The sequence below is a fragment of the Onychomys torridus genome, chromosome 5 (genome assembly GCF_903995425.1).
Source record: "Onychomys torridus chromosome 5, mOncTor1.1, whole genome shotgun sequence".
Classification (NCBI taxonomy): domain Eukaryota; kingdom Metazoa; phylum Chordata; class Mammalia; order Rodentia; family Cricetidae; genus Onychomys; species Onychomys torridus.
This window is the reverse complement of record NC_050447.1, coordinates 41,642,086-41,930,443: the sequence shown is the minus strand read 5'-3', so window position 1 is coordinate 41,930,443 and position 288,358 is coordinate 41,642,086. Positions and strand designations below refer to the sequence as shown.

At 42.2% G+C, this 288,358-nt stretch overlaps 1 protein-coding gene across 2 annotated transcripts; it reads left to right on the top strand.

Moving 5' to 3' along the window:
• Positions 1–108,373: 108,373 nt before the first annotated feature.
• Positions 108,374–251,446, top strand: Adamts18 (ADAM metallopeptidase with thrombospondin type 1 motif 18). Of its 2 annotated transcripts, none has more exons than XM_036189116.1 (23): positions 108,374–108,779; positions 108,887–108,974; positions 112,133–112,446; positions 172,368–172,650; positions 174,703–174,896; positions 175,117–175,200; positions 176,821–176,980; positions 178,747–178,852; positions 183,143–183,280; positions 185,885–186,038; positions 196,857–196,952; positions 199,870–200,018; positions 205,864–206,036; positions 211,502–211,632; positions 212,754–212,877; positions 213,477–213,721; positions 236,801–236,942; positions 238,022–238,148; positions 241,236–241,440; positions 244,187–244,369; positions 245,558–245,761; positions 246,934–247,081; positions 249,610–251,446. In XM_036189116.1, the coding sequence occupies exons 1-23, from the start codon at positions 108,690–108,692 to the stop codon at positions 249,723–249,725; spliced, it is 3,654 nt and encodes a 1,217-aa protein (XP_036045009.1). In that variant the 5' UTR covers positions 108,374–108,689; the 3' UTR covers positions 249,726–251,446. The 2 variants fall into 2 exon arrangements, with proteins under 2 accessions (XP_036045009.1, XP_036045010.1); XM_036189117.1 differs by having other exon boundaries at positions 108,376–108,779; positions 172,368–172,654.
• Positions 251,447–288,358: the final 36,912 nt, after the last annotated feature.

The following is a 288,358-nucleotide window of genomic DNA, read 5'->3' as shown; positions in this document are numbered from 1 at the left end:
AAGCGAACGGGTCAATCTATGATTGGATCCCACCAGAATGCAAGCACGGGGAGCCACGGGATAGGCTGAGGACATAAGGCCAAATTACCATATACGCACATTCGCAAACCTCGAGGCTCACAGCCCAGCAAGCATAGCCAAATATGGAGTTGTTTACAGCAAAGCTGTCAGGAAGTCGGTGCCATCTTAGAATGGTGACTCCCTACATCTCCCCCCTCTTTATTAATTAAGCAACAGGAGAGAGTAGAGGTCCGATCTCTGATAAGACCTTCAAGTACCCTTTTCTCAGAGATGGGATATTGGTAGTGACCCATATGCAATCGGACTTGCTCTCCTTGAAGGAAGGAAAACATCCTACTCTCCAAGTGCAGTGCACGAGCCTGGCATCCTGTGCCCAATACAAATACTTCACCCAATCAGGTCCCCACCTCATGATGTGTTGACCGATCGAAGGTGAGTAAACAAGATAATGGTCCACATACCTTCCCGAGTGCAATGGACTAACTAGTCCTAGGGGTGCAAAGGCTATGTGAACTTATCATTTGTTCTTTAAGGCAGAAAGCCAGATCTGAGGGGAGGAGCCACACTCCAGAGCCGCTAATGCCTGAGTAATAATGACCTTGTCCTTTTTAGTTCGTGCTCGCAAATGGCAGACCAACCACAGACAAAGCACACACCCTCCAAGACAGCATGCCAAAAATATACCCACCCCCACCCACTCCTTAAACAGGGAAAGGGCAGAAGAAATCCAGGAAGTTAATCCCTCTGCCAGTCCGGTGTCCACCTGGGTCGAGTTCACCGTGACGATAGCCACCCTCAGTTGTTCCATCAGGCTGTCGAATTCTCCCATCCAATTGCCTAAAAGATAACTGGACAACTGTTTAGACAGATTTACAGCACGGGTAAAGTTTTCATACTGGATACTAGTCACACACAACCCAGCATAATTCTATTGACAGCTGAGCTGGGCAATCTGCCAAAGGGTATCAATTTGCTCTTATTGGCCGCAGCCTCTTCATTAGCAAACTCAATCAGGAAGGCCTTCCAATCTAAGTATTGGCCTGGGCTCAAGCACACACGTGCAAGCCCGCTCCAATCATTGGGTGTCATGCAGTACCTGTTTAAGGCCTCCACCTGGGCTACAGTGAAAGAAGCTGTGATCCCGTAGGTCCGCACAGACTCAGCCAAGGATTTTATTACCTTAAAATCTAAAGGCTCATGATACCGCTGTCCCTGTGGATCCTGGAATACTGGACAGGCTAGGTGTAACTCAGTTCTGACTGTCTGACCATTCTCTACCGCTTCACTGTAACGCTGATCCTCAAGACAGTCTCTTACCAATTCCCAGACTGGTCTTACCCCACTCTTAAGTGTCCCTTGTTCAAAAGCAAAATCTAGATCCTTTCCCAGTTTCTCCCAGGAGGATATCGTGAGGCTTCCAGAAATGGCAAACTATGGGACAACGATGTCACATTCCTGCAAAAATCTCTCTAAGGTACTCTTTAGTTTTAATTTTTTTGAATACAGTAGCTCGTTAAGAGCCAGAAAAATTGGGTGCGATGAAGAAGCGCCCATGTCTAAACTTTTCAACCTTTTAAACAATGTTTCACTTTCACTCTTGGTAACCTTTTAAACAATGTTTCACTTTCACTCTCTCTTTGCCTACAGAGAAGAGCAAAAACCTCCTAGCTTTCACTTTCACTTTTGGCTCGTCCTGCTCTCTCTTTGTCTGCAGAGAAGAGCAAAAACCTCCCCGCTTTTGTCGCAGGTTCCCAATTTACCTGGGATTTCCTTTAACCCTGCTTTTGTCGCAGGTTCCCAATTTACCTGGGATTTCCTTTAACCCCGCTTTTGTCGCAGGTTCCCAATTTACCTGGGATTTCCTTTAACCCCGCTTTTGTCGCAGGTTCCCAATTTACCTGGGATTTCCTTTAACCCTGCTTTTGTCGCAGGTTCCCAATTTACCTGGGATTTCCTTTAACCCTGCTTTTGTCGCAGGTTCCCAATTAACCTGGGATTTCGCCGCTCCGTGTGTTGAGTTCTGAATCCCCTTCGACCCCTCACCCGGTGTCCGAGTTTCCCGGTGTCCGAGTTTCCCGGTGTCTGAGTTTCCCGGTGTCCGAGTTTCCCAGTGTCTGAGTTTCCCGGGTTTCCGAGTTTCCCAGTGTCTGAGTTTCCCAGTGTCCGAGTTTCCCGGTGTCCGAGTTTCCCGGGTTTCGGCACCAGCTGCGGCGAGCTCCTCGACCAGCGAGGAAGAACGACCACCATTCGAGTATTCTTCTCAGATAACACTTTATTGGAGCGCCTCTTGATTGAGGGAGAGCAGGAGGTGAGGGGCCCCAAGAACCAAAAGGCAGCTGCTTATATAGGGAACCAAGCGAATGGGTCAATCTATGATTGGATCCCACCAGAATGCAAGCACGGGGAGCCACGGGATAGGCTGAGGACATAAGGCCAAATTACCATATATGCACATTCGCAAACCTCGAGGCTCACAGCCCAGCAAGCATAGCCAAATATGGAGTTGTTTACAGCAAAGCTGTCAGGAAGTCGGTGCCATCTTAGAATGGTGACTCCCTACATGGAAGGAGGGGACTGGACTTGCCTGTACTGAATCTACCAGGTTGAGCTGAGTCCCTAGGGGAGTCTTTGCCCTGGAGGAGTTGGGAATGGGGGGAGGGGCTGAGGGAAGGTGGGAGTGGGGGTGGCAGGGGGGAGGACAGGGGAACCCATGGCTGATATGTAAAATTAAAACACAAATATCCATATGAAAAAAATAAAAGAAAAAGTTAAAAAAAAAAAAGAACAGGACTTAAAAAAAATAAAAAATACATCCAGATCCACCTACAGCAGCCAAAGAGAGAAAGAAAACTCAAAGCCCACCTGCCAGTGACACACCTCTTCCAACATGGCCACAGCTACTCCAATAAGGCCACACTTCCTAATCCTTCCCAAATAGTTCATCAACTGGGGACTAAGCATGAAAATATATGAGGCTGTGGGGGCCTTGTTATTCAAACTACCACATAGGGGGAGGCTTTAACTTCTCAAATCTCACTCTCAGTTACATACTTCCTCTAGTAAGGTCATGCTTTCTAAATCTCCCCAAGCAGTTCTACCAGCTGGCAACTAATATTCAGATACTGGAGCCTGTGGAGGACAATTCTCTCTTAATCTACCATATGCCTCGATGAAAAAATGTTTATGAATTGCTTTTCTTCTTTGGCACATACATGTGTGTGGCATTTTGCCCATGTGAGTAAGTATGTGTGTTTGGAGGCCAGAAGTATCTTCCTTTATATCACTCTTATTATTATTATATGAAGGCGAGATCTCTTAATTAAGCCTACAGCTCACCAATTCAGTTAGTCTAGCTAAAGATTTTGCCTTCAAGATACACTGTCTCTGCCTCCTGAGTGCTAGGATCACTGATGAGTAATAACCCACTTAGCATTTGCATGGATGCTGTGGATCCAAAGTTCCTTCCTCATGCTTCCATGGCAAGTCCTTTATCCATTGAGCCTCCCTAGGCCCCATGCTCACGCTTTTCCAAACATTGATTTGCTATAATCTCTACCTCATCTCTGGAAATTGCTGGGACAGACACTTTTGAGTCCATCTTGGAGGAGAAGATGATATTTGAAGAGTTAACATTTTCATGAAACTCGTATCTACAGCCCATGTTTCAGCTCAGATATTCTTGCTATAGAGCTTTTGTGATAGACTATATCATCCTCACTAGGTAGCAGGGTATGTACTTTTGAAATGTGCACATCTAGAGACTCAGAAGTGGAATGAATGATACAAAGCTTGGGTAATTGCTTAAAATGTGAAGAATTCATTTGGGGGAGACTTCCTGGTAGACACCAAAGCCCACCATGTAGGTGGTCATTTGGTTCACAGCCCTCTTTCCAGATGAAATAGAGTAAAAAGGTATGTGTGAGGAAACAACAGTCTTTTCCTTGCGCCACCTCCCATTCCAGTTCTGATAGCTGCACAGGGAGATCCAAATGAGTTCCAAAGACAGAAGCAGTGATGTTGAAGACATAGTCAAAGTAAGACACATTCTAGCACATGTTAAACATCTGGAGCCACGCTAGCATAGCCAGCCAAGCCCCAGATTAGCAGATTCTGTTTGTGCTCTTTGCTTCCATATATCCCATGTGCTCATCCTTGCAATGGGAAAGCAGAGCCCTGGCTCACACTTCATCACTCAGAGCTTAATAGGGGAGAAGAGATTTAGCATGGCTCTTTAAAAACACAAGGGGCTTGGTGGTTGATGGGAAGAAAAAGTTCCAGATGTAAGTTCACTGCAGGAGTGGTTGAGTTCACAGGAAATCTAGCCACAGGGTTCTATAGGTTCACAACCCACGTAAAGGGGCATAAAGGAGTTTGCCTCTGAAATCAAAAAAGGAGATTTTATTTGAGGTATAGAGTTTGAGCCTATTAACTCCAGGGCTAGCATCCTAGCCTTGTATCTTACAGACCAGTGAGTTCCAGTACATAACCTGCCATGGGACCTCAGATGAGAGAAGTCCTGCTTTTCAGGCATGGACCACATGGAATGCCATGCTGGTGCACTAGAACCTGTGATCATGGCCTTGGTGGGTTTCCCAGCATATCCTAGCAACCAAAGCTTGTTTGTGGATAGGAAATAGAAAAACAAGTGTGGGGGGGGTTCACAAAAATGTGTTTCACCAAACATTCCACACTGTTTGTGTAAAACAACAGACATGTACCTCAGGATATGTGATGTGATAAGTCACATCTCTATGGAATCCTTGTTTAAGATACATGCGAGACATTCTTCTGACTTCATCTTTTTAAGAATTAAGACTTTTATTTGCTTCAACATTGTTTGATATTTTTACTATTTTCTAAAGGTACATTTTTGTGTCCTGGAATTCGACTTGGACCCATTTTCTCTGTGTTGACTGTTTTGAAAAACTATATATATATATAAACAAACATTTATGTGTGCATATACATATATTGGAAATAGACATTTTTTTAAAGTTGGGTTTTAGTTTCCAAATAAAAGACCCCCAAAATCTATATTTTGATTTTCTTCTTCTTCATTTTTCAAATCTTTGTGTATCTTAATAAAATGTTCCCCATGGCTAAGCAAAAATGTGCCAAGATCTCTCACAAAAGTTTGCTCATCAAAGTTCATATCCCTTTCACATAAATGTTCCAATCTGCCAGATTTGAAACGTGCTTAGAGCAGCCCTGTATGTGTGTGTGTGGACATTCATCTTCTGCCTGGAATAGGACGTCTGAGTGCTTGTCTGTACGTCTCATCTACCTCAGAGCTCATGCTTGCACTTCTGGATGGTTTCAATCAGCATGATGGACATGAAGGCATTGGCTGCTGAAAGTGGGTTCTCCTCCAGTGGACCACTGCTTATTTTGGACTTGCTTCTCCCATGCAGTCTCATATTTTATCGAGTGCATAATTTCCTATCAGCTTCAGACACCAGCGTCACCAGCTCAGTAAGAGGAGGGAGGCCACGGCTTGACAGTGGTAAATTGGACTGAGCTTTCAAAAACACCGATCAACACACACCATGTGTTGCCATGCAGAGGGAGACTTATTTCATGGTTTCGACTTTATGGCCTTAGATTTCAGCATGACATGACGGATGTGGAGGGGAAGTGCGTTTGCATGATAAGATGGGGATAATTTGTACTGGGAAATTATTTGGAATTGTGATAAATAATCTCTGGCACACAATAACAGAGAAAGTTCAACCTTTGGACTGGATTATATATGTTTGTGTCTCATAAACAAGGTAGAAAATACATTTTTTAAAAAGCTGTGTTTTCAAAGTCCTTTCACGTCCAAGCCACCCTCGTTAATAACCATAAAGAAACACATTTCCAAGCTCAGCCTCACATTAATCTCCCCACACGTGACCTGATTGTGCACTTTGGAGAGAAAGGATGGAAGGCAGTTGCTTTTATGGGTACTCTGTGCTTTCTCTCATTTTCTTGGTGGCAAATGTGAAAATTCAGAGTGTAGGGGGCAGCAAGGTGGCTCAGTGGGTAAAGGCACTTGTCACCAAGCCTGCCAACTTGAGTTTGATCCCTGAGTCTCACTTGATGAAAAGAGATAAACAACTCTTGCAACTTACCTTTGACTTTCATGTGTATAGTATCACACACACACACACACACACCACACCACACCACACCACACACATACACACACACCACACACCACATACCACACACATACACCTACGCATACATACACCTACACACACATACACCTACCTACACATACACCTAGACCTACACACACATACACATACACACACACACACCAGTTAATACTTTTTTTTAAAAGAAAAATGTAGAGTTTGAGAGAATAATGGAAATCCAATAAAAATTAAAATGTCTCAAAAATATCAGACTTTCTGTGGTTTTCATAAAAACATTGATGGAAAGGATGTGGTATTTTGGTCTTCCTTCTTTTCTCCCTGCACTTAGAGAAGGTGAGGTTTCTGTTCTGACTTATGAACCATGCCATCATATCTGGAAGTTACTGGAGGAGACTCGACAGGACTTTGTTTCTGGAAGTCTATGCTTATAAATGTTATAGGGTTGGCTTTTCCAATGGGGGAGGTTATCCAAGGGTTGGTGCATGGGGGAATAGCTGTTTTCAAGGAAGAATGTGAGGCTTCCTCCAGAGGGAACCAGGGACGTGAACAGGGAAAGAGAAAGAAGGATGGAAGCAGAAGAAAGATAAGATAAACAGACTAGGTGGGATCTCCTACAGGAGACAATCTGGGAATGGTGTGTGATGACCAAGCCAGATTCATGGCAGTTAATCAAGAACGTGGGGCCTTGAGAGATATGAGCAAAGGTTCTTTGTGGTCAAACGTGCTCAGCAGAGTCTACTGACAGAATGTTTCTGTCCGCCATCTGCCTTGTTCTTACCAACAGTAGCATGGATGCCCTAGCAGACTGAAGGAGCAATGGTGATCACAGACACCACTATGATGGATGACAGTAGGTAACAAGCTCCCTGCCCCCACCTGAGCACTACATACCCACTGCCTCCCTTCTGCCATAGCACCTTTCCTCCCATCTGTTTATTATGGTGAAAGCTCTGTGTCAAATTTTGCCTCTGGAAAAGATTCTTTTAATAAAAGCCAAACTTGGAAAACTAGCGATTGGGTTTAATTTCTAGAGATTTTGGAAACAGAAAATTGAGGCTGAAATGACCATTCCTTATCTGTACAGAGGACCACTGAGGGAGGATCAGGATAATATGAGGGGTGTCAGAGGAGAGACACTTAGAGAGGCAGATGATCTCATCTTCATCTCTCACAGGTTATTTTTTTAAGTTTTTATTATTTTAAAATTATTGATTTTTTAAAAAAAATATGTATATGCATGTCTGCTTGTCTGTATGTGCACCATGTGTGTGCAGGTACCCACAAAGGCCAAAAAGGATATCAGGTGCTATTCCCCGTTGAGCTGTATCTCCAGCCCCTTCATCTTAGTTGTTGGAGGCAGAGTCTCGCTATGTAGTCTAGGCTGGCCTCATCTTTTGGCAGCATTCTACCTCCGCCTCCAGAGTCTTGGGCTTACAACCACGAGCCACAATGACCAACTCTACATGGGCTGTTATTAAAGTCAGGAAAGAGTAAGTGTATGAAGTAACTAAGTACACACCCAAGTTTTATTTCCTCTGGCATTACTCTGCTGAGTAAGCTTATTCAATGTGTATTTATTAGGCATTTACAGCTATTGTATAATCTGTTTTGAGTGACCAGAAAAAGCTGACACAATAGAATTTCTATTTCAGGGAACTCAGGGTAAAATGCTTTGGAATTGAAGTCCACAAACAGACAAAAAATAAGTGATTACCTTGAGGTCAGTGTGCAACTGGGCAACCTAGCATTCTCTAGGACAGAGTCACCTGTTATTAGAGGACAAGGAACGAATTGGATGATCTTGGAGAAGAGGATTGAACCACACTCTGGAAGAACTGCGGAATTTGCCTAGAGTCTGGGATGCTGGGGTTAGAAGACAGTCTGAGAACCTGTAGTCCAACTTCTACTCAACTGTAGAAGGTTCCTGGGTGTTAGCAGCATGGATCATCTGCTTGAGTACCCCCAGCTTCTGGAAGATGACATTTCTAGGTACCATGTGTGACTATAATGTCAGGCTCTGAGGATCTCTAGTGCATGGGAGAACAAAATTTGGGAGGTGTTCAGGGACCCCACACAGGTTTGGCTGGGGAGTGAGGTTGGGAGTCACACATAGACCTGAACAACAGACTAATGTCTTGGAATCATACAGGTTTGAGTTCAAATTCAGGTATTTGGAACCAGACAGAGCCTGAGTTTGTTGGGGTGGGAAATGGGAGGCTCATCATCTACCCAGAGACTACCACAAGACTCAGCCTAGACCTATTAGACAGTGCTTTGAAGCATGTGGAAATGTGTTTGCTGTGGTTAGGCCATGACCAGTGATGTGATTTTTCAGTCTGAGGGAAGAAGGGGGACTATGTGAAGATGGACATGCTGGTATCATACACAGGATTCAGGATTGGATGCCAAGTCTAAGCACTCAGCTTCACCTGCTGTCCACAGCAGTGAGCTTGCATCTGTCCATTCTTTGTTCAGTGTCACTCAGCTTTAGCAATATTGATATTTATTTAGGTCTGGGTTAATCATTGTGTTGGGAGGGTTCACGATGGAGACACCGTAGGACACCTATCTCTTTACCCATTAGATGTCGGTAGCAACATTCCTCCCAGTTGTGACAATCAAACCTCATCTACTGCCGAGTGTCCCATAGGAAACAAGCTGACATGACTGAGAACCACTGGCCTAGCCATTGTCTCTGCTCCTTTCTTCCATCGCTGCTCCCCTGTGATCATCTTGGCTCCAGCAGCAGCAGCTCACAGCTGGAAAAGGCTCAGACGACTTCACCAAGAACACATTATAGCACAATCCAAGACAGCCTCCCCGTCCCCTAGTTCCCATGGTCATACAGTGTTTCTCTTCAGTTTTCAGCTCTGGGGATTTGTCTTTTCTCATTCTCCAAAGCCAGAGCTCAGAATAGCCATTAGAAAACGATTAGAGCTGTCTGTCTATGCCAAAGCTGTCCAACATCACAAGGTGTATCAGCCTTTACACAGGTTGAACTTACTTGACGACTCCTGTTCAAGGCAAGCAGAGTTTATATTTTTTAACTGTAAGAACTCTGTGGTGGGAAAGACTTTTCCTCATTTTTATTTTCTTTTCCAGCTGCTGGAAAAATTCTTTGTTTTCATACCCTCTCATTGTTCTCATAGAACCATTCAAAATAATCATTGGGAATTTCGAGAAGCGTTTGGGGGATGGGGCAGTCTATATGAGGTCACCTGGGTCAGGTATGTCTGTGCAAAGACAGAGCACAGCACAGCACGTAGTGAGGTGTGTGAATGCGTACCTGTGAAGGTCTAGTTTTCTGGCTATTAATCTCACAAAAGAGAAGAAAACAGGGGTGTACATTAGGGAAGAAGATAAGGCTCTCTGATGTTAATTAAAAGCTATGTGAAGTGTCTCTCAGCCATGTCTTATTCAAGTCTCCTTAGGTATTGTGAGAATGGGAATGATGATGGCCTCACTGGGAAGAGAGTACGTGCACCTCAGGACAGTCCCATGGCGTTTACAATCCCAGCTCAAAGTCAGTCTCTGGCTCTCCAGAGTCAAAGCTCGTGCCCTTTGAAGGAATGGATAGGATCCCAGAACTGAGAAGGGCTTACTTGTGGAGATCTTTATCTAACTAGCTCATGCCACTCCTTCCATGAATTCTAATAGTACAGAAAGATTGAAATCAGTAAGTAAGAGCCAGAAAGATAGCTGAGTAGTTTAAGAGTACATGCTGGCCGGGCGGTAGTAGCGCACGCCTTTAATCCCAGCACTCGGGAGGCAGAGCCAGTCGGATCTCTGTGAGTTCAAGGCCAGCCTGGGCTACCAAGTGAGTTCTAGGAAAGGCGCAAAGCTACACAGAGAAACCCTGTCTCGAGAAATCAAAAAAAAAAAAGAAAGAAAGAAAGGAAGGAAGGAAGGAAGAAAGGAAGGAAGGAAGGAAGGAAGGAAGAAACGAGTGCATGCTGATCTTCCAGAAGTCCTATGATGGGTTCCCAGTACTCACACTAGGTGACTCACAACCATCTGTAACTCTAGCTCCAGAGGACCCGATGTCCTCAGGCCTCAACAGACACTTACGCGCACGTGCTCGCACACGCACACACGCATGCACACACACATAGACAGATAGATAGATAAAATTTAAATTTAAAAACAAACAAACAAAAATCTCTAAGCAGACTCTGTCGTCATTGACCAAGAAGACTGGATAGGAAGTTTAGCTAGAGGACAAGGTATTTGCAAATGACCATGCAGGCAGCTCAAGCCTTACCTCACCTCAGCTGACTTTGTCCACTACAGCTTAGGATGTGCTGATAGTAAATGGCCATGGGATGTGCAAGAACCTCCAATGTGACTGCATTATAATCTTGGGCTGTTTATCTCTTGAACATTGAAATGGAAGAGGTGAGGCATGAACCTGGAGAGTTCTCAGGACAAAATAAACCTATACAAGGGTCTACATCCCTTTCCACACCACCTAACTGCTTTTTAATAAGACACCTTTGTAGGTGTCTCTGCCCACCTTCTCACACTCAAGCCCTGAACCTAGGCAGGTCAGGGACCCTGCACTTTTCCCTCATTGGGTCATTGTCGTCTCAGATTACACCAATCACTTCTGATGCCTCCAGAAGCAGGCTTATTTTCCGTAACCCTCTGCCCTCCCAAACTTTCTACCCTTCCAAGTTCAGACAACCTGGTCTCTCCCAAAGTCAGCCACTACTCTTCTGGGCTCTTCTCTCTGCTTCCTGCCTGGGCCACTTTCTCCTTAGTAGACTTCTACACAATAATGTCCCTTACCAGGGTGATGAGATCATCAAAATGCATGTTAACTACAGTTGTCCTGTTTAGAAAATATTTTTCATCTATTTATGTTTGAGTTAACAAATAGATTTATTATGTTTTGCTTTGTTGTATGGTGATGATTATATTAATTACTTTTCTTATCTTCACCATCAAATACTTGACAAGAAGCAAGCTAAAGGAGATGATTTTGGTAGGCAGCATGGTCCCTATTGGTGGGCAATGGCAGCACAGCTAGCTCACATCTCAGCCTACCAGGAAGCAGAGAGCTCAGGCTGGAAGCAGAGTGGGCCTAGAACTCCAACCTCAGCCCCTACAGGCCTAAGCCTGCTAGCTAGGTCCCATGCTCGAAAGTCTCCATGTCTACTCCCCCAGAATGGTATAGCCAACTGTTCAAACATATGAGCCTATGGGAGGATAGTTCACACTCAAGCCGTGACAGCACTCCACACAACATTTGTCCCGAGGAGAAGCATGAGTGGGTGTGACCTAACCAAGGCATTTTCCAGCTTATTTTACTTTATGGGGTCTAGGTGCTATTCTAAGTACATGACATGCTTTCACTTTTGTACTCCTCAGAAGGAAGCCAAAGAGGCACATCTTCTCATAGCTATTGTGGGGAAGCAGAGGTCATAAGATTAGATGGAAACAGACAGCCAGGTCTAACACCTTAACCATTGTGCACATGAGAGCCCACAGAAGAGAGACCCATGAAAAGTTCTAAAACGTCATGAAGGCCACCGACTCATTTCCAGATATAAAACACAATTTAATAATGTTAGTTTTTAAAATGGTTTATTGCATTTTCCTTTGTTTATTTATTGCGTGTGGGGATATGAGTCCTGTCAGGCTGTCATAGGACAGCTTGTGGAGGTGGGCGCTCTCCTTCCACCATGCAGGTCTCAGGGATGGAACTGAGGCTGTTAGGCTTGGTGGCAAGTGCTGTGACCTGATGAGTCATCTTACTGGCCTTATTATTTTGTAATTGGGTAGTGAGACAGCTCAGCAGTAGTTAAAGGTGCTTGCCAGGCAAGCCTGATGACTTGAAGTCAAGCCCTACAATGCACATAAAAGTATAAGAGGGAAAATCAACTATGGAAAGTTGTCCTTTGACCTCCATATACATATGGTTGCAAACATACACCCTCTGATCTCTCTCTCTCTCTCTCTCTCTCTCTCCTCTCTCTCTCTCTCTCTCTCTCTCTCTCTCTCTCTCTCTCTCTCTCGTACACACACACACACACACACACACACACACACACACACACACACACAAAACACTCGCTCATTCACTAGTGAATGAAAAAAAGTTACATTAAATTGAAGGCTAGTCTGTCTCTAGGAACATGTTCTTATGTTTGAGCTGACTCTGAGTGTTTAGCAGGAGAGCAGTTAGGCTATACAGAGCACCACTAATGTTCTCTGTGGCACCCCGTATCTGGAAGAACTGTTGAAGGTAGATCATAGTAGAAGCCTCCAGAAGCTCTTGGTACCTTTTGTTTTTATTGAGTTGAAATGGGAACAGAAGAACTGCTCATCTTTCTTTCTTCCTTGCCTTCTGACCCATCCAAACATGCATGTTCAGAAACAAGCACCCTCGGTTTCCAAGTCACCCTCTCTTCCCTCTATTCCATCCTCTTCTCTGCCTGGACAAGAGCTGGTAAAACAGATGTGTGGCTTTTGTCTGTGGATTTAATTTAAGCCATTTAAAACCTCAAAGCAAGATATCCAAAGCAATTAAATACTTAAGTGGAACAAAATAAAATTATGAAACATTTATTTTTATTTTATAAGTGTCAGCCTCCTTGTAAGTAGTTGGGAAATATCAAAGGGTCCAAGAAAAAAAACATAAGTGTAGCTTAAAAAAATAAAAAACAGTCTCCCCCTCCTTTTCTCCCTGTCATTCTTCCCATGCCTCCATTTCCCCCCTCCCTCTACATGCATGTGTGCTGTACCATTTCAATTGTATAAGTTTGCTTCATTTCTACATTTTGAATGCAATTTTCATCAATCACAGTTTTTCAATTCACCAAATGATCTCTAAAACACCCTTTTGAAGGGGTCGGGGGAGAGCTCCATTGGTAAAGCTGGGAAGGCATAGACAGGTGGAGTCCCAGGGCTCACTGGGCAGCCCCAGCTCTCTCAGGGAGTCCCAGGTCAGTAAGAGACCTGTGTCAAGAAAAAAGGTTGACAGTACCTGAGGAACAACACCTGAGGTTGCTGTTTTGCTTCTACATAAACATGTACTTGTATCCATACACAAGTGCACCAACACAAACACACATGTGTGTACACACACCGAGAGAAAAGGGAAAGAAAACACTCTCTTAGATGGCTGAATCACGATTCTTTTAAACCTTTGCTCATCTGTTGGCTGTCTAGTTTATTTCCTATGTTTATACCCAAATAGTAAACATTTTTCTTAACATACGTTTCTGCCTGAGCTTTTTTCAAATTCTGTTTTTTATCTGTACAAATATTTTTGTTATAAATTACATAGAGGGAGATCTAAGTTTTATTTTCTTAAGAAAGCCAGGCCAAAAGTTGTTTGAAGAACTTTCTGCATATTATGAAATAATTTTTCCACATAATTTGTACCAGTGTGCACTTCTCTGAAGCCAACAGTGTCTGGTATGGTGTCCCTTTGCCAAAATGAGCCATTTCAACCTTCAAAAACTTAGTTCATTTTGTAAATAAAAGAGAGTCTCACTGAGAAATTTGATTTTCTAAAAATTACTGGTAAGGTTTATATACTTATTTGTATCAATACCTTGTATATTTAGTATGTATTCTTTACTTCTTATTTAATAATGTTCATTTATATGTATTATAAGTCTACATATATCCTGTTCTTTTATCATCAAGATTCAGAGTTTTTCTTCAATGTTTATACACACACACACACACACACACACACACACACACACACACACTCCCTGCTTTACTTTGTTAATTATATTTTACATTTATTTAGTATGTGTATGTGTGAGCACACAACATACATTCCAGTATACATGTGGAGACTGGTGGACAGCTGTGAGAATTGGTTCTCTCCTCCCACCATGTGGGTTTTGGAGATTGAATTCAAGTCATTAGACTTAGTAACAAACACCTTTACCCTTTGAGCCACCTTGCTGGCCCCTTATTTGTTATTTTTTTAACACATGCTTCTAAATAGAAATGCCCACTTATAACGAACTAAAAAAAATACTTGGTGAAATTTAGAAACAGAGAAAGTTTTGTCATGTTTATGAAAATTCTGTTAGTTAACAGAATGTTCATGTGGATAATTCCATGTGTCTGGAGAAATAAATGTGTCTTGTGTTGTCTCTCCTTCTTTCCAGTTTGGGGTTTGGAGAGTTCAGCCTTTCTACAGATTTCTGAGGGTGGATAATCCATTTTCTAATTTCTCAAAGGATTTCCTTATTATCTATATTTTTGTGTAATTTTTACAGATACCAGATGTGATCAAACTTTTCCAAAATATTAATAAGAATTTGATTTCTATATTATTTCCTGTTCCTGCATTAACTTTACTTTCTCTGTAAATTCTTATGTTCTTTCTCTTCTCTGAATTTTATATTGGTTCTTCATCTATCTAATGATGAATATTTAATATAGATTTTGAGTTCTGTGTATTGGGGTGGGATATATGGTGAGATGGGCTTTTCTTCCATGTGTGGTTAGCTATCAAGCTGAAAAAATGATAGAATGTATATTTTGTTACACAGGGCAGATGGTTTCTGAATATAGTATTTAAATTAATGACATTTTCCATCACATATCTATCCTTACAGTTTTGATTCATCTTTTGGTTTTATTTTTGTTGTTTTTTGAAAGTATTTTTTATTAAGAAAAAAATTTTCATTCATTTTATATACCAATCAAAGACACTCTCTTCCCTCATCCTGCCCCTCCAGCCTCCCCCACAACTCAGCCCCCATTCCCTCCTACAAGAAGGTAAGGCTTCCTATCGGGAGTCAGCAGAGTCTACATGTAGTAGAGGCAGGTCCCCTCTCTCTGCCTCAAGGCTGTGCAAGGTGTTCCACCATAGGTAGTGGGCTCCAAAAAGCCTGCTCATATTCTCCAGTCATTGATGGAAGCAGATACAGAGATCCACAGCCAAACATCAGGCCGAGATCCAGGAGTTCAGTCAAAGAGAAGAGCAAGGATATCAAGATCATGATGGAGAAATGTATGGAGACAACCCAACACAACTCATGAAATTTAGATCAACAGCTGTGGAATCTGCATGGGACTGGACTATGCCTTCTGCATCCCTGGTTTTAATTTTGAAACAGTATCATGTAGCCCAAACTTGCCTCAAACTTGTAGAATAGCTGTAGATGGTCTTAAGCTTTTGGTCCTCTTGTTTCTACCCTCCATATGCTGGGATCACAGGTGTTTAGCACCACATTAACTCTGTAGCGTACTGGAGTCCAAACCCAGGGCTTCACACATGTAGGACAAGCACTCCACCAACTGAGCTACATCTCCAGCCCCCCAATTCATCTCTTCTTCCATCTCTGAATGATCCCTGATATTTACAGGTTCCAAGACTCCCTAGGGGTTTGCTATACCAGCCAACATTCTCATCTTCTGGTGCTCCAGCCCATGTTAGGGCTGAATATTCTTTTATCACATACAGAAGTTGCTCCTGTTTCTTGGCCTCTTGGCTTCAGCACTGAATTCATAGCTACCATTTCTGTAAATTTAACGTTCTTTTATATAGTGAGTTTCTCAAACACACTCAAAGTGAGATTCACCTTTTCTCCTAAAGTGACTCATTTTCTACAGTGCAGGTCCCATTCATTAGGCAATGGCAAGATGTCCATGAGTTTACAGAAACCAGTGTCTCCATGGTTAGCCTCATCCGAAAGAGGGATAGAAGTGAAGGAGCTTGCCTTTCTGTTGGTCAGTCTAGGGGGTTGCCAACAAACTCTACACTAAACTCCAAAGACAGGGTAGGATTGAGTTTTACTGTACAAGGTATACCTTAACATAATTACAACCTACTCATGCACAGGCTTTCTTTTTCTCTTCGCTCTTCCTGGTCTCTTAACTGTGATCTCTCCATCTTATTTTCAGAGTAATCCACAATCTTTAATAATCGCCATCCTAGCTCCTCCTTTCTTTGATTTTCTTTTTTTCCCCCCCTGAGGTCCCCTGTGTTAGTTTTTGCTGCTGCTGTGATAAACATCTGAGAGAATAACTTAAAATGGGGGAAGTTTTATTTGAGATAATTATTTTAGCCATGGTCGGATGGCTCCATTGCTATGGGCCTTTGGTTAGGCAGAACACTGTGGTAGTGCACCTCGCCCACTCAGATAACTCTCCCTGGAAACACCGCCATAGACACTTTCAGAAGTGTGCTTTACAAATCTCCTAAGTAGTTCTCGAGGCAGCCATGCTGGCAATCAAATTAGCAGTCACACCTCCCCCCCCCCCATTCTCTTCTGTATGTACAATTGCACTCAGGAGTGGCGTGTACTTTGACTTAGGTAGGAGCTTAGAAATTAGAGCTTTGAATATGCATGTTATTAAGCCTGTTGGTATTTTCTCTTTGCATATCTTAAATTGCTTTTCTATTCATCTATTGTAAGTATTCATATCAGTTTCTGTAGAGAAAATGAGGTTTACTTCTCTTTAAGGAAACCCCCACCAAATACCTAGTCTTACTGTTCTTCTAAGACCACCAGAAACATACGAATTATGGACAAAGTTTAGTTTTCTAAGGTGCTCATGAAGGAGACTGTGTAGTCTTAGTTACATGTTTTAGTGTGATAAAACATCCAGACAGATGCAGCTTAAGGAAGAAGTATTTATGTTAGCTTACAGTTTGAAGGTGTAGTCTAGCATGGTGAGGAAGTCATGGCAGCAAGAGCTTGAAGCAGTTTGTCACATTGCATCCATAGGCAGGAAGAAGAGAGCAATGAATGCTGATGCTCAGCTCACTTTTTCCTTTTTAATGAAGGATCTCAGCCCAGGGAATGATACAACCCACAGTGGGCAGGAATTCCCACCTCAGTTAACTCAATAAAGGTAACAACCAACAGTCATGCCCAGAGGCATATCCCTTGTGGCTGTAGATCTCATCAAGTTGACATTTGAGAGTAACTGTCATGCCATCCAAAAAGTAAATTTTCTCAGTGTCTTTATTTCATTTCTGTTGCTCTGATAAAATACCCAACAAAATCCAATTTATGGGAGAAATAGGATTATTTAATTTACAGCTCTAGATTGAGTCTATCATTGTGGGAAAATCAAAGCAAGAATTTAAGACAGATTAAGATATCACATTCACATTCAAGAGTAGAAATAAATGAATGTATAGATCTTCATTGACTTGTTTATTTGTGCTCATCTTGATTTTCCCCTTCTTATAAAGTTCAGGGTCCCCTGTGTAGGGAATGGTACTGCCCACAGTGGGCAGTGAATTCCCCAATCAATTAAATTAGGACAATCCCCCACAGACATACTTACAGAACAACCCCATATGGACAAACCCTTGTTGAGACTCTCTACCCAGGTGATTGTGAGTTGTATCAAGTAGACAACTAAAGCTAACTATTACAGAGTATATTTGGAAAAACCTATTGTTAGTTTAGGTAGTTCTGAGGGGAGAGTTCACACTGGTTCAATGTTCTCAGGATGTCAAGGGAATTCTGTGATAGCTTATCTTGATGATCCTCATGTGGAAGACAGAATGTTGCAGCGCCAGGACTGAGGTGGACAAGGAAGTTGAAGTAGCAATTAGTTGTTGTGGTGATATTTTAATTGTGCTGAAATGTGACTTTATTTGTATGTTAACAAAGTTTGCCTGGAGATCAGAGTTCACTTAGCCATAAACAGAAGTCAGGTGGTGGTAGCACACACCCTTAATCTGATCACATGGCAGGCAGAGTCTCTGTGTGATCAAGGACACAGCCAAGCGTGGTGACACTGTAAGTAAACTGCAAAAACTCTGGGTTTGGTGTCCCAGGTTTCAGCACCAAAATGTTAGTAAATTGATGGCTGAAATTGCAAGGAGAAAGTTCAGCCCTAGAGGGCGAGGTATCCTGGACACCTCAAGCTACTCAGAACAAGAGCTCTGCCCTGAAGGTGTTCCAGACACCTGAAGCTGTTTAGCACAGCTGTGATGGCTGAACTGTCTCCAGTTCAGCCATAGAGGGCGAGGTATCCTGGACACCTTGAGCTACTTAGAACAAGAGCTCTGCCCTGAAGGTGTCTCAGACACCTGAAGCTGTTTAGCACAGCTGTGATGGCTGGGACTGCAAAGAAACAGCCCAACCTTGGAAAGGAAAATTTTCTGGCTTCTCAGGAGAGTCAGGCCTGGAACTGCTTGCTTCAGCAAGGAAGGGTATCAAGGAAGGGTGTCCTGACTCTTCGGGAAAGTCAGGATATACCTGGTGTGATAGGGGATGGCCTCCCCTCAGGACACAGCAATCCTGCTCCTCTCCTGGAGAATCACAATCTCTGGCTCAGTGTTACCAGCTCTCTCTGGCTCAGTCCACTATGGGATATCCCAGCAAGGTTCTTTGGTTCACCAGTCAATGAAGTTCTTCACCCAATACTCTTTTGAGAAAGAGGTTTATTTGGGAAGGAGTCCAGGAGAGTAGCTGCTTCTACCAGGGTGGAGAGAACAGCTCACAACTGACCTGGCAGGGCAGTTTTATAGGATGTCTAGGGGGCAGAGTCAACTGTGATTGGTTAGCTTATTTTCTGTCCAGGGATTGGCCAGTTTTGTGGGCAAGGGGCAGAGATGGCCTGATTTCATTGCCAAACTGTGTTTCTTTCACTGGCTTTTCTTGGCTTTTTGACACTACCTCTAAGGCCAGGGCACATTTCTTTCACTGACTCTGATTCTAGGGGCCAAGAGTGTTATTTTGGTACTAGTTTCAGAGTCAGGGCATATTTCCTGGGTTCTGGGTTTGGAGATAAAGTGTTCATTTCTCTGGCTCAGGCTGTGTTTCTTTCCCTGGTTCTGGGCCCTAGGGCCAGGATTCTGCTGTCCTGCTCTGTGATTGGTTGATTTTACAAATCAGTTGGACAGGAGCAGAAATGGCTCTGATCTGAGCTAAACTGTGTTTCTCTCATTGGCTTTATCTGAGCCATCCTTCCCTAATTCTGGGCTCCAGGGTCAGGGTGGGTTTCTTTAGCCAGCCCCTTTTCCCTAAAGACACTTAAGCCCTTAATCCTAGTACCAACCATAGTGACCTGGAGGTCTGTATAGACAGGCAGTGATGAGGAAGTCATGTGGCTGGGCTTAGAGCCAATGAGAAGGCAGAACAGGAAGGCAATAAAAACACAAGTTAGGTGGGAAGAAACTCTCTCTGGGGAAGTGACGGTGGCAAGGTGGTAAGATAAATTAGTTGTGGCTCTTTGCTAGTTCTCTGATCTCTTTGGCTATTACCTCTGTGTTTGGCTCTGTGTTTCTTATTTACTAAAACTGTTTAGAAATTTGTCTACAACTTGTAGCTAGGATTTTATTTGGTCTTTTAAATAAATTATTGCTTGGTTTGGAGTTTGCACTTTTTTTGTTTTTTCCCTTTAATCAGGCAGGATTGGGGCATGATCTTATCTTTTGTTGCTTTATTCTGTTCACATTTCTATCATTATTTTTGCCAGTGTTTATGCTCTATGAAATTATATTTAACATGGAAATATCACACCCTGGCCATGAGTGCTGGTGTTTCTTTTACCAACATTGCGACTTGGCTGATAATGTCAAGCTTAGTCTCCAACTGTCATGATCTGCCTTTTTATCTCTTGACTTCATTAAAAGCTTTTTTCAGGGTCCATGACATGTCTCAGTGAGTTAAAGTACTTTCCACCAAGCCTGACAACCTGAATTTGATAGTCAGGAATCACATGGTAGAAGGAGAGAATAGACTCCCACAGGCTGTCCTCTGACATCCATGCTGGCTCACCTGAAATAAAACAGAGAAAGATCCTTGCAAACCATGGTATACAGGATACTATTGACACAAACCAGCTTAGTAGTCTATATTGTTTGAGGCTGAGGGGTGGACAGTGCTGGGAACTGAACCAGAGTCTTATGAATGCTGGGCAAGATTTCTACCACTGAGCTTATCCCTTATCCCCTTTCACTTTATTTTGAGGCATCATTTCACTTTGTTGTCCAGGCTGAGCTCAAACTCCTGAGTTGCTGGGATTAGAGATGGGTCATCATGCACAGCTCTCTGTATTTGGGTTTTGAATTCTAGTCTGCTCTTTGCTAAGTATGTTTCCACTGGCTGAAGTAATGTTATGCTATCCATCCTGTGTAAATGGTGACAACAATCTTCACAGAAATCTTGTAGACAATTACATGAGACTCCATTTGAAAGTAATCTGGTTCTTGATAGGCAAATAAAGTATATATACAATACTGTCTTCTTCCTATATTTTGCTTTTTTAGCTTTGACAAGAATATTCCCTTGAAAAATAAAAAAATTCTTTAAAGAACCCATTTGTTCTTGCATGATTATCACTGCACCCCAAAACTCAAATAGCCACCACCTCACATTCTCCAACCTCTCCCCATCTCCATCTTGCTTGTGTGATTGTTTTTTATTTAACAAATAATTAGAAGGATGAGATTTTTTTTTCAATTCCCTAACTCAGATCTGTATTACACAGGAAATTTTTGTATCAGTTTGTTTCCCTTTTCCTTGGAAAGCTGGTAATAATTAATCCTACTTTACTTACAACAATGGAAAACCTGATAGAAATTTGAGACAATATTAAACCCTAAGCACAGTGTTCCTTCAGAATAAGGAGAGTGTCACAACAATGTTATATTTAACTGTGTGCACTGTCATCTTGGGCATGGCTTTGGCTAATGAAGACGATAGATACCGAAGGATTTAGAAAATTGGGTGTGGTTCTGAAGTTGGATGCTTGGATTTATGAGTAGAATTCTCACGTCCACCAGCTTTCCTCCGGTTCTTGCCTGGGTTTGAGCTCCCCAAGAAGCAGATCCCAGACAGGAACATAAGAAAAACAGCTGTCCTGAGACAAAAAGTAGTGGGAAAGTGGCCAGGTGAGGAAGGAGGGGGTAAACTGATGAAAAACACATTGTCAGACCAGTAACTCCTGGGACCATTGGATCTTGGTGTCAGTGGGGAACTCCTGAAGTCAGGAAGAGCAAATGGCTCTGCAGGACCATCCTGAGAGAGAGCAGCTGGGGAGTTTCCTTGGCATGCCCACCCGTCAATCATTTCTGAGATGATTTGTTTTCTTGCTCTCTGGCCTGCTGCACTGTGGAGCAAGCAAGTAAAGGATTCCAGAAGCTGAAAAGGGCCTTTAGGCTGCTTTCTATGATCACTGAAGGGGCCAGGACATAGAGTTGGGCACCAATTGTTTAGTGAATGCTTGGTACAAAACCAAGTTGGATATAGGTGTGTGCTTCAGTGTGAAAGTTTGGGGCCTCCTCTTCCTCTGGTTCATATGTTGAAACCTAACAATGACATGTTGGTGTTAAGAAATGGGGTTTGGATGGCGGGAGGTGATTAGGTCATAAGGCTGGAACCTTCATTAATGGGATTAATTGCTTGAATTGGTTATTTTTTTCAGTGGAATACAAACCACCTGACAGAAGCCACCTAAACAAGGAAGAAATTATTAAAATAGATGTTGTAAAAAGATTAAAAAATAAAAACAAAAGGAAGAAATCGTTTTGCTTGTAATTTCAGAGGTTATGGTCTGTGGGCCTCAGTTCTATTGACTCTGGATCCACCTGAGGGCGGCATATCATCGTGATGGGAACATGTGAACAAGAGGGCGGTTCACCTCAGCTGAACAAGAAGCCAACTGGAGGAAGTGAAAAGAGCACCATAGAGTGATCCTAGTTCACCTTGGTGTGTGTATCTCCTGTTCTCTTTCCCCTCAAGCTGACCATCAAGTCAAGCCACCACAGTACCCATATAGAAGAGGTCCACTGACCCAGTGACATTCATTCATTCCTTCAACCACATGAGAATTCAGCCATCTACAGCCTGGAAGTGAGTGCTCATGGGAACCCAACCACACTGGTTCCCTGACCTTACCTTGCCATCCTCCAGAGCTCTGGAAAGTATGTTTCTATTGTTTACAAGTCGGTGATGTTTTGTGATAGCAGCCCCAAGCTATGATAATGGGGCATTTAAAAAAATATCTTGCACAGGTTCAGAAAACAGCACAGGTTACTGAGGACACAGGTCTGACATTGAATAAGCTGTTCCCAGCTTCTCATGACTATGACTAGGTTGCTTGGTTTCTTTGAACCCTGGTTGCCCTTTATATTCTAGGCTCAGGGGTAATGAACGAATGAAGGAAAACTAATGACATGCTACAGACACTCCAGAAATTGTAATCTCATTCTTTTTGTAGCAAAGTAAGTTCATTTAGTATCATTTAGTATCAGAAAATGGTACGGAAAAATCAAAAAGGAAACAAAGTTTAAAACAATGACCTTCCCTGTGTTGATTGGGTGTTACAGCCCCTTGCTCCCTTCCCAGGCAATAACTGGATATCTGGGGGCATGTGTACTAGGCCCTGTATTTGTCATGACTTCCCGTTGCTTAGAGCAGAAGGCTGTGACTGCATAGGGCCTACTCTGTTCACTAGTAGCTCTCGGGAACAGTGATTAAGATAAAAGACGGATTTTGTTCTACTGAAATCTATTCTGATAAGGTAGCTCCAGGAATAATTTAAAAAACATGAAACCTAGGGAATCATGTTCTTTTGGCTAGTCTTTGAATGTAGTTTTAATGGAAAATCACCTTCCTTTTCCTTTTTTCTGTCACTTAGTTGAGAGATCATTAAGTTGTAGCCAAAGGAACTTTCTAGTACTACTGTTGCCAAAGGGTTAGCAGTTACTACTTTTACTACTGCTAATACATGCTCCATGAAGGAGTGTTGTTGTTGTTAATGATGATGATGATGATGACGACAACGACGACGATGCTATTGGTAGAACTATGAATAGACCAGCTATTCTTATTTGCTGCTATCAATATTGCAGCTAGTACTCCTGATAGTATTGAAGCTGATGCTGGATGATGGCAATCATTTCTAGAATTGTCACTACAGTGCTGTACAACTGCTCCTTCTAGCAGTGGTCTGCAACCACCACTGTTGCTATTCCTTTGCAACTATTTTGTTGCTAGTTCTGCTATTGCTGTTGCTGCCACAACTTCTTGTTTTACTATTGCTGTCCTGTAGAGGGATGCTATGGGTAATGCATGCAGACTGTCAGTGTTTAGGGCCTTTATCATCAAAACAACACTGTGTTTGCTCCCTTTTACAGGGAAGGGGCCAAGGCAGGGGATGGTCACTCACTTGTCCACCATCAAGAGAAAGAATTGGAATTTAATTTTAGCTTTGCTTGGCAACGATGCTTAGTGTGTGTGTGTGTGCTTGCGTGTATGTGTGCATGTGCATGTGTGAGTGCATTTATGTGTGTATGTATGTGTGAATGCAGGTGTGCAGGTGCCATGGCACACATGTGGAAGTCAGAGCATAAGCTCTGGTGTTAGTCCTCACATCCTCACCTATCTTGAGAGGAAAGGGTCTCATTTTTTCATGTACTTCTGTGTGTACAGGGTTAGCTGACCTTCAAGCTTCTGAGGAGCTCTTAATCTCCACCTTGTCACAGGAGCACTGGGATTATAGACACATGCCATGCCACCATACTTGGCTTTTACGAGGGTGTTGGGGATGAAACTCAAGTCCTCATGTTTCCACGCACACTTTCCCCCACTGAGCATTCCCCCTCCCCCAAGTCTCTATGCTTGGCTTTAAATGACTCTTACCCTACTGCCTTCTGAGCATTCCCATTCATGCTTCCATTATCCGCAAAAGGGAAGGGCAGGCTTCAGGCATGCATGGAAAAAGGACTGAGTGAGTGCACTGAGATGGGTGTTCCCAGTGTGACTCAATGATATTTACTGCAGAACTAAAGGACAGTGTGGATGGTGCCTGCAGTAGCAGCAACAGGGGAGATGTACACACAGTAAGAAGTGAAGGCAGGCAGTCAAAAGCAGCCTGGCTTTTCCCACGGACCTCTTTTTACCTAGGAACATGGTGGAAGGTGCCATCTACTCTACAGGAGGGTCTTCTCCCTTCAGTTAATCCTTCTTGGAGAGCCCTCAAGTACCCACCTACAGGTATGTCTCTTCATTGCTCCCAAATCCCGTCGAATCAACAACCAACATTAGCCACTATAGTCCTGGTGACATAAAGTCTAAAGTACTCATTCTTCTTCCTCAGTTCATAACTGCTTTCATCCTTGAATGCTTCGTCTGATAACCTGCCACAGATCCCCTTATATATTCAGAGCATCAGGATGCTCTGGGAAGGATGGGAGTCACAGATCTCTGTGTTTCTGTTGCTTGCCCTAAACTAACCTGATTGTTAAAACAATCAATAGTGTTTGTATTACTCTTGTAAGAAGGGACTTGGTTTCCTTTTTTTTGCTGTCACTAATCAAGTTTATATTAGTTGCCTTGGTGCATTGTTATATAACAGTAGAAGACTATATAGTACAGTTATTTCACATTCAGATCCTATCTTCCAACTGGCACAGGCTCTATGGTAAGGAGGATGAAAGCATGACTTGATACTGTCTTCAGGTAACCCAAGTTCCACATGCAGAGGGTGTGGGCCGTGTCATACATTGTATGGTTTCCTCAATTGGGCATCCTTTTCCATAATCTACAGCAGAATTTTTCTGGATCATTCCAATTTTCTCCCCAGTGTTATTTCTGTGGCCAAATAGGCTATTGAGCCACTCAGTTTCTCTTCTTGTAGTTCCACATGTAGGTGGGTTATCTGCTGTCTGATATTATTTTGGGTAGAGCTATGTGGAAGTAGAAAGTGAGGCCTATACAAGATCCAACCAGAATGCCAAGAACCTTAACTGTGCATGCCCATCTTCTCTCTTTGAGGTAAAAGCATCATTTGTTTGGAGCTGAAGAGATGACCCAGTGCACTGGCTGACCTTCTAGAAGACCGAGGTTTGATTCCCAACACTCACATGGCAGCTACCAACAACTGGGCACTAGGCATGTAGGTACACAGACATACACACAGGAAAAATGGCCATACACATAAAATAAAATAAAAACATTTAAAATAGAAATCTTATAGGTAAGATATGGTTATATCCTTATATATAATTAAGATTTCCTGGCTGAAATTGAATTGCATTTTTATAGAAAATGTTAAAGGATACACAACAACATTTAAACATAAATACTTAATGGAAAAGCCACTCAAAAAAAACGATGTTTCTTATATGAATCCAAATCTCAACTTTATTCCCAAATGTTCCAATGTGGGGGATTCTAGCTTTTAAATAAACAAACTCAAAACCTGAATATGTGTATAGCAGAGATTCACAAAAATATTTTTTAGGTTTTCTTTTTATTCACCTGAATTGGTTTCACAGATAAAAAATCTGAATTTTGTGTGAAGTCCTGATATGGTCTTCCAAATAATTTTAGAGCTTATAGGTAAAACTGGCTGTGCACTTTTGTGATTATTTCCTCAAATCTGCTTGTGTGTAGGCTCTGGCACCTGCTAAGCATTTTGCTTCTCTGTTCTATTCTCTTGATTTTCTTAGCTTCTGCTTCTCCAAAACAAAATAGGTCCATGTCTCTCCTGTGTGGGCATCTAGGACGGGCTTGCTTCTCATTTCTTTCTCAGTGTCGTGCTCACACGTCTCTCCTCATTTCTGAGTTACAGCCCTGCCCCTCCATGGAGCTGTAAATCACAGGTGGGATGGTTAGGAGAGTGGAAGTGTAACACAAGACGCTGCAGATCTCCCCCAGCTTCCACTTTGTCTTGTCCCTTATTGGGAGACACCATCTCAGGAACTCTGTGAAGATGCTGCTGAGCCTCCAGGAGTTGCTGTGGGATGCCAAAAGGCCCACTTGCCAGGAAGTAGACCAGAGACTTAGTGCAATTCTATGACTTAGCAGTGCAGAAAGTTCCCAATGGGAGGCCTTTCTGAAGGTCCTGCCTAGTTTAGGAGGTAAGGAGTTGGCTTTCAGAGACACTGAGAGTAAAGAGAGGCTTAGGGGCTCAGCAGACTTCTCACTGAATCACGGCGTTAAGTGGTGAGGTTCCAATTTGCAGTTAAAAATGGCCTATCAAGAATCTCAATTTCTCCCAGACATCTTCAATGAGTGATGTGTTAGCTACCCCTGTGTAATATTAGTAATAATTAGAGTACTAAGAAAACAAAACCAACCAAACTACCAAACAAGCAGAAAAACAAGTGATATTTACTGAATCCTTTTGAAAAAATTATTTATTTTATTCACATGAATGTGTGTGTGCTTGTATGAGTTTATGTGCACCAAGGTGTGTGCAGGAGCCTGCAGAGGCAGGAAGAGGGCATTAGGTATCCTGGAACTGGCATTACAGCTGAGCCACACCATGTAGGTGCTGGGAGCTGGACCCAGGTCCACTGCAAGAGCAGCAAGTGCTCCTAACCACTGAACCATCTCTCCAGCCCTGAGTCCTCTCTCGTCTGTCAGACCTAATCTAAACATTTTGCTTTGTATAAATTACTTACTAACAGAGAAAAAGGGCCGATATCTCTCTATTTTTATTCTGCTTCTATAAGGACACTGGAGATATCAACATACTTACTCAAGGCTGCACAAGGTAGAATTTCCAAGTCTAGTTTCTCAACTATAGTTTACATTCCCCAGTGCAAAACAAACTTCCCCCATTCTCACCTCTGTGAATCCCAAATTTCTGCTCGGAAACCACAGGCAACAAGCCTCTCTTGGTTCTTACTTGCATTCTGCTCTGTCCCCTCAAATTTCACATGTTAAAACCCAAGTTCTCGCCAGGCAGTGGTGGCACACACCTTTAATCCCAGCACTCGGGAGGCAAAGCCAGGCAGATCTCTGTGAGTTCCAGGCCAGCCTGGTCTACAGAGAGAGAGATCCAGGACAGGCTCCAAAACTACACAGAGAAACCCTGTCTCAAAAAAAAAAACAAAGACAAACAAACAAAACCCCATGGATGGGATTATTCTTCTGACAGAAGTGACCTCAGAGCTTTGTCATGTGAGACACAAGGGAAAGGTTCCATGTATGCATCAGAAAATGGGTTCTCTCCATTTACCACATCAGCTGTACCTTTATTTTAGATTTCCTAGCCTCCTAACTGGGAGGAATACACTTCTCTTATTTATAAACTGCACACATTATGCCATTTTGATAGAAACTTTAGTAGACCAAGATATTAGCTCTGAAAACTTGATAGAGCACATCCACATTCCTGCCCCCTTCATAGAGTATCTTGCTTAACTTCTACAGCTATCCTATGAAATAAGTATTAATCCCTTCACATCGTAGAAATTCTGTAACTCCAGTCCACATCAAAGTTGATCAGTGACTGCTGTGGGATGTCTTTCTGTGTGCTGTGAATATGTATGATTCCCATTAGATAGTAAATAAAGCTGTTTTGGCCTGTGGCAAGAAAGCTTACAGCCAGGCAGGAAATCCAAGCAGAGATACAGGGAGAAGAAGGATGGAGTGGGAGAGATGCCAGCCTGCCACAAAAGGAGCAACAGGATGCCAGCAGGGGGCAGGCATGGTGCTGGAGCAGTGGCTGAGAGCTTATATGTGATCCACAAGCACATGACAGAGAGTAGTACTGGGACTGGCGTGGGCTTTTTAAAGCTGAAAGGCCAGCCCCAGAGACACACCTCCTCAACAAGTCCACACCTCCTAATCCTTTCAAAACATCAGCTGGGAACCAAACATTCAAATCTATGAGCCCATGGAGGCTATTGTCATTAACACCCCCCCCCCCCCCCCCCCCCCCCCCGCCACACACACACACACACACACACACACACACACACACACACACACACACACTTCCTTGGTTCCTTCATTCCCTCTTTCTCCCCTTTTCCCATTTCCTGCTTTTCTACTTCTCTTTCTCTCCCTTTCTCTCCTACCCAGTTATCATCCAAGCTGACCTTGAACTTGTGATCCACCTGCCTTAGCCTCCAGAGTGCTGAGGTTACAGGCATGTGCCATCACAACTTGGCTCACCTCCATTCCCATAGCCTTCTTTGTTACTAATTTTGTTTATTGTCTAGACAGCCTATGATAAACCCTTGGCTAATCACCTCTCAAATGATTTTGCTTTAAATGCATTTTATATGTGACTCATTTGATACTTCATGTATAAAGATGTTGTTTCCAGGAACCACATTTGGAAGACAGAAGACACAGACAATACCTGATACCTTCCGCACTGTGGTTAAGAATATCTCCATGTTGCCGGGTGGTGGTGGCCCACGCCTTTAATCCCAGCACTCAAGAGGCAAAACCAGGCAGATCTCTGTGAGTTCGAGGTCAGCCTGGTCTACAGAGTGAGATCCAGGACAGGCACCAGAACAACACAGAGAAACCCTGTCTCTTAAAACAAAAAACAAACAAACAGAATATCTCTATATGCATCAAACTGTTTTATGTCAATGCATACAAGTCAGGTTGTCTATAGGTGTCTTTGATTAGGAAAGCAGAAAGAAAATGCTGGGATCTGCTTTCAAGCCTTGTCTCCTCTTAATCACTCCTAGAAGTGTGTTTAGAACTTTGTTGTTGGGCTGTGCACATTCAGTTGGTTTTTCCCCTCTTACGGGACAGTGTCTGTGTGAGATCAGCTCAGCCTTCGGAAGTTGTAAGTCATTTTTCCTACTGCTTTTCTTGGATTCCCCCAGCAAGGCAAACTAGAGGAGTTCCTCATGAATGAAAAACTCACATTCTCACAGATGATGGATTTACAGTTAGGTGGTGGAAACAGATTGCTCATCCTACCTACCATGTGTTTAGATTCAATCTAGCTTTGAGTTTCAAGGCTTACAAATTATTTATGTTACAATTATGTTATTAGTTTACCAAAGTGATAATATCTTAAATATTTGGGTAACTCTTTTATGGTTTTAAAGAGAGTATCAAAACATAGTCTATTTGGAGGGCTGGAGAGATGGCTCAGAGTTTAAGAGCACTGACGACTCTACCAGAGGTCCTGAGTTCATTTCCCAGCAACCACATGGTGGCTCACAACCATCTACAATGAGATTTAGTGCCCTCTTCTGGCCTGCACGGAGAACACTCATGGTATACATAATAAATAAATAAATCTTTGGGAAAAAAAGAATCAGTTGTTGATGATGATGATGATGATGATGATGATGATGATGACGAACTGCTCTGTAGACCAGAGAGACCCTGAACTCACAGAGATCCACCGGTCTCTGCCTCCCAAGTGCTGGGATCACAGGTGTGTGCCACCACACCTGGCCAAGAACCACTTTTAACCACTATTTTGAGTATTTTCTTTTCATATGACACAGAAATAAGAAAAAAAATTCCCAAAGTGCATTTTCGTCTTAAAGCTGGAAACTCTAGTATATGTCACAGTTCAGAGGATTTTCCCCTTTGTTTCTTGTCATCTATTAAGCTATGTTTGTCTTCCTGTATTCCTCAGGACATCACAAGACAGTCTACACATGGGTTTCCTATTGCATCACAGAGTCTGAAACTTCTGGGTACTCAAAAATAGCAAGAAAAACGTAGCTTTAAAGTGAATTTCTTAATGCTGTGATTCATTTTTTCTAGTAATTGCTGTGGTAATTTGAATGTATTTGGCCCCTATAATCTTACAGGGAGTGGCACTCTTAAGAGGTGTGGATTTGTTGGAGTAGGTATGATCTTGTTGGAAGAAGTGTGTTACTATGGGGGTGGGCTTTGAGGTTTCCTATGCTTAGGATACCTCCCAGTGTCTCTCAGATGACTTCCTGTTACCTGCAAAATGTAGGACTCTCAGCTGTTACTCCAGCACCATGTCTGCCTGCATGCCACCCTGCTCTCCATTACGATAATGGATTGAACCTCTAAAACTAAGCAAGCCACCCCAGTTAAATGTTTTCTTTATAAGAATTGCTATGGTCATGGTGTCTCTTCACAGCAATAAAACCCTAAGACAATTGCCCATGTTAAATGTGAAATATATCTTATCAATCCATTAGACATTTGTGACTATTTCACAGTAGGGCAGAACCATGTTGTAAGTCTGGAAATAGCAGCCTCTAATCTTTTGTTTTTATCTCTTTATCCCAGAAGTGCTTTTTCTAGACTGAGTTTTTCTGGACTTCATACCATGGACATTGTGGATCAGATAATTTTTTGTTGTAAGGAACTGTCTGGACACTATAGAATGCTTAGCAGCATCCCAGGCCTCTACCCACTAGATGACAGTAGCATCCATCTCATCCATCTCTGAATTGTGACAGCCAAGATGTCCTTAGACAGCCCCAGACATCCCCACAAATCCAGAATCACCCTTGGCTGGGAACTGCTGGTTTAAGCTCTTATTTCTGTGCTATTTTGAGTTGGCAGAGACACCATCAGAACCCCATTTGTTTGATTTCCTGGCAAGCTTAACTTTTAAAGTTTATGAATGAATTCTCTTTTTCTGGCATTTGCCAAGGAAAGGGAAGGCAATACACTCCAGAAACGGAAAGTGTATCTGCCCTATCACCTGAGAGCCCCAGCCTATGGGCTTTTAGTATGTCCTTGGCAGGTGAGGTTATTGCTGACTCATTTGGTTGATTTTTCATCACAGTGACTGGCTTATATACATGTGTGGTACAAATGAGAAGCAATATTCTGACCCTTTACATATTTTAATTGTAAAAACCACAGCAGTTCTCCTGACGTTTCAGAACTGTATTTCCTTTCCTTATAGCTCAGGGATAAAGCACACATCTTTGATATGCCTGGCTCAAGGTCTATTGTACACGTAGACAATAGACTTATATAAAAGCTACACAAACTCTAAGGCATTTCACTAATGATCTCTTGTCTTGTGTTGTAGAATAATCTTTCTGTACACTGTGAAGATGTATTGCTCTCATTGGTTTCATAAAAAGCTAAATGTCCAATAGCTAGAATGGAAGAGGTTAGGTGGAACTTGTAGACAGGGAAAGAGTGCTCGGATGAAGGAGAGTGGAGTCACAAGGAGATTCAGGGAGAAGAAAGATGAATACGCCATGTTGAAGAAAGGTACTAAGCCACATGATAGAATGTAGATAAGAAATATGGGTTAATTTAAGTTGTAATAGCTAGTTAGTAATAAGCCTAAGCTATTGACTAAGCATTTATAATTAATAATGAGTCTCTGTGTGGTTATTTGGGAGCTGGCTGGCAGGACATAAAATTATGTCCACAAATGGCACCCAACATTTGGCCATGTACATCCACATAAGGCCTGAAAAAACTTTTTAAAAGTTTGGAACACAGAGTCAAATGCAGCTTTCTGGTGATGAAGGTCTCTTGGGTAGCCTCAGCATACAGAAACTGTCTGTGGGCTGGAGCTAGCCACCAGATCCATGTGTCAGTGTCAAGTGATAAATGAACCACACTGGCAGCTGACATAGCAGTTTAAGATTCATCTCATGTGATCAGAGAACATTATAGATGCTCAGTAAAGACAGATCCAGATAAAACCTCTAAACAGGTTACAGTGTATTTAAAAATGTACATGGGCTTAAGAAAGAAAAGAGAGAGGGTATAAACCATCATAGAAAAATAGTTTAAAAATAAAGTCTTTGAAGAGAGAAGTAAAATAATAATAAAAAAGAATAAGTCACATAGAGATGGGAAATACACAAGGAGTCCGGATTTTGTATGGTGTTGTATTGGCTTTAAATTTTTGGATTGCCAATGAACAAAAAATAGCTGCTGAGAGACATTGGATTATAGAAACTGCTAGATTAAACCAGCCTATATATTTTTAAAATGCCTTAACTTCAAAATGAAAGTCAAAATGCATTATATTTGGGGATAGATTATGCTTTTCTTTCCATGGAAAACAAAAGGCTATGGATTCATTCAAGGTAAAGAGGATCAGGTTTGATCAGGGAAGATCCCCTGCAAATCTTGTCTATAGACATAAAGAAATAAACCTATAAAAACTACAAGACACATGATACATATTTTACCTGCTCAAACATACAACAAAAAATAATAATCTTTGGCTGACTTGTATACAATGCACAATCTATACTTGTATTAATGCAGATCTGTATGTTACCTTTGAAAGTTTATGTGTTTCCAGAGTCAGAGCCAGAGGACCAGACACCAATAAAAATGAATGGTCTGGGTGATCCAGCATCTCAGAACACATCTGTTGCAGTTTCCTCAGAGTTCTGAATCCAGAACAGTTTCAAGGCTACTGGCTAAGATGCTTCAGCCTCACAGACTACTCCAGCCAGGACTTGAACATTATCCTGATTTTCTCAGGGTCCCCCAAAGATGCCTGCAGCACCAGACAGCAGGAAACAGTCTAGAAAAAAGCAACACCCCCATTCTCAAGAGATGGAGTGGTAATTTTTGGTCATTTGATAGTTTATGGATGTTTGTCAGGGTTGATTACAAGTTGTTATTGGTCATGGTCAGAATAAAAACCTAAATAAGGGAGTTAGATTTAAAGATCTATTTTTGAAGGAAAAAAGAGGTATAGATATGTTATAAAAACGATGAGATAAAAGGATAGATTATTGAATCTACTTTAATACAAAAAGCAACTATTAATCTCAAAATATTTTACATTGGTATGGATTTTGGTTTATTGATACAAATTTAAAGTTATTTTTGTTATACTATATGTATGTTTCTACTCTTGTTTGAGGTGTTGTACTTATGCAACTCATTTAAAAATGTAATTTATAATTAAGAAAAGCAGCTTAATAGTTAGTCACCTATAATCAAACTTATAATAATATTAGATACGTTTTCAAGGTTAAACAGATAGATATTTAGATAGGTAGATGGTCTTCAAACACTTTGAAGACCTACAGAATATGACATTTAAAATGTTTTAATAAAATAAGATTTTTCATGACAGAGAAACATCTGCTTCTAACAGCACCAATTAACTTAAAAAAAAAAAAAGGATAGCCAGGTAGTGGTGGCACATGCCTTTAATTCCAGCACTCGGGAGGCAGAGCCAGGCAGGTCTCTGTGAATTCAAGGTTAGCATGGTCTACAGAGTGAGATCCAGGACAGGTACCAAAACTAAAAAAAAAAAAAAAAAAAAAAAAAAAGGGCATCAAAGAAACTTTGTATGGAGTTTACTTTGCAAAAGCTGTCAAATTGAGCAAGAAACTGCTCTTGCCTCAACTGAAGACATAGTACTGTCCAAATTGGACAAACAGAACCATGCTAGAACTCTTATCCAATAACTGATGGAAGTGGATGCAGAGATCCTCAGCCAGGCCCCAGGTGGAGCTCCAGGAGTCCAATTGTCAAGAAAAAGGAGGGATTGTAAGAGTGTGAATTGTTGAGACCAATATTGGAAAAGCACAGGGACAAATAGCCAAACTAATGAAAACACATTAATTATGAACCAAAAGCTGTGGAGCCCCCAATTGGATCAGGCCCTCTGGATAAGTGAGACAATTGAATAGCTTGAACTGTTTGGGAGGCACCCAGGCAGTGGGACCCAGACCTGTCCTTAGTGCATGAGCTGGCTGTTTGAAACCTGGGGCATATGCAGGGACACTTTGCTCAGCCTGAAAGGAGGGAACTGGACCTGCCTGTACTGAATCTACCAGGTTGAGCTGAATGCCCAGGGGAGTCTTTGCCCTGGAGGAGATGGGAATGGAGGGGAGGGGCTGGGGAGAAGGCAGGGATGGGGGCGGGAGTGGGGAGGACAGGGGACCCATGGCTGATATGTAAAATTAAAACACAAATATAAGAAAAAAAAGAAAGCGTTTGCAGAACTTTGCCAAGACAAGGTAGGACAGTCCTTCAAAAGTCCCTACTTCTCAGAAATGTCTCTCAGATACACTAGGCCTGTAGGCCAAAGATAGATGCCCCAACATTGCAGAGGAGCTCTGGGTGACTGTCCAGGCAGCCAGATGTCCCTGTCATTAGAGAATAGTACATCCTTCTGGGGTCTTTGAAGCAGTTAATGACTAAGTAGTTAAAAATTATAGTTTTCCTTAGTCATGATAAAAAGCAAATCAGGTATAAAACTTTAGACTCACAAAGGTAAGATAAATAATAGAGTGTTTTCTCTAAATTTGTCAAATACAAATGGATTAAATATTGTAACTGTAATTTTCACTTGATAACTGTTTTTGTTGTATATAGTTTTTGCAGTGTTGAAATTAAAACCTTCCTTTTTAATTAGACAAAAAGGTGGAAATGTTGTGGAATGATCTTTTTGTACACTGTGAAGATGTGTTGGTTTAATAAAGAGCTAAATTTCCAATAGCTAGGAAGGAAGTGGTTAGGTGAAACTTGCAGATAGAGAGAGAGTGCTGGGATGAAGGAGAGTGGAGTTCACAAGGAGACACAGGGAGAAGGAAGATGAACATGCCATGTTAAAGAAAGATACTGAGCCATGTAGTAGAATGTAGATAAGAAATATGGGTTAAGTCATAAGGACTAGTTAGTAATAAGCCCAAGCTATTAGCTGAGCATTTAAAATTAATAATAAGACTGTGTGATTATTGGGAAGCTGGTAGTGGGACAGAAAATTATGCCTACAGTCTAGCATTATAAAGTTAGGCTGTCAAAGTCAAATGCATAATGACAAAGCACTCATTGTTTTTCAGCACTTTTCACAAGGCCACAAAGAAACTGTCCATGTGGCAAAATGGATCTTATAATTTCTCTGCTGTGGCTCAGAAATGAACATGCTAACCTGCACATCTAAGATTGATAAAGACAGAAATTGTATGGCAATGTTGAATCATAGGGGGGAAAATGGTAAAACCAGCATTGATGATGCACTCCTATAACCCCAGAGTTTAGGAGAATGAGGCAGAAGGATTATGACTTTGAGGTCATCTAGGAAGATTGTGACTTTGAGGTCAGCCTAGACACTTTAGGATATTTCAAGTCAGAGTAGGACCCTGTCTCCAAATAAAAGGAGTAAAACCTGAATCTGGATGTGAAAACTCAGTACCAGGGATCTACACATAACTTTTATAAGTAAATTAGGCTGGGGGGGGGGTCTGTATACCAGCCCTTCGTATTAGAAAAATGCATCTGGCATGTCACCTGAGAGTCCCCAGTCAGCCCCCCTATGGGCTTCTTGGTAGGTGAAGTCATTGCTAATTCATTTGGTTGATTTTCCTCACAATGATCAGCTTGTGTGTATGTGTGGTACATGTACTTGAGTGTTTATAGACATGGGTGTGTGTGTGTGTGTGTGTGTGTGTGTGTGTGTGTGTGTGTTCCTCTATTGTTCTTCTATCCACCTTCCCTTGAAACAGGGTCTCTCACTGCATCATTTCAGCTAGGCTAACCTGTCTCTACCCCCAGTGCTGAGATTATAGATCAGGGATTTGAACTCAGGTCCTCATGCTTGCATAGCAAGTACTCTTCCTAGAGAGCTATTGCCACAGTCCAATGACCAGCATTTAAACGACTATATAAGGGATACCACCATCACTTGAAAGGTTACAAAAGGGCAAATGGCATGAAACTTGGGGTGTGTGCAATTGAGACTTAATATTTAGATTTATCACCCCCAAATTTGGTCTTCATTGTGTCCTCTTAAAGTAATTAAAGGTAAATTAGATCAATTTTCCATTTATTAATTCATTTAAATCTTACTATTTTGAATTGGAGGGTAGTAAGTCCTTGAAAAATCAATTGACAGAGAGCTGGGATCCCACAAATAAAACCATGAAATAGTTAATGAATATAGAAGAGGACCTCAGTGAACCTTTTTTCCAACTAATTTTAGAAAATTGAAGTAAATTGGTCAAAGCTAACTGTGTGAAGATTCGAGAAGTTTAAGAAGTTGGCTCAGGGGAAGCCTGTCATTTTCAGGTTCGTGTGCCTTTAAGAGAACTAGTCAGCCAAACTCAAAGCAACAAGGATGCTAATTAACTCTGATTAGAGAATTTACTTCCAGGACTTTGTAGAGGTTTAGATAATTATAATGTTGTAGAGAACAAATTACTTATTATCTCTTTGAGGCATTCTCACTTGGCAAGAGCCCTTTGATCATGGGGACAGACACACATAGGCGATCGTGTATTAGTTTTACATATGAAAGTCTTGAGTTCCTTTAATCCTTATGGGACAGCAAGATTTATCAGTGGAAAACAGATCTGAACTCTCCTGACCTTCCCGCAACACAAAAATCCTTAATTCGGGTATAACGACAGGCTGGAAAGAGCAAATGCTTTTAACTAACATCAACATGCTCTGGCAGTCTTTGTAATTAATCAGGGCAGAAAATTCGCAGACAAGAGAGTAGCATAGGCTCTTGCGAGTCATATTCCTGTGGACTCAGCAATAGCATACACTTTTTCTTCACTCCATTGGCGTTTGAAAAGGACCAGCATTTGAAAATGACAACTGCGATTGTTGGAAATCACTGGAAACTTGCACAGCCTTTGAAGACCAAGCAACGCTTATTGTCACAAGCAAGGAATGGCAATGTGCTTGGGTTTCTGTTAGTTATCCTGAATCATTCCACTCCTAGAAACCACAAAGTCTAGCCATCTCATGGTGGCAGAGCCTGTCTCCATTAAATCTATGTATTATTTTATAACAAGGGAGTAGAAAAGGATGAATATAAATTGAAAATGCAAGTGTGGGAGGTGGAAACTAAGCGTGAATAATTTTATGAATGCAGCATGGTGGAGGTGACTTCATAGTCCCAGCACGTGAGACAAAACTCCCCATTATAGTGAGAAGCCGTTAGGATATTATTGGTAGAAGAGTCTGGGTACTTGTATAATTTTGTCAGGAATGGGTAAATGCATTAAAAGCAACATCTTAAAAATGAAAAGTGGCTGGCACGCTAAAATGATTGGGAACAGGTAAGAATAAATCTCATAGTTGTAACGAGGAATTTGTTTTTAAATACCTTTCATTACACAAAACGGGAAAGATGACGATGATACCTGGTGAGGCATTAGCTGAAAGGGGTCCAGATATTGAACTGGGGGAAGTTATTCAAGCACTCAGAGCCTCTGGCTCTTTCTTCCTTTGTAAAACATCATTTCTGGACCCCAAAGCCTGCCCAGCAGGTTTATTTAGGGATTATATGAAATGGTTCTCATAAAGAGTTAGACTATGGCAAGTACTTAATAAATGCTGGAGGCAGTGAAGTTATTTTACAGCTAGAGGAAGCACACAGATGTGAGACAAGGGAGGAGGAGATGAGCTGGAAATTCTCAAAAGTGACTTTCAGGAAAGGAAACGTCTAAGTTTCTATAGAAACTGGTGACATTTAAGACATATAAGACAAATGGTCAGGCATGGCCACAAACCAACATGGATAAAAGTCACATCTCTGAGTTTGAAAGTCAGATGCAATTGTGCCAGGCTTTAACCCTCTGACTGCTGGACATGTGGAAGCATTGTTGGATATAGCTGGGGCTGCTAGCTTCGAAGGACAAGGGATGAAAGCTCTAGGAGCAGGGTCTTTTTGTTTGTTTTTAGGAAGCCATTTGTTTTCCATCACAAAAGAAACATTTCAGTACTTAAATAAAGATAGCAATACGTAAGCCTATCAATCATATCAGTAAAGAAGATGCTGGTGAAAATACTGCTGCTCAGTTGCTGGGATCATGAGATGTGCTGGGTTAGCATGCATTGGGTCCGACAAAGCCTGAGCTCCATATCCAACATCACTGTCTACTCCAATGGAACTGTTTGGGTTTCTGTAACTGTGTGGACTAAATACAGATAAAGAAATGCAGCTCAGAAAAGGTCTGACTTGGTAATGAAGTGAGTCATAACAGAGTCAGATCTGACCTCCATCTAGCAGCAGCATCACCTGCAAGGATTACAGTTCATCATATACAAACATTGCAAGAATCAGGTGAGGATGCTGATGGGCATTCAGGTGCTTGGACCAGAGTAATGAAGGGCATCCATCACTCACAGTATGAACCACAGTAGTGAGAGGGAAATCAAAGTACATTGACTATAGTGATTAGAGGCATCCAGGAACACAGACAACAATGATGACAGATAACCAGGAACATGGACCTCAGTGATCAGGGGCTTCAAGGTACACAGACCACAGAGACAAGGGTTAACAGTTCAGAGTAAGAGTATATGGGAAACTTTTAGAACAAAGCAATGTTCCACGCCATGATTAAAGAGACACTTAATAGCATGAATGAGGTCATCTAACCCTGCCGTTTACTGTGTATGAAGTGTGCTGTATGAGAGAATTTATCTAAAATACTGGAATACTGAATAAGGAACTTGGAGAGTCACATTATAAAGGACAGAGCATGTACTACACAGAAAGTGCTCAGAGAATATAGACTGCACAATTCATTATCTAAGCTCTCAAAGAATTGCAGAATTTGGAGCACTTGGTGATTTTTTTTAATTAGTGATCAATTAGAAAAGTCTGTGCAATTATTTGCAAGTCTGGAAAAATTCCAAATCCTCAACATTTTTTATTCCAAACATTTTGTATAAGGGATGCTTAATCTATAATAGTGTTCACAATGTTTATTTTCTCCCCTCATCTATGCCCTCTGCCTCTTTCTTTCTTCTCCTTTCTTTCTTCCTCTATCCCAGCCATGTCATTTTCTACTTGACAATTCTGTGCTGGTCCCCCAGTTTACCAGTGCTAATCATAGCCATTGTGTAAGTGGCCATTGTATGTCAACGTGTCTAGTCTCTAGGGTCTCTTAGTGAGGGACTCTTGAGATGGTCTGTCCTTTGACATTGTGAAGGATTGGTCTCTGGGGACAGAATTTTCCTATACAGTAGAGTTTGAAAGAAAGCTGTTATTAATTAGCCCAATGTATTCTTGGCTGGAGAAATGTTATAACCATTTATTTAGTAGAAAAACAAACATAAATCTCCAGATAGGCACTCAGTATTAATCAGACAAGTGGAATTTCAAGCTTTCTTCTCCATGTTTAGTCTTTGTTGCTGCAGGAGGCTGGGCAGCATTTGTGGAAAGAGCATCACCTTTTGAGGGAAGCAGACACTGGTTTGAATAATAACATTACTTGTGAGCAGTGTGGCAGGGAGCTGTTAACCTCAAATTCTTGGGACAGTCTGATGTTTGGAAATGAGGCATTCAAGAGGGATGTGACCTAGCCTCAAAGGAGTTCTCATTCTGGAATAAACTGAGATGTTTCAATTCCCTGGTAAGGTCAACATTTTATCTTGGGCTCCAACTAACCAGGAAATATGTGACACTGGGAATCTGTTTTCATTTTTGTCTATCTTATTTTGTAGTAAATAGAGGGATACAAGGGACAGTCCTGGGGTAACTATTTGGCTAGTTGGTCAGTGCATGGTGTACTACACATGTTTTAGAAATATGTTCTAGATATAATTCTGTTGCTGTGATAAAATATAAGAACCGAAAGCCACTTAGAGGAGAATGGAGTTTATTTCCACTCATAATTACAGGTCCATCATCATGGTGAAATCAAGGCAGCTAGTCTCATCATATCCATAGTCAGAGAGAGAGAGAAGTTAATAATTCACATTCACTTAGCTGCTTTGTGTGTTCAGCTTGATTTCTCCAATCTTACACAGCTTAGGTCCCCATGTGTAGGGAAGCCCACTTACTGGGCACTGGGTGTTTCCATATCAATTAAAAGACATTCCACAGACTACCAAATGTGGACAGTTCCTCATGGGGACTCTTTTCAGGTGGCTAGAATGAAAACTCCAGAAAATCTTCCCTCTTGGGATCAAAGGATACCATCCATCTGTGTTTTCAAGGCATGGATACCTAGATGTGTTTAATGGCTATCAAGAGTCATAGCTAAACCAGCCCTGATGGTGGTACAGACCTGTCACCCTAGCTTCTTAGAAGCTAAGTCAAGATTACAATGTCAAGGCCTGCCTGGGCTACAAAGTAAGTTCAAGGCTAGTCTGGGCAACTTAGCAAGACTCTGACTCAAAATGAGAGGGCTAGAGCTGTAGCTCATGGTTAGCATGATTTTTCTAACCTACAAGAGAGGCACTAGGTCTCATCTCTAGCATCACAAATCCAGTATCTGCTTACTGGAAAGGGATGGCCCTGGATTTTATCTTCCCTTACCATTGGAGAATATCTTTTTCCTGAAACATGTGATATAGTTAGGACCATCTTTTGCCTTGTGGTGGAGTTGAAAATTTATATACCTGAGTCATGCATGAGACTTGGGTCATCTTAGCTCTTAGATGCAAAAACCTCTTTGCAGCAGGTACACAGCAGTGCCTCATGGCAGCAGCCTGGCTCATGGCACAGGGCATGGAGCTTAGACTTAGATAGACCTAGGTCAATGTCTCTGGTATTTGGATACCTTTTGCAGGCTATTTATTATCAAGTCTTTACATCATTTAAAATGAGTTTCTGTGAGAAATGAAGTGACATGTAATACCTAGCCTGTGTTTACCACATACAAATGATGACTTATTCCCCTCCCCTCCCCTCCCCTCCCCTCTCCTCTCTTCCCCTCCCCTTCCCTATATATACTAGCTGGGGTTCTCTAGAGGAACAGAACCAATAGAATGGTCTGGTTAGTTCAACAACAGCTGTCTTTACACTGGAGATTCCAAGAATCTCGTAGCTGATCAGTCTGGGGGGCTAGATGCCTCTGCAGCTCCAGACTGGCACTGCAAGCTTGGAAGATTCCTGAAGAATTGCTTGTCTTCAATCTACATTTGAAACCACTAAGAAACTGGGTTCTCATATTGGTGAAGGAATGCTGTGGCAGCAGAGGCAACAGCAGTATAGATGAACTTGCTAATAAGAATTAATGCCAACAGGCAAAAGCAAAAGTTCTTTTGTGAACCTCCTTTCCTCAGACTGCCAGTGGAGGGCATTGTCCACGCTTTGGGAGAGTCTTCCCACTACAGATAACTTACTCAAGAAAATCCCTTATACCTCTGCCTAGTGGCTTACCATTTAGTTAATTCCAGATATGGTCAAGTTGATAGCCGGAATTAATCATGGTGACTGTCTTATTTAGGGTTACCAATTGCTCTGATGAAACACCATGATGAAAGCAACTTAGGAAAAAAAGGGTTCATCTGGCTTATACTTCTATATCACTGTTCATCATCAAAGAAAGTCAGGACAGGAACATCTACAGGGCAGTAACCTGGAGGCAGGAACTGATATCGAGGCCATAGAGGAGTGCTGCCTACTTTCTTGCTCCCCATGGCTTTCACAGCCTGCTTTCTTATAGACTCCAGAACTATCAGTCCATGGTTGGTGTCTTAGTTGGGGTTTTTATTGCTGTGAAAAGACACCATAGCCATGGCAACTCTTATAAAGAAAAAAAATATTTAATTGGGATGGCTCACTTACAGTTTCAGAGGTTCAGTCCATTATCATCATGATGGGGAGCATGGTATCTGGCACAGAGAGGTGGTGCTGGAGCAGAGAATCCTTACATCTTCATAGACAGGCAACAGGAAGTTGATTGACTGTCACATTGAGTGAAACTTGAGAAAAAGACCTCAAAGTCCGCCCTCAGAATGACACACTTTTTCCAACAAGGCCACACCTCCTAATAGTGCCACTCCCTTTGGGAGCTGTTTTGTTTCAAACTGCCACAGTTACTCTGGGCCCTCCCACATCAATCATTAATTAAGAAAATGCCCTAAGAGCCAGATCTTATGGAGGTATTTTCTCATTTGAGGCTCCCACCTCTCTGATGACTCAAGCTTGTGTTAGGTTGACAAAAAACTACCCAGTACAATGATTTTCTTATTCAATCCTGTCCAGACTCATCAGAAGGGAAGGAGAGTCAATAGACAGAATGACGAAGTCAATAGAGACCTGCTCCTGCATTCTGTCTTGCTGGTTTTCAGGAGATTCCTGCAGTTAATCTTTTCTTTCAACATTTTAGTGGACAGTAGACAGACGAGAATACAGGAAGGGGGCAGGGCAAGATACAGTTCGAAGAACACATTGCCAGTGACGTGCATCCTCCAAAGATCCCCACCTTCCACTCACCACCTCCCAATGTTGCTATCAGATTTTGAATCTGTCAAGGGATTAGTACACTAATCAGGTCAAAGTCTTTCTGGTGTAATTGTCTCTAGAATTGTCCCTAATGGACATACCCCAAGATTTGCTTTAGTGATTTATCGGGCTGTTCTCAATCAAATCAAACTTACAATGAAATTAGCCATGACAGCCAATTCCCAGAAAAGTACTATCTTAGGGAGGTAACCTCATGGAGCCAATACTAGATTTCTAGTTTTCTTTGTGGGTGTAAGTACAATATGTCAGGCAAAGCCTTTGGCCATAGAACTTGATGAAGAAAACTCATGTTGAGCAATATAAATCCTTAGAGTATCACCATATAATATGTGAGTATTTCTTAATTTCTCATTAGTTAAAAATCAATGTGTGACTTGAACACTCCACTTAACTACCAGGGTGGTTGTGCATTTAAGGTGCAAGATGCCTTAAATAGTTCTCAAAAGGAAATACAGAACAATTTTAGATGTTTATCTTAGACTAATTAGGGGAAAGCCAGAAAATACTGTGGAAATCAGCAGCCCTTGCTTTAGCATCTGAGTTTGTATAGCTTTTGTACCACCAAAATTCATTTTATGGAGAGAATAGAAGAATCTAATGGAATCATAGGATTCATAAACTTGCCATCATCTGAGCATCCCTATCCCTGAGTGTCAGGAGCATGTTATTCCAAGCCTCTGGCTCTAAGGATAGCATCCAAGTATATAACCATTCTATTACATCCCTTACCTGTCCTCCATCACTCTTCATCCTCTTGCTCTCTCAAGACAGTGTGTCAATGCTGTGATCTGACAAATGATTCGTTATTTATATGGTAACTTTAAAACCTTACCCTTGTAGCAGGGAATGGTGGCACACACCTGTGATCACAGAAAGTGGCTGAGGCAGATGGACAGCAAATTCCAGGCCAGTATAGGCTACATAGTGAGACCCTATCTCAAAAATGCTTGATTAACAGAGGACCAGGGAGATGATATAGTGGGTAAAGGCCCAAAGGATGTACTTGTAAGGAATGAGGCACTAAAAGTCACACCTTAGCTGTCTGGACCCTTCCTGCTTTCCACATCATCTCTCATGTCTCCTCTTTTTGTCCTTTCAGCTACACCCACTGGAAAATTCTAGTATGTTCTTTCTCAGTACTAGGACTCTGCACCTGTGTTAACTTTGTCTGGGTGCCTGCTTCTTCCAGATTATCTTTGGCTTACTCCAATTTGTCCTTAATGATTTTCTCAATTCATTTTGGTTTAAAAGCTTTCTGGAACCTTCCATATGGGATGAATGTTGCTCCTCCAGGCTCTGTTAACATGCTGTTTCTACCACTATGTAAAATTGATTCAACACACTTGAGGGAAGTTGTTTATTTTTCTTTGTAAATTCCATGAATGAGACTCTGTCCTCAGAAGAGAACCCTGGGAATTCCTATTGGATAAGATACTAAAAAATATTGTGTTGTATAACTCTAGACTTTAGACTTCATAGCCACATGATCTTTGACAAATTAATCAATGTCTCTAAAGCTGCTTCTTTGCTTTGAAACTAGATGGTATTACCATATCTATGAGTGTATTATGCAGAATAATAAGAGGTCATTGACACAAGAAACTGACAGCCACTACTCATAAATATTGAAGACATGAAGTAGGCAGTAACCATTTTAAAGGTAGTCTATCTCATTCTCTATAAGGAAACAACACAAGATCCTCAAAGGTGAGTACTGTAGAAGCTAAGCAACAGTCCTATGAAAAATAAGTTCCCACTTATTACACTCGTTAACTCTCACAGTGACTTTTCACAATTCGAGTTAATATCCATATTCTATACATGATGAGAATTGCGGTAATGTGTGCTAATCCCAGGTCTACCAACATTGTAGACTAAGGATTTGAACTTGATTGATTAGTTTACTATTTTACAACTGAGTAAGTGTCATTCCTCCAAAGAGCTTTTCTCTTTATCAGTAAATTCACATAATGATATACCCTATGAAAAATGATGGGGTAGCTCTGTCCCTGTAGACACTTATACATTGACTGAACTAATTGGAACTCTGGATTGCATGTGTTCTAAAGGTCCACAGCCAGGAATCTTGATGTAGGAGGCATGCCAAGAGTTGGGAGGAGAAGGAATACAGGCTCCCACTTCTTGCTTCATATAGTAGCTGGTTGTACTTGGGAAAGTTATTGGTCTCCCGGGATTCATTGTCCACATCTGCAAAGTGAGGATATAAAAGCCTATCTCATTCAGATGTTTCATATTTATGGAGTATAGCATGTTGTGAGCATTTAATGCCACCACTGAAAGAAAATTCTCTTGGAATGTGCTGATGTGCTTCATACTCTCCCTGAGAGTGACAGAAACCCTGAAGTCCCTGCACCACCAACCCCCTTTCCCACTTACCTTCAGCAGATCAGTGTTTTCCCATTCACCTTCGGCAGGTCAGTGGGAGCTTTTGGAGTTCACAACAGCAGCCTTCACACCCCAGTGCTCTTCCACAGCATGGGGACAAAGGAAGGTTCACTTGGGTATCTCTCTCTTACATGTGCTTTCCCACATGCCCTCCGCCACATTCCCTCCATCTATGGAGTGGAAATAGTTTGGGTTTCTGTGTAGCACAGTGGGACCCCTGTGGGAGAAAGGATGCTGAGCATATTTGGCCGCTCTGGTCTCCTACATCTCTTCATTCTTCTTGTAGATATTGAATATTTAATTGAACAAAGTACTCTCTACATATCAAAAATGCTAAGCATTTCATGTGTTTCACTTATCAGGACCTCCAAACAAGCTTTTATCAAAGTTTTGTATGTAGATGTTCACTCAATAGTTGTATGAAGTAAAAGAGCACAGTTATATCATATCGTGTGTCAGAGAGGCTAAGAGAGATGATGGAAGTACAAGGAATTGCGAAGAAACACTCCCTTGGGTGCCTACCTTTGTACATCCTTAACAAAGATGGGATATGAATGCACAATATTTAGGGATGACACAGACCAACCAGAGTGTGTGGGTGTCAAGAGTCATTCTACAAGTGTGTCTCATGTTGGCTCCTGAAAATGTCCTCTGCATATATACTCACATGCTCATCAGGTACAAATTGAACTTCTGTATGCTCAGGTCCCATGCTTATCTGTACAAGAGTAACCAACACAGAATGTTTCCATGTCAACATATAAGTTGGATATGAATGATGAAGTATAGTATGCACATGCTAGGTGTTACTGAGCTGAGTGGGAATAACTGTTTGGGAAAGCCTTGAGAAGAGATGACATTTACACATAGACTCTGAAGGACAAAGATGTAGCTATGCAAAAAACCAGTCTGTGGGACTAGGAACCAAGGGCTGTAAAGCTAGAAAGATCTGGCTTTGAGGGAATACAAGGAGGCCATATGCCTGAGTGCAGTGAATGAAGGAGAGGATATGCATGAAGATGGTGTTGCTGTCTTGAGATGTGGTCTCACTCTGTAGCTTCACTTAGCCTGGAACTTCCTTTGTAGCTCACACTGAACTACATCTGTGATTCCTCTGCTTCTGTTTCCCAAGGGCTGAGATTACAGATGTGTATCACATCTGGCTTTAACTGTTATTTTACTATAGTAGTTGCAGGATAATTTTTGTCACAGGTTTTATGTTGTATCATCAGTGAAGCTTATAGTTTGAGTTTTATCCCTTCCCCAAAGATGTGACCAAACCTTAACCCTTGTAAGGTACCTGTGGATGTGATCTTGTTGGGGAAAGGGTTTCTGAAGATGTAGTGCAGATGTCATCTGAAGTGAGGTGATTCCTACCCTGAATCCAATGGGACTGATGTTACAAAAAGAAGAGAAGTCACATGGAAGACTATGTAAAGCCACTGCAGAGGAGAGCCAAGTGTGATGGGGTGCCAGAGATACTAGGATGGGCATGGTCCTGAAGCACCTCATTTTAGCTTCCAGCCTCTGGAAAGGGAAGAGTTTCCATTTGTTTTAAGTCATCTACTCTTTTGTAGGGTTTCAGGGCAGTCCTGGGAACCCACCATGATAAATCATTATTTGCATTTGTGATAAAAATTCACAACTGGTCGTGATCTATTCACTGTTCTAGGATTTTATGTTATCTTTTGTTGCTGTGGTGGTTTGAAAGAAAATGATCCCCAAAGGGAGTGGCACTATTAGGAGGTGTGGCCTTGTTAGAGGAAGTGCATCACTGTAGGGGCAGGCTTTGAGGACTCTTTTCTCAAGCTTCATTCAGTGTGATAGTCAGTTCCTGTTGCCTCTGAGTCAAGATGTAGGACTCTCAGATCCAGCACCACATCTGCCTGCACACCACCATGCTCCCCTCCATGACTATAATAGACTGAACCTCTGAAACTGTAAGTGAACTATCACCATTAAATGTTTTCTTTATAAGAGTTGCCATGGCTGTGGTGTTTCCCCAGAGCAATAGAAACCCTAACTAAGATAGTTGTTGTGACAAGTCTCTGAGAGAAAAAAAATTAAGACCAAAGATTCCATTTGGCTCATGGCTACAGAGGTCTCTATGTATATTTTCATCTGTCTCCATTGCTAGGAGCCTATGGTGAGGCTGACCACTGTGGAGGAAGGAGTGTAGATGGCCACATTACCACATGGCAGCTGCAAAGCAGAGAGAGAGAAGAGAGAGAGAGAGAGAGAGAGAGAGAGAGAGAGAGAGAGAGAGAGAGAATGAGAAGGATGACAAGATGAGACAAAATGTATCCTTTGATGTCATGTTCCTAAGGGAGAAACCTCCATGAACTACATCCTATAACCTAATGACACTATTGAATTAGGAATCAATCAATGGGTTTCTCCATTGAATCACTGAGTCACAGTTCTCATGATTCAGTCTCACTCAGAGTACCACTTCTGAATGCTACTCCATTGGTAATGAAGCCTTCATTCAACATATGAGCATTTGAAGGAGAGCTATTCTTTATACCTAAACCATAATAGGACCATGGTAATTTTCCTCGAAGTGTATTTATCAGAAAGCATGACTCCTGGAGGAAATGAAGCCATGCTGCCCTAGTAACTACATAAGCAATGAGCAGGCCTATATTTTCAGCCTGGCCTTAATCCCCAAAGTAGCATGAACTGAGGAATCTGTGAGATCACCTGATACAGTGTAAAGTATTCCCACTACCCAGGCTCACTGGTGCCACGTCTCCCTTCGTTCCAGAGGAATGAGTGACCTGGGTCACTCAAGGGTCCAAGGGGGAAATAGATTCCCTCAGACTTCATCCTCTCTGTGTGAAGATTTGGATTACTCCAGCATGGAGTTCAGATAATTAAGGGGAAAACATTTCATTTGCCCCTAAGTATTCCATTGCTTGAACAAGTGTTCCTTGTTAACTAAACGAGGGTATGTTTTCCCCTCTCTTCATCCCAAGTGGTAATTGCCTCTTCTTACTAACACAAAGTTCTTTGCTTAAGGAACTGAAAGGGAATGTGTTTTGAGAATAGTGATGGATTCTCTGGTGCAGGAGACAGATGGACTCTCCCACGAGTAGCCATGATGGAAATAGATTCAGACCCACTTGGGTCCCAGTTCAGTTCTGTGACCTGCATGGGAGTGTTCCATTCCCTGGAATTAATGAGAGCATTAATTCCTCCATTGTAGAGCTGTTGTCAACTTTCCATGACATAATGTGGGTACAGCTCTCAAAAGTACCTACTGTTCTGAAGCCAAATAATATCACTCAAGTGTAGTGCCAGCTATGGGCTTGTCTCAGTGATCTGGCAGAACCATTTAAGGGGAGAAGGGTTGATTTGGGCTCAGGGGTTTGAAGGGAGTAGTCCACCACTGCAAAGAAAGCCTGGTGGCTGGAACTGCCTTGTTGCTAGTGGTGGGAGCTTGATGCATAGCTTCCTTACATCCTGGATAATCAGAAAGCAGAGATAATTGGGCTAGAAGCAGGGATGGGCTATTACCCTCAGAAGCCTCTTCTGAGTGACTCATACTACTAGCTAGACCCCACTGACTCCAAAAACAGAGCACCAGCTGTGGACCAAGTGTTCAAAGGAACGAATCCATGGGGAAACATCGAAATCTAAGCCACAGCCTGAGGAATGATTGTGTGCATGCCGATGAGGTTGGCTTGGTAGCCATCCCAGACAGTTCCAAGGTGGCACTGCCCAAAGACACACCAGGTGTCAAAACAAGCTTAGTGCACCATATTGGGGTGTCTAGACCATGTGTGGGTGCCAGAAGACAGAGGAAGGCATTTTTGGGCTCTCTCTGTCCATCTCCTACGTAACCCAGGAAGCCTTCTGTGCTGGCGGATGAGATTGACTCAGCTTACAAGGTAAAAAGTTGTCTCCCAAGGCTTTGTGAAAGTCAGAAGAGCAACCAAGGACTTGATGGTTCCTGGCACAGGAAGTTAACACAAACTCAAGTGTGTGGCAGCATCCCTTGCAGTCTAGCTCACAGGGCAGTGCAAAGTGGCCGATCTGTCATAGACAGAGGAAAATACTATGTCTCTCCCCTAAATCCTGTTATTTGCTTATTTTTAACTTGGATTTAATTCTTTAGCACATTTATTTATCTGTATGTGTGGTAGAGGGTGTGCATGTGTGGTCAGAGGACATCTGTGGAAGTCTGTGCTTCTCCCCTTACCATGTATGTCACAGGAATAAAAGTGAGATTGACAGACTTGCTGACAATCATCCTCACCCACTGGGCCATCCTTCCAGTCTTTATTAACATGTATCAATTATATATATATTACTAGAATTTAGTGTAATATTTCAGATGTGATATATTCAGATCACATCTCATCTCTACCCATCTCTGTTCCCCGCCATATTCAGCTCAACATTTCTTGATTATCTTTGTTTGGTTGATGTTTGAGACAGGCTCTCACTATGTAGCCCTGGCTGTACTGGAACTCACTATGTAGAGCAGACCAACCTTGAACTCACAGAGATTCACTTTCCTCTGCTTCCTGAACACTGGGATTAAAGGTATTACTACTGTGTCTGGCCAGATCAATTTTTCTGAACTTCCACACATGAAAGACAGCGTATGGTAGCAGTATTTCTGTAGATGGCATATTTTTCACTTAACATAATGTCCTCCCGTTCCACTCATTTGTTAGCAATGAGGAGATCTCATTCTTCTCTATCACTGAATAATATTACACTGCATGCATGTTCTACTGTTTTGTTTTTATTTTCCATCCCTGCCAGTGTCCCCTCCCTCCTCTCCTCCCAGTCCTTCCCTCCACTCTCCCTCTGTTCTCACTCCCCCAATTAACTCCCACTCTGTTTCTGTTCAGGAAAGGGCAGGTCTCCTACAGATATCAACAAAACATGGCATATCAAGTCCCAGTAAGACTAAGCACCTATCCAGGTATTAAGGCTAGACAAGGCAACCCAGAATGAGAAGTAGGGTTCCAAAAGCCACTAAAAGATTTGGAGACATCCTCTCTTCCCATTGTTAGGACTCCTACAAGAGGACCAAGCTACACAACTATAACATATATTCAGATGCCTAGGTCTCAGGCAGGCTCCCTGGTTGTCGGTTCAGTCTTTGTGAGTCCCTAGAGCCCAGTGGGTTCTTTTGTGGTGTACTTGACCCCTCTGACTCCTACAATTATTTCTCCCCTTCTTCTCCAGGATTCTCAGAGCTCTGCCTAATGTTTGGCTGTGGGTCTGCATCTGTTTCCATCAGTTGCTGAATGAATCCTCTTTGATGACAACTAGGCTAGGTACCAATCTATGAGTGTAGCAGAGTATCGTTAGGCATCATTACATTGATTTTTTCCCCCTCCAGTCATGTTTGTTTCTATCCTAAGTCTCTGGGCCATGCTTTTCTGAAATATGTTTATACACTGATAAGCACCCACATTTAGTATGTTTTGTAAATGGCACCTTGTAGGCATAGGCATACAGACACCTCCTTGGTAAGAGGTTTCTTTTAGTTTGCATATATATTCAGAACTTGGGTAGCTGCATTGAGTGGTAGATGTGTTTTCGGCTGATTTTCATTTTTGCTTTTTGAGAGTCTTGCCCACTATTATTCACAGTGGCTGTGCTAATTCACACTGCCACCAATGGTGTCATGACAGTTCTTTAGGGAGGTGTTACATCTACCTCAGAGCTCAGGACAAAAAGAACCCATGCCTGTGCTCTCAAGATGCACAAAAATGTGGAAGACCCATGGAAAACCATCTCCACAAAGCTACTGATGTCTGTTTCTTGTTAAAATTAAAATGGTAGCAGTCATTTAGAAGGAGCTCCATGTTGCTTTTCTCTCCCCTCCCTTTTCTCTGTTCTCTTCTGCTTTTAATTCAGAGACAAGGCTCTGGTAGAAGGAACACAGCTTTGGAACTTGGTCCAGGTAACAAGTCTGCTAGCTTAGCCTTGGATTACTTATAATTTGTTTAGGGATGTTGAACAAATGACTTTGTATCCTTGAGCTGAAACTTTCTCATTCATGAAACAGGGATACAACTACATGCATCACAGTGGGGCAATGAGTTTGGGCATGTGTAATGGTTATGTTTCTCCCAGCTGTGGCCATGTCTCCAAAAAGAAGAAACTTAAGGCAGAAAATGGTTATGCTAATTCTAGCTTCAGGGAATAGAGGCCATCATAGTGAGAATGGCATGGTGGAGGGTGGCACCATCCAGGACAGTGAAAGCTTATGGCAGGGCTTGCTCACATACTGATGGATGTGGAGGAAAGGAGACGAAGCTTGGGCTGGAAGAAAGGGTCCTGGCTATAATCTAATGCCCATTCCCAAGTGGTCAACATCTACCAGGTCTCACCTCTTAAGGGTTCAACAACCTCCACAAAGAGTGCCACCATCTGTGGCACTTAAGCATTCAAATGTGAGCCTACAGGGTACATTTCATATTCAAACCGTAACAACACATAGCGGGTCTTAAGACTGGTGTCTATGTTTATAATGGTCACATGACTGTGTTCTTGCCCGCATTGGACAAGAGAGGAGCATCCATGTCTCCACAGAGATTGTGTGAGGGTAGAAGCTAGGCCAAAGGTAAGGGACAGGTTTTGAACAGAGTGGCCCAGTCAGGACTCTGCTCTCCCAAACTTTTCCTCCAGGTTTCCTCAAGAAAGAGTTGCCTAATAGCCTGGTGGGCCACCTAGGCATGAGCCTTATTCCTCCTGAGCTGGAAGAAGGCCATTTCTTTGACTTTGCTGTAGACCTTGCATCCTACAGCTTATATATTCTTTTATGCTTCCCACTCACACCTCCACTAATCTAATGTGCAATGCCCTCCACTCTCTTGGCTCCTCCTCCCTCGTCCACTTTCTGCATCGTCTTTACTTCCCACGGCCAGCATCTCAGGTTTTCTTCCATAGCTGCTGCCTTTCTGGTATGCGAAGCCATCATTCACTGTCCGCACCTTCTCCTCTGCCCTCCTTCCCAGCAAGTCTTGGTCTTTCTTCACTTCACTTCCAAGTGGGCCTCAGCCAGTTTTGGAGAAGGACAATCAGACATACTCTTTCATGCTTTGTGTTCAGAACAGGGTAGCTGAATTCCTTCCCTGGGTCTCGCTTCTGCTTTCTTCCTGCCTATTAAAGTTCTCAGGCAGGAAGAGCGTCACTAAGCCTTGGCTCCTGGAAGGGTCCAAAATCAAGAGGAGTTGGAAAGCTGATGAATGCCCAGGGCTCCAGTTCCACCTATTGTGATGAACTGACCTGCCCCTTGTGTATAATAACATCTGTTTCCTTAGATTTCATATCAATATCTAGGTAGCTCCTTGGGTTGTGATCTCTACTCTCATATTGGGCTATTGTATAGAGTTGTGTTTCTTTTTATGGTGGCTTCTGAGTGCTCATTGTGATGGAGACAGAATGTGCTATTTCACCCAAACAAAGCTAAGTATCATTTATCTTGATTGAATACCCACCATCCACCTAAATATCTCTTGTATCTAGTCATCTACCAGTTTATCCATTGTTTATCCTGTTTGTCAGTCTATTTTATATTGCAACAAAATATTTGAGTCTTTCTACTTTACAAAGAAAAGAGGATCCTTCAATTTACAGTTCTCTAGCTCCAGGAACATGATGCCTGGGCTCTGGGAGAAAATGCACTTGATGCTAAGCCTCACAACTTGAGTTCAATCCCTGGAAGAGAAGAACTAACCACTTCATATTGGCCTCTGATTCCACATCCATGTTGTGACAAGTGTGCACATGCACACACACTCACACTCACACATTAAAAGATCATTTAAAAAATAGCCTGATGCCAGAAACCTGGGGAGGGTCTCCTGACTTGTTTTTAAATGGAAGAGAAACACAAAGAAAATCAGGAACATGCAGTAGCACATGAGTTAAACCAGCAACATGCAGAAGTGCATGTGTGCCTCGTTTTAAACAACCCGCCTGAACAAAACTTGTTTTCTCTGTCATCTAATTACTTCCCATGAAACACAACCTCTAAAGGTCCCACCCCAACAGTACCATGCTGGAGGCCCAGCTTCAAGAGAAAGATCTCTTGAAGGGCACACTCAACTCACATCTAAACCATATTCCCTCTTTTTCTTTCTTATACTCTCATCTCTCTCTACCCTCTTCCTCCTTCTCCCTTTCCATATCCCTGCTCTCTCTCCCACTCTTTGCTCTCTCACTCTCCTGTTCTGTCCATCCCCTTTCTCCCTGCTCCTTCTGTCCACCCCTCCTTCCTTTGCTCTATTAGGCATTCCCCTCTTTACATTAGGTGTTTGATTTCAGACTACCTAAATACTGTCAATTAAATTTGTGGGTTTCAGAATGAAAGTCTTTATATTATGTTTTGAAATTTTCTTTCTTTCCTTTGACAGGCTGTATGGTCCAAAGTTATATGGACATTAACTAGTTTCCAACTTCTAAACAATTTTGGTATCCGTGGCAGTTGCTCTTCTGTTACATGTGTGGAGCATTTGCCTGTGGGTTTTAGAGCATCATTCATTGACTATCCATCCAGGGTAGAAAAAGTTGCAACTCTTAGGACTGGGAGCTTTTATTTCCCACTCAAGGAGGAAAGTTTATTTTTTAATTAATTTTAAGAAAGGAAAACACACAGAGAATTTACCCGCTGTTGTCAATGACTGTTTGGTTAAAGGATGGAATCCATGTCATCTGTGTTCCTAGCAGAAGGGGTAGGCACAAAGAAAGATGAGCAGGGACAGCAGAAGCACAGCAACAAATGAAAGATCTCACTGCAAAAAGAGCAACAGAGGACCAGAGAAGGCTCAGCAATCAAGAGCACATGCTACTCTTGCAGAGGACCCCGTTCTGTCCCTAGCATCCAGCTCAGGCAGTTCACAAGTGCCTGTAACACCAGGGGGTCTGATTCCCTCTTTTGCATCCCACGGGCACCAGCACTCACACATGTATACACACACACACACACACACACACACACACACACGCACACACACACACACTTTAAAAAATAATTGCTTTCTTTTAAGGACAAACAGGGAAAACAGAGGGTTTGTATGCTGCTGCCCCCACTGTATCAGAATACCTGACCGAAGCAGGTTTAGAGAGGGAGGGTTTACTTTGACTCTTCCTTTCAAACCATCACAAGGAAGTCACAAGGCTACAACTTGTTAAACTCTGGCATATCAGAAAACAGAGGACCAGAAGTAGGGCAGGCTGTAACAGTGAAAGCCTACCCCTGTGGCCCACCTGTGTGAACCATGCTTCCTGTTCAAAGGTCCCAAGGTCTCCCAAAATAGCATCACCATCTGGGGACCTAGTGTTCTGGGACATGTGCCTGTGGGAGGCATTTCATATTCAAACTGTAACAACCATGCTCAGAGGCCTGAAGGGGTTGCATATGGCAGAGCAGGGCCAGACAGCACTCTAGGTCTTAGGGCAAGGCAGAGAGTTTGCATTCTGAGAAGGGCCTCTTGGCAGGTTCAGAACGTCAACATTGAACTGTAGGCTGATTGAGTCTTCTCTCTGGTGGCTCTGGCATGCTCTGTCCTGGTGTGGACTTGAATGAAGCAGTTACACAGGAGGATAATGAATGTCAGAGTCATACTGGGGGACTTCCTGAGGCTCTGCAAGCTGTCACATAACTGTGTGTGTTCATTCTTTGTTATCAATGGACAGAACAAATAGATAGTTTTCTTTCCCCGCAAATACAAAAGCAATGTGCTTCAGCCATTCTTTGAAATGTTTCTAGAAATTCTCCATTGGAGTTGCTGAAGGGTGTTTGTTCAGGTTGGCCATTTTACCTTATTCCATACAAAGGGCAGATCTACCAAGGGATGAATTAATGAATAATAAAAGAGAAATACATTTGAATTAAGGTCTCACTCTATAGCCGAGGCTGAACTTGAACATGTGGAAATCCTTCTTTCTCAGCCTTTCAAGTACTGTACTTATGAATGGGAGTCACTACACCTGGCATACAGGAGAATTGGTTATGGTTAGTCTTCATTCCAACCTACAGCATCCTCTGGATGGTTTCTTTAAAAATTTAGCGTGTGTGTGTGTGTGTGTGTGTGTGTGTGTGTGTGTGTGTGTGTGTTTGTATGTGTATGCATTAGATCCCCTGGAGCTGGAGTTACAGTTGGTTGTGATAAGCCCAACGTGGGTTCTAAGAACTGAATTCAGGTCCCCAGAAGGGCAACAGGCAATCTTGACCTTTAACTCATCTCTCCAGTCCCATCTGGATTCCTGCGTTCTTGTTTTGACTCTCTAGCCATTCTCCATTCTTTTACCATCCCTTTTAAAACATGAAATCTATCTTCAAAGAGGCACTGTTGTTGGTACTTGCATTCTAGTGTAAATGTTAGTTACTGATTTGGCAGTCTTAGGCATCTTGATTTTATTGGTCATTGAGGATCAGAAAGCTTCATTCCCAAGGTTGTATGGGAGTTTGGGAAGGGTGGTCTTCAACCAGCTAGGAATGAAGGTCCTTTGCTGGCTCTCCAAATTCACCTTCTCTGCCCTCTTGCACTTCTTTCAGGCCAAGTTTTCTAACTTTCAAAACTATCAATTTGAGATAACTTTGAAGAACAAAATGAGAGAAACAGCACGGCAGTATCAGTATCAAAAACCAAGAGTAAATTTCTTGTTCCAAGTGGTAACTATTGCTACTACTCTTTTTAGTGAAGCTCTTAATATTGTATACTACATTGGGACAGAAATTATCATAGACCAAGACTCTCAAAAACAGCAAATTTTATTTTAAAGCCATGAAAGGATACGCCTCTTTAAAAAATTCTTATTTATTTATTTTGTGTTGGGAGAGTGTATGTGCATGCCATGCTACACATATGGAGGTCAGAGAATGGTTTAAAAGAGTTCTCTCCTGCTATTATATGTTCTGGGGATTGAACTCAGATCATCAGGCTTGCCCACAAGTGCCTTTACCCACCAACCTATGTCACCAGCCCCAGGATCTGTCTTTACTCACATAAAATACAGCTGAAATAGCATGCAAAATAAGATCTCATCAAGTTAGTGATTTGTTAGTCACAGAGCCCCTTGCCATCCAGTGGTTTATCTGAAAACACTGGTTGTGTAGCCTGAGCGACAGTGGGGACCTGACAGATTCCCCTTTTAAGAATCTGCCTTCTGCACATGAAGACAATGCCCACCCCCACCCACTGTCATGTTGGAACTTAAGTTCTTTTGAAGACAGATGTATCCAATTCAGACTGGCGTTCAAAGACTGCCAAATTCTCTGAAGAGCCAGGGGACCAGGTTTTTAATTCCTGGGTGGGCATGTTGGAGCTTCACACCAGCTATGGGATGGCTGAAGATGGCAAACATTCCTGCTGTGGTTCCTGTAGTCATAAGTTCAGGGGGCATTTTAAGAGATGAAAGGAAAGATCAAGGTGGTAGGAGGAGCCCAGGAGACTCCAAGAAGGGCGCCCCTGCTCCCATGAGCTCTGTGGACTCGAAGATACTTCACTGATGATACTGAGAAACTGCTGGTTGCAGCTATGTCCTGAGGAGACATTGGTGAATAAGGTATATTCTGCCATTAAGTTGCTTGAAACTTAATCAAAGAGTCACATTCTAAACTCTGAACAGCACAGAATACACAAGCAGTGAAATGGTGGTTACAGAAGCAATAGGCAAGCAGTTGGTTTCTTGCTGGAAATACCCTCCTTGTCCTTTGAACGCTAACCTATCCTTGAAAAACATTTCACGTGCCACAGAAGTCGGTGTGGGTATGTAGCTCAGTTAGTAAAAAGCTTGCCTTTCAAACACAATGATCCCGAACCCACATAAAAATACCAGGCATGGGGCCTATGCTTATCATCCTACTATGGAGAGGTAGCACATGTGAGGAGCAATGTGTGGGATTTGAGCATTGCCCAGAGATATGGTTAAAAGGGTAAAAATACCTGCCACCAAGTATGACAACCTGAGATGGATTCCTCAGGTCTCACATGGTAGAAGGAGAGAACAGAGTTTTCCTTTGATCTCCACATATGCACTGTGACACACACACACACACACACACACACACACACACACACACACACAAAGAGAGACAGAGAGACAGAGAGACAGAGAGGGAAATAATAAAAAATGAAGTCACAGTTGGCTTGGTAAGATGGTTGAGAGCAGTGATTCTCAACATTCCTAATTCTGCAGTTGCTCATATTGTGATAACCCCCAACTACAAAATTATTTTGTTGCTACTTCATAACTGTAATTTTGCTATTGTTATGAATCATAATGTAAATATCTGATATGTAGGATATCTGATATGCAACCCAGGAGATCATGACCCATAGGTTGAGAACCACTGGGTAAATGCATTTGTTGTTGAACGTGATAACACAAGTTCAATCTCCAAGACTTACATGGAGACAAAGAATTCCTACAAATTGTCCTCTGACCTCCACACTCATGCTATGGCCCACTTTGGCACATACAAATTATAGATATAGATACATAGATAAAGATAGATAGATAGATAGATAGATAGATGAATAGATAGATATAATAAAAGGTCAGAGTTGTTTTTACATATGTTTATGAAGGTGCACGTGTGCATGGAGGCTGGAGGAAACCCTCAGGAGCCACCTCTTAAGAAACCCATCTACTTCCCTTAAGACTGTCTCTCGTTGGCCTGAAGTTCACCAGCGAGGCTCCACTGGTTGTCCAGTGAGTCCAAGGAATCCTTGAGTAGTGGGATAGTAAACACAGGACACCTTGAGTCTTGAGTATTGAACTCAGGTCCTTGTACTTGAAAGGCAAGCTTTTTACTGACTGAACCACATGCCTGTCCCTACCTCTGTGGCTCTTGAAATTTTTTTAATGGGTGAAGTCCAACATTTAGCTAGGCACAAAAACCATTGACTCGAGTTATCTCTTTAGCCTCTTTCCCCTCACCTTATAATCTAATCACATAAGGTTTTGGTGCAGTTTGTGACACAGTCACCCACATGTTGCTTGTCACATGTGCTATTCTTTCTGCTGAAAATGCTCTCCTTGCCCATGTAACATGAATGCATTTAGTGGACATGCATGTGTGTATAGTTCTCTGCTTCAGATAAATCCTTGACAGTTGACAGTGGGTGTGGGAAGTAAACTTGGAAAAGATCCCATAGTTTCTACACCCGAACACCAACACCCTTGTGTAATGTACCACTCAGTGTGGGCATAACCTGTGACCTGCTTCCTGATGAAGGCTTATGACAAAGGTGAGCGGATGTCTTCCTGAGATGAGGCTATAAAGGGCTGTGACAGCCATCTGGCATCCCCTCTTTCCCCGATTCTTTTGGACTTCCCACCATGAAGAAGCAAGACACCTGCTTTGCTTTGAGTTGCCAAAAAGTAACAGTTAGTCTTCCTCCAGGAATTCAACAATGCCAACAACCACATGGCTGAGCGGAAGTTTCAGAGACAACCCCAGCTTTAGCCTATGCCTTCATTGGAGCCTTGTGAGAGACCCTGAAGCAAGGGTCCTTCTGAGCCTGGGTTCCTTATCCAAGGAGCCTCTTTGATAATAAGTGTGTGTGACCATTTGTTATGTAGCTATTGAGAACTAATATGTATGATGAGGAGGGAAGTTGCATTGTGGCTGAGGCATGTCAACTGCTTCCTATAGCGTTAGGTAAATTTTGAAGTGTAGCCCTACTGTGATATTGGCACAGACTTGCTGCAGACAACTCAAGCTTTGTGGGACATGGGAAAGAAGTTTCTAGAAGGCAACACTGAATCCAAATCTTTGTTCCAACCCTTACAATCCTCAACTGAAACGTTGTACGGAATCTTCTGGGATCAAAATAAAATGAAATAACCCACTTATTTTCCACTAATGATTTCAAAGAACAACTGTTATCCATATTGGCCAAGAGAGTCGAAACAAGGACTTGGCAAGCCAGGGACAAGATGTTCAGTAGGAGTGTCATAGGGTTTGTGAAGAAAAAGCTCTGTTTTCCACTAAGTGTGTTTTGGGGTCTGAAAAATATGAAGATAAATGAAGCAATTACTGGTGGCCTCTTCTCTTTCCGCTCTGGTTTGTGTCTGATATTTAGCCCAAGGGATCAATCATAAAGGGCTCCACTTGCTGGATCACATGCATCTGGCTTTAAAGGAAACCACAGCCTAGTGGATACTAAATATTTTCTTTCTTAATGTACTTTGGAACTTCCAGAACATATTGAGATTATTTCTGCAAATCATGTTTAACTAATATTTTAACATTATAATTAAGATTTATATAGACTGCTGGTGTTTGAATTTGCCTCTAAGTGATGCATCAGAGTCTAAAGTTGTGTTTTATAGACCCTGCAAATGCCGTCAGGGTTCTTCCAGCTGTGTGTATTGCTCTTGTCTGTTTTATATATTAGGCTTCTGGGTAAGATTATATTTGAGAAGAATAGAATGAGGTAGCATGAAAAAATAATGATGGGGCTAGGGAGATAGCTTAACAGGTCAGAGCTCTTGCTGTGCATGGCTGAGGACCTGAGTTCAAATCCTCAGAACCCATGTAAAAATCTAGGCCTGTGGGGAGATGGATATATGGGGATTTCTGTGGCTTGCTCCAGATACCATGAGAAACCTTGTCTCAAGAATTGATAGAACAGCCCAGTCACCTTCAAAGAGGCTCCCACAGGAAGCTGATGGGAACAGATGCAGATACACACAGCCAAACCTGAGAGAGAGAGGGAGAGAGAAAGAGAGAGAGAGAGAGAGAGAGAGAGAGAGAGAGAGAGAGGGAGAGGGAGAGAGAGAGAGAGAGAGAGAGAGAGAGAGAGAGAGAGAGAGAGAGAAACACAGAGAGAAACACAGAGAGAGAAACAGAGAGAGAGAGACAGAGTCCAAATTGGAGATTTTTGTTGGGTCTCTTACCTTAGAGCTCCAGGAAACCCGTGGAAGAGGGGGAGGAAAAAATGTAGGGACCAGACAGGTCAAGGATACTAAGAGAACCTAGGAGAACACAGTCCACAAACTTCAACTAAGTAGGGCTCATTGGTGCTAACAGAGCCTGAAGCAGCAATCATGGAGCATTCATGGCATGGGTCTGCTCTATATCCTCTGGATACATGTTATGGTTATTAGCTTGATGTTCTTGAGGGACCCCTAACAGTGGGAGTGGGGGTGTCTCTCACTCTTTTGTCTGTTCTTGGGACCCTTTTCCTCCTACTGGGGTACCTCACTCAGCCTTCATATGAGGGTTTGTGCCTAGTCTTATTGTATCTTGTTATGCCATGTTCTGTGGATATTCCTAGGAGGTCTGCTCTTTCCTAAAAGGGAAATGGAGGAGGAGTGGATCTAGGGGAGAGAGGAAATGGGGTGGGAGTGAATGGAAGAAATGGAGAGAGGGGAAACTGCAGTTGGGATGTATTGAAAAAAAACATGAGGAAAAAAAAAAAGAAGAGCAGTGGAGCATGAGATGGGAATGTAGCTCCATGATTAAGAGCTCTTGCAGAGGACCTAAGTTCAGTTCCCAGCACCCACATGGGAGCTCACAACTGCCTGTAACTCCAGTTCCAGGAGATACAAAGCCTCTGTCCTATGTGGGCACCTGAACTGATGTGCATATACTCACACACAGACACATAATGAAAAAAAAATCTAAGGAACATAAGAGTCCTAAGGCAGGATACTCAATGTCCTCCTCTGGCCTTTACCTGTGCATCTGCACATACATGTGTGCATATGCCACACACATCCACAAGTGAAGGAAGAGGAAAGAATAAGAGAGGAGGAAGAGGAAGAAGATAAAAATTCAAGACGTCTCCCAAAACACTGGCATGAAGCACCTGCCAAGGCTGTTGATCATCTAAATAAGCCATGTCAGATTCAGCTCACTTCTGTATGTTAAAGTGTGTTTGTTGATATAACTTCCCAGGTGCTTACCTTTTGCCAGGTATGCTAGTGGATTGATTTCAAACATCATTGTGTCATTTTCTCAATACAAATATATTCCCGGCTCCCAGCAGAGATGACTAAGATGTCTTGATCCCTGTGATGAAGGATCTAGGGATGGATTGGTCAAGGCGCAGTGATCACCATGCATGTTTAGGAACACTGTGCCAGGAACTTCCCCTGTCACATAAAACTTGAAAATCCTATTGCTTTCAGAAGAGCCCAATCTGGAAGATATGCAATCTTCCTTAGCTAAGACAGATAGGCTGAAAGGCCTATGTTTTAAAAAAGCAAAAACCAAATATATTTTGTTAAAAATTGATCACAATTTTACTTGCATTTAATGTCAACAGAATTTGAGCACTAACATGCATCTGTTTAATTTACATCTTGGTAGCTGAGATCTGTTATGGAGATGCTCTGTGACATAAATTATTGATGACTTTATAATTCTCCTGACCATTATGTAAAAGTAGTTTTGTTCTTACACAGGTCAAGGAAAACAGACCTTGGTTGACTCACTTCTTCTGTCTGGGACACTTTCCCAGTTGCCATGGATCATATTCACCCATTGCAAAGCATAAATATCTGTTTTCCTATATGGATACTGTGACTGCTGAGGATTTTTAGGGAGGGAACCTACCACCCACACTGCACTTTCTTTCACTTCTCATCCCTCTAAGGGATAGTAGTGAATCAGAGAAGAGCTATATGGAAATCAGAGCTGAGGTAGCCTAAAAATCACACTGTCATCGTCTCTCCTAACTGTAGTTGATTTATGATACACTCTCATGCCTCATGTCCATGGCCACACCATTCTCATGATATGAAATCACATCCTCGAACCATCAGGGACCACTTAAAGATCATACACAGGGAGAAATAGAAACAACACCAAATCAAAATTGGAGAATGCCTAGACATGTATGGGATGGAAATCCATCATGGGAAAATCTAGGTGTAGGGGATGAAAAGCAAAAGAGACAGACATTTTTAGTTCATAGTGGATTTTTCAATCAAATGGAGAAGGTAGGACAATCAAAGATGACATAATTGAATGCTCATCTCCAGAAGCACAGGTGCTTCCATGATCTCACTCTCATTCACTCTGAGCTGATTATTTCTAAGCAAAATAAAGACCAAAGTTATCTTCCATCAAAGCTGGGTGAAGGTTCCTCAGACATGTGATAGAAAAGTGTGGTGGGGAAAGGGATGAAGAACACGATGAGGGAAGGGTGATGGAGGAAGTGGGGCTGACTAATGGTTCCTTCCCATTGCTAATGAGCTAGACATCAAAGTTCTGGGATGAACCTTGAAATCTCACCCCAACTCCGTGTTCATCCCAATTGAAGTCATAGAGCTGAGAGCCAACTGCCAGTATCCATTAACATACCCTGAGGACGTACTTCTCTAGTGAGGCAATATTTAAGCTTACTGTAATGGAGTGTCCATTTTAAAAATCTGCATGCCTTATATGTTCCATAAATCTGGCTGGAGTTATTTTCTAAAGTATTTTCACACACACACAGTGATAAGAGCAGTTGATGTGACACAGAACTGTCCTATTGGATAGTGAATTTTCTCTCCCTCCATGGCACTTCCAGATGAAAGCCCATTGAAGCTATGTGGGGAGCAGTGTTGGCTTCTAGCAGCCTATCTTCTCCAGCTTTGGCTGATCTCCTTGGTGATGGTTATTGGGAGATGATCCCTTGCTTCTGGGTCCTCTCCCTTTTCATGTTCCACCACTTAATTAGTTCCATTTTCTCTAGTTACTTGTCTTCACTTTGGTCTCAGAGAACAATTGCTGGGTCAGACAGAGGTGAGCTCTGGTCTTAGTTTTGTCTCTTATTAAGTGATAACTATACAGTCTCCTGTCTCAACACCAGCCTGGGTCCCATTGTTACACCATGTGGGACTCAAGCAACAATCTTTGGATGTTATTTGTTGTCTGATTGACTGACATAAAAAAATAAAAACAAACACTGAACCATCACACATCCTTATTTTTAAAATTCAACCGTGTTCTTTTGTGAAGGTAGCTTAGCAGCATCTTCAGGACTATATGCACTTTAGTGACATTAGCATAGATCATAGCCTGAGACATAGTGAGGAAGTCAAAACTAGTGGATGGTAATCCACAGACAAACCTGAGGAGCAAGAACAGAGACTCATACAAACCTGGAATTGATGTTCATCCTGGTCAGTGGTTCCACTCCTGACCAGAGACATCTTTCCTTACTGGATTCCTGCTATTGCATGGTTTGCTCCTGAAATAGTTCATTCTCCACCAAACAAGTTTATAATAATGGTAGAATACTAATGTTAAAAACATGTTAAATTCCACTCCGCTCTTAGAAACTTAGAGCATGTTTTGATTAAGAATAGAAACAACTGTGGCTCCAGGTAATTACTATCCTACCAATTAGAAGAATGTCTTCTGCTGTTACGTCACATATTTTCTAATACTATGTCATCATAGGTTAACAGTGTGACTTTGTGAAAGATATTGAGCATCTCTCAGAGCAAGCTTTCTTTGCACAAACAGAGATAACTATAGTACCAAAAATGGGAGTCCTGTATCATAGTTCCAGAAGTTTAAATGCAGGAGTTGGGAAGACCACTTGGTGGATAAAGGGTTTTCTGTGCAAGCTTAATGACCTGAATTCAGGATCTAAAACCTGCATATATGTAGAAAGACAGAACTGACTCCACAGAGTTTTTACACACACACACACACACACACACACACACACACACACACACACACATACACACGGCGGGGTATTGAGACAGTAAATACAAAATGCTGAGCATAGGGGAGCTAAAGAGGTGGCTCAATTAGTTAAGAGCACTGGCTACTCTTCTAGATGACTGGGGTTCAGTTTACAGCACCCATATATTAGTTCACAACTGTCTATAACTCTACTTTCAGGGGATTCAATGCCCTCTTTTGGTTTCTGTGTGCATCAGGCACGTACATGTAGGCAAAATGCCCATACACACAAAAATTGCTGAGCACAATGATTGGCACAACCTCATAACATTTGTTGACTACTTAATATATTTAAAGGCATGACTCCTGCTGTTCACAAGGCTCCCTGCCCTGTATTTAGCAGAGAGGTCAACCCATAGACTTGTAGCCACTGAATATGTGACTATCAAGGACAGTGGGTTGAGTTTGCAAGTAGAATAATTGGTTTCAGGTCTCAGGTCCACCACTTCCACCAGCTGGTTTGCCTGTGTACAGTACCCTGTGTACTGCTACCTGCTACCTGCCTGCAATGCGGAGTAGATGTTATATCCACATTTCCCCATCATGAGCCAAAATGGCTCAATCTCACAAATTTTCTAATTAGATGAAATTGCTCGAATGGCATTAAACCCAAGCAGTAAGACAATGTTTCTAAATCATTGTAAAAATATGAATGAACTTCCCTTTGAGACACAGTCATGGATCTTCTTACTTTTATGTATACACATCAAGTAAAAATCTTTGCCCAACAGGGTACCTGCTTTCTCTCTTTGTCTGAGTATAAGTTCACATTGCTGTGTAAAAACAACCAGTGGGAGTGAAAACTCACAAACTATTGTAGATGTTTGTTCACCTGTCAGAAATTAGAAAATATGCTTCATGAAGATAGTAATGTAGTGGCTCATAAGCTCTTTCAATAGTCTATATAAGCATTAAGTGACAGTCAGTGGAATGTAAGCATGGTGGGTCAGCATTTGTATCCATTCCCTTAAAGTCTTGTGCACCCACCGAACTATGGTGTATTCATGTTATCTACTCCACAAAGAGTTGGAAAATCATTAAACCCACAAAAACTGCATTTGTCTATTGCGTCTACACCCTTTCCTCCTTCTTCAACCTTGCCTCAACCACTCTTATTAGATCTTGTCTCATACCTCTGCATGTCTCAGACTGGATGCAAGAAGATTTGCAAACATATAAACTGTTGTGCCAGGTGACTTCGCACCTCAGGCTCCCCCGAAGCTGCCTCTATGCCCCACATTTCCTTGGCTTCCACCAAGTGCTGCAAAGGAAACAATGGTTGTCAGTGTCGGCCAAGCCAGGTCTTTCTGAGACACAGCTGAACAATCAATTACTGGGTGAGTATATCTGAATGTCCCTGGCTGCCTTCCACATGCCTGAAGACATCAAAGCTGCCCCACCCTTCTCTCAGGCTGTTTCATCCTCTTGCCATTCAACTGGGGTCTCTGAAGGGAGCTCCTATCCTCGCCAGCCTCCAGTGGCTTCCTCCAGACTTCCCACAAGGATTCTGGAAAGAAAAGCAATTGTTCCCTTTTAAATCTGATCCGTGAAAGGGAAAGTGCAGGTAACTGTACTTACTTGGCAACTTTGTGGCTGAAGGGAAGGGGTTGGGAGATAGGAGACAGTCAGTTAAGTAATAAAAGTGATCATTTTTGGTACAAGAAGTGAGAAGCGGCTGTTTTAAGATGCAACACCTAGGGCTAGGAGATAGCTCAACGGGTGAAGTGCTCCCCAGATGAGAAGGAGGACTGGTCCCCAGCAAAAAGTGAGGTGAGCAGGGCAATGCTGTGCTCATAAGCCCAGTGTGGAAGCATCCCTGGGGCTCACTGATTAGCTAACCCAGCCCATTCAGTGAGTTCCCAGTCACTGTGAGAGACCTTATACCAAAAAGTACAGTGATGTCTCCAGAGAAACAGCACCTGAGGTCCACCCCTCTGTCTTCTACCTACACCTGCATATACATGGACACGCAATGCTGTCTCTGTCTCTGTCTCTGTCTCTCTCTCTCTCTCTGTCTCTGTCTCTGTCTCTCTGTCTGCCCCCTCCCCTCTCTCTCCAGCAAACATACCTCAACTACTAGGACTGGAACTCCTATGCAGACTCAGAAAACCAGACCCCCAAGCATACTCCTGTTACTCCCCTCAGCTACAAAAGGCAAAAGTGCTAGGAAATTAGAGATTTTATGGTAAGAAAAGTCAGGCTATCATCAGCAGAAGGAGTGTACTGGCTCTGACAGCAAGCTGGGAAATAGCTTAAGAAATTGAAAAATTCTTGTCTGTGAAGATGTCCGGTTCTTTGGAGTGCTGGTTTGGATATTTATGTCCTTTTGAGAACCTGATGGCACAGTCTCAAAGCCTGATAGGAAGGTGGTTGGCGGGCAGATCAGACAGTCGGTTGTAATGGTTCATTTTTCAGTATTGGTTCTGAAGCAAATAGAGCCTCGGGGCTCAGAGAAGCCCTGTGAAGACAATATTTCCTAAAAGATAGGGATTTGCATGGCTGAAACTGAACACTGGGGCAGACCTGTATATAGAAAGCATGAGGACAGCCCTCAAATCAAGGGTCCCTGTGTGGTAACAGAGCCAAACTAGAAAGTTCCCGTCTATAAAATAAGAAGTGCAGTTGGACCTTAGATGTCTGCAGTGGAGGCAAAATGAAAAAATTCTGCTTGTTAAATCATGCACCAGTGGGGGGTTGTTGTATTATTTTATTCTGGGCTCCACGGAAATGTGATAATTGCCACTATGGAGCAAGGTGCATCTAGAAGAATCTCGGTGAAGTGGGTTTCTAACCTTGAGATTGTCTGATAACAGCTTGCAGAGATGACGTTTCTCTATGTGGAAAAATATTCTAAAATTCCATTTTGATAATGCTGGAAAAACCCTGAAAATATGGAATTATATATTTAATTGTGTTGAGTGAATTGTGGATTGTACATTAATAAAAGAATATACCAAAGCTGCTTATTAAAGGTGGGAGGAAGAACAGGAGAGAAGGAGGGAATCTTGGTATGGGGATAAACTAGGTAACTTAGTCCCTGCCCTCACGGAACTTAGTTTTCCAGGTAGCTATGTGTTTTGTTTTTTAAAAATCTTTTCTAATTGGTCAAATAAACAGAAGATTGGATGGAGAATCCACGGCAATAGGTCACTGTGGCAGACACTGGTAATCACTTCACTGAATAGACGTCTTTTTCTTCTAACAGTGCCCTGAGGTCAGAGGTTGTGCTTATAGCCTCTTTCCAACAGGTTTGATCCTGTTCTGGCCAATGGGGTGTGAACTAGGGTAATGTGTACTTTCCAAGCCATGTGTGTTATAGGAAACAGTTTTCTTTTCTACCACATTATGGACTGAGAAGCCAACTTCAGTCTCATGAAGGGTCTATTTGTTACCTTGTAAATGGTTCTGTTATTGGATAAATATGTGTGTTCTCTTCTAGCTTTGAGTCAGCAGTGCAGTGGCATTGGGAAGTGGAGCCTTTGACAGGTGAGTAGATCATGATGGTTTGAATACTCAAGAATGGAATTAGTGAGAAGACAACAAAAAAGGTCTAAGCACCAGGAAGCAGGTCCTCCCTAGACATTGAATAACTCTTTGTTATCCACTGTGAGTTTATTTGTTGATTAATAACAATAACATTCCTACATGTTCTTAGGATGTCTCCACATTGCAGAGAACTCCCTTGGAAACATTTTAAGCATTCTGGGTATCTTTGTTCATATGATTTTTTAGGTGGGTCTGGGGTAGTTAGTTCTCAGTTTAGGGTTAATTATTCCCTACCATTGAGGCAAGAGTTCTCTAAGGGTACTACCAAACACCCTATGAAGTATGGAAAAGTGTGAGTACCAGATACCATTCTCTTTGATCATTTCAAATGGTTCTCACTCTTCTCTGTGATAGTTTTCTTACATGCATGCAGGAGGCATGATTTAAGTTCCACTAAGTAGGGCCATCTGCAGACCTTTGAAGCTCCCTCTATGCACATCTCTTTTCTCTCTGGGATTCTGCCCCACATACTGTAGCCACTCAGGTCGCCTCAGATGTGGATGCTCAACTCTTCATTCAGTTTCCTAGGGTTACCTGTGTTCCTGACTGCCTTACACTCTGCAAATCCATCCGAAAAAGCAAACTGGGATATAGTGGTGTTGTCATCTTTCTAACATCTCACTCATAATTTTATGTACAAAATCTTCAAAAACACTTTTTCCCATATAGTTTGTCTCATTTTATTTGTTGACTTCTTTCAGATGATGATGATGATGATATGTGTGTGTGTGTGTGTGTGTGTGTGTGTGTGTGTGTGTGTGTGTGTATGTGTGTGTGTGTGTGTGTGTGTGTGTGTCTGTCTTGCTCATCTATTTTGTCTGCAGGAAACACTCTCTCTTCCTACCATTCTATTGAATTTTATCAATATTCTTTGCGATAGTAAGCCATTCTCTATTTTACAGTAAAGAAGAAGTAAGGACTCAGATAGGCAACATGGTTCTCTGGTCTCATGTAGTTTGTAGTGGTAGAGCTCAGATTCTACCTTACATGTTGTCTCTAGGAAGTACAAGAATTTCAGTGCCATGCCTGTGTGATTTCCTCTGCTTCATATTCCCTTAACTTAAATGCTGTAGCAGGGAAGTAGGATATGGAGGAAGATTAGAGTGGGAAACAGGACCAGTAATCAATCTTTGAAGCATTGCAAGCAAGTTTCCTTGGTATGTAAAAATTAAGAAAGGCTAGAAATATAGACATATGTTCCAGATATCAGGACCACACCAGTAAGAGTCATTCATTCTTTTTCCTTCTTAGCAATCACTGTGCCAAATTGGAAGCATCTTTAAGACTCTTGTGTCTCTGCCAGTCTCAAAAACAAGCAAGCAAACAAAAACTGTTCAGTGGGAAGGATGTAAAAAAATTTGAGTTACAAAGCATAAAATAATCTTTAAAATAGAGGAAAGACTACAGAGAAATGTACTCTGTTACTTTCTATTGATTCAGGTGTGTGCTTCTGATAAGAATATTGATGTCTAGGCATGGATTCTCCACCACAGAGAAATCCATTCTCTGAAAGTCCACAACTATTCTTTTAGCTTTCATGTTCTCTTTTCTTTTATAGATACACTCCATCCAATGCAGGGTGGCTGGTAGGGTACAGAATGTAGACCCTGGCATTAGAATCATAGTTTCCAAATCAGAAAATTGGTCTAGTTCTGTATCCCAAGATGGATCATCTAAAAATCTTCTTGAGGACCTCCTTCATGTAGAGCTAAAATTAAAAGATACCCTGTATTTGGGGACATAGAATTGAAAGGCAAGAATCAACATTATCTATGAGCATGAAAGCCATGGGAAAGAGACACCTGCTAATAGGAAAGAGCGAGACAAGATACAGTAGAAACACCTGGCCAATAGGAAAGAGGGACAGTAGAAACACTACCAAGAATAAAGAGTAGGCTAAGGTTGAAAGTCTAGCCCCCAAAGGAAGGAGATCTTCAGAGTTTAGTCATCTAGAATCCCCAGATCTGAGTCTTAGATTTTTTAATCTGAAGCCAGTACCTGAACCTCTCAAAAGCATAATCCAGTAAATCTTGGTTTATGTTTAAATGGATGTGACCTGAGGGTCTGTCACCTGTAACCAAAAGTACCTGATAAATACACAGAGAGTAAGCTGCCCAGTGTGAAGACCCTGAGTTAGTAGGGGAGCCAAGATAAGAATTCTCCTCATTGCATTTCAAATCCCCAGGCAGGGAGAGAAGTTAGGACTCTTTCTCCAACTTGAAATGAGAAAAAGCTGTTCTATTTACACAAAACTCACCACTATTACTATTTTCACAAATATAAAAACCATAATAGCTTAGTGCCAGGTGGAGAAAGTATTGTTTGTCACAATCATTTAATACTATTAATGATTTTTAAATTTTGCTTCCACTTGGGAAGATGGGGTCATTATGCAGTGTCTAGGTTTACCTTGAACTCACTGTGCAACCTAGGCTGGCCTAAAAGTCATTGTAAAACCCCTGCCTAAGTCTCCAGAGTGCTAGGGTTACATGTGTGAGCCATAGTGCCCCAAGGTGAGCAAACCATATGAAACTCAGAACTGGTTTATATTGGGGGTTGAATGACTGACTCTTCCACAAGTGTTGCCTGAGACTCTTAGGAAACATTATGATGCATCAACAGTAGTAAAATTACAGTTATGAAGTAGTAATGAAAACAATTTTATAGTTGGGGGTCACCACAACTAGAGGAACTTTATTAAAGGGTCACAGCATTAGGAAAGTTGAGAACCACTATTATATAAGATATTAGGTGCCATTTATACACAGCCCTTGCTGGACCAGGAAATCACTCCATTGAGTGTAAACTAAATCCATGAGCGTTTGTTTCAACACTTGACTTGACAGAATTCCAGTTACCATGATTTGAAAGTGTCGGGAGGGAGCCCAAAAGTTATGCATTTGATGCAGTACAAGGTTTGCAAGCTTTGGTATCTGAATGGGTTCCACATCTACATGCCACCATATGGGACAGATTCCTGTTTGAACAAGTGAAGTAATTTCCCTATGGTGATTTCCTTCATTTGAATTTAAAAATCTTTCTTTTTGCTGTTGTTCAAAAGTTAGTAGACCTTCAATTATCAGTGGGACCAGATCCAATAAACAAAATGACACAGACACTTCTGGCATTTGGTTCAGTGGCTTTTGGGTTTTCCCAGCAGTAGAGTTGAGCAGTGTTCCTAGGATAACTGAGGAGTACTTGGTAGGGACTGCATGTTTAGACAGGGTGGGTCTGGTAAGTATTCACACAAGGCCCACCCTGGGTCTGGCCTGTGGGAACAGTAAACACAGGGAAATCTCCTATGTCATAGGAAGGAAGAACAGAACTGTGTGGTCTCTAGTGGCTTGAGGCTGGTGTCATCTCATCCCTGAGGTCATTATCACACAGGTCTTTCTCACACACCAGATGGTCTCTGCTTTGGAATTGTCAAGTGGAGGCTTCTCCTGTCTCACTTGGCAAATACCTACAGGCTAGAGCTTATGGGATGAGAGTATGGTTGGAAGTGGCAAAGATTAGAACACTGCCTCCAACCTGCTGGGAGGGAAGGGAGTAATGGATCCTTGTACTGGTTTTGCTGCTTGCCAGACCTGCTCATTGCAAAAGATTCTGTCTCTTCACCCAGCTCCTAACACAGCAGCTATAGTTCACATAGACCTTAGGAATTATCAAATTAAGTCAAGCTATAACTCCCAATACAAAGAGGCTATCCAAAGAACCATTGTTTTGCGTCATAAAATTTCTGGGAGATTTGAGGCACTCCATACTTATTGACTTCAGGAAGAAAAAACACACACACACACACACACACACAAAAAAAAAAACAAGGCTATAGGATGAAGTGAGGTCATTTGTAAGAAATGGATTCAATGAGAGATTACCATATCAAATCAATTAAGTACATCTTAGGAAGACAAATAGTTCATCTTCACTTGTAGGTCCTAGTGTTTACAGACACCAGTCATACATGCACAGGTGATATAAATAGGAGTGAATACATTCAGGAGAACAAATAGAACAAATGGAAGGGTTGGATATGGGAGAGGGCATATGTATGAAAATTGCCATCTATAACCCTATCTAATAAAATAAAAATCATATAAAATAAAATGACACACAGTAAAAAGTAGGCCATAGGACGGGCACAACCACTGACACAGCCATCAGAGTTACCCAGCACTTTCCAGCCTGCTGGTGACCTGACAGCCCCTTGCTTTTCATTTTTAAGTCAGCTCACTGCCCCCCACCCTTATATAAATGCACAAAAGGAAATCTTTATATATCATTTGCCCCAGTAAGAATTTTTAAGTACTATATTATTTTCACTGCTTTATTTTTTTCTTAATCACTGTCTAATTAGATACTTCTGCCTGCCAAAGGTTCTTGCCTGAAGCCTGCTCTTTCCCTAATGCTTGATAATCTCTCCTTTAAAAGAGAAAGATGTAAAAGACACGCTTGGGCTGAGCCCCAACAGAACTTCCCCTGGATGGAATTTAGCCAATGAGAAAGTGAGTCTCTTCTGGACTGTGTTCACTGCCTGAGATGGCATTGTTCTCTTGTTGGGACAGGGAAGGCCATCTCCAGAAACTGCTGGTGGTACTTAATCCTCATTTCCTAAATAGGGATGGAGAGATGCAGGCTTTCTCCTACCTAGCCAGGCACTACATTTTCTCCTGAATAGGCAGAAATCCAGCCTGTAGATTGAAGAGATGTCCTGGTAAGGGACAGGGCCATGTGTTTTTTTTATCACTGCTGGCTTCAGTATGATCTTCAAATGTTCTCTATGAAAATGAACTCCTCTCTAATCCATACTGGTCCTGCTCTGTAACTTTTGGAGAAACACAGAGGAGAATACTCAGATGCTAGGTAGACAACTCAGTGAAGTGCTTGCCTCACAAACACAAGGTTCTACATTCAACCACCAGGACTCTCATCAATAAGGCAGGTGGTGGCAGATGTTCAGAATCCTAGCACTGGCAAATGGAGGCAGGCTTGCTGGTTAGACAACCAAGTCTCCTTGGCTAGCTTCGGGTCATTGACAGACCTTGTCTCCAAAACTGGTGCTTAGTACCTGGATGCCCACCTCTCACACATGCACATGCTTGGCATGTGTATCTTCTCATACATAAACCCAACTAATGAAAGGACTGAACATTATACACTTACTCCTTGGGGTTTGGGCTGTATTTTGGTCCTGGAGCTTGAACCCAGATGTTTTACATGCTGAGCAAGCATTAACCACTCCACCACTGAGCCATATGCTCTGCTCTGTTTTTACTGTTTGAGACAGAGTCTCACTGAGTGGAGAGGTTGGCTTTGAGCTCACTCTGTAGCCCCTGATGGCAAGTTGAGATTCTTCTGCCTCAGCCACCCATGTAGCTGGAATGACAGATGTGGGTTATCAGGCTATCAGATTATCTAGGCTTACCAATTGTTTCTGGAAAGCCAAGCTTGTTATAAAGTGATGAGGTTTACATTCATCTGTGACTGCAGAAACCAAGCTGTTTCTGACCACACAAAGTATCCTTGAACAAGTCTCCATGGAAGAAGAAAAGGGGCATGTGAAAGAGATGTCGGGGAGAAAAGAAGAGCAAAGAAACCACCGTACCCAAATGAGGCACCATAGTAAGAACAAAGGCTTGGTAGGAAAATCTCTGTACTTTCTTTTTTATTCTTTTTTTTTTTTTGATCTGAGGATCGAACCCAGGGCCTTGCGCTTGCTAGACAATCACTCTACCACTGAGTTAAATCCCCAACCCATACTTTTTTAAAGTCAAGAGTTTAATATTGAGGGTTTGGTGGGCACCAAGGACAAGCAGGTGGCTGTTAACAGTCACACAGTTGGAAGTGCCTGTCTTAGGAACCACAAGGAGCACATGTGTCTTGTTTATTCTACAGGACTGTTGTTGCTGCTGAAGGGGTCATCCTTCAGATCTGAGAGTTTGCGGATCCTGATTACAGGGAACTGTCCTCCTCACTGCCACCATGTCCTTTATCATTGAGGAAATGGCGAGAGGCGGGAATTGCCTAATTAACCACCAAACTGTGAGTGACATTTCCTCTAACCCTTGCTGTGATCAAAGGACACAGGTCAACTGAGCAAACGATCCCCGCAGCTACAAGTAAGACTCTGAGGCTCAAGGAGAGGGGGGTAACCAGATCGGACTAAGTGGCTCCTGGGACAGTGAACCCAGCCTTCAATAGCCCGTCCTCCTCCTTCGGGCCCTCTGGATCTGCAGTTTCCATCCACCCCAAGAGTAATTCTGCCCTCCCTTCTTCTCTGACAGTCTTATCATCTGCCTTGGTTCCAGTGAACATCCAACTGCATCGTCCTCATTGCTGAAATACGCTTTCTAAAGATTCCCTCTCTCTCTCTCTCTCTCTCTCTCACTCTTGAGTGTGTGTGTGTGTGTGTGTGTGTGTGTGTGTGTGTGTGTGTGTCCTGTCCGTGTGTCCCTCCTTCCCTCTCTCTATGCTTGAACTATGTATATTTGGGGGGAAATGTGTTTACTGGGGTTCCTGAATGGAACTTTGAATACATTGTATGAATGTGGTATTCTCCCTGCCTGCCCCCACCCCTGCCGCAATTCAAAGAAACCCACGTTATTTTGCAGAAGATACTGAATTTTACATACTTCATTTATGGTGAGAATGCCTTTGGAAGATGGGAAAGAAGAGGCGTACTCCAATTTGTCAAGTTAACTAGGGAGTCCTCTATTCTGAGTGAAATTAAAATATTATAGTCAATAGTGATATCCTGGAAGACTTGGGATGCTATGGTGGCACCCACTTCTTGTGTCCTCTGACTTGTGCTTATTGAGAACCTACTGAGTGCCTCATCATGTGCTAGGGCTACCCATGGGAGTTGGCATCATGCAGAAGCCACCGGCTGTAATAGTCACCTTGGCTGGGATCTTAACCTACGTCAGGCTTCAGAGAAGAGTCCCCAGGTGACATGACTTTCTAGTTTGCTGCCAAGGACAAAGATGTACAGAGTCAGAGACTTCTGATGGACAGACATTTTTTTGCAACAGCCATTTTAGGAGTTTATGTTTTTATTCCATAAGGGAAAAATTTGAGTGTAGTTAGAATTTTCCTGCCTGGCCCAGTCAGGACAAATCTCTCTTACCTGCCAGTCCCACAGTCGCTCAGACCCAACCAAGAAAGCACACAAAAACTTATATTGTTTACAAACTGTATGGCCGTGGCAGGCTGCTTGTTATCTGCTTCTTCTATCTTAAATTAACCCATTTCTGTTATTCTATACTTTGCCACATGGCTTGTGGCTTACCAGTGTCTTTACATGTTGCTTTTCATGGTGGCGGCTGGCGGTGTCTCTCCCCAACCTTCTACTTCCCAGAATTTTCTTCTCTCTTGTCCTGCCTATACTTCCTGCCTGGCCACTGGCCAATCAGAACTTTATTTACACAGAGCGATATCCACAGCACTTCCCCTTTTCTTTTTTTTTTTTTTTTAAAGGAAGGTTTTAACTTTTACATAGTACAATTACATATAACAAAACAATTATCTAGCAAGAATTACAGTTACAATATTAAAGAAGATATCCTATCTATCTTATATTTGTGAGTCTAAGGTTTTATATCTAACTTATCTTGTATCATAACTGAGGAAATTATAACTATATAGTCTTCAACCACATCAAAGACCTCAGAAGGATATAATATTACTTGAGAACCAGGAGAAGGATGTAAGCATTTTTCAGGAGTATTGCAAGAGTAGACAGAGACAGCTGGCAGCCTGGACAGTCATCTAATGTTCCTTTGTAAAGTTGGGGCATTTGTCTTCAGCCCACAGGGCTAGAGTCTCTCAGTCACTTCTCTCGGTGTCCTGTAGAATGTCTGGCATTTTCCTCTGTGAAGCAGGAACCTGAAGGACCATTTTGTCAAGCAAAGTTTAGTGGTCACCTTTCTATGGGTCCTGCATGTCCAGTCGATCAAGCAGTCCAGGCAAGAACAGTTTCTTGCCCAAATCCATCTTTGTAAGACTGAAATGTCACTGTGGCTGCTGGCTCCACCCACCTCAGTTTTACAACATGGCGGTGGTACAGTTTACCACCAGCTCTGGGTCTGGAGCCTTGTGTATCATCAACTATCAGAAGCAGTTCTATCAAAGCAGTGCATAGCCCAGAAACTTTTTTTTTTTTAAACTAGCAAAGGCTAAATCTACCACGCAGCAGAGTAAAGTGGCGCTTGTAGACTCCTCATTCCCGCCACAGTGCAGGTCAGACGCACACGCCAGGAACCCGCCATAGAAGCTCAAAACGGCAGGCTGCCACTTACTTGAGAGAGACAATTAGGAAGCTGTTTTTAGTTCCGTCTTAGAATCTTTTTTATCAGGTTTTAGATGGAAACTCTTGTCAACACATTGGACGCCATTTGTAGTTAGAGTTTTCCTGCCTGGCCCAGTCAGGACAAATCTCTCTTACCCGCCAGTCCCACAGTCGCTCAGACCCAACCAAGAAAACACACAAAAACTTATATTGTTTACAAACTGTATGGCCGTGGCAGGCTGCTTGTTATTTGAGTAATTAATTCTCTATACTAAAAATCATCTTAGTATCTTTTTGCCTCTGGTCTACAGCAACTGAGGAATGCTTACTGTTAGGCCTTGTGTGATGCAGACTTGCTAATGTGGTAGTCATGCTGTCATTCATTCCTTTGCACTGACATTATTCAGGAATTTTATGCAACCAGGCTTGGTGTCACAGGTCTTTAATCACAGCTACTTGAGGACCTAAGGTAGAAGGATCACAAATTCAAGGCCAATCTAGGCTACTGAGTAAGTTCAAAGCCAGCCTGGAAAACACGGTGAGGCCATGTGTCAAAATAAAATGTTAAGAAAGCTAGGGTACTTGACTAGCATGCAAGATGAGACTCTAGGTTCAAGTCCCAGCACTTCAAAAATTTTTTCATATGTAAACCTCTCTTAAGCATGTTATAGATGAGATATAAGCAGATAAAAAAGTACTTGGAACAAATATTTATAATAAAAATATCACATGGGAAATGATAAAAGGCTATCAACATAAACCACCTCTTCATTTAAGTTCTAAATTTTTGTGGTAAAAATTCACATAAAGCATAAATTTTATCATTTTATGCTTTTAAAATATTCAATTCAGTGTCATTAATTACATGTAAGCATAACTGACATCTATTCCTGCTTTTTCTTAAGGTTTCCTGTATTTTACATTTATTTATTTATTTAGTGAGAGAGAGAGAGGGGGGAGGTCAGAAGTTCATTTGTGGAAGTCACTTCTCTCCTTCCACCACATGGGTTCCAGGCATGGGACTTAGGACATGATGCTTTTGTGTAAGCACCATTACCCACTAGCCCACCACCATTTCTAACAATTAAGCCCTTTATTTCTTCACTTCCTAGGTCCTAATTATTATTCTTTTCCATTGCTTTATTTGTGGTAGAGATCCTATGTTAGTGGAGTCATATAGTATCATCCTTTTGTTTATAATTTACTTCTTCATGTCATAACACATATTGTAACTTCTTGTTTTATGACTGAATGATGTAGTGTGGTATGGCTGTTTCATCTTATTTACCTCTCTGTCTGTTAACAGATAGTGGAGTGTTTCCATCTTTTTTCTCCTGTGAATAATGTTGCAAAAAGAGGTGTCCAGATTACTCCTTTGCAAATCTTTTGTACATGTACCTAGGTGAGGAAATGTTGATGATTAGTTGATGAAATTTGGGGGGAACTTCTAGAATATTTTCCACAGCTGCTGTACCAACCAATATCACAGCCAGCAAAGTTTCAGTGTCTCCACACCCTCACCAACATTACTCCACTTTTAAATATGTAGCCATCCTGGGAGATATGAGATGGTATATCTCACCATGCCTGGGTTTGTATCTCTCTAGTGACTAACAGTCTATGCGGCTATTAGCTATTTGTCCATCTTAGTAGGAGGACAACCTATTTAAATCCCTTACCCAACTTTTGGAGGTCTAGACAATATCACTTTTATTCATCTATTTATTTTCACTTTTTAAGCATATATTAATTTACAAAGTCATGGGCTTTATTATGATGTTTTCAATACATTTTACATTGTATAGCCCATTTTTGAATTGTATCATCCATCTTTTTGTTACTGATTTCCAACTTTATATATTCTTACCCAAAATATCATTTGAAATATTTCTTTTCATTCTGTTGGGTGCCTCTTTTTCTGGAAAATATCTTTTTTCATTTTTTTAAAAGTATTTATTTTATTTAATGTGTATGAGTATTTTACCTGCATGTATATCTATTCAGTGCCCAAGGAGCTGTAAAAGGGTGTTGGATTGTTGGATGCCCTGGAAATGGTGTTAGTTGAGAACCACCATGTAACTACTGTGAATTGAACTAGGGTACTTTGCAACAACAGCCAGTGCTTTTAACCACTGAGCCACCAGTTTACCCTCTAGAAAATAGCTTTTAATGGATGAACAGTTTGGATATGGATGAAGTACTATCTGTCTATTATTTTTCCTGTTGCTGTAGCTTGAGCATTTGAGGTCACACCAAGAGCCTCTTTCTAAATCTCATTCATTTAACCTTACCCTCAGCAGGTATTTATTGTCTATGAATGTGTAAGGCAGAAAAAGCTTTTGTCCATGTGGAGTCTATTCTCTTGTTAAAAGAAGCAAGTAAAGGGCACTGTCTATCATGAAAAGCACAGTCTCAGAATATAGTGTGATAAAGAGTTACTAGGTTTAAAAATGGGGGAGGTGTGCCTTTCTTCAGAAAAAAAAAAAAAAACCCTTGGGAAATTGCTATTTCAACTGATAGCTGAATGATGTCAAGGATCAGTATTTTAAGGATGTAGAAGATTGTCATTGCCCAAGAAGCCATATGCCTCAAGTACTGTGATGAGACCAATGTGTGTACCCTCATCTCTTTTGTCTCTTTTATATTTTATGATTAATCAGCAACGTGGAACAGCTGAACACCAGTGGGAGGAAAGGGAGAAGGGGGAAAGGGATGTTATTTATATTCTTTATGTGTCAAAGTTATGGACTCTTTGGCCACGATGAGGGGATAATCAAGTGACATATTAATTTGACCAGTATTTTGACAAGCTGCCCTGGAATGTGGGCTCCCAGAGTTACTCAAAATCAATAAACATTGTTCCTCAAGGGGGAAGGCAGCAGGCACCCAAACAGCTATTCTAGAAAGGAATGCACGATATACATTCCTTTCCCCAGCTCCAGGACTGGCTGCTGCAGTGGGATTCTGGGTGGTAGAGAGGAAAGGAGAAGCCAATGCTTGGTCTTCGGGGGACTTGCCTGATAAACATCAGAATGACAAATTGTCTTTCACAATCCCTAGTGCTAGATGGCAAGGCACAGCAGTGGCTCAGAGTGGAAGTCACATTCCAGGCTTGGGAGATGAGGGGAACAAAGCCCAATTCCCAGAGTCCTTCTGGACCCCAGACCAAACTCTCCTTCTTGGGAAAATACAACCCAAAAGCAAACACACCCCAAACACAAGGCAGTCTCCCACAGAACAGCTCCCAGACAGTTGTGATTCTCAGAACAATCTCAGCTTCGAACAAACAAAGCATAGAGAAGACCTTTCCCAAGGGAGCAGAAATCATGTCTGTTTCCCTAGGAATTAGCCTTATTTGGCATGATTTTCTAATTGGAGCAGCACACAAAATATGTCTATTTGTGGGTTTAATAAGCCTTCATCTTTCTAAACGTTATCACTCCATCTTGCCCCAAGGAGGGAGTTAAAAGTTCCATATTCCCTCCTTCAACTCCTAAATGTCAATAGTGAGGGTGTGTTCCACAAGCAGGCTTCTATTTTTGGTAGGGACTGATTGCTTGCTTGATTGAACTATCATTTCATTGGAGGTAGGGTCTTATTCCAAGGCTGAAATTTGCTGTGCAGACAGACTGACCTTGTTGTTTTATTTTAATTTGTTTAAAGTTTTCTTTTGTGACACCTCCCCTCCCCCCCCCACCACCCCGGCCTCAGTGGTTAAACATCTTTGACTATCCTCACTCATTTCTGCTTTGTGATTCCATCCATCAGACTTGGCACAGGTGGGAGTGTAAATAATTATTTTGTGACAGAAATATGTGATGAAGATTCAAAACTGTCCCATGTTGCATGCATGTTTACAAAAATTGAAGCTACTGACAGTGGTATAATAAAGTTAATGTTACAATCAATCCTTTGATAAATGTATTGGGTGGCTACGACAGCGTAAAGAAAGAAAAAGGGAAAGGAAAATTGCCAGGTGCTACATTCCACTCAAGCCATTTCAATAGGATGAATAAAATTAACAAACGAATTCACAGAGTAATTTTAAAATTTAAATGAGAAAGTTAATAGAGCAAATGTCACAACTTAAATATTGTCTAAATAGATACAAGTCATAGATGGAAGCTTGGAGAGATTAAAATAAAACCTTTCTTCAGAAGAAGCATATATAAGATTATATGCACGCATATACAATATATGCAGTATATAATGCATAATGAGGTATAGTGTATTAATTAGCACATTTGTACATGCATACATAATAAATATTTTGAATGTACAATAAGAAGACTGAAAATGTTCCTTTTTATCCAAGTCCAGCTTTTACTCAGTGTGATGATATTTTATTTGTACTGAAAAATGATTTTATTTGTATATTATTAAAGTTGCCTTGGGGTCAGAGCAAGCCATAGCAGAAGTTGCCTTGGGGTCAGAGCAAGCCATAGCAGAAGCTGGGCTGTGGTGGTGCCCGCCTTTAATCCCAGCACATGGGAGGCAGAGCTAGGCAGGATCTCTGTGTGTTCAAGGATACAGCCATACACTCCTTTAATCTCAATACCAACCATAGAAGACCTGGAGGTCTGTACAGACAGGCAGTGACGAGGAGGTCATGTGGCTGGGTTTACAGCCAATGAGAAGGCAGAACAGAAAGTCTATAAAAAAGACAGAACACAGGAATTGGCTCTCTTGCCGAGAGGAATGACAGCAGAAGCAGTGAAGGGTAAGGTCTTCAGCTCTCAGGGATTGCTCTGACCTCTTGGCTTTTAGCTCTCCAATTGGCTCTGTGTTTCTTATTTAACAAGACAGTTACATCTACAACTCAGAGACATTGGTGCTAAGGAAATAATTCAAATAGATAGCAAGCATTTTTTCCAAATTAAAAATTGTAATCTTTTTACAAAAATTAAAAATCATACAATTATTAAACTTTCAGTGTGTGTGGTGGTTTGAAAGAAAATAGCCCCCAAAGGGAGTGGCACTATTAGGAGATGTGGCCTTGTTGGAGTAGGTGTGATCTTGTTGGAGGAAGTGTGTTCACCGTGGAGGTGGGCCTGGAAATCTCATGCTCAAACCACACCCAGTGTCTCAGACTACTTCTTGTTGCCCGCACAACATGTAGAACTCCCAGCTACCTCTACAGCACCATGCCTGCCTGCATGACACCGTGCTGAACCATAATGACAATGGATTAACACTCTGAAAATGTAAGCCACTCCAATTAAATGTTTTTTTCTTTATAAGAGTTGCTGTGGTCATGGTGTCTCTTCACAGCAATAGAAACCCTAACTAAGACTGTGTTAAGCTTAGACAGCTGATACATTATACTCGTCTTAAATCTTGTGCTAAAACATACAGCAATACAGCCAGGCTACATTTCAATCCCAGGTTAAAATTTAAAAACATGCATGATCAAAGCAGGTAAAAGGTGAATGTCTTTTGAACAATGCTGATTTGGATTTAGCCCTGAGTTTTATGAAGTGCATATAAATCCAAAGATGAGAAGGTAAGTTTCCATCTAAAATACAACAAATGAATTGGAAATGACCTAAGGACGGGAATGGAGAGGATGCAGCAAGGCCCCACTCAGGCGCTGTCCATTGTTTTCTTGGTCTGTTGTCCTGCCTGCAGAAGCAGTGAGATGATCAAATGAGCTTTTGAAGAGCAGAAACCACTCCTCTAGAAAGGGAAGACTATAACAATGGATCAAAGCAAAACTAGTCCTCCAGGGCTTGTGAGAACAGTCATTGAGATCCGAAGATTCACTAGGGAAATTTTCTAGAACTTCAAATCTTGTTAGAAAAGAGGATGGATGCTGTTGGCTCAGCCACACTCCTGTGTCCTAAACATAGTGTGTTTTGTCAAGTCACTTGGGCCGCCCAAGTGGCTTCTTTCTTTGGAAACTTATCTCTGAAGAGCTGGGTGTTTACTTCATCAGAGACTATGTATGAAAGGGAGTTGATATTAACGAGATTTGTGTCAAAATAACTTCACATCCTGTATTGATGGTAGACCAGAGGCCAAATGCCTCTTGGTGTCAGAGAAGCATTTGATAATGTTTCTCTGATAGCCACATGAGTAGGATTATGACATGGGAACTAGATGGTGGGAAGACTGGATACAATCATAAATGTCTGAGGACCTCCGCCCAGCCGTGCTTGATTAATGATGCCTTGTCTACTCAGTGGGAGGTCCCTTGCCATTGACATGGAGATCTTTCCCTGGCCCCATTCTGTTGGTCTTTTTTTTTTCTTTTTTAAATCAAGTCCTTGGGTTGAAAGTATGCATATCACATCTTCAGCTGCCACAAGTGGAGGGGCATCATTGATGCATAGCTGACAGAATTAAGACACAATGGGACAAACAGGCAGGAACAATGGACTGAAACTAGAGATCAGTCTCTCCTAGAAAGAAGGTAGTTTTACTGAGGGGAGAGGGCTGCTAATAATAACTTCCAATCATTGCAACATGGGAGATATGAGACTCATTAAAAGAAAAAGAACAAAAGACCTGATGTTTTTAAAACACTATTTCCAGAATAAATATGCATTTTTGGAGTGAGGAAGACCCTGAATTAAAAACCAGAGAGTACCTATCTTAAGGTTGACAGTCCTGTGCCCCTTGACCTACAAGGACATCTAGAGTATTGTGTCCAGATTCAAGCCTCACATATCAAGAGATTCTCCAAAACACTAGAGAGCAAGCAAATGAGGATTTATATAACCTTGAAGAAAAGAAAACCTATATTAATCTAATTGAATTGGTCTCAGAAAGACAAATATGACATAGCCTTTCCTGTAGGGGCCGATGTGTTATAGATATATGTCAGCTATGTACTGATGATGTAAAATCAGAAGCAAGGCTGTTTGGGAGAACACTGGAGACCAGTGGGAGTTGGGGAGGGTAAGGACTGTGGGGTTTGGCAGGATTTGTGTTCAAAATATATTATACATGCACATGAAATTGTCCTTATATAGCCATGTATATATTTTTAAGAAGAAAATGAAAAAAGAAAGGAAATTACAAAAGAAGAGAAAAAATAGAACCAATGCCCAATGTATTCCCTAGCAACGAGCTACACTAGGAAGTTGACATTTGTTGCCATGAACCCAGAGGCATGGGTGCTGTATGCATCCATTTGTAGATGACAAGACTAAGGTTCAGTATTTAAGGAACTTGCCCCAAACTAAATGGCTAGACAAGGTTCAAATGACTGTAGGACTGTAAGTTTCTAAATTCAAGATCTACCCTGTCTTTCAGAGAAAGCCATGCAAGTGTATTGTAGAGATATACATTGTCTTCATGTATTTCCAACCCATATTGTCCTATAGAATATTTAATTATGTGGATCTTGAGAAATAGGAACTAAAGTCTTTAGTGCAATTTTACAGGACCACCCATCTTTGCCTGATGTAAGGGAAAGTGGGTAATGAGTCATAGCACAGAGATTTGCTCACACACATTATGGGTTCCCTTCCCCTGGAGCAGTTGAAGCACTGGGGAGAAGGGCATCCATCCATGTACATGTCAAAGATTCAGCTTAAAGACTGTGCCATCCCTGGCATGAAGGAAAAAAACAAAAACAAAAACAAACAAAAAAAAAAAACAAAAAAAAAAAAAAAAAAAAAACCTCCGAGTCTACAAATCAGGCCAACATGAAATTCAAGTGCATTGAGAAAGTGCTAATCTGCTGGCTTTGCAGCTTCCTCATTTTTGAGTCCTGCTGTATAACGCCATGTCACATTCCAGATTGCTGGATCCCATTTCTGGCTTGGCTACTTGCTAGCTCTGTGATTCCCTGGATCAAACACCCAAACTCAACAGCACCATCTGTCCCCTTGTGCAAAGTGGGGGTGGAAAGAATGCCTCACTCACTGAGTGGCTGTGTCAGCATTACATACAGCATCCATCGAGACCACATGAAGCTCAGTTCCAAGCCCACAACCGAATGCTAATCAATGTGAATGGCTGGTAGTAATGCCATTGTGGTCATACTCATGATAAACGGAAACACCCCTTTCTTCCATTCTTCAGTATGTGAAGCAGGAATTAAGACTGCTGCTCACTGAGGAAACTTGAGCCTCAGACAGGCCAAGATTTCTGAGCAGTGGCCAATCACAAATTACCCTAGAATTCAGGAAGTTCCTAACAGAATGACCAGCTGCTTTTAGACCAAAACAACACAGATTGGTGTTCCACTTAATATCACTTGGATCAGGATATAAATCAAGGAGCAAAGATTCCATTCTTTTTCTTATTTTTGTCTTCTTATTGACCTTATGCTTCAATGTCATTTTACTCTTGGACTGAAATAGGAGGTGTGTTTGTTTTAGCCCATCATATTGGAAGTGTGTAACATGAAACCTGAGAGACCTCCTTAACCCTGTGTACTGACCCCAAAGCAAACCCCTTCATCCTCTTAGTTGAAGGAACTTGGCTGAGTCATATGTAACCCTTCATGATGTTTTTCTTTTCTGGAACACAGAAAACATTCATTTCTCTTTCATATATTGAACACTTGTGTCGGGTGGTGCTAGACACTGAGAACAGATAGGTAGCCTGTAGATGCCAATCAGTTGTTGTGGCTTGGACCTTGCTGTTGAAATAGATTTGTTCTTTTTGATTTTTTTTAAATCAATTCATTTATTTCTGTTTTCTGTGCATGGGTATTTGCCTTCATGCATGTGGTGCCAGAAGAGAGAGTTGGGTCTCCCTGACATGGGAGTTATAGGGGATTGTGTGTCATCTGATGCAAGTTCTGGGGACCAAATTCAGGTTCAGGTTCTCTTGCAGTGCCGAAAGAGCTCTTAACTGCTGAACCACCTCTCTAGACCTTAACTCAATTGATTCTCATCCTTGAGACCATTTGGACTAGCCTAAATTATGGCATAAGGAATCACGGAAAGGACTATGAAATCAAAATTAAGTGTCTTTAGTTAGATCTTACATCACAGAGAGAACATGTCATCATGGCCTACTAGGAAGCATACGACCCACATCTGCACCACATGGCTTTAACATGGAAGGCACAGCAAATAATACTCCTTGAGTATTTATTTTAACATTTCTTTTCTTTGGGAATTTCACAGTATGCACTCTAATTCTGCTCACCTCCAAATCTCCCCATAATATTCTTCCCTCACCTCTGCAGTGTCTCCCCCAAAAAGAAAATTAAAAAAAAATCTAAACAAAACAAGCAATTAATCAAACATACATACAAACAAACAAACAAAACCCCAAAGCAAAACAAAAAAAAAACCCTTTGTCCTCTTCCTTTGTCCTAGTGGCACTGGGAGCTACAGTGTGTCACACAGTAGACCCTTTTGTCCAATCAGCTTTACTTGCAAATGCTCCTTGTAATGAGTCATTGACCTGGTCAAGGCCTCTGGTTCTGGCACACCATCATCACTGGTTCCTCACCAAACTCCTCTTGGATATTCCTCAGCCACCCCTAGTCATGGAGAGATCCTTTGGGTGTTGTTCCACAGGACCGTCCCTTCATGAGCTCTAGCAGGTAGAAGTTAGGGTGGGCCAATCCAAGGCCCAGCTGTGGGCCTGGGTGGTAGCTGAGCTGGTTGGTCTGGCCCACTAAGGCTATCCCCCCAGGCAAGGGGCAGAGCCAGCCCTCCTATACCCATGACATCAGGGTCAGTTTTCCCTTGCCCATGGCAAGGGGTGGGGCTATCTCTCCCTAGTGTGTGTGTGGGAGGAGGCAGCTCTCCCATGAGGGTCAGGGCCAGCTCTCTTGCTGCAGCATCCAGTGGGGACAGGACCAGCTTCCCCAGAGCCAGTGAATGGCAAGGTCAGCTCAGCATGGCCCTCTGATTTCATCATACATAATTCCTATGGCCTCTTGAGGTGACATTGGCCACAGACATCAACACAGACCTTAGCAGCAGCAGAACTACAGACCCAGACATGGCCTTCAGCAGCAGCTCAGGCCTGGATGACATCCTGGATCTGGGTGGATGCATAGGCCACTCAGATCAGGGGCCCCTGGACACCAACAAGGCCACAGGTTTTAACCCTGAACCTGGGCTTTGGTGTAACCTTTGGTGGCTATACAGGCCTTGGACTTCAACATTGACCCCAGCTGTGGTAGGACCACAGACCGAGACATGGTCCTCTGCAGTAGCCAGATTTGGATGTCACCGGTACCCCAAGTGTCATTACAGGCCACTCAGCTCTGCGTAGCCCCAGCAGCAGCATGGTCCTTGGAAACTAACATGGCCCTAGGCCTTGGGCATCTGCATGGCTCTCGATGGTAGCAGGAGCCTCAGACATAACACAGACCCTCAGATGCAGTAGGGCCATGGAGCCCAGATGTCACCATGGCATCAGGTAACAGCTCAGTCCTCTTAGATCTGTATGGCCCCCACCTGCGGCATGGCCCTGGGACACTAACATGGACTCAGGTGGCTGAACTGACCCTGGGTATCCACACAGCCCTCAGTGGCAACAGGAGCCATGGGCATTAACCCAGACCCTGGATGCTGTAGGACCACAGACCCAGACATGGTCCTCAGTAACAGTCTGGGTCTGCATGTCACCATGGCCCTCGGTGGCAACACAGCCACCCAAATTGATATGGCTATAGCAGCAGCAGCATGTACTCAGACACCAACACAGCCCCTGGCTACAGTAGGTTCATAGACCCAGACATGGCCCTCAGCAGCCCAGGCCTCAATGACACCATGGTCCCAGGATGGCAGCACAAGCCACCCAGACCAGTGTGGCTCCAGTGGCAGCCCTTGGACACCAACAAGGCCACAGATTTCAGCCCAGACCCTGGGCTTCCATGTGGCCTTTGATGGCAACATGGGCCATGGATGTTCACACAGACCCTGGCTGTGGTAGGACCATGGTCCTTAGCAGCAGCCTGGGCCTGGATGTCATTATGGACTCAGGTGACAAGCAGGCTTCCCACATCAGCCTACTCCTCACTGCCTTCATTTCTTCCATTCTGCCTCTTCCTACGCTGCATGAACCCTTCTGTGCTTCTCTTTCCCAATTTTCCACCATGGATTTGCTCAAAACAATGGGACCCACTGGCTGACCTATGTGATCTGTGGGTGGCTAGCACCCACCTGAGTGGAATTGCACCAGAGAGGCCATGGTTGTCTTCCTGCCAGCACAGGCCTTGGAACCCTCTTAGATTTTTAAGAGGCAAATTACACATTATGTCTAGAATTGATGGATTTGATCAATTTCCATTGTCTCTAGCAAGTTTAATCTTTTCCTAGCATCAGATCATAGGAATAATTCAAAACATTTCAGTTAGGGGAAGTAAATGTCTCTCATAATGTTTGTCTTTTAGGAGTTATATATTTAATAATCAGAATCAGGCTTTTTTTTCCAGGCTAGACAAGTAGCTACTAGTTTGAAATCTTTTCTGAGTTGATTAAGTGGACGGCAGAGGTCACTACCATGGGGACAGACTTGACTAGATATTTCCATTTAGGAGAAGCTAAACGTTTGGTCTTGGCTGCAATCTGTTTCTTTCCCCCTTGTGTATATTTAATCCACTATAGAATTCATTTTTGTGAGCCCTTCCCTTCTTGCTAAGTAACTTCTTGGGTTTTTAGATTCACAGCCCATGAGATGTGCAGGCCTGGGAGGACATGGTAAGGACAGTGCTTAGTGTGACTTAGCAGCCTTTCCATATGTCACAGGAGAGCATGTGGTCTGTCCGTATAGACCAGAGTTTCCTGAGCCACTGAGTGCTGCCTCATGGGACTTCCTTGGGATGGTGAGAGAAGATATTGAGCATCTTGGAGCACTCTGTCCCCAGCCACCCTCCTCTCTTTCATGTTCTTCTCTGCAAGCTCCACTACTCTAACCCAAGGCTGCCAGATAAGGGAAATGAATTCCATGTCAGCACTCCAGCGGGCTCCTGGGGGCACGGAGAGCTTTTTAAGGTCTCAACAGCTTAATGTTTTAGCTACTAATGCAGTCTCTTACAATAATAACACTTTAGTTCATGGGGTGAATCGAGTTACATACGTAAAGAATTCAAGTGCACCCAGATTTGTTAAAAGACACAAACATGCTCAGCTTGACATGCTCAACATTGGATCCACACATTCTCTCATCCTGGTTTTTCCATTTATATTGTTTCTCTTATTCCTTAACCACAGTAAGAGTAATGATATCCAACACTTTGTTTTCTTTCAAATTTGGATCTTTGTATCTATTTTTTAACTCTATTTTTAGACAAAGAAGAGTCTTGGCGCGAGAGAGATTTAGAAAACTGCTTTTCATTTATGTTAAGAGAACAGACTAGAACCAGATAAGTTCTCTCTCTCTCTCTCTCTCTCTCTCTCTCTCTCTCTCTCTCTCTCTCTCTCTCGTGTGTGTGTGTGTGTGTGTGTGTGTGTGTGTGTGTGTGTGTGTGTGTGTGTGTTCATAAGAATTTGGACCTAGGGTGTTGTACATGCTAAGAGTCATGTGGCCTTGGCTAAGTGGTCTTGGGTTAACTGATTTCTCCCTATACTTCAATTTACTTCTCTGTAAAATGGAGAGAAAAACACAGTGAGGATTGAATGACTAAAACACAAAATGTAAATGAGTTCCCAGCACAAAATAAGAACCTGTCTAATATTAGCTTTTATTTATTCTTCTGTCCTTATGATGTTCAACATTTCACTGTTTCTTCTTATTTCACAGAGCTAAAATGTCAGCAGAGGCATGTTTCAGAACAATGGTGTTAGATCTCTCAACAGCAAGATTTCTGGGCTATTCTTTGTTATTTAAGACTACAGAAGACACTTTATTGTTTCTCTGACTTTTCCCAAGCCCAACTCCTGGTTGTTGGGTGGGGACCACATTGGTGTTAATCTTCTGGTCATTCTTCATGATGTGAACTTTATAAAAAGCTTAGTCCCTGCTCTTGGATGGTCAAGAAAAGTGGAATTCTTTGAATTAATCTTTAAAAATTTACTTATTTCTATCCAAACATCTAATAGGGATACCACTTACTTTTAAGTTTATTTTCTGATAGTAACCCTGACTCTTTTTCTTTCCTTTAAATTTTTTAAACTTTTTTTTCTTACTGAAGGGCTTTGTGTTGACAAAATATTGATTATGTTAAATTTTAAAAAAATTTAAATGTATTCTTTGGAAATTTCATACATGAATATAATATGTTAGGTCGTGCCTACCTCCGCTCCATCACCTGCTTTTCTTCTTCATATCTTCGAGGACTCTCTCCATATTCCCCTCCCATCTTTGTGTCCTCCCGTGGTTTTTTTTTTTTTTTTTTTTTTTTTTTTTTTTTTTGTGTGTGTGTGTGTGTGTAACCCATTGAGTCCAATTAATGATGCCTATATGCCCATGGGTACAGAGCACCAGCTACTAGAGCATGGACCACCAACCATAGACCAACCTTTGAGGAAAGCAGATTCTTCCCCCACCCCCTGCAGTGGCCACCAAATGCCAATAATTCTTCCATTGTAGGTAAAGCCCCCTGCATACCTTGTTATGCTGGAGTGTTGACTGGTTTGATCTTGTCCTGGTCTTGTTCATTATTGAACTTTTGACCATTAAATAGGTAGACTACCCAGTAAGATACAATGACAACTGTGAATAGGGATGAATAGGAATGGCCTCCATAAACCCATGTGTTTGAATGCTTGGCCCATAGGGAGTGACACTATTAGGAGGTATGGCCTTGTTGGAGTAAGTGTGGGCATGCTGGAGGAAGTGTGTCACTGTGGTGGTGGGCTTTGAGGTCTCAAATGCTCAAGCTATACCCAGTGTGACCCACAATCTCCTTTACTGCCTGTGGATCAAAATATAGAACCCTCAGCTCCTTCTCTGCCTTCATGCTGCCATGGTTCGGACTAATCTCTGAAACTGTAAATAAACCAGCTCCAGTTAAATGTTTTCCTTTGTAAGAGTTCCCGTGGTCATGGTGTCTCTTCATAGCAATAGAAATCCAAACTAAGACAGCACTCTCAATTCACTTCCATGACTGGCTATGTTTTATTCCATACAGCTCTTTCAAGCTAATTTAATCAATGTTAATGCAAAGAGAAGGCTGCTCAGGCTGATGTCTTCATTGAGAGGCTTTTCTATAGCAGGAGGGGAGAGAGACTGTAGAGAGAGCTGTATAGAGATTAACAAAGAAAGAAGCCAGTTGGCTGAGAAAGACTGGAAGCGCTTTTTCACCTGGGCTTAATCTAAGGAACAGAGTGTCCCCCATCACTGTGTGACTGTCTTATAGAAGGTCTTAAGCTTCCCAGTGGGAGCTTTTTGGGCTCTTCCCTCACTAGTCCACTCCTAATTCTTGGGAGTGCTTTTCCTTTCTTAATAAGCTTTCTTTAATTCTATGCCAGACTTCACGCTGGACCACAAGAGCCTGGAATGGGGTGCTGAACTCAGATCTGCAGTTCAGCACTAAGTATATTCTTCCTTTGCCTTTTCTCTCTTTCAGATACTGGCCAGAAGCCTAAATATGCTCTGAAACTCTGAGTCTCCTCCCTCTTTCTCTGCAGTCCCCTCCCCTCCCACAACACAGTGGCTTGCAGACCTTGTTGCTGAATATGCCGGCTTTCTCAGGCCCTGACTCTAACAGGCATAGCTTCCCCTCTTCTTCATCTCCCCCCTTAACAGCTACTACGATTTACAGCTTGCCTGCCCTGGTGTCCTTTCTCTTTCTTCTGAGTCCATCTTTAAATTCTTTTTATTGATGAGATTAAAAGCACAAAAGGGAATTCCAGGTTTTTACTTTTTCTTTTTGCATATAGGTCAGTTTAGGCTTGCTCCCAGACTTTTAGAGACAGATCTAGTTCTTTGTCTCTTAAAACTGCTGGTGCTTTTCTTTAAAGTTTATTGTAAAAGTGCTCATGAAGTGACAGTTCTGAGAGAGATGAGGCTTCTAAGGGACTACAGACTTCTAGAAATGATGAGGTCAAACAGGGTGAGAAGGGCCAGATGGAGTAGCTGGCATATTTGATGCATGCAGTATTGGGTCATATAGGGTTACTCTCATGTTTCCTTGAGAATATGAAAACAACAAAGACCATTTCAAAACACATGCTATGCTTAAATCTTACCTCACTATTTCCCACTTTAGTGAGCTGGAAGCTCAACACAAATGCACAAGCTTAATGGGAGACAGGCAGAGCTCAAAGGCACCCCTCTCCTCCACCTCTGATGCCTATGGAAAAATTGAATTTTAGATAAAAATATCAAAAATATAAGTTGATCTTGTGTATTCAGCCAGTGATTTATTCGGTCACAATTCCCTTAGTACCTGCTATGGCTATGGAAGCACAGGATTGTATGAATGGCTCTGAGGAAAAGGCATATCATTATCCATACAGTCAATACAGGAAGATATGAACCAATTATAGATGGGGAAATGATGGCCGGGAAGGATAAAAAGTATGTTCAGAAGGCACAGCCATATTTTGAACCCACATTCTGTTCCCCTCTTTCTTCTGTCTATTCCCTTCATCATCTTTCTTGTCTGTGTCATTACACAGACTTCAGCCATGCTCCCGCTGTGCCAAACTCACACAGGATGGAGCCTGTCCTGGCTGGACCCTTGAGACCCAGCATCTTCTCTCTTCATTCTCATTGGAGCCTTCATTTCTGAGACTTAGAAACTGGAGTCAGGTACATTTTAGTATCTTCAGTCTGAAGTTTGAGTGTGAGAGATTCCTCTAGATTTATATCCCAAGTCTCAAGGGAGATTAGCGATCAACTTTCAAAAAGTTCTTGAGGCTTAACTACCCATCCTACCCCAAACCTCAGGCTTTTTAGATACATTACCTCATTGAAGAGTATCCTCTTCCTCTAGCCATGCTAGCTAGGTGCTGGACTCACTCTCAACACATTTGTCTCCATCCTCTGGACTTGCAGTAGAATCTTCCCAGTCTTTTCCATCTCTCTTAATCGCCATGTTCGCCATCTTGGTCTCCTTAAACTCATTGCCTGTGGCCTGGACACCTGTGATTCCTGGTTGTACCCTATCCTTGCTTTTTAATCTTTCCCAACTCTGTACTTATTGTGGGATTTTTTTTCAAATGTCTATCTCCTCACCTTGTCCTAGCCCTGCTTCCGAACATATTTCAATGGATGCTCAAAGGTCTTATTACAAAGACAAGTCTTTTAAAACTAACTCCAAGTATCTACTGTTTGTTTTGTCTCTTAGTTCACTATCCTTTAATGCCTACATCTGACCACCCCAGTCTTTTTTCTTGAATGAACCAACTCTAGCCCGAAGCAGGAACTTAATGTATGCTCCCTTTTCTTTGCCTAAAATGTCTCTATCCAAAGTTCTTCATCGTAACTCCTCTGCTAATTTATATCCCAACTCAGACATCATTTAGTTGATAACAGTTCATCTTCCATTTGCTATTATGTAAGAAACTTTGTTTGATTCCTAGGATTTTATTAATCGGTGCTTATGCAGTTAGTCGTCCACTTATTAAAATAATATCGGTTGTTTTTACTAGAAGGCAAGCTCCTGAGATGAAGTCTCTTTCTATTTGCTGCGATGTTCTCCATTGCCTACTGTATAGCCTAGTATGTAGGAGTCATTCAGTAAGTATTTGAAGAGATGCACCATGACAAGGCATTATAGGATCATTCCATATGGAAGCACACTTATATTCCAGTTATTTGTGCTCATAAAACCCAATCTTTGTTGTAGTTAGAGTTTTCCTGCCTGGTCCACAGTCAGGACAAATCTCTCTCACCCGCCAGGCCCATAGACACTCAGACCCAACCAAGTAAACACACAGAAACTTACATTGTTTACAAACTGTATGGCCATGGCAGGCTTCTTGTTATCTACTTCTTCTATCTTAAATTAACCCATTTCTATTGATCTATACTTTGCCACGTGGCTTGTGGCTTACCGGTGTCTTTACAAGTTGCTTGTCATGGTGGTGGCTGGCAGTGTCTCTACCCAGCCTTCCACTTCCCAGAATTCTCTTCTCTCTTGTCTGGCCTATACTTCCTGCCTGCCCACTGGCCAAACAGCATTTTATTTATACAGAGCGATAGATATCCACAGCACTTGGTCTCTATAACAGGGAAAATGGTGGCTGTGGTTGGCACTTCTCTTTCAGCCTCTTTACACAACACTGGGGCCACCGTCATAACCTAGGCTTTGGTAAGTGGCATGTCAAAACTGCATTTCTGATGAGTTTCCTGTGGTGCTGCTGCTGGTGGGTAGACCACACTTTATGAGCTACTGTACCAGCCCATCTGTGCTTTAGGAAGGCAGTTCCTAGATCCGAGTTCTCAGCATTTTCAAGAAATCATCCTTCCCCCCTTTTCCACAAAGACTGGCTTTGGATGTGATGGGACGTGAACAGTTTTGTCTTTCCTGAAAGGCCTGTGGAAAGGTTCTCTATTTCAGTGCTGAGCAGTGCTCATAGATTTAGTTTCCCCAAGTGATTGGCTGACTGGCAAGACTCTCCTCGATTTCAACATGGACAAGTGCCTGCAACTGCAAATGAGAAGGAGAGGGAGGCTCGAGTGGCTTAGGTTTCAAACGTCTTTCAGTGAGGAATTAATTTTAAGGAGTCACACAACAATAAAGCTTAAAATGAGTCCAGACACCATCATTCAGGGCAAGCTTACCCTCTGAAACCGGCACCATGCCAGCTTGGAGCCAGGTGCCTCTCTTGGATCTGAGTCAATTGCCCTGCGGCCACCTACAGAACACTCAGGTAAGATCCTAAAGCCCATCACCTCTGTCTACGCTGCTTGATTACTATTTCAGGTCCCACCTAAGGACTCCCAGCTGGCTGGCCATAGGCCAGCATCTCAGGCACAACCTTCCCATTATCCCCTGGGCTCTCCCAAGGATAGGTAGGACCATGGGGTGAATGAGGTTTGTTTGCCAAACTCCTTGGCTTAGGCTCCCCTTAGAAAGAGGTATTGTTGACCTATGACTACAGAGTTTATAATTTGAGATCCTAGGACCAGTGGTCACAGAAAGAAATAGGAATGCCAGAGAAGCAAAACTAAGATTTTAATACCAAAACTGGGGGTGGTGGTGGAGGAGAAATGGGGTGGAGTGGGAGAAGAGCCACTGTACAGAGTGAGAGGCATTTACAGCACGTCCCAGAAGTAGGTGAGTTCTGTGGCTTTAGTACCACAGTATGATGAACAGGTAGTAGCTGTTTGCCCTAAAGGATGTGTGTTTGAGTTAAATTAAAACAGGGTTTGCACTTGTCTTAGGAAACATATAAATATTTTTCTATTTATTTATTCATTTTGCATGTGTGGTGCATGTATGCCAGCCATAGTATGTTCATGGAGGTCAGAGAGCAGCTTGGAGGAGTCACTTGTCTCTTTCAACCATGTGTGCCCCCAGGACTGAACCCAGATCATCAGGTTTGGCAGTAAGAATGCATCTCTTTAGTCCCAGTAAAGCCTTTCTTATAACTTGTTTTTATTATATCATCTGTGGTCCATAGCAACAGATTTCATAATGATGCTTTCTTGTCCTTGTGAATATATGTCATCTACTTTGATCCTATTCACTTGTCTTCTTTCTCCTCCCTTCCCCCACCCACCCACCTTTTCCTCTTCTTGCTTCTGCTTTCTCCTATCCCCGCGTGAGGGAAAGAGCAATATTTGCCTTTCAGAGTTGGACGTATTTAACATGATGATCTCCACAACTGCATCCATTTTCCAGAAAGCAGCATCAGTTTGTTCTTTTCTCTTTGTCCATTCACCTGTTGATGGACAGCTAGGCTGATTTCTTAACTTTGCTATTTTGAACAGCGCTGCAGTCAGAGTAGATGTGCAGGTATATCTGTGATTCATTGAGTTAGCAAATACTCACCAAAGGTTGAGCTGGGTCATGTGGACCTTTCGTTTATAGTTTCATAAGGAACCTCCATTTAGGTGTCCACACTGGTTGGACAAATTTCTATTCCTGCCAATGGTATATGAGTGTTCTCTCCCTCCACACACCTTTGCTACTATTTATTGTTGTCTTAAATCTTACTGGGACCTAAATACTCAACTACAAGAAAGGCAACTGACCAGTTGTGTATGCAATCCTTGCCACATTGGCGGCCTGGCCCAACCCCAGCAGACTGATCCCAGCCAAAGATTAAGTCCAGCCAACATACTAAGCAGAGCTTGTTCCTCAGAGATGCAAAGATCCCCAATGGCCACTGTTGGCTAGAGGCTTTTTCAATGGTTTCCAGAACCTTCCTTTGACTGTAGAGCAGTCTAAGTTGAGTTCTTGTGCATCTATTCAACAGTCCTCTTTCCTTCCTTCTCTTGGTGTCAACTTGCATCATAATCAAATGGGTTCTCTGCTTTCCTAACTCCCTGCCCATTTTTATTGCAGATGGCTCCCCTATGAGGTCCTCAAGGATTTGATTTTACTCATAGGATTCTAGTAAAACTAGAAGCACTCCTGCGCACAGATATAGAAATGCTGGTGGGGAGGGGTGGGTGGACAGAGTGAGCCCCTCTCCTCCGACTCTCATTTACAAAATCCACCAGAATTCTCTTTCCTCCTCTTTCTCAGATCCCTTCCTCCTCAATGACCTCTCCTTTTCCTCTTCTCCTCCTCCCTTCCTGCTTCCTCTCTTGCCCAAGTTTTTAGGAAGCCATCATTCCCCTGGAGTAACTTGGCATCCTCAATCCCTATAATCATGGGCTCTGTATGCTTCCTGATTCTCTCCTACCTCAAGTGACAGCCATATATCTCTAAAACTGTTGATAAAAGAGAAGCTAGTAGCCTACTATATTGATGGAGTCATTAAATGCAAAGAAAACAAAAGCTTGGAAATCATTTCAGCAATACTTTGATCAGATATTAAGATTACCAATTGTTTTTTTTTTGTTTGTTTGTTTTTTTAGTTGCAGACAACTATGTATGGAAATGTCTGAATCAGAAGCATTAAGTCAGATGCTGTGCACCTTAGGAAGATTGCTCAATCTCTCTGAATTTCCATTCTATCCCATCTTTAAAAAAGGAAAGGTAGGGAAGAGAAGATAAGTATGTTACAGAGCTACTGGAAATATCATAACAATAATGTTATATGCCAAAGGAGGAAACTGTTCACCTGCTTATCCTTACTATTATTAGCACAAAAATAGTGGTAAGTGCAGTTCCAACTCTTAGCATAAGGTAAAATACACAAAAAGTAGTTCATAAATAGTTGCTAAGTGAGAAACTTTTAACTGGACTGAATACTTCTTAGTCATGGGCTTCTGCCTTGTGCAATGTGGGATGCCAAGCATCAAATTGACCTCTTCACACTGATGCAATAGCAACTCCTAGCCCAGTGTGATCATTAGCAATGCTTCTGGTCATTGTCCTGTATCCTCCATTTGAGAATTGCCTCCAAGTAAGAACCACCATTAAAAATGAAGTAGACACAGCCCTGGATCTCAAGATCTCAAAATTCAGCAAGGCAGCTTCCCACTTCACTTTTTTTGGGTTTTTAAAATGATTATTTTATTTTCAAATATGTGTGTGTGTGTGTGTGTGTGTGTGTGTGTGTGTGTGTGTGTGTGTGTATGGAGGTCAGAAGATATCACAAGATCCCCTGGAGCTGGAGTTACAGGCAGTTCCAAGCTACTGAACATGGGTGTTGGGAACCCAACTCAAGCCATCTACAGAGCAGTTCACACTTAACCACAGAGCCACTCTCTGCCCTATTTTGATAGTTTTTGTTTGTTTGTTCTGTTGGTTGGTTGATTTCGTTTAGTTGTCTACTTGTTGTGGCGGAGAAAGGATGTCAATCCATGGGTGGTTCCTCTACAAATTCCTTTTGTAAACAGACTCTCTAGGTCAGCCAAAACCAGAGATGAGAAACTGAGGCCTGGCCCCTCCCAGCTCCTCAGAAGAAAGAAGCCCTTTCACAATGACAACACTGAGGTGTGGTTTTGAGCCAAAGTGGCATGATTTTTGCTTTCCATCAGGACACTCCTGTCTTCTGAATGGCTTTCACTGGTAAGCAGAAAGGACATTGAGGCCCCTCAGTTGATACTTCTGCTCTGCTGAGGAGTGAGGTGTGGAATGAACCATCTTTCAGACCTTCGGAGCATTTTAACAAGCCGTTTGATTTACTCGGAGAGTCCTGGGACAGAACAAAAGTGGAGCTAAATTGTTCTGCATGAAACGCAAAAGAGGAGCGGGAGGGGGCAATCTTCTGGGCTTGAAAACCTTAAGGCACATGGTGGGTGGCCAAAGGACATGAAAGGATATCTGATATTCCCTTTAAATCACTTCCCACCTGTGTGATATAAAACTTGTTCCATGGCAGTGATGGTTGTATGTGGCCTAGTGAATGCACTTAACGCCACCAAACTGGATGCTCTCAAATGGTTGGAATGGCAAGTTTTATGGGTTGTGTATTTTAGCACAATCATATAAAATCATTTGGGGCCTCCCAACTTTAGTACAGTTTCTATCCATATACATGCCTCCCTTGAGTGGTTTGGAGCAAAGAAAGTTGGCTCCATTGCAGATCTGGGTTCATGCAGTCAGAGGAGAGGTATTGTTAGAGGCTCAGTAGAAGCCAAGGGAAACATGGAAGTAAATCCTAGGAAGTTGCCAGTCCTGGAGAGGATATCGGACCTGCTTTATAAGATATTTAGGACTTAGGGATAGTGTTGTGTTGATATTTGGAGAAACAATATGAGCTCAGCTGTCACCTGGCTGGTGTACAAGGAGTAAGACAGAATCAGAAGATGATGTTCTAGGCTCTAGATTACAATCTATGGGACGTCATCTGTATCACCTACCTCTTCATGGAGGTGACTTGTTGGTGCTCTGTTACCCCTTTCCCAGCTGTAACATGGATTATTTTGCTCACAGTTTTGGGGGTTCAGTTTATCACAGTGGAAAAGGCATGGTGGCAGGAGTGGTTCCTGGCTGGAGCAGTAGAAACTTGCTCACACTTTGGTGGAACAGGAAGCAGAGAAAGGATAGGAAGAGGGGCCTCAAGGCTTTCTTCCAGTAACCACTTCTTGTACCTACACTCCACCTTCCAAAAGCTCACTAACCTCCAAAATCAGCACCACTTCCTAGGGATCTTGTGAACTGTGGGTGGGTGTTGAGTGTCTCAGTCTCTCTTGTTGGGATAAAACACTCTGACAAAAACAGCTTAAGGGAGAAAACAGCTATTTGGTTCATGGTTCCAGATTGCAATGTGTAGTGGTTTGAATGGGAAATGTGCCCCCACCCCACTAGGTTCAGGTCTTTCAACACTTGGTGTCCATAGTTGGTGGTGTCTTTGGGGAAGTGGTACAACCATGTTGAAGTACATGACTAGGCTTGGAGGGTTATCTGAAGAGGTATTCCCAACATCAACTGAGGTAGTAAAGACAGTCCCCTACAGGTATGTCCCACAGGCCTATCTAATCTAGCTAAACCCTCACAAAGACTCTGTCCCAGGTGACTCTACTTTGAGTCCAGTAGACAATCAGAACTCAGCATTGCACTGAGCTGTTCTCCTTCCCACTAGATCTTTCTATATTTTCAAAGGTTGCCAGAGGAGCTTATGTTTGCTTTATTATCCTAAAAACAAATATAATTAAGTTAGATAATTACCATAGTCCCTCTACCTCAAACCAGCCTGCTTCATAGTATATGTGGCCATTTATCTGATTTGATTGTGAGGATTTTTTTTTGTGTGTGTGTATGTATTCTTTGTCTTCTTTATATGCTTTCAAACAGTAACAACTGTTTCATAATTAAAGCACTGTGCTCTGGGTTTTAAGTTTGTAAGAGATCTGTCATTTACGTTGCAGTTAAGCCACTGAGCAGAGAGCTATTTAGGCAGCTCTGAAGAAATGTGTGTATTTTTTAGTGGGGGGGGGGGGACTAGAGGTAAGCACTTCAATTGTAATGATTTTCCTCTGTGTCATTTAGTAGGTTTCCAAGGCTTTTTCATTATGGTAAGGCTGGGCCATTTGACGTACCTGCTCTCTAATCAGCCCTGGCTGACTTCCAGTCAGCCTAGGCGGAAACTCACTGGGCACCGTGTTTAATTGGGGCCACCCACTGAGGAAATGCTCCCCCCTCTTTGTCCAGAGAAATGGAAGCTCCTCATGTCATATACATAAAATCTCCCAGCACTGCAAGGCCCGGATAACTAGGCTCTGAAAGGCCGAGGCGTTCGTGTCATAGTTCAGGGTTAGCTTTCTACACTTTTCCTTAATACTCTCAAAATGAGACACTCCAACCGACTGCAGGGGAAGATGGATCTGGCAGTGGGGGAAGCAATGTCAAGGATTCGACTGCTGTCTGGACATCTCCAAACAGATCCCATACTGCTTTAAAAATAAGAAATACGCTTTTACCCACATCTCAGTCCTCTGGAACCTTGAACTCTTTAAACTAATTCCTCATATAAGCTGTGTGAGCTCTAACCATCAGCTCTAAATATCTGGTTCTTGAAATGGGCCCTTCAGCCCTGTAGAATCACTAGCCTTTAGCATAGGGGGCTCAGTAGTCACATAACTTTTAGAAAGAAAGGATCTAGATCATAGATAGTAGTTCCCACACAATATGCTCTGCATATAAACACCACCACGTAGTCAGGTAGACAGGGTATCAGAGAAACCGGATGATAGGAAGAAACCAGGAATGCAGATGAACCTTTGCCTTCTGCATGCTTAAGATTGGAAATGTCTGACTCGGATAGGAATCTGGGGTCTAGAAGCCTCCTCCTGTTGGTTGTACTTCTCAGGGTATAAATACAGCATTCTGGGAATAAAAGCTCCCTGTTCCACAGTGCTACTGTGGTGGGCAGAGGAACGAGGGAGGAGAGAGAATAAAAAGATAGTAGCGCGTAAGTACCTAACCTGGCAACAAACTTGATGGTTGTGGTTGTATTAATCAGAGTTTAGTCATCTATCGAGATTAAACAACACAAAACTGATCCCTTTTGCTCTTTCATTTATGTGAGGAAGTACTATTTATATTTTCACCATCTTGTAGGTATGGACACAGACACTCATTGAGGACAAGAGACTTCCCATCTATACCCCAACTGATGTCAAGGTCCTGTCTGTTTCACTCTAGAACAGTGCTTCTCACCCTGTGGATTTTGACCCCCCTGGGGGTCGAACAGCCCGTTCACAGGGGTTGCATATCAGATATTTACAATTAATAACAGCAGCAAAGTTAGAGTTATGAAGTAGCAATGAAAACAATTTTATGGTCAGGGTCACCACAACATGAGGGTCTGCATTAAAGGGCCGCAGCACTGGGAAGGTTGAGAAGCGCTGCTCTAGAATGACACAACCCGACAGGTAATGTCTTCGAATTCACTAGGAATCTAGAACTAATGCAAGTGGCGCAGCAGCAGGGTGGGTGGGGCCTGGGATTCTGTGTTTCCTTCTTGTACCAAAGGGATGCTAATGTTGCCATTGTCAGGACCACATAATGGAGATGCTGGACAATGATTGGTTCTCAACTGGCTACTCTCTAGAGTCACTTGAAGCCAAGGGTCCTTAAAAATAATCCCACTGTGTATTCATAGCCATTAACTCATACCTCTGGGAGAAGTACTTGGCCAGGGTACACCTAAGATGTGAACATCTGTTGTGGGGGTAGCTAAAGAAAGTCAGAGTTGGTCTCAAGGTATTCATAATAACACAGTTCTTCTAGGAAGGGAAGGAAATAAAGACAAGTATGTTTTGGAGAGTAGGGGGAGGGGCACAAAAATGAGGAAAATTTGGGGAATGAAGGAGGGAGTTAAAACAAATGAAGCAGTTGGACATGCCTCACCAGCAGGTGTGGAACCCATTGAGCTATGGAAATGGTCTTTTCAAAGGAGCCATAGCTGATGGTCTATTGTGCTTTCAGATGCTGTGATAAACACAATGATCAAAAGCAATTTGGGGAGGGAAGAGTTTAATTTCATCTTACAGCTTAAGTCCATTATGGGGAACCAAGGTAGAGCTCAAGCAGGAACCTGGAGGCAGGAATTGAAGCAGAGGTCATGGAGGAATGATGATGATTGGCTTGTCCCCCCACGCCCGGCTTATCTTGTACAGCTCTGGCCCAACTACCTAGGGATAACACAATCTACAGTGGGTGGGACCCTCTTTCTTCAATTATCAATTTAAAAAGTGCCTCACAGATGTGACCACAGGCTAATCTGATAGAGGAATTCCTCCATGGAGGTTCCTTCTCCCCAGGTGATTCTGGTTGTGTCTCCTTGTGGCTGCAGCTAACTGCAACAGTGGGTTGATTGGCGCTGTGCTGGATTCAGTGGGCTGATGCTTTCTTCTGGTTTCCATGCAGTGTGCTATCAAGGCATTGCATGCTCATCCTATTCTTGATGCTAGGAACAGATAATCTGCTTTTAACACCTGGCAGCAGAGTTGAGCAGAATCTGTGACTTCTCTTGCATTGTCTTGGTGACCTGGCAGAGGTCATGGAGGAACTGATGACTGTGGGTACAGTCTTTCATCCAGCCTAGTCCAGTCAAAAAAACAAAAACAAAAACAAAAACAAAAAAACCAAACAGGGTAGTCTGCCTAGATGAGGCACCTCCACTGTTAAGTCCTACAGGATACCGATAAAAATGGCCAGTAATAAGATAACTGTGGTTAGATGCAGAGAAACTCAAGCTGAGTTACTTAGAAGACAGATTTGGGGATTTATTGACCCCCTCCTTCATTTTACCTCCTGTATTCTAGAGTCTAGGATTCTGGGTAGTTGGGACATAGATGGAGTGTGCTTGATGGTGTGTACTCAGTGCCTGCGAAGTTTCAGGCACTTCAGATACATCAGTAATAAAAATGTCCTCAAAATGTCTGGAAATTTGTGTCTAGAGCACAGGAGAAATTTGAGCTGGGATAACAAGTCTGGGAGTTACCAGTTCAGGGGTGGTATTGCCAAAATTCCTTCTCTGGGAGATACTTAAAATCTCCCCAAAACCTTCACTAAAGACCCAATGATAAACTGAGATGCAGTCCATCCAAGTTCACTGTGAGGAAGCAGTAAGATTCTTGGGCTTACAGAGAAGTGGGTAAGTGGTCACAGGAATGATCTAACAACAGACACACTGGAAGGTCTGCACTCAGCATGAGTGATGGACTTCCCACGGCCACGTAGATGGGACCTCCTTCTTGTTCCTTCTTCACCTATATACTCTAACCCCTCTCCAAGATCCAGAGACCATGTGAAATTATGCCAGAATGCACACATCTGGTTTGGATGGGTGGCTGGATACTCAGCTGAGGGTCCCATGACCTTTCCTGCTGCGTTACTATGAGAGAATGTCAACAGTCAACATGTCCAGCTGTATGTTTTGGAAATGAAGCCCAGGGAACTCCTGAAGGTGGCAGCAGTAGTGTGTCTCTAGGGATGGAGATTATCTCATGAAAAAGGAGAAGTGAGAAAGACACAAATCTATGGGCATCAATGTTTAAAAGACATAAAAGCAAAGAATTGATGAATACACATTAAATGTGACAAGAATAAAAAGAGGACAGCGGACTGGACAGCTAATGATGGAACACCCTGAGGGGAGAGTAAGCAGCCTTTAGTTTTAAATGTTATACCTCTATTTTTCAATTATTTCACTTTTATAAGTGGTGTGTGTGTGTGTGTGTGTGTGTGTGTGTGTGTGTGTGTGTGTGTACAACATCCAACATCCTGTAGTTCCAGTTCCAGGGGATCTTCCACACACACCAGTTGAAGATCTCCTGGAACTGGAACTACCGGATATTGTAAGCTGTGACCATTGTTGCTAAAACTGGAACTAGGATCCTCTGAAAAGAAACAAGAGTTTGTTGCTGGTTGTTTCTATTCTTTGGCTCTTTTGCTCTTTGGGGACCCACCATCCAGCTCCCAAATAAATCACACACATGGAGGCTAATTATTACTTATAGATGCCCTGCTTGGCTTGCTTCTTGCCAGCTTTTCTTATCCTAAATTAACCCATTTACCCTTTCCTTTGGGATTTTATATTTCTATTTTATATTTCCTATTTCTGTATACCTTTTCTTTCCATCTTACTCTGTGGCTTGCTGTGTAGCTGTGTAGCTGTGTAGCTGTGTGGCTGGGTGGCTGGCCCTTGAAGTCCTCCTCCTTCCTTTCTCCTTTCCTTGATTTTTCTTCTTTTCCTCCCAGATTTCTCCATCTATTTATTCTCTCTCCTGCCAGCCCCACCTATCCTTTCTCCTGCCTTGCTATTGGTCATTCAGCTTTTTATTAGACCATCAGGTATTTTATACAAGCAAAGTAACACAGCTTCACAGAGTTAAACAAATGCAACATAAAAGAATGCAGCACATCTTTGCATCATTAAACAATGTACCACAGCATAAACCAATGTAACACATCTTAAAATAATATTCTACAGCAAGTATTGCTAGTCACTGTGCCCCACTCCAGCACCTTCAAATGCTATTTCTCTTTAAAGAAGATGAATTGTACCAGGGGCTGGCTCACCCTCCTTATTTTATCTGACTTCATCTGTCTAGAATGTTTAATGGTTGCATTTGAACAGTTTCTATTTCTCTATATTTATTCATTAATTTTAGGTCCTATTGCACTTTTATTTGAAGGAAATGTGATTCTTATTAGGAGCTCATTGCAGGTAGGATAGAAGTAAAAGGTAGTACCTGACTGCCTTGCCCAACCTTTCCAATGAGCCCTGAGGTAGTAGACACATATAAAAAGGATGCTGGTTATCCATCAAGATGGTTCAGTGGATAAAGGGGCTTGTCAATAAGTCTGATGACCTCCATGATCCACATAGTGATTAGAGAGAGCAAATTCCTGCAAATTGTCCTCTGATCTCCATACACATTTCCAACAGCCCCACCATGACCTCTCAGTAAATTAATAAGTATAAAATTGAGTAGATCAATACCAGTGAAAGATTATATATAGCAGTTCTTCCCTGAGTCTACCGTTTGGGCCAATGATTTTTGTCCAACTTGAAAGTATTACTATATATAGATAATTAATTACTTTAATTAAGATAAAAAACAATGGGTTTAATTGTGACATTTTTATATGTGTTCACTGACCCATTTCCCCTCTCATTCCTCCTTGCTTGTCCCCTGAAAATGTCATGTGTATGTGTGTGTTTAAACTTAGATTCTACATAAGAGACAAAATGTGTGATGTTTATCTCTCTCCCCAAAATACAATTTTCATGTCATATAGATTTAGTATGCCTCCCAAATAGATTAAACTAAAAGAAAGGAAATAATTAATCTGAGAGTATTAATCACTCCCTCCAAACCCCAAATCACATCAAACAAACCACAAGTATCAGTCCTTAGCACTCATCACATCACATTATGCTACAGCAAGAATTCTGCTCCACTTTCCCATACTCTGCAGTGTTAGCCTTTCTCTGCATGTGTAAGCAGTGAGAAGGGAGAATCCGGAAGCTTAAAATCCTATACAGTAGGAAGTGGCGCTGGCATCCAAACAGAAGTGGAAGTACAGTGGGTCCCAATTACTGTTTTGTAATATATTTAGTTACATCGGAAACCCAGACACACTTAATTGGACTATTCACAGTGATGCCAAGAATGTATAGTTACAACATTGTTCCAGGTGATTTTGATTAATGGTGGTTACCAGTCCCCACTGCTCCAGGCCGGAGGCTCAGGGGGAGTTGATGTCTAAACTCCCCCTGGTGCATGATGGGTAAGAAGGAGAGAATGATGCCTGCACACAGAAGTTATTTGTCCTTCCTAGGTGGCTTGATATTTTCCAGAGCTTTTGAAAAGTACGTATTCTACTCTTCCACGAGCTCGGAACTTGGCCTTGAATTTGTTTGTGGAAATAAGTAGCCTCGTTTTAATACGACCTCTTTAGCCTCTGGCAAGCAAGGAACTTTTGATGGTAGAGCTTGGGAAAGGGCTAAAAATAGAAGTAGGGAAGCAAGCATATGGCATGCAGAGTAAGATCCACAGCAGAGAGAGAGAGAGAGAGAGAGAGAGAGAGAGAGAGAGAGAGAGAGAGAGAGAGAACCTTCCTATACAGGTAACCAGAGAACCCTGGTTCAATGTCTGTATAATAAGAAATCAAAATGTAATGCCAAATTGAAGGTGAGCAAGATGCACTGGGAATCCCTATGTCATGTTCTACCACCAAGCCACACTCTCTACCTTCTTCTTACTGTTTGAGATCAAGTCCTTACTAAATAGCCCAGTCTGGCCTTGAACTTGCAATCCCCCAAGTCAGCCTCTTAAGTAGCTGGGATTACAGGCCTATATGCCGAGGCCTGACTCCCTGAATTGTTTAGAATAACCCCCAGTTAGAAAATTAGTTGTTAGACTCTGAGGTTCTATCTCCCATACTGTTACTAATAGTTATTGTAAAAGGCTGCTGTAATTGGCTTGAATTGCATCCTTCATTTTGTGCTCCTTATCTTTCAGGATAATTTGATTATAGAGGAAGCAGAATCAGAAACCCTCTTCCCTCCCCACTGATTTTGAAGACAACTTTCCTACCTATGCCCCATTTCTGAGATGTTGAATGGGAAATAATCCTACCTCCCAGGTCTCCAAGGGGGTATATCCATATCAGGGTGGAATGTTTTTTATGAAGGAGGGAAGAATTGTTATGTATATACTCACATGTGGTGGTATGCTCATTGGTATGGGTGCATATGTGGACAGCATACATAAAAGTCAGAGGACAACCCCAGATGTCCTCCCGCTCTTTTCATTCTTCCCACCTTCTGTTTGGGACGGGGTTTCTCAATGGCCTGGAACTGTAGCACATTTGCTAGGCTTTGTGTGCTTTGAGAGATCCTCCTGTCTCTACCTCCAATCTGCGAGTATACTATTACAGACATTCTATTACTTCACCTAGCATTTTACAGCGTTTGTGGGGATCTGAAATCAGGCTCCCACTCAAGTGCTCTACTAAACATCTGCCTAGTCTGCTGTGTCTGGGTTTTCTTCTTCCTTTGACTATTGGGCTGAAATACATCTTGCTTTCTCTTATCCATTATCATTACTCGGAGATGGTGGGATTTTCCAGAAATGAAAGTACAGGAGAATGTGAGATGCACAACTGCTAACTAGACCTAGCAAAGTGTTTGATGTAGCTTTTCAGGGGTTGAGGAGCAGTGTCGCCCACTGTGCCTGTGGGAGAGAACAAAATCAAGAGGTGGCCAGCTCAGAAAGCTACCTGTGATGAGAATGTTTCACTCTATGGGAAGGATACATGCATTTTATGGATCAGGGATGGTGAGAAGCATACACAGAGAACAGGGTTGGCCTCATATTCCTTGACACGGACGGAAGGTATATTACCAAAGACATATTGCTTTTCGGGATAAGAAGGTTAAATTTATGTCACTAGAAATAAAACCAACTTTTTTTTTACCATTGATTTTAAAGCAAAGGTAATGAGAAAGAAATTAAATATTTTTTTCTTTATGTCAAATGTTCCTGTTTTCCATTTCCTTGTTTCTAGCTCTTCCCCACTTTCTTCTTCCACATATGAGGACCATCTGCGTGCCATGATCTGGGCTAAGATTGAAAAAAAAATCTGTTGGTTCATTACGAACTTTAGTAGTTATTACAGTGTTTTAGATTTCAGTTTTAAAATAAGCTAAATATTCCAAAGTCTTTTCAAATGACTTAGAAGTGCTCCAAAATATCCCTAGCTTCAAGGCTGGACCCTGGCTGATGACCCTCTGTCACCATCTAGAGGTAGTGCGAACATATTGCAGGCCCAGTTCTTAGGAAATTGAGTGTATAAAGTCATCCCAGAAGTTAAGGCTTTGCAAATGTTTGGATATCAATCCTGCAGGAGAGATTGGACACTTTCATATGTAAATTAATACAATTGGAATTTTGATTGCTGTATCTGCAGTGATATAGGAAATAAGTCTCAGAAACTGAATTAAAACGTAGAAGACTGAGATCTATTGGATTATAAGGACTGGGAAGACACTGAGGGGGATGAACCATCCCCATTCGGTTCACAAGGAGGTTGAGGGCCTCAATGGATGAGCATTTAATGACTCCATGTTGATGGAGAGAAGACTAATATTAGGAACTACACTGCTTATTCATGTGCTCACAGGGGCAACCCCTCACTCACCCTCAGTCTGTCCTTCCTCTCTCCCCATGTTTGTTAAGATTGACTGATGATTTGACAGGATCTAGAATAACCTTATAGATAAACCTCTGGGCATGTCTGTGTGGCAGTTAGCAATCTAAAGGATGGGCTAATAAATGTGGTTGGCACCTGTCTGAGACTGAATAAAAAGGATCTGAGACTGAATAAAAAGGAGATAATGAGCTGAACACCAACATTCATCTCTCTGCTTCCTGACTGGATACAATGTAACCTGTTGCCTACCTTTCATAACAGGAAGAACTATATTCCCTCTAACTATGAGCCTTGGATTCTAGCCTTGAACTTAACCACAAAAAGAGGTGGCCTGAAAGGATGTGGGTAACTTCTTGCAAACCCGTCAGAGTCTGTGGAAGAACACTTGCCAGGGGCAGTTATTATCAGGTGATTGGGGACAGGCCAAGTGTCCCCTCCAGTTTCCTTTGGGGCTCACTTAGTGCTGTGACTTACAGCATTGTTGACCCCAGTCTCTCTTTTTGTTCAGTCTATTGGTTAGTGACATGGTAGGTGGGGTGATTGTTTACTGCATGCCTTTGATGTCTAATTTCCTTTAGTGTCCAGTTCTTTGGTGAAGTCACCTAATGCATTAAGTCACCCCTGTCACAGTCTTCTGGATGCTCATCTCTGGGTCCTAAACGCAGTGGATCCTGGCTCAGCATCATAGGCAGTTTTGATACATATGTAAGTTTTACATAACATATTATACAAAGTAAAGGAAATATTCTGTTCTTTTAAATCCTAATTATGAAATGCTTAGAAAAATATACTAAGTTCTTAGGATACCCTTTAGATATGGCATGATGATTCCTGTTTAACAGACAGGGGCCCTAGGAAACCCCAGTGATTATGGAACTCTGCTTCTTCTCACTTTGAAACAATGCTTCATTCTTCCAGCAGATATGTGCACACTTGCCTCTATGGTCCAAATTTATCACTCACTGAGGCATTCAAAGAACTAGACTATGTATAGTGACCTATCGCCTTTTCTAAGATGGACAAGGACCTCCTTTAAATGGTATTCAGGGGACTGAGCAGGGCTGTGTCCTTCTGTTACCACCCCTGGTCTAAGTTCTATCATTTTGCAGTCTGATGCTGGCAACAGTGACCTAGCTCTCTTCCCTCTACTTGCCTGGGGGTACCTCTGGTCTGTCTGCATGCTCAGCAGGCTTCCCATCAGCTGATATTTGGAACTAATATTGCCTACTACCTACATACAACACACAGTCACAGAAATCTTAATGCTTTCTGCATCCTGCACACGTGCGTGCTTTGCACACTTCTGCCAACACTACGGAACCCTTCTCATCCAGCTACCTGATGGTTTTGTCTCCGGCTTGTTTAAGGCTTCTACTGTGGTGGCAAAGACCTTTTCTACTTCAAAAGCGCTTCATGTGTACTGTACCCTTTCTCTTAGCGGGTAAATCCTAGTCCTCTCTTTCTTGTAAAACTGACTTACTGCTTGCCCCCACCCCCCCCCCCCAGTGGCATCTCTTAGAGATGTCTCATGTCTGATAAGCCCCCACACCCCAACTAGAGTCTGTCTTAAGCCCCTGTTCGTGCTCTTTAATGCTATTTGCGATCACACGCTTCTAGTCTTGTTTTGCTGTAGCTGAGCCACCCAATGAAGATCTTTCTCACTGGCCTGTGAAAAAGTGTCGTCGTCCCCCCCCCCCCACTACAGACTGTAGGGATCAAAAGAATCAAATAAATGCACTGAGTAAATGGATAGCCATACAGAATAGGAGGCACCTCATGTTCACGACAAGCTCTGTTTCTTAGGGCCAATAGAGAGAGGTTTGGGTATCTGGGGACAAGATTCAATTTGTAGAAGAGAAAGCCTGGAGAAGGCCACCTCAGAGCAGGGGGTGGGGGTTGTTTCAGATACTGGGGACAGGGACTAGCTATTCACTGCTCACTGTTCATTCCAGCTGCCTAGATATCACGGTTACTGGTGGGATTCTGGGCAGTTGGGTGATCTTGAGTGCCTTCCAAGCTTCAGGTTGCACATCTCTTTATCAAAGGTTCAGGATTCCCACCTGGTCAGGGTAGGACCGGGGATGCCGCAAAAGAGAAAACTAAACTGCAGAAAGTTTCCAGCGAACCCTTGGTTTCTTCGCCATCACCGAAAGACTTGTCCAGAAGTCACACCCCTTACCTGAGCCTCCAGCTTCTCAGCTCATCTCTGTGCCCCTACGCTAGAATCTCAAGGCGGACCCTGAGCGCTGCCCTCCCTCTCCTGGCTGTACGTCGGTCCCTCCCTTCCCCTAACTCCCACCCGGCCTCCCCGCCCCCCTCCTTCCCCTCCCTCAGAGCCCAGGCCCAGGAATCCCACGCCCTTTGCAGTACAGGAGCTCGGACGAGCCCAGGGAAGCCTCCGGTCGCCAATCACCGAGCGGAGGAGAGGCGGGCGCTAGGCTCAGGCGCTCTAGGGGAGCCAGCTGGCGCTGCTCTGCGCGAGTCGCAGACAATCACCCCGACCCCGACACGCGCACAGCAGACCCGCGGGCATCACCGACAGAGCTTCCCCACCACGGGCGCTGTAGACCCGGCTCTGGGAGACCCCTGTACCCCGAAGCGTCGCAGGCTCTCGCGGCCGGATCAGGGAGGAGGTTCACAGGCTCCAGCGCTGCCATGTGAGCCGCAGCGGCGACTCGCACCTGGCGCCGCACCTGGGGCTCCGCGGCCCTCGGGGACAATGCGCGCCTCCAGCAGTCATCGCGTCCGCACCTGACCATGGAGTGCGCCCTCCTGTTCGCGTGCGCCCTCCGGGCCGCCGGTCCCGGGCCGCCGTGGGGCCCCGCGGGACTACTGCGTCTGGCCAAGGCAGGTGCCACCACCGAGGGGCGCGGCGCGGCGCACAGCGGGGACCTGGGAGGCACCCGACCCGCGGCGCTGCTCACACGCGGGTGTCCCCCTTTTCTCTCTTGCAGGCGCTCCAGCTGTGCTGCCTCTGCTGTGCTTCGGTGGCCGTCGCCTTAGCCAGTGACAGCAGCAGCGATGGCAGCGGATTAAATGATGGTTCGTATTTGCACCCCCGCCCCATACTCCACCATCCCTCAAGGGCTTCCCCCCCGCCCCTTGCACTCTGTCCCCTTTGTGTTGGAGAAAGAGAAATGTTAGAAAAGGTGCACCTCCTAACCTGGCAGGTGTGTGCTGTCTGGAAAAAAAAAAAAAAAAAAAAAAAAAAAAAAAAGGTTCCCTGGTTGGAGAGGGGAAACGTGGCAAGGTCTGTGAAGTTATCAGAAAATCAATGCCTCAAGCTGCCAGTCACATAGATGAGAAAACAATTTCCCTCCTTCACAGATGGCTTGTTAAGAAAAATAATCCAAACCTAAGTAAGAAATTATGGAAAGGAAGTGGGCACCAACTAGGGAATTGATAAAAGGCTCCTTCGTCCCCCCCCCCCCCCGCCGCCGCCGGGAAAGCCACAGAAACTAACTCTAGTTGAGGCTGAGAGGGGGTGAGCCCTTGTTTTCCCTCCTGCCTCTTTCCCATCCTCCTTCCCTTCTTTCTTCACTGATGTTGTACCATGAACACCCAAAGATGCCTTTTGGTGGAAAGCGCTCGCGCAAGGTGTTTTAAGTCCTTTTTTCCTGTCTCTTAAGTCTCCCGGCTTCAAAGGTCCAGAGTACACTCCATCTTTTCTCATTTGTTAACTTTGCTATACTCCCAGTGAGGGAAATCCTTGTTTCCAGCGTTTCCCACCAGCTGCAGAAGAACAATTCATGGTTACCCCGGGTTCTTTAGCAAGACTTTACTGGCCAACATGGATTTCTGTGGATTCTAAATTGTCATCTTTGTAGGCTTGAGTCCTCTTGTCCAGATGCAACGGGACATTCTGGGACTGGAAGGTACTAGAATTAGGGACAAAGGCTTTCAGAGAATGGATAGTGAGAGGACAAGAGACCCAGCGAGCAGCACACTCTTGTGAAATTTACCTTTTGTCCACTCAGAGTTGGTCAGAAGTTTCTAAAACTTCCCTTCCATTCACCAGGATCTAATGGCCAGCACACCCTTCTGTTCCAAGCATGGCCTATAAGGACATATTTGTTTTGTTTTTGGAGACAGGGTCTTATGTAGTCTAGCTACAGAGAAGATGACCTTGACCTTAGGCTCCTCCTTCCCCCACCTCCCTAATGCAGATTTCACAGGAATGTCCAACACACCCAGTTTATATAGTAATGAGGATTGAACCCCGAGCCTCATGCATGTTTGTCAAGAACTCCACCCACTGAGCTACATTCCCCAGCCCCTGTTAGCACCTGAACTGACACAGCACATCATTCTTTACAAGGGCCCTCTCAATGCCCCCTTTCCCAAACAGGACTGAATGTAACCAATAGCCTTTATGCTACTCTTTTGGAAACAAACTTGTAGCAGGTGCCTGGGGTAGGTAGGGGATAAGGGGTTGGGACGCCTGGCTAACACTCCCTGGAAAGGGCAGGTGGAGTTTCAGATGGCTGTGCTCAAGGAGGTAAGAAACACACTGTAGAAACCGTCTGCAACATATGTCGAAAATGGCTATTATGTAGTCAGCTCTGACTCTGGTAGATGGAGAAAATAAGTTTCTCTTAAAAAAAAAAAAAAAGAAAAGAAAAGAAAGCAAGAAAGGCTGGCTTTAATCAAAAGCTACATACCTGCAGAGCAACATATCAGGAATTTTTGAGAACTAAAATGTGTCCTGCTCAATTGTAAGAGAAACACATTTTTCCTTTTATTTTCTGAAAAATATGTCAATGATAGGGTATTTCTAGTTTAAAAGAGAGAGGGTTAAAAGAGCCATAAAAGAGTTGGTTACGCCTTAAAAAGTCACAAATGGTCCAGAAAGAAACAGGGCACATTATTGTAAGATTGGGGTCTCTTTGCTAATGTCAGCCTAATTAGAATATTGTGTATTGATCCCAATACACTGTAAGACTTCCTGATTCCTTAGTGTCTCCTAAATCATGTTTCATTTCATTATTGTTGACTGTTCAGGAAGGGAAATTTCTTACTTTTTTTTTTTTCCTTTTCTCTTGTGGGAGCCAAGGACCCAAGTGACTCAAACATGCCTCTTAGTTGTTCGGAATCTTTCTAAACACTTTCCAAATTAGTTTCCCATTCTGTGCCTCGAAAGTGGAAACCCAGAACTTTTTTTTTTTTTAATGTGCACAGGGTGTGCTCCACATCATCTTCTGGGACGATGCTTTTCAATTCCAATGTTTTGTGAAAGAAAGCAGTGTACTGACTTTGCTCTTTCCCACAGCAAATTATTTCCTAGCTGTCCAGCCCCCAACACACCCACCCCCAGATCATACAGCAATTAGTGCTGCTCAGGGGAGCCAGGGGGAAGGCATTTTTAAACATGCCTTTCCAGGTGTCCCTGATCCGCCACACCCCCTCCAACATGTCTGAGCAGTTTAAAACATCAGCCTCTCTCTAGGATGCTTCTGAAGGTTTGGAGGTGGGTTTCTGCCTAGGCTGTGTTTTAGGCCTCAGATTAAACAGGAGAGTCCCCAGTGGAAGCTGCTTGAAACAGTAAAGGAGATCCAAGTGTTGGCATCCTGTTCTCATGTGTAGTAGCACTGGAAGAGAAGGTTGACTGCCTCTTGTTAATGAGCCGAGGAATCATCAGAAGCTGCACACTTTGTGAGTTATTTGCAGTTTGAACTCTGACAGACAAGTTTCTATCCTCAGTTAAACCTAAACAAAACTATCAATCTCCCAGAAGAAAAATTCCCACTGACTAATCTTTGTGGCTTTATATTGATTAAATCTTGTCAATAATAATAATAATAATAATAATAATAATAATAATATTAAACAATTACATACAGATGCTCCATGGCTAACACATGAAGAGTCCCTGTATTTCTTTTCAGACTGAATATTGACCTTTCACCCAAATATCTTTGAAATTGATCAAAATTGCACTTAGCTTATAGGTTTTGGAGGATTTTCTTAAATGCTAGATGAGTGCTTCACCACTGAGCTACATCCGCAGCTGTAGCTGTCTAGGAGTTTAGGTTGGCAGAGCCTGGTGGTACAGAACGCAGTGCACAGGAGGCTCTCTGAATTCTCTTCTCTGTTAGGTGCATGGAACAAGGTTTTTTTGTGGGCTTTGGGGGAGCCTGCTGGAAATTGACCCTTTGGCATCGTGGGTCCTGGGTGCTGACAGCCTAATTTTTCCATTACAGATTACGTCTTTGTCACGCCAGTAGAAGTGGACTCGGGCGGGTCGTATATCTCACACGACATTTTGCACAACAGGAAAAGGCGATCAGCACACAGTGCCAGCAGCTCCCTGCACTACCGCTTTTCAGCATTTGGACAGGATCTACACTTAGAGCTTAAGCCCTCGGCGATCTTGAGCAGTCACTTTATAGTCCAGGTGCTTGGAAAGGACGGTGCTTCAGAGACTCAGGAGCCTGAGGTGCAACAGTGTTTGTATCAGGGATTTATCAGAAATGACAGTTCGTCCTCTGTTGCTGTGTCTACGTGTGCCGGCTTGGTAAGTCTGCCTCAGTCTAATGGAGCTCATGCTTTTTGTGTTTTGTGTAACTTGAATGAACAGATGTCTGCAGCATTAAGCTCTCTTCCAGCCAACTCCACACATTCACACTGTCAGCTTTGATACGTATAATATTCTCAATTGAATTAATCTAATCTGCTCTCTGAAAAAAGAAGAAAATATAATAGAACTTTAATGAGCATTTAGAGCATTCTTTTGATGTTTAATGGCTTGGACCCTTTCATTCTCCATGTTTGAGACGATCCCCAAGGAAATTAATTTGATGGATGCCATTCGTTTTGCAAAGTCTTGGGAGACCAGGAATTCTATAAATCTAACAGGCTACATGCGTCTCCATTGCTTTGAAAGGGGGAAACTGCATTTCAATCTAAAATTGCATTCAGCAGTCAAAGTTAACCTACCTTGAACTTGATGGAATGGGGGTCTTTTGTTTTTCCTCTAAAAATCTCTTGGTGGTGCACTGCTTACAGAAGGCATGCTCTTAGAATGTGGGACAGTGTGTGTGGACTAGCAGGATAAATGCAGCACCCAGGGAAGCAAGCCTTTTAAAAGCACTTGGGACAAGCATGATTTCCTTTCTGTATAATCTTTCTGTGTCAAATACCAGGCCAAGAATATCCATGTAAGCGATACTCAGAATCCAATCAAATATACAAGGCAGTAAATGACATCCTAGGCTTTCATTTCATGTCACAATGGAAAACCATCTCAGACTGACAGCAGAGTTGGTATTAGAGACACATGGTGATCATGCTGTGGCATGGCCAGAAGAAGGAACATGTGAGAAAACCTAATTGGGAGTTTGTTGGGGATGTACATGTGGGATGCAGCTTGGCTAAGCAAGAGGTGTGGTTTGGGGTGTGGACTAGGAGTGAATGAGGGCTTCCTTATTCTTCACTGGTTAAGATTTTTCAGTTACAACTTTTTTTTCCATACTGTTTTCCTGAAATCCAGCCAAAACCATAACCACAGTCACTATATTCTTTAGTGTATTTAAATTACAAAATAAAACAATGAGTTAGCAATTCCCAACTAATCTAGATTCATTTGAATGATGACTGGCTCATCAATTCCCTATGCGTTATGACATGGTTACACACATGTGTGCTCACTTATGCATGGACACATAGTTTTTGATTTTTGTTTTATTGTAGTGAGTCTTCTGTTTTTTCACAATTTCCTTGTGTTTCCCACTCTCTGCCTATTCCAAATTCTGAAAGTAACCAAAGATTACTCATTCCACCACAGACCCTTAGACTATCTCATTCCAAACACTCATACAATTAACAGCAGTAAGCTCAGGTTCCCATTGTCAAACCAGCACCAACTAGTAGGTTTCTCTTTGTAACTTAGTTTCCTCATCTCTAAAACAGGGACTATGGCCTATGAGTTGGCTCAGTGGGTAAAGATGCTTGCCGCCAAGCCAGGTGTCCTGAGTTCAGTCCCTGGGACACACTTAATGGAAGAAGAGAACCAACTCCTCTGACTTCTGCACACATGCTGTGGCACACACAAACCTACACACATACACCATCTAAAATACAAAATAAGTAAAAACTGAAAATGTAATAAAAATAGAGATTTTTTTTTTAATCTGGAGAGATTTTACCCCAGGCCTATGGAGAGGAAATGATTTATGTGTGAAGTGTTCCTTTAGTCTCTAGCTTTTCTCATTTTTACAAAATGTAGCCTCCACATTCAGTACTTGGAATTCTGCTCTTTCTGGGTGGTAAGGATTCTGATCAGTTATCTCATGAATAGACATCAGGTGATCTTTCGGGAACAAATTATCATCTAAGGCAGAAGAATGAAATGGGTTAAAGTTTCCCCCCTTTCACAAGTATGAAAGAAACAACTGACATTGAGGTCTGCCCACTGGAAGGTGCAGGTTGTCCTTACTTTTCAACAAGCCAGGTGTATAGACTTAGTTACCTTGACTTCATTGGACCTTGGTTGGCTCTCATCCGCCAAGTGAGATGACTTTTGAGATCATTACAATCTGCAGGCATCAGATTCTGATGATCTAATTTATTGTCCCTGGTAATTTAGGTAAGAGGTGAGGAACAATCAAATTTATTTATCCTAAGTTTGCTACCATTCCTTTCCCATTCCCCCATCAAACACCTGTGCAATTCTTAAATTCTACACAATAAGAAACAAGATGAGAGAGGATGGAATGCTCCCTGGCAAGTGGTGACCCTGATCCATATTAATTGTGTAACCTGTGTTGAAGGGTAATATCTGCATAGAAATGTTAAAATGTACATATAGAAAAACACAAAGAGTAAAGATATAACTTGATTAATATTCACAAAATTTATATCCATACTTGTGTGCCTAGATCAAACAAGACATTGTTAGTACCCCAAAAAAGCCCTCAGTTGTTCCTGCCTTCTTTACTGTCCACATGAGGTGACCATTTTGTCCTAACAAATGATGTGATTTATTTATGCCTATTGAAAATTGTTCCTTAAATAAAATGATAATGTACTTCCTGGTATGAGGAGCCCATAATGGGTTGTTTGTTTGCTTGTTTTTGTTGTCATTGTTCTCATTCTGTGGGATAGATACCTAAGAGTAAAGTTTGCTGTGTCCAGGTAGGCATAGGTGAAGCTTTAGCAGGTGTTGTGAGTCAGATTTTCAAGATGGCTGTGCCAATCTACACTTTATAGCATGTGGGGAAGTTGTGGATGCTTCCTATTCCCACCAATACTTGACACTATCTGCCTTTTCCATCTTAGTCATTTTGCAGGTGTGAATTGGATGCCACATTATAATTTATATCTTTCTGATGATTAATGAGTGAAGCACCACCTTTAGGTGTATTGGCTATTTATACGTTTTCTTTAATGTTCTCTTCACTATATATAGACAAGATATAGAATACATGTTTTCAACTTAAATAGTGATATGTGTTCCTTTCTAGGTGGATAGAAACAAGGGTTCTAAGCAGAATACCCTTACTAGCTCAGCATCCTCCTTACTGTGGCTATCAAACTCTGATATCATCTCTTCGGTTTTGAAAAAAAAAAAAAAAGCAAGTTATGTGAAATCCTTTAAAGGTACCATATTGAGAGGGTAGTGAGAGATGAGCATAAAGAGAATGGCTATGTCTTCCCTCTTCTAGCTACCTACAGATACTATGGAGTATCTTTGGTCAAGAGGGAGGCTCATAACTCCCCTAAGATTAATTGACAGCAGCAGTGATGGATTCAGACCATTGTAGGTGATCCAAGGGGTCAGCAGATGGACTTGTGTCTCATAGGCTTGTTGGAGTGACTGGTCAGAAAGTTAACATGCCCGAGGATATGGCCTTTCCTCATCAATTGATCCACACACTGATAGGAGATGAATGACATTGTGAGATGGAAAGCTTCTGTCTGGGGTTTCTTAAGAGTGGGTCTAGACTGTTGGTTTCAGGATCCCTGTAGATGGGATAGTCATCTCCCAGTGTGCTTGCAGAATGTATTAGGAAAGCAATCAGTCACCTTTAAACGATCTGGCAAAGTGCCAGCAGGAAAGCGAGCGTCTACCTGTTGGGGAAACCTCAGAAGAAAACATGAAGGGTAGTAAGATTGTAGTAGTAAAATACATATATTCTTCTTGTAGGCAGGAGGCAGGCTTACACACTCCAGCTGGAATTTGTCTAGCAGGGGATTTCCCTGAATAATTCAAAATTACCCAGTGCTTAAAATATTTCTAATACTTTCTTGGAATGTACAGCTACCATGCCAAGCCAACAGAATTCACTTTAAGGCATTCATGGGGGTTGTTCCCTTTCTTTCAATAATTCACAAAGCAGGAACCAGTGAATCTTGCCTGCCATTAAGTTTGCATGTGATTCTTGGATTTTAATTCTGAATGTTTGTTCTGGGTCACGCCTGCCCATTCCACCTGGTGACATTAAACTCAGTGAGTGTATTTTGAACTTGCAGCCTTTTCACAGACTCATGGCTCACATATTAACCTAGTCCTCAGCTAGTTCTGCCACATATGTCCTTTCTGCTCTCTGAAGCCTCTCCCTCTACCCACTGCAGTGATGGGAAAGGTCATGACAATGGCCAAGGCTATTCACCTGGCTGTGAAACTGACCAACTCTGCCTGTTCACCTGTGTTCTTTAATTCCATTTTCTGTTAGACCGTATCTTTCTTCAACGATTTTACTGTTTTAAAACATTTTACTTTAGGGATCTTTTTTGTTTAAAAAAAAAATGTTGGAGGGAGGCTGGAGAGGCAGGAGGAAGGAAGAGGGGGGATCTGTGATTGGTATGTAAAATGAATAAAAAATTTTCTTAATAAAGAAAAAAATGACTTGGTAGACACACTTAATGAGCTTTGTCTGACATGCTAAAATTTTGGATTCCTTTTTTTCCAACTGGAATTTGGCCCCAGAAATGTATAATTTTCTGAACGATTTTGTTATATTTAGTGTTTCAGAACTAGTTACTGTGAACACTTGTGCTTGGGGCTGTATGGGAAAGCTACATGAACTCACTTATTCTGTAATCCAGTAGCTGTTCATTGCTTCTGTCAGGGTAGACACTGTTCTGATCACAGACGGTAAAGCTGTGAATGAGAACACACACACCATTAACACACTGACAGAAGTATCTAACCTTTTATTTAAAAACAAGGTTTATGTTTATTTTATGTGTATTGAGTTTGAATCTGCATACATGTATGTACACTGTGTGCATGCAATGCCCAAAGAGGACAGAAGATCATGTTGGCTCCCTTAGAACAGGAGTTACAGGCAGTTGTGAGCCACAGTGTGGTGCTGAGAACCAAACCCAGGTCTTCCAAAAGAGTAGCAAGTATTCTTAACAGTTATCTATTGCTGATATTGCTGAGCCATCTCTCCAGGCTAGTGTCTAATGTTTTTGACATTGTAATAGGACATTGTCATCTACAAAGTCCATAGTTGACATGTATCCAGTTTTACTCTCTCTCTCTCTCTCTCTCTCTCTCTCTCTCTCTCTCTCTCTCTCTCTCTCTCTCTCACACACACACACACACACACACACATACACACACACACACACACACACATACACACACACATACACACACACATACACACACACACACACACACACACACACACACACACACACACACCCCTAATATGTTAAGTAAGTTTAGGATTCATAGCTATGCTTGGCTATAAATAGCCCATGGGCTGTGGATTTGTCACACCTACAAGAGAAATAGCAACAGGACTCTTAGACCTAAAAATTCCCATCTTAATCTGAACTAATCTGAACTCAGCTGTGGTTCAGCAGAGTTCAGGAACAAAGAGCCCACAAGCTAGAGCTTCAGGAAAGGGAGAGGCTGGGCAAGGTAGGACCAGACACCACCCCTCACCCCTTAGCACTGCCGCGTGCACGAGCACGTCAGTGAATCAGAAAGTCCTACATCACCTGTAACTCTTTAATTACCTTTAAACTTAAACTTTCTCCAGCATGTTTGGTCATGTTTTTTTTTTCCCCTTTTGAAGAACATCTCAGCATAGGTTCATGGTGACAAGACCATAGTGCTATCCTCAATTCGGTATTGTACCCTAAGTGTGAAGGAAACCTCTAGAGATAAGAGTTTCACGGTCACTGGGCTTAAAGAGAGTTAAGCACACAGGCTGTCCACAAATTTATTATATAGCTGAGAATGAACTTTCAATCCTTTTGCCCCCACTTCCTGAGTGCTGAAATACCAGAAGATACCACCTTGTCTGGTTTTAGGTAGTGTTAGGGAGTAAGCTCCGGGCTTTGTGCATGCTAGGCAGGTAGGTCCTCTATCAATTGAGTGCTACATCCAGAGCCATTTCATCTCTCTTCACATGAACCCCATGTGTGCCTGAGTGTGTGTGTGTGTGTGTGTGTGTGTGTGTGTGTGTGTGTGTGTGAGAGAGAGAGAGAGAGAGAGAGAGAGAGAGAGAGAGAGAGAGAGAGAGAATGTCTCATGTGGCCAAAGCTGTAACTGTTACATCCTATGTAACTGACCATTTCATATCTTTTAATACACTAGCATGTATTCTCTATGTCTAAAAGATGAAGTCAATACTGGCCTGACAATCTAACTGTATTAAAACTGTACTTCTGATTGATATCTTATACCAAGATTCCCTGTTTCAGTGTAAAGAACAATTGCTGGGCCTAAGGCCATTTTGCACTTATTGGTACCTGACCTCTCAGATGACCATAGTTTGTTCTGCTTGGATAAATACACTTTTGCTTAATAAACTCAATCTAGACCAAGCTCTAGTCTTTACATGGCTAACAAGTGGAAACCTACACACACACAAGCAGTCACTGACCTTGCGGATCTGCTCAGCTCTACAGTGCATGGGTCTGCTGAGTTGTGCTAATCTCTGCAAAGACCAACTGACCACAGGGAAGGCTGCTTTGCTGTTGCCACTAAACCTTCTGTCTGGTGCTGGCTCATTGTCCTGGCTCCTCACTATATTTGAGGCTCCCAGCAGAGTGGGTACCACAGCCAAGGCAGGCTGAAGAATCCCTTCTAGCCTAGATTCCTGGTGCACCATCCAACTTTGTCGCTTGCTTTCCTTTGCTTTCTCTTTCCTTTGTCTGCTCCATGGCTAGCTGCCCCGATGTCCCATTGTGTCTTTTCTTCAGTGGTGGCCTCTGCAGCCTGCAATTGCTGCAGTGACCATTCTCAGAAGAGCTCGGGTCCCTGCGAGGAGCTTTCGAAGCCATTGGATTTGAATAGGCGGTAGGGAGCTTTGATGTCTCCTTTTCAAAAGTATTTTATAACTCAGAAAGCTGTCACTGAGTTGTCTGTCGCTGGTCACTGCCTGCTGCCTCATCTTTAGAAAGCCAATTTCCATTCATAAAAGGGCTGAAGTTAAATGCCCTCAGCCTGTGGCTCAGCTGCTTTGTGGGGCCTTGTTAGCTAGCAGGGGTTGTTGAATTACATCTTCCCCCTTGGAACGTCATGGTCACTTGAGAGGATCATGTGAAATTACAGATTAGGCTGGATTGTATTTACATGTTTTTTAATATAGGCTGGCCCAAATCAAAGATGTTTTCTTAGGCTATTATTCAATTCATCAAGGGTAAAAGGACCCTTTTATTTTCTTGGCTTCTCTCCTCTGCGTTCTCCTAAGACATGATTTGTGAAGAGAATTATTTGCTTTTAACAACGCTTTGAGCAAAAGGCCAAGCTAAATTAAAAAAAAAAAATTTCCAAAGACTGAAGTTCTTGCCAGAGAGTTGGACTCCAAAGTAGCTAAGGCAAGCCTGAGGGGTCTCTCATGAGAGCTGGAAGGGCCCGGCCTCCCTCTGTGCTCCCTGCCTGTCATAATATGGCCACTAAGTACTATTACTTCTGGATCATTCTGTTGGCCATATTTGACTCTAGAGTCCTTGGCTGGGCATCCTGGGTATCCCGACATCCTGAGCTTGCTTCCTGAGGCCTCAGGTTTTTCATGTTTTCAGTGGAAATGGCCGCTGGCAGAGGGTGAGGGAGACTAGGGGTAAGTGCTGAATTTGTCACACAGTAGCTGCTCCCTTCTTGATTGTTGACTTTAAACTAGGAGGTGGTCTGGGCAGGAAATGGCCATTGAACACTTTTCCCCGTGTCCTGAAGCCTTTCCAGGCAGGCCTGTAAGAACAGGAAAAGAATTTCTTTGGTATTGGCAGCCCTCTTGTGAAGGTTAGGGATCTTGTAGGCAAAGGAAACATTTTATCAAGTAAGAAAATAATAGAAGAAGAAAGATGACTGAGATGGAGGTTAGGAGGAGGAAGGGGAGCAACACGTAGATCACACGTTTCTCTCTTCAGACTCCGAAGAGCCAGCTCTTCCCTTCACCCACTGTAGGCTTGGCTTCCTCACTGTAAATTGAGGGTGTGGGTAGGACCTCACTTGTGGGGCTTACAAATATTTGGTCATAAGAAATACCCTGTATGGATGTCCATTACAGTTACCCCTGGATCATCAAGTTCCCTAACCTAAAAATCAGTTTTTTTAAGATTCCAAAATTTCTGAGTACCATCCATCATGATGCCACATTTCAGTACAAAAGTTCAACGTTACCAGTCAGCACCCATGGGGACCCTTTTTGAGACTGTCTGCTTAATTCAATGTGAACACCCAGGTTGTATACAGAGCTAGCAGATTATTCTGAAGAAGGACCTGAACCATTGTATTTACTTTTCCATGTCGTTTTTTAAGTGCCTGGTTAAGGGGAGAGAGGGGGGGGGGTTGCAACTTTAGATCTTAAATGGTAGTGTGCTGACTGGCACTTAAATACAGAAGCCTACTGCTTGCTGTACTTCCTTTCAACAGCCTGAGTGCAAGTGCTTTTCCGAATGAATGTTTGCAATAATAATCATGATTATACAGCAATTATTAGAACAAGTGGTGTATACTTTATGTGAACTGCTTGGGACTGCAGTGTTCAGGACATTTTATCTCAAACTACATATATTGATATATATGATATATAATCCACACACAGACACACACACAGAGAATTTATGTGTGTGTGTGCGTGCATGCGCTGTGATAAAATTACCATAACCAACACCACTTATAGAAGGAAAGGTTTATTTGGACTCATGGATCCAGAGAGATAAGCAGATAAGTGTCTATCATAACAGGGAACCATTGCAGCAGGCAGCACACATGGCAGCTGGAGCAGCTAAGAGCTCACATCTTGAACTGCAAGCAGAAAGGGTGACCTGGGAATGGCTTGAGGCTTTGAAAGTTCAAAGCCCACCCCCAGTGATGTGCTCCCTCCACACCTCCTAAACCTACCCAATAGTACCACCAACTGGGGACTAGGTATACCCAAGACTATGAGGGATATCTCATTCAAACTTCCATATATATACACCTATAATTATATGTACACATGACACATATGCATAGACACATGTGTATATGTATGCTTATATATACAGATGTGTGTGTTTCTGGAGTGGTTCAAATCCATCCTTTCTATCCTTTTCCCATTTATTTTCCCCCTAGCTTGCTTTCTTTTCCTCCATCCTTTCCCACCTGCATTCTCTATTCCCATTTTTTTCCTCCTCTTCCATCTCCTTCCCTCTTTCCTTCTTTCCCACTAGGATTTCTAGCATTCAGCAAAGCTGAGCCTAACCATCCAGCGATGTAATCACATCCTCCTCCATTATTCTCTCAACCATACTTTCCTCCTCTTGGCTTCCTTCTGCAAACAGGGCCTCCTGAGTTCCAGGTGATTCAGACATTTCCTTGGGTTCCTGACTTAGTCATTTCATCTGACTTATCCATCCCTAATGCCACATATGGGTCATGGCTGAGAACAAGTGTTTGTGTGTGGGGGTCTAGGCTTTATTTGCCTTCACCTGTCTGTAAGACTTGAGGTGTCATTGAATTAATGGCTCTGCTCATCAGAACAAGAACAGAACAAAACTCCTCCTCCTCTTTTTCCTTGATATGTTTATGGGTGGATTAATGCAGAGGGGATCTAGGATGATGCAGAGAGAACTAAGGGCTTGACAGGTACCAGTTTGAAACTCTACATCAGCTCTGTGTATTTGTACCCTGTATGTGCTATAAATTTATTGTGAGGGGGCGATGTATTCATTGGCACTTGTATTGAGATATCCTTGTTATGGTAGTCATAGTTAGATTTTTTAAAAATCCCTGCCTTTGGAGTTATTCTTTTTTTTAATTTTGAACATTTTCGTCCCTCCCCAACTCCTCCAAGACCCACCTCTCCTCCATTACCACCTGACCTGTGTCCTCTTACATAGGCAGCAATCCAGGCCAATTTATGCTACCCCGATACTCTCAGGTGTGGGACCATCCCTGGAATGTGAGCCAGCCACCACAGACCACCTTCTTTGCAGCCCTCAGTTCTCCCTCACTTGGCAGTTATCAGTTGCCAATAGCTTCTCAGCTAGAGGTTGGACTTCACGCTGACTCTCTCCTCCACCTGGGTGTTTTCTCTGGCTTGAGCTTGCACAAGTCATGTTCATGCTGTCACAACTGTTGTGGGTTCATATGTGTAACTGTCCTCTTGTGTCCAGAGAGCATCATTTCATTCCTCTGGCTCTTTCTACACTCTTCTTCAGAGATGATCCCCAAGCCCTGGTTAATATGCTTATATCTGTTCTGATTTTTTGTCTTGTTTTAGTTTTTTGCTGTTGATATAAAATATGCATATATTTGCAAGTCTCTCAGTTGCATTCAGAACTGTATTTTATTGAGAGAGGGGGTAGGGCAGAGAGCTCCCTTCCTTGTGAAACACTGACCTATCAGATACAGGATATTAGTTATGGTCAGGGACTTATATTCTTTTTCGGCATGTGTCCCCGAGTGTTATTGTCACTATAACCTTAATTGCCCAATATGCAAAGCTGTCAAGTACTCACTTCCTCTGGTTTTGCATGGGTCCAAGACAGTGGCTTCAAAGAGCTCCCACCAGCAGAACATATGTGCTAGAAAACTGCATGGTTTCCCACCATAAGCAATAAACAATTCAAGAGAAAATGGCGCTGATTAAATCTTGAAGTCCAAATATAAACAGGCCTAATGATAGTACTACACATTAAGGCTTTCATGACCAAAAATATTTGTTTGGAGTTCATACACAACACTGTCTACAAACCCAGGAGTTTGGTTACATCAAGTTACTCCCAGGAAAGCTTGTTCCCACGGTTTCCTTACCCAGTTATAGAGCAGAATATACTCAGATGCTCTAATAGAGGTCTGGTGAGTGTTCTGCCTGGATAGTGTAGTCACCTCTCCTGAAGGGATGCCTTTGAAGTTTCTAAGGATTTTACTTTCAGTAGAATTCTTTTGATTGCTTATTCATGCCACTCAACTTTTAAACATTTGATCTGCCCCTTTTACCAGTGTCAGTCAAGGGGGCATGTCTTCTGATATAAATTAGATGTGGACATCACTAATTTATGAGGAGCCAGCTATGTGTACACCCTCCTTTGAGGGACGGCACTTGAAAGAGATTCAGATAAGCTGGTAAAGGGGTTTGTGTCTGCCAGCTTTCCAGGTTCCATCACAGAGTGGGAAGTGTCCTAAGGTCATTCTGTGGTCCTGCAGATCTTCATCCACATTTTGTGTTTTACATTACCATTTCCAGGAGGCAGAGTAACTCAACATTGATTTCTCCATGAGCAGATATGACCACAAATTCTTTGTATTGTGGATGAGTTTGTGGGTCTATTTTACGCACGCCAAAGATAGGATTGAAGTTAAATATTGCTTAAATGCCCTCTCATGTTATAGTATGTGAATACCCATCTTTGCAGCTTCTTAGGAGGTCTGGGTTTTGCAGCCATTGCTTTGCAGTCAAACTCATTGGCATAGGATGAATCCACTTCTTGTAAACGGCTTCCTTTTGTGTGCAAGACAAATACGAACCAATTGGTGTTCAACACTACATGTGTATCACTACCATTTATGACTAACAAAAGAAGCCCAGACCAGTCAGTAGATTTTAGTACAGACAGCTGGAAAATCATGGATGCTCTTGTTCAGATACCCATCCAGACCCACAGAAACAGAAGGTTTGACAATGAGACCAAGACATGAGTATTTTTAATGGATTCCACAGGTAGTCCTGAAGCAAAGTCAAGTCTAAAATCTCTGGTCCAGGTAAATACCACAGACTTCAGACATGCCAGCATCTCAGAAATAGCTTGTATAACAGCTTAGGATGGCAGAACTACATGTTAAAATTCTGGGAGATTTAGAAGCCTGGCTTGATCTCTCACTCATTGAGGAAATGGTTCTTTTGGATAACATTTGACTTTTAAAGTTTTTAGTTTGTGTTAAAGATGTTGGGGAGGAAGGCTGTGCCCTGCACATGTGAGGGTCGGAGGAAAACCTCAAATGTTGGATTTCAGTTTCTACCTTGAAACATGATCTCTTGTTGTTTTTTTTTTTGTTGTTGGTTTGTTTGTTTGTTTGTTTGTTTTTTGTTTGTTTGTTTTTATTGCTGCCTACACCAGGCTATCTGTCCCTCAAACTCCCAGGAATTTTCCAACCTCAGCTTCCTATCCAGCAATAAAAGGGTTGCAGATGCATGTACTGCACTGGCTGTATATGAGTTCTGGGGATCTGAACTCAAGTTTTTATGCTTTACACACTGAGCCATCTCCTAGCCCTGACATTTGATTTTAAAACAGACTCACAGGAACTTGCAAAAATATTGCATGGAGATGCTGTGGGGGGAACTGGACAATCTGGGGATATAGTTTACTTATCTGTAAAGTGGCAACTTTGAAGGAAAAGAGGTCTGTTATATTAAAGGGCAAAAGTCCAGGAAGACCTCCCATGTTCCTGGCCTCTGTTGTACATGTTACCTCTCCCAGTGGTGTGTTCTGGATCTAGATGCTACAAGTATGAGCTTTTGCAGATGTAAGGTTCCAAATCAGTTAGACTTTATGTGGGAGCATTCCAGGAAGGTCGAACCTTATCAAATAAGCCCTTGGAATCTGGGTCTAGTTGTGGACAGACATCTTTGGGGCTCAGTGAAAGAGGGGCTTAACACGAGAGATTCTCACTTGCAGGTTCTGGATATGAAAGGGGCCATGTCCCATGTAGAGTCAGCCTCCAGGATGAGTGTGTTTTTTGACTGATAAATGGCAAGCAAATTAGAGGCTCATTTCTGTTCCCCAAAGGAATTGAGTTCTGCCTACAGTCTGAAGAGCCTGGAATTGGATTCCTGTAAAGAACAAAAGAACTGAGGTGGGGCATCTTGCACTCAGACTGATAGAACTTCGAGTTGGTGATTGGGTGCTGCCCATAAGCTGCTCCTTTGCCATATATATATATTAGCAACAGTAGAATATAAATACAGAAGTCTCTGGGGCTTATTCTGGGGCAGGTGTTCAGGTGCAAAGGAAATCCCTTCCCTTTTCAGATTCATGGTCATCTTGGACCATCTGACACCGACCTTGTGTAGCAGGTAAGATAGCACATATGCTAGATGGTCTAGAATGATTGTTAGCCTAATGAAATTTAGGATCACCTGGGAGACAAACCTCTGGGTGTGCTGAGAGGGAGTTTCCAGATAGGATTAGCTGAGGAAGGAAGGCCACCATCAAAGTGGGTGGCATCATCCATTGATAACCTAGAAATAAAAAGTTTTTTTGGGGGGGGGGGGAAACGGTGTGTCTGCCTGTGTTCTCCATCCTCCACTGATAGCAGACAGTCCAGCTTGATCAGCCTTCTAACATGGACCCAAAACCAGTGACTCCCCAGTGATGTTCTTGGCTTTCAGTGCGGATTCAGGGCTGTGGAAGCGCCTGGCTTCACTGAGCAAGTTCTGAATTCTGTTTCTGTAATAAGTAGGTAACTATTGTGGGACTACTCAGTCCCTCTAGTGTAAGCCAACCTAATGGTCCACTTTATCACGTGTGTATACATATGCACACCACATACTGTTGGTTCTGTTCCTTTAGAGAATTCCACTTAATATCATGGATCTATAAGAAGCAGACAGTTTCCTTATATACTTACTTATTTAAATTACCTGGGGAATTGTGATAGTAGAGATTCTCAATCGAATACTATTGGTGTGAGGATGGCTAATGCTTTCTTTAGGGCACCCAGGGGCATTCCTTTACCTATTAAGCACCATTACCAGCCCCAATTGTGCCAACCCAGAGTGTCTCATAGCCGAGAAACTCCTGTGGGTCACAGTTTGATACAATACTAACACACAATGACTTTGTTAAGAAAATACAAATTTGTGTGGAACTGTATTTTTGAAGTGTGCATGCTATTAATTTCAGTAAGATTAATGATTTCATGCAGATTGAGAATCCATCACCCAAGATACTTGATACCAGAAATGTCTCAGAGTTTGTAGGGTTTTTTTTGTTTTGTTTTGTTTTGTTTTTTATTTGTTTGCTTGTTTTGAATACTTGCATTGGCTTTACTGGGTAAGCACCTCTAGCCTGCAAACCCAAAACTCCAATTTGGCCCATGTTTGAGCATCATGACCGTTCTTTAAAAGTTTGATTAAGAAACCAGTACCGGGTCTGTGAATAGTGCAATGGAATAGGCTTAGGGGACTGCCACTGCATAGATAACACAGGGGATCTGCTGAGGATGTGTGGATAGTATAGGGAGATGGGGGAGCTGATGAGGGTATATGGATAGTGTAGGGAGGTAGGGAGTGGTGGACTGGTTGACAGCAGGAAAAAAAATCTGGGAAAATTTTAATTGATGTGTATTTGTTTGAGAATTTTGCATGATACCCCAGACTCCTGAAAACAGTCAGATCTTTAAAGTATCAGAAGAATATTTTTTTCAACTTTTTAAAAATTTTATAATTTAATTCAATTTTACATATCAGCCACGGATTCCCCTGTCCTCCCTCCTCCCGCCCTACCCCCCAACCCTCCTCACCTTCCCCCAGCCCACTCCCCATTCCCATCTCCTCCAGGGCAAGGAATCCCTAGCATACAAGAATATTTATAATAAAAGTTATCCTTGCCTTCTTATGGGGAAGGGGGCCTAATCATATGAATGTAAATTTAAAATGTAGAGTCTATTTATACATTGGTAGTTTTCCCAAGAAAACTGTGTCCTCTTGACCAACAAGAATCGGACTATGGGCAGTTCTAGGGATGACACAGGAATAGTCAGTCTCCTTGTCCCTTGAGTATATTCTTCCCTGGTATCCTTGTGAAGCTGAATTATAACTTCCTATCTATTGCATGAAAGTGGGACTTGTACATAGCTGCTTCTTTTGAGATATCTGTGGTACTCCGTGGGACTCAGAGCTCTGCTTTAGCTGGAGTGTAGAAGTCATGGAACCCAGTTCATGCTTGTGCACAGACACACCTGCTGACTTAATTTTTAAAGCTGCATCATTCCATCCTTGCCAATGGTGATATGCCAATGCTTATGTGACTCACAGCATAGTCCAGTGGTGATATACTGATGCTTATGTAACTCACAGCATAGTCTGAATTACTTCACTACTTTATAACTATGCCAGCTAAGAAAAGTCAAGTTCTCTTTGACTTTTCATTTTTGGTTGTTAATAGTTGACATTTCTCCCCCTACCCCTAACATTTCCATTTATCCATCCATTTGTCCATCCATCCATCCATCCATCCATCCATCCATCCATCCATCCATCTCTAACCCAAAACATTAAATCGTAGCATTGTGTATTTAATAGATATTAGGTAATCCTTGGTATTTCCCTTCATATTAAGCTATGGGCTTATAACATTATGTTATTCCTAAGTTCTACAGTATTTTTATATGAAGGTAGAGTAGTGGTGTCATGAATTTAAACTCAACAGGAGTGCAATAAAGAACATTAAAATAAATAAAATGTAATAAGAAGAAGTAGGGCAGATGAAATGGCCTAGTAGGCAAAGGTGTCTGCAACCAAGCCTGGTAACTTGAGTTTAATGCCTGGGACCCACATGGCAGAAGGAGATAATGGACTCCCACACATTGTCTTATGACCTCCACAAGACCTCTGTGGTATGCACACACCTGCACACACACATTGTGTGGAGGTGACGTTTCCCACAGTGACCTGTCAGATCAGATATCCTTGACTATAGTGACTGGTTTGCAGATACCCATGAAAACAGTATCTGAGATGATAAAATGAAACTCTGGGACAACCTGTGGTAGCGAAGAAGAGAGAATGTAAACGCACAATTTCTGCAGCCACCTTGCTGCCCCAAAATAGAACCATCACAGTCCTAATGTCTGGTGATGCCTGGCCTTAAAATACTTTGGTTTTGTTGTTGTTGTTGTTAATGCTAACTATAAGCTCATCTTTTGTTGTGACTCTAGATCAAGTTTCTTTTCTAGTCCTTTGAAATAAAAATTAAAACTGTGATAGAGATGAAAGGGCTTTGGGTATTTCCTGCAAAGAGCTTGTAGCCTCACAGAGGATATATAGACAAGCATAATGTACCAAGCTCTTTGAGCCTAGAGCTTCTGTTAAGACAGGGGGAAGTAACTGGCACACTTCATGAGTCAAGATGTGTTGGGCGTAGTACCCACAGCACAGAACATGACAGCATGCAGCTTTGTCAATATTTGCTCCTGGTCATGCATCTTGGATCTATTATTGGTCTTGTTGATGCATTACTTTCCACATCTGATGTGTGATCACTGCACATCTTGTGCTGCCCGCCCACAGTAACATCAGCTGGTTTTAAAGCAGGAAGTAGAAGTGAGTGCATTATCTGCCTGTCAAGGAGCAGTTGCTGGAGGTGGAGACTTCATGGTTGGCTTCAAGGATGACTTCACATGCTGTAACTGCTTTTAATTGATTTCTTTGATTTGCTTGGATGATGACATGTGAGGTAACGCTGTAAACCAAGTATGCTTATCGGTGGATTACGCTGCTCAGCATTCATCTGCAGTTCATGTGTGTGTTTTTGAAGATGTTTATTTTAGTGAATCTAATTTTAGTGTGCAGTAGTCTTTTATTTTTGAATCATGACAACAGACGTCTTTTTTTTTAACCCATGGAGTCTTCTATTTCCTTTTTGCACAGAACTGTACCTCTCCTTTGTTCTGAGTGCAGTCTCTCCCTATAGAAGGAGAATTTAAGTCAAAACATGTAATTTTAGATCTCTCAAAACAAAGAAATTGATGAAAATTATGATGCTATTATATTTTATTTAACCCAAACATGAAAACCATAATCATGTCAAGATATTATAGATGCATAAGTTATTAGTGAGATGCTTTGGAGTTTTACACCAGTTGATAAAGACCAGCACGTAACTTACACTGTGAGCACATTCAGTTCACATCAGCCATAACTAAACAGCCTAGAAATAGTCCTAGTATTGGGAAGTCCAGGTTCTAAAGTTCATTAACATAAACAGTGAAGAGTCCTCTTCATAGACTCACTTGTTCATTTGCTTCTCTTCCACAAAGATTTTCAGAACCTCTGCAGCTCTGCTATGGAACGGGTTGATGGTCTTGGTTTAGAAGAAGTGGGTCATTATTCAATTACATAGAAAATTGCCCAATTCGTTGATGAAAGTCAGACTTAGGGATGCTGAATTAAGTATTTCCATTGAAGATAAATGAAAGAGATGATGTTTTGAAAATTTTCAGAATTTGTATGTAGACTTTCTTCTAATTATATTTGGTTTAAAACTTGCAGTTTAATTAACTCTAGCTTTTTTTTCTTCAGATGGAAAATTCTTTATTAGGTCTTGGCTTTATGATTTGTTTTCATAGTGACTTTCCTAGTTATACTAAATAACATATTGAGGGAGCAAAGCAAAAATCTTGATTTAAAAGATCTCTGCTTAGGAAATTAAAAGCTAATGTCAGGGTATTATAAATTTTCTTCCCTAATAGATTCCATGACAAGAACAATCTAGTATAGCAGGCCACCAGACATGTACAGTGTGTTACTTAGTTTTCTCATTGTTGTGAGAAATAATGAGAAGCCACGTAAGGGAGGGAGGATTTATTTTTATTTTTTATTCTCCTATTAGAGTGTATTAATTATATGTAGTAATAGGTTTCATTATGACATTTGCATACATGTCATACATTTGCATACATTTAATCATACCCCTTCTTTTGCTTTGAGGCAGTATCTCACTATGTAGCCCTGGCTTCCTGGAAGCTCACTATGTAGACTAAGATGGCCTCAAACTCCTCAGAGATCCACCTGATTCTGCCTCCCAAGTGCTAGAATTGAAGCTGTGTACCACCACAGCTGGCTAATCATACCTCCAATAGTACCCTTCCCCCATTCCAGTTGATACCCTTCTTCTCCCAACCAATCATCCAAAAAGAATTTGTCTTGGCTTACAGTTGGAAGGGCTACAGTACACATGGTGAAGAGAGCATGGCAGGAGGAGGGGAAGAGAAACTCATGGTCCCTAGTTAAATTACATCCACTGTCTGGAATCAGGGAGTGAACAGGAAGTAGGACCCCACTTCCTCCAATGACTCACTTCCATCAAGACTCAATTTCCTGAAATTCCTACTGCTTTCCAAACAGTGCCACCAGAGGACCAAATGTTCAGACATAAGAAACGCATAGGGACATTTCACACTTACACAACATATTGCACACTGATCATATCAGAAATTTTACTTACATTATGTTTCTACCCCGATGAATAATTGTACAAATTTTCTACCAGCATGAAATGCCAACCAGAGCAGGCAGGTGAAGTTTATCTGTTGGTAGGATCTCTGTGTGTTCTTCCTGAAAATGGCCTTTTCCACAGCACCAACTGAACTTCTAGTGTTTTATCTACTTGTTGAGTCCTGATTTGTTAAACCCAAAAAGTAGAAAAGGATTGTCTTGACGTAAAGAGCAGGTGACATTTCTTTTGCTCCAAGGATTCCCAATCCAGGCAGACAGCAGTGGGTGGTTTTCACTTAGGCCTCCTTCCTCTTTCTGGTCTTTCTGGTAGGCTGGGCATGAATAGACCTGTATTAAATGGGATTTCTCAGAGAAATGAAACCTACAGTTCTTTTTATATACATGTGTGTATAGAGAGATTTATTACAAGGAATTAGCTCATTTGTTTTGGAAACGGAGAAACCCCAAGATCTGTTGTTGGTTAGCTGTAGGCCCTGGAGAGAGCCAATGTTTTGGGTCCATTCTGACTCAGAAGACTGGGAACGACAGATATGCCAGTTTGAAGGCAGCAGGGACAGTGACTCCTAACTCACTCAACCCTTCTGTTCTGTGTAGGCCTTCAGTGGCTTGGATGAGGCTCATCCACACTGGGCATGGCCATGGGCTTAATCCGTTTGATCAATTCACTATTAATTTCATCCAGAAACACCTTCAAAGACACACCTAAAATAACCCTTTAAGTATCTGGACACTGTGTAGTCCCATCGAGTAGATGTGCAAACCATCCCGGGGGGTTTGGTTAAGTCACCTTTGCACAGCATCTCTTCTTTATCTGATTATTCAGCAATAGCAGCTGACACCTGCACCAAGTAGTCAGTACCATGAGGGGACAAGCTTCAGAGCAATGCTAATATTCTGGCTGCTTCTCTGTTGCTGTGATAAATCCTGAACCAAAACCAGTTTGGAGGAGGAAAGAGCTTCTCTCATCTTACACTTTACAGACCATCATTGAGGGAAGCCACGGCAGGACCTCAAGGCAGGAACTGAAGCAGAGACCATGAAGGAACACAGCATACTGGCTTGTTCTCCATTGCCCACTGGGCTAGTTCTCTTACACAATACCCATGACCACCTTCCTGCCCAGGGATAGCACTAGCTATAGGGGGCTGGGCCTGCCCACATCAGCCATGAATCAAGAAAATCCCCCACAGACATGCCACAGGCCAATCTGATGGAGGCAGTTCCTCAATTGACAAATCCTAACTATAGCAATATGTGTAATTCATTGTGTTGAATGTAAAAAATATGTAGATAAGTTTACCTATTCATTATATGTATTTTGAGTATCATCTACTACCCCTTCCCCAAAAGTATTCTGGGAGTAGTAGCACTGGATGGTCTTAATTAAGAACATTAGCATGAGGCTGCCTCCATCATAGTCTTTCTAGCATGAGGCTGCCTCCATCATAGTCTTTCCTATCAAGGTGATTTCACTAGTGAATCGACACATAAGTCGAGACAGAAGACAGATGCTAGGGAGCCAGTGCTGTGGTTAGGTTGTAGTACAGATGAGAGTCAGGGAGTGGAAATGACTGATGTAACCCAGGAGCTCAAAGCTTCAATTCTTCACTATTCATTGAGCATCAGCCACCAACATTGAATCACTGCAGCTCATTCTCTTTTTAGCCCATCACCAAAGATAAGCAGCCAATGGCCTCTCATGTTCTGTTGGCTACTTACAGGCAAATAAGGGCCTACTGGAATAGTTGAACCAGTTTGAAATGAGGCGCTAGCTGTGTTATGTGGAACACTGCCTCCTTGCAGAACTGCTAGATGAATACATCTGAGAGGCCTGCCTGTTCTATCGCTTGCTGTACCATAAGGCTTGGTGATGCAAGCGGAGGTTTTGAAAACATGTGCTGAATGTGTTCTGCTGGCATTCAGGCTGAAGGAAGGGGGCGTTTCCAACCCTGAGCTCAGTCCTGGATCTGGACCAGGACTAAGGAGAAATCCTCAGCGCTATTAATGGTTCTTCCTTACTTCTCTCATGTGACTTTATTGTTTGGGTAGCATCCCTCTCTCAACAGCGGCTAAAACAAGTTAGCCCAGGAATGAGACTGCAGACCAGGGCTTCATCCCTCTGTTCTGCCTAAAGGTCACGTGTCTAGGCACAAATGGTTTCTCTTCCCCAAGCCTCAATAGCCTCTCATGTAAATAAAGGGATGTGCCATGCATTTTTCTGTTTTAAGAATTTTTCATTTTATTTTTATTGTATGTGGCTGGGTGTGTTGGCTGCATATATGTCTCTGCACCATGCACATCATGTGAATGCCTGGTGTTCACAGAAGCCAGAAGAGGGTACTGGAACCCTTGGAACTAGTTATAGATGGTTGTGTGCTGCCTTGTAGGTTCAGGGAATTGAACCTGGATCCTTGAAAAGAGCAGTCAGTGCTCCTAACCACTGAGCAATTTCTCCAACCCCCTGATACATTTTCCAAAGTGTCCACTTCAGTCTATCTCTATAAGCATTACTTAATAAATGCTTGTTAAAAATTCCTATTTCTAAGCCACTTTCCAGATCTATTCAGTCATAGTTCCTGGGAGTGGGACATTGCTGGAATCTAGAAATGAATTAGTACTCTAAAAGACTCCTAGATTCAGAAATTTTTGAAAATTATTTGACAGGGAAAATATGTATCGCATATCCAAATCTACTTTAATTGATATGGACATGTTTTCAATTGGAGGTTACAAATCTATTAGTGGTTCAAAAATCAATGTCACTCATTATGATTGACAGAAAGAAGAAATGAAACATTAGAAAAGAGCACAACAGGAAAGACCAGGTGCCAGGGAGACAGCTCTGTTGGGAGTGCTGGCCCCAGAAGCAAGAGGACTGGAGTTTGGTCTCTGTCTTAGTTAAGGTTACTATGGGCATGATGAGACACCATGGCCAAAAGCAACTTGGGGGGTGGGGGAAGGGTTTATTTTGGCTTGCACTTCTGTATCACTGTTCATTATTTAAGGAAGTCAGACAGAAACTCAAAACAGGCCAGAATCTGGAGGGAAGAGCTGATGCAGAGGCCATGGAGGTGTTCTGCTTACCAGCTTACTCATCATGGCTTGCTCAACCTGCTCTCTTAGAGAACCCAGGACCACCAGCCACAGTGGGCTGAGCCCTCCCCAATCAATCACTAAACAAGAAAAGGCCCTACAGGATTGCCCACAGTTCAATTTATGGATGTATCTTCTTACCTGAGATTCTTTCTTCTCAGATGACTTTAGTGTTTGACAAGTTGACATAAAAGTGCCCAGCACAATCTCCCAGAACACACTAAATCAAAAGCCAGACAAGGTGCATGTGCCTCTAACCCCAACACTGAGGAGACTTGAGACAGGGTGATCCCTGGAACTCATTGGCCAGCAAGTCTAGCCTCATCAAGTGAGCTCCAGGTTCGGTGAGAGACTGTCTCAAAAGATAAGGCAGAAAGCAACTGAGAAAGACACCTAACATGGACATCTAGCTTCTGTGCATACCTGCACACACAGAGAATACCTGCACATACACAGCACACTCATACAAAGTAGAGTCAACTAGACAATAACTAGCTACCTAACACTAGAGAGGGTGAGTACATCATAGAGTTTGCAGTAGATGCATGCATGTTTCCATGGAGCCATATTATAAATATAACATAGTATTGGGTTTATAAGCAATGACTTTTTTAAAAATCAAAGATGCTTTTAAAAACACTAGCATAAAGCATCCATATTTCATGAATATATAGAATAGAATAGATTTGTATATCAGGAAGTAGCATTGGTGGGCTGGAGAGATGGCTCAGCAGTTAAAAGCCTGACTGCCCTCACAAAGGATGAATACTAAGTTCCCAACAGCTAGGTAGGATGGTTCATAATAACCTGTAACTCAGCTCCAGGGGATCTGACACCCACTTCTGGACTCTGTGGGCACCTGTAAATATGTGTACAACCTCACACATACATATTATTTAAAAAATAACTATTTTCTTAAAAGAGTAGTAATGTGTGGGGCACTTAAGTGGGACCTGAAAACTCCCAAGCTCCTGTGGTGAGGACGACAAGAGGCATAGAGTCACTGGATAAATAAATCTGCCCTAGCACTGGCGGGACTTAATGGTTATGAACTTCTCTACCCTCTGTGTGTGTGTCTACAGTTTTCTCTGCCCCTGAAGCACAAGAAAGATTCCCTTTATTTGCACAGAAGTAGGGCACTTTGCACTCCCATGTTAGCAAATGCCCAGCTTTGATAGCCCAGCTTTTAGCTGAGCTCAGACTCAAGACAAGGCTTGTTGATAAAGCAGACTTGTCAGAAAGCATCATCATAAACGCCATGGAGCTGTTGATTTAAGGGTTTTGGGGTGTACTGCAGGCCATCAAGCCCCAAACATAGCACATGGTTGTCTATCTGCGGATTCGGCTCTCCGTTGTAAATCTGTCAGCATTGGCTGTTGAGTCAGCTACTGAGAGCAGAGTGTCTGAGGTCCTGTTTATCCTGTCATATCAGCTTAGGAGAACAGTTTTTTTGTAGCTCTGCAGAATAAGCCAGTCCCCCTGGTAAATGCTGTGTTTGCCTAATGCAGTTTCTTATCTCTATTTTCATTACTGTCTGCTTCTGTGGAACAGGCTTCAGGCAATGTAGTTTCAGTGTTTTCTGACTGAAGGTGCCACTCTGTTTATGAGGTGTTTGTGAGGTCCTGCATGCTGCTCCACTCCTCGTAAGAAAGCCTTTCGGTTTTTCTATAAACTGGAATAAAAATAAGGAGCTAAAATGGCATCTATTGGGAAAGGTGCCACTCTCACTTAATGAATTTACAAATTGGCCATGTTCCTGTAATCAACCAGATGAGACTATATACAGCCACCAGCCTCAGGAACATTTCTCAGAACTTCTCGCCAGTTCCTCACTTAAACACAGCCACTATGGATTCTTACCTCTGAGCATTAGATTTGCCTATTTCTGAACCTGCTATACACATAATATTTTTTTTTTCTGGTGATATGCTCGTGACACCCATCTATAATAGTAAAACTCTATCTCCCATTTGTCTAAAGCATCCTGCTGCAGAGTTTACTTCCCATTCCTTTGTTGATGAAGATTTGGGATTTGGGCTGCCTCTGATCAGTTTTGGATGATTACAGATAACACCCTGATGAGTGTTCTCTTTTGGGTTGGGTGTTTTTAGAGGTAGAATTTCTGCATTCTAGTATGTATGGTTTTTATTGAAAATGCTAAGTACTCGTCCCAACTGTTTCTCTATGTGTGTGTGTGCTTTTATATATATATACACATACCCAGCTCTGGATGAGTTTCCTTTGTGCCTTAGTAACTGTTCTCTTGCTGTGAAGAGGTACCATGACCATGGCAGCATTTATAAAGGAAAGTATTTAACTGGGGCGGGCTGACTTACAGTTTCAGACAATACACAAGCAGACATGGTGCTGGAGATGGAACTGAGAGTTCTATATCTTGGTGGGTAGGCAGGAGGAAAAGAGAGGTGGGGAGTGGGCCTGGTTTGAGCATTTGAAACCCCAAAGCCCACCCCCAGTGACATATTTCCTCCAACAAGGCCACACCTCCTAATAGTACTAATCCCTGTGAGACTATGAGGGCCATTTTTATCCAAATCATCACACTTTGCTTCTTTCAGTAACCAATAGTTGACATATTTTTGTTTGATTTTATCTTATGTGGAATGGCCTTCATGTGTCACATGCCTATGTGTGTCACAGAAACTGTTTGTTAGACCTTCAGATCCTCTTCTCAAAAATCTAAGTTGAGTTTGTTTGCCTTTTTTTGTTGTTGTTGTTTTCTAGTCGATTACCTGAACATGGGATGTTTGTTGATAAATGTGTTCTATTAACTTCACCCACCTGAAGATTTTTGTTATGTAGCCCTGTCTGTCCTGGAACTCACTATGTAGACCAAGCTGGCCTCAAACTCACAGAGATCCAGCTGCCTCCGCTTCCTGAGTTGTTGTGGAATATTATTTTGAGATGTGTTACATTTGTGTATGCTGTGGAACATTGTTTAATGAAGCAAGGATGTGTTGCATTCTTTTATGTTGCATTGTTTAACTCCGTGAGGCTGTGTTACTTTGCCTTTCTAAAACACCTGATGGTCTAATAACAAGCTGAACAGCAAGAACGAGACGGGAGAAAGGATAGGAGGGGCTGGCTGGCAGATAGAATAAATAGAAGGAGAAATCTGGGAGGAAAAAAAAATGAAAGAAGAAGGAGCAGGAGAGGGAGGAGGAAGCAAGGGGCCAGCCACCCAACTACACAACCAGCAACAGAGTAAGAAAGAAAGACATACAGAAATAGAAAAAGGTAAAAGCCCAGAGGCAAAAGGTAGATGGACGAATTTAAGTTAAGAAAAGAGGACAAGAAACAAGCTAAGCTAAGGCCGGGCATTTATAAGTAAGAATAAGCCTCTGTGTGTGATTTATTTGGGAGCTGGGTGGTGGGTCCCCAAAGAGAAAAAACAAACAGCACTGAGTGCTGGAATGAAGGCATACACCATCAGGCCCAACTTGAATGTTTTCTTTAGATAATGTTATTTTAATATCTCCCAAATTGTCAGTCTTAGGCAACGTATAGAAAATCTCTTTCTACATTAGAGCCATTAAAATACTTTCTGATGTTAAATTCTAGAAATCCTATCTACTCTCACAGCTAGTCTACCTAGAATTGACTTTTCAGGAATACCCAAATTGGATATTGTTGAGGGACAGACTTCCTGAGGAGACCCAAGAGACTTGCATCTATTCACCCCAGAAAGTGAATCCACAAGAGACTGAGGTAAAGATTATAGCAAAGGCCAAACTGGGGAGCCAATGAGGTTTTACTTTGGTTACAAACAGGAGTAAGGGTAAGACTTCACTGTGGGAACAAGAATGACTCTGAAGCAGTGGCATCATGGGAAAGCCCACTCCAACACAGGTGATGACTCAGGGAAGCTGTGGCCCTGGAGCTCTCTGCACACCCACTCAAAGGCCTGAGAAGCTCTTCTCTGCAGCTGAACTGGTCGGAGTCTCCTCCTCCAGCAGTTGTTTATTCCATCTATAAAGCTGAGGAGGGGCCTTCTAGAATCTTCCAAGTTTACTCTTTCAGACATAGGGTATTTACTTTACCTCTCAAGTCTCACGAGCCCCCCTAACACATCTGATTTTCTGCTGCTGACATCACTCTTTATTAGCTATGGATCTTGTGGGCAGGGAACATGAGGGACAGTCCAGTTTCTTGCTCTTACACTGTTTTCTTATCTGTAAGCAAAGCTACCAGCAGGATCCTGTAAGCTGTCCTGAGAACATAAGGAGCTAAACAGACTCTAAGACAAGGAGCAATCAATGAACGTTATCCGACTTTCAGTTGCCTGTGGTGCTGCAGGCTCTGCCAGTCGGCAATCAGTTCCTCACCCCTGTGGTTGGGTCCTTAGAGAAATAGAAATGCAATGTGGAAAGATCTGTGCCGTGAGGAGTTGGCTCCTGTCATTCTGGAGCCAGCGTGTGTCCTCATCTGTCATCTGCAAGCTGGAGTCTGAGGGAAGCCCATGCAGCAGTTTCCAGTCCAAGCCTGAAGGCCTGAGAAACAGAGGTGTCCATGGTACCCAGGGACAAGAGAAGATGGTTGGCTCAGCTTGAGTGAGAGTAAATTTTGTTCAGGTTCCCCGTATACTAGGTGATGCTCATCTGCCTTAGTGAGGGGCTTCCTTTCTCTGGCTCCAGGCTTTTTAAAGGTAGATAACCTCTATTTGATAATGTCACCTTTTATTAGTATTTTTTAAAGATTTTTTTTTTTTTTTTACATTTAATTATGTGTGTGTTGTGTGGGGCGGGGTATATGCATGTGAAAACAAGTGCCCTGGAGGCCAGAACAGGGTTTCAGATCCCCTGCAGCCAGAGTTACAGGCAGTTGTGAGCCTTCCAAAGTTGGTGCTGGGAACCAAACCTAGGTCTTCTGTAAGAGCAATCTTAACTGCTGAGCTCTCTCTCCAGCCACTTGATAATAGTTAGGTTTTCTTTTGTTTTAACAGTTTTTACCTGTGTGTGTATATTATTGGCATGATTATTTCACTGTTTATTTTGTAAATGCACCTCTGTGGATTAAATCTGACTTAGTCAAGATACAGCGTCCCTTTTGGTCAATTCTGGATCTGATTTGTAAATATTTGCTGAGGAGAATTTCCTATGTTTCTTTTTGAGAAATGTTTGTTTACCAGTTTGTTCTCTTGCTGCATCCTTATTAGGTTTGGGTACTGAAGTCTAGCTGTTCTCATAGAATGATCTGGAAAATACAGAGCTTTTTTTTTTCTTTTTCTTTTTTTTTTATTGCCTTCCTATGTTTAGCTGCACATTCCTTTCTCTTTAAAACAAAAGATTCTAAGATCATTACTTTTTCAGCCCTTTCTTCTTTTCTAATACATGCTTTAGTAGCATGTCACACATTTTAACCTGTCAACTCTGTTGCCATAGAAAATATTTTATAGTTTTCCTTTGACTTTCCCTTTCAACTCACAGATTAGTTAGAAGGAAATGCTTCGCTTTCAGACCTTTGGGGATATCAAATAGCCAGTCATATTTTTGTGCTTTATTTCTAGTTTCACAATGGTGAAATAATATCTATCTTCTACATGTTTTAGCTCTTCAAAATTTAAGTCTTATATTATGGGACTCCCAATACAGCCCCAGCTGGCCTCGGAGTTTTGGGGTTCTCTTTCCTCATCTTCCCATGGGTTAGGATCAGAGGTGTGTACCACTGTGTCCAGCTGTAGGTCCAGACTTTATAAATTATGCTCTATTTCAAGTCTCCCTTCACATCTAGGACACACTTATTCATATGTCTTCCTCCTCCTCCCCCCTCCTTCTCTTCCTTTCCAATGCTTAGGTTTTCTGTTCCCTTGTAAAACTGCCTGTACTGTGGGTTAGTTAATTTGGGGTTGTTAATTCCAGCTCCCTGAGCCACCATGCTTTTCTATAGCAAATTCCTCACAGCTGAGCCTCCATGATCACTGGACTCACTTCTTTGCACTTCTCTCCTCTGCAAGATGCTGGAACTTCAAGTCTCAGATACGTTAGTAGCCTCAAATACAAGGTCCCACTTTCCTTTTTTCTTGACTTGGCAGTAAATTTTTCTTGACTCAGCAGAAAACAGCGCTTGGTTTTCCTTCTCCGTACACTTATTTTAACCTAAACCTTTCAATCCTTATCGCCAAGTACTTTAAGGAAAAAATGATGTAGACTGCTCATATCACTTCCTTTTGTTTCTCCTTTTATGGGGATCTCTTCTTTGATCCTGGATACCTTGAGAGCTATTTCATGAGCTCCCAATGTAGGTTGGGAGGGATATTTGTAATGCTCACCTCGTTACTTTCTGTTCGAATGATGGACTGTGACCTGGAAATGAAAGATAAGCAAATCTTTTTCCTCCCTAAGTACTCCCCTAAGTCACTGCAACTGAAAGGAAACCATGCCGCAAGGGTGTTCACTGTATCACTACAGGCTCATGTTCAGCTAGCCTTTCTTATACACCCCAGACCTACATGCCCAGAGAATGGTGCTACCCACAGTGGCCTGGGCCCTCCAATATCAGTTAGCAATCAACACAGTCCCTCACAGGCAATCTGATTGGGAGGGGGGGGGCGTGCAATATCTCAGTTGAGAGTCTTCTCTCAGGTAACTCTGTAGGCTGCATCAAGTTGACAGTAAAAACTAACTAGAACCGCATATAGTGATAATTTTTATTATAAGATGAAGAATTATATAATAGCTTCACATAGTGAGGGAATGAAAGAGCATATTTCCTTGTCATAATTCCTTCTACATACATCTAGTGACTTTAACAATGTTTTTCTTAATTTACATCTTAAGATTTTAAACTCATTTATTTGTGTGTGTGTGTGTGTGTGTGTGTGTGTGTGTGTGTGTGTGTGTGTGTGTGTGTATTTTGCTTGCATCTATGTGTGTGCACCATGTGCATGCAGTGCCCATGGAGGCCAGAAGAGGGCATTAGATTCCCTGGAACTGGAGTTATAGGCAGTTATGAGCTACCATTTGGATTCTGGCATTGTACTTGGGTCCTCTGCAAAAGCAGCAAATGTTCTTAATTGCTGAGGCATCTCTCTAACCCCATTTTAAGATTTTTTTTAATTTTAGTTTTGATCTATATTTTAAGTAGATCAAAGTATTTTTTAAGGTTCCTTTGTTACCTACTTAAGTCTTATAGCAGCAATATGACTTCTCTCTTCTTACCACCTTTCTATTGAAGAAAGTAAGAAGCAGGGACATGTAATAGACTGAATGCTTGTGTCCCCTCCATCCTCATATGTAATTGCTTTTGGAGAATGGTCCTGTGAGGAGGCAATAAAGGTTACATTAGGGCATAAGGAGGATTCCCTAATCTGATGGGACTGGTGCCTTTTAAGAGAGATACCATGGACAACTTCCTCCACCATGTGAGGATACAGTGAGAAGGAGGCCACCTAAAGCTAGAAAGGAACTAATTGCATGGTCCTTGATCCTGCCCATGTGGCCCCTGGAACTGAGAGAAAACACTCTTTTTCTTGTGCCACCCAGTCTGTGGTTTTGTGGCACACAGTCCCTGGCAAACTACTACAAGAGCTAAATCACTCAAGATCTTTCATGTAGCAAGGCAAAGGACTAACCTCCATAGGTGAAATACTCTCTTCCTATTTAGAAAAATGGTGTGCACTTCAGACCACAGCTGAAACAGTCATGTCCTATGTTGCCTTTATTCAGCAATAAACAGGACTGAAGCCTGCCGGCACCGTGTGCTCATTTAGAGCCCTGCAGAAGGTCTGCTGTACCCTGGAAGTCAGCACGTTGTTGGCCTCTGGCTTAGTGGGAACCCACTCTGCCAAGAGTAATGGAGGAGGCGCTCAAGACATTGACAGGAATTCCATTGTTTCCACTTGATTTTTCATTCAGGGCTGCAAAGTTTTTGGATGCATTTGACCACAAGCTTCTTGTCTGGACATGAATTTGAATCCACTTAGCTGTCAAAATGCCACTGAGAAGTCCAGATTTGCTCTCCGAGCCTCACACGGGGTGGCCAAATGCTGCTGCTAGACAAACCCTGCCTTTGTCTGCATTTTCCTGTCACTCTTAGTCAGAGCCTAATCTGCCTAAGATCACTGCATTTTTTTCCTCACCAGTGGCTAAGGTAATTAACAGCAGTGCTAAAGCATTTGTGCCCACCCCCACCCCCAGCCTCTGGTCTTCTTCTCTCATGAAGGCACTGTTCAAATATCTTCCTCCTTTTCTGGCTGTCTTCTCTGCTACTTCAAAGCTGACGTAAGACCTCCTATGGCTGTTTCCACACACCAGACAGGTAACTCCTATAGGAGAAACTGCCTCCAATAATCTTCATATGCTCTGACCCTGGCATGGATCAAGGTGAAGGGTCATAGCACAGGCTCTGTGCAAAATGCATCTGAACAAGCAGATAAGATGGCCTTGGTTGGCCTTTGGAAAATGAGAAGCTCTCGGGGCATGAATAGGAAATATAAAAAAACAAAGGCTCCAATCTTACTAATTCCACTGTCATCATGATTTGATGTTATATTTTTAAATTGTTATTGGTATGTGTGGGGGTGTGTGTATGTGTGGGTATGTGTGTGTTTGTGTGTGTGTGTGTGTGTGTGTGTGTGTGTGTGTGTACATGTGTGTGTGCCACACACACCACGTGAATGCAGGTAACTGATAATGCCAGGAGTTAGATACCCTGGAGCTACAGTTAAAGGCAGCTGTGAGCTACTTCACGTGGGTGCTAGGAACAGAACTTGGGTCCTCTGAAAGAGCAGCAAGTGCTCTTAACTGCTGAACTGTCTCTCCAGCCTCTCTGTGTTGTACTTGAAACAGTATTTAGCCACACAGTTTACATTAAGTTTTCTATTTTATTTTATCTTTCCTTAGAATTATATTCCTGTCATTAGTTCTTTATTAACTTATAGGAAATGACTTATAGTCCTAGGTCCATGTGGTAAGAGAATATGATGTAATTTAATGTCACACTCAAAATGCATTTCTCCCAAACTAGATTTTTTTTCGTGGCCCCAAGAAGTTATCCTCCCCAGATTAATTTTCTTGGTGTCCTGAGAAGGTCCACTTTCCCTTCAGTCACAAGCATTGTTGTCTCATGGAGTTTTATGATTGATTTAGCAGGAATGCAGAAGTCAACCCAAGCTCTTCACCATTCACTCACATTTTTCTACTCCCCTCTTCCAACAGGAAACAAATGCATATTTAAAAGCCAAAGCTTTGGATTGCAAGCACCAGTGCATGTGTTTGTGACTGTGTCTGTTTGCAGAGTTGCCTAACTTGCAAGAAGCCCTGTGATCATCCCTAGCACTACATAACAGCAGGCCTCATGAAGAGCCCCAGCACTCAGTAGAGGCAAGTAGATGAGGAAATCAAAGCCAGCCTCAGCTACAGACTGAGGCTGAGTCGAGATAAACTATGTCGGACCTTGTATCAAATGAAAAAGCAACAGATGGTGTCTAGAGAATTTTCAGAGGCCACCCACACATACTCTAAAGAAAGTTTTGTCCAAATATAGTGGTTCTGAGGTCCCTCTTTTAAAACCTTTTCTTTTTCAACCCAGCCATCTCCCCAAACTTAAAATTCCTTTAAGTCCCTTTTTAAAAAATGTTTATTTGTGCAAAATGTGTAAGAGGGAGACACGGGGGTGGGGTATAGGGCATGTGGGTGAGTGCCTGCAGAGAGACCATCGGAGAGCCTCACATGCCCTAGAGTTCCAGGTGGTTGTGAGCAGCCTGATGTGATCCTCTGAAGGACAGCAGGTGCTCTCCACCAATGGTTCAGCTCTCCATCCCCAAGGCCTTCTGTATTTGCTTTCACAGCATCAAGACCCTTCCTCCTTGGTAGGCACCTCACACTTGATTGTGGAGCCCTCTGGTTGCTGTCAGTCTCTCCTCCCAGACTGCGCATACTGTGATACAGGGCTGCACCTGACTTTTCTCAGTAGCTCGGATGTATATGGGGCTCCTGGTTGTTAAATAAGGAAGGGATGGCCCTGTTTCCATTAATAGAAAAGAAACTGGCTGAGACACGCAGGCTGTTTAGCTGTATTTCAGAGGCTCTGACTCATATGCTAGTAGGCTATGTTCCAAGAAAAAGAACCCAAATATCCCTAAGCCTTATATCTCCCTTTCCCAGCCTCATGTATCCTACATTAGTGTTGTGGCCTGGCTTGAAACCATGGACTCTGAAGATTAGCAGTCTTGAATTTAAGCCGTGGCTTTCTCACTTCATTGGATTTAATATTGGTGTTCCCCCCAGAGGGTGTTTGTGTGTGTGTGTGTGTGTGTGTGTGTGTGTGTGTGTGTGTGTGTGTTGCATGCATGTATATGTATGTGTGGAGGGGGCATAGGTGTGTGCGTCTATGTGTTTGTGTGCATATGCATGCACGGGAACACATATCCATGTGGCGGCCCAAGATTGATGTTAGGAATCATGCTTAATCACCTTTCTGCCTTATTCATTGAAGCAAGGCCTCTCAATCAAATCCAGTACATACTGTTATTTCTAGTCTTGCCAGCCTTCTTACTCTGGAGATCCCCAGACTCTTGCTTCAAGGCTTAATGGCCAAATACTTCAACTACTGAGCTATCTCCTCATTCCTGAGGAAATTGTTTAACCCTTTATAGAGCCCCCTATCCAAACATGTGTGTTAAATTAGATGGCTCAAAGCATGCTGGTTGTCATTAATAATAATAACTAGCTTGGGGATTTAAAACATATCTTTTGACTTTGATTTATCAACCTATGTCTTAATGATGCTAATACCCTTTCTGTAAGATTTATTTTTTATTTTATGCATGTCAGCATTTGCTAGTATGAATGCATGTGCAACATATGTATACAGTGTCCATAGAGATCAGAAGAGGGCACTAGATCTCTGGGAACTGGAGTTATGTACAGGTGTAAGCCACCATATTGGGTGCTGAAAATGAATCTGGTCCTCTGTGAGAGCAGAAAGTGCTCTTAACTGTTGAGCTGTCTCTCCAGCCCTGTTAAGACTCTCTTAATGATAAGATCTTGTTCTTCCTATCACCATCTATATGCTTTTAGATAAACAGATTGATCTCTTTGGGCTTTGCTTGCCTTAACTATGAGGTTAGCAGTATTATGATCTATCTCATAATTATAGTGAACATGGAATTGAATTGTGTGTATGAAATTTAAACCACATTTGGCACATAATAAACAGTTCATATAGAAGCTACTATATATGATAACTTGATGGTGATGATCATTATTAATAACATACCAAATGATTGTTGTCCCAGGATTTGCTTCATGTTTTTTGATGGATACCCTAGATCTATGTTGTGGGTGTTTCTCATGAGGAATCAGGTTGCAGATGTGAAAAATTCACAGCATCTCACATGTCTTAATTAGGGTTCCTATTGCTGTGATAAAGCCCACTGTAACAAAAGCAATTTGGAGAGCAAAAGAGTTTATTTTATCTTACATAACCAGATCACAGTCTAGCATGAAGGAAGACAGGGCATAAACTAATGCAGAGACCATGGATGAGTGATACTTACTGGCTTGCTTCCCATAGCTTGCTCAGCCATTTCTTATACAACTCAGAGTCACCTGCCTGGAAGTAGCATCATTCACAGTGAGCTGGGCCCTCCCATATTAGTCACTAATCATGAAAATGCTACACGAACTTGCCTACAGGTCAGTCTGAGAGAGGGATTTTCTTTAATTGATGTTTCTCTATCTTGATGACTCTAACTGGTGGCAGGTTGACAAAAAAATCAAGTAGGACATCATTACAGCTAGAGTTCTTGGTCTCAAGGCACTCATAAAAGTACAGAGATAGAGGACAAAGGACTGAAAAGCTAAAATTTGGGGCGTGTGCAGCTAAGAGCAATAATCCAGCAATATTCTTGCCTGTTTTCCAAAAGGGTATTTTCTACTGTTAGTCTTTAGATTGATTATCCATGTTAGTCAACCATGTGGTCATGTAAATAACTTCTATAGAAACCTGATTTTTAAAGTCACTTTTGTTATGCTTTCATCTAGAACTTAAACTTTAGTCAGAGTTGTAATCCCAGCTGTCCTCAGCCCTCACTGGAAAGTGGGCTCAGCTCTCTGCCTCCCATGCTCTCATGAGCCTAGTCACACTCAGATTTGTGTTAGAATATCTGTGTGAAGAGGGCACTCCCAGAACTGCCAGGATATTGGTACAGGGGAGGACCAGAGCAATCAGAGGTAGAAGGGATGAACACCAACCAGTGGACTATTCCTTTCTTCAGGTAGGAAGTAAACAGTGGGTGGGATTTTGAAACAAGGAACTTGAGAACTTGAAAAATCTCATTTGTAACTGTTGGAGAGGGAGACAGAGCATGTCAGTCAGGGCTCTCCAGACAAACAAAACAATAGACTAGGTGGATAGGTAGAGAGATTTACCGTCACAATGATGGTGGGCCCAAATGCCTGGTGTAAACATCTTAAAGGAAGAAGTATCTGTTTTGATTCTTGGCTTCAGAAGTTTTTTCGGGGGCCACTTTGTTCATGTATTCCAGTACAGCACCATATTGGTGGAAACATGTCATGAAGGTTGTGCCAGAAGGAGGTATGTTGGTGGGTAGTGACACATGCACACACATGCACATACACATGAGCACGAATACACAGAGAAAGAGACATAGACAGAGAGAGTCATACAGTGTCATCATTGTAGGCTTTTTCTTTTTTTCAATCTCATTGTATCTGGGCCTCCAGCCCATAGGATGATTCTACCCACAGTCAGAGCAGGTCATTCTCCCTCATTTTCTCTAGAAACATCCTTATAGATACACTCAGGAGAGAGTTTTAATAATCTCCTAGGTACTTATCACTCTAATCAAGTAGAATATCAACATTTACCTATAATAAATAGATAAAAGATGATAGAAAGATGGTTAGATGATAGATAGATAGATAGATAGATAGATAGATAGATAGATGACAGATGGATGGATGGATAGATAGAGATAGATAGTAGATGATAAAATAGGTAATAGGTAAAAAGAAGATAAAAAGAGGTGGTAGAAAGATGAGTGAATAGAGGATAGATAAATAGATGGTAGGTGATAGATAGTAAATAGATAAAAAGATAGACGATAGAAAGGGTGGATAATACAGAGAGATAATGGTGTTAGTAAATGGACAATAGAAAGATAGTAGATATATATGTTAATGAATGGTAGATAGATGACAGGTGATATACAGAGAGAGATGATAGATATAGAACTTGATAGATGGCTTATTACGGGGATTGGATTATATAATTATGGAGGCCGAGTGGCCTACAATGTTCCCACAACAAACTGGGGAAACAGAAATCTGACATCATTTACTAAACTTGAAGGCCTATAAGTCAGGAATTAGGATAGTCACTCTAGGTCAAGCCTAAAGGCCTGAAACTTGGGATGCTGCTGATGTCAGTCCCTGGCTCCAAAGGTCTGAGAATCTGGAACTCTGATGTCTGACAGCAGAAGATGGATGCCCCAGATCCAGAAAGGAGAGAATAAGTCACCTCTTTCCTCTACTTTTTTTTCTTCTACCTGGGCCCTCTGTGGGTTGGATGGTGCCTACCACAAAGCTGACGATGGGCCTTCTTTATTCAGTCTACTGACCTACATGCTAATCCATCCCAGAAGTCACACACACACACACACACACACACACACACACACACACACACACACCCAGCTCTGTGGACAGCACTAACCAGCCAAACAGATGAACAAAACTCACCAACCCTAGACCTATAAACTCCACCATGGAAAACAAGGACAGAACACTACAGTGACTAGAGCTTTAGAACCAGTTACATCCAAGTCGTATCCCCCACCCTCCACCCCATTCACAGGGATAGAATGTCAAGTATGCAGGGTCTGAGATCCCAGTCTTTAATCCTACCATTTGGGAGAGCTGGCTGTGGGCACTGAGTCATGCTAAATAGTTTCACACCAAGTACTTCTCTGCACTAGAAATATTTTTGCTTGTTTTACATAGAGTTCCCTGGCCAGGTGTTGAGACAAGTCACTCTCATATTAAGGTAGAATATAGAATTCTAGGTTGCAGAGAGCAAATCTATCTGAAATTACAGAGGATAATTAATGAGAGACAGTCCAGTTGTGGTTCTGATGGTTATCATTGCTCTTGTTACTAATGATGGCCACTGTGGAAATAACCATGTCACTTTATATGTTGAGTCACACCAATTGGCATATGTTGAGTGCTAGGTTAAAAGCCAGGCACTGTATCTGACACCTGAGCCTTGTCCTACCTGAAGATCCAGATGGTGTTTTGAGTGTGGTATTTTCTTCTCTGTTCCATGGTTGAAATGACTGGAAATCAGGGAGATTGAGGGAACGCCCTGGTTTAATTTCTGCCACTGTGACAAAGTATCCTGAGAAAAAGCAGCTGAGGGGACCAAGGGCTTATTTTAACTTACTGTTCCCAGTTAGAGCCTTCACTTCGGGGAAATCATAGTGGCAGTAGCCTGAAGCAGTTGGTCACATCACAACTACAGTCAGGAACAGAGAGCAATGAACACATTTATGCTTAGAACCTAGCTAACACTCCCAGCTTTATATATATATATATATAGTCTAGGGCACCTAAACGAGAGAATGATGCCTCTGACTTCCAGGGTGATTCTGGATGCAATGTGGGCTGAGTATGGTCTGTAGTGGGTACATGTAAAAATTCTGCAGTGTACTGACAGCCCCCACCACAAAGACTTGTGGGAATAGAGGCTATGGAACTGTCACCCAGTTCATTACCTCCAGAAAGCTGTTGCTGAAGTTAGCACCTCCTTGCTGGTGCAAAGCTGGCAGGCTGCTCTGAGCCTTTGGATTTTCTGACTTGTCAGTCTTGGCTGATGCCTTCTGGAAGCCCTGAGTCTCCTTGGAATATGTGATTGCTCCTGGGTTTCCTGATATCCTCAGAACTTCTGGTTATCCTGGTTTCTTCTTGTCATTTCTATTGAGAATCCTAATTCAAATCCTAATGGCAGACAAGATGTAAAAACAAGGCTATCTGGATGCATATAGGGAGGCTCAGGAGAGCTCATGGGAAATGGACAGGTTTTCTTTCTGTCTCAGGAGGAAGCCTTCAGTTCCCGAGGAGAAAGGTTTAGATATTTTTTCTTTTCTTTCTTTTTTTTTTTTTGAGATGAGGTCTCATGTAGCCCAGTCTGGCCTTGAGCTCACTATGCACCAGAAGCTGACTTTGAGCTCCTCATTCTACTGACTCCCCTTCTCAAGTGCAGAGAGTACAGGCATGCACCGCTACACCTGGCTCAGCAAGGTCTAGTTTGGGCAGCTTGAGATTATTAAACCAGGCATATGGCTGTGTATCATATGGTATCAGCCAATGATTAATGTGAGTAACTTGCTTTTGTTTTGTTTTTCTTTTTCAAGATGTGTGTGTGGATTTGGGAAAACATTTTCTATTATTTTGCAGCCATTTCTACCTTAAATATCAGTGTTTTCTGGTTTATTTTTTTAAGTGCTCTATATAGCAGACAGTTGTACTCTATTCTCAGGATGGACTAACATCAGTATGCTAATGAATTCAAATTATGCAGTGTGTACATATCTAGTCAATTAAGACACCATCAAGCATGCTGCAAGAAAGAGTATTGTTCTTCAAATGGCATTAATCATTCCCTGGAGAGTGTCTTCTAGAAGATGGTGATGAGGAAATCACAGAGGAGGCATTAACATGTTTATTCATCAGCACCACACATGGGAAGAAGCCTGGAGTCCTATTAGAACTTGTTCTTAGAAAAGTTAAAACCTGGAGGACTTCAGCCCTTCTCAAGAGCACATTTCCCTTCCGTGGGGACCAGTAAACACACAAGGCTTTTCCTCTGCACATAGCTGATTTTTCTTCTTTCCCATGTCTAAATCAGACCCCCAAACTATTTTTCATACTTACTCTCCATGTGGCAATAACAGTGTTGAATGTAGAATCTGAGTCTCTCCAAACGTAGTGTAGATTGGCACGTTTGTTGAACAGAACCGGCAGAGTCCATAACATGCCAGGCTATGAAAACAATGATGTTTTTGGCGTCCACCTGCTTTCTGACTTTAGTTTACAAAATAAACCAATCCCCATTTCTTGCACGCGTTCTTGGACCCTTGATTTCCCCTGTGTGCCGGAATTGAGAACTTCCTTTTCGCAGTTTGGTCTTGAACCGATTGTTTTTGCCTTCAACATTTGTTTTTTGATTAAGTTATTATTATTTTCTTTTAACCTTTCAAAATTTCTTGTGGTTTTGGTCTAAAATGATTTTTTTCAACCATGTATTTCTGATAACAGCTTTCTTTAAAATTTATACCAATCATGTGAAACTGGTTCATAACCTGCATGGCGTCTGGAAATAGTTATTTTTAAATGACTTTATGCTGAAGTGCAGTCATATTTTTGTAGGGAGGCTGTGATCTGTTTTTAATTTACAATAGTTTGAAGCCATATTGATTTTTTTCTGCTGATAATCAACATTTCCCTTTTATGGCAAACACAGGTTGTTGATTAACCTCTTGGCTTCCCTTACCACTGAGTGCCAATGGCTTTATTTACCCAAATGGAATGTCGGGAGATGAGTCAGCTTTAATTCCAGGGAGAACTAGAGCATGGTAGAGAGCTATAAATTATTGCGGTTCCATGCTAGAATTTAGTAGTCAATGGCTAGTGAAAATTCTGGCTCTGTCATGCTGGCTGGGTGGCCTTGGGTGAGTTACTTCTCTCTCTCTCTCTCTCTCTCTCTCTCTCTCTCTCTCTCTCTCTTCCCACAAAGTTTCTCAACTACCGAGTTTTACGTGTACTGGCACTGCCCACCTGTAGGGTGCTAGTAGGAGAACTACTCAGCATTGCCAGCACACTGTAAATGTGAAGCTACCAGCACCATCACAGCTTCTTGTTGTAGTGGTTGTCATAACAACATCCCTATGGCCTTTCTACAGAGTGATAGGGTGCCAAAAGTTCTTCCTACACCAAGAATCTCCACAATCTTGTTGACATCATTACTTTTCCCCATTGTTCAGTGACATAGACTTCAGTAGGTTGATTGGCTGTTTGAAAGGTGGGAATCCTTGCCCTTCTAGAACGTGTAACTTCCAATCTTGCGGGTGTGGCTCTTCCATTAAAGGATTCTGGAGGTATGCAGTTGGAGCTGGTGTGTGCACCAGAACAAGAAGGGCGTGCAGTGGTATGAAGTCATGCTTCCTGGAGATAGGAGGCAGCTCTGAGGATGGCTCAACTGAGAAGGGGGCGGGGTGGGGGTCAGGGGACATCTTACCCAGGTGGAGAGAAGATCTCATAAACACCTAAGGTGGAGGCAATGGCTAATGCAGATGTCCTGTAGGCTGACTCCAGGGAAAATGGCACAGCCATGGATGGTCCTTGGGGAACCTGCAGGGGCCAGGGATGCAAAGATCAAAGCCCTCTGCTTTATTGTCCCTCCAGAAAATATTGTCTCCCCCATAGATACTCTATCCACTTTCAACCTCATCTCAAACCACATGTGCTAACTGATGACTCTGAAAGACCTGATGTTCCCTTTGGTGTTCCTAGAGGTCTGCCCTGGGTATCCTCTGGTACCCTGGCTCACTGTGCCTTCCCCCTCGTAGGGCTATAAATGAAGAAAGCAGGAGGGAAAAACATCCAAACATTCAGTTGCACCAGCTGATGTATTTTACATGCATATGATTTTCCATGCATCAGGGGTGGACAGAATTGGTGCATCAGATGGGAATTTGCAACCTGTGTGCAGTTGATTGTGTTGTCTTGGAGTTTAGCTACTGGCCTTAGATACCTGTGGCACATGTGCTAAAGGACCTTACAAGACCTGAAGAGCTGTTGATGTCCTGTGAAAATAGAACAATAAATATATGCATTTCATTCTTGAATGAATGGGCTCCTGCATATATGTGTACATACACATGCATACACTAATGTGGCTATGTGGACTCCATTCTTTCTTACCTTTTGCTGATGAAATGTCCTGGTATTTTACTTATGATGTTGATAGGCAATGGAATTTGCAATATTTTTTTCAGGAAGACAACAATTCTGTGTTAATGTTAATTGTAGATTTTATTTTCAGAACTCATAATTCCAATAATCAAAAATTTCCTGTTATCTTTCTATATGTAATAACTATTATTATTATTACAGACTTCACTACATAAACTACCCCCACAGTCCCGTCTTATCTACCTAGCACTATCAGTTTTAATGAAAGCAATTCTCTGGGACACAGCTTTTAATTTATGAGCTATAACAACTTAGAATGTTAGCATCTATCCACTTAAACATAACCTATTGAAATGAATGTAATGGGGTACATATTTATACATTTTTAGGAACAGAGTTGTAATTGAAAAACATGACATCAAATACACATAAGTGAATTGTAGCAACAAGATTGAAGGGAAAATAATGATTTAAAAATAAATTCAAAATACATCATTAAAACCCAGCACTATTATCTTTTTTTAATTAAGAAATGTTTTATTCATTTTACATACTAGCCACAGATCACCCTCTCTTCCCTTCTCCTGCCCCTCCAGCTTCCTACCCCCACAACCCACCCTCCATTCCCTCCTCCAACAAGGTAAGACCTCTCATGGGGAATAAGCAAAGCCTGGTACATTCAGTAGAGGCAGGTCCAAGTCCCTCTCCATGCATCAATACTGTTCAAGGTGTCCCACCATAGGTAGTTGGCTCCAAAAAGCCAGCTCATGCTCCAGGCATGGATCCTGATCCTACTGCCAGTGGGCCCCTGAAACAGATCAAGCCACACAACTGTCTCGCTTATGCAGAGGGCCTAGTCCAGTCCCATGGAGGCTCCACAGCTGTTGGTCTAAAGTTCCTGAGTTCCCACTAGTTTGGTTTGATTGTCTCTGTAGGTTTCCCTATCATGATCTTGATGCCTCTCGCTCATAGAATCCCTCTTCTCTCTCTTCGACTGGACTCCCGGAGCTTGGCCTGGTACTTGGCTGTGGATCTCTGCATCTGTTTCCATCTGTTACTGGATGAAGGATCTATGATGATAGTTAGGGTAGTCACTGATCTGTTTACTAGGGTAAACCAGTTCAGGCGCTCTCTCCACTATTCCTAGTGATCTAAGGTGAGGTCATCCTTGTGGATTCCTGGGAACTTCCCTAGCACCTGGTTTTTCCCTATCCCCATGATGTCTCCCTCTATCATGATATCTCTTTCATTGCTCTCCCACTCCATCCCTGTTCCAGCTCGACCATCCCGTTCTCTTATGTTCTTATCCTCCATCCCCTACCCTCCATTACCTACCCTCATCCCCAGTTTACTCATGGAGATCTATCTATTTCCCCTTCTCAGGATGATCCATGCATCCCTCTTAGGGTCCTCCTTGTTAGCTAGCTTCTCTGGAGCTATGGGTTGTAGTCTGGTTATCCTTTGCTTTACATCTAGTATCCACTTTGAGTGAGTAATACCATGTTTGTCTTTCTGAATCTGGGTTACCTCACTCAGGAAGATATTTTCTATTTCCATCCATTTGCCTGCAAATTTCATGATGTCATTATTCTTTTACTGCTGATTAGTACTCCATTGTGTGTATGCACCACATTTTCTTTATCCATTCTTCAGTTGAGGGGCATCTAGGTTGTTTCCATGTTCTGGCTATTATAAACAATGCTGCTATGAACATAGTTGAGCATGTGTCCTTGTGGTATGATTGAGCATTCTTTGGGTATATACCCAAGAATGGTATAGCTTGGTCTTGAGGAAGATTGATTCCCAATTCTCTGAGAAAACCAATATACTAATTTCCAAAGTAGATGTACAAGTTTGTACTCCCACCAACAGTGGAAGAGTGTTCCCCTTGCTCCTCATCCTCTCCAACATAAGCTGTTGTCAGTGGTTTGGGTCTTAGCAATTCTGACAGGTGTAAGATGGTCTATTATCTTTTCTTAATGCTAGGAATTCTCTTTTAAAATGTCCTTGAAATATGATACTTTGAAGGGGAATTGTTATTTTATTGTTAGTCACCAGGGCAATTTCCAGTGCAGTTTATATAACTCTGTAACAGATTTTCTTTCTCTTTTTCCCTCTCCACATGATTTCTTTTGATACAAATTTCTGATGAGAACATTACATTTTATCTCCTCCCCCTATTTTCTTCAGTGACATAAGTGAGTAATATTTGTTTATGTACTGTTACCAAATACCTGGTCCTTGAAGCAGCCCACAACTAAAGCTGTGCATGTGCGTGCATGCGTGTGTGTGTGTGTGTGTGTGTGTGTGTGTGTGTGTGTGTGTGTGTATTTGGAGGTCAGAAGCCAAACTCAGGTGTGGTTTCTTAGGCATTATCCATCTTGCTTTCTGAGGATCTTTCATCAGGATGGAATTCTTAGTTTAGATTAGGCTGGCTGGCCCCAGGGATCTGTCTGTCTATCTTTGTGTACAGGGAATACAAGCATGTACCGCCATGCCTAGCTTTTTAACTGTGAGATCTGGGAATCAAACTTGGGTCCTCATGCCTGCAAGGCAAGCAAGCACCTTACAGACTGAGCTCTCTCTCCAGTTCCAAGCTAGTCTTTTTGTATAATATTTTAGATAAAACCATTGAAGTGTAGAGAGGTTAAACAACCTCAGAGTTGTCACGTAGGCAGTGTTAAGGGAGTGGGTGTACCCCTTACTACTGTGTGACCTCACCCATTTCTGCTCTAGCTACAAAGCAATGTACTCAACAAACTATTGCATTTCAGTGCCAGGAGGACCCAGAGTTTCTAAGGAGGCATCCTTGGTAGTGAAACCATTTATTTCCTACCAAACAGCAGCTGAATTTGTGTGTGTGTGTGTGTGTGCTCTGCTATCAAATTCAATAGATTCTTATAATGAAGTTCTTGGTCTCAAAACTAAAATGATCATAAATCATATGAAGTCCTGGTAACCTGAACCCAATGTCTCAGCAGCAATAGTTTCATTAATCATGTGATGATTCACGGTCAGGGACAAACAAAAATGGGGCCAGTGGAGACTAAGTGAGTCTTGTTGGAGGACTATGATGACCCAAGCCTCTTACATCTGTCAAGAGGTATCTGAGATTTATCTACTTTTGTTTTTTATGCTGTGTATTTGAGTATTTGGTCTGGAGATTTTATATATATATACATACACACACACACACACACACACACCACATGTGTGTCTGGTACCTGTGAAGGCCAGGGGACAGCATCAGATCTTGTGGAACTGTAGTTAACAGGCAGTTGTGAGCCTCCCTATCTCTGTGCTGGGAACTGAACTCAGACCCGCTGAAAAAAAGCAGCAAGTACTCTTAACTGCCCTACCATCTCTTTAGTCCAGCAGTTACACTTTAAAATCCCAGTGGTGTCTACACTGTTCTCACACTGAAGCTCGGTGCCCTTTTTAAGGCTAAGGAATCTCACAGTTCGAGGAGCTTCACCACCGCTTGTAGAATTCCTCTGCTACTTCTGGGGCCTACTTCTATGTCAGCTGAGCGGAAAGGTTTGCTAACAATGTTATTTTATTTTGAATTACACACGAATATACACACCACTTTTGATAGTGCTTCTAGAAAATTCGCTCATTTTTCTTTTCCCGGTAGCAGATACGTGCCAGTGCACACATCCTTTCTGTGCTTGACAGATCAAATAGCTACAGGTCACTGAGTCCTTCTGACTCTCACCTCTGCTCCCTCACCTGCAGCTCCCAGGCCCCTTCCCCACTCCTGGTTCACCTGGCTCACTCTAGCCTCAGTAAAGGCTGTTTAGACACACACACACCCTCTTTGTAAGAAACCCTCTCAAGAATTTGTCAGGGTCCCTTCACTGGCCTTACAAGTTTGTGGGTGGTGGCGGGGTGGGCAGAAAGGGGCTGTTGGGGAATTTCTGTTTAACTGTTTGTCTCCCTGCTCAGAATCCCCACACCCTGAGGCCAATGGCCAGCCCCAGCCAGGTTTCATTCCTTAAAGCCAGCGCCTCACTTAGGGCTTAATCCATCACAAAGACTCAGTATTTGTTCCACAAATGAATCTGACAGTCATGGAGGGAGTTTGCTAACTCCAGTTCCTCCACAAATAAAGAAAACAAGAACAAACAAGACAAAAAGCAAACCTTGAATAAGCAACAGTCTTGCACATCTTTTATGGGACAGACAATGCCAACTTTGCGCTACTTAGTATTCACTGTTAAATTGCATCCCCGGACTTTCTACCTAAGGGTCATTTCATTAGAAGCTGACGTTTATCAGAAGCACCTACTTACTGAGAATCTTTTATTTATCAAACACTGTTCTTGCTGCTGGGATGTTGCAGATGAAAATACTGGGCTAGAATTTACCTGATGACCCATCTGCTCCTTCCTGCTCCCCCAGTCAATCAAGAGTCACAATACCAGTGATTCTGCAACAGAAGACAAAAGCCCTCTGACTGGGGCTCATCCATTGCACCTGCCTGTTACCTGCTACACTGATCAGGAAGCCACAGGCCACATGCCCTTCCTGATGAACACCCCGCTGTCACTCAGCTGTTTCTGTCTTGGGGCTGGTGGTTAGATTTGGATCTGTGTTAGCTTGTGGTATTTATTTACTGTGTAAATATAACTGATCATTTGTATTATGGAAAAAAAAAAGAGTCACAACATTACTGTCCTTTCCTGGAGTAGGGCTGTAAGCTGAACTATGGGGGAACCTGAGGCAGGAGGATAACAAGTTCAAAACCAGCATGGGTATCTTTGTGAGACTTTGTCCCCAAATCAAATGTAACAAGAAGGCTAGGAATGTTAGCTCAGTGGTGGAGGGCATGTCTAAGGTCACTGAGGCTATAGGTTTTAGCCATAGTATTGGGGGGCGGGGAGGGGAAGGGAAAGAGAGAGAGAAAGGAACAGGGGAGAGAGAAATGAATACCACAGTGTTTTCAGACAATGAAACAACAGAGAGGGTGGGTGCTGGCTGTGTAGAAGGTGCTTGTCTGTGTGCTTTATATATTTTAATACTACTCCTTAATGGCTACAACAAATGGATAGCCTCCATCGGCATGCATGTTGAGGGACAGGCCCAAACAGTAACTCCCCCAAGGTCACAGTTCTTCCAAGCAGGACAATTATGATTTGACTCCTGGACGTTTGGTTCAAGTTTGTGGCATGGCTGCTGTGCTATCTGAAGTTATTCATGTTTCTGATTAGCTGATCCGGGAAGAGCCTTCTGCACAGCCAAACCTAGCCTCGAGGTGCTCCTGTGGGAGAAAGCCAGAAACAAACCCGTTTAGCAAAGAGCCTCAGAAAGGCTGGCCTGCCTGGAAAGTGGGAAAGCAAGGGGTGGGTATCCTGGTGAGGGAAGAGGACAGGGAGAAGATGAGAGCAGGCACGCAGGCACTTTCCATTCAAGCTCTGTGGGTGTCTAAAGGAGGGTAACCATCATTGGCTAAATAAATGAACTACTGGAGAGAAAGGGCCAGTTGGGTTCACAGCCTGCACGCTGATGGACAAATAAGATATTGGCTGTCATCTCAGATCATGGTTATCTTAGCGATGGCTAGAGAATTAAATAAAGCCTTGTTTGGAACAGATGTTAAAGAACTCAGCATCCTGACGCTAATTTCCTTAATATGGCTATAGCAAGCCACTGATGGGCAGCCTGTAACTGCCCCTTAAAGGGATGGTGTGACAGCAGAAGCAATCCCCTTTATGATATTTTACATAAAATTATGAGAATAGGCATTTCTGAGGAGGTGACTTAATCTGAGAAGTGCTTGTCCTACAAGCTGGAGGAGCTGCGTTTAGATCCTTAGCATCTACATCAAAGACTGAGTGTGGCAGTGCACACCTAAAATCCCAGCACAAGGGAGATAGAGACAGGAGGGTCTCTGGGCTGTGATGGCCAGCTAATCCTGCAGAACCAGTGAGTGCCAGCTTCAGTGAGACCCTGCCTCACATAACAAGGAGGGAAGCAAAAGAGGAAGACATCTCATATCCTCCCCCAGACTCTACATGTGTACACACAAATATGCACCTGCACACCCACGTGCACATTCACATGCTACCCTTATGTGGATGCTCTTGGATAATGCGTGTTTTGAGATTGCTTCCAAGAGGCTGGCTGCCCATTTTCTTTGACAATCTAGAAGCCTATAAGTATTGGGTGTGTCAAGATACAATGTGTCCCATGATCGGGGTGACCAGAACCACTTTATATTTGGAAAAAAGAAAATCATGTAAACTGATCCATGACAGCCTGATATATAACTATATGACAGGAGATGGATGTGAGCCAAAGCTTAGCACTATAGCCACCTCTCCCCTCATCCTCCACTACTCTGTGCTTGTAACTTGAAGAGAATTTGCCTGGCAGCTGAGTGAGGACGTCTTTTCGAGGGTGAGGACAAGCCTGCAAATCCCTGTTCACCATCGGTGCTTCTCATCCCATGAGTCCCCCTACCATCTCCTATTCAATTCTTCCTAAACCTGAACCTGGGTGGAGGATACTGTTTTAATTCAATACCTGTGGCCCTTGCTGGTTTTGCCACCAAGTCCCCTCCTTCCCAGCCTCTGCCGAGAGCAACAGTTTGGAAGCTCTAGGAATGAGAAATAGAAACGAGAATAGAAACACTCGTGGCTTAGCGGCTGCTGTCCTAGTTTCTGCATGGGAACCCCTGGCATCTGACACACACTGACTCCACAAGGTTAAATAAACTCTGCTTCTGTTCCAGCCTTCTAGAAAGCTCTGTTTATCTGCTTGCTCCTGTTTATAGTGACCACTGGTCCCTTTCATAACGCCAGGCCCATCTCCAAGCAGTGAGCCTTTTGAGAGCCAGCCGGTGTAAATCCTGAGGAGTACTGAAAGAAGCAGGGTATCCAAATGGTACAAGGTAGCAGAGCATCCTCAGGAGCAGAGTCAGAACTTGAATCTAGATCCCGACGCAAAACCTCATCTCGTTTTCCCTTCCTTAGTATCTATTCCTTGTTCATATGCCAAGGTGTTTTAGGAATTACATTTGTATGTGGCGTACCCACAGTGTTAGCTTTCTGCCATGAGGTCTGGCAGATGCCAGACACAGAAAAGGAAATGCCTCTGCCTTGCCTCAGCAAGCAAGGCGTTTCTTAAACATAAGAGATTCAGTACAGGGTTGAATGAGGACAAAGGTCATAGAGTTAAGTCTGCAGGCAGCAGGCTAGTAATGTACTGAGGATGATGGGGGAGGGAAACTTTGAGTGGAGAGCTCCCTGCCTTACTCATAAAGTTAATTTTGTTCAATGTGTCACTTGCCTATGCTCCTGAGTGAAGAAAATACTAGAATTTAGGATGGAGGTGAGCCTTTTAGTCAAGCCCAACTTTTTTACCAAATAGACAAGAAATGGAATGCTAGGCAGCAAGGTTCTGTTAAATTGCCAATCAGTTTTTAACGCTTTGGGCCATTTTTTATTCTCCCTCTATCCTGTTTCCTGCCTCTGTGAAGTTAGGGGAATGGGCTACACAAATTGCAAACACCCCTTAAGCCTGCAATTATTTTCCTTGGATTTAGCTTAAGGCAAGGGACACAGAGGGGCAGAAGATAAATAACTGATGAAAATTAAGACCAGCCATCTCCAACATGGTGGTCAACTCAGGTGCTTCCATGCCACCCAGGGGGAGCTTGGGAGTCCAGTCAATCACACAGCCATTTGGTGCAGCTACCCAGTGAGTGGACGCCACGTGGTGTACTTCCTCCCACATCTAACAGCTGGTTACTGGCTGTGTTTCCAGCTCTTGCTGTCTGTTTAACAAATGAATGCTGTCAGTTCCAAGGGAAGCAGGGCAGGGCGGGGCAGAGAGCTTGACATAACCCATCACCACTACAGAAACAAGTGAAAACATATGCCCTCCCAATAGTGCATCAGCAGGCAGCTGCCTTGGGAATAGGGAGCATCATTTGTTCCTAAAATGATTCTCCACTGTCTTGCAAACATAGCTGATGCTATTTACAGTTTCAGCTGAGATATATAGTGTACATCCACTGTTCCTTCTTGAAGAGTAACTGTTTTCAGGCAGCTCATATTGACTGTCAGTCATGTGGATTTCCTTATTGTCCAAACAAAGACATGGAGTAGTAAGTGCAATTTAAATAGCGAGTGATGCCAACAATCAGGTGACAAGGAGTTAGAGTTTGTTATATCCATGGCTGCCAGTCTTTTGTGAGAGTATTCATCTGAACTAATGAACTGATATGGATAGTATGAGCTTCAATAGTCAAACACCTGTGTTTGCATGTGTAAGAATTAAAGAAGAATTTGATGCATGGATGGTGTCCTAGTAAGACTTGGCAAACTGGACGATGGGTAATGTGTGCTCATTATATAAATCCTTACCGTATAAATCTCCGTCACTTCATGATCGTGTCTGGCTGAATATGAAGTGTTACACTGGCATGCTCTTTATTGTTCTAGGGGTCAGAGGAGCCCAGCAATGTGAGTACCTGCCAGGGGTTTCTCTAACATTTCTTCTTGCAGCTTTTCAAACTTCTTGCTCATCCACATTGTTCAAGAGTTCAGACCCTTAGAGGTATCTGTCCTAACTTCATATTCCACAGAATTCTATATATGCTATCATCCATTCTGCAAAATTTGAACATCATGCCTAAGCTCTTCCAAATGCTAAGGCACAAAACCAAGCACATTATCTCTGCCTTGCCAGATATTTGCATTACAAGGATTAGGGAGAAATTAGAGAAATATTTGCTCTCTCCCTAGCCCCCCATTAGTGCAGGTTGACTGGGTGGCCTGTGGGAGGGATCTGTAAATCAGGAAGATGAACTGAAGTGGATGCATTTGGTTTTAGCTAGTAGCACAGCTCCTTAAATGTAGATATCACGGTCTTTAGTTTTATGCCTCTTGTCCTAACTTCATTTCTGTTGCTATGGTAAAATACTCTGACAGCGGTTGAGGCGGGAGGGGGTGCTTATTTCAGCTCATTGTTCCAGGTGGTCAGTCACAACTGTGAGACTTTTAACAACTGCTACATCACATCCACTGGCTGGCATTTGGCTTGCTTTCTCTACTCTTATGCAGCCTGAACCACCTGCCCGGAACATGATGCTACCTGTAGTGGGTTGACCCCTCGGAATCAATTAACAGTCGTTTCCCACAGACATGCCCACAAACCACTCTGATTTACACAATCCCTCAGTTGGGACACCCTTCTCAGATGACTCTAGGCTGTGTCAAGTTAACAGTTAAAGTTGACTCGAACACTTGGCCGGTAGCTAAGGGGCTAGGTAGTTATGGTTTGCCCTCCTTACATACTCTGTGCTTAAGTCTTTCGAAAAGGGATTCACAGGGTATGGTGTGGCTGTCGTCAAATGGAGTAGTCCCAGTTCTGCTCTGAAAGTGTTTAGATTATACTAATAAGCAGCTATATGAGAGTGGTGCAAGGTTCAATGGAAAGTAAATCAGTCATGGTCATCTAGCCTAGATCTTGGAGAACCAGTGAGCCAATTATCTCCGGATCCATGGAGAACCTTACTCAATGTCAACTCAAGCACCTGCCATTCTTCCTTCCTACCTCTTGATGTGGAAAATGGCAACGAGAGAGGAAAAGGCAACCCTCTAGGTTTAACACCTCTTGATCTCACTCTTCATTGCTGACACGGACCTGTACTTACTTGTGTCTTTAAGTCTTCCTGGTGTGTTGGAAATGACAGAAAGAAAGCCAAGTAGCTAGGACTCTGGCTGTTCAATGTGCCGGTCCAGACATGGTTTGTTTATGACAGTCTGACACTTCACTGGCTGTCTCTTCCCCACAGTCACATCTTCCAGAATCCTAATAGGACACATGTTGAAGAGTAAGAGAGACTGTGCAGTTACACAGCATCCATAGATAGCAAGGACTCTGGCATCATGGGGTTTCAGCTGTTGCAGTCATGAACTGTTTATTCCAGTAGAAAAACCATAATTAGCTAAAACAGTGACTTTACTAGTATGTATTAAGAACATCTAGAATGACCTAGCCTTCACCAGTCAGAGAGCTACGGCCCTAGTGCTTTGGGCAAAGGGCTGGAGTCTGTTCCCCTTTCAGTTGGGATGTGAGTGTTCCATGTGGTCAAAGTCATGTTGATTAATTTTGATTTGGAGCTGATTTTGGCTAGTGTAAAGTACCACAGAAGAATAATGAATTCTGTGATGCAGTTGAGCATCCTCAGGGAAAAGAAGGAAGACAAACATTTGGAAGAGACCTGCAGGAGGACTTGAGTGCCTTTTTTATTTCTTTTTCCTTTTCCTTTTTTTTTTTTCTTGTCATTGTCAATATGGAGACTTGACCTGACCTATCTTGCAGTGGTCAGGGGTCACACAGAGAAGTCAGTTTTGTCTAGGGTTGCATCTGAGTAAACTACAGGCCAAGCGCTACATGAACATGTGTGTAGTGGCTCAGCTCACCAGGTATTCCATGGAAGGGGTAGGTCTTTGCCTGCTTCATCCAAAGAAATGGCCAGGATATGACTTAGGGACTCCAGTCCATAGTCATGATCCACACCCATATGCTCCAGAAAGCCTATGGTACTCTGTTACCCTAGCAATGACTCTAAACTCACCTGTTCAGAATTATCAACAGCATCCCTTTCTCCATGATGTCAGTCAAACTGAATGTGGGCATGCCATCTCCTTCCCATGGAGAAGGGCACAAGACATCAGATCTTCATACCAAGGCTATGTCTATACAGCTGAGGTCTTGCACACTGGGGATATGAAATTGAGGGCCGTACTGCCCAAACAGGAGGAGAAGCTGAACAAACTCCTTCCCACCCACAACTGTCCTTCTCTATCCCCACTCAAACCTGCCAACCATCTGTGAATGCTACAAGATCCAATATGGATTAAGAACTCCAAAGTGGAATATTCAGGACTTTTCTTTCTTTAAGAATCTTCGCCGGGTGGTGGTGGCACATGCCTGTAATTCCAGCACTCGGGAGGCAGAGGCAGGTGGATCTCTGTGAGTTCAAGGCCAGCCTGGTCTACAGAATTAGTCCAGGACAGGCTCCAAAGCTACAGAGAAACCCTGTCCCGAAACCCCCCCCCAAAAAAAAACCCAAAGAATCTTCAGTTACATCTTGAAGACTTTAATTAATCCTTTTCTTTTCAGGTCTTGCCTCATCCCTGCATCATTTCTCTCTCTATAAACGGAAAAAATGCTTATACCACTCTCAAGCAATTCAGGTCTAATTGGAGAGGAAAATCGTAAGATTAATACAGTTGGGAAAAGGCCTGGCTGGCAGGTGTGCTGGGGCAGTCCTGTAATGCTAACACTTGGGGCAGAGTCAGAAGGAGCACCATACATATGAGGCCAGATGTGCCTCCATAGAGAAATCCTGTCAAAGGAAATCACACACAGCCACAGTTAGAAAAGGCCTGGCTTGAATTCTCTGCTTTGTTCCCATGCTATCAAAGATAGTAGTTATAAGAATAATAAACACTGTCAGGCGCCATATATAATACTTTACTAGTCTTAGTGCATTTAATCCTCCAAAGAAAGGGCTGTTGTTATTCTCATTTTACAGACCAGGGACTAGAGTGTCCAAGGGGTTTGGGAACATCCCTCAGGGGTAAGGGAAAGGATAGAAGAAGCATTTGAGCACTGGAGAATCAAGACAATTGTGGCTCTCACTTACTTTGCATTGCTAAGAAGACTTGGAGAAGATTGGCAGCGTATATTTAAACTTAATGAAAGCACCTGCCGGCTGTTGGCAGGGCTTTAGTGTCTGTAGAACCATATTTGATGTCCTATCTTGATCTTGAAGTAGAACAACTGTTGCGAACTGTGGACTAACTTGGTCCACAGTCATAGTGTGGAAATTGGCAGAGCAATATCGCAGACCAAGAGTTCTGTGGGGAGGCTGTTGATAACATTTAGGAGGAACGTAGGGAGATTGGTCTAAGGATCTCACCTGAGATTCTAGTCACCTGTTCCTCCTGCCCTAGATGGACATAGTCTCAAGATGCTACAGTTTACAGAAAGTGGCAAGTTGAATGAGTGTTGGGTCTTTCTGGTCCTATAGCTGCCAGTGGGTCACCCAGGATCCTACAAGCAAATTTCAATAAATCCATATTACCAAGAGGCTTCTTAAAATCACCCAACTGTATACAAACCAGGAAAGTGTGTGCGTGTGTGCGCACATGCATGAGCATAGCTTTCCACTCTGTTAGGGTCAGGGTCTCTGGTTGGCGTCTCCATATGCCAGGCTAGCTGATCTGTGAACCTCTAGGACTCTGGAGTCTTTGCCATAGGGGAACTGTGATTCCAGATGCACACTACCATACACATCTTGACATGGGTTTCAGGAATTTGAACTCTGGTCCTCACACTGAAGCAGCAAGCATTTCCCTCATGAACACTTTTCTCTAGTCCCAAATCTGGAAATTCTAAGTCTCCACCTAACTGTGAATCTCATGAATACTGGGGTAAAAGAATGGATGGGAAATGCTAATATTTTGTTAAAATATGCATTGCCCCTGCCTACCTCCAAAAGTACAGGAGATGTTTTTTCCCTTTGACAACAACAGGGAACCTTGGGCATCTCTTCTCTTTTGGAGATCACATGTACACTTGAGGGTCTGTCCAGGTCATCTACTCCACCATCTTTGCATGTGCAGATGACAGAAATTTCTGTTTATACCTCTCAGAATTAAGTACTTTATAGAAAGTGGAGTAGTGCCGGTCATCTCAGGGAACATCACCAGATGTCCTCTTCTTGGCCTGAGCATGGTCCAGAAGCCCACTTGTTCTCACCTGCGATTTAATAAACAGTTTTTGATGAATCATTTCATCATCTCCTTGGTTTTCTGTTCAAGAGCCATCAGCACGTGTGTGTGTGTGTGTGTGTGTGTGTGTGTGTGTGTGTGTGTGTGGTAACATTTACTGAGAAACTCATGATATAACACACTGTGGCTAAAGATTAGCTTATTTCACCTAGGGAAGCCCTGAGTTCTAATACTGTTTAAGAGATGAAATAACGAAAAAGCAGCAGACATTTAGAGCATTTGAGCCCATCTCGGGAGCGGTGACACGTAACGCTTCACCTTTCAAGTCTGTTACTCTCTTCATGGTTTTCCTTGACTATCTTTATGTCATTCCACTCAATTTCCCTCAGTAAATTTTGTTGCTTCTGGACAAAAGTCCATAAACATCCTCATACCACAGGCTGTATTCCATCGAAGACTGCCGTAGCTTTTTCTCTGCAGACCTGAATTTCTCTTCTTGATTTCCCTCAGCCCCTGCCTCCAAAACACAGATTTTTGTTTCATACTGACTGCCTTTTCTTAAGCCTTTTATTTACTGTAACTTGGGACCTTGCCTTTAGAGTGTCATTCCCTCCCTTGGTGGAGGGAAGAGAAAGTTGGGTATTGATCTTCTTTACTGTGATGGTTTGGATAAAAAGCTTATATATTTTAAAAGAATGGCAATAGGGTGCTAGAAAGTTACCCCAGGGGTTAAACGCCCTTGTTAGTCATTCAAGGGATCCAGCTTCCATCCCTGGCACCCTTATGGCAGCTCACAACCATTTGTAATTGCAATCTAGGGGATCTGATGCCCTCTACTGGCCTCCACAGGGACCACATGCACACATGGTCCACATACATACATGCAGGCAAAACACCCATGCATATAAAATAAAATCTTTTACAAAGTTAAATTAATGGCAATCTTGGTTAAAGTCATAGCATTTGAAAAAAAAAAGTACTGTGGCTAAATAAAAACTAAAAAGCAAAAACTAATTTGCTATCAATGACTACAAATGTAGATGACAGGTCTTTGCCAATATTTTCCCAGCGGGTCTTCTGGGGGTAGGCTGGTTGTACCTGTCAGTTAGACTTAAGTAAAAACTAAAGTAGAATGATACTACCCATTGGGCTATTTTCACCACCATTTCAAGAGATTTGCTTAAGGTCTGCGTAATCATTTCATCTGAAGCAATGCTTCAGTTGTAGTACATGTCATTAGTTTATTTGGGTGCTTTAGGTTTGCAGGGAGTGTAGGTATTTAAAGACCCTGGGATACAAATTGCTGAAGGAGTTTATAACTTTCTAATTTTCATTGATTGTGAAGGCTCTTCACACTGAGCTCTTTTTGTTTTTTTTTTTTTTTTTGAGCTGAGGATCGAACCCAGGGCCTTGTGCTTGCTAGGCAAGCACTCTACCACTGAGCTAAATGCCAACCCCACACTGAGCTCTTAAAAATGAGTTATGCACCCAGTCATCACTAACTTTATCAGGAGTCTTCCATTTCCTCTTACTTTTAAAGCTTCTCAGAGAATTAAAATCTGATCATTAGGGAAAGAAATATGTATTTTCCCTGAAGATTTTGTGTGTGTGTGTGTGTGTGTGTGTGTGTGTGTGTGTGTAAAATATATATGTAGCATATATGTATATATAGTATACATGCATACACATGTGTACATATCTTAGACAGCTGGCCTATTGATTAAAGGTTTGATTAAAAACATGAGCACCACTTAAAAGAGCTACTAATGTATTTTATTATTTTAACCACCAGTTTTTAAATTGCCTTTCTTTTTAATTTTACTTTTAATTTTTTTTCTTGAATGCAGAATTATTTTATATTCATTTTGTCCAGCCAGTACTCCAAGTTTTCAAAAATTTTTATGGACTTATATTAATTATTTAAAGTAGGAATGGTAAAGTATCAAAATAGGATATTGGCCTGTGGTTAATATGCACTTTCTTTTTAAATTTAGTGCTTGAGTCTGTCATTAAAAATGCAAAACTACTAATACAATCCTTGCATGCTGACCTTCCGCAGAGTCCAATAGGGGGCGCCACACTTAGGTCATCATCTGTGCCTCCCTTGGTGGAGGGAAGAGGAAGTTGGTTATTGATCTTTCTTTCTTTCTCCATTCATCTAATTTTGTTTTGTTTATCTCTTCGTTATTTTGACAAATTCTTCAGCCTTCAGTAGTTGATAACATCACCAGCTTAGTGTACTGGAGTCCTCTCCTGTCCTCTACATCCAGGGATACCTAAGGTTGTCTTTCTTATCTGCATTGCAGAGCACAAGGCTCTCAGCCTTCTTCCTGCTTGCCCCTACTTTTTCCACTTCTTAGATCTGTGATCCTCATTCTCCCATTCCATCCAGTGTTTCTGTGCCTGGATCAAGAAAAATCTTCTGGTCTCAGTGAGCTTCACTTCCTTAGAAAGCTTGCTATAACACACACACACACACACACACACACACACACACACACACACACACACTTTCTCTTATTTCCAATAGAATTCCCCCAGCTCCATTCTGCACACTAATGAATATTTTATTTTCATCTGTGATATTTACTAGCTTCATCTGATTTTTTTATTTCTATTGAATTAGAAGTCACAGGAGACCACCAGTCCATCTTATTCACCATATTTAGGCAGAATATTCACTCATTTAGTAATTAAAAAAGGCTTTGCATAGATGGTTCTATTTGGCTGTGCTGGGCCTGTATCTTTAAGCTATAGTTTGTTTTATTTCTTTGGTTAGATTACATTGCTTTCCATCATATTCCAGAGAAAGAATATTCTCTTAATTATCTAGCACATGCAATTCTTGTTTTGTTATAGAGAATTATTTTTAGACACTTGTCCTTTGCACTGAGCTGAAGTGTGTAGGTCTGATGTGTTTGCAGCAATATAGGCCCGTCAGCTCAAGTGGGCTCTCAGCAGAAGACACAGCTCCACACTGCCTTCTGTAGTAGCTGAAAGGATCTTTGCAGAGATGTCCACTCAAGAGAAGCTAGAGTCTTGACTTAGCCATAGAAAATAATTTCAAGATGAACCAATAGGAAACAGCTGAGATTTATTAGGAGAATATTTTAACATAGAGTTAAGTATGGGGTTGATATAAAGAGATGTAATCAGGGGAAAAGTAAAACCCACTCATGTGTGGGTGAGCATTTTAAGGGTGAGTCCCACTTGAGTGTCTGAGTAGCACTCACAAACTCAATGTGGGTGTTTTTAAGTTACTTCTCAAAGGATTGCTAAGAATCCCCCTCTTTTTTGATGACTGAGATTAGAGATTGGCTCCAGGGGTGCCTTTGATAGGATTAAATCTGATAAGATAAAACCATAGCCCATCAGGGGCATCACACATTTCTTTGAGTGTAAATGGGGTTTGTGAGCCTGCTGGAAAATGGAAGCCAGGGAAGGATACAAGCCTTCAGCATGAATCCTTGCTATTTTAACTCCCTTATTTACAACATCTCTCCATAAAAACAACATTGCTTCATGGCAAATGATGTCATCTGTGCTGGTGATGGTTGCTTCTGAACAAGCAAGAGGTTTTAAGCAGACTTCAGGGAGAGGGGCTGCTTTCCTTCACCACATCCACTGAATTATCCATATCTTTCTGTCCTGCCTCAGGATGACTATTTTATTGATGTCTCAACACAGAAACATCCCCTCTGCCTCTGAGCAGCCTAGAGTCTTTGTGAAGTAGGGAAAAAAGAGAAAATTTGCAAACCGGTCTGTCCAGTTAGGGCACTTAAGTGACTTAAAGGATATTAGTTGAACCAAGTGAGGAAGTAGAGAAAGCTGGAGGGCTTTTGAGGTATTTTTTTTTTTTTTCCTTCAGCTAATGCCTCTGTCTGGGGAGGGCTGTAAATGGTGCCTTTTGTCTGCGTGTAGTTTAGAAGAGGGGCCAATATGGTTAGGAGGAGAGGGCTCTGCACAGGAAGTAGAGACCCCAGATTCAACCTGGGTTTGTAGCTGGATTTCCCTTCACTTCCCAAGCCTGGTTCCTTTCTGTTTCCTGATGGCCTGCTGCCCACCTAGTCTCCACTCTGACATATGCTTGTTGACTAAGAAACAAATACTTGTTGTCCATTAGCGTGAGAATTGCCCTGGGGATTCCTGTGTGGTCCACATTATCACAGATATATTGTATTAGGTGTGGGAAGACCTGGATTTTATTTCTTTCACTGGAGAGAGCTAGGAAGACTGTGGCTTGTGATCCTTTGGAAAGGGGACAGGGTAGTTTCCAGCTTCTCTGAGGGCATGGCACAGTAGCAGGGACGCTAGCGACTAGCATTTACAAAATGAACACAGGCTCATCGTTTGTACAGTCCACTGACCACTTGGATGGCTAAGGGAGAAAAAGGCAGAGGAAGCTGTGACAGTGTGCATGTGTCTGAGATACCTACTGGTAGTCGAAGAAGTTACTAGAAAATTTCAAAGGAAGCAAATAAATATGAAAGAGCCAGTGGTGGGAAGAAGAGCTCAAAGTGTGAAAAAAGCATGCTGTTTAGAGTCAGGTGGAGAGGGGCAGAGGACAGATGGAGCCCCCAGGGACCATTTGGGAATCTGTGGCACTGGCAAGAAGATGGATGGCAGAGAGTGCTATGTGTGTTGATTTATCTTTGATGGGAATTCTGGCTGGTGCCGGGGACTAGGCAGAAAGTGTCAAGATTAAAGATGGAAGTTTTGGGTAGCATTGCCTGAGCCAGATGTAGGAGGGGAGAGGGCACCGCAGATGCATGTCTGGGATGGTGGGATTTTGCTTTTTTCAATTTGTATGCATTTGTGTGTTCCTGTGTGAGTGGACACATACACACACACACACACACACACACACACACACACACACACACATACACACACATGTATATAGATGCATGTGAGGGCAGAGGACAACCTCAGGTGGCCTTCCTTAGGAGTCATCACCTTGTTTCTTGAGGCAGGGTATGTCACTGGCCTGGAACTCACTAAGCAGGTTGGCCAATGAGTCCTAGGGATCCTGCAGTCTCTGCTTCTCCAGCATCAGGATTACAGGGGTGTGCTACCTTGCTTACTGATTTTGGGGGAGAATTCTGGGGCTCAAACTCAGGTCTTTGTGCTTGCATGGCCACCACTTTAATGACTGAGTTATCTCCCCAGCCCAATATAGCTTTTTAATAGGATTGATCCTCTTCTCTCATAATCTCCACGAGGACGTGAATGTAATGTCCTTTCTATTTACTGTGAGTTCCTTTCGTACATACCAGTGCCTAGAAAGGATCAGGACTTAGATGCCCAGTGTGTGCCTGGTGAATGAAGCCATGTTTTGTTGTTGTTGTTGTTGTTTATTTTTTGGTCCCCATGACCTAAATATGTCAATACCCACAAGATACTTTCAAAGAAATCAGCAGACTTTTGATAGGAAAGAAAAATCAAGACCAAATAATATATTCTGGGGCTTCTTTTAGGGAAGCAAAGCTGGACTCTAACATAGGGTTAAACTCTGATACCCATCATCCACTCTGCCCCACTGCATTCTAGAGCCTGGGAGAGGTGCTGACTTTGTATTCCTGTGTAAGCTGCCCTTGATTCAACACAGCCACATACCCAGACAGCTAACCACATGCTTTGAAATCCCCCTGCACTGTTGTGTGGCGTGTCCTGCCTATTGTATGGCACATGGCAGATGCTCAGTGAGCCTGTGTTGGTTCAGTGAGTCATCGTTATCAGCATCTGAATTGCTGCACCCTAAAAGATACAAAGGACTTCTGCCATGCTTGTTCTGTCTCTCCTTGTAAGGTGGTCAAGGCAGGTCAAAATCTCCCTCATTGCACATGAAGGGAAGGCCTCAAGCATGGGTTCACAACTTGTTTGTACATTCCGTTAATCACCTGATGGTTTAAAAAAAAAAAAAAAAGGCAGAGGTACTAGTGACGTAATGTGCATATGTCCGAGATTCCTGCTGGTGCTAATGAGCAGCACATCTGAAGGCCTCAATCAGTGCTTCCTAAACTCTAGTGGGCTTGTGTATGTGGAACCAAGGATGTGTTCATAGTAGACAAAGTCTTGAGTGAATGTATTATTGACATGGACAAGGCCATATCAAGGACTCAGTACCTCAGACCCGTAGGAAGGGCAAAGGGGTCCGCTGTACAGGTCAGACTTGGAGTTGCCAAAGCCTTTCTCTGGTCTGAGCACAAGTGTTGACAGTATGTGTCAGTATGAGTGTTTGGAAATGACTGAGCAGTGTGTGCAAAAGTTAGCAACTAAACCTTCCTCCTCAAAGATGACTGCAGCCCAAGACTGCTCTCCTGTAGACCCTCTGCTGAGACTAGCTAACCCCTCTGTCTTTGCTGTACTTAATGAAAGCTCTGAGGTTCTGGGTTGTTGCATAGTTGGTAATGCTCCATCAGAACTTTTCTGTACCTATGTCTCTAAGTCTGTCCTCTGTTCATTCCTTCACTACCACAGGCCTGTTTCTCAGACCTCATCATGCAGGATGTAGTGCATTCTAATCATCTGGTGGTCTTAATAAGAAATACAAATCCAGATTCAAATAACCTGGGGAGTAGAGACAAAAGACTTGTCTCTACTCACAAGCTCAAGAGCAAAACTGAAGCTACTGGTTCAGTTCCCACAGTTCCCAGAGGAGGCCTGGGTACCCTGTGAGCCTTGTGCTGCAAGCCAAGAACAAGTCATGGCTACATGTTTGGTACGACAGTACATCATGGATTATGCCATGAACTTGGAAGATATCGTTGTGACTGTGGGCTTATCGGTGGGTGTCTTTTCTTCATTTCACAAATGCATCTCTTTATGATAATATAACTCATTGGAGTCACTAGACCTCCACTTAGAGGCCATTGCACTCTCCTTCCTCAGCTATCCTCACAAGTCCTTCCATGACTGTAGCACTCACAACATCAGTATGGGAGGCTTTGTTCTTACTACACCAGCCATCAACTGTTTCTCTATTCACCACCCCATCTAGGTTTCATCAGGGTCTATCAGCCAAAGCCATTTAAGCAGGACATCCCTTAGCTCAGTCCTTCAAAAACACTTATTAACATTGTCAGTCTAGGGCCTGGGGAGATGGCTCAGTGGGTAAGAGTGCTTGCTCTAGAAGCATGAAGGCCTACGTTCAAAGCCCAGCACCCATATAAAAATCTGGATAAGGCTTTATGTACCTGCAATCTCAGCACTGTGGATGTGCAGACAAGAGGATTGATGGGGCTGACTGGCTGCAAGCCTTGCTCTAGACCCTATCTCAAATGAATAAGGCAGCGTAATAGAGCAGGATGTCCAACATCCTCCTTCTCATTGGCTTTCAGATGCATACATGGAGCATACACACATAAACACACGCAAATACATCCACATACATACATGTACACACATGTACACAAATAAATCAATTAAAACATAAAATATTGGCAGCCTAGCAAGACGGTCTAGGGGTTCGTGATGTATTTAGCATGTGTAGGGCCCTGGTTTGATCCCTCTACTACCATAAATACATTTTAAAAATACAGTTGATGGGATACCTATGGTTATCATTGATTTAGGAAATAGGGTGCCAGCCCACTTAGACTTTCTTGTCCTCTTTGTAAAACTGGAGTTATAACAGCGGCATGTGATGACACAGATAAAAATGACAGACAGGGCCAGTAAGATGATTCAGCAGGCACAGGTGCTGGACACCAAGTCTGATGATGTGACTGAAGGAGAAAATGGCCTACTATAAATTGTCCTCTGACCTCCACATAGAGGAATGCACGCATCACACACACACACACACACACACACACACACACACACACACACATCACACACATACACACACACACACGTGTAATTTTTAAAAGGCGAACAGATATCAAGCATTTTGCACAGTGCCCCTTCACAGGAAGTAGTCCATGCAAAGATGCCAAGAATCAACCCAGAAAAAGACAACGCATGGAGTCATGAGTGTGCTCTTGTGTTTGGCTTTTTTAGTCAGGTCTGATAAGGACACGAGACAATGAATTCCTCATCTCATCGCTACCTCAGCTGCTGGCCCAGGAACACAACTACAGCTCGCCTGCAGGCCACCATCCTCACGTCCTGTACAAAAGGACAGCAGAGAAGAGGGTCCAGCGGTACCAAGACTACCCTGGCTCCCACCGGATTTATCCTGGTCACTCCCCAAGTCACACTCCCCCTGCCTCCCAGAGCCAAGAGACAGAGTACCGCCATCGAAGGCGGCAAAGGCAGCATTTCTGTGGACGACGCAAGAAATGTATGTAAGGAGACTTTCCTTGTCTGTTCTGAAGAGGTCCTCGATGGGTAGTCCTGGGGGCCGCTGGGTTCACTGACGTGGCAGGTCAGTGAGGCTGCATTGAGTTCGTTCTCAGATGCTGCCTTATAGAAGAACTGGTGAAATCTCATGCTGAAGGAGCGGCTCTCCTAGGTTCAACTAGGAAAGATGTAGATGCGGGTCCTTTTTGGCTTTTTTAGCATCTCCCAGTTTTAACCAAAGGTTATCTTAGTTTCTGTGGTCTTAGGGAGAGTACCTAGCTTTCTATAGTGAGGGAAAAAAATCAGAGATAAATGCCTTGGCTGAGCATTCCTTCTAGAGACACAGAGACTTCTCAGGAAACCTCCCAGGAATGTCAGCTCCTGAAGGGGAGCTGACAGAGAGCAGGGGAACTCTTAGGCATACCCTATGAGCCAGTGGTAGATACCTATAATACCAGCACTTGGAAGGCTGAAGCAGGAGAATTATGAGGTCAAAGCTAGCTTGACCTGTGTAATGAGCCCCTTTTTTTGACAAAAACCATTCTGCTTCCCCCTCCCCCAGTGCTGGGGTCAAGCTCAGGGACTTACCTATAGACAGTAAAGCTCTGAACCAGCCAAGCTGTATTTCCAGTCTCTTTTGCTCTTTTCTAAACCAGCAATGTCCAGTAAATAAGAACCAAATGTAAGTTTGCATTTCCTAACAACTATGTTCAAAACCAGTTCAAGGCAAACATAGTGATGTATACTTGTAATTCCAGCACCCTGAAGCTGAAGGCAAGAGAAGCAGGAGTTCAAAGCCATATAAAGATTTAAGTCCACTCTGGGCTACATGAGATTCTGCCATTAAAAAAAAAAATCAAAAATAAGAGCTGAAGAGATGGCTCAGTGTAATGAGGCACTTGCTGCACAGGCATGAGAGGCAGAGTTCAGATCCCCAGCACCCATGTGAATGCCAGGTTCCCCTCCCCCACTAATACCCTGTAATCTTTGCACATTAGGAAAGTGGAAACAGGATCTACTGGGCAGACTGCAACTAGACTGGCTGAATTGACAAGCTCTGGGTGCAGCTGAGAGACCCTGCCTCAAAGATAGAGATTGGTGGAGGAAGACATCCACTGTCAACCTCTGACCTCCACATACATGTGCACACACACACACACACACACACACACACACACACAGCACACAAAAACATCACATACTCACTCTTACATCTGTTAACAAAACCCCCAAATCATAAAAATTTAAAAACAAATTAATTTCAGTAACATTCTTATCTAATTCAGACATACCAAATATTGTCATCTCAAATTATAAACAATGTAGCAAACTTCTAGGGAAGAATTGAATTTTCTCTTTCTTATTGTATTCTGGAAATGTACTTAATTTACTCTTATGACTCAGTGTCAATTCTAATAAACAAATTTCCATTGGAAATGTTTAATCTGTGTGTAGATCTCACCATGTTGAAATGGTAGATTTTAGATACTTCATTGTTTCTAAGATGTTTGTATTTTCCAGGGACCAAGTTAAATATATTACCTTTTTTTATTTGATAAAATATCTGATCTTCATGTTTGCCAGCCACATTCCACTAACTTAGTAGCCACAGATGGCAAATCACTGCTCAGACAGGTGAGGGTTCCTCACACAAATCGGAGCTGTCAGAGTTGGATATAAGATAGTGTTTCTGCCATCTCCCTTGTCTGTTGGCATTACAGAGTCAATGTATTCCTAAAGTGATTTTTTTTTCTCTTTCCGTCATTGACGTTTGTTGACTTGCTTGTCTGCCAACTAGAATTGTAGCGTGTTTCCTTTAACTTACCTCTGAGCATTTTTAACATTTCTGGATCTACCCGTCTGTCCACCTGTCCATCAACTCACCCATTCATCCATCTAAGCATCTGTTGAATGAATCTCAGGTGCAAAGCCCCAGGGCATGTGGCAACAGAGATGCCCACTGTCACCTCCCCATTGTCTTGGCTCTTTCGGCCTACATCACCCAGATATCTTCTGATGATCTTCCTTCCAAATGCTCTTCTGTCTACTGCAGATGCCCCCAAGCCTCCTGCAGAGGACACCTATCTACGCTTTGATGAATATGGGGGCACAGGGCGGCCCAGAAGATCAGCTGGAAAGTCACAAAAGGGTCTCAATGTAGAAACCCTCGTGGTGGCAGATGCAAAGATGGTGGAAAAACACGGCAAGGGTGATGTTACCACGTACATTCTCACAGTCATGAACATGGTAAGGAGCATAGTCCAGAACCCTTGTGTGGGTGGAATGGGACACACTTAACCACATTTTTTTAATTGAAAATTTTGAATGTTAAGAGAATCACTCTTGTAGATCCATGTATGTATCTGATAAAATTGAAACCGACACCCTTATCAATTTGTCTGATTGATTCTTTCCATGCAGGATTGTGTCTTTAAAAGATGCTGTCTGGCTTTAATTGTCCCAACAGGTTTCTAGCTTGTTCAAAGATGGGACCATTGGAAGTGACATAAACATCGTGGTTGTGAGCCTAATTCTTTTGGAGGAAGAACCTGTAAGTGGCAAACTCCATTTATTCATTTGTTCTGCTTTGGAGGATGCATTTATTGAACACCTACTGTATACCATTGCAAGAATCTCATATTTGAAAGTCTGCTAACCATCTCCTCAGAGCAAGTGCCCTCTAGTAAGGATCACTGAGCTAAGTTACCACAAAACAATCTTTATATACCAATCTAGATGATATATTCATAGATGTATCAACAGTTATATATTAAATATATATAACATTATCAATATACAAAATGTAAATACTCAGTATAAATATGTAGTCCTTATGATAAAGGTGAACTTGGTTATAGATTTTAGGGTTAGATGGACTTCATTGGTCAAATACACTAACCAATACTAAGGTGGATACATAAATATATTTCGAGAATTTACCAGAAGGAATCCATCATAAAATTCTTGTAGTAAGTCTATGGTCTCCCAACCACCAATTTAGAAATGACAAAGAATAAACAAGGGCCCTTCAGCTGCCTTGAATTGATTACAGTGAGGTGCATGACAGAGGAATTGGGGAAGCTGCAAAAACAGAACATATAATAATGTGCTCAATTGCACAGGACTCTCTGCTCTGCAGGGTTTTCATCTGTAAGCTCTATTTTTCTCTGTGATCTCACCAACCAGACAGACAATTTTTCAAAGCCCCGGGGGCTTTTCCTCTTCAACTCTAACCCCAATAAAGAATGTGAAAAAAGGGAGCCAGAGACAAGGAAAAGAAAATGGATCTAATTACCCAGGTGTGTAGAGTTACAGAGGTTTGTGCTGTGTAAAGTTATCCTGGAATTTTAGAAAGATAGGGAGTGTGTTGTTTGGGAAATACTTGGGCTGGTGTGCTAGTTACACATTGCTCAAGTATACTGAAGCCAGCAGCACCCTGATTCACTGACAGAATTATCATCTAAACATTTGACTTGACCTAAGTCATTGGTTTAGCCTAAAAAAACATTTTGATAAATCATTATTTTTAAGAATAGTTTCTGTCTTTCTTCTTTTTTATTTAATGTGTGGATGTTTTGTTTGTATGTACATATCTGCATCATGGCATGGATGTACTGGTACCCACAGAGGCCAGGAAAGTGTGTTGGATCCTGCAGAATTGAAGTTATAGATAGTTGTGAGTCATGTCATGATAGGAATTGAACACGGGTCCTCTGGAAAAGCAGCCAGAGCTAACATCTGAGCCATCTCTCCAGGCCTAATCTCTAGTAAATGGTTCTCCATTTAGTAAACTCACATTGTGTTATTGATTAGCTGTAACCTCTTAAGTACCAAACTTCATAGAGAAGTAAACTATGGATGCTATCTTTGTTATGCTTTATGGAAGAAATTATTGAACTTCTGCATAAATAAATTTATCAAGATCAAAAATGCTTTTGATTCTAAAAATGTAGTTAGGTAGAAAGTGCATACTGAAAATTCAAGTTTACTTTAAAATTTATATTAACCTAACCTAGATTTCTTTTGGTAGCTCTTGGATCAGTGGCTTTCCTCTATGGATAATTTCCCCTAGAAACATGCCACTGCTGCATTTGCTGTCACAGCCACGATGATTCAACCTTCTTCACTCTGGCAAAATCGTCACTCTCTAATCTCTGCACCTTTCCCATAGGGAGGGTTGCTAATCAACCACCATGCAGACCAGTCTCTAAATAGCTTCTGCCAGTGGCAATCTGCGCTTGTGGGAAAGAATGGCAAGAGGCATGACCACGCCATCCTCCTCACGGGATTTGACATTTGTTCCTGGAAGAATGAACCATGTGACACACTAGGTATGGTATGCCGAGATGGCTGTGACATTACTAGATATTATTTTCCCATGAGACCACTGTTACATCAACATACAACTGTTGCCTGAGGTCATCATGTGGCACCTGGATATATTTAAGCCTTTAAATTGTGTACTGCTTCCTTGTACCATGGTGAATGTGTTCTGATTTATTGAATTCATTGTGGTATGGAGAGTCTGTATATTAATCAATTGGTGATTTTTCTTTATTACCCCAAATGATGACAAATGAAGTAAGAGAGGTCATTTGATTAAACACAGTTTAGGGCATTCTATAAGCACCATGACGGTGTAACTGGGAAGCTGAAGAAAAACTGTTGAATGGCATCACTGTGTCATTGGTTATCAGTGTCTTATTTAACAAGCTCCTTGACTTGGAAGGACTCTGTTCTCCCAATTTTACACAAGACATTCAGCACAAGAACAGTATCTTTTACATGCTTGCTGTATTTCCAAGCTGATTCAGTTGCACATAGCAGGAACTGAACCTTTGGCTTTGGATGAATTGGGTTATTTGGGTCAAAGTCTGCCAACTTTTGCCCTATACGGTCCTGCAGTAAATATGCTATGCTCTGCAGAGTGGGAACTACTGACATCTGCTGTGTTAGTGGGAAACCAGTCACAGACATGCATAAACCAATGAGTGAAGCTCTGTCTAATGAAGTTATACTAAGGAGACAGCCGCAGACAAGAGTATAAACAAAAGCTTGAAAACAGCAAACACGCCACCAGGAATCAATCCCCAATCTGCTCCATAGGTCACTCTCTTTAAGAAGCATGTTATACAGGCTTAAACATTCACAATGCTGCCTAAAGCAAATGATTCACCTTCCCGGGTCTCATATACCTAATTTGAAATTTATGCACAGACCTAGGTAAATATTACATGTACAGTGCAGTATAGGGTATTGAGAAAACACCATATATCAGAAAACAGAGACTTTACATGTCCAGGCTGTAAATAGGTAGGACTGAGAACAAGGCTGGAAATAGCCAGCTAGACACCTATAGACCAAGCCAGCTTCACTGACAGCTGCACAATAACCAAGTACCTTTCCCTTATCTAGCATCTTTGTGAGCTCTTATCACCTAGCCTACATGCTTGCTCCCTTACCTCTATCATGTGGCATAAGTAACACATTAGTTAAGTAATGATGTCACCCATGACACATAATGTGCCTGCATATTAAACTTCCTGGATGATCTCATGGCTTGACATGGAGGTAGATGCAGTCAATTCACAAGTATGTATTTAACTCTACATGGCCACCAACCCTTGTTCTAATGGTTGTCAGATCTCAAAGTTGGGAAGAAGAAATTCTTCTGCTATAAGGTTGATCAGCATAGAACCAAGAAATGATGGGAATTATTGTGTAACTATTCTTACAGGGAGATAACTTTGAAGAATGGGATACTTGTCACATTGTAAATATGAGAAAAGTGAATTTGATCTGTACATGTTACCTGGGCATGCTTAAGATTTTTGCTTCAGAGAAAGACCAGGAAAGAATTGGAAAGCATATTCCACACTTAGACTGTACGGCCACTCTTAAGTTAACATTATACACTGGTATAACTGTCAGTATATTAATTTCTCTGACTCTAATAATAAGCTTACTCAAGTCATATAAATTTCTGTGACAATAAAAACATTCAATATTCTGCAAAAAAACTTAAATGTGTTAATCCATTAAACTGTATACGTATATACCAAATTACTGTTAATATTTAAAATTGATCTTTTAATAGGATTTGCCCCAATCAGTGGAATGTGCAGTAAGTACCGAAGCTGTACCATCAATGAAGACACAGGACTTGGCCTTGCCTTCACCATTGCTCATGAGTCAGGGCACAAGTGAGTGGCTTCTCAATTCACTACTTTCCATGGAAACTGGCTAAGTAATTCTTTGATCTTCTGTCTTAGTTAGGTTTCTATTGCTGTGTAGAGATACCATGACCACAGCAACTTTTATAAAGGAAACATTTCATTGTGGTGTCTTGCTTACAGTTCAGAGGTTCAGTCCATCATGGCAGGGAGCATGGTGGCATGCAGGCAGATGTAGGGCTGGAGCTGAGTGCTTACATCTTCACTCAAAGGCAATCAGAAGTCAATTGTCTCACCGGGTGATATCCTGAGCATAAGAAACCTCAAAACCCACCCTCACAGTGACACACTTCCTCTAACAAGGCCACACCCACTCCAGCAAAGCCACACCTCTTTATAGAGCCACTCCCTATTGGATTATGGGGGCCAAATGCATGCAAACTACCACACTTCCTCTAATGATTATTATTGATCTAATCAAACACATAGAATTCATTTTGTATAAAGCTTCAAATTGTGGACTCCATAATGGCTTGGGGATGGGGAGATGGCTCAGTTGCTAATTTTTTTGCCACAAAAGCAAAAGGACCTGTGCTTGATCCAAATAATGCACACAAATTAAAAGCCAAGTACGATGGTGCATGCTTGTAATCCAAGTGTTTCACTGTTGTGTTGCCGTGAAGATGCTAGAGCCAAGGCAACGTATAAAGGAAAGTATTTAGTTGGGGGCTGGCTCACAGTTTCAGAGGCTTAGTCCATGATCACTATGGTGGGGAGCATGGCAGCAGGCAAATATGGCCCAGGAGCAGTAGCTGACAGCTCAGATTCTGATAAGCAAGCTAAAGTCAGAAAGAGAACAAGACCGGGTTTTGAAACCTCAAAGCCTAGTGACAAACCTCCTCCAAAAGGCCACACCTCTTAATCCTTCCCAAATAGTTCCACACACTGGGCATTGAACATTCAAATGTATGAGCCCATGGGGGCCTTTCTCATTCAAACTACCACACCCAGCAATATGGAAACAGTTTCCTAACCCTGACCTTGATCCTAACCAGCATTTCCTTGGCAATCACTGACTAGACATCCTAAGCTCCTTAGCAAATTCAAGAACATTGCCTCAAAGCAAAAAATAAAACAAATTTTTAAAAATGTGAATAGTGCCTCAAAACAATGATACTGGAGGTTCTTTCATATGTGCATACACACACACACACACACACACACACACACACACACACACACACACACTCACGCACGCACACCAGTTCGGTAAGCACCAGTCATTGATGTCTGTCTTTTCATGTCATATATTACATCTTTTTTTTTTCTTTTTTTCAAGACACAGTTTCTCTGTGTAGCTTTGTGCCTGGAACTCACTTGGTAGCCCAGGCTGGCCTCAAATTCACAGAGATCCACCTGGCTCTGCCTCCCAAGTGGTGGGATTAAAGGTGTACACCACCAGCATATATTACATCTTTCAAGGATTCAGGTTTGCACATGGAGTGTCCATTACTTCCCTGGTTCTCTTGACTTCTGGGTGTTGATTTTGATTTTTGTTTGAGTTTTGCTTTGGTTAACACACTTTAAGCTCATTCTACTTTTTCCCTTGTGTAGTGAGCACATTCACTGCCACTGAATCATATCCTTCCCCTCATTTTTAACTTTCATTATGTGGCAACAATCTCTCAGTACATTTCCCTGGCTGGCCTTGAGCTTGTGACCTTCCTGCCTTAGCCTCCCAAGTAGTGGGATTACAGGTCTATGCTACCCAACATCCAGAACAGCTCATTCTCTATACAAAACAAACTAATTGTGATAACATGTAAATCCACCTGCCTAGGACAGTGATATATTGAACTCAGATTTCAAACTACAGGCTATGAAAACTTTAATCATTCTTGCTTATGAGTAAAAGTTATCTGAAACTAAAATCTGACATTTTGGTTTAGGAAAACAAGTCATAGTCTTTAGATAGGGTGGGAGAGAGGTGTAAGGTAAGAGAAGAATGAATGTTGGGATTGGTGAGATAGCTTAGTAAGGCTTTTGCTGTGCAAGCTTGAAGATCTGAGTTCAATCCCCTGGGTGTGGGAGTGCATGCTGGTAATACCAGGGCCGAGGGAGGCAGAAGCAAGATCACTGAGGCTCAGTGGCTGCCCAGCTGAGGCCAGTTCTTGAGTTGTAGGCCATTGAGAGACTCCACCTCAAAAACCAAAGGTAAATAGCACCTGAGGAGCCATAACAGAGATGAACTTCTAGGTTTCACATGTATGTGCATACAAATGTGTGTGCCCATATGAACACACACAATGAAGAGATGTGAAATACATTCTCAAGATCAGACCTTGGTATGTGGTCCTTTTAACATGGAGCTGCTGATGTTTGCTGAGATTTGAGGAGGACTTTTGAAATGTGCAGGGGAAAAAAATCTTCCAAAAGGCTACTAAATAAAAGTACTTTTGAAAATGTGAAAATTGGGTTTTCTTTTGCTCAAAAATTTTTTTCTAAGGAAGCTCTAATTAAGCAGCTTTCCTTCCTTGAACAATGGCTTTAATCTCTCTGTACCTCACTGGCTCTTCTGGAACTCCTGCTTTTTATGCATAGGCTTTAGTGTATTTAGAAAGAATGTCTCTCAAATAAACCCCCTCAGCTCCCTGCTTAGGCATAAAGAGTTGAATTTGGCAAAGCTGAGAATACAAAAGTGCTTTTGCCAAGCATCTTAAGATTAATAATTTTGCATCTGTTAGCAGTCACCTGTAAATTCCAACATGTTCACTGATAACTATCCGGTATACAGCCACCCTCCACTTGCTTGATAAGCTGGAAAGAATGATAGAAAAGAAATGGCTAGATTGTAGGCACAACTCCCAGCAACACCCTATCTATGGACATAACAGCCTCATTTGTTAGAGCCTGCCTTCAAAAGATAGTTAGATAACATGATACCTCCCCATAGAAACCATACCTGTTTATACAAATGTATTCTGAAGAGGCAGATTTTATTTCTTTAAATAATCAGATTAAGAACAATTTAAATTCATGATAAATTTGTAAAATATCTCTTTCTGCTTTGCCTCTTCTGTAAGAAAAGTCACAAAAATGTGCTTTGTTTCCTGAATCTTTTCCAAAGATGATCACAGAAGCGTATTGTACCTCTTTCTAAGACCACATGAGATGGTGTGTTTGAGTTGCATGCAAAAAGATGGCAAATCATCTAGGAAGAGTATACATGATCTTTAGGGAATTCAAAAGAGGGCAAGAAAGTTACAGGCAGTTGTGAGCCACCTCATGACAAGAGTGTTGAGAAACACACTTGAGTCCTCTGTAAGAGCAAGCATTCCTAAGCACTTAGCTATCTTTCCATCCCAACACATAATGCATTTAAAAGAGATCCTCACTGCTTATCTTCTTTCTGCAAAGGAATTGTTCTAATGTCATAGAAAGAATGGTATCCAGAAATTGTGAAGTCGTGTTTTCCTTCCATGTGTTCTAAACAGAGTTTTCATCGTTCCCTTGTGAAGACCTTTATTTTTATGAGGGTATTCAATTATCAACTGAATTAATGAGTTTAGCTAATTAGCTGGTCATCCACTGGAAGGAAGATTTATATGGTGTTAACTTTATAAATAAATATCAATGTAGGGCTTATAATTACCTTCAGTCTGCACCTACCTCCTCCTTATTCTCAACTTCTGTGCCAGAGCCCCAGGATTAGTGACAGGAAAAGAAACCAGCTATTTTGAATTTTTAAAAGTTGGCTATCTGGGCTGGAGAGATGGCTCAGCCGTTAAAGGCTTGGCTCACAACCAAAAATATAAAAGTTGGCTATCTAAGATTTAGGCTAGTTAAGAAATCTTTTAAACATTTATTTGTTTGTTTGTTTGTTTGTTTATTATTCCGTGTGTGTGTGTGTGTGTGTGTGTGTGTGTGTGTGTGTGTGTGTATGTGTGTGTGTGTGTGTTTTCTAGCAGTCAGTCCATCACATACATTCTAGGGATTGAACTCAAGCAGACAAGTTTGGCCCCAAGTGTTTTTAGCTGCTGAGCCACCTTACTGACATAACCGAAGAAATCTTGACCAAGATTTCCTAGCCTTTTTATATAGAGCACATACACCATTCTTTGATTTTGTGACTAACAACAATGTCTTCAGTATTCTTCAAGTTTTTCTGCAGAAAATTCGCAGTAGTTTATAGTAACTCATTCTTGTCACTGACTCTTGTCTCCCACCTGGCTCTGCTGAGTCTCTGTGCATTTTTTACATTTTTTCTAGTGGTACCCTGGAATATGGGTTCTCAGAAGGCGGTTTTCCTTTCTGTTTCAGTTTTGGTATGGTTCACGATGGTGAAGGCAACCCTTGCAGGAAGGCAGAAGGCAACATCATGTCACCTACACTGACTGGAAACAATGGGGTGTTTTCATGGTCTTCCTGCAGCCGACAGTATCTCAAGAAATTCCTCAGGTAAATGGATAAAATCCCAGGGGTTGTGCCCAGCTCCCATAGCAGTGCTCAGTAGGTGTGAAAACAAATGTCCAAGCCAGACCTAGTGGGATGGACTAGATATTATGACTATTTGGAAGGCTGAGATAAAATGATTGAAAGGTAATGGTCTATCTGGACTACAGAGTAAGTTCAGGGCCAGCCTGAAAAATAAAAAGTAAAAAGGAAGTCTACAGATACCACTCATCAGTAGAGCACTTGCCTAGCATACATGAAGCACCAGGTTTAACCTCTAGTACCACAAAATCAAATGAACCAAACATCAAATATTTCATGGGCATGTCTTTCAGTATCTCAATGAAGAGAAAGACTAAAAACTCCTATTATGATCACATTGATAATGATATGGTTGTTGAAAATCTATTGAAGACCTATTATTGTGCTAGATCCCACATGTTGCTTTCCTGGGCTGGTAAGATATCCCAGTAGGTAAAGGCACCTGCTATCAAGCATGACTACTTGAATTCTGGCCTGGGGACCCCCAAGAGAACACCAACTCTGCAAGCTGTCCTCAGACCTGCACACTCACCTTTTAACCTCCAAGTACTTGCATGAATGCACATGCATACATATAGGCACACACAAATAAATTTAAATGTATTAAAAATATATATACACATATCTCCTGTCTCAGCAATCCTATTTCTGTCTCCAGTCTAGAATTGAAATTGAGTCTCTGAGAGGTAGCTGTGTTGTTTAAAGTACAACAGCTGCAAAGTTGTGGCGTAAAATTCACACTTAGATCCATTCTGACCCCGAGATCTAAAATTCACAACTTACCTCTTTTTTTTAAATTCTAAGACTCCTGGATGTATAGCCTCTTTACTATGACTAATTATTTTAATCTAATCCATCGGTTTGTAGGATTAGGAGAGCCCAGTATTTGATTTGTATTTTAAAAATAAACCCAGGGTTGGAGACATGGCTCAGCAGTTAAAAATGACTGCTACTCTTGCTGAGGACCTGAGTTTGGTTCTCGGCACCCATGTTGGATGGCTCACAAATACCTGTTGCTCCAACTCTAGGGACCTGTCATCTTTTTCTGACCTGTGCAAGTACCTACACACAGAGACACATACACTTAAGTGAAAAATAATAGTAAGTCTTTAAAAAAGAACTCAATGCTTAATGGCATGCATGTATCTATATCTTTTTAGTCCATGTTACTCACATGGATACTTGGGTTCTGATTGCTCCCTTTGACCAGATATTAGTGAAGTTTCATTAAAATTGATGTTCCCGATATGTTCATACCTATGCTACATCATATTAGTTGGAAATATTCCCAGGATTATCAAGATACGTCAATAAGGAAGATTAAATGTGAGCATGTCTGATGCCTAAAGCATAGTCAAAACTTGATAGATGTTTGCTAATTTATCATAAGCCATGCCCCCATATATCTTTATATTAATTTTAGATTCATTGTTTAGGGATTGACATTGCCTTTTCTACTTCTTGTATGGAAGTAATCAATAAATACTATAAATTGAGAACTCCATGTGTATTGAATTTCCATTATGAAGTTGCTCTAGTTCAGGGCTTTGGGTGGTAATGATAGCTGTAGCAGCAATTGGCATTACCTTCTCTGCTGTGGTAAGTACATTACATCTTCTTATTTGAGCCAAATAACAATCCCTATGGGAGTCTTCACCATTAAAGAGGTTTATGAGAATTATATAAAGTCATTGTGGATACATGGTTGATAGTACCTCCATGTCTGACTCCAAAGTTGCATTTAATATCACATACTAATTAACCTCTCAATGATAGCACAATTTGATTACATAAGTAAATGGGGGTAAGGTGATTATTTTTTAAATACCCATACCATGTTCTTAACACATCTCATTCAGGCATCCCTCAGGGAAGCTTTTATGCCTTATGCCCCTGATTCTAAAGTTTATTTTATGGGGTGTTTTTATTTTTACATAAGGCCTCCTGTGTGTGCCTAGGCTGGCCTTGAACATCTCATGTAGTAAAAGATGACTGTGAACTCCTAAGGCTCTTGCTTCTACTTCCTAAGTGCTAGGGTTCTAAGCCTGAAACAGTACACCTAGAACCTCACGATTCTTTGCATATAATTTTGTTTATAAAGTTTATTTGAAACAAAGTACATCTTGATTTCTTCTTTGCCCTATCTTTAAGAAGCATGATATCATTTAAACCCCATGAGGACAGATATCCTCTGTACATGAGCCATTTTGTGCTTTAGTGTCTTAAACTAATGCCTGCCCCACAGTAGGCTCTCAGTAAAAATGTCCAACGCTGTTGAATGAGGCTTTACTTATATTTACACTTCCTGTCTCCTACCCAATCCTAATGCACATTGGTTAGATGGCCAGAACTTCCAGCTCCCTATAAAACCCTTTATGACTGTATGCATTCCAGCCTTTTAGACAGGACTCTGTCTTTGCAATAAAATGTACTTTTTAACTCTAAACACATGCCTGTTTCTCTAAGCACATTCTATGTTTCTTTGCATGACTGCACTCGCAGAGGTAGTTTTAAATGGAAAGGTCACAGATGAGCAGGGCTGTTAATAAGGATGTGTTATCAATACAGTACACCACAGGCTGGCTGTCTGGTGGATGAGCCCAAGCAAACAGGACAGTATAAATATCCGGACAAACTCCCAGGACAGATTTATGATGCCGACACACAGTGTAAGTGGCAATTTGGAGCCAAAGCCAAGCTGTGCAGCCTTGGGGTTATGAAGGTATGTTTCCTCATGATTTCTAACTTGCATTAAGGATGTGCCATGTGCCTGTGTACCTACCAAAAGGATAAACATTTGGTTTGCTGAGGCCAAAGGTTAGCATCTGGGTTATCTCTAAAATGTCATTTGTTTGGCATGATAATTAAGTGGTAATTTTCCTGTCAATGAATTATCCGGGCTTATCCCCCATAGACTATGCATGCCTGGTTTAAATACCAGTTGTCTGTGTCCTTGGAAGAAAATCCCCCCCTTCTTAAGGCGGGCTTTATTCCTTGAAGCAAAGCTAAGAATGATCATTCGGGCTAATTATGGATATGTTGTCTTCATGTGCTTTTAAAGTGATGTGCTTAAAATCACCATTACATTAATAAGCACCATGTGCCTTTCATCGTGTATGAAAACAATTATAGCAGACACTCTCCTTGACACCAGAAAGTTGACAGTCTCTTTAATATTCCTAGCATGCTTTCTGCATTGACTCTTAGAAGCAAGATTACAGCAAAGATCAGTGAGAAAATACAAAATCTCAATGTGTAGAAATAAGAGAGGCCTTGTTGTGCTCTGTCAAAAAATGCATGTCTGACAACATTGCAGTCCCAACACAAATAAAATACTTTTAAAGTTAGTTTATTCCCAGCGTCCAGTGGAAAATGTTGAAGTCTTGGGTACTTGGACTCATGGGAAATAGGGAAGTTGGGAGCTTCTCCTTTCCCCCACTACTTCTATCTCCTCCCCCAACTGCTCCTTCTCCATCACCACTAGCAGCAACACGTGTTGGCTGCAGCGCTGCCGTACTGATTACCGCCACCATCATTCCCAGCAGTTTCTGCATGACCCTCTGTCCTACATGAGACATTCCACTGAAAGATTGATTGTATTTGACCTCCATCTTCAAAAACACTTTGAAGTAAAAGTTATTGCCCCCCTTCACCTACATCCCAGAGAAGGTATCCAGCTTGCCCAAAGCCACAGAACTCTTAAATGATGAAATCTAAACAAAACAAATCACCCACATGGAAGTTAAGCCTCTGCCTCCCCTTTGTTGGATACCAGTTTCCCTTAATCTAACAGTCCAACAGCCACTATCATAACTTGTGTGGTATCTCTGTAGTTTTCAAGCACATACCGCCTTTCAGTAAGTCAGCTCACCTACAAAATAGAAGTCCATTCTGGAGAAATAATATCTATCCAGTCACCAGCTCGATATGGAGCTATCTAAGTTAATGCAACTTAAAAGCATTGCTACTAAAAAAGCTAATCCACAGCTTCATCCTTTGGGCATATCCTTTGTGACACATGGGCATTATATTATGTATTACAGGTTTTTTTTTTTTAATGAGCAAATTTGCCTGTTAAACCACAGCATTAGGTGGAATAACCCGTTCACTGAGGAGAATCTCCTAAGCCTGCCCTTTGCTCACTTCATTCTGAGATCACTAGCTGTCTCAATCATCGAATATGTGCACATTGTAAGCACAGAGCTTGTAATAAGTATGGTTTCCTTTAGAAATACAAAGGAGTTCCTGAATGAGTCCATTCCACAGGGATCATGCCTGGTCTGTATCAGGCAGTAAGCAGGGAGTCAGTACCATACCATAATCATTTTCTGGTGCCACATCATATTTTTAAAAGATGGTATCTCAGCCTTAGTTGACCCTGGAAAGCATAGTGAAGGGAACTGAAAATTCTAAATGAAAAGAACTGAAATGATGAATGGCTCAGGGATTTCTGGGAGTCTGGGTTAACAGAGAGATGGTTTAAGATGCCAATGGATGGGGAAGGTGAGATTGATTGATGGCTCCTGAGTGTGGGCTTGTTTTCCCTGTGAACTAGCTTTTGGTGTTTTTCTGATATTGTTTACAACCTAAGTCATGGCCATATCAAAATAAAAAATATTTTCTAAACAATGAAGTCCCATTTTTAATTTTTTATTTATCTTTCAGGCCTTTATTGTGCTATTATTATTTTCTTTTTCTGCTGCTTCCCTTCAGTGTTCATCAACTTCTCCCCCTGTCGTTCTTCCTAGAAAGGCAGGCTTACATGGTAATTAAAAGTGTGCATGCAGGGCTGGAGAGACAGCTCAGGGTTTAAGAGTGTGTCCTGCTTTTCCAGAGGACCCAAGTTCAATTCCCAAACCTGCTCTGGGCTCCTTATAACTTCCTGTAACTCTAGCTCCACAGAATCTGACAGCCTCTCTGGCCTCTGGAAGAACATACATTCATATTCCAACAGACACACTTGCATGCACACATGTACACTCTGTGCCTTTGGGAGTTAGGCAGACCTGGGGTTAGAGTCTTATTCCAACTTTGCCTAGACTCTTGAACAAATGATTGGGCCTCTCTTGACCTACGTGTCTACACCCATAAGGAGGAGGTACTAGTTCTTCCCTGGCTAATTTGTGAGAATTGTTCTCTGGGTCCAGGAGCATGCTTCTGTATATGAGAGTTCCTCTTGACCTCTTCCTTACACATTCAGCATCACTGCCACCAGAACTGGACTTCTTCACAGAGGCAGAGGTGTCTGAGATGATTTTTGTTTTAACTTGTGCCCATTCTCCTTCTTCTAGTCTCAAATTTCACTTGCATAGCAAATAACACTGTTCTCTGTTCCTTCCCACGGTATTTGTATGGTCAGTCTGAGGGCTGTAACAAAAGTTACAAAAAGAAAGCTACAAAAGAAAAAAGAGGTTGTGTTAGGTAACAGTTTAGGGGGTGGTTCATTGGTGTTGCACTGATGTTGACTAGCTCTAGTGAAGAGTTGTCCTAACTGTGTCGCAATGTGGATGATGTCCATGGCTAAAGCATATATGTATGAACATATTCTCACTGCAAGTGTTAAGCCAGAAAGAGAAATAGTGGAGTCATGCCCAGGGTGGTTTTATCCTGCCCTACTCAGATGAGAATTAGTAGTTAAGAGTTTTCCTGCCTGGTCCACAGTCAGGACAAATCTCTCTCACCTGCCAGTCCCACAGTCGCTCAGACCCAACCAAGTAAGCACACAGAGACTTATATTACTTATAAACTGTATGGCCATGGCAGGCTTTTTGTTATCTACTTCTTTTATCTTAAATTAACCCATTTCTATTAATCTATACTTTGCCACGTGGCTTGTGGCTTACTGGTGTCTTTACATGTTGCTTGTCATGGTGGCGGCTGGCAGTCTCTCTCTGCCCCAGCCTTCCACCTCCCAGAATTCTCTTCTCTCTTGTCCTTCCTGTGCTTCCTGCCTGGCCACTGGCCAAACAGCATTTTATTTATATAGAGTGATATCCACAACAGTTGACTAGCTCTAGTGAAGAGTTTTCCTAACTGTGTCGCAATGTGGATGATGTCCATGGCTAAAGCATATATGAATGAACATATTCTCACTGCAAGTGTTAAGCCAGAAAGAGAAATAGTGGAGTCATGCCCAGGGTGGTTTTATCCTGCCCTACTCAGATGAGAACTAACCAGAGTTGGCAGGAGAAATACCTTAGTCCTTGTATGAAATTTCCTGGGGAGACATAAACACATTTCTCTGCCTTTCTCCCTTAGATAGGAGACTAACAACAGATCAAGGAGACCACTCCACTCAAGTCTAGCTTTGTGAGACAATGAGTTTCTTAGGTTTCCTTACAGGTGCATGAACAATTCAGAAACAGGGGTATCACACAACTGCCCACCCAGCATGGGCGTTCACATGGGAAAGCTGTGTCCATCCCTAGAGCTCTCTGAGCACCTTGGAGGATGCTTGGACAGTTGAAGAATCTCCCTGAGAAATTGGTTATCGCTTGTGTAACCTTGGAAAAGGGCCTATGGATCTCCCAGAAAAGTATGAGTTTCCTGTAGTTCCTGACTCCTAAGAGCCACCCTCCAGGAGGGAGTGTTTCAATTAGAAGGAAAGAACATCACAGTAACCCCTGTCAAGGGCACTCCTTCACTCGCCTAGAATCTTTTTGATAATGACGCCACTGCCCAACACTGATACACTGAAGACTAGGTTCCCAACATATAGGTGCTGGAGGTTCAAACTACACCCAGGGCAGAGCAGTGTTCATGAAAATGCATTAGTAATCTGACTTAGGGTTCCATGCCATTTAGACAGACCTAAAAGAGAGTTACCTCGCTAGCAACTGATGAGAAAAACATTCACTCAATGACTATGCACTTAAAAATGAATAGTTCCTGGCTAACCAAGGTGATTTGATGATGTTTGTTGGGAGATCTGAAACATGACACAGGAGTCAATTGATGTTTGTAAGCTGGTACCTTTCCCGTATTGAACATGAGTAGGACAAAGGGGATAGATACCTCAGAGTTGATTCACATAGCCAGGGCTCAGGCATCCATATTGATTGGCCCATTGAGAGAATTTGAAGCCAAATAGAAATTAGGGAAAAGATATTTGAATACTTGTAGCACAAATCTTAACAGGTCTTATTAATGAAGCAAACCCAGAGCCAGGTATTGGGGTGAACGCTAAAAGATCAGAGTAGCAGAACAAGGCACAGTTTCCTCACCTCGCCAATTTCTCAGCTAATCCTGTTTCCTCAGACTGGAAGCTTCTGTGTCCTTGTCCAAATCAATCTCAGCTAAACTGCTGCTAAAAGCTTACAAGCTTAACCAGCTCTAGTTCCTGGTCCTCACGCCTTATATACCTTTCTGCTTTCTGCCATCACTTCCTGGTATTAAAGGCTCTTGTTACCATGCCTGGCTGTTTCCATTGTGGCTTTAAACTCACAGAGATCCAGATGGATTTCTGCCTCTGGAATGCGAGGTTTAAAGGCGTGTGTGCCACCATTTTCTGGCCTCTGTATCTAGTGGCTGTTCTGTCCTCTGAGCCCAGATACATTTATTAGGGTGCACAATATTTGGAGAACATAATATCACCACATTAGTGAATGTTTTGGTGCCCTTCATTTCAGAGAACATTTATCTCAGGAGGCATTAGGATATGGGTGTATTTTCCTCTAAAAATTTGACATTGGGCTTAAAGAAGAGAGAATAAATAGAAAACTTCTAGAAGCTTCTCATAAATGAACTGTAATATATCACATCATCTTTCAATTTCTATTACCTTTCCCCAAAAGTCTACATCCCAGTTATATCATGCCCTTATACAGCTTCAAATATTCTATTTAATATTCCCTTTCTTGCATGTACAAGCCTTTGTCTACAGATTTCCCATTCTAGAATACTGCATAGCCTTCTGTGTGTCAAACCTGCAATCATTCTGTACTGTTAAAGATGTGGCCTGAGAGTTACCTCTCTTTCCCCCAAGGACATTAAAACAGTCCTTCCTCTGGGCTCCATCTTATGTATCATCATTAAGAACCTGTGATTAGAAAATTTCTTAATAAAGAAAAATGAAAAAAAAAGAAATGTTTAGGAAACATCTCCTTAAAAAAACAAAAAACAAAACAAAAAAAAAAAACCTTGTAATTCCACATTGTAACCATCTATGCATATTTCTTGCCCCAGTTCATGCAAAATCTGCTTGACTTTGTCTGACATAACAGTAGATCCTTTGTAGTTAATTTTTGGCCTCATAACAATGCCTGCTGTTCACTGTTTTAGGCATTCCCGTTTTCATAAAGTAGATTTTGCTCTCCTCCTCCCCCTCATCCTTCCCTTGGGGAAGCATGGGGTGATTTATGTGATAGAGCACCTCGGGCTGGAGAGATGGCTCAATGGATAAAGTTTGAGGACCAGAGTTGGATCCTCAGCACCCACTTAAAATCCAGGTTGTTGAGCATGGCAGCTAGCTTGTAATCCCACAGCTCAGAAGGCAGGGCAGGGGATCTTTGGATAAGTTGGCAGAACCAGTGGACCTTGTCTCATTGAGTAAGTGGCTTGAGGAAGATGCCCAAATTTGACCTTTGGCCTCTAAATGCACATGCACACACATGCCCCTCCACATTTAAACATGCATACACACTTATTCATATCAGACACACATGTGCATGCCAAAAGAGATGTCATCTGGGCATGCATACCACATTAGATTCCCAGCAGGGCCTATCTTTGTGCTGTTTGACTAAAGGACCCACATTTCTCTAACAATCTTCTAAAGATACCTTGCCTCTAATAGAGACTCTGGCTTTCCCCTCTGTCTGCAAAGGGGAGGTACATTTAGTTTAACACTGTAGAGACTGTGTTAGCAGAACACTTGGGCCACAGATTCAGCTGCACCCCTGTTTTCCTTCATATGTAATTTTTTTTCTGGGTCTCTCTTTGTCTGACTCCAGTGTCCCAGTTAAGCTACTGGTGGTGAATACATGGCCTAATTTATTGTTTACTTTGAACTCAACAGTAAGGGAATAGGAATTAAATAATCTAAAATTACACAGAGAGCACTAATAGAAAACAGTAAGGCCCAGGCTTCTGAGTCAACATGGATTGAATTCTTGAATGTATATTTTTGAATGAACTCTTTGAACACGGAGGAAAGATAACCATTGATTTATGTAGAAATAACTATGTATCTTTATGCCCATATTTTTACCCTTGAACCCAGTAAATCCACTCCAAGTGTTCTGACAGAAATCATAGAGATAGTTAGGACAAAAATGACTTATTCGGTAGTGCTCTTAGCTAAAGCTTAGTTGACAAGGGTCAAAGACTGGAGACAACCTTCAAAATGATCTTCAGACAATGACGCGACAAAAAAAATGTATTTATTTCATTAAAAAATAACTATACGCAAAAACATGGAGAAATAAAAAATACATGTTGAAAAAAATGCCATGAGTCCATTGGGTACAATGGCACTGTCCAAAATATAGGGAAAAGCACTAAAGTTGGCAGATATCAGCATGATTACCTCCAAGATGGATATTTCAGAGGGTGACACTAACGTCCTGTTTTGATTGTGGTGGTGTCTACAATGGTGTATACATTTTGTCAGAGCTTTGAGAACCATATGCTTACAATGGGTGCATATTATTGCAAATTACACCTCAGCAAACCTGGCTCTTAACGTGATGCCAATGACATGGTCTGGTGGTTGTTGCTTTTTAATTACTGCTTCCACTTAAAAGCTTGGGCAGTGAGATTAAACACAAGGTGTTTTAGCTCTAGCCTAGGAGAGATTTACTGCTGAGAGCACTTGAGTGTTCATCCGACATTCCCTGAGTCTCATTTTTCCCATTGCACACTGAAAAGAACAATTGTGGAGTCAATCAAATAATAGTAATAAGGGAAAACTCTTAGCGATGGGAGTAGGATTTTTGTTGCTTCTTTCTTTTCTTTTCAGTGCTGGATTGAATCTAGAGTCTCTTCATGCTTGGTAAGAGCTCTTCCTTGGCAGTGTATCCCAGCAGTGCTCCTTTTCATTATGGTTTTAGACTATTTTGTCAGAATCTCATGCATTTTTTGAAATAGAGTCTCACCATATGGACTAGGGGCTCCTAAAACTAGGTACAACAGGCTAACCTCAAACTCACAGAGCTCTACCTGCCTCTGCCTCCTGAGTGCTGGGATTAGTGTGTGGTACATTTTAGTTGAAGATTCCTCTTAAGAATTGCAGACTACTTACTACTAGTGAGGATGTTATCTAATTATACAATCAGTCATTTTAATTCATATATTAACATGTAAAAAAATATCTATTAAAGTGTGCCTGGTACCCTGCCCTTGAGCAGTGACACTATGTTAGGAAGGAGGATGGTACATGGAGAATATTTTAAACATACAGATTATTGGCAAAATGACTTTGGGATAAATAGGTTGAAGGTTGATTGCATGGTAGCTGATTAAATTTTAATTAGTAATGCTAGCATGTTGCTAAGTGGTAGAGCATTTGTCTAGCATGTGTGAAGCTCTTGGCATACACATACCAACACAAACTCACATACATGCACACACACACACACACACACACACACACACACACACACATACATGCAAGTTCTCAAAGGGAACTTTAGGCAGACTTGAAAATAATAAAGTGAGCCACTGTTAGGTATTCAGGTCTTTGGGGATATAGATAGAACAAAATGTGCAAAGGCTTGTGTTTGGAGCAATCTGGAGGTGCTTTCAGAGTGCTGCACCAGTGTGGATAGAGCAGCTGTAAGCAGGTGTGTGGTTAGTTTTAACTCTCAACTTGATACAACCTAGAATCATCTGGGGAAGGGAGTCTTAATGAGGAATTATCTAGATCTGATTGGCTTGTGGGAATGTCTATGGGGTATTATCTTGTTGTTGTTGTTGTTATTGTTTTTTGTTTTTTGTTTTTTGTTTTTCAAGACAGGGTTTCTCTGTAGCTTTGGAGCCTGTCCTGGACTATCTCTGTAGACCAGGCTGGCCTCGAACTCACAGAGATCCACCTGCCTCTGCCTCCCGGGTGCTGGGATTACAGGTGTGCATCACCAACACCCGGGTGGGGTATTATCTTGATTGTTAATTGATATAGGAAAACACAGCCCACTGTGGGGAGCACCATTCCCTAGTTGGGGGTCCTGATCAGTATAAGAGAGGAGAAAACCAGCTTGAAGGCAAGCAAACAATTATCTATTCATTGATTCTTTCCATGATCTGACGATGGATGTGATATGACTAGCTGCTTCAAGGTCCTGATATGCTAGGGTGAACTGTGACCTGGAATTGTTATTTGCAATTCAGCTTTCTTCCTCTAAGTTAGGAGTTTTATCACAGTCAAGGAAATAAAACTACAATAGCAAGAGTTAATCTGTAAGAGATGAGATCGGAGGGATAAAAAGGATTCAGTGACTGGCTTGGAAGGGGCCGAGAAGGACTCTGGATTTACTCTGAGCCAAGTGAGACAGCATCACGTAGCTTGAACAGAACTTACCATGAGCTGAACTGACTGATATGGAAGAATTCCTCTAGCTCATAATTCTGGCCAGCATAACTTTCTATAATGATGGGACTGTCCTCTGCTTTTCAATATGATTGCCACATACCATATCTGACTCTTGAAAGAGGCATGAGGTGTGACCTGGGAAAAAGTTTTATACAGCTACAGGCCATTGTATCAGGTAGTGCCCTGTTGAGTATTCACTGGGTAGGGATGGATCAAAACAGAATGGCTAGGCTTGTGATGAAGGGTATGACATTAAGGCACACACAAAGCAGCTGGGAACAGGGTGGTAGCACTGGGTGTGGGAAGCATTTAGATTCAGGAGATATTTTGAAGGTAAAGTCAACATGATGGTATAGATTTAGAAGTCCCAATGAGAGCCAGAGTATGTATACACTCTCTAGAACTTGAGTTTTCAGATGCTTTTAACATTTTCAACATGTCATATTTTACTAGAAGGAACTTGTCTTATGGAATATAACCAGAGAACATGGGTCAGCAAATGACAGGACCCAGGACAGCCAGCGTTGCTTAAATATGTGGTCTGGTTGAGGTGGGGGGATCATATCCAGGCAACATGAGACCTTAGGGGTCTCTGTGGTTATTTCTCTTTCTCTTAAATTATGACTTAAGTCCAGGTAATTATAGATAAGACAAAGTGGGATATACTGAAGGGGGAAAAGAGGGAGGTACCAGCAAAAGAGTGCAGGCTCCCCGTTTTGTTTACTTTGAAAGGGAGTTTTCTCAGAGGGTTTTTGTGGTCGTTAAAGCATGTCGTCGGCTATAATTACATTTGACTTCTGCGCCTCACCACAGGGGAAATAACATGTCCGTACAGCCTGTCTCGCTTCTCTCTGGAAACCCTGTGTTTTGCCTGCTCTTCTCTAGCTGTGCCTTGTCTCTGCCCTGTGGCTTGGCTTTGGCTGTGGTGTCTAGACCACCATCCCCCAACTACTTTTTCTACTTTCTTAAGGTCTCCCCCTTTTTTTCACTCTGTGCTGGGATCATTTTGATGGCCGCCACAGGCATGGGTCGTGGCTCTCCATCAGCTGTGGGAAAGAAATGTCTTTGCTCTTCCGAGTTATGGCTTGAGCTGAGTCTAGGATTGGAGAAGCTCAGGAGCAAAATGACCTCTGTTCCGAATGGATGGAAGAGGCCTCCGGCACTTCCAGAGGATTGACTTGAACTGTTGCTATGGAGACCTCTTGCTCCTCCAGTCTGACCTACTCTCCTCACATCTCCTCTTGCTCAGTAACGGCCTTCACCTCCAGAGTACTTGATATGGAAGCCCATGTAGACGACAGCCCTGATTGTGTGTGTTGAAAGGCTGTCTCCCAAGCCTTTAAAATTACCTCATAGGCCTAGTGTCAGAAATAAGTTGCCATAGTCCTAGAAAAGCACGAGGCCAAGAAAGTGATGACGATGGTGACCGTCATAACAAAGACATTAGGAACTGGGCGGGGGGGGGGGGTGTGGGGGGGGGGGGGGCAGGAACCTGTAGCTTCTGGGGGTTCTAAAACATGCTGGGGACACGGACTGAGTCCGAGTTGCTCGATTCCTCTTGATCTGTTCTGCCACCCAGGCTACGGTCACTGTCATCAGAAAACAAATCTCTTGGGCCCAGTGAGATAGCTCGGGTAAAGGTGCTTGCTTCTAAGTCTGATGACCTGAGTTGGATTGCCAGGACTCACGTAGTGGAAGGAGAGAACTAACTCTCACAAGCGGTCCTCTGACCTCTGCGTGTGTGCACTTAGGTCCAACCTGTCAGTGCTCTGGACATTAACCCACCCCCATCACTCAATACACATGAACATGCAGGCTGCACACAGACTTCCTGTTTACCTACTTACTACATCAACTTGCTTTGCTGCCACCAACTTGTCTTGCCTGGACTTTGAGGAGTTTATCTGATTGCATCCATCCCCAAATAAAATACAGCACCCCAAAACTTTGACTATTTGCATTTTTTGTGTATTATCAGTCTTACCCCCCACCTCTTTTTCCCCTTCCTTTCAGGATATTTGCAAATCACTCTGGTGCCACCGCGTGGGCCACCGATGTGAAACCAAGTTCATGCCTGCAGCAGAAGGGACCGTTTGTGGCTTGAGTATGGTAACTGTGCACTTGTTAGTCTGGAGCTCTAGAATGGTGTCATGGAGGTCACAGAACTGTGACTCTAGAATGGCACATTTTCTTGGCTGCATTTTTTTTTTCTGTCTTCTCTTAAAAGTAACCAGTATTAGCAAGCAAAGATTATAAAACAGAATTACAATATGTAAACAAGTTCATTCATTTGAGTCTTAAGTATCTCTATGTCACTGAACTAATAGGCTTCATTGCATGCTGTTTGTGTGTTAAACTTCATGTCCTATGAAAGAGTCCCAGGGGGCAGGTGTTCCCATAAGTAACAGAAATGTTTGTCCACAAACATTTTCATATTTGTTTCTGTTGTCTTTCCTTTCCCTAGTAGGATGTGGCAGGAAAAGGTACCCTTGGCATAACAATAATAAATGAAGCCTATTTAGCAAGTCCATTTGACAGACCACACTAGAATTTTAACACATAATGAGATGGTACAGGTTTGCCAGTCTCTGTCATGTGCTTTCTCCAAACACTCTTAACCTGGATAGAAGAACTGGTCATTTAAAGTGATTTCAGTTCCTTAGTGACTATTGAGTACCAGTATTAGGATGAGTCCCTGAAGATACAGAGATGAGACAAATTGAAAAGTCAGTCCTGTTCTTCCAAGAACCCATAGCAGAAGCTGCTGACTTTCACTGTTCTTCCAACATCTCTGTTGCCCGAAAGAAGAAAAACAAAACAAAACAAAACAAACATTGGTTGGTATTCAGTATGTACGTCCAATAATGGTAATAAGAGTATATACCAAGTGGACACCGGATCTTGTATTGAAGAAACTCGAGCAAGTACAGAAATAGAGGTAGAATGCAGACACATGAAACTAAAATGGGTGGAAGCCAAGTCCTTCCATCTCAATACGTGTGTGCAAGAAAGAGGAATGTCTATGCTGTTGTACCCTGAATTAAAGGGTTTTGAGGCAGGACACTGGGGCTCATTCTGTAATTCCAGCATTCAAAAGGCTGAGACAGGAGGATTGCCATGAGTTTGAGGTCAGCCTAGCTTATGTAGCAAGTTCCATGACAGCCTCTGCCAGGTAGTGAGATCCTGCCTAATAATGTCAATAATACACTTTAAAATGGACAGTGCAAGTCATGGCAAGTTGGCCATATTGACTATTTGTGAAACACTAGGGATATATGTGATAGATAAGATTATATGTGTATCTATTTAATATTTACATTTTATGTGTAGAATTTTATGTATGTATTGTTACTTGCATCTATATGTAGATTTCTGTAAAGTCACGTTTGTTACACAGATTGCAAAGACAGAGGAAGACAGTCGGCTAGCAGCTTGACCTACGACCAAGATGAATATTGAGATCATGGCATGATCTTTCAGTCATTCAATGATTGAAAGAGATGTAAAGAAACACATTTCCAACAAAGAAATTAGATTAAAATTAAGGCACATCAGGCAGTAATTTGTTTATAAGAAGCAGAATGAGCCCTGTGTAGGTGTGAAATCTAGACTCTTCTATGTGTGTTGTATTTGTGTCCCTGTGAGACTGAGCAAGTCAGAATTTCCCTACTAAGTTCTCATATGCAAAGTGGTCTTCAATTCCCAAATGCTTGAAAGGGTACTAGAAGACCCAGTACATACAGGTCTTCCCACTATTCTAAAACATCAGAGCAACTTGGTTTTCTGTTGGCTGCTGATGCTAATGAGACCATAGGCTGCTGCCTTTTGTCCAGTGTCAGCTCAGTAGAGGCTCCATGATGCCTAGTGGGAAAGATGTATGGTGGCAGCAGCCAAAACCCTCAGATGACTGACTGGTTCCCCACAGCATTGTGTAATTTCAAACTCTGAAATGGCAATTAACCCAAGCAAAAGAAAAGCTTAAAATAGAGGGATTGACCTGCTCGTTGCAAGAATTTGAAGAAAGGAAGACATATCACCAAGACAAAACTCACTGTCAACAAAGCCACGCCATGCACAGCCAAATGCATCATGGGGTAGGTAGGGGTGGTGAGGACTGTAAGTCAAATAGTCTCCCTGTAATTCTGTAACTGAACCCCACTTCTCAGCAAAACCTGCCATCCCCTAAAGCCCAACCCTTTGGAGCAAAGTGCCAAGGTTTTCAGGAAAGTGTGTGGTTCTACAAAGTCTTGCAGGACTTGCTCAAAGTGAACACACAGCAAGAAACAAAGCAATACTACCAGAGACCTCAACCCCTAGAGAAGGAGGAGAAGTAGGGAGGGGACTAGAAAAATGTGAATTTACTACGAAAGAAGACCTAACATGGGAGGCTACCAGAAAAAAAACAATCCTTAGCTACCTTGTGGGAGTCACAACCAAATGAAAGACTTGGACCAAACCCACCTAAGGTGATGAAGATCGCCAACCATCAGCGGGTCTGCAATGGGCACCTTCTACGAATGCAATTCGTTCAGACGGAAAGTTACTAATTTCATATGAGATTAGTATGTGGTGGGTAAATGAGGCAAATCACACGTACAGTTAGCTGTGTCTCACATCTGCTTTGATAGTGAAATAATCACAATGATCAGCTCTTGAATGCGTTAGAATTGTTCCATAGGTAGTTATTGTCTCCAAGCAACAAGGAGGCATCCTCGCAATTCTATCTGACTACTTGGGCCACACTGTATAGAACCTTATTTGTGTGTTTTCCCTACAGCATGTGCTTCTCAGCATGAGGGTGGGAAACACCACTTCTCTCTACAGGCAGCCTTGAAAATGCAGGCAGCAGTCATGCAGCCTCTGAGCATTCATAAAACACAGCAAACGGGGGCTCTGCCAGTGTCACACCTTGTCCCTCCTCCCTTCCCATTCCCCCTTTTCCTTTTTTATTGTGCAGACATTTGCCTCTCCCTGCACTTTCCCAGGTGGCCTCTGATGGGAACCCTGTTATGTGTTCTTTCTGCAGTGGTGTCGACAGGGCCAGTGTGTAAAGCTTGGAGAGCTCGGGCCCCGGCCCATCCATGGCCAGTGGTCTGCCTGGTCGAAGTGGTCAGAATGTTCGCGCACTTGTGGTGGAGGAGTCAAGTACCAGGAGAGGCACTGTAGTAACCCCAAGTAAGGCTCCAGGAAGACTTGACTTTTGAGTGGGAATTTCTTCCTTTGGGTTAAAAGCAACCAGCCAAGGTTTTCCTGTTTACACATGAAGGCTGTGTGTGTACTGGGAAATGGAACAGGAAGAAGCATGGTGGGTAGACTTCAGAACACAACAGAAGAGCCCCTCTGTGTGTATATATGATGCTTAAAGACTCCAGTCATCTCCTAACTTATTTCTTAACCTGAGCAAGGCTCTGCAGTTCTACACCTGAGCTGTTGTTCAGTTGGGAGGCTTGGGGAGTGGAAAGAGTGTCTCCCACAGAGGAACTGAGGCATGTAATGATTTGTACCTTGCAGGAATAGGCTTCAGTCCCTGTTGGTAAACCTGTCTGACTTCTCAAAAGATACCAGATATAAAAACACATGTGACATTGCTAATTATTGATGATGGATTTTAATTTTCTTTAAAAATAAAACAAAAAGCCACTATGAGAATTAAAAGCATTACAGTCACATGTTGAAATTGGCCTGTGGTCACCTTTAGGGACTCTGTGGTCCCATCATTATGGAGCCTGAGTCTAGAAAAATACAAGAGCATTTAAGTAACTTCAGAAGACTCGGATTCAATGTGAGGTGAATACTTACTATTTGTCCCGGTAGAAAGGGCCAAGGTCCTGGAGGTACAGAAACCCCAGAGAACTCACCTGCCCTTTCTTATCATGTGACTTGGGAAAGTCACTTGAACTCTAAACTTACATTTCTATACAAAATGGGATGTTTGATCCATCTCACAAGACTTGGAGGAATTAGGAATAGTATCTGTAAAATTCCTCAATGCCTGGAGAGGAGCCGTACACCTATAATCTCAGCACTCAGACTAAACCAGAAAGATTAAGGCTAATCTGGGCTGCATGGTGAGACCTTATACTGAGAGAGAGAGAGAGAGAGAGAGAGAGAGAGAGAGAGACAGAGACAGAGAGAGACAGAGAGAGACAGAGACAGAGAGACGGAGAGACGGAGAGATGGAGACAGAGAGACAGAGACAGAGATGGATAGATGGATGGACACCGACTGATCTGAAAGACAAGAAACATCCAATAGACACTCAGCAAAACGTTCTGAGGGTCATATGCTCTCATAGTCCTCATTTCAACCTCTCCAGGAGAATGGGGTCACCCAGTGTCACCCTAGATACCTGTGGAGGAAGTGGTAGTTGCTGTGTCATAACACTACCAGTGACCATAGAGAGTATGACAGGCTAAGAAGAGTGTGCTGAGACCCTGAAAACCAGGGTTAACTTTACCACCCATTTGGGGGATGGCAGCCTACAGAGGCTAAGCACACAAGCTGTGGAGCCCAACACGCTGACCCTGCTCTGACCCTGCAGTGCCAGCTGTGAAGCCACAAGCATGCGGTTCTCCCTTTAGCCCAGAGTCCTTATTTATAAACATGGGGTCAGGATGGCACAAACACCAGCCAAGCTGAAAGCTGTAAAGTACTCTGCAAGAAGGCCCTGCATGCCATAAGTATTGCAGGAACGCTTGGTGAGCTGAAAATCCAAACGCAATGAAATCAGAGTAAAAAGGAAACATTCTGAAGAGACAAATGGTACTTCATCTGAGTCAGCAATCTGAGTCCTATAAAAAGCTTTTCAATTTCCTTTTTCCAAAATACAAGGAGCAGGTTGGAGATAGTTAGACGGCGTGTGCCAGGCGCGTCTTAGGATATCTTATGCTGCTCTGGAACCAGCCTTCTCCCCACTTTCCTTCCTGAAGATTGACTCTGGGGCTTTGCACAGTCATGAAGTACCCTAGCCCTGAGCTAGCTCACTTTGCAGACCCCTTTTAACTTTTTATTTAGAGACGAAATCCTGTCTGACAATGAGTTCATTACCTACCTCAGGCTGGCCTTGAATTTGCAGTCCTATTTCCTCAGCCTCATAAATATCTGGGATTACAACCTATAGTAATGGCAGTAGTCCCAATAACCTAGAGCTTTTTAGATCTAGAATTATTGATGTAAATGGCTGCAAAGTTCTTGTGAGTTTATCTCTTAAAATTTATTTTGTTATTTTATGTCTCGTGTGTTTGTGTGTGTAGGGGGAGAGTGTGGCGGGGGGAAGAGAGAGAGAGAGAGAGAGTGTGTGTGTGTGTGTGTGTGTGTGTGTGTGTGTGTGTGTGTGTGTGTGTGTGCATCTCATGCATGTTTGTGCAGAGGCCAGAGGGCATTTGATTCCAGGAACTGGAGTTACAGGAGGCTGTGAGCTGCCATATGTGAGTGTTGGGTGTGGACCTCCTCTGGTCATCAGCAAGAGCAGAGTATTCTTAAGTGCTCAGCATCTTCCCAGTCCCAGGGCTTCTTTTGTACAATGCAGGATCAGCATGTATGACATCTTCCCACTTGATGCTAATGGGATTACTTTCTATCTCTTTACCCTCACATTACAACAAACAACAATTTCTTCAGGCACTGCCATATACCCTAAGTGAAGCAAAACATATGTTTTCCTAGGACTCCTTAGACTCAGTACCTGAATATAATAGGAGGAAGGCTTGGTATCAATTCCTGATTTATAGCAGATTATGAAAACCACACGTCTATACTTCACTTTAGCCAACATCCTGGACAGCACTCTTCAAAATCAGCGCTACTTTAGGTTTTGCAGCATGTTTCCTGGGTCTGGTTTTCATGCATGGCCACATTTTATATTTCTATAATCTCAATATTTTCCCGAGAAAGAAAAATATCACCTAACTTAATAGCTCTGGTAGTGGAGTGCAGGAAAGAGACCCATAGGATTTAAGTGAAAATCTTTCTCATGTCTATGGCATTGAGAACTCACCTTATGATAGATAACTGCTTGCAGAAATAGTGTGTATCACTTTTTAAGATTCCTAATGAAGAATTAATCACTTAATTGTTTCCACTAGGTGGAGTTTTGTTGTGTTAAGCAAGCTCGAAGGTAACTGGAATACTGTCTACTTTACCTCAGGGTGAAGCCACAAATAAACCAGTAGATGGTCAGTTAATCCCCACATGGCTGAATTAATTGTTCTAACCAGCTCTTAATTCTATTTGTTGGAGCAAAACTGCTTTTATTATCACCCTTTCAATTTCAAGTTACTGTTTTTTTTTTTTTTCTTCCAGCTAAGTTCTGCCATTTGGTTCTGTTGGTAGCTCTCAACTTAACCATTTTTATTTTCTCACTGGAGAAGCAGTGTAAGGTTCCCATTTCATCTACTGAACTTCTTCCAAGGATGTGTTTTGTTTCATAAAAGAATCAAGTATGCAAGGCTGATGTGTAGACTTACCAATGTGTTTAGCCTTGCAAGGGGTTAAAGGTCATCTGACTCCAGGACAGCCAACATCAAGCATGTGCGACTGTTTCCCCTGTCTGTAGTAGGTGTGTTTATTGCTTTGACATCCTGTTTTCTGTGGAGTTCCACTACACTTTAAGAGCCTTTCAAAATACATCTCTAGGAACTTTCTCCCAGACACATTAAAACCACCCCATCAGTTCCAACCCCATGTCATCCCATTATTTCACAGATGGGCAACCAAGGGAGAACAGAGATTCCACTAACAGCATCAGCACCTGCTTGGGTAAGACACTGACAATGGCAGATTCAAAGCAAGGTGCATAGTCTTAACTCTTTGACATTTCTCCTAGTTCCCTATCTATCAAATTATCACACTGTAACAGAGCTGTATTCCAAAAATTAACAGTGACATCCTGAGATACTCTAGAACATCCCTAAAACACAAATAATTAGAGACTATTCACTCCACTGCCACCTAGCCAGTGGAGTTTGGGAGAAGACTGGCGCTTCACAACAATCATTGAACTGACTCTGGGGCCCATTTTTCTAACCAATAATTCCCAGGCTCAATGATCAAAATCAGCAGGATCCTCTAAAAGGTGCACCAATTTCTTTGAAAGACATATACAACCACACTATGTGTTCTTATTGAAAGATTCTGTGGGTTTAGCTCAGTTGGTAGAGTGCATGCTTGTATGTATGAGAATGTCCATGGTCAGTTCCCAACACTGTGTAATCCAGGCTTGGACTACCTGAAATTGTATCATTCAGGAGGTAGATTCAGGAAGACCTGCAATTCAACGTCATTCTTGACTGTGCAGCAAGTTTGAGGTCAGAATGAGATACACGAGGCCCTGTTGGAGGGAGGGAAGGGAAGAGACAGACAGACAAAGAGAATAGAAAAGCATGTAAGTGAGAATGTAGAGGAAATCTTGCTATATGCACGTGTGTCCATATGTACATTAACAGCATTCTTGCAGGGATTGTAATAGTCATATAACCAACTGATATTACAAGCGCCTGTGGTCAGGTTGACCGATGCAAAAACAAATACAGTTCTACTTTATAATGCAATATTGTGTGCTGAGACTCTGCTTTCTGCCTCTATTTTTGTTTCTAATCCTAGAACTCTTGCCACGCTGCAAGGATGTTATGGGAAAGTTTTCTATTCACTTATCCAATCTTTCATGCTTAACAGTATAAAAATCCAGGTGTGGCCGTGCGGCTACATCATTCAGAAGGCACAGGCAGGGAGATTCTGAGTTCAAACTCAGCTTATACTACCTTTTGAGGCTCGGTCCCAGACTGAATAAAAGGCTGCAGGAAAATGTGGTGGATCCAGCAGTATTCTGTGACAAGCCTGGACTTCCCATGGAAACAAGGAATTTTAATCACATCCACGTATTAGACTTGAGTCCCCTCTCAGGTTACCTGTTGGTATCAGATTTTATATGAAGCAATCCTCAGTTGAGTTTTAGCTCTGGAGAAAGCCATGAGTAAGGAGAGCATAAGGAAGGGCTTTGTGCTGAGGAGGCATGTTGAGTGGTTAGTGTTTGGGGCAGGGTAGGCTGGGTGAGTGGTCAGTGTTTGGTGCAGGGTGAACAATGCTAATTCTCAATACAATTGCCCTTTTTCTTCACTTCTCCTCCTGGCTTTTGCAAATCTGAATCTACCCACTAAGACGTCTTAAGAGCTTGCTGTTGAGATTATAATTATTTATATTCTCGTGAGATTCTCAACTCTGGAAATCACTCGCTACTTCTCTTTGTACTTGGCAGGAAAGCAGCAAGTTACCAAAGTTAAAAAGCAATCACACTGGTGAAAAAGAGGTAGTGTCTCCCCCTCAGAGTGCAGAGTCAATTGGAATAAAACACCCCAGAACAGGAAAATAGCCAGAGTGCTAGCTCCAGGGCTGACAGAGCTGGCCTGGAGAATGTGGATCTTCCATGCTTTTTTTCCACATGCCATGGTCTTCATGGTAGCAGGTGCACCGGAAGTGCAGGAAGATGTTTAGACTATAATGAGATGGGGGTAGGGAGCCTAGAGATATAGGGTAGATCTGCATTTACAGCTTTTGAGACCAGTGCAGAAAGGTGTGTACAGATGGCACATACCTGTGGCAGAGAACATCTTACCACGTTTACAGAATCCCTGACACATGAAGTATCAAGAATACTTTTGTCATTGGTTGTTAAAGAAAGTTCTAGAACATAAATATTAGATCAGAAACAGGAAATGAGTTTGATTTTATGTGCCACTTACAATTTGGCATAGCAACAGCTGCCTGAAAGTATGATAAATATATTACAATTTTGAGGCCATATTAAATTTCTGTGAAAACAAAAAGAGGTCTGTGATTGATTAATTATGTCTGTATGGAAACAAGAAGGGAGTAGGCAAATTGCAGTGCATCTCTTTCCAATTATGTAATAAACTAGATACGACTGCCCATAGTACAATACTTCCCTCAATTGTCTATTCTTACATTATTGTGTGTGGCTGAGAGTGAAGTGTTTGGTTCTAAAATTCCTGAATTCTGTTTTTAGGCCTCAGTATGGTGGCAAGTTCTGTCCAGGATCTAGCCGTACCTACAAACTATGCAACATTAACCCATGTAGTGAAAACAGCTTGGACTTCCGTGCCCAGCAATGTGCAGAGTATAATAACAAGCCCTTCCGGGGATGGTTGTACCGGTGGAGACCCTATACCAAAGTCGAAGGTAACTCGGTCACTATGACACTCCTGCGTCTCTGTAGATAATGTGTAAACTCACAACACAGAAAGATCTCTGCCCATGTTAAAGAGTTGCCATGTTTATTTTCTATTCTCCAGACTTGTCCTGGTTCAGTGCTTCATCAACTTTCATAGGTGTTTATTTTGTCAGTCTTTTTTTTTTTCTTCCCAGAAGATACCTCTTGTCTGTGAGTAAAAGGACCTGTGTGTTTGGAATGGACTTATATTTCTAAATGTACCATTGACAGCTTGGTGATTTTTGTTTCCCAGAGATGTTAATTGAAATTGGTATGAGTTGTCCAGACTGAAAACTTGTGAAACCATATATGCCCCACAGAGACAGCATATTTAGGAAGGGACATGTGAAATGATTGCAAGTAAAGGAAGGTTTTTTTGTAAAAAGAACATATGTCTGTGCAGAGAGGGGGGGCAGGGGGAGAACAAAAAATTATACTGGTCTCTTCATATTTATTATAACAAAGTTATAGCTTATAGTTAACTTTTTAAACAATAACTGTAAATAGAGATGAGAGGGTGGTGTTTTGAGACAATGTACCATTCTTTAGCTCAAACTAACTTGGAATTTACTATGTATTTAGAAGGGACTATCTAGCTGCATTAGACTTTTTAAATTAATTTGTTTTTCTCTTGGGAAAATAACTAAACATTTATTTTAGTTGCCATGGAAAAGTTGGTATACTTTCTGTCACCCATGCTGGATGATCTGTCACTAGTCTAACTGTGTCTTGGCAATTTTTGTATTGTCCTGGCTTATCACTTTCTTGGTTGTGCCTCTTAGTTGCAGACATGCAGGAGGAGACAAGTGATGTTTCTGACAATTGATGGTCTATTCTAAAATGAAACTGTTACCAGTTGCCATTGGGAACTTTAGGGACCAGCCTCACCTGATGTTAACAGAAGGTAGCATAGCTTTAAACAACATATGCCTGGATGTTCCAGGAGTGCTGACTCTGCACTGAGGACTGTCTGTCAAAAGCAGAGGCAAATGTGAACATTTAGAAAGGTGTGTCTCAGGAGAAAATAGTGGGAGGCCTGTAGCTGTTTACTATTTTTAAAAAAGAAAGAAAGAATATACGTTTTAAAACATTGAAATCAAGGTATTTTAGATTTTCTTGAAATTGCTTCAAAGAATACATCTGTTGTTGTTATTTTAACTTTTTACTCTTTAGGGGCCCACCACCCAGCTCCCAAATAAATACATGGAGACTTAGTCTTTCTTATGAATGCCTGGCCTTAGCTTGGCTTATTTCTAGCCAGTTTTTCTTATCTTAAATTATCCTAGCCAGACTTTGTTGGCACACGCCTTTAATCCCAGCACTTGGGAGGCAGAGCCAGGTGGATCTTTGTGAGTTCGAGGCCAGCCTGGTCTACCAAGTGAGATCCAGGAAAGGCGCAAAGCTACACAGAGTAACCCTGTCTCAAAAAAAAAAAAAAATTTATCCTGTCTACCTTTTGCCTCTGGGCTGTTATCTTGCTTCTATATACTTTTTTTTTTTTTTTTTTTTTTACTTCTTACTCCATGGCTTACTGTGTAGCTGGGTGGCTGGCCCCTGATACCCTCCTCTCTTCCTTCTTTTCTCGCTCCTCCATCATCTCTTCCCAGGTTTCTCCTTCTATATGTTCTTTCTGCCTGCCAGCCCCACCTATCCTTTCTCCTGCCTTACTATTGGCCATTCAGCTCTTTATTAGACCAATCAGGTGTTTTAGGCAGGCAAAGGAACACAGCTTCACAGAGTTAAACAAATGCAACATAAAAGAATGCAGCACATCTTTGCATCATTAAACATATGTCCCACAGCATAAACAAGTGTAACACATCCTCAATTACTATTCCACAATACACATCTATGCAAGATCTCAGAATGTCCTAGGATCTCGGCTTCTCAGAGAGACCTAGCCCACACATTCTTTTGTCACTTTTGTTCTCTAAAGCCTTTGTCCTGCTTTAGTCTTAGTATGTGTTCACTGTTAAATTTTTATTTTTTTATTTTTATCATGTGTATAAATATTTTACCTACCTGTATGTTTATGGACTTATAGACACCATGTAGATGCTGAGAATTGAACTCTGGTCCTGTCTTCTTACTGCTCTTAACCACGAAGCCATCTTTCCAGTCTCAAGCTTACTTTGTTTGTTTGTTATTTTCACAAGAACTTCAGGTCCACAAGGACCAAGCCTTGGTACATCTTCAGCATGTTTTGTGTCCACAGCATCTAAGCAGGCTACTTAGTCTATACTTAAGGACTAGTTTGGGGAATTTGTTGTTGCCTTTTTTAAAAGGATTACAGAGTGTCACTCTACAGCCCAGACTAACCTAGAATTCTCAGTCCTCCTACTTTAGCGGCTTGAGTCCTTGGATGACAGATAACATACATGGCTTTAATAGCTGTAATTTTTTTTTAGTGAATGCATGAATTCCAGCTGTCCAAGAGGGACACATGCTCCCTGTATAAGTGACAAGTTCTCTATCAGTACAGGCATTCAGTTGGGGGCGAGTAATAAACAGGGAAGGACACGACCCTGCAGGTTCCAGCAGACAGCCGATGGGATAGGCCACACTGCTATTTCTAACATCCAAAACTGCATTTTCTCTTGTGTGCCCACTCCTGCAACCCCATGTTTCACACATACAATTCTTTCTCTGAGACTATGTCCTTCTCTCTGCTGTCTTCCTGTCCTCTGGATTCTTGGGTGTTCCTTGGCCTTCACGTGTGATTCATTATCTATAGCACTAAGGCATTCTGCTCTGTTATTACCCACTCTGGGGGTTCTGTGTTGAAATACAATGGGGATGCTAGGAAAGCCTGTAGCTGGGAAGATGCCTTGGACTTCAGTGTAGCTTCACTATTGCATGGTAGACTTTGGTAACCATGTACAATTTTAGTCACTCACTCTGTGAGAATTTGTTGCCTGTCTCCCCAGAGTGAGACAGCACAGTCAGGGCTTTTGTTCTCACCTCCTTCTCCAGATGTAACTTAGAACCAGAGGGAACTGACCACTATTTGGAAATCTGGCACATTCCTACAGTTTAAGAACAACAGGAGAAGGCCAGGTGGAATAGCACACATGTGTAATTCAGCACTTGGGAAGCCGAGGCAGATAAGATGCCCTCACTTGCTTTTCACTGCTGTGATAACCATCCTGAACAAAAGAAACTTCGCTAGAGGAGGGTTTGTTTCATCTTGTACTTCCAGATCCCAGCCCATCTTCTAGAGCAGTCAGGGCAGGAACTCAAGCAGAAACCATGGAGGAACAGCTCTCTCTAGCTCATGATTAGCCTGCTTTCTTATACTGCCCAGACCTACCCACCTGGGGAATGGTGCTGCCCACAGTAGGCTAGGCCCTCCTGTATCAATCACCAATCAAGACAGTCTCTGGAAGACATGCCTAGGGGCGAATCTGATCTGAGCAATTCTTCAGTTGAGGTTTCCTCCTTCCAGGAGTCTCTAGGTTGTATCAATTTCATGCTTAAAAGTAAGCAACACAGAGGGCATGGGTCAGAAGCCAGTTTGGGCTACTGTAATGAGACTGTCTCAAAAACAAAGCAAAACCAAAAGACCATGGGGAAGGCTTTGTCATAAATGGAGATCTTCTCCCCATCAGTGGTGAACTTCTCTTTTATCTTTTTCATTCTGCTTTTGAAGGGCAAGGTCATGCATGCCTGGAAAGCTGTACTAGACAAAAAAAAAAAAAAAGCTCTTATTAGAACTTTTAAAAAATTTCTGGGACTGGTAGAGAAAAAGACACATACATATATACACACATGTGCACACATACAAGCACACACCCATGCACACACACCATCCAACTCCTTAATCTCATTTATAAGAATTAGAAGATATTAAATAAAGTTGTTATTTGAAAAATAAAAACATTATGGTTGAGAGAAAAACATTTTATCCACCCATGCATCTACATATTTTGACCACAGTAATATATTTTTCTCTTATGGTTTAGTTTTAGTTTTGCCTTCTGTTGAAGGGTTTTGTGAAGCAGGACTGTTTGTGAACTGTTTACACATCTGGGTGAAACTGTTGTTAGGGATATCACTCAGCGTCGCCTACGGAAGGTCCCATGTGAAAAACATCATCTGGAGCTGCTGGCCAAGGACAGCTGTCTCCATTGAAGGAATTGGCTGTCTTACTCCTTCCAGATAACAAGAGCTCTATAACTACATTATTTTTTTTCTTTTTTCTATGATACTAGAAATTTCTCAGGAGATTAATGATCAACACAAAATACTTTTTTAGCCTTTAGAATTAGCTTATTTGCCCTTTCTATTACTGACATTTTAATTTGATGTTTTCTTTTATAAACATGGTTGGCTACATGCTTTTGTTTTCGAGGTGTATCAACTTTACCTTTTTACAGGCTGTATAAATATATATAGGGATCCAGTCCCAAACCAAAATCATCAGACTATATAACCCAAACTGTTTGTAAAAATTAAAGTCTCATTAGAACACAAAGATACCGTTTCATGTATCTGCTGTCATTCATTAACTTCAGAGACCCCAAAGTCTGTAATACTTAGAGTCTGGGAGGCTGGCTGCTCAACCCAGCAATGCTGTACATGGTAATGATTCCTAAAGATTAGGAATACAAAATTCTTAGGTATCAAGCCAAACATGGGGACACACACCTTTCATCTCAGTACCTGGGAGGCAGAGGCAGGTTGATGCCTGTGAGTTCAAAGTTAGCCAGGTCTACATAGACAGCTCTAGATCAGCCAAGGCTGTACAGGGAGACTCTCCCTCAAACAAAACAAAACACAGCCCACAATTTTTTGGTATCTGCTGTGGATGTCTTTCTGTGTGCTATGAATATGTGTTGCTCTGATTGGCTGATAAATAAATAAAATGCTGATTGGCCGGTAGCCAGGCAGGAAGTATAGGTGGGGGTAAACAGACAAGGAGAATTCTGGGAACAGGAAGACTGAGTTAGCAGATGCCAGCCTGCCATCCAGGGAACAGCATGTAATGGCACACAGGTAAAGCCACGGAACACGTGGCAACATATAGACGAACAGAAATGGGCTGAGTTTAAATGCAAGAGCTACTCAGTGGTAGGCCTGAGCTAATGGCTGAGCAGTTTTTATTAATATAAGCTTCTGAAGGATAATTTTATAAGTGACTACAGGGTCCGTGGGGCTGGGCAGGACCAGAGAAAACTTCAGCTATAGGTATCAATACTTAATTGGCTTTTTATAGGCTGCCAAATGGAATTTGACTTTTGAAAGATACATACATGTGGTCTTCTGCGCGCACACTCACACACACACAGGCACAGTCACACACAAAGTTACATAGAATATTGTCTTTGCTCCCCATAGTTTTCCAAGCCGATTTCATTGCTCTGTCTGGTGGCCATACCCGTTGTGCACACAGGCTAGTCTTGACTGAGTCCCCCTTTTATCTCTCTGCCTCTAGAGGAAGATCGATGTAAACTCTACTGCAAGGCTGAGAACTTCGAGTTTTTTTTCGCCATGTCTGGCAAGGTGAAAGATGGGACACCCTGTTCCCCACACAGAAACGATGTCTGCATCGACGGGATTTGTGAAGTAAGAGGACTTGTCTGCCCCAGGCTGTGCAGTCAGGCTTGGTCTCCTGTGTGCTGTGAAGCTGGCTGAGAAAGTCCCTGCAGTGTACACTGGGAAGATGGACAAAGTGTCCAGCTGCCATGTGCACCTCCAAGGTCCTCTTTCGAATGACCCTTTCATTTCCTGCTTCAGCCACTTCCCAGCCTCAGGGATGGTGTGTAGGTTGCAGCCAACTTTGCATCGCTATAAAAACACAGACAGAAATAATGTTGTCTCGGCACCTGTTTACCAAGCACATTCCTCACATAGTAGACCCTCAGAAGTGCAATGGGGATAGATGGAGCTGTCCTCTCTTTACCGTTCTCTCTCTCAGGACTCACTGTCCCTTGCACTTAAACTTTAGTGTCAACACTTCATCCTTTTCCATGGTATGCGTGTGTATGCTTATACATGCTCGGATGTGTGCATGTGTGTTTATATGCACTTGTGTGTGTTTGTGTGTCTGTGCTTATTTGTATGCATATGGGTGTTTGTGTGTGTATATGTGTATATGTGCATGTGTATGCATACATGTATGTGTGTGGAGGGAATCTGAATATATACTGCTCAGCGTTTTTATGCTTCATCCATACAGTTGGCCTATCTGGTAATAGCCCATGACTCTTCACTCTAGTTTCAGAGAGGTGGAGTCTAAGCCTGAGATCAACTGTGCAATGTGATCAACTATGCAGTCTCTTGAAGAGGAAGAGCCACCTTCCTTAGAAGGAAGTTGGCCACCAGTAGATTGCCCAGGGTCCCAGTGGTTGACCCCCACCTGTGTGCACAGAACCAGCACTCATTAGAATCAGCAGGTTAAAACAATAATAATATACTAAGGAAAAGCCGTAGAGTTAAGAGTGAGATGTATGGGGAACTTCCAGGAGAGCTGGAAGGGGATAGGGATATACAGAGTCAAAATACAGTGTATACATGAATGACATTTTTCGAAGAATAAAGAATTATTTACAAAGAAAGGAAAACTTTGAGCCCCAGTCTGACTTAACAGTCCAGCTGCCTGCTTAGCAGAGCTGCCTGCCTCCTGTGAGTCTTCATCACTGGCTTTGCTCATCTTCGATTTCTTCCCTTGCTTTTGTTCGCCACAGCCAGTGGGATGTGACCATGAACTTGGGTCTAAGGCAGTTTCAGATGCATGTGGTGTTTGCAAAGGTGACAATTCAACTTGCAAGTTCTATAAAGGCCTGTACCTCAGTCAGCACAAAGCGAATGGTAAGAGCTGCTGCTGTTCCCTCATCTATGCTGGCAGTGCCCCACTCCTGCCTCTGAATGGGAAGGGGACTGTGGTTATCTCATCCTAGCTCACCCGACACCATGTGATAGCTTTTTGTCACATGGCAAGTTTCTTAGGGTGAGTAGTTTCATCTATACATTGTACTTCAGAAGTATGTTGAGTGCACCACAAAATGGTTCAGCAGAGGAAGGCACTTGTCACCAAGCCTGGTGACCTGAATTCTATCCCCAGAACCCATGGAGGAAGGGAAGAACTGACTCTCAAAAGTTGCCCTCTGGCTTCCTCATGCATGGATACATACATACATACACATGCACTCATACAGGCATGTGCATTCATGCACACAGAGAGAGAGAGAGACAGAGACAGAGACAGAGAGAGAGAGAGACAGAGAGAGACAGAGAGAGAGAGAGAATAAATCTTCAAAACAAGAAAATGAAATTGTTGATCTTTTTACTTCATAAAATAGGGGTGAATAGTCTCAAAGGCACTGCACAGCTCTGGGCATTTCTAGTCACTGTTCATTCTCCAGTCTACAGTGTGTTAAATTCAAAGAGATTCTTCTCTTTCCATTCAGAATATTATCCTGTGGTCACCATCCCACCTGGGGCCCGCAGCATTGAGATCCAGGAGCTGCAGCTTTCTTCCAGCTATCTTGCAGTTCGAAGCCTCAGTCAAAAGTATTACCTCACTGGGGGCTGGAACATCGACTGGCCTGGGGACTTCACCTTCGCGGGGACCACGTTTGAATACCAGCGTACCTTTAACTACCCGGAACGCCTGTATGCACCAGGACCCACAAACGAGACGCTGGTCATTGAAGTAAGCTTGATTCTGATGCTGATGCCTCTTGTGGCTTTGACAGCAATGGCTACGACTTGGGGAAACTCAGAGGACTGCCTTTCAGCTCATTGCCTCACAGGGGACCATGCTGAGTGCAAGGAGGGAAGGGCAGTTGGCAACTCTGTTTTGAGGAACTGGAGACAGAAGTCAGAGGGGCCTCCAAAAGGTTTCCTTGTTTACATTAAGAGTCTCCTACCACTGCGCTAGCCTGGGAGTGCCCAGGAATAGAAAGGGGATACTCAGTAGACAATTCTGTGCTGTGTCTGCCATTTGGAGAGTCCATTGCAGCTATTCCCAGCATCTGTCAGCTAGCTGGCCTAGGGGGAGGCTTCTTAGTAGAGAGAATGCTGACTTGAGCATCAGCAGGAGTTTAGTCATAATTTTGTAAGTTGTAGCTTCCCCAGAGATTAAAAAAAGGAAAGAAAGCAAAACCTATGAATGGGCCATGGAAGCAATAAACACAGCCAGCATTTCTCTAAATAAGTATGCAAGATAGATATCCTACGCACATTTCCCTGAGTCCTCTGGGTCTGCTCTCTTCCTGTTTGCAAAAGGGAGCTGAGGGTTTGCTCTCCAAGGACTGTAATTTGTTCCGGTGTGTGTATAAGTGGCAATGCTTACCATTTGACAAATACGCGCATAACCAGGTACTCTTGTTTGTCATTTTGCACTTCAGTTTTTTCCCTCCGCAGTTAGAGTAGAACGCTTACTGTCGTTCAGATTCCTGCGACTGTCACCAAATACCTGAGGTAATCAAGTTACACACAGAAAAAGGTTGTTTTGACTCGGAGATTCCAGGTTCCAAGCTGTGCTCGGTCTGGCCCTGTTGCTCTCTCTGTGTCTGAGGCAACACCAGGAGTATGTTGTGGGAGAAGATGGCAACCAGGAAGTGAAAGAGTTTAGAGTTTTCCTGCCTGACCCAGTCAGGACAAATCTCTCTTACCCACCAGTCCCACAGTCGCTCAGACCCAACCAAGAAAGCACACAGAAACTTATATTGTTTACAAACTGTATGGCCGTGGCAGGCTGCTTGTTATCTACTTTTTCTATCTTAAATTAACCCATTTCTGTTAGTCTATACTTTGCCACATGGCTTGTTGCTTTTCATGGCGGCGGCTGGCGGTGTCTCTCTTGTCCTTCTACTTCCCAGAATTCTCTTCTCTCTTGTCCCGCCTATACTTCCTGCCTGGCCACTGGCCAATCAGAACTTTATTTACACAGAGCGATATCCACAGCAAAAGAGAAAGAAGAAGGGTGGAGCCAGAAAATCTCACCAAGGATTCTTCTCCCCCAGTGACATAACGTCCTCTGATTACGGCCCACCACTTTCAGGTTTTGCACACACCACTACCACTACCCAGCAGTGTCACAGACTAGGGACCAAGTCTCTCACACAGAAAAGATAGGGGGCGTGAGCATGAAAAACAGTCAATAGCTTCCATAACCCACAAAGCCAGGAGAAAGCAGAGGCAAATTTGAGTCCACATCTTCTCCATCCAGGAGCTTGAACTCTTTGCCACAGTTGTCTCTGCTCAAACAAAGGAAGCAGATAATTTGACCGAGCTGCTTCTAACACTGTTCTTAAGGCTGCTGTGGACTCTGTCTTCCTGTGGCTAGGCACTGTGCTAGTAAGTGCTGTGCATTAGTTTCTCTTTTGGATTTTGGGGGAGATGATGTATATGTGTGTGTGGGGGGGGGGCGGTGATGTATGTTAATGTGAGTGTCTGCACAGGACACGTGTGAGAGCATACATGAGGTCAACCAACCTCAGGTGTTGTTTCTCCAGTGTCACCCATCTTGTTTTTGAGACATGCTCTCTCACTGGCCTGAAAGTTGTGAATTAGGTTAGGTTGGATAGCCAGCAAAGTGCAAGGACCCATTGGTCTGCCTCCCCTGCTCAGGACCACAAGTGTGTGGCACCGTGCCCAGCTTTGTTTATGTAGGCGCTGGAGACGGAACTCTCGTGTCCATGCTTGCCTGGCAGACACTTTGCCAACTGAGCTTTCGCCACAGCCCTTCATACTCTGGTTTCTTGAATGTCCACAGCACGGCATAAAGTAGGAGGGGTTTTGAGACCCCCTTCTACAGATGAGAACGCTGAGCCTCCTGGAACTTGTGTAATGTAAAAATGGTAGGATGGAGAATGGAGCTTGGGTCTTTCTAACTCTGCTTACCCCACACCAAAGATGCTTGAAAGGCCTGGCCACTGGTGCGGTAAAGTTTTCCCAAGGCAAATCTGCACCACTTGATCTAAAAGGTTTAGAAGCTCTGCAGAGGTGAGGAGCTGTGGGAGTAGGGTGCTGAGCTACTCAGAGATGGTGGCTACTGAGATTATTTTTAAAAACATTTAAAATGAACTCAGGGCCTTGCATGTGCCAGGCATACACTTTACCTCTGTGCCACAGACATGGCCACCTTGTCCACACTTGAATCCACATGATCATTGGAATACACCCAACAGGCATAAACCAGTGGCAATTAGAAGGCCACTATGAAAGCTGAATGTTAAGACTGATGATTTTTGCCTAGGATTCTTATTTCATTCTCTCTGCCTGGTGAGTATTTAATCTATCTGCATTATTGTGTCTTTGGCATGCTTAGGAAACCACTCTACACTTGCTCCTACAGGCTTTGAGATACTGCGTCCCCCATCCTGTTGGGGTCCTTTGGTCAACTTTGTGACTGGCAAAGCTGTTTCCAGAGGCAGATTCTTCCTCTGTAAACTGAAGCTGCCTGATCATTTTCCTCATTCTGGGATCAGCTGGATGAGATCATACTGCTGTGATGTGGGTGGTGACCATGTGCAACTTCTGATGGTTCTGTGATGAAAGCAGTGAGAATGGATTCCCTTTGCCCTAAGTGGGAGTTTGGATGCCATGTGTGATGAGTTATTCTGAGCGAATTTACATGACATCTTGATGTTTCCCTAATGGATTCTTAGATTTGCCAGAACTGTAGAAGGCTGAAATGTGAAAATACCCACTGTGTTAAGCAGCTGTTACTTCCTCTGTGTTCTACACCCTGAGCATAGACTTGGTTCCTCACTTGACTGCAGACTAGATGCAAGTATACAGCTGGGGATAAAATGATAAATATATATATATATATATATATATATATATATATATATATATAGAAAGAAAGTAAGTAAGTAAAAAGGAAAGAGAGAAAGAAAGAAAAAAGAAAGGAAGAAAGAAAGAAAGAGAAAAGGGGAGGGAAGGAAAGGAAGGAAGGAGGGGAGGAAATAAAAAAAAAGAAAATAGAAGAGAAGAAAAGAACGAGCAACCCTCCCTGGTATTATAAAATTTAGCATACTGGAAAGTATAGAGCAGTGTTGTACCATCAGCAAGCACTGACTTTGGCAAGCTCCCTGAAGGAAAATAAATCTAAAGGAAGCAAATAGAAGCTGTCTCTGGATTTAGGGGTTGGTAGAGAAGAGCCATCTAATGTGAAAACTGAAGCATGTGAATGACCAGCCAAGTGCGTGGGAACTTCAAGACAGGAGGTAATTAGGAATAATCTTAATGCCGGACAGTGGTGGCACACACCTTTCATCCCAGCACCTGGGAGGCAGAGGCAGGACAGGCTCCAAAACTACACAGAGAAACCCTGTCTCGAAAAACCAAAAAAAAAAAAAAAAAAAAAAAAAAAATTAACTTAATGCTTCAGACTGAGAAGTTGTTAACTCCTACCTAGCCAGAGTATGGTTATGAAAAGAATGTCCTGAGGTGTGTGAGGGTACAGTAGGGAAGCAGAGAACAGTGAGAGATAACCCATTGTAGTTGGAGACCTTCTCTCCAGCCCCTGGCAAGCCCTGTTAGTCTAATAAAATAAACACATAGACATTTATATTATTTAAACTGCATGGCCACTAGCTCAGGCCTATCATTGTCTAGCTCTCACTCTTCTATTTAGCCCATTTCTATTAATCTATACTTTGCCACATGGCTTGTGGCTTACCAGTACCTTACATCTTTTTTGTCATGGCGGCAGCTGGCGGTGTCTCTCTACCCAGCCTTCCACTTCCCAGCATTCTCCTCCTCCTTGTCCCACCTACCCTATCCTTCCTGCCTGGCTACTGGCCAATCAGTCCTTTATTTATTTTAACCAATTAGAGCAACACATTTGACTTACAGAGCATCCCACAGCACTTCCCCTTTTCTTTTTTTCAAAAAGCAAGGTTTTAACTTTTATATAGAAAATTACAGACAACAAAACAATTATCAAGCAAGAATTACAGTTACAATGATAAAGAAAACATCCTATCTATCTTATATTGTGAGTCTAAGGTTTTATATCTAACTTATCTTTTATCATAACTGAGGAAATTATAACTATCTAGTCTTCAACCATACCAAAGACCTCAGAAAGGATATAATATTACCTGAGAACCGGGAGAAGGATGCAAGCAACTTTTGGGAATCTTGCAGAGAAGATAGAGACAGCTGGCAGCCTGGACAGTCACCTAATGTTCCTTTGTAAAGTTCGGGCATTTGTCTTCAGCCCACAGGGCTAGAGTCTCTTGGTCACTTCTCTCAGTGTCCTGTAGAATGTCTGGCAGTTTCCTCTGTGAAGCAGGAACCTGAAGGACCATTTTGTTAAGGAAAGTTCAGTGGTCACCTTTCTATGGGTCCTGCATGTCCAGTTGATCAAGCAGTCCAGGCAAGAACAGTTTCTTGCCCAAATGGCTATTTTTACCAAGGTGAAGATAAACTCCATATGAAGTGTCTTCAGTGCCCATCCTCCTCTCTGAAGTAAATTGGTGCTGCCAGGAGCAGACATGTCTCACTGTCCAGAAAGTCTAAATTTTAAAAATATTTTAAATATTCTGTAGACCTTTGAAGTGTTTGAAGATTACCTGTCTATCTGAAATATATCTATGTATACCTAAAAAACTTAACATGACTATAAGTTTGACTATCATAGAAGACTAATTGATCTGTATTTCTTAATTATCCATTACAATCTAAATGACTTTCATAAACATAATACCTCAAACAAGAGTAGAAAAAAAAAAAATATATATATATATATATATATATATATATATATATACAGTATAACAAAATTAACCTTTAAGTTTGTATCAATAGACTAAAATCTATACCAATGTAAGACATTTTAAACAAGTTGTTGTTTTTAAAAGTAAGTTCTTTAATCTACCCTTTCATCCTATTATATCTGTATCATATGTCCTTTTTTTTTTAAGAAAGAGATCACATTTATAATCAACCTGATTTAAATAAAAATATTGGTTTTTCTCTGTCCCACATCAGAGGGCTCTTTTGGGACACAAGAATCTCTTAAACTTTTTTTTTTTTTTTTTTTAGCAATATGCCTGGATTTAGAGAAGGAGTGAGTCAATTTCATCTCTAAAGCCAGCTTGGTAATTTGGGGGATTTGGGTGTAGTTTCTCTTACTACTTACTGCTGGAGGAGGGGTGCTGTATCTTATGGGGACACAAAGAAAATTTTAGGATTATGGAGTAGTCCGTGAGGGTAAATCCTTTGAGTCAGTTGTCTTGAAACCATTTTGGATGTTGGATCATCTGGGCCATGGTGTCATTGGAGACCTTTCAGGGGGTCTTGGCTGATCAAACCTGATGTATCTTAATCTGGAACAAATCCATAGCCTCTTGCTTTCTGTGGAAACAAAAGCAGAGACTCTTTTCCAAAGCAACATATCCTTATATCCAAATTTTGAAGTTAAGGGAAAGGAAAGGAAAGGAAAGGAAAGGAAAGGAAAGGAAAGGAAAGGAAAGGAAAGGAAAGGAAAAAGAAAAATCTGCCATAAGGATGCCCATGGGAAAACCTGGTGTAGACAGTCCCCTATTGAGACTCCCTTCCCAGGTTATTTTAGGTTATGTACATTGACAACTAATGCTAACACTCACACCATATGGATTCTGCTATGTGACCCCTTAAACATTTGCTGATGGGCTAAGAAGACAGTTCTAAAGCTAACCATCTACAACTTAACATCTGAAGGTTAGAAGTGCAGGCTTGACTTGCTAATGGAACTAGGGAAAGTTTCTTGTTTTCTGTGTCCCATAATGTACACATTTGTAAAATGGGCAGATCATGATTGCTGTTGTGGCTCTTGTAAGAATTACTTGACATAAGTTTGGTGCCCACATCATCACTTTTTGACTTTGAATGTATGACACACGTATTTTAAGAAATTAACCCTACACTTCACACCACAGTGAGCAAACTGGTGGCCAGAGGCCAGATCCATCTCTCATTTCACATAGCAATAAAGCATAATGGAACAATGCCTTCATATCATGTGACTTCTTATAAAAATGTGGTTTTAAAAAATATGTTTTAAGAAATGTCTGGCACTGGCAGACACTTGAGTTTGCAAGATTAACCACAGAACTTGGTCATTAGTTGGCCTCCTGACATCTCCTACACCAAGGGTCCTTAAACTTTTTTCACTTTTGATTCTGTTTCACCTGAGAAAACTTTAAGTAACCCTAGGATATAGGTATATAAAACAGGTATGCCAGTTACACAATTATAGATAATAAATTATAACATTATTTTAAAATAGTTCTTTGCTATATTAATAATTTTACCATTTATTAAAGGTAAAAATAAATTTGCTTGCTGTCATAGTTAGGTTTTTATCAGCATGACTTGGCATACCTCAGCTGAGAAATTGCCTCCATCAGATCATCCTGTGGGCATATCTGTGGGGCATTTTCTTCATGAAGGATTAATATGGGAGGGCACAGCCTGTAGTGGGCAGTTCTATTCCTAGGGAGGTGATCATGTTCTGGATTATATAAGAAAGAGAGCTGAGCAACAAGCCAATAACCAATGTTCCTCCATGATTTCTGCTTCAGTTCCTGCCTCCAGATACCTGCCTTGGCTTCTCTTAATGATGGATTATAACCTGCAAAACGAAAATAAACTCTTTCTTCCCTAAGTTGCTTTGATCATAGTGTTTATCACAACAGAAAGCAAACTAAGACACATACTCATGAAGTGGATATCCTTATTTTTTTTTTCATTCTTTTCAAAAAATCATTAATTCTTTGAGAATTCTGTGCAATGTATTTTGATCATATCTTCCACTCCCACCCTTAACAGCTTCCAGATCAACCCTACTTCCTCCCTCTAAATTTAGGATTCTCTTTTAAAAAATAATCCACTGAGCTGGGTTTTTGCTGCACATATATTATAATTTCACTTATTTTTTTGAGATTATAATTTAATTTCAACATTTCTCCCTTCCTTTTCCTCTCTCCAAATCCTCCCATATACCCCCTTGCTCTCCTTCAAATTCATGGCCTCTTTTTCACTAATTGTTACTGCATGAATTTATATTCCTAAACATAACCTGTTCAGTCTGTATAATGCTACCTATACATGTGTTTTCAGGGATGATTGTTTGGCACTAGATAACCCATCTGTATGTTCTTCCCTGGGGAAGAGTACCTCTCCCATTCCCACCTTTCAGTTGACTGCATAGTTCTTTGTGCAGGACTGAGGCCTCATGGGCTTTTTTCTGTTGGCTTTGGCATGTCCATTGGTGTCATCCTTGATCAGTTAACATTTGGGAAGTCATGTTGGTAAGAACTTATGGATGTAGCTTCTAACATTCCTAGGACACATAATCTTACAGCAAACTCCCTGATCCCCTGGCTCTTACAGTCTCTCCACCCCCTCTTCCACCATGTTTCCAGAGCCTTAAGTCTAGTAGTGCTTTGTAGATGCACCCATTGGGACTGGGCTTCACAGTCTTCATTTTGATTGGTTGTGGTTTTCTCTGATGGCCTCTGTCTATTGCAAAGAGAAGTATTCTTGATGAGGAGTGAAAACTACATTCATTTGTAGGTATAAGGACAAATGTTTATCTGCCATTGGAGATTATGCTGGTTTAGTAAATTAGTGATTGTAGATCCTCCTCCAGTAAACATTACTTCATATAAAGAACTATAGTTTGGTGGACTATTTGGTAGTACAAGGTCTAGATGATCTTCATTATTGTTCAGAGAGTTGATCAATATTTTGATTTTATAATCATCAAGGCTGAAAACACTGCTTCACATAAATATGTGGCACAAAATTTTAGAAGCAAAATTAGGGCCAGTTAAGAAACTGTTGGAAACTGGCCTAATCATGTTAAAATTAATGTAAGACATAGAGCCTTGAACTATCCTTCTCTGGAACAACCAGAGAAGGATATCACTAAGCAAATTTTCACAGGCAAAATTGTGTTGAATAAAACAAAGACAATAATAATAATAATAATAATAATAATAATAATAATAATAAAAGGAAACCAAGCTAAAAGGCTCTCAGGGCTTCTTCCATGGGCAGCCGGAAGCAAGAGTGAGTCATTTCCTGATGAGAAATGGTCTTTTTACTACTTCAAGACATACAATGTTTTGAATTTCATTTCCCCCTGCAGTTTGGTTCATGAACACAAAACCATCCCAGTTTTTCACAGTTCTGTTTATAATTAAAGCTTCACTATTAAACAGATCTGCTCTGCAGAAAAGCCACAACAGAGACATATGACAAGAGACGGCAGGTAGTGTGAGAGGTGGTGTGACTGCGCTGAGCCATCCTGTCATCTGTAAAGCCTGAAGGTCCCATTGTGTGCACTGATCAAATTAAGCAGACTCTGATGTGCTGTTACTAAGAATTTCACCAGCCTGAGCTGTGTCTCTTTCTTATGCTTTGTCTGATCTCACCACAGCTCCATAGCTCAGTCAGCTGCGGGATTTAACCCTGACAAAAACTACTCACTATTTGGTTTCTTCCATGGGTACAAGATTTTAACCAGTGTCTAAAAAGGGTTTGTATCTTATGAATGTGAATGTTTTATCTGCATGCATGTCTGTGTACCATGCAAATGCTTGGTACCTAAGAAGGCCAGAAGAGGGCATCAGATCCCCTGAAACTGGAATTACAGATGGTTGTGAACCACCATGTGGGTGTTGAGACTCAAACCCAGGTCCTCTGCAAAAACAGCCAGTGCTCTTAACAGATAAGCCATCTCTCCAGTCCTTTAAAAATAATTTTAAAGTAAATGTGGAGTTTTCTAAAACTGGTCAAGTTCATCCATCTGTATGTTCCTAATATAGACAGCTCCTTAAACAGTAACAGCCATTTTATCAGGAGACTGTTGAATAAAGTAGATCTAAATAAAGTCATAAAGTCATATAAATATGTGCTATATGTTCAGTTGACTGTGCCATGTTCTTAAAAGTAATTTTTAAATGTGTGTGGTGTGTGTGTGTGTGTGTGTGTGTCTGTGTGTACATGCCTGAGTATAGTACAGTGCATGTGTAGAAGTCAGAGGACAACTTTAGGAGTCAGTCCCCTCTTTTTAGTTCATGGGTTCTGAGTATTGAACTCAGGTCCTCAGGCTTGGTGGCAAGGGCCTTTACCCACTGAGCTATCTTACCTGCCCCTTAAAAATAATTCTTACTACACATAAAGAGAATACAAACTATAGTAATATTTGTAGTCATACAATGTTATAGAGTCACCAGCATGAAGAAAAGTTACATTTTCTGGCTATTTGTTTTCAAAGTCTTACCTTATGGTCCTATTTTACTACTAGATTCAATGAAGTGTAAATTAATAGGCTAAAAATATAACCTGACAGACAAACCACCTCCATGGAAATTTCAATAATTTCAATAATTAAAGACATACTGTAATTTTTAAAGCAGCTACAGATTTGTATTAAATTTACAAATATCTATGAAGCTTTGAAATACATATGATAACCTAATATTTTATTTGTTTTATCTTTTTAAATAGATCTCGTTCATTTGAGTTTGTTGTTCTCGGAGAGCATTATCAAATTTCTGGTTAGTTCTTTGTCTGTTTTTTAAGATTCATTAATTTATGTATTTTATATATCTGAATGTTCTGACTGCATGTATGCCTGCATGCCAACAGAGGGCTTCAGATCCCATTATAAATGACTATAAGCCAATATGTGGGTCCTGGGAATTGAACTCAAGACCTCTGGAAGAGTAGCCAGTGCTCTTAGCCCCTGAGCCATCTCACCAGCCCAATACTTCTGGTTAGTTTTAATCACATTTAATTCTTTCCAAAAGTAATGGCTTGAGGTTATTTTTTTTTTAACTTAAAGTTATAATACATCAGGCTGAGGAGATGGATTAGTGGGTAAAGTGTTCGTTGTGAAGACCTAATTTCAGGTCACCTGAACTGTCAGGAAGCTGAATGCAATGATGAGTGTCTATAACTCCAAGGCTCCTACAGCCAGATGTGAGGCAGAAACAGGAGAATTCTCAAAAGCTCATAGACCAGCCACCTTGGTGTGTGCAGGGGCAAACAAGAGACTGTCTCAGTAATGGGGAAGGCAAAGACCAACAGCCGTGGTTGTCCTCGGACCTCCATATAGGATCATGGTTCCAGCATAACTGTACCTACACAAATATGCAACACACACACACACACTCAGAGGAGAGAGAGAGAGAGAGAGAGAGAGAGAGAGAGAGAGAGAGAGACTATAGTAAGTAATAAATTATATTTTCCCTAAACTAGACTTTATCTTGATGTACAAGTGATCCATGGCATTATTCTTTAAAGGAAGTTAAATAAAGTTCACTTTCTTTTCCATATAATATGATGAGTTGAACCAAAATGAATACTTCGGGAGCCAAAAATATGTTCACTCCAATATAAAAATGTGGAATATGTTTTACAATCCTGTGGGATGCTGAAATCAGAATGTGGGAACGCACCAAAAAGAAAAATGCTGTTCCATCCACAGAAAGAAGTCTATGAACAAAAATCCTCTTCTAGCGGATTAAAACCATGGCATTTTCCTAAGTCCTTGTTACAGTGTAAACGTCAACAGAAAGCCCTGGTTGCCGGACACCAAGGGCAGCACTGTGAGCATGACACCACTGTTTCTCACTCATGTGTATTACATCATTACCTGCCATGATTCTAGCAATGCCCCATCTCCAGCAAGCTTGAGATGCATGAGTCCCCGTGACTATCATCAACATGACTTGTTCCTCTCGATCTCCTCTTGCTGTCTGGTTTTAAATACATTAAACACCTGTTGGCTCCTATTCACTACCTAGGTCTGTCTTAGATACTGACGATGCACTAGGGATTAAAATGCAAATTACATTGCCCAATCTTTATCATCTTAAATCTTTTAAAATATTTTTACTTATTCTTTGACAGTTTGTAAAACATGTGTGATACATCTTGATCCTATCCCCAACCCAAAATAGTCTCCTACCACTCCTTCTGGAACCCACACCAAAAAATATGCCACTTCCCTTCTACCTTGGTGTCCTCTTTTTTTGTTTTTGTTTTTGTTTTTTCTTTTTCATTATAACCCACTATAGATTTAGGTCTTTCAAAAGCAATACTTTTATTTATTCTTTGGAAATTTCATACATTTCGATAATACCATTTCATCAGATCTACCCATCATTACATACATCCCTTCAACTTGCCCAATGCCACCGTCCTATCTTCATCACAATTTCACGTCTTGCTCTTTTCTTTTGTTATTAATCCCTAGTCCAAATAGTGCTGCTCATATGTACATGGATGGGGGGCCATCCACTGGGACATAGGCGACCTGCCAGTGGGCATGTACCCAAAGCTGGGTGACTATCTCTCCCTCAGCAACTCTATCTCTCCTGATCAGCTGTGGAAAAAAAAATATAAAGAACAGAACTTTGGTACATGGATCCTATACCTTTGCAAAGCTTCGTGGGCAAGACAGAAAACAGCTGTAGAGGTACTTGGCAATCAGGCTAAATGATTCCTATATGATATTAATTGTATAGCTTAGATTTTCTGGGTTCCAGTTTGTCCAGGAAGTCCTTTCAGTACCCGAAACTCTGCTTTGTCACCTAGTGACTTATTTCTCTTTGTGGCTTTCCACCACTGACATAGTATTCATAACATTCTAGAATATGAGGAGAAAAAAATTTAAAGCATGGAGCAAATGACATTTCATGTTCAAACTTGTTGGTTTTCTGTTTGTTGCTGTTTTTGATATTATAATTTTATTACAACATTTATCCCTTCCCTTTTCTCCCTCCAACACACCCTTCCCCACTCTGTTTCAAATCCCCCAGTATGTGTTATCACCATGATAGTTGATGATCCCTAAGAACCAGCCTGAGAACCAGACTGAGTAAAATAACAACAGCAAACAACATTTAAATTCATGTACCTCTTTGTTTTTAAATATGTGTATTTATGCGTGTAAGTATGTATGTGAGCATGTGCATATGTGTGTGGGTGCCTGAGGAGGCCAAAATAGGGTATCAGATCCTCTGGAGCTGGAGTTACAGGCAGTTAAGAGTGACCAACGTGGGTGCTGGAGATAGAACTCCAGTCTTCTTTGTAGTCCTGGCTGGCCTGGAGCTTACAAGACAGAACCATCCGGCCTGAACTCACGTAAATCCACCTACTTCTGCCCCGGGAGTCCTGAAGTGAAAGACAAGCACCACTGAGCCCACATGGCCAGCAGACGCTCCTAAACACTGAACTCCAGCCCCAGTCACACACTTGATTCCTAAAATGCCCTTGAGGATTCATAGTCTTGTGTTAGCTTCTGTGAGGATAAGTGATATGCATATAAGATGTTGTTGAATAACAAGGTCACAGAAGGCATCCTGCAGTAAAGGAAACAATTTTGCTTCCCCAGCATGGTGGGTTCACCAGATCTTTCCACATATCTCTCTCTGGGTGATTTTTGGTAGAATGAGAAGTAATACAATCCTGGGAGTAATTGACTGCTGTCAGTTAGCCCTGAGAAATAAGTACATGGCTTGACACCAAATAAAAGTACCTCCTGCTTTTGGTTATTTTTACATGTCAAAATTTTATAGATGTCTTCATAGGCAACTTCATAGTTTAAACTAAATGGAAAACAGACTTTGACTGTATCACGAAGTCTTGAGCCAGCCCCATTTTGAAATGCAGTCTCTGTTACACCCTTGCCCTCTCTCCATATTCTTGACACTATCTGGATTCACCATTTACAACAGGTGGGTGTCACTCCTTCACAGGTCTCCACAGTGGCCAAGGGACATTGCTGAGGCTGATCCTGTTCTGTAGGACTGTCTCAAGCCTTCAGTAATTTTAGGCATTATTTAAATCCATCCATCATGTTCCCGCTTCTACCTGCAGAATCAGCCACATACAAAATTTACATTTCTGCGTTGCTTAGAGCAAAGGCCAGTCCTGTGCACACACAAGCCCTAGCTCCCAAAGAAATCAATACAAACTTGGCAGGAGTCTGCTTTCTGAGATCACAGCAGATACAGTTTTTATGAAACCAGACAGTTTCCATCTATTTCAACTCATTCTCTACAGCGTAAGTCTGGCAGAAAGACTGAAAAATCTCTCATTAAACTTATGAACTTGTCAGTTATCTGGAAGGCTTAAAGAGAGCTTGTGTTTCAATAGTATTGAGGGTATTGTATGTGGTTGATGGTGTTATGTGATTGGGTTTGCCTGTAATAATTCTGCATCCCCAAATACTTTAGTGTGTGTGGCTGAGGATATAAGAATTATATATTGAAGGGATAGAAATAAAAAATAATTGATAATCAGGGTCAAAATTTATACATAGCTTCTTTGAAAAAAAATTGGTTTTATCGGAAGCAGACAGATGTATGTAAGTTGGTTTTTATTTTGTTTTGTTTTGTCCTTTGACAATGTATGTATGTATATGGTGTATTTGGATCATACCCACCACCTCATTACCCTTTCTTATCCCCACACCCACTGAAACCCTTCTTCCCGATAAATCCCACTGAGTTAACTACAGCTGTTTTCATGAGCAAGAGTATGAAGTAGTTTGCTGGAACAATGGCTCCATCACCTCTCCGAGCAACCACTAAAAGCAAGGGTATACCTCAGAGGTATACCCCTCCCCTCTCCATGGTTTAATGTTGATGGAGCCAATCTTGTGCAGGTCTTCTGTACATAGTCATGGCTGCTGTGAGGTCATGAGCAGGAGTCACGTCATGTCCAGAAGACGGCACTCCACAGCGCTCTTCCCCGTGCTCCATCCCTTATGATCTTTCTGTCCCCTTTGCTGTCAGGTTCTCTGCACCATGGAGGAGTTGACATAGATTGTCCCATTTAGGGCTAAGCACTGGGCAGTCACTCTCAGCCCTGTGACCAATTGTGAGTCTTTGCATTAACTGCTACTGCTGAGCTTTGGGGGTATGGATGAAAACTTATTTTTCCCCATTTTGAGATTTAGATATAGATTACTAAAGGTCAGTGGCTTGGGTCTTTGTTTAAGTACTGTGGGAAAGACATGCTTAATAGTCAGTGTTAGGAAGCCTTGGCAGTAAGGATTAAAACAGGAATTCTTTGCTTTACTGATTAACTGTTTGTGATGTTGCAGATCCATCCCAGGGCTTTGTGCTTTGGACCTCCTCCCTACCGCTGAGCTGCATCCCAGCCTGTGCTGTGTCTGGCTAAGGAAATATTGCTAGTTCCTCATTCTTTCTTATTTTATCCCCCAGGCTGTCTACCTCTGTGTCTCTCTCACAAACAAACACAGACACACAGCAGAAAAAGAGCCATCCTTTAGCAAGCCTTCCTGCAGGTGGAGGGGGATTCCTCAGGAGTGTTTCCTTGTGGAGTGATGTCATCCCTATCTCCTGAACAGAGTAGTCCAGGATGGCATGATAGCCAAGCTGCTAGTCTTTAACTGAAATCTGATCTCTCAGATTCTTGCTGCTCATTCCTCTTTTAGAAAAACTTAACATATAAAAGACTTTCCTTTAGGTTAAAGAATGTCCCCTCCCCCTCAGCAGTGTTAGGCTGCCTTGCGGAAAAGGCACATTCAACTATTTGCAAGCCCATTAGTGTTTGATAGAATGCCAAAGCTAAACCTACAGCAGCTTTGGGAGTTAGCCACAGTGAGTGAGAAACAAGCTGACCTCAGGCTAGTTTCAAGGCTGGAAAAGATATGTATACAAAATTATTATGGGCTGAACGTGGTGGTGCTTTAATCACAGCATTCGGGAGGCAGTTTCGGGCCAGCCACGGCTGCACCGTGAGAGCCTGTCTGACGGAAGGATGAAGGTACTGGGAGAGAGAATATGAATGAGAATGGATTACTATAGTAAATAACTTCCCTTTGCACTCTCTGGCTGTAGAGTCAGGGACCAGGTGGACAAGCACCTTGATTAGCAAGATGACTGTGTATAAGTACCATCAATAAGCTATGTTATTTCCGTCTAGCTCCTGTCTTTGGGATGATTCTAGCTATAAATCCTCCCCTATGTATAATAGCTGTAATTAATGTAATGGAGAAAAGTGTTCCTTGAGATGAGTCAGTATAGGTGAAAGAGGAATAGTCACACAGCATGCATTAAGTGACGAAACAGAACGCAGGAGACAAGGGAGAGATGGACAATGGATTCAGAATAGCCGATGTGGAGTGTAGGTGAGAGACAGCCATTCCCGAGGACCACCAGCATACAACATAGTGTTTTTCTCAGCTGCCATAGTCTGTTTGAAGCTGGAGCCTCAGGTTAATTCATGGCACATACTTCTGGGATGGATCACCAAGCACTATTTCTTTGTTAGACTCGGATGAAAGTCCACAGGTTGACTTAGAGCCCTCATGGAGCTTCCGTGTGTCAGCCCACAACCTTTCAAGATGCTCTACAGGTGACTACCCAAGTTGTATTACAGCCAGACAACACCCTATATTCCATCCTCTGCCAGCTATGGCACCTGATATTAGAATATTCATCTGCAAACTGATGGCTGATATGTCTTTGTATGTTATTGATATCAACTTTAAAGTAAAGAATACATTTGGAAACCTTTGCCTGGCAAACAAGAAGTATTCAAGACGCATTGCTCTCATTTATGTTTAAAGCAACCAATTCATTATGGGGCTATGGAAAGAGCTCCATTGATAAAAATGCTTGCTGCACAGTGTGATGACCCGAGTTCAATCCCCAGGACTCACAGTACTAGGAAGGTGAAGCTGGGGACTCTGGGCTCACTGGCCAGTCAGTTTATCCTATCTGACATGACAAGCTCAGAGCCATGAAAGGACCCTATCTTGAAGAACAAGGTGGATAGCACCTGAGGAACAGCACCCAGCGTTTAATTCTGGCCTCCACAGACACTTTCACAAATACCCACCCTCAGGCACACACACAATCAACTACACAGTAGAAGAGAGAAACATGTCTCCTTGCATATAGTAAAAGCCAGTCTCTACAGCCTATCTCTATTGAATTTTCGTGAAGAGATTAGGAAAACTTACACATTTTTGAAACGGGCTTTCAATAATGAAACCAACACAAACCTCATAGAAGAAATCTGTAAATTTTAACAGAAATCAAAAAGCAGAAGTAAAAGAAAAAAAAGCCAGTTATCTATCTACCCCCACTTTAGCGGGCAGTTGGTAGGATCCAGCCTAGTCTGTGTTAGGACTCCCCCTACTTTAGCGGGAAGTTGGTAGGTTCCAGCCTTGTCCGGGGCTTTCCATTTTAAGGAACTGTGAATTTTATAACCACGCACCCTGTGGTCAAAGCTGCTGAGTGCTGTGTCTGAAGGCAGGTGGTTTGTGTGTTAAAGGTAGACATTAAACAGTTCTATTAAGGACCTGGAAGTATTTAAGGGGGTCGATTGCCAGCTATAAATTAGAGACCCAGTCCCCAGTTGGCTGGAAAGTTCTCTGGACTAAGTCCAGTTAAGTAGACTGAATCACTGGCCGTCTTTCCAAATTTGCACATTTAACAGCTTGGCTGTGCAGCCTGCAGTGCAGCACCGGGCAGTTCAGAAGTGGCATCGCTGTCACGCTGTGCCATGGAGGCAAGGATGTGCTGCCCCTGGCATAGGGAGGGTGTCCCTGTCACCCACCCCCACCCCATGCTGAGAAAATCAACCTACTGCTGTGGACAGAGTTACCAGGCAGGTTTTTAGATAGCTGTGAATGACAGACATTGTCCTGTTCAGGCTATGAAATCACTGTTTGAGGCTATGCCCCAGCATTCAGAAAGGAAGTGGGTCTATGTACTTCTCTCCCAGGTCCCTGCACTTCACAGTAGTTATCTGCAGTTAAGAGGACAAAGTCACTTAATTGGGGGCTGTGGTCTCTCTCCATGAAGATAGAAGTTGCTGTTAACCAAAGGATCATTATGGATTTTAAAGATTTAAAATTGTTTCTCTAAATTGATTAAGTTCCGGTCCAACTGGCCTGGTGTCTGTGGGACCTAAACGTTAGCAGAAAGCCTTGTACTCAAAGGCGCTCTATATTGGACCCAAAGGAGTGCTGAATTCTTAATTATTTAAGTCAAGGGGCCTTGGATTTTCCTTTTTGTGCTGTGATCACAGATTCTGAAATGTGGAGTTGATTTCTTCACCAAACTCAGGTTTTTGAAAATACAAAAAACCCACAGATTACCCTAGGCAAAGTGGACGGTCCATTTCCAGAGAACTGTTGGAAGCGCAGGGGATTCCTTCCGTGTTCCATTCTCAGCCACTCTCCTCCTCCACACAGGATAAAGACCAGGGCAGAGAGTGCCTCACTGTTGAGAAGCGAAAGCCACAGCCTTACTGTGTACTTGGCTTTTATGTGCTTTGCCCTGCTGACATAGAAGTCGGTCCTTCTTTCAAAAGGCTTTTAAGGGCTTATGTTAAAGTCTTCGGCCAGCCCTCTACTGGTTTATGTGTTTGCTTCTAACATACAAGGCTGCTCACATAACTGCATGCAGATTTATAGCTATGCAGACAGCAAGGTTGAACCTTGAGTCCTTAAGAGTTGGGGTGCTTTTAAGCCACTTAATGCCTTTGTAAAACACACTCACATGTTCCACAAATAAATATGAAGAATGTATCTTATGTGTTAGTGTCTGGAAAACTAATAGAACGTACATGGAGAGTCACTATGGGTGTCTGTGACTTACTGATTTAAAGGTCTTTGTCTCCTGTGAAAATTGTTAACACATTGTAATACATTGGTGCTTTTTTTTTTCAACTTTCTTTTTTTTTCTATTTTGCTTGTCTGGGTAATGTGGGGTATATTCATTCCCTATAGCTTTTAAATAGTCTACTCAGTGTTCTTGCTCTTAGCTCAAATATTTTACTTTTCTAAATATCTTTTCATATTTTCTATTCAGTGATGAGGAAAGGGAGGTGGGCAATTTGTCTCTTCACGAGGATTAGAAAGCCACAAGGAAGTTCCCCTTTGTTTGCTCTGTCTGTCACATGGCTCAGGTCCTTCCCGAGATACTCCGTTAATAAGTCTAGGCATAGTGGTACCCACCTGGAATCCCAGCATTCATTCAAAAGGCAGAGGCAGGAGGATCACAAATTCAGATCAGAGAATGCTATGTAGTAGAGCTCCAGTTCTCAAAAACAAAATAACCTTAGCACTCAAGGGACAGAGACAGGCATATCAGAGTTCAAGTCCAGCCTCGGTTGCCTAATGAGTCCAATGCCAGGATTGGCTACTTGAAAGTGTACTTCAACAACTAAATAAGTAAATAAACTGAATATGAAACATGGTAAGACCCAGAATTTTTGATAATGCTAAATAATAGCAGCTAAGCTGCTTTAAGTGGTTATGTGATTTTAGATAGACAAGTGATTGAGGAAGTCAAGTGATTTTAGATATTCTTTCAATTACCGTAAGTTTCATATATATGTGTAATTTCCCTCTGCAGGTTTTAAAGCCCTTGGCTTTTGATTTATTGGGTGACTGTGGCAGAATTACTTTTAAATGTGTATCTGTCTCACCTTCTCTCTGGAGAAGATCACTTCTCTCTTCCCTGTCCATGTGAGTCAGACATGATACAGTGGTGCTTAGCCAAGGACAGTGCCAGTAACATGAGTGGTAGTGGGTCAGAAGGCACATGGGATGTAAAGACTATGCTGTGGCCTGGCCTGTTGCTTGTGAGTTGTGAGAATAAGAAGAGTCTATGGGGGCTCCATGATCCTGTGCTGGCCTGTAGACCTAGAAGGATGGGTGGACATCTCATAAGGAGGAAAAGCCTGAGGGAAAACTAGCCTTTCTGAATACAGGGAAAGAGATTGTAGCTAATGTTGGAATTGTATCTCCCAAATATTCAGATTCAGAGGCTGAGTCAACAGTGAAATAGACAAATGTGGAGGTCAGGGGTTAGGATGTCATAGAGAATGGCAACCACTGTTGACATGTGTTAGGTTGAAACACATTGGGCTGACTTAAGTTTGAGGTTACCAATGACCTGGGCTGTATACAAAAGCCAGTGAGTAAGTTAGTAGCTATGTTCCTTCATGGTTCCTACTACTTCAGTACCCTCTGAAGCTCCTGCCCCGACTCCCCTCAGTGAGGACACCTGGAAATATAAGCCAAATAAACCCTTTCCTCCCCTCCAAGTTGCTTTTGGTCATGATGTTTATCAGAGCAGCAGAAAAGGCAGACTGCAACATGATGGGAGAGGTCTCAGACAGCAGCCAGGCAGATCATCATAGAAATAACAGGGAGGGCCACCATCAGAGACGGGAGCAGGCTTATGGGAGGACATTGTGTAAGTCTCTTCCTGTCTGTCAGCAGTGTTGATTATGTAGAATAACTGGCTGAGATGGTGGTCTGGGAAATGTGGGCATCTTGGTTGCTTTCTCCTGAGTGTGGTGGGAGCTTTTCTGTTCAGCCTAATTTTTCAGTGTAGAGGTAAAGCTGTAAGCTAATGTTGGCTCCTAAAATATAGCCAAAAAGTGAAGGCAATAGGAACTATGTATGCTCAATGAAAATTTGTTAAACCGTTTTTCCCTTGTGGATTGACTGGTGGTGGTGGTGGGGTGCGGATAGATCTCTTGTATCCCATGGTGGCTTCAATTTCACTCTGTAGCCAAGGGTGACCTTGAACTTGCTGATTCTCCTACTTTCAGCTCTCCAGTGCTGGCATTACAGTCATGGGCCTTGTTTATGTGGTATTGGGGCTTGAACCCAAGGTTTTATGCACATTAGACACTAGCACCTCTTTTACATACCTGGCTCCTTGTTTCTTTGCTTGCCTCCTTTCCCAGTGCTGCAGAGCAAACTTGGGGCTTTGTACTTTCTTGGAAAGTACTCTCTACCAGGAATCTAAATCCCAAACCCTTGTTAAACCATTCAGATCACCAAAGTGTTCACCCTTGTGGCTAAAAAAAAAAGGCAAGAACTAACATTATTTTATATTTCTGTTTTCTTCACATTTTCATAGAAGTCCATTCCCCTGTAGCAGTAGGAGTCAGCAACTAGTTGGATGAAGGAAGGAATAGGTGCACTAAAGAATGGCAACAAGTCAGCACATCTCTTTCTCCATAGCATACAAGGTGTGCCTCTGCTGTGAGCAGCTGAGTGTGGCTCCATGGAACTGAGGCATCACCCTGCTCAGACCTCCCTTGGCTTGCCATAACTCTTCTGCACCTCACATGTCCTTTTATTGCCACTTGTGGACTCGTGCTATCCTACATTATTCCCCCTCCAAGATCTCTTCCTTTCTGTTGCACAGAGACAGTAGCAGCCAAGAATGCTAAGGTTTGTCTTATCACTTTAACAGAAAGAGCAAGTGAGACGAAATACCAATAAGCAGAAAGATCACCTTCTGTCCTAGTTACGTCTCTGCTGCTATGATAAATACCCTGAGAAAAAGCAACTTATCGGGAGTTTGTTTCAGATCATAGTTCAAGATTACAGTCCATCCTTGATTAAACTCAAGACAGGAACCTGAAGCAACTAGTCACTCGGCCACAGTCAACAGCAGAGAATGAATGCATCATGCTTAGTGCTCAGCTAGCTTTTTCTATATAGTCAAGAACCAAGCTCCCAACTTTTTTTTTTTTTTTTTTTTTTGGTTTTTTGAGACAGGGTTTCTCTGTGTAGTTTTGGTGCCTGTCCTGGAACTCACTCTGTAGCCCAGGCTGGCCTTGAATTCATAGAGATCTGCCTGCCTCTGCCTCCTGAGTTCCCGGATTAAAGGTGTGCACCATCACCCGGCTCAAGCTCCCCATTTTTAAGCTGGGTCTTCCCACCATATCAATTAAGACACTCAAGACCATCCCCCAAATACACACACATACACAGGGAGAAAGAGAGAAACAGAGAGAGACAGAGAGAGACAGAGAGAGAGAGAGAGAGAGAGAGAGACAGAGAAGAGAAGGGAAGGGAAGGGAAGGGAAGGGAAGGGAAGGGAAGAGAAGAGAAGAGAAGAGAAGAGAAGAGAAGAGAAGAGAAGAGAAGAGAAGAGAAGAGAAGAGAAAGGGGAGAGATAGACACACACACACACACACACACACACACACACACACACCAGCCTGGTCTAGACAATCCCTCACTGAGACTCTCTTCCTGGGTGATTCTGGATTGTGTCAAGCAGACAAAATGAAACCACCACAGTTTCTTTTTCTTTCTTTTTTTTTTTTGGTGGGGGGGGGGGTTCGAGACAGGGTGTCTCTGTGTAGCTTTGTTCCTTTCCTGGAACTCTCTCTGTAGACCAGTCTGGCCTCGAACTCACAGAGATCTGCCTGGCTCTGCCTCCCGAGTTCTGGGATTTAAAGGCATGTGCCACCACCGCCCGGCCCACCACAGTTTCTGAATAATGATCTGCTCTTCCAATTCCAGTCTGACTGTGAGTTGCCTGTATTTACTTAATCTGACACCAGCAAATTAGCAGAAACACAGTAGAAAGGCCAAGCAAGGGGAGCAGAACATTTTTGTTGGCAACTAGTGAGGATCCAGTGCTGGTTCATCCTAATGCTTCTGCCTGTTGTGTTGTGTAATAGTTTCATTTCCGATAACGTTGGGGCACTTAGATCTATCTGTTAACATGACTCTGTCCAGAAGACTCTGCTATTCCTTTGGTTTATACTACCAAGTGATGTTCATGTCATGATCGCTTCGGTGGCAGACACAATACTTCTGGAGGCATTTAAGCTAATAGCAACATGAAACCCATGTGGTAGCATCCTAAAGAGCAGTGTGGTACAGTGGGACAGTGCCACCCAGCCAACTTTAATTGGGGTGGGATGCCAACAGACAGAGAAGAGGGGTTCCTATTTTTAACTAGCTGTAGGCTTTGCCTCTGGAGCATGCATGCCCAGTTCTGGTGGTGAAGAGTTTTCCACAAGACTCTTGGGGTAGGAGAAAACCAGTTATTTTTATTCATGAATTGAGCTTGAGAGAAAGAGAAAAAAAGGGAATGGTTTGAAAGAGAGGACACCCAGAGAGTGTTTGCCCACATCAAAAAGGCTATGGATGGCGTTGGAAAAAGCACACATTTTTTTTTTTTGAAGACTTATTTAAATTCATTCTCTAGTCATTAGTGATCTTGTACACATTCTTTTTTTGAACAAATGAAAGCATTGTGGAGTTATTGAAGGAATGCTTTGAGATAATGTACAGACAAAGGCTGACAGAGAATCTGATAACCAAAGGAGACCCATAGCCCTGCTGCTCATCTGGAGTCACACCGTATGAGATCAGATTCGTCCTGAGTCCCAGCCTTTTTTAGGTTGAATCCCATATACTACATATATTGACTCTGTTATGATTTATTTTATTTTCAATTGTGTGTGTGTGTGTGTGTGTGTGTGTGTGTGTGTGTGTGTGTGTGTGTGTGTGTGTGTGTGCATGTGGGCATGGATGGGGGAGGTCCAAAAGACAACTTTGTGGATTCTGCTGTCTCCTTCTACCATCACGTGTCTTCTGGGGATTGCGTTTAGGTCATCAGGCTTGCACAAGTGCCTTTGCCCACTGACTCACCTTGCTGGGCTTCTTGTCATCGTCTTAATGGCTTGTTTATTTTGTTGATGGTGATACCTTTCCTTGAGTTCTGCGTGATTACAGAAAACATCAAATTAGGTTTTTCCAGCATCTGTCTACTCCAGTTTTGATCCTAGAAAGGCAAATGCTTTCAAATGTCATAAGAAACCTTTTGATTTCAACATTTAACATTCTTGAGAACAAGAAATGATCTGATTTTAAGACCAAAATGACTTGCAAATATCTTTTAAATGTTCAACAAGATCTCTGGATGGTATACTGATCTCTCAAGTCTTATTCCACCCTATCCAGATTCTGACACAAGGCAAGAATCCGGGGATCACATGGAAGTATGCACTTCCCAAAGTCATGAACATAACTCAGCTAACCACAAAGAGGTACCAGTACACCTGGCGCACGGTGCAGTCTGACTGCTCAGTCTCCTGTGGGGGAGGTAAGCGATTTCCTATCTCTGCCTCCCAGCTCATCTCCGCTTACAGGTTTTATATAGTCTATAGAGGGACATTGTGAACTCTGGGGAACCCCAATGCAGTTTAGATCCATGTCTCCAGAAAACAAACTTTTGTTAGCTGAGGAGAGCAGCTGACTGTCAATCATTAAAGTGAGGGTGACAATTTGAATCATGTCTCAGATGCTATTTGAAGGAAAGTCATATAAAGGAAAACAAAGAACAATTTCAAAACAAGGTGACATTTTCTGTCTAAGGAGCTAAACATGAGTATTTACAGAACGTTTTGTGCCTCTGATTGGAAGTGTTGAACATTTGGAACCAGGCTGTACAGTTCTGCTAAAACAAATGTTTACATAAACCAGGGTCCTAGCCTGTAGATGTGATTGAATATTTAGAGTTTAACTTATTGCCTGTACATGTATCACTTGGGTATAGAAACAGAAGATGCTTCATGGTAAAGTATAATATTAGGGTTTTCACATATAATTCACTAGTGGCTTAGTTATTTTTATGTACAAGTGTTTGCTTATCAGTTTGCATGTGTACCACATGTGTGCAATGCCCACCGGGGGCAGAAAAGGACATCAGAACTCCCTGGAACTCGCATTGCAAATGGCTGTGAGCTGCTGAATGGATGCCTGAAATCTAACCCTGATCCTCTAGATTATAGGCAAGAGCAGCAAGTGCTCTTAACTGCTGAGCATCTCTTCAGCCCCTCCCTAGTGGTTTATAGATAGAAATGTTTTCCATTAGATCTGTACAATTTATGTTAAAGCTTCCTGGAGTGTTTCATTTCATAGTTACTCTGTTTTGAATAGTATTTATCACTTGATGGATCTAGAATCCACTTGAAAATGAAAAAACATATATTAAAATTACTATTATCTTGGGGATAAATGATTTGAATTTAAGTGGGTTGTAACTGTGTCCCAAGGAACTATTTCACAAAAATATTTGGATGCAGTGTCTTAATTCAGATACCAGAACACTGATCAATCCAAAACTAAGTATTAAGTGGGTTATCTGCATTTCTCACGGTGTAACCTCTGGCCTCTCACTAGGTTACATAAGCATCAAGGCCATTTGCTTACGAGATCCAAACACTCAAGTCAACTCCTCATTCTGCAGTGTCAGAACTAAGCCAGCAACAGAACCCAAGACGTGCAATGCTTTCTCCTGCCCAGCCTAGTAAGTCATCTGCAAATGTCTCCCTGTTTGTATGTGTTCTCTACATCTTCGTACTGTTGGGCAACAGTGAAAAGCCCCTGTTCATACTTCTGATGGGAAGGGATTAAAAAGTAAACACAATGTTTAATATAAAAATAAGGAAAAGAAAATGATTGAAATTGAATCATAGGACCTAAAAGGATGTATTTGCCTTAGACACTCTTGCTTTGCTATGGAAGCTTGAGATAGAACAATGTCTTTTTTTTTTTCCTAGCAGCAGTAAGACTTGAATCTAGGGCCTCATGCTTGCTAAGCAAGTGCTCTATCACCGAGCAAGCATCACAGCCCCACCCCAGCCCCATTTTAACTTTTGAAGAAACCATCCTCTTTTCAGAATGGAATCAAGCAGATATTTAAATGACACACAACCTTATATTAGTTAAATTTCAATGTGGCTGTATACTTCACTTTTACATAGGTCATCCAAGAATGTAAGGGTGATAATAGTGCAGACCGTGAAATCTCACGTGCAAATTGCACAGCAGTAAGATACAAACTAGAGACATGGAAGCCAAGTGGTGATGCCCCCACTGATGACTGTTACTCTGGGCGCTCAGTGGGTTTGTTCTCAGACTCATTTTAGCCATGCCACTGTTGGAAGATGAGTCTAAGCGAGTTTCCTGGCCCACTGGAGTCAGCTCTTAGGTGATTTATCTTAAGCCAAATGTATTTATATAAAACAGTGGTGAAGTCACCAGGGTTCAGACTCATTTTAATAAGTGGTACTGACTTTGTGGTAACACAGTTGTGTGTGTGTGCTTGCGTGTGGGTGCATGAATGAACTAATAGATATTTAATTATATAATATTTCATTTTCTCATAATTGTTGGGGGTTTCAGATACCCACTAGTCCTGTCTGTCCAGTTTCTCTCTGAAATTCTGAAGCTAACTGAACCATGATACAAAGAGAAGAAAGAAATAGGGCATGAGGGGACTTCTGTGGATTTTCTTCTTTTTCCATAAAGTAAACAGTTGTAAGGATTACCTCAGTGGCCTTAGCATACAATGAAGAGAAAGTGTTCTTGACTCTCATGGGCTAGTCTGATCTTTAGGTAGTGGCTATGTGCAGTAATCTTCAGGTAGTAATATATGTACTAATGTGTACACAGAATCACAACACTTGATTGGCAAGGTGACAGTTTCTGGTTTCAGGACTTTCTCCTATCACTGGTTAAACCATCCAGCAAAAGTCAGGGACTCTTTCATTTGTACACCTGTGTAAGAGCATGCTGAAGTCATCCACAACTTCTGGACTCCCCTGAGGATTGTGTGCAGGGCTGACTGATGTTCTATGAAGAATAAGTTTATCTGGGATCAGAAGGGCCCCTTGCAGGGTCTGCAGAGTGAAGCTGGTGTCCTGGGTGGGCTCTTCTGCTTTATCCCTTTGTTCTCCACCCTCACTCAGTGTCCGCATATTCAGTTCAGAGAATGGACACTCTCAAGGACTGTTCTTCCCCAAGGATAGACTAGAAAGAAGGTTCTTGACTGAGAACCGTAAGGACAAAGAAATTACCAGATCTAACTCTTTACTTCCACATGTATGGACCCTGTCCTAAGGACTCACTGTGGGTCAGGCTGTGAGCTGAGAAGTGCAATGTGGGGGTGACAGCATGTGGTCCCATCATTCCTTGCATGGGGGATTAGAAATGATGGATAAGCACAGAAAAACTGAGATGCAAAGCCTGGTACTATAAGATGTCAGGTATTAAAAATCAGTAAGGGACCAGATGGACCACCTAGAGTCCATATTTCTCGAGGAGCAGTGGACGACAGGAAAGCCAGGTGGAAATGTAGCCTGGGAATCAAACGTGGAAGGCCAGGGGTGCCACCCCCAAGTGTCTGTGTGATGCTCTTTCTAGTACACGGACAAACCCGTCATATTTGTCACATAAGGAGAGAAACTTGAATGTGATAGAAAAACACAGTTTGGGGAGTGGAGGCAAATGATGAAACTAGTAATTTGTAAGTATGTTTTCTAAGATTTGTAAGGTATTAAAATGTGTAAATATGAGGAATTATTAGATAGATTGTCTTTGACTGAAAATAGGATGGTCTGGATTTTGCGGTATTTTTAAGAACACATAGAATCTAGCACTCTTGTGCTAATTCTCTAGACTGCAGGGCTTTAATTTCACACACAGAGCTTATGGAAGGAACCAGAGAAAGGGGGGGAATAAGATTAAGCAAGGTGATGGAATTCTTGAGGTCTAACCAAAACACAGCTGGCTACTGAGTTGGTCTTATTTTCTAAAATAATCAATACTTAGCATATTTATATTCAAGGTAATTGTAGACATCTTTGCTGTGAGTCAAAAGTGTAGCAGCTAGACCTGGGGGCCTTTATTTTAATGTTATATCTGTAAGTCATACAATTTCAGTCAGTCAGAAATAATTTTTGCAAAGGATTCATGGTTCTGGAAAACTGTGTCTGGTGATCTTTAGATAAATGGCATGAGGTTAGATCTCTGACCTATCAGTAAATTTTAAGACCAACTAGAGAAGGAGTGTGGGGAACTGCCACTTAGAAACAGTCTCCTCTGCAGAGCACAGTCCCTCTCCTTTGGAGACACCTGCCTTCCCATGCTATTTACTCTTCCACTAGCCTGTGGTTATATCACAGTACTTATCAGAAAACCTTCACATACCCACAATTTCACTATGCCATAGGCTTTCTTATGGCAAGAATGTGGTCTCATTCATCTTTCCAACTCCAGTGCCTGGGTCCCCAACACATAGTTAAAAGCTCAGTAAATTTGCTTGGATGAATTGCTCAGAAAGTAAAATACATTTCTTTCCATGTAGAAGGCTAGAATGTATTTTTACCAGAACCTGGGGTGATTAAATGTGTCTCCTTATAGCTGCCCCCACCAATGGATGTGTGTGTGTGATTCAGCATCCATAAAAGAACAGTTAGTGGGGGTTGCCCTGGTTGGTTATAAAATGCATCAGAGGGTTTTCCTGGGTAGTTAGTCTTTCTCCGTAGCTGCTTGAGAAGTAGTACTACAAAGATTTGATTCCACAGGAAGTAATTTTGGGTCTCCCTGAAAGTTGGTTGCCAGGTGAATGGAGTACATGTAGCAAGTCCTGTGCCGGGGGCCAGCAAAGCCGGAAGATACAGTGCGTGCAGAAGAAGCCCTTCCAGAAGGAGGAAGCTGTGCTGCATTCTCTCTGCCCAGTGAGCACGCCCACTCAGGTTCAAGCATGCAACAGCCATGCCTGCCCTCCAGAGTGGATCCCTGGGCCCTGGTCTCAGGTAACTAGGAGCGCTTTGGAAGCACTAGTCTTGGGCTGCATGAAAAACCAAGGTGGTGGAAATACAGGTGACTTGGCTGCCTGAGAGGTGCTCAGCTGTGTTCATGTTCATAGTGAATTAATGAGGCGGTGCCTGGGAATCATCATTTCAGCTAGTACCTTAGTAATGGTTCTTATGTGACCTGAAGTTTTGGACCTCTTATACCGGGGCTTGGACTCTTCCTTAGTGGCCCAGAAATAAGCATGGAGACCATTTAGGAGAGTCTATAAATGCAGCTAGAAAGGGATTGGAATATGGTCCTGACTACGGAGAGATGGATCTATGAGTAAAGGCACTTGTCACCAGGCCCAACCACCTGAGATCAAGCTCTGGGACCCACACAATTCCAGCAAGTCACCTGATGACCTCTATACCCAGAGAATAAATAAATAAATGGGATGAAAAGAACAAGATAAAGGGAAAAACTTTAGTGGCAAAGCTATAGAGCTAAAAGAACACAAAAGAACCGGGCACCAACTTTGCAATTGTCGCAAGGCATCATGGGGTCAGAAGAAGCATAGAATGGGAATTTGCTTGCTGTGCACAACTCATACATGTCCTGTAACTCATATGTTCTCTTCTGGGAGTATGTTCATCTCAGAGGCATCTTGCAAGTGAAGGGGCCATATTGGCATCTGGAGCACAGAGGCGAATGGCCTCCAGGGCACCAACAGTTCCCTAAAACACAAGATAAGTGCCAGGGTTCTACTGCCTTCGGAGTCTTATCTTAGCCTGCGTGGGTGGATAGTATAAAGCATATCACCTGTACCATGATGCTAGTTAGTGACAAATGGCCCCTGTCTGTCATCATTCCCTTAAAGTCTATTCTGTACCAAAGGAAGTCTATCTCTTACTGAGTTAAACAATGCACTACCAAATCCCCAGAAAAGGTGAGGGGAATGTTTTTATTTCAATAGAGACTATATTTGTTAGGAAATAAGGGTCTAGAAGTAGGTAGAGATACTCTGAACGTGGTCATGGATATTTGCAAAAAATAAATATTTGTTTATGCGGGGTTAAGTCTAAGTTGGATCTGATGTGGTCAGTCTTTGAGGATTGCAAATGGAGAATTCAAAGGGCTGATGAAGCCACATGTACGTGATGGGCATGGACCAAAGGAACTACAGAGTGTCCAGCACATCTTAAAGTACTCCAAATTTCACATGGAAATATTTTGATTGTTTTTTTTCGCCTTTTAAAGCTCAATTGTAAAAAACAGATCTGTCTTGAGTAATTTCATGATGAACATGAAAGAAGATTTGTTTCCACAGGCTACCCAGCTCTTAGACATGGGTCACAGCAACAAATCGATACATTCTGCTGTGATCAATGTACACAGTATTCTCTTCTAAAAAATAATTACAAACAAAATTAAGACTTATTAACTGTTCAGGAATTATATATGAAAGAGCAAGGATAGGCTCCATGGTTTATTTCCAAGGTTAGGCATCAGACTCACGTACCAGCTCATGTTTGTTTCTTAGCAGCTAAGTACTTTGGCCTTAGTTTTTAGATGTTTCTTTTGAATAGGTTGATAGCATTGAACTCAGAAGGTTGATGGGCAGTTGTGTGATGCAGGCTCCAATTTACAACCTAAAATCTATCACATTGAACAAATTACAAAGTTCCTGCTGTCCACAATGTGCTGATCATGATGTTGTCTCCTTTAAGATTGTGGACACTGATGAGTGAGAATTTACAGTGGTCCTGTAAACCCGTGTTGGACTATGCCCCAGCCTATTATTTGGGTACTAGTGGCCACATCATTTGATCCTTCTGAGAAGAAAAGAAGACCACAAAGATTAACATGGGGATATAGCCCTCTAAGAAAATCCCTGTGTAGAGCCACAGTCCTCTAGGAAACCTTGATAAGTTTTTAGCTGTTCCAGGGATGATTCTTTGACATCTTTTCTAGTTCATAGAATTCTCAGGAAAGCCAAAAGGAAAGAAAGAAAGAAAGAAAGAAAGAAAGAAAGAAAGAAAGAAAGAAAGAAAGAAAGAAAGAAAGAAAGTTCTTAGGGAAAAAAATTGCCCAGGGTAAATATTTGGATTGTACAAATTTACTCAGACATGTTTGATAAGTGCCATGTTAGCACCATGCCCAAAGAACATTCTTAGGAGGTAAGGATCTCACTATTCTGATGCTGTTGTACATATCCATATTGAGTGTGTACATATTCCTGCTTTGCTCTCTATGGTGCCCCAGTAATATACCTTAGACAAAGGTTATGGCAGAGAGAGGAAGTCAAGTTTGGATCCAACATATTCTGTGTCTGGAAAACCCTTTGCTTTGCTTCATGATGAGCATAGTTCATCTTCAGCCTGGGAGATGAAGCAGCAGCCACTGGGTATTCAGATGTTTGAAGTGGAAGCTAAAATATCCCATTTCAGCTTCTGAGGAGTGGGGAGTTTGAGCCAAGGAATGAAAATAATTGAAACAAAACCACTTTTGAATGAATAACTGCCTGTCTTTGGTTTCACCTGTCTCTTTCTTGGTTAGATCTGCTCTAATACTGTCTTACACTAGAGGGAAAAAAAAGAGGCGTCTGAAAGAGAACAGACTGTTTTAAACTACCGTGTAATGTATAGGTTCTTGATGAAGGGAATGTGTCAGTACATCAGTTATAAATATATTCTCGGTGTTTACCCAAACGAAATCCACCTGAGGTGGATGCAAATGGTGCCTTTTCTTCTTCTTCTCCTCAAGTGTTCCAAGACCTGTGGACGAGGAGTGAGGAGGCGTGAAGTCCTTTGTAAAAACTCTGCATCAGAGACGCTCTCAGAGAGCCTGTGTTCTGGCAGCCCTAGACCTGAGACACAAGAGGGCTGTGTGCTGGGACGATGCCCCAAAAACAACCGGCTCCAGTGGATCACCTCTTCATGGAGTGAGGTATGAGTTTAGGGACACAACTGGGGGTTATTTTCATAAATGCTCCTTCACTCACAGGCACCTACATGGTTCCTTTCTGTTCATACATGTGCCAGGTGCCTACTTACTGCTGTTTCTTCATGTTGTTTCCATGTTTAGGAAATGGGGGCAGATAAGCATTGGTGCTCCACTTGCTTTTCTCTTTTGATTCAGTCTAGGACCCCAGCCCATGTGCTAGTAGCATCCATATTTAGAGTGGACCTTCCCATTTCATTTAAACCACTCTGAAAATTTCAGAGGTTGGGTTCCTAGGTTATTTAAATCTGGCAAACCTGAAAATGCGCATCAACTAACCACACAAGCTTGATGGCCATGTATCTGTTCTTTCAATGTACTTCTCTTCTAGGTGAGAAGCACTGGCCCATGTCATGAATGAAATCTAACAATATGCCCCCGTCTCCTCTCAATCCTTTTATAAAAGCATTATCACAAAAATAACCAAATGGAAAACATGCCCTCCTTGCATTCAGCCATCAATATGTACTGAGAGGGTAATGTTGGGCTAGCATCCCTTTATTCATCTTTACAATGGAGCTAATACGTCACCTCCATACTGATGCACTGACATGTTCATTTCATCAAGACCCCATACATTACACAGTAGTTTAAAACAGTCCATTCTCTTTTAGACGCCTCTTCTTCCCTCTAGTGTAACACAGTATTAGAGCAGATCTAACCAAGAAAGAGACAGGTGAAACCAAAGACAGGCAGTTATTCATTCAAAAGTTGTTCTGTCTCAATCATTTTCATTTCTTGGTTCAAACTCCTCACTCTTCTGAGAGGTCTCAAGTAGTCCTGGTCACTCCAATACTGCCCCAGTTATGGTCCTTCAGCCAGAAGCACAGAGGATGATGAGAAATCAAAAGTGTTTTCAACTATTACTATATAATGCTTGGGGCATTGACAAAGTGAGAAAATCAGTGGCCTGTGTTCCACACATCTATATGGCACCTCATCCCTGATGATCAGGGATTTCTCTTGGTAACTCAGAGAGGAGAAGGTCACTTCAATGCTCTGGCCTTTGATTTCCTCGTCTGTAACAGGAGGGACCTGGCTGCTGTACTGTGTAGTTGACATTGAGTGAACACACAACTCAGCAGATTTGACTGTGGAACCCTGAACTCTTATACCTCTTTTCTGGCCTCTTAGTGTTCTGCAACCTGTGGTTTGGGTGTGAGGAAGAGAGAGCTGAAGTGCAGTGAGAAAACTTTGCAGGGGAAACTGATAACATTCCCAGAGCGAAGATGCCGCAACATTAAGAAGCCAAGCCTGGAACTGGAAGAAACCTGCAACAGAAGGGCTTGCCCCATGTACAACGTGGTGGCAGGGTGGTATTCCTCACCATGGCAACAGGTGGGTGCGTGCAGATTTAGGAAGCAGATGTTCAAGTGAGATGTAGCATAGGAGCACTGTTCTCAGACCATCAACAGTTGTCCCACTGTATAGAGTTGGGATGGTTGGCATCAGTCAACCCATGCCATCCTTTATATGAGCCTGGGCAGGTTCCAAGTACAATATGGCACACAGTTGTTAGACCTAGAAAATTGGAATAAGTATTGAATAGGAAGCCTGTGACATTGTGCCCATGTTGGTTGTTGCCACTCCTGAAACCATCATTTTGGGGACACTGCTCTCCATCCCTGATCCCTGGTTGTCAGAGCATGTTTCTGAAGGACACAGAACTACATTTTGCCATCCCCTGCTTGTGTTTTCTGTTAATGCTTTTCATGGATTTTCTCATTTTGTGGCTACTTCAGAGTCAGACAAGTTGATGGCAATCATACATCTACATTTGAGTGCTTGGGTAATTCCTCAATGCATCTTCCATCTGCCAAAACTTACCTTTTCCTCCCAAACACGAGGACATACAGTGAGATTTGCACAAAATGGTGTTCTCATCTGTCTGCTGTCCATTCTAAAGCAAAACAGCAATAATCTAGTTAAAGGGTTGCCTTTCCCCCTGACATTTCCATTCTTTTGTTAAAGATCCATCAACCTTTTGTATAGCTCTTGGGGACAAAAAGAAACTTGCAGCCTAGATTCTGCTTAATTGGACAGTGAGATCCCCTGGCTGTTAGGTACTATGCTACCTCAGAATCTAGTTAGGCGTCATGCCAAAGCATCTCTGGTTAGTTCATTCTTTATAGCCCTTGCTTCAAGCTACCCCCATCCATTCTGGCATCTGGCTGAGATTGCCTGGACTTCTTGTTCTCCATCCCTAACCATGTCTGGATGTGTTTCTGTGGTTTTGAGGCTACTTCTGGAGCCTACCTCTTTATGGTCCCCTTAACTGGGGACACACTTTCAGGTGCAAGAGCATTTGCCCAAGGCTTTTCTGAAAGACCTCACAGCTCACACAGGGCTGAATAGACTCGGACTGTATGTCTAGACCTAGCTGTAGACTGCGACATCCACAGGCATCTTGGTCATGAATATCACGCTTCCTTCTGTTTGAGGCTACTGACCTTAGAGAGGACACTGTCCGGCTGAGCAGGTATAACTCCTTTCTCTCTCCCTCCTTGCAGTGCACAGTAACCTGTGGGGGAGGGGTCCAGACCCGATCGGTACACTGTGTGCAGCAAGGCCGGCCTTCCTCAAGCTGTTTGCTCCATCAGAAGCCTCCGGTGCTCAGAGCCTGCAATACAAACTTCTGTCCAGCTCCTGAAAAGAGAGGTAAAGGATTCCAGGCCCCACCAATTTCACCAGTTTTAGGAGAGCTTTTCTACAGCTCACTATAGTCAGTTGTGCCGCTTGTATGTTACTTGACTCTATGGTATCCTGGTCCCATCGGCATCCACGGGGCTGCATTTGTAGACTTGTACAAGTCCAAATCTGAGGCTGTTCCTGTCAGTACCATATTGTTTGCATGATCTGAAGGCAACATTTCATTCAATAAAAATTTTTCAGCTTTTCATTCCTGGGAAATGGTCATGTAACCATTCTCTCTTTTTAAGACAAAGTATTTGGAGGCTAGAGATGTGGCTCAGTTGGTAGTGTGCTTGCCTAGCATGCATGAATTCCTGAGTTCAATCCCCAGCATGATATAAAACTATGCATAGTTGTACACACCTGTAATTCTAGCATTTAGGAGGTGAAGTTAGGAGAATTAGAAGTTCAGTGAGAACTGTGTGGTGGTGGCGCACGCCTCTAATCCCAGCGCTTGGGAGGCAGAGGCAGGAGGATCTCTGTGAGTTCAAGGCCAGCCTGATCTACAGAGTGAGTTCCAGGACAGGCTCCAAAGTTACACAAAGAAGCCCTGCCTCAAAAAACCTAAAAATAAATAGTTCAGTCAGTTTTGGCTACATAGTTGAGGCCAGCCTGGCCTACATGACACCCTCCCTCAAAAATGTGATTTTTGCTAATCAGTGGAAGTATAAAAGTAAATAAAAATTGCACTAGAAGAGCTCACATTTTAATAGGTAAGACACAGAACTTACAACCCATTAAAATGACTCTGCATTGTCCTGTTGTCTTAGTTGGTACAAGTGTAGGACAATGGGTGCTGATGGGTAATCCAGAATCATGCTGAGAAATCTAGGCAATTTAAAGTAATCTAGCAAATACCAAGAGTATCTCTCAGACAGATCAGATTTCATCATGCTAAAGAGTCTTTGTCCAGCAGATAGCTGCTGGGGTTTCTATTGTTTTTAATCCAGTCACAGATTTCCCGAGCCTGCCTAATCTCTCAGCCCACTTTTTCCAGTTTGTGGTGAATAATATTTGGCGCTGTTAGTTACCCCCTTCCCTCTCCCCTGCCACTCTACCTGCATCACCTCCTGTCTGGCTGCATGGTCAGGGCATTGGTTTCTTCCCTATTTTCCTATGTTATCTTGTGTGACTGTCATGTAGGGATTGCTAAAACAGGATCATCTCTAATCAACACTGGGATTCTACATGGAGGAGAATTAGTATTTTAAAGTGATGGGGCATATTCTGCCAGACCCCCTCTTCCTCCTGTCCATCTCTATAGCCAGACTGCTTTAGAAGGAAATGCAACCCCTTAGTACTCTGGTCAGTCCCGGGAACATCTCTCAGACAGGCACAGGAGAGAGGAGATCATGTTAGTCTCTGTTTTCCCAGTGTCTGATACTCACCTGCTCACAACAGCTGCTCATTGTTTAGGGTGCATTTTGATACATGTAAAGAGGAGCATGATGCCCAAACCAGTGCAGAGTGATGATAGTGTTCTAAGAATAAAAATAGTTGATAAAGTTTTAAAAAAAAAAATGTATGTCTAGCAACTGCTTCGTGTCTGACACTATTTTAAGTATTGGGAAGAAACCAACCAAGAGTGGAGACCAAGAACCTGCTCTCAAAGACTTTGCACTGTAGAGGACAGAGACTAAGCAACCACATGGTATAATGAAGATGGATAAAACAAAGAAGATAGTGAGGACCCTCCCTGGAAGGCCAAGGAGTAGGCTGGTTTGTTGAGTGGCAGAGGAAAGAAGAAGCTAACCTGGAATTTTAGGGCAAGTCTACTGGGTGGTGAATTGGGAAAATGGTAGACAGAGATCACCAGTGCTTCTGGGATCAGCAAGGGGGCTGTGTGGCTGGGTTGGGGAAGAAAGGAGAAGATGAGGTCAGGAAGTCAGACTTCACTTCCTAAAGCTTCAGCCTCTACAGGGATACCATACCTTGGAGTGTGGAGGGATGAGAAGGAAGGCCCCAAGTAAGAGGCATGACAGGAACTAGCTTGTGTCAGAAAAGGATTCCTGGGAATGAGTGTGAGATATAAAAGGGCATGAAAAGGGGAATTCTGGGTACAAGAACCAAGGAAACTATAGGCAGATGAGTCACAGAGAAAATCCAAGCCATGGCCCATACAAGAGGAGTCAGGAGAACTGAGGGTCCTTTTTGTGTATGCAAAGATAAGAGGAGAGTAACTAAAAGGAAGATGCTCCCTGGAAAGGTACTACCCTGGGACCTCATGTCCATGCTAACTTCCAGGCTATATGCAGACAATCATGATCTCCTACTGGCTATGACCTCTTTTCTAACACTGGTCCCCTATTTAAATTTTGCTAACAGATACAGTCCCTTTTGGCATATTAATCCTTCCCTGGAAAAGTTCAAATGTATCATGGGCAGCACACACAGAGGGACATGGAGGTGGGCCTAGATCTCTGTTCCATAGGCCCTCATCTTAGTAAGAAGGCCAAAGCCCTAGCTGATGTGCTAAATGCTTTCTGTCCTTTCAGATGATCCAACCTGTGTTGACTTCTTCAGCTGGTGTCATTTGGTCCCTCAGCACGGGGTCTGCAACCACAAATTTTATGGAAAACAGTGTTGTAGATCATGTACAAAGAAGAGCTGATCCAGAGCCCATGCACCCTCCTCAGACAAGGACCTTACCTGCCCATCTCCAGGTCTTTTGATCAAGACTACAAACCACACAGGAACTGCCACCAGCCTCCTTAGTCGACCCCTAGAAGCACATGGTACTTTAAAGCACTTGACAATGAGAAGCGATGACAAATCCAGCTTTAAAAACAAACAAACAAACAAACAAAGCCTTCTATTTGTACTGTCATTTGAAAGATGAGATGCATCACACTGAGACATGTCAAGTTTTCATTTTGACCAACTGAACATCTTGTTGGATGAGTCTCCTCTCCACACACATACCCTTGAACATCAAAGGAGTCAACGGCAAAGACATCTGTTTTTTAAAAGGCCCTTGAAGGCTTCAGGTCACAGACTGACACTCAGAACCATCAAATACATGAATGGAAGTCTTTGCCCAGCAGTTGCTTGGAATTTATAGTGTCAAAATCTGACAACAAATGGTGCTCAATGGGTGCTTGCTGCTGGACTGGCAAGCTGTATCTGATGTTTATTTTCTGTGTGTTGTTTATTGGGTTTCAAGTATATTCTGCCTTTAGAGAGTCTCCAAGACTGAAATTAACAACTTGAAATATATTCCCAGTAGCATTCTGGAAGCAGGGTCACATGGGCTATTTAAGATCTCCATGTAATTAAAATTCACACTTGAAGGGAAAAAACTCAAATATTGATGCCCTTCATGTGACATCAACCTCATAACTTTTGGTGCTTATTGACTGGGGACAAGGGAGGCTGGTGCCTGCTGCTCTTTGGGAACAAGAACTGGTGACATGATCATTTTTGGTAAAAATAGGCGCTAACTGGTAAAATAGCATGCTTGAAGGAGGGAAGCCTACCATTTATAATGCTCCATACATATTATCAGAATGCTTAGAAAATTAAAGGCTGCTTGTGGTTTTCGCCCACCAACTGACAAGTTTCAATTCAACCCAGGACTTGGTCAACAGGAAAAAAATAAATAAAGCACAGTGGCCAGAGAAAAATCCATCTGTCTTCTTGCTACATTAATAAATTACAACTCACCAAGACCCTTCCATGGATCACAGTACTTCACCATGTCTCAGATGAGATTTTTGCAGCCAGCTGTTGATGGGCATTAACAAGCTTAAAATTGTTCTCAATTGGAAAAACACCATTCTGTTTGCCAAAGCCAGAGTAACTTATAAGACTATGTTCCCCTGTAATTCTTTGAGAAGTGGTTCTACAGGGCATGTTTATATGATACTACTCCATCCCCCCAGTTTCTTGGATGAATGTACACTCATTTTTACTGCTTCTCAGAGTCTCGGTTCAAACAGGGGTTTGCCAGCTCAGCAGAACCAGTTAGACAGTGGTCTGTTAAATTTAACAGCATTCTTTGTCCCCATCCTAGTGGGAATCATGAGTTCTTGGATGCCATGGAAGTGAAAAGTTGCCATGGAAGTGAAAAGTAACAGCTTGGCCTTCTTGGCTTGGCCCTTTGGTAGCCATTTTGATATGAGGAGAGAAAAAAAATAATACCATACTACCATTCCCTTGCTCTCTGAAAAGTGGGAAGTTATTTTTCTTTATATAATTATCATTTTATTGTTTTATGGGAAAGAATTAATTTATTAATAGCCTATTCTTATGTGTTCTCACTTACTTCTCTGAGTAAGTGATATTCTGAGGAAAAATGTTGAATTAAAAAACATGGATTATAGAGAAAAGTCAAAGTATATGTGTAATATTTAATTATTTTATGTTTTATAATAAAGTATTCTGTTTCTTTATCTTTGAAACTTGTTAAATTCTTGAACAAGTTAGTGTGAAGTCAGTTATATCCAAGTTAAGTTAATTGTCTAACTGTTGATAGAGAACCTCAACATAACTTCACTAAGCGGGGCAGGGGAGGGGTTAAGAAGGATTTGTCACTTTTGTGCATAAGGAAATAAACTGTCCAATGATGATGTATTTGGGCCAATCAGATGGCTCTGCAGGTAAAGGCACTTGATGCTAATGCTGATGACCTGAGTTCAATTCCTGAAACCCACACTGTGGAAGGAGAAAACTGACTCCTGAAAGTTGCCTTCTGACCTCCACACATGTGTCTTGACACATGCCTGTGTGCAGCCCCGGAAACATAAATAATACATGTGAAACAAAACTTGAATATCTCAAGACATGATATATCTTAAGATAATGTGTTCTGCTGTACTGAGCAGATAAACATTGCATATGAAAATCATTGAAGATAAAGGCATTAAAACTACTTTGTATTTGAAAGGAATTCTGGGAAAATATTTCTGACAAAACAAAGGGGAGAAGAGAGGAAGCAGAGTATTTACAGAATGGGAAAGGACAGGGAGAAGAGAGACAAAAACCTTTAATCAAGCAGCATGAATTTTCAAGCTTTCAAAACTTTACCATCGGACTCATGAAGACTTTTTGGATGATGCACATCCAAATAACCTGAATATCTAGCATTTCCATTTCTGATCACACACCAGGCATAGCTCTAAAATGTATTTAAGAGTATTGTGGTATATGAATTATTAATGTATAGGAAAATAAAAATTAGGGCTAAGAATGGAAAGTGAAAGCAAGTAAAGCTATCTTTGTATCTTTTGGTAATGAAGTATGGTTAGAAGAGATTCATTAAGGTTTAATGGCTGCCAGGTCTATGCACAACACGTTTACATACTTTATCTTACTTAATGCATACAACGGTTCCATTAGGGAGATACTAGTCCCTTTGAGGGGAGGCATCTGGGATTCTAAGAGATCACATATTTGGCCCTGAGGCAAATGGCCAGCTTGTAATGGGGTCAAGACTTGAACCCAGACCTCTTGTGGCTCTTCTGTCACAATCCTAAGAGACATAAAGACATGAGGGAACATGCAAGCCTTGGAATCATGGTCTCTGAGATGCATGTAAATAAGACTTCAGTGATAAATGACTTTAATGATGATGAATTATGGGCAGAGCTGGGGATTTAAGATGGGGAATCAGGGTGGAAGGTAATAAATTCCTGCTAAGTCCCTCTTTTCATCAGAGGATACTTGAAGACTTGTTACATAGTTATTGTATAGTTAAAGACTCTATTCCCAACTAACAGCTTCTCTCTGGGGTGATAATGTTTCCTGGACAATAGCATCAGAGTGTCTGGAGCCTGCAGCTCCCCAGGATCATCAGGGTAGAAAGCAAGCATGCAGGAATGCTCTTGGCACGGGTTCTATTCTAATCACAGGCGGAGATGATCTTATGACAGTGAGTATCATGCTAAGAGTGGTTTATAGCATTCAGATCATAAAGGTCATTGCTGTAAATATCATAGGGAAATGGTCATTTGCTTATGGGTTTCATGGCTTTATCTTCCTTATCTTAAAAAATACAGAAACATGGACTGGAGAAGTTACTCAGTGGTTAAGAACACATATGCTCTTGCAGAACATGCAAGTTCAGTTTCTAATCCATGTTGAGTAGTTCAAAACCACTCAAAACTCAAGCTCCAGGTGATCTGACACTCCTGCCTTTGCAGCTCCCTGCACTTGAGTACACACACATACATAGACAACCACACAATAAAAAATAATACAATAATGCCAGGCATGGTGGTCCATGTCTTTAACCATAGCACTCGAGAGGCAGAGGGATGTAGATTTCTGTCAGTTTGAGAACACCCTGCTTTACATAGTAAGCTCCATGCTGACCAGGATTCTAAGTGAAACTGTGGAATAATAATAATAATAATAATAATAATAATAATACCCTTTAAAAACACAAGAAGGGATCCTGTGTTCTGTCTGCTTTACCTTATCTTATCCTAAGATCTTAATTCTTCAAAAAACTTTGGTGGTCTACTTTGGTACTAATGTTTCTCTTTGCTGAGACCAAATGCCTGCCAATAAGCAGATTGCATGAGGAAAGGATTATTTCTCCTCACAGCTGGAAGGTCACAGTCTACCATGGTCGAGAAAGCATGATTGCAAGCAGCTCCATGATGACTGAAGCCTATGGCGGCTGTTTCTTGAATCTCCTGAGGTTATCGGAGATGAGACAGGAAGCTGAGCCAGGCCATCCACCTCAAGGCCCTTACTAGTGACTCCAGTGAGGCTCCTACCTTCTAACAGTTCCACAGTCTCTCAGAACAGGGACCCCAGCTGGAGACCAGCTGTTCATACATGAGCCCGGGGATAACAGTTCATATCCAAACCACAGCGACCTTTGTGCTCCTTTTCAATCTGTCACTCTTGTCTGCATGTGATAGAGACTTCTACAGAGGTTCTGGACATGCTACTGTCAAGCCTGTCACTCAAAGCATCATCCTGAGTACCTCATAATAATACTATATATCACTTTACATTTTATCCATTTATATAAAACTTATTTTCTCAGAAGAAAGTGTCTTAAAAGGCAAATATTTTATAACTCCTCCAAATGGAAAATCTATATTACATGGTATAAACAGATACAGCTAGTCAACAACAACAACAAAATAACCTTGGTGGCTAGGGAGATGGCTCAGTGGTTGAAAGCACTTGATGTTCTGTAGTGATTAGCTGCTCCAGCTTTGACCTTGAAACACTACCCCTAGAGTGACAGCAGATTACTGCCACACCTGCTTATGACCTGCCCTTGGGGTGTGGTTGAGAGGGAGCCCCTTAAGATTCAAGGTGCATACATATGTGCTGGGCCCTTCTGGATACCTATTTCATGGTCCTGGAAGCTGGATGGGAGACCAAGCAGGAGTTCTCTGCTGGATGGTACCTCATCTCTCCCAGATCCTGTAACCAACCCCTTATGGGCTGTAAGTTATCCCAGAAATAAACTTCTCTTGATTGCAAGATGATGGAATTGCCTCATTAATTACAGTTACAATGTTCTTCTAGAGACCCTGAGTTCCATTCCCAGCATCCACATCTATTGGCTCACAATCTAACTTCAGCTCCAGGGGATCTGATGCCATCTTCCAGCCTCTGTAGGCACCTGAACACATCTCACACACACACACATATGTATGCATACACAGATGAACACATGTATACACACACTAAAATAAATATATATGGCTATGGGTGTAGCTCAGTGGCAGAGCTTTTGCCTAGCGTGTTTGAGGTTCCATGCCCAGCGCAGAAAAAAAAATTCCCTGATTAATATGTATATTTAACATATTATTTAAAAAAAACATACCATATAACTGGCTTATAAATTACTATCTGAAAAATAAGAATTCCTCAATGAGGACTGAAATGTTCAGAGTTCCTAAAAATTACATGGTTCTGTATTTGTATCACCACAAATAAAGATGAAATATTCTATTGAGATAATACTGAATGCCAATTTCCATTGTATAGAGAAAGGGCAAATGATACCCATAATATCTGTCCTCTGTGGATGTAGATAATCATGAGGAGACTTCTGCCTAATAATTTTTTGTGCTGAGAAAGCGCTGGGATGTTCTGAATTTGTGCACATATTTGTTAGTTTCTACAAAGTAGGACCAAGCTGCCTCTCCCCTTCCTTGTACCACCCTCCTGTTTGAGCATCATCAAGTTATCACTGCTAGGCATCCCTCGGTGTTTTCCTATTAAATGAGGAACATGGCTGAGTTTATAATCAGGTTATTTAATAATAAGAAGTACTGCAAGTCAGGACTGGAGAGATGGCTCTGTGGTTAAGAACACTAGCTACTCTTGCAGAAGACCCACATTTGAATCCCAGCACCCACATGGCAGCTTGTGACCATCTGTAACTCCAGTCCCAGCGGATGTGACATCCTTTTCTGGCCTCCCCAGGTAGCAGGCCAGCATGTGGTATACAGACATACAGACAAACACCCACAATTTAGAGAAATGGAGTGCTGTACATGGTTATCAGCTGTTGCCATAGTCACGTGAAGTCAAGAGCTGCTCTAACATCTTAATGCGGATTAGAAAGAAGTAGCACTGTTCAGAAACAGGCATCTCTGAGGGTCACTTTCCTCCACTCATCTTTTACACCATTCTCATCTCCCTTCTCACATGTCCTTGACCTCAACATTTAGGCCCCTCTGCCCTCCAGAAGGCAGGATGTCCCTTGACCTTGCTTAGAACTACATCACAGCACCTACACTGTCTTAGCGACTCCCCCTAGATGACAACCTTTGGTGTGCCACAAGCCTGCAACCCCATGGTTCATAGCTCTAGTATGAGAATTAACAAAAATCAAGCCTTGCTGGGAGGAGCTTCAAGCCTTGGGGAGATGGTCTCTGAAGGTGAACCAGGCTAAGGGGCTATTTCAGGTGAGGAAGGCCCAGATTTTCTTCCCACTATCCTTCTCTTCACATGGCTAGAGTACAGGAAATTGTTGCCAGTTTTAATGGCTTAGTGAGCTCCTAGGGGAAGAGGCATCCAGAACACTGTTATTCTCTACATTAGGGGTGGGCCATCTTCTCTTCCCGAAAAGAGAGTCCCCTCTCACCTTTCCCCATGCCCTTTAGAAAGCACATTGGACCAAGAGCCTCAAAACACTGCTCCCTAACCAACTAGACCCATCCCCAGCACTTAAGGGTATTAAAATTCCCCAGTCCCTTTCAAGAAATTGGATGTGTTAATCCTGCAGATGGGGCCTGATAATTTATGGTTTAAAAGGCTTTCAAGTTTTTCTAAGAAAAGCTGGTTTTGGAACCACTGGTCTAGGGTAATAAAAAGGGACTGTCCTCCCAGTTAGACAAAGGAGCACCCTTGGAACCAGGCCACACAGCACAGCTCCACAGAGGTTATGACACATTTGCCTAATGATACAGTGTCCTAGTCTCGTCTCCTCCAAGTGTATTTCACCTGCACACAGCTCGATAAGGGAAAAATTAACCAGCAGAGAGCAGACTCAACATCCTGGTCACTTTTTTTTTCCTTCTGACTTTCAGGGGCACTCCAGGTTTGCCAAATGGGGACTAGCAGTATCAAGGACAATTGGCCATTGATCTCAGTCAGGCCCCCACAGGCAAGAGTGACAGTACAGCAGAGAACCCAATGAAGGGTAACCATGGAAACATGGCTTTGGCAAACTATTCCCATAGCCTCAGGTGTGTATTTATGGAGAGAGCTGCAGCATGAAACCCTGAGATTCAGGATCAAGATAGAACAAAAGGCAGCTGTCCTGCCTGCTGCCTGTCACTATGTGCCAAGGGGCGTGAACCATTTTTATGAATAGTACCAACTCCCTGATATATTGCCAGAAATCATTGGCTTGAGTTGAGAGGGAGGGGAATGGGGGTGTCAGAGAGAAGCAGGGGAAGAGAAGAAGACAGACAGAAGTGAGGAAAGGAAGAAAAGAAAGAAGAAGGCAGCCTTAACGGCAGGGAGAAGCTGGCAGAGAGCTTTTGGGGCCGAGCTAAAGCATCAACAAGTCCTGGTCTGAGCTGCTCTGGGACTCCAATTCTGTCTGATGGCTACATTGATTAATTCACAGCTTTCATGTTTTATAAAAGCAGATTGGTTCCAGATACTTAAAAAATTAACATGTTGTCTATTTACACATCTGCTAAATCCAAAACTAGTAAAGAAGGGAGTGTTACTGTATTCAACAGCTCTCCCTCTTTGTTTTGACGCCCTTATTGTCCACAGATTTTATTGCTTGTGGCCTGGTCTGCTGAGGGGAAAGACATTTCACATGTTCTTGGAGCTTTTATTTGTTCTCAGACTCAAACTCCCTCTGACATGCTCAGTGATAGTCTTTCTTCATCTGGTCTGCCTCAACTAACATTATTTTTCCCACATGTCTGCTAACTAGCATGCATTTGTTCTTTCAACAAGAGAATTTATAGACTGTCCATGAACAACAACTCCAATGTGAGATCCAAACAGCAAATAAAAAAAGATCTTGTTTCTAGCCCAATGGGTCTTGAACATATAGAATACAGCTTTCCTGGTCGTATAAGAGTCCTGTTATCCCAGCCATCAGGGAGACTGAAGCAGGGGGACTATGACTTCATGGGTAGTCTAGGCAAGTCTGGGAACTTAGACATACCTACCCTTTACAGATTTTAAAACAGAACTATTTAAAAGGACTGGGGCTATGGCTCAGTGGCAAAGCCTAGTATGCATATAGTTTTTGTGCCAGAAAGAACTGGAGGTGGGGGCACAGAGTGCTCATCTATGTAATTAAACATTGTTCCAAGGTCACAGACTTTGCTTCAAGAGGGCATTCATCATTCCAAGGTCATAGACCCTTTTATTAAAATCTTTGCTTTTAGATTCATCCTAGGCAACAGGTCCTTGTACATATGTTCAGCCTGCTGTTCTCAGAAAACTTTTGGATTATGCAGAACTATTTTCCAACTCCTTCAAAGACAACAAAACCACAAAATTATAGCACCAAACAAAATTATCTACCTGACAATTGATATATAGACATTTAAAACTGAAGGAATTTCAGGGATTTTTTTCTCCCATTTCACAGACCTAGAAACAGAGAGCCAAACATTTTAGAGACTTTCCTAAAATTATCCAGCAAATTAATGACACCAAGTCAGTTCTAGTGATTTTTGGGGATGCTCCCGTTTTGCTGAATACTGAACTACTTATCGATATTTACTTGACAGGAAAACATTTATTGACATTAAGGATGGTTTAATAAGAAGTGGGGGTCAAACAGAAACCTGGGCAGAAACACTCCTGAGTTCCTTTAACACACGTGACTGACATTAACGCAAGTTGCCCTCCAAAAGACTCAGATACCAATAAAAAAAATCATAAGGATGCTGTCACCGTCCCTTGCATGGGGAAAAAGATGACCTTGCAGGAGTAGCAATCTAGCCCATTCCTTTTATAGGGGTCTGGTATATCAGGGAGCTGATCTATTGCTTGTCCCTGAGCCACAAGTTAATGCCAATGCTCAATGATGCAAAACTTGGACTATGCCCAAACCACTCAACTGGATATTTTAAATTGGTGAACTAAGTGTATGCATGCTCTAGCTCAATAAAGTTGTTCGAATAAAGAGAATATTCTAGAAACAAGTGTCAGCACATGCATGTGCAACCTTATTGCATCCCTGTGACCTGAGTGCCATAACATCCTATTACATTCCTGAAGCCTCAGTGTCACACTGTCATGGCAACCCCATCACATTCATGTATCCTTGATATCACAGCCTTATAGACATACAATCGCCAGTGAAAATGTGTGTTACCTTATTAGGGGGACAAAAGGACAAAACAAAATTGTAAAGAAACCTAAGTCGCACCATGCTCAGGACTCATCCTTTGAATGTGAATCTGCTGAACCAGTACTAGCATAGGTAAAGCTGCTTCCTGGCCAAGAGCCTCGGTGTTCTGTTTCTCTGTCTGAAGATCCCATTCCATTGATGTCATTTATACAGGGAACAATCAACAGAGTGAAAAGGTGATTTGCAGAATTAGGGGAAATATTTTAGACCACATATCTGATAAGGGGTTAATACTCAAAATTTGTAAGGAATTCATACAACTCAATAGCAAAAAAGAAAAACCTGGATTTAAAAATGGACAAAAGTTGCCGGGCAGTGGTGGTGCATGCCTTTAATCCTAGCAATCGGGAGGCAGAGCCAGGCAGATCTCTGTGAGTTCGAGGCCACCCTGGTCTATAGAGCGGAAAAAAAAGAATGGACAAAGGGTGGAGATGTTTCTCAGCAGAAGACAAACCAATGGCAACAGATAAATGAAAAGATATTCAACTGATTCCCTGAGGGAAGTGCTAATTAAAAACTTCAATGAGATGCCATCTTACAACTGTCAGAACAGCTATTTGCAAAGGACAAAAGATAGCATGTATTTGAACTATGCGGAGAAAGGAGTCCTCACACACTGTTAGAAGAAATGTGAACTGGTACAGTCATTATGAAAATAGTGTGTAAATTTCTCAAAGAATCAAAAAATAGGACTAGCGGATAGATGACCAGCCATGCCAGTCTGGGTATACACCCAAAGCCAATTCATCCAGTCTATTCACTACAGCATTGTTCACATAGCAATGCCATTGAATCAATCCAGTTGGTCACTGAGAAGTAAATGGGATAACAAAATTTGGCACACTTATGTGTACACGTGCGTGCGTGCGCATGCGCACGCACACACACACACACACACACACATACACACACACAAGCACAACAGAATTGTGTGTACACCCTACAAATTGACACAAACTGGAGTCATCTAGGAAGACAGCATGTACACGTTTGTGGGGCGTTTTCTTGATTGACGACTGATGTGGGAGTGCCCAGCCTGCTCTGGGTGGTAGAAAGTAGCCTTGGGCCACCAAAGAAAGCAGGCTGAGTGAGCCATGGGGAACAACCAGTAAGCCACCTTTCCATGGTCTCTGTTCCTACCCTGAGCTCCTGTCCTAGCTCTCCTCAATAACAGCCTCTAACATGTAAGTAGAAATAAACTCTTCCTTCCCTCCATTTGCCTTTGGTCATGGTGTTCATCACAGCAGCCGAAAGGGAACCAGGACAGAAGGACATCCTGACAGGTGCAACCACTTCAATGAAGCTAGAAGACATTAGCCTAAGTGAAACAAGTCAAACACAGAAACACGAAGGTCGCATGATCTCAGTACTCAAGCTCACAGAGTAGAGCAGTGTTCTGTGTGGCGAGCGGAGAGGAGCAGACAGTGAGGGTCAAAGTTGACCAAGTCTGGGTATAAAATGAGTAACTTCCAGGAAGTAACATACAGCCAGGGGACCATAGTTCATTGACGCCATGTACTTAAAATGTGCTAAGAGGGAAGATGGAAAGTATTTTCACAGCCCAGGAGAAAAGAAAGACAGGGTAGCTAGTAAGGTGATAAGTATGCTAATTTGATCACAGTAATCATTGAACAGCACAATTCATCAACCCACTGTGTGCATTAAATGTATACAATTCCTATTTGTAGAGCTAAAAAGGAAAAAAAAATTACAGTTTTAAAGCTCGTCAGGGAAGAGGTGCTAAGCAGATTCATTCACGGCCTTGATTTCATGAAGCCCCAGGTCATCTGTACCCCAGCTGCCAGCTTTCTGGCACAGGTGCATATTTGGTTCCTCACAGGGCTAAGCTGGCAGCCCAAAAGCCACCAGCTGCCAGCCTTCTCCTCGCTCTATAGTGGGAGGAAGTTGGTTCCTGTATGACAATTCATTAAGCCCTGAAGGGGTGGGCACTTTGAATGCCTTTTCCAGGGTCAGTCTTGCGCACACACTTCCCAACTGAACTGCAGCCAGCCTCAGAGAGGGAACAGGAAACCACCTTGGCTGGGGCTGGAGCACTTGTTTTCTGTCCAAGAGTAGTCACCCAGGTAGAGGTCTCAGAGGGAGATCAGCCTGCAATTCTCAATAGATCAATTGTTCCCACCTACCTCCCCTTGACAAAGTCCGGAAGACATGAAATAGGATTTGAGGCAAGATTAATGTGCTGCCTTGCTGTACTGTCTATCTGGAAGGCACACTCCTGGTATTGTCTGCAAACACAAAGCGCCTTTCAGAGGCACCTTGTAAAGTACTGCTTTCCCAAGGATGCTCGTTTAGAGTTAGGTGTCTCACTGTCCCCAGGACAAAGTGGCAGGAAGATTTAGCAGCAACCTAGATAATCTTATCAACCCAGATCATTCAGATTTTGGGTTAACTGCCTCTAAGTGAAGTCCCCAAATAAGCTGCCAGCTAGCTCAGTTGCCATCTGAAATGAAAAGTAGACTGACATTTACTGAGCTCCGGACCCATGCCAAAAAGGGTCCAGGGAAGTTTATCTGTACTTTTTCTGATTTTCATATGAATTCTCTTATTGTCCTTTCTTCTCTTTTAAGGGGGTTGGGACTAAGATTCATTAAAGTTAAATAACTATGTAAGATCACACAGCTAAAAAAAATAATAATAAGAGATCTAAGTGGATTTAAGACGTGGGTTTTCTGTTTGGTTTGGTTTTTGGTTTTGTTTATTTGTTTTTGTTTGTGTTTGTGTTTTTGTGGGGGTGGTACTGTATTAAACAAAGGGCCTTGTATATCCTGGGCAAGCATTGTGCTACTAAGCTTTATCCTCAGCTGTATTGCTTTAATTTTGAGATTTTAAGTTTTAATTAAGTGTGTGTGCCTGTGTCTGTGTGAGGGTTTGGGCACATGAGTGCAGTGCCTGAAGAGGCCAGAAGATAGCATCAGACCCTCCATGGCTAGAACTCTAGGAGGTTGTGAGCTGCCTAACTTGGGTGCTAGGAACCAAATCTGGGTCTTCTGCAAGTGTAGAACTTGCTCTTAACAGCTGAGCCATCTTCCTGGTCCCTAAGTTACCTAGACTGGCCTTCAACTCCTGTAGCCTATGAAATTGTTGAACTTGTCATACTACCTATTGAGTAGCTGGTATTAGAGGCCTGTGCTGCTGAGATTAGCTAAAATGACATACTTCTATGTAAGCTGATGGTTTGACTTCTTTTCTAAATAGGTCAGTGTTAAGATATATTTAAAAGTACCCTGTGTCATCTACCTGTCATTGGGTGGTGGAAGCTTCCTACAGACCAAATCCTGAACAGAATTTAGACACGAATCTATCTGAGAAACTGGCTGAAACTTTCTTTGATTTCAAAACTAATCTACACATGTAAGGATCTCAATGAACTCTAAATAGCATAAACTTGCTGGGATCCATGGTTATTCAATCCTGTAAGGGCCATGGCATGTATGTACTCCCACTCAAAATTAATTGTAGTTAGAGTATTCCTGCCTGGCCCACAGTCAGGACAAATCTCTCTTACCCGCTAGTCCCACAGTCGCTCAGACCCAACCGAGAAAGCACACAAAAACTTATATTGTTTACAAACTGTGTGGCCGTGGCAGGCTGCTTGTTATCTACTTCTTCTATCCTAAATTAACCCATTTCTGTTAGTCTATACTTTGCCACATGGCTTGTGGCTTACCGGTGTCTTTACATGTTGCTTTTCATGGCGGCGGCTGGCGGTGTCTCTCTTGTCCTTCTACTTCCCAGAATTCTCTTCTCTCTTGTCCCGCCTATACTTCCTTGCCTGGCCACTGGCCAATCAGAACTTTATTTACACAGAGCGATATCCACAGCAATTAATTAATTAATTAGATTAATGAAAAGATTTTTAAGTAAAGAGGAGAAAAACTATGTAGCAATATAAAAAATTTTAACAAAAAATTATCATTTACTGAAGATTTTTTAGAAGAAATTCTCAGCAAAGAATCCTTATTTGTAGATGGAATGGTTCTGTACATGACACCCTAAAAACTCCTCTAGAAAATGTTTAGAGCTAATGAACTCTTTCAGGAACTCTAAGGGTTACAAAGTTAACACACAAAAATCAGTTACCTTCCTATATCCAAATAACAGACACGCTGAGAAAAAAACCAGGAAGATAATCCCATTCACAGCTGCCACAGAAACAAATTCCTTGGAATACACCTAACCAAGGAAGGGAAAGACCTCTACAATAAGAACTTAGAGAAGGTTTGTTTCCTATCACTGTGATTTTAAAAAAAAAAAAAAATCATGACCAAAACGAATTCGGAGAGGAGAGGGTTTATTTCAATTTCAGTCTATCAGGAAGGGAAGTCAAGGCAGAAACTCAGAACAGGAGCCTGAGGCAGAAACTGAAGCAGAGGCAATGGAGGAGTGCTGCACACCCACACTGGCTTGTTCTCCACGGCTTGCTCAGCCTGCATTCTTATACACCTAGAACCGCAAACCCAAGGGTAGCACTGCCCATAATGTGGGCCTTTCCACATTAATCATCAGTCAAAAAAATACCCTACAGTCTTGCCCACAAGCCAGTCTGAGAGAGGCAATTCCTCAGTTGTGATTCCTCTTTCCACATATGTCTAGATCTGTATCATCAAGTTGATAAAAACTAACGCTGACAAGACTGATGGAGGAAATCAAAGATAACACTAGAAGATGGAAAATGGATTGGAAGAACTAATAGTGTAAAAGTGACTATACTATCAAAAGAAAGATACATGGTCAATGCAATCTCTATCAAAATTCCAATGTCAGTTTTCATAGAAATAGAAAAGATACTAAAATTCATACAGAAGCACATAAGACTCTGGATAGATAAAGCAATTCTGAGCAAAAATAATTCTAAAAAATATCACCATACTTCAAGTTATACTCTAGAGCCATGGTAAGTAAAACAATGTGAAACTGGTACAAATGCATGCATAGATCTGTGGAACAGAAGAGAGGACCCGGGATACAGTCTTAGGATATGCCACTTGCATTCTGATAAAGATGCTGGTTACACTGGAGTCCACAGGCAGGAAGAGGAGACTAGACTGCTGCCTCTCCTCCTGTATAAAAGCAACTCTCAATGGATCAAAGACCTTAATGGGAGACTTGAAACTTTCCAACTGTTGGGTGAAAAACAAGGAAAACATTTCAAAAACGAGGCACGGACAAGTGCTTCCTGTATAGGACCTCGGTTGCTCAAGAAATAATGAGACCTTGTGAAATTAAAAGGCTTCGTAGCAAAGGAAACAATCAAGTGAACAGATAAGCTGTAGAATTAGGGGAAATCTTTGATAACTTTACATCTGATAGAGGGACAATATTTAGACTATAAAAACTAAACAAATGCTCAAATAGCACAATCAATAAATATGCCAATGGAAATGTACACAGTTCTTGAAAGACAACTACAAATGGCCAACATGAAAAAATATTCATCCCCAGTAGCCATGAGAGAAATGCAAAACTATATTTGATGGGGGTAAAGAGATGGCTCAGCAGTTAAGAACACTTGCTGCTCTTTCAGAGGACCTGAGTTCTGTTCCCAGCACTCACACATCCTGTGGCTTACAACCTCCTGTGTAGCAGGCTATCTTTTTGGCCACCAACCAGCTCCAAAATCATGACACTAAGACTTATGGATGCTTAGCCTTACCTTATGCTTGTCCCACTCCTCTCATACCTTTTTAACTTGTTTCTCTTCGTCTACGGTTTGCCTCTGGGCTTTTCACCTTTCTTTCACTCTGTATGTCCTACTCTGGGTCCAGCTGGCTGGCTGGCTGCCCTCAGCCATCTCCCTCCTCTCATTCTCTCTCAGTTCTTCCTACTTATTCTTTCTGCCCATCAACCCTGCCTATGCCTTGACTGCCCAGCTATTGGCCATTTGGCTTCTTATTTGACTAATCAGGTGCCTTAGGCAGGTAAGGTGAGACAGCAACACATCTTAACATCATCAAACAAATGCAGCATAAACAAATGTAACACATCTTTGCCTAGTTAAAGTACTATTCCATAACCAACCTGCAACTCTAGTTCCAAGGGCTCTGACTCTCTATTGTCTTCCACAGCCATTGTTCACATATGATATACATACATGCAGGCAAACATTTATATGCATAAATAAATATGAAAAATATTAAAAAAAATTTTAAAACTACATTGATATTTCATCTCACCTCAGTTAGGATGAAATTAATAATTATGAAAAAAAAGGAATAACAGATACTGGCAAGTAGGTAGACAGAAGGTGGTGCTGGTGGAAATGTGAAGTAGTCACTACAGAACTCAATGTGATTCCTCTGAAAAACTAAAAATAGCTCTACCATATGGCTCAGCTATATCACTCCTGGTTGTTTACCAAAAGCCTACAAGTTAACACCTCCACATAGATGTTACATTATTCACAATTGCAAAGTTATGAAACCAACCCAGGTGTTCATCAAAAGAGAAATGGATAGAGAAAATGTGTTACACATAACAAATAAATAAATTATAGGATGGCTTTCAGCTATAAAGAAGAATGAATTTATGTCATCTGCAGTACATGGATTCAACTAGAGATAACTATATTAAACAAATTAAGTCAGTGTCAGAAACACAGATACTATTGTTTCCTCTCATTTGTGTTTTTTAGATTTTATATAGATACAGAGAGTCATGTATGTATATATTATATGAAAGTAGCTGTGGAATCATTTAGGAGAATAAGTGGTGTTTAGGGGTGAGAAGGGATTAAAAAAAACAGAGTTGGAAGTGAGGAAGGGAAACACACTCAAAATAATTTACATATTAACATGAAAATGCTCCAGGAAACATGCTCAATATATGTTATATACTCATACAAAAATGTAACCCAGTACCATCTGTAATGAATAGAAACCAATGAAAACATACATAAACTAAAAAAGGGGAAAACATCCCATGATGCAAATTCACCTTCATCTTTAATAAATTATGTGATTCTATGTATACCAAAGGATTGCTTTAAAATAGCTTTCTTTATTATTGTCTTAAATGTCTGATTCATATGACAGTTTTATAAACCTAAATATTTGGGGTTTTGTACAAATTTTCTCTGTTAAAAGGGGGTTTTGAATGGAAAACTAAGAAAGGTGGAAGATAACGCAAATAAATGCAATCAGAAATGCAAGTGGAGACATTTTCATTGATAACTACAGAAATACTAAGGAATAGACCAGAAATTGTTCTATATGCCTGTAATCTCAGCATTTGGGAGGTTGAGACAGAGGATCATGAGTTCAAGGCTGCTCTGAGCTGCACTGAGACTTTAACATTAACCTAGGCTACTCATCTTACAAACCAAGTAAGCAAAAGAGGAAATATGAGAAAACAGAAATGTCTATGACAATCCCAAGCTAATTGGTATCAGTCAACCATTAAAAAGTGGATAAATTCCTGAATACTCACAAGCTGCCAAGACTGGATTATGGAGACACAGAAAATCTGAACAGACTGATTATTACTAAGTACGTTAAATCAATAATAAAGAAAAATCTCAGGACTCAACATTTTCAGAGTTGCATCCTGCCAAATATTTAAAAAACTCACACTAGTCCTTCTCAAATTCTTTGCCAAAAAAAAAAAAAAAAGTATGAGAGAATGCTTCTGATCTTATTTTGCAAGCTTGGCATTACTTTGATAGCAAAACCATTCAAGGATGTTGCAAGAAAATAAAATTGTAGGCCAAGATCCCTGACTAACCTAGACATAAAAATTCCTAAAAAACAACACAACAACAACAAAACACTACCACATTGAATTACACAGTATGTTAAAGGGTTCATTTACAATAGTTTATTCTTGGAATTTAAGGATGGCTCAATGACACAAATAAACATAACAATCCCATTCACAGAATCAAAGGGGGAAAAAAACACCCTATATCATCTTTCCATGGATGTAGAAAAAGCATTGTTACAAGATTCAACATTTAACTATGGTGCTTAAAAACAAAATCAACAAATTAGGCATATAAGAAATATATCAAACCATAGTGAAGTCTACAATAAGTCCACTTATGACACATTCTATAGTGAAAAGTTGAAGGCTCTTCCCTATGTTCAGAATACTAGGAGACCTGTCTTGCCACTTCTATTCAACACAACACAGAACGTCCAAGCCAGAGTAATTAAGTCAAAAGATAAAAGGAATGTAAATAGAAAACAAAGAAGTAATTATGTCTGTTTGCTGATATCATGATTGTGTGTGTGTGTGTGTGTGTGTGTGTGTGTCTAAAGAGTGCACTAGAAAACTGTTAAAATAATAACATGATTTTCTATCCATTAAGTATATAATTTATAGTTGGTCAACTTATAACAAAGGTGAAAATAAAAGGAATAAAGTATTGAGATATCATAAAATATGTGTGCTTTTGAAAACATTCAAAATAAAAGAATGCAGTCACAGCAGATTATATGTATTTTTCATAAAATGTACATTTTTTTCCAGTGTCTTTGAGGATCTCAAGGTCATTTGATTAAAAACTTTAAGTGAACAAATCGTATGGTACATAAACTATAGTCCAAGGAAGATATTTCATGAGGAAATTTTAAGAAGTCTAATCTAAGCTAGCATTAAACATCCTTTGAACAGAGTCTTGAAAATGAGTGGGAGCTGGGAGAAGTACTTAGCAATAACTAAGTAACATAACATTAACTAAGGCAGGGAACTCTAGGTTCAGGGTTTGCACTATTCTCTGCACATATTTGATTTGTTCTCATATCCTCTTTGAGCCCTGGCTAACATTAGATTGTTTGACTCTCAACCCTGAATGCACATAAATCTATGCCCGGGTCCCACCCTCATAGGAACTCAGTCCACTGATTTGGGATAGAGCTGCAGATGGGCCATGGTATTCTGACATTCAGCAGGACTGGAACCTTTGTGTTTAGTCCCAATAACAATGTGGATGAGCACAAGCCTTATTTTATTTTATGACTATTTCCACTCTCAATGAATAATCTAAGAATGACTTCAGCCTATTGTGTAAGGGGCTAAAACCATTTATTTATCAGCCTTGGGTAGATTTAACAAGCAAAGATTGAAAACATCTGCACAGAATATTAGTCACCAGGGTAACATGGGACATAGGACTGGGGGAAGTGGTCTTCAGGGACCTTCTTGCTGTAAACTCAAACCACCAGGTGCATGCCACTGTTTCTATGCTAACACCAAGTGCCCTGTCTACCTTAGTGGTAAGTTCGGTACAAAAACAAAGGCTTTCCAATATTCTTGCCTTCATACACACAGCCTTATTTCTTCTCCACCTCTCCCAGGAACATCTGAAAATTTACGTTGGTCTTGCTGTATATGTTGACAATATGAACTACTTGAACCAAATTTGGATGACAGAGGTCACAGAGAAATAAAAACAGGGTCCTTAAATGAACCTTAATCCGAAGAGAGAAATTATCACTTAAATTTACAACTGAATTTACAAAAGTCAGAGCTTTTTCTCTGTATCCTTTCTAATTCCCTTTACTTCTTTATAATTTTTAAAAATTTTATTCATACATTTATTTGTATTACTGTAGGAGTGGTTGTGTGTGCCATCATGAATGTATGTGAAACTGAGGATAACTTGCATGAATCAGTTCTTGCCTTTCACCCTAAGGGTCCTAGGGATTGAACTCAGGCTATGAGGCTTGGTCACAATTGCCCTTCGAAACTGACCCATATCACCACCCCCACCTCCCCTTTTCAAAGAAAGCCAGTTTATCATTAAATGTGACCCACAGTATTGCACAAAGCCTCCACCATTGCACTAAATTCTACTTTTCCAGAGAATCCACAGCTGTCTCTGGCATTTGGGATCCTTCATGGAAAACAGAACACTGGCATTCAAGAAGCCAGTAAAGTCTTTGAGTTTCCCCATTAATTTTAAAAGAACTTTTGCCTACCTATACCTGGGAGATACCATATGCTAAGTGCTTTTTAATGAAGTTATTTTGAGGCTGATACCCTTCTTTCCTTATTGCTTTTACTAGATGGTTTTCTTAGTTAGGGTTACTATTGCTATGAGGAAACACCATGACCAAAAAGCAAGTTGCAGAGGTATTGGGAGACTGTGGAAGTCCAGTTCCCACATTCTCAACCTTTTCTAGGGTTCTTAGGAGGAAGAGAGAGGGATAAGAAAATATCAGATAGAAAGAGAGACCTAGGCAACGAGAAGAAGACAGAAACACAGGATAGTTTTGGGAGGGCCTGGATAAATACCCAACGGTCTTGAAGGTTTATTTAAAAGGCTTTTTATAACATGCCAAGGGGAGAGGCAAAAGAACACACACATACCCCCTTGCTAGATCAAAACACAAGTGTAAACTTTTCCAAACACCTAGTAAACACTCCTGTAATCAAATCATCTCCTTGCACAGTCCTGCTGGGTAAAGCAAGCCCAGATTCTCTGACCCTGAGTAACTTCTCACTAGATAGCCTCTGTGAGCTCCCACAGGCAGGAAAGGGTTTATTTGACTTGAAGAAAGTCAGGACAGGAACTCACACAGGGCAGAAAACTGGAAGCAGGAGCTGATGCAGTAACCATGGAGGGGAGCTGCTTACTGGCTTGCTCATCATGGCTTGCTCAGCCTGCTTTCTTATAAAACCCATAGCCACTAGCTCAGGGATGATACCACCCACCATGGGCTGGGCCCTCGCCTATCAGTCACTAATTAAGGAAATGCCTACAGGTTTGCCTACAGCCTGGTTTTATGACAGCATTTTTTAAATTGAGGCTCCCTCCTCTCAAATGACTTTAGCTTGTGTCAAGTTGACATAAAACTAGCCAGCACAGGTGCTGTTGTCCCCCATGGGAGTTTAAGGCAATGAGATTAGAGACTATGAAAGTGACAAAAATAAGGGCGAATTCTACTCAAGCTGTTGAATTCTCCTTTTTAAAAAAGTTAATTGACACTCTGTACTAGCTTGTACTATGAAATAGCATGTTTGAAACAAGGCTTCTGTGTTTCTCATTTGTCAAAGGACAGGTTTGGGCAATGTAACCTCTAAGGTCCCTTTTTTCTTTAATGATTGCTAATGTTCATTTTGCCTCAATTTTCCACCGGGAAAACGTTCTCTTTTTAAGATCGACTTATTTTTATTTTATGTGTATGTGTTTTGCCTGCATGTATGTCTATGCAGCATATGTGTACCTGGTGCCTGTTGAGGCCAGAAGAGGCCATTGGATCCCTTGGAACTAGAGCTACACATGGTTGTGAACCACCATGAGAGTGCAAGCAACTGAACCCAGGTCCTCTAGAAGAGCAGCCGGTGCTCTTAACTGGTGAGCCGTCTCTCCAGCTCCTAGGAGCTGTTTTCTATTAAAAGTTATATATAATGATAGTATTTTTAAACAGACATTTAAGATAAAAAAAAAAAAAACTTGGTAGTCATCTCCTCTTCTCCCTTTTTCTAAGGGCATGATTTGCACTCTGCATTAGTATTAATTTTGACCCTTGAACGAAAGTTAACAATGACAAGATGGAAGGAGATAAAGTTAATTAATTGATGTGTCTCACAAGTACCTGCTGTTTGCCAATGTTTAACTTAGTCTTGGAAGCGCTAGAAATGATGTAGCTGTTGCTCTTTCACATCTCTTGATAGAGACTCTTTCTGTTTTATAATGAGGTGCAAATTCTTATATTACATAACAGCATGTGCAAAGTGCTTTGGAAAAGTAGATAAGGAAATTAATTCTATTATATGCATATCCAAGAAAGTTGATGGCATCTATGCTGCTTGGTGTTGTCAACTTGACAGGGAAGAGAAACCTCAGTTGAGAAAATGCCTTCATAAGACTGGCCTGTAAGCAAACCTGTGGGGCATTTTATTGATTAATAATTGATGTGGGACCTGAACCAAGCTAGTGGGAACTCATGAACTTTAGACCAACAGCTGTGGAGCCTGCATAGGACTGGACTAGGCCCTCTGCATAAACAAGACAGTTGTGTAGCACAGTCTCTTTAAGGGGCCCCTGGCCCTGGGAATAGGATATATCCCTGGTTCACAAACTGCCTTTTTGGAGCTATTTACCTATGCTGAGACACTTTGCACAGCCTCGATACAGGGGGAGGGAGTTGGACTTGCCTCAGCTGAATGTACCAGGCTTTGCTGACTCCCCATGGGAGGTAGGAAGCCTTAAGTTTTGGGAGGAGGGGATGGGGGATAGGCTGGGGGGAAGCTATGGGGGGAGCAGGAAGAGGCATAAAAGAGGGATCTGTGGTTGGTATGTAAAATGAATAAAAAATTATTAACAAAAATATTTAAAAAATAATAATTGATGGGGGGCATGTGGGTGGTGCCACCCCTGAGCAGGTGACCCTGGGTTATATAACAAAGCAGACTAAAGCTGGGTATGGTGGTGCATGCCGTTAATCCCAGCACTCAGTAGGCAGAGGTGAGCGAATCTCTAAGTTTGAGGCCAGCCTGGTCTACAGAGTGAGTTCCAGGACAGCCAAGACTACATAGAGAAACTGTCTCAAAAACCAAACAACAGAAAGTAAGAATGAAGGAAGGAAGGAAGGAAGGAAGGAAGGAAGGAAGGAAGGAAGGAAGGAAGGAAGGAAGGAAAAGAAAGCAGGCTGAGCAAGACTTAAGGAACAAATCAGTAAGCAACATTTTTCCATGGTGTCTGCTTTAGTTACTGCCTCCAGGTTCCTGCCCTCCTTGAGTTCCAGCCCTGACTCACCTCAATGATTTACCATTCTTTGGAATTGGAAGATGAAATAAACCTTTTCCTCCCAAAGTTTCTTGGGTCATGATGTTTTATCACAGCCAGAGAAACCTTACCCAAGACAGAATCTCAGGTGAGTCTGGCAAGATGGGTGGGAGGTGACTAGGGAGAGGAAAGACAAAGTGAATCAAGACAAATAGAATATCATGTTGAAATTTAAGGGCATGGCAACTGGCCTCCCAAACAATCTGGCTATGATCTCTGCCTAGTGATACCTACACCTTTATGTACTTCCCTCCCCAGAATGGCTAACCTGAACCACCTATAAAATATTGCCAAACTGATTGTGTATGGTTTCCCATGATAGCTTAGGTCATTGCTCTACTTTGATTTCTTTTTCTGTGATAAAAATTTCCTGACAAAAAGCAAGTGAGAGGAAGAGAGGGTTTATGAGACTTACAACTTCAGGTTCCAGTTCATCACTAAGAAGTCTAGGCAGTAACTCAAGCAGCTAGTCACATCACACCCACAGGCAGGAGGCAAGAGAAAAGGCTCCTCCTCACTTTTTCCACTTGCTAGCTTTTTTCATTCTTATACATTTCAGGGCCCAGTGAGGGAATGGTGCCACTCACTATCAAAATAATCCTCCACAGATGTTTCCATAAGTGACAACCTGATTAGTCATCATGGCGTATTGAAGTCTCACTAAGACTTCCCAACATCAATTGGACTGTATGAGAGAGTCATCTTTGAGCATAGGAACAACACCAAATCATAGCAATTCACACCTGAATTACTATGAGACAACAAATGCTTAATTATGAAACCCACATCTTGATGTTTCATAGTGAGAGACAGTTTAGGTGGCATCCACGTGTGCATTATGTCCTTGGATGAGAGGAATGGGATCTGGAGGGAAATGTAAAGATCGGATTAGAAAGGTTTGGCAGTCTGGTTAGGTTACAGAAAACTACAAAGGGAGATTGGTGATGCATTTGACACTTAAGTGATACAATTAAATTTTGAACTCGAAAGTATGTGTGCAGACTTGACAGCATGTGTTTTCAGGCTTGAGTTGTAGGGAATTACTTCCCATGGCATTGTCTACACCCACCCATATTCAAAGCTGACTTTCGGAGCCACCAAGGAACACCCCTTCCCCTTTCAGGACTTGCACCCACCAGATACTTGCTGGAGGACTTCTTGCCACTGCTTGAGCTCCTTCATGGATGAAGAGCTTTCCTCCAGGTGAAGCAACCATCAACCTGTCACTCTGAAGACCTAGGTAATGCCTACAGAGCTGACAAGCTCTAGGACTATATATATATATATATATATATGTATATATATATATATATATATATGTATATGTATATATATATATATATATATATGTATATATATAGAGAGAGAGAGAGAGACAGAGACAGAGACACACAGAGAGACAGACAGACAGAGAGAGACAGAGACAGAGACAGGGACAGAGAGACAGGAGAGAATTAGAAGAAGCTTTGCAATTTTTTTTATTGCTTTATAGTTTTATAAATACCCCCAGAGTCTACACTGTGTTGGATCTTATGCCATCCACTTGATGGTACTCAAGTATATGTGGCTTAAAGGCTGAGGTCCCAGGATGTCTAGAATGAAGTCATAGTTAATCAGGACTTGGCACAGACCAATCCCTGGTAGAGGAAGCCTGAGAAGCAATCCTGTTTGTATAAATCCCTTGCCTTCCAGCCCAAGGTTACAACACTTGGCAAGCATTCCAGCCTGTTAAGTGACTTGGACGTCTGTACAGTTGCTTAATCAGTAGGCTCAATCATTTGGGGGTTTTAATAACTTTCAATTATTTTGTGCATTATATGATCCCTGTAGGTCCTGCCAAGACAATTCTGAGAAAGGGGAAACAGAGTAATGGGTACAAGATTGTGAACCAGAAAGTCACCTTGCATCTTTTCATATATGTGGCACTAAAATTTAAGGTCCTATTTATATCGATATCATTCTGATCTTAGTCATGCTTTTTATCTTTGAAACTTTATTTTGAAATGTGTGCCAGGCTCCTTAAGAATTAGAAATGGTCAGAGTGACCCATTTTCAAGTCATGGCTTAATGGAAACATCCTAACAAATTTGACAAGAAGTCCAGGCACCTGAGAATTTTTAGATTTGGTGCTTTCGGTACTTGATGCAGCTTCTGAACATTACAGGGACACTGGAATGGGACACTTTCAACCCAGTATGGGGCATCTGTAATGGATCACTCTTCTCCAATGTCCCTGGTGAATCAGCGGATACTCTATCAGATCTGAATCACAGCCTTTGGCTTACTCTGCGTACTCCTGACCAACACTGAAGCCTGAAGGATTTCCCTGCAGAAATTTTCCATCTCCTTTCTGTCTTTCAGAAGCATTTCCCCAGTGAACCATCCACATTACTAATGCCATCTCGGTGCCTGCCTCCCAAAGGTTTCATGTAGCACGAATTGTTAGAAGGTCTTATTAATAAAGGTTTTATTAATAACTGCTATGGTGGGTTACTTAGACATTTTTGAGTTCAGCCCCCTTGCTCTTGCAAATTACATTGCTACCATATATATCATCTGAAAGTGGAGAGGTTAAATGAGGTAAAAATATCTAAAGTGAATTGGCTAATATTAGAGATTTCTGCACTTCTTTCTGTATGTATGTGTGTGTGTGTGTTTCTTCCTATGACTCACTGGCAGGAGCTTTTCTTTCTCTCTTCCTTTTTTAACTACTGGTATCTTGAAATCAGATATATTTTCAAGCATATTCACTAACTCTGATACTAATACTAGATGGGGGAGAAAGTCTAGAAACACACAATCATAACTGTCTCTGTGAGCATCTCGAGAGTAGGAACTTTGGATATTCTTTCCTGCAAAATGTAAACACAAGATCTTTGAAGATAGCATCTAACCTGTAATGTCAAGAGACACTACCTGAGGAGGAAATACCTGGTTAAGTCTGGAAGGATGACTACAGCAAGTCACCAAGCTGAAGAAGAAAGTTGTCAGGGAGAACAGAATATACCTGAAACCTCAGGACTCTGAAATTTGAGGCAGGAGGACCATGATTTCAAACTGTCCTGGCCTAACTAGACTCTGTCTGAGAGAGGATGGGGAAAGAGGCCAAAGACACCACCAAAGAACATGGTGAAATCAGATAAAATTAAAATTGTCCATACACATTGCCCAGCAAACTGGAGAATAAAGAAGTGTGTCCCAGAAGAGTGGGGGAAGGGCAGGTTGGTGGGGAAACGTTGTCCCGTTTTACAGAAAGAACACCTAGCAAGTCCCTGAGTGCTAGAAAGTCTGGCCCAAAGTCAAACAATGGTAAAATCTTTGAGATACACCTCATCTTTGAGTCTATTCTACCTGAAAGTGATGGAGCTGGACCCTGAGGGGTCTGAGATGATCCATGTAAGGTCATGAGGTCTTAATTAGAGGATATCCTTTGGGAACAGGAAGGGGATACTGGTAACAACCTCAAAATTCGGTGCTTAAGGCCTTCTCCGGGAGAGTCTCTGGGCTCCATAGTTTAAGGAATGTGCGCACTCTTTGAAAGGAACAGCAGCCAATGTACACATTCACTGCCTTCAATTCCCCTGAATCAATTAGGCTTAAGTGATGTTAAGGGCCTGACAGAGCCACAAAAGAAAGAACAATCTTTAACCTCAGAATCGAAGCTGATCCCGGTACCCGAATCTAAGCCATTGTGTCTGGCCTTATTTGCAGGCCCAGGTCTGGTTCTCATTGACTTTGTGGATTTAAATAAAATCCTTCACATAACTTGAATTAGGGTTTGTGTCAATGACATTTCTTTTATTATAAAATAAAAGAAGAAAGAAAAAGCAGCCAAATCCCTACAATCCAAGCCACTGGTCTGGTGGGCACAGGCTGTCCCAAGAGTTGAAGAGAATGCTTTCCTAAAAAAAAATGAGGGTGACATCATTGTGGGCAATGCCACTGGAGGGGTGAGGTCCAGCTCCATTTACAGAGCCAGATGGGCTTGAGCTGTTCCCACCCCCTGATAGTGTTTGTTGGGATGAAGTCTCTAATGCAAACCACATAGGACCAGGCAGCTACTACAGGGGACTTGGTGACAAACTGTGGGACTGCTGTGGAGTCAAAGCCGGGTTTGCATGCCATTTATCGAGAAAGTAACCACATGCCACGCTGGGTGAGAACACCGAAGCTCACACGGCTCAATGCCTTTACTTTCTAGATGAAGAAATGAATGAGCAAGGTTTGATTGGACAGGTGATGCTCGGCAAATCAAAGTCGAGTTCACACAGGCAGAATTTGAGTCCAGACTTTCTGGTTTCCAGGCCATTGCTCTTATTTGGCTCAGCTACTCAGAGGCAATGAAAAGCTTCTGGTTCCAAGTTTTTATTTCCATTTGGGTGAGAAAAAGGGGATAGGATTCTAAAGAATAGGCTGCCCAGGGAATCGGGCTGGGGACAGCACTGGCTGCAGTAAAAATGCTGAAAGCGTGGCTTTAGATTTCTACACTAATGTCATCATTGCACACACACTGACACATGCATACCTTCCTCTCATGGCTCTGGATAATGATAGATCTGTTGGTTGCCTAGCCCTCCTTATTAGTACTGAAGAGGCAGCTGCTGTTGACAACTGCAACTTTTCTCATACCTGATGCTGTAGTTAGCTAAGGAAGCACTAGATACAGGTAATGATGTAGAAAGAAAAACATCAAAGTTGGAAAGACCCTCCAGAGATCAGCTTGTTCTGAGGAACAATTCATGGGAAGGTGGGTCTTTGCAATGGAAGGAAAGAGAGCTCATGGCCAAGTGGACAAGTATGGTGTAACCCAAATATAAAAGGACCTTGCTGCAGAACATCTCAGGGGCTTTACAGACATACTCATGATGTGCACTGAGGATTTCCAAGAGAGAAGAGAAGACACGGATTTTCTCAGACTAGGTCCTCTTTCATTCAAAGGTCAATGACATGACTAATGTTTCTTAGGACATTTAAATATTGATCATTTCCAGAATCATGCAAGGAAGACGGTCAGAGCAGTGGCATCCTTTAGGTCATAGAACTCATCAGCGATTGACCCAGGACTCAAACCCAAACCTTCAGTCAAAAGCCACAGAGGTGGATTCCTCTCTCTTGCTGTCAGAGCCCTAAAGCTGTTTCTAGTGGACTTGCCAATCAGTGGTAAGGCTGGTACTTAAGACAGCTTGTTGTTTTACCTACATTATCTTCTATGGGCCTCTGTAGTCAAAAGCCCAAGCAGACAGTCTTCTACCTGTTTACAGATAAAAATGAGGCCCTAATAGAGTAGCACCTTGGTCAAGAGGTAGTGCTAGGATACAGAATAAATGAAAGAGTTGGGGAGATGGCTCAGCAGTTAAAAAGGCATACTGGTCTACCAGAGGACCAGAGTTCAGATGGCAGCACTCACATCTGGAAGCTAACAGATGTATGTAACTACTACTCCAGGGTATCTGATGCCTCCTTCTGGCCTCTGTGGACACCTTCACACATATCTGCATTTACACACACACACACATACACACACACACACACACACACACACACACACACACACACATACACACACAGGAAATCCTTGAAGAAAAAAATTAAGCCAGTCCATCAGGAGACTGGGGCCAGAAGATTTTTGTTTGCTATGGCCACCTGGGTTTTGTTTTTGTTTGTTTGTTTGTTTGTTTGTTTGTTTGTTTGTTTGTTTTAAGTGTCAGCCCATTCAGAAATACATAGCAAGACCCTAGACCCTGTCTCAAGAACAAAACCATCACCATAAGAACAATAAAACAAACAAACAAACAAAAAATAAAATAAAACAAAAGTCTAGATCTTCTATCTATTGACTTAAGCAGTTTGGTCACAAGGAATTCTGGTGGATAAAACAGTCCTTTGGAGGTGGCATGATGCACCTATGCATGTAAGTGTTAGTGAGTTCTCCTCTGCTCTCAGGAGCCTATGAGCTAAGGATTATCATCACTATGGGCAAATGGAGTAATGAAATTACGTGGGGGGTGTTTTTTCTACTACTGAGATAGATAACTAGTCCCTGTGCTTTTCCCAACAGAGGCTACAGTGACAAAGGAATGGGTAACAGAGCTTTGAGGGTTCCTTGTCACCAGAGCAGTCATTTCTGCCAAACTGGAGCTGACATAAGACTTCCATTCACATCTCAGATCCAGGAACTCCACAACTCAGTCCCACATCCACACTGTGCACACATTAGTAAAGCCAGCCTCTCCCAGATACTTCCCATCAAAGCCCATCCCTGCCATTCGGAAGGCATTAGCTCAGCCCTCCCACACTTCTATTGTCTTTTAAAAATCTGCCCTGGCACCACAGAAACCCCATCTCTTGGGATTTCAAATTGCTTACCACCCTGGCCTTAAATTCTCTCTTCCTGTCTCACAATAGAAACCCCATTACCAATTAACATTAGAGGATGAGGACGTGGGATTGGACTTTAGCTCTGAGCTGCACATGTTATGAGAGTCCAGGTATTACCATCAGCAACATGGTCATCATGAACATCATCACCTCCATTTCTGTGCTTATTGCTGGCTTCAGCCATTGTCAGCTATGGCAATGGCTTATTATCAGTTGGGGCTACTGTTATGATGGTTGATATTTTATAGATCAGAAAATATGACCCCAGAAAGACTAGCCTAGATCTTTCATCTATTGACTTAAGCAGATAGCAGTTTGGCCACAAGGAATCCCGATGGATAAAACAGTCCTTTGGAGGTGGCATGATGCACCTACACACCTAAGTGTTAGTGAGTTCTCCTCTGCTGTCAGGGACCTGTGAGCCGAGGAGTATCATCCCTATAAGATGAAGGGACCAAATCTCACATTCAGCTGAAAAGAGTGGTAGACATGAATCCAGAACTAAGACCTGTTTGTTCCCCTAAACCCAAACTATTTGGGCTCTACTATGGGCATCTGTCCAGGCCACAGTCTCCTTGTTCACAAATGCAGGTAATAACAATGCTGTTCTCAAAGTGACTACAGTCAAGATCAAAGAGGACTGTGGTCTGTGAAAGATCTCATAAACCAGGTGATGATAACGGTTGCCTGTCTCATCTTGGTGTATGCAAACCTGCTTCGAAGAAGGAGTCATCTTGGAGGAGTGCCACCTGCTGTCTGGGTTCATGTGCTGGCTGGACAACAGATTCACTCACCTCATTTTTTAGGGTCTTGTAAAAGGTATGAGGTAATTTGTCTTTGTTAGTGAAAGATTTAGCGATGAATTCACCCTGCGGTATAATCAGCCCCAGGCCTGCCTGTCCCAGAGGGGGTCCCTTCCTATCTTACCAAAACACAGGCAACCTGAGGCTGAGGGGTATGTCATTCTGTGGAGCCCAGGCTAATCTAGCAGACAGGCTTTGAGTCTACAAGTCTTTACTCCTACCACCCCTGAAAGCCTGCACTTCTCCTCAAAGCAAAACAAAAGAGTACCTCGTGCCAGCATCAAGGTTGAGTGAATGACATAAACCCCAACTCATAACTTCTAAGAACTGCTGAATTCTTGGTCTGTGTTGCTTCCATAGTTTGGGGAGTGGGGAAAGGAATAAAAAACACAAAGGGGTGTACTTAGGGAGCAGGAGACACTTGTCATAGCCATCCTTGCCGAGGGGATGTGCCTCTACCTGGTTTTCAAAAGAGTCTCATCGTAAAGGCTAGGGGGCTGCCAGCTTACCTCAAAAGAAACGACAGATTGGGGGCGGGGGTTTGCTTGAGGGAGGCTGTGCTTTCCTTTTCAAACCCTGTTTTGGTCTTGACCACAGAGCAACCCAAAGCGGGAGTGAGCATTTGCTGTCCCACTCCAGCGGCTTAGACCATTTGACTATCAAATGACCTCAGGGCAGCTGAATGACTCCATCCTTGGCTTTGCCAAAATGTTGATTGTTCTGTAATTTTTTTTTCTCTCTGGATTCATCAGTAGTAAAACACCCTTTGCCTAATGGTTGAAGATAAATAGGAGAAAAAAAAATTCTACAGGAACCTAACGTGAGTGGGCTTTGATGGCTTCTAACTTCACATGCTCAAATCCACATAATGAGCATGCTCAAATCTACCGTAATGATCCTCGAAGTCACTCACTTCAGTGTTCACAATGAAGCCAAATACGGTCTTTGCAGACTACCAATTTGCAAGCAGAATCTCTCCTTTACTCCAAAGGAAATACTGTAGGAGCCAGGATTCAGAGACGATGGAAGCAGGGGTCCAGCATGTACCATAATCATTGCAGTGACCAAATTCATGGGCATAAAGAAAGTCTGGGTTTACTTTCTAGAGTGCCTATGAAATAACACTTCAGATGTACAAACTTGCTGTCTAAATCCCATGCAGTAAACATTTTCATGCAGTAAACATTTTCATGCTGGACTCACATTCAGCATGATCTTATGTATAAGGATAGTCGTTCTCACCTCTGAGACAACCAAGTGCGTAGGGGGCACAGACTGGTACAGGTGTAAGCATGGTTTTCTTCTATGCCTTCTCCCACAATTTCTTCTCTGATTCTCTGATAGCAATTTTTGAGAACTTCTCTGAGTAGACTAGCTATGTTCTCCTACTTCCTGTCTGGAAGATATTGTGGCCCCTTCCTTACATTCTCCCAATCCCCTTTGTCCCTCAAAAATTTACTTCTTGGAGTCACTTTGAATTTACTACAACTTTTTTTTTTTGGGGGGGGGAGGGAGTTACTTGTTTGTTTTTCCAGAAGAAAAAGGTGATAGTTTAAATGAGATAGTCATAAGATTTTCCAGAACTTATCCCTGATATCATTGCAAGTTGGAGTCAGTTTCACCTTTGGTCAGACCTGGAGTAGGAACAGACTTGCCTTGAGCAATGGAAACTGTTTAATCGACAGTTGGAATGTTCATTCTACAACCAGACTCCCCCAATGTCTTCAAACACCCTTCTTTGGCCTCTTGAAATGGTGGGGTGAGATCACAGTATAAAGATACTATGTCTAGCCCATTTAAGGCTAAGAAGATGGGTCGGAAATAACTGAGGAACCAGGGGATTCCAGCACCAACTACCAGAAATGTGAGGCCACCTGGACCCCCCCCACACACACACACACACACGATAGCAACTTCATAAGCGATACCAGATAGATCAAAAGGAAAAACACCCGGCTGAGACTATTCCAGGCTAGGACTCTTGAGCTAACATGACTCCCAACTGCAACACCGGGCTCTCGTTAGATGACGGCAGACAGTTTCCCTCAGTACGCTGGAAAGTTTACAAATGTATGGCACTTCTCAGGTACTTTTGTGCTTGAGAAGGCAGATGGTTCCCATGAGAAAATCCTCTTCCCTTTGTGCTCCTTATCCAACTAATACCTACTGACTACTGTTGAAATTTGCAGGCAGCCATTGGCATGGACAAGGCTCCGACACTGTCCTCACCATACCAAACCAGTGCAGACTTTAATGACAGTAGCTAAGCTTCGGTTAATTGCAGGCTGCTCTGAAACCACTTACCCAATTAAGCTGTTCCCAGTTCAGGCCACTATGCTGCACTCCCGCTTTAGATAAATGCTGTCAGGCTGTGCTTTGGTGGGAATTCACAGAACGTTCTTTTAGTCCCAGGAGCTGCATGTTTCGTGAATTACTTGGTTTTGTTTTGCTCAAATAAACTCTACCACATTTAATTGGTCTGAGGAATTTTCCCTTCTTAGTGCTATTCAGGTCTCAGATTGGACACCGTTCCTCTGGGAATTGTTCCTGCTCCCTCACCCACCCACCCACCCACCCACCCCTCACCCCTGTGAAAGTGTTCTCATGGCCTCCTTGGTGTTTTGCTCCTTCCTCTGGGTTTTTTTTTTCAACTATTATTATCACATTCATTTATATGTTTTCTCTATATCTGTGTGTGTGTGTGCATGTGTGTGTGTGCCCGCGCATGTGCGTGTGTGTGTGTGTGTGTGTGTGTGTGTGTGTGTGCAATAAAGTAGAGTGAGCATGTAAAGGTCAGAGAACAACTTATAAGTATCTATTATCTCCTCCCACCCTGTGGGTCTTGGGGATCCAGACCAGGTAGTCAGGCTTGGCAGCAAGCTCTTTTCCCTTCTGAGTCATCTCACTGGTCCCCTTTCCTCTGTAACACACTATGTGTCTCCTATCTTGAGGCTGTACTATGAGTTTCCCTCCCCAGACTAAAGGCTTGATAAAGCAAGGCCAGTACCTATCTTGATTAGTAGATCCCAGCATCCAGCTTAGTACAAGCCATATGTGGAAGATTCCGTTATGTTGGCCATCAGTCCAACTCCATCAACCCTCTGATCAGGACACCAATTGGATGTAAGACAGTGGTTCTCAGCCTTCCTAGTGTTGCGACCCTTTAATACAGTGCCTCATGTTGTGGTGACCCCCAACCATAAAATTATTTTGTTGCTACTTCATAACTGTAATTTTACTACTTTTATGAATCATAATGTAAATATCTGATATGTGACCCCCAAAGGGGTCTGAACCCACAGTGTTAATCCCACCAATAGAAATAAGACACTACCACAGTTAAAGCCAAATTTGAAGCAAGCTGTAATTAAATACTGACCAGTATGGGTTGTATTTAATACTGACCTGAATGGGCTCCAGCCAGGTCCATACCCAGGTTCCCAGAAAATGGCCCAGAATCACAATTTGCAGCAACTTAAGAAGAAAAAAAACCCATAATTCATTGCATTTTCCATCAGGTCCAGTCAGGGGCAAACATACACCCTGACGTACCTCCAGCCTACATCCAATCAGGGGCAAATGTACATCCTGATGAATTTTCTGCCTGTGAACCTCCTGTCCACATGTGATCAAGCACATCCATGCAGATGAGTCAAACAAACTTGTTTAGGAGAATGAAAAACACATGATTTGTTGTCTCCCATAAACAACAACCTCCAGCATTTCAGGAACTGTCTGTTCTTGGGCAAGGGGCTTGCAGATCAGAGGCATTTTTGTTTCATGGATCTCTAAGGCCTAGTAATTAAAACTTAAAATGTAACTTTGGCTCTCACAAAAGGTTGAAAAGTGCTGATGTAAGGGGTCTACTCTGCCTCTGTTCATAGGCCGTATCTAACCAAGTCCTCTCTCCTCCACCCCTCTACATATTGGAGTACAGGTACAAAGCTCTCCCCATTACCTCTCCCCCAGCCTATAGTGTAAGGAGCAGCTGCACTGCCGGTTCAGAAGGCCTGGCTCAGAGTCTTAACCAACTGGCCTGATGCTCTTCTGATAGTTTTCTAGTTGCCAAAACAGATTTTCAAAAGGTTGCAACTGAAGCTCAGCACCACTGTCAGTGGTCTGACCCTGGCAGGGTAGAAAAAACTGATGGCATCTGCGGCTTAGAACCATATTCCCTTATTAACAGCACTTGGAACCCTCATTGATTTAATAGGTAGCCTGATTTTGCTGATTTACACTGGCCTCGTTGCCAACAATAGCCTGAGTGAGAAGAAGAGACTTGCATCCACTGGCATCCCACCTCAGCCAGAGGATGGATTAACATTGTAAGTAATAAGCGTGGCCATTTTATTTACCCTTGTTTTAAAATGCATGTAATTGGGCCTTTTATATCTTGATATTTTTTAAACTATAGTATGCAAGGTTCCTGAGAATTCTATAGAGCCAGAATTCCATATCTCCTTCGACTTTACTAGAACTTGCCTTTGGCATAGACATTTCTGTTCATCTCTTGGGAAAAGTTTTGTTTTGTTTTGTTTTGTTTTGTTTTTCACTCAATGGCATTCTATTTGAAAAAGGAAAATGAGTTACAAGTGACACTAAATTCCTTTCAGATAAGTGAATATTCTCTTATGTCGTAAGGGAAGCCAGAGCTATAGAACAAGTCTGGGCTTGGGTACCAGGCAAACTGGAGATTAAATTTGCTGATGTTTTATGACGTTGGGGATCCAACACATGGCTTCACACCATCTATGCAAGTACACAAAGCCCTCAGCTCCACTACTGAATCTTTTTTCCATTCTGTTTACAGTTTTATTTAGAAACAACAACAAAAAGTGTCTCGGAGGTGACATTAAAACTCAACTTATCAAAGCATAAGGAAATAAAGATGTATTGCTTGTGGTGTCAATTTATATATCTACATTGATGTAAATTGAAGCAACCTCATTTGATATAGCATCAGGGACCATGGCCATGGTGGCAGGTACAGTGTAGGAGCAGGCATGGCATTTGTCCTTATTCTTTATGTTTCTTGGTTCCTGTGAGAGACAACTCCTATCCAATTATTACTCTCAGTGCTCATGGTGTCTAATAAACGCTGACACTGAAACCGACTTTGGGGACCAGGGAGACGTCTCAGTCAGTAAGAGTGTGTACTGCTCCTGAGAGGACCCAACTTTGGTTCCCAGAAGCCAGGTCATGCAGCTTCTAACTGTCTGTAACTCCAGCTCCAGGTATCTGATGTCCTCTCCTGTCCTCCACAAGCACCTGCAGTGATGGGCACATACCTAAGGGTAGACACGCACATATAATTAAAAATAAAAAACAAACTTTAGGAAGAGAGAAACAAGTGGTTGATGCAGAAAGCTTTCTCTGTATGACTACTGCAATGCAAAAGGAAAAATAAAAATATGGTGTCTGTCTTTCTCTTCTGTTTCCCTCTCTCTCTCTGTATTTCTCTCTCCTCTCTCATCTGTCTCTGTCTCTCTATCTCTCTGTGTGTATTTCTGTCTCTGTCTCTCTCTCTCTCTGTGTCTCTCTCTCAGAACTCAGAAACTTTGTCTCAGCTTGGAAATGTTATGTGATGGCATGCACATGTAGAACAGTCACACTAATGTAGAAAACCATAGTCACAAAGGCTTTTCCTACTAGGAGAACCTCCAAACCAGCCCTTCCCACCCAGCAACGGCGCCTTCTCGCCCTCTGCTGTTCGTTAAGCATAGTACACGGCATCCCGAGGTATTCAGAGAAGGTTTGTGTGTCTCTGGGCAGATGCTGCCATCTTCTGGTCACACCTACACTTAGCAACCCTATACAGGCAGACAGGACGCTTCAAGGGCAGGGTCTATGTGACCCACATCTCCAAACAGGAAGGTATGAAAAATCAAGAGACAAGCAAGATGGCCACTATGAGAGCTTCCAGTGGCCTCAAAGTCCTTCCTGTCTGGTGGGAGCTCGTTCCTTAGAGTCGAATATTCCCTTTTGGAGGGAGGCAGGAGGCTCATTAGACTGGAAACTCAGAAAATCATCAGTAACAAAGCCCCTCCCCCAGGTTACAGAGGCGGTAAGAGCTGCAGGGGTGCGGAGAGACCCTACTTGATAGCTGCCTGCAATCTGTGCAGCTCCAGGAAGCAGCTTGCACGAGCTTCCACCCATGCTGGAGCAGGCTTTTCATTGACGCAGCTGCCTTAAATCACCCCTTGCTGTTCGAAGGGACCCCAGTAAAGGCATAGCTTACCAGGCTAGAACTGGGTGGAATCTTTGATCTACGATCATCGTTCTATCTTGGGTGAGGAGATGTTTGTCTCCATCTCCCAGGGAAAGACATACAACACTGCCACCCACCTATCAAACTAAACTCAGCTCATAGTTTTCTGGTCTTGGAAACATCTTTCTGAGGCTTATGGGATTCTGAAGGATCAGCGTTATGGATGATGTTGTCCTTGTAGAAAGGTTAAGAGGGTAATTTTACCAAGAATTAATTTTTACATTATTGCCACATTGAAATAAATACGTGTGTATTTATATATATTCTCCTTTAATCATTGATTTTACCATATGTAGATATTGTTTTTCTCTCTGGGTCCCGCCAAGCCTGGGCAGTCCCATAGCCCACTTATAAAATAAACACACAGACGCTTTTATTATTTAAACTGCTCAGCCATTAGCTCAGGTCTGCCATTGTCTAGCTCTTACACTTATACTCAGCCCATTTCTGTTACTCTATATGTCGCCACGTGTTCCATGACTTTACCTGTTGCCTTTACATGTTGCTCCCTGGACAGCAGGCTGGCGTCTCCCCCAGACTTCCACCTCCCAGCCTCTCCTCTCTGTTTGTCCCGCCTATCCTATACTTCCTGCCTGGCTACTGGCCAATCAGCGTTTTATTTATTCACGACATACAGGACATCCCACAGCAACAATATATGTTATATATTATTGATTTTACAATATATACATTATATAATCAATGATTAAAGAAGAGGAGGCCATGGATTGGGGAGGGAGTGGGGAAAACATACATGGCAGGGCGATGAGCAGGAGAGGGAAGGGGAAAATAATATAACTATATTTTAATTAAAATTTTAAATGAGGTAAAGAAAAAGCAAATACATGTGTACTTTAGTGTAAAATGTTGTCTTAGTTAGGTTTCTGTTGCTGGGATAAACACCACGACCGAAAGCAACTTTCGGAGGAGAGGATTTATTTAATCATCCAGCTCTCAAGGCAAACTCCATCACTGAGAGAAACCAGGAGCTGATGCAGAAGCATGGAGGTGTGCTGCTTAGTAGCTTGCTTTCTAAAGCGTTCTTGGCTTGCTTTCTTATACAACTCAAGACCACCTACAATGAACTGGAGTCTCCCATATTGATCATTAATCAAGAAATCGCTCCACAGGCCAATCTGGTAAGGACATTTTCTCAACTGAAAGGATTTGAAATTTTTTCCCCTGTGAAGAAATGACTGGAGACACAGATATGCTTATCAAGATTTAAACATTATACAGTATATTCAGGTATCCAAACACCATGTGGTGGCACTCCATCATATGTACAAGTTTAATGTGTCGATTAAAACATTGTAAGAGACCAGTATGAAGGCACACACCTGTAACCTCAGTACTTCGGATGCCGAAACAGGGGATGCCAAAACAGGGGATGCTGAAACAGGGGATGCTGAAACGGGGGGGGGGGGGGTACTGTAAGTTCAAAATCAGCTTGTACAACATAACATATGCCAGGCCAGCTAGGACTAAATAGCAAGACCTTGTCTCAAATAAAACAAACAAATAAAAAATTGTCATACGTCCAGAGTATGGTACCCAAAGTAAGCACCAATAAAAATGAATTTCTACCTTGGGAGATTTGGAGGCAGCAGGCGGATGCAGAGCAGTGAGAGGTGGTGAAGAGAGGCGCACTTGTATAGGACTAGGAGTGAGGGCCTGGCTTTCCGGAACAAGGATTTGGGGCTTAACCCTGTAGTTCATGGGAAATCACCAATGTAATAAAGTGGTATCAGTTCATTGTTTCCGACCATATTGTGGTTGATAAATGGTCATTTGATTCAACTAGAGCCAAAGTGAGGGATTAGATCCTTAGAGATGCCAGGCAAGGGCAATGACAGTCAGTGACGGTGGTGGCACTAAGGCAAAAGATTACAAGAAAGTAGGTGCCAGATGCACACTTGCACCCTGGAGCGGGGTGGTCACTTATGCTATAAATTTTATGTAAAATTTAAATCCCTCTCCTTGCAATGAGAAATAAGAGCACTGTGACAAACAGACGGGGCGGCAGGCCTGAGAGCCCTCTTGAACTGCTTAGCTTCCAGGACTCTGCACTAACACAGCTCAACACCATCAAAAGTCACCAGCCAATCAGGAAGGTTGATGGAAGGCCAGTCATCTGTGGGACTGTCTGGAAAAGAGCCTTTGGTTTTTTAAAAGTCACTCACATTGCAAAGCTAAAGTATGGTGATATTATGGTCCCCAAAATATTGTGCACCCTAATAAACTTATCTGGGGTCAGAGAACAGAACAGCCACTAGATATAGAGGCCAGAAAATGGTGGCACACATGCCTTTAATCCTAGCATTCTAGAGGCAGAGATCCGTCTGGATCTCTGTGAGTTCAAAGCCACACTAGAAACAATCAGGCATGGTGACTCACACCTTTAATCCCAGGAAGTGATGGCAGGAAGCAAAAGGGTATTTAAGGAGTGATGACGAGGAACTAGGCTGGTTAAACTTTTAGGCTTTGAACAGCACAGTTCAGCTGAGATCCATTTGGATGAGGACACAGGCTTCCAGTCTGAGGAAACAGGATCAGCTGAGGAACTGGTGAGGTAAGGTGGCTGTGGCTTGTTCTATTTCTCTGATTATCCAGCATTCACACCAATACCTGGCACCGGGTTTGTTTTTATTAATAAGACCTTTTAGATTCATGCTACACTAAAGGGCCATCAGCCCACTCTGAAAATGGAAATGGAAGTGGTAGGGTTTGCTGGACAGTGCCAGCTGTGCTCCATCTCCTGGATAGTTTTACAGTATGGACAGCACTAGCCCATTTGGATGAATGTGTCTCCATTTCACTCTGGTCCGAAGCAATCATTCAGGGGCCTAGAGGTTTATAAAGAATTAAAATTGGGCAAAGGTTGTCCCTCTACATTTAGCAGACTCCCATGGGGTAGAACAAGTTGCATAGCTTTTGGGCTCAGGTGGGCCTAGCTGGGTTTCTCTGTTCTGCTACTGGCTTTGAATAAAAGATATAATCTCTCTGGAATTCAGATCTTACTTATCAAAAAAAATGGGGAAGTAGGACTTGTTGGTACCATGATAGGAGGGTTCAAGAAAACATAAAAAGCTGGTTGCCAAAGGAAGACAGGAATCCCCTCACAACCCCTCTGCACACCCCCAACTATGGTCTACATATAACAAAGCAGAGCATGCCCAGAACAGCCCACTACCTCTTAATGTTGGCACTCACCAGCATTCTATTTATGCCACCA

Bases quoted from the DNA above. Each gene is read 5' to 3' on its own strand.
- Adamts18 (XM_036189116.1), top strand. From the start codon at position 108,690: ATGGAGTGCGCCCTCCTGTTCGCGTGCGCCCTCCGGGCCGCCGGTCCC. The intron at 183,281-185,884 runs GTAAATGGATAA...TTATCAATACAG, and splicing joins TATCTCAAGAAATTCCTCAG to TACACCACAGGCTGGCTGTC. The intron at 244,370-245,557 runs GTATGAGTTTAG...CTGGCCTCTTAG, and splicing joins TCACCTCTTCATGGAGTGAG to TGTTCTGCAACCTGTGGTTT.